The sequence below is a fragment of the Lissotriton vulgaris genome, chromosome 2_2, assembly GCF_964263255.1.
Source record: "Lissotriton vulgaris chromosome 2_2, aLisVul1.2, whole genome shotgun sequence".
Classification (NCBI taxonomy): Eukaryota; Metazoa; Chordata; class Amphibia; order Caudata; family Salamandridae; genus Lissotriton; species Lissotriton vulgaris.
Genome location: NC_141688.1, coordinates 292,701,008 through 292,989,365, shown reverse-complemented (window position 1 = coordinate 292,989,365; position 288,358 = coordinate 292,701,008).

Below are 288,358 nucleotides of genomic sequence, written 5' to 3'. Positions count from 1 at the left end.
TAGTAGTCCACAGCCACAGTTGAGTTTGTCAAGAAGTGTGCGACGCGGTGAGTCATAGGGGAAGCAAGCATTTCCACTTAGTGACAACACAAAAGCGGTTAACCAGTTTTCGATAGCGACTGTTAATGTTAATGTTAATGTTAGGCTGCATTTATAAAGCGCACTGACACCTGAGGTTTCCTGTTGTCAGGTCAATATAATGAGTAACAAGATTTCAACCTGGGTATTCAATCTAAAGCCTACAAGTGAAAGCCATATAGAACAACATGTTCAGCACCTATCTTCATAAGGTCCTTCACATAAAAAACAAACTATCAATACCCAATACTCTAAGTTCTTGGAAAACTCCCACCTTGTCCCAAATCTGTCCTGGCTACAGAGGTTACATGACAACTTCAAGAAGATACCGAACAGACCTATTGCCTCCATGACCACAACTCAGAGTGCAGACCAGCCGAAGGAGGAGAATCCACCTTGAGAAATAGCTGAGAGGCCGTCCTCAATCTAGTGACTACGTCCTCAATCTAGTGACTAAAGGGACAACATGCATCCCTTCATCCTTTACGAGATCCTCCTGTTCTTCCAAAGAAACTTGGTGTAGCTCAGTAGACCATGTGGCCTGGTCCACCTTGATAATTGCAATGCTATCGACACTAGGCTCTCAAATTAACCCACCCATTGGCTACAGAGCTGGAAATAGCAGGCTGTCAGGATGTGCACAGTGATCTGCATCATGATCAAAGGTTGCAGTGGAATGCTGCAGTTTTCCAACTTTTTCTGTCTCCCCTGTCTCCCCTGCATACAATTTACAATCTTCCACTTAATAAGCATATGTGTCATAACCTAACATACCTTCAAAATTTTGAAGCATAAATGTGGCTCTTTCAGGTTCCAGAGCCCTAACATGTGAACCACTCAAAAGCCAAAAACTCAGAGCTGTATCAAACTACATGCACTTCAAAAACTATTACAAACTGAGCTTCACAGACTTGTGTATGGGCGAACTTCACACCAGAAATGGGTCTCCATTGAAGGACATATCACACAACTTTTTGCCTCAGATCATACTCTTGCCACTTATGTTGGGAACATTTAGGTAGAAATTGAGTACCAGACTCATGCCACAATTTGCTATACTCCTCTGACAAGATCCAACATGAATACATTTAATACATTTCTAAAAATAGCTTTTAGTGAACATATTATTCCAGCAACAAAATTTGTTAATTACATTTTCTGACTTAGCTATGTGGCTAATCCATGTGCCATTTTTCTTGAAAACTGTAAATGTAGTCACCCATGCATCGAAAGTGTATTGATGCCTTTTATATTTTGAACCCCCTCCACCAAAATTGTGAATAGAGATGCCAAATCTTGAAGTTACACCTTTACACAGCATACCATTATACACATATTCTGAGGCCTAACAAGAAGGATTGTCTGTGTCTAAACCATACTTGGACCCTCATTTATAGGTTGATAGAATGAACACTCCACTATACTTCAGCAGCGCTTCTACCAATATCAAATGTGCAGTGAAGCACCGTGTTTACACCTGTAGAGCCCCCACTGACACTGTCAGTATAAAGCCGTTGCCAAGCTGCCGCCAGGTCACAATTGCGGAGGTCCCTCTCTATTGAAGGCAAATGACCATCAATGTTAATTGTCACCCCTATACGCAGGGAGAAATCTTCCTGCCCGCTGGATCAAATTCTTTTTTTAATTGAGAAGACCCTCGCTTTGGGAGTTTATTTTCTCAATGCAAAAAAGATTAAATTATGGCACCCACTTTGCAAGCCTTTAGTGTTGTGGAAGAATCAACCTCGGCTGCGGGACAAGACTGAGAGAGCTGTCTTGCAGGCAGGGATCTCTGAATAGGTTGGGCAGTCCTCCACCAGAGTTATGAACTCTGTTCATTGGACTATTCACTAAGTTCAGATGACACCCTACGTTTTTTAAGGTTTGTATTCACATTTGCAGGTGAAGGAATCCTACTACTGTTGCATGTTTTTCACCCTAAAAATCATCATCATTCAATTTGAAGTAAACAGATTGAAAAAGGAGTAGGAGTTAACATGGTAGATTACCACATGTGGATACTCACCCAATGAATATAGACTCATATGTACTAACACATTTTCCCCTAAACACAGAAGAGGAAAAACCTTTGATACATCAGGCCTGTAGTGCTTAAAAACACTAGATCATATTAGATTACTGAGGACTACATGTGTATTCAATGAGTGTTTGACACAAATTATTAATCTATAGGAACGATTTAACAGTTTGAGAAAGTGTATTGTATGGAAATGATTACTCACTAAATTGAAGAGGTAAAATTTGGATATTTAAAATAGAAGTGACTAAAATATAGTAAGAACACACTTTTAGCAACAGAGACAATTCTAGATCATGTATTTAAACTGGGGTGTTTGATATGCATGTTACGCATTCTCTGGTCTATTCACAAAGGTAATTTACACTTTTAAGTAACTCAAAAGTGTAGACTTGCACATCTACTGCCCCACAAAAAGGGAGTAATGTCAATCTAACAAGTGAAAGTTGCTTAAAAAAAATAACTAGTAAATAAGCTTAGCACAACACATTGCAAGCCCCTGGTACTGCATCATTCTTTCATAGTAAATGGTAGCAGAGATTTAAATGTAAACCCCGTATAAATAATGTTTTTTTGAATTACATTATTTAAAATAGATAAAAATATAAGTTAGCATAATTTAATGTACTTTTCTGAATTTTTAAAATTAATGTAAGAATAAACTCTATTAAATATAATAAAATTACTTATAATTAATTCTATAAATCAATGTTATTTTTTATTCATGTGTAAAAAAAAAATCTTTAGGTGGCAATTTTTTCTTTCATTCAAACTAAAGAAAAATAATTGTAATTGAATTCATATATTTCAATTGATTTAATCTAGGGGTGGGAATAACTCATGTAATTTGGTGTAGCATAATAACATAAAAATACAGCAAATTTATGTGAGATTTTGCAGAATTCTGTAAGAAGCGAAACTCAGCTTTTAGCTCTATTATCTTAGTGTGAAATTTACCCTGCGGTCCAAAGTGAAACATGCTTCTTAGAATATAGTTCTAAATGCAACATTACACATACAGCAGCAGCCAGCAGCCACTCATGCTCGCTAAGTTAGATGTGGTACTGCGGTGGGGTTTTTTGCTAAATGAATCATTCTTTTACGAATGAGCGCAATCACATATTTCTTTGTAATTATGTGTAGAAAGGGTAACAGAAATTATAAAAACTACTCTGTTTCCTATGGCGTAATTACAATTCTGGCCAGGCCGATTTTAATTAAAAAAAATCTTAATAGTGTTGTAACATTTTTTCCGTAGTTCAACATTTGAAGTAAATATACAAAAATAATTCACATTAATCTTTAACATAAAAAAGTTTTTCCAAATGTTTTCCAAATAGAAATAAATATTTTTACTTTTCTCTGTACCTTCCAATACAGAAATCTCTTCCGCCAGGGTAATGATATTTCAATTGTGACATATTGGGAACATTTTCGTAATTCATTCCTCCCTCTCCATAGGTGGCAATCAACATTTTTATAGGATGCACTTCTCCTTTCATGGCCCTTTCATAAAAATCAATTGGTGTCATACATCTCAATGTGCCGCTGTTGCAGACTGTCTGTTGTTATCCCCAGGAAGTAAGGCCAGAAGCATTGAAATGTGATGTTGAAAGGTCTCCCAGGTGGTAGGCAGCACTCAATTTAAGGGCCAGGCCCCTGATGGACATTCTTCATCCACACTCATACTGTGGTCTACACAATAAACTGTCATAAAGAGGTGGCTGTGTATAGTATCTCGATTGCGGGCCAGACATATCAGGCTGTCAACAGGAGGGAGGAATGGCCAGCATCCTCCTGCGGAAGACAAACACACATTCACAGAATAAGCAGCACGGAGCTTGTGCGCGGACGGACCCTATCACAGACCTGCTGTGTTACAGTTCATTCAGGTCTATATTCCATTAGATTACCTGTAGAGAGAAGAAGAAGAGACCAGCGGTGGCTGACCCATATATGGAGCTAAATTAGACAGCTAATAGAGTTGTTTTTTGCAACACTGTGAAAAGCTCCCCTTGTTTCTCCTCAGTGGAATTGTGAAACATTATACTGTCTTGAATTTTGTTCCCCATCTGCACAATGGTAACTAGACAAAATATCGAAAAAAAATATAGAATGGACAAAATATCGAATTCAAAATAAAGAATGGACATAATATCGAAAGGACATAATATAGTGGTTAATAATATCGAAATTAAGGTAAGTAATATCGACTGTTAAAATATCAAAGTACATAATATAGGCATTAAAATATATCACATTTTTATTAATATCAATTTTTTTTAAGTGTTTTGTATGTTAGTAAATGTGTATAAAGTGTATATTATTTTTGTAATGTATGTTTAATTTTTAAAAGTAATGAATATTATGTTATTTTTGTGTAACTTAATTCCATAGCGGGTTGTGGGTATATAGGGTGGGAAGTAATTTGATTATAGTAAATTAAATATTAATTTTTAGGAATCATTAATTAATTTTGCGTTTTAGTTCTGTAGCGGGTTGTGGGTTTATAGGGGAATAGGGAGGGAGTAATTTAATTGTAATTAAGTAAATGTTTATTTTTATTAATTGGTATTGATAATTAATTTATTGTTAGTTTATTATTAATTGGTAATTAATTTGTATTCATTGGTAATTCTTTTTTATTAATTGATAATTATTTTAAATGTATTCATGTATTATTCGGAGCGGGTTGTGGGTTTATAGGGGAATACGGTGGGGAGTAATTTCATTGTAATTAAGTAATTATTGAAAATATTGTTGTGTATTGATACTTAATTTATTGTTAATTAATTATTAATCAGTAATGTATGTATTACTTATTACATTTTTGTTATAGAAAATTAATTGGTTTTTAATTAATTATAAATAGGTAAATAATTTTCAATATCTAATATTTATTGGTATTTATAATGAAGTATTTATTAAATATGTTGTAATTTGTAATTAATGTTAATTAAGTTTTTTATTGGTATTGTTTAATAATGTATTTTTATTTAAATATTAGATCATTACTTTCCCTACTGTTGCACTCACTGGAGTGTGAATAGTCATTTTAACCCTATGCTATCCAACGTTTTCCCTACTGTTGCACTCTCTGGAGTGGGAATAATAATTTTTACCCTCCGACTATCCAACGCTTTCCCTACTGTTGCACTGTCTGGAGTGGGAATAGAAAGGTTTACCCCTACGCTATCAAACGCTTTCCCTACTGTTGCACTCTCTGGTGTGGGAACAGTACTTTTTACCCCTACGTTATCCAACGCTTTCCCTACTGTTGCCCTCACTGGAGTGGGAATAGTAATTTTTACCCATACGCTATCCAACGCTTTCCCTACTGTTGCACTCTCTGGAGTGAGAATAGTAATTTTTACCCCTACGCTATCCAACGCTTTCCCTACTGTTGCACTCACTGGAGTGGGAATAGTAATTTTTACCCCTACTCTATCCAACGCTTTCTCTACTGTGCACTCTCTGGAGTGTGAATAGTTATTTTTATCCCTACGCTATCCAACGCTTTCCCTGTTGCACTCACTGGAGTGGGAATAGTAATTTTAACCCCTACACTATCTAATGCTTTCCCTAATGTTGCACTCTCTGGAGTTGGACTAGTAATTTTTACCTCTACGCTATCCAATGCTTTCCCTACTGTTGCACTCACTGGAGTGGGATTAGTAAATTTGACCCCTAGGCTGTCCCTACTGTTGCGCTCTCTGGAGTGGGAATAGTAATTTTTACCCCTACGCTATCCAACGCTTTCCCTACTGTTGCACTGTCTGGAGTGGGAATAGAAAGGTTTACCCCTACGCTATCAAACGCTTTCCCTACTGTTGCACTCTCTGGTGTGGGAATAGTACTTTTTACCCCTACGTTATCCAACGCTTTCCCTACTGTTGCCCTCACTGGAGTGGGAATAGTAATTTTTACCCATACTCTATCCAACGCTTTCCCTACTGTTGCACTCTCTGGAGTGAGAATAGTAATTTTTACCCCTACGCTATCCAACGCTTTCCCTACTGTTGCACTCACTGGAGTGGGAATAGTAATTTTTACCCCTACTCTATCCAACGCTTTCTCTACTGTGCACTCTCTGGAGTGTGAATAGTAATTTTTATCCCTACGCTATCCAACGCTTTCCCTGTTGCACTCACTGGAGTGGGAATAGTAATTTTAACCCCTACACTATCTAATGCTTTCCCTAATGTTGCACTCTCTCGAGTTGGACTAGTAATTTTTACCTCTACGCTATCCAGTGCTTTCCCTACTGTTGCACTCACTGGAGTGGGATTAGTAAATTTGACCCCTAGGCTGTCCCTACTGTTGCGCTCTCTGGAGTGGGAATAGTAATTTTTACCCCTACGCTATCCAACACTTTCCCTACTGTTGCACTCACTGGAGTAGGAATAGTAAATTTTACCCTCCCGCTATCCTACGCTAGAAATATTGCATACTTTTTTAAATATTAAGTTAATATATATATATATATGTATTAAAAAATAAAAATGCATGGTTTTTTTCTTACTTACATTAATTATTCATTAATTTTAATGTTACTTAGGTATTTGTAAGTATGTTTTAGTTAATTCTATTTATTATTTTATTAATTTTACATGACTTTCAAAAAATGTGATATTTTAACAAACCAACAGCCTGATTCATGAAAACCGGAATCTGCGATTCTCAAATAGCGAAAAATTGCGTATCGCTATTGAGAAATCGCAGATCGGAATTCATGATGTTTAGTGATAATAAAAAGCGATTCGCACGCGGCCGCAAAATCCATTTGCGATTATCGATAATCGCAGAAAAATTGCTATTTCCGGCTACATCCGTGTCGGGATTGCGATATCGCAAATAGCGATATCGCTAATTGCGAGATCGCAAAATCGCGAGATCAGGAAAACGGGAAGTCGCATTTCGAGCACAGTGATGACATCACAACCAGGAAGCAGCCAGTTCCCACCCCCATTCACCACAGTGAGGCAGACCTCGAGTCAGCAACTGGGAGAGCTCCTGCTATTCTTTTTGGATTCCAACTCTGAAACCACAGTGCTGCAATGTCTGAGGAAGCAGTTCCTGGGCCCAGCAACACCGTAGGGCGGAAGAGAAAGTTAAAATTTTCCGAACAGGAGCTGGAGCATTTGATAGAAGGGGTGGTGGCCAACCACTCCAAACTGTTTGGCAAGGACTCTAGGAGGGTGCCGGAGCAGGAAAAACGGAGGATCTGGCAGGGAATAGCGTCCACTGTGAACTCTGTGGGTGTGGCTGATAGGTCACTGGACGAACTAAAAAAACGCTGGTATGACCTCTGAGGTCATGCCAAAGAGAAGGTGGCTGAGCGGCTTGGAGAGGCATTGGGCACTGGACGGGGAGGACCTACAGTCCCTCCAAACACAGCCTTGGAGGACCAAGTAGAAGACACGCTGGAGAGGGAGGCGTGCATTGGAGTGACTCGTCTGGACTCATCCCGCCCCACCCAAGACATCCAAGGTAAGTGGCATGCGACTGCGACCCTGTCCCCTATGAATGTCCATGACCATATAGCCTCCCATAATGTTCCATAGTCATGCCATTGTTGTACATCAGGTAATGCCCTGAAGCATTGTGGGACATGTAGTGTGGCCACAATGTAGTAGTACCACAATGCAGCCAGACAGGTTCCAAAGTACGAAAAGCCATAGCCAGTCAGGGAATGTCACCCAGCATGCATGTAGCAACTGCACGTGTGACAGATACATGCAACTAATGAACGTCCACTTACCCTCACAGGTGGCGCAGACAGCAGCGACAGCGAGAGGCTGCCAATAGATGAGGAGGCCCAGGATGAGGAGGAGGTGCCGCCACATACACAGGCACCAGCCCCAGCCGCAGCAACAACACCAGCAGCCAGGTCCACCAGCAGTGTGCCTCCTGCATCTGGCGCAGCAACCACTGCCGCAGCCAGGCCCACAACTAGTGTGCCCCCAGCCTCAGCCGCAACAACTACAGCCGCAGCCAGGCCCACAACTAGTGTGCCCCCAGCCTCAGCCGTAACTACTACAGCCGCAGCCAGGCCCACTACCAGTGGCCGCACCAGCAACGCCTGCTGTGACACCACCAGCAGCTGGTGCTTCTACATCAGGGCCAGCGACAGCGGCAACACAGCGGCCAGCCACTGTGTCAGGCCAGCAGAGCAGACGTGGCAGGTCTCGCCTGCAGACCAATGCAGCTATCAGCAGGAGGGGGAATGGACAGCAGCTGGCGCGAATGAGCGTGGAAAGACGTATGCTGCGTATACATCAGCTGCAGGCACGCCGGCAAGGTGCCATACAGCTACAGCTGTACAACATTGGGCGCAATGTGGCCGGAGTGGGGGACCGCATGGACCGCATGACGGCAGCCATGGCAGGTGTGGGGGAGGGAATGGCCCGCATGACTGCAGCCATGGAGGCCAACACTCCAGCTATAACATCTCAGCGCAACGCAGCACGCCGGCGCCACCGTCAGCTATTGACCCGGCTGACGGCCTACACTAGGTCCAATTATGTTGTAGGCAATGCCACATCACAGTTATCGCGGCGGTCCCTTGCACAGCAGCAGCAGCTCATCCAGTGCTGCGAGGATGTGGCCAGGGTCCTTGAGCACCTGACCACTGCTGTGACAGCACTACACCCTCCTGCTCTACCTGCCACTGTTGGGGGTGATGTCAAGTCAAGTCAAGTCAGAGAATTTATATAGCGCACTACATACCCAGAGGGTCTCAAGGCGCTTAGGGAGGGGAGGAGGATTACTTGTCAAATATCCAAGTTTTAAGTTGCTTTCTAAATGCTAGGTGGTTCTGGGTAAGACGAAGGTAGGTGGGGAGTGAGTTCCATGTTTTAGCTGCCAGGTATGAGAAGGATCTGCCTCCCATGGTGGTCTTGTTGATGCGGGGTACAGTGGCGAGGGCTTGGCTGGAAGAACGTAGTTGGCGGGAGGGGGTGTAGAAGGACAGTCGTGAGTTGAGGCATTCTGGTCCGATGTCGTAGAGAGATTTGTGTGCGTGGGTTAGCAGTCGGAAAGTGATCCTCTTATTGACGGGTAGCCAGTGGAGGTCTTTCAGGTGGCTAGAGATGTGTTCGTTACGCGGGATGTCTAATATGATCCTGGCTGAGGCGTTTTGGATTCGTTGGAGTTTCTTCTGGAGTTTAGCGGTAGTACCTGCATAGAGGGTGTTTCCGTAGTCCAGTCGGCTCGTGACCAGAGCATGGGTGACTGTTTTTCTGGTTTCGGTGGGGATCCAGCGAAATATTTTTGAGCATGCGAAGAATGTTGAAGCAGGATGAGGATACGGCGTTGACTTGTCTGTTCATTGAGAGTGAAGAGTCCAGGATAACGCCTAGGTTCCGTGCGTGGTCTGTCGGGATGGGTGCTTTTCCAAGGGCTTCCGGCCACCATGAGTCGTCCCATGCGGAGGGGGATGTACCTAAGATGAGGACTTCTATTTTATCTGAGTTCAGTTTCAGACGGCTTTGTTTCATCCATTCGGCAACTTCTTTCATTCCTTCGTGTAGGTTTGTTTTGGCGGTGCTGGGGTCATTGGTGAGAGAAAGGATCAGTTGAGTGTCATCCGCGTAGGAGATGATGTTGAGGTTGTGTTGGCGAGCGATGGCCCCAAGGGGGCTCATGTATACGTTGAAGAGGGTGGGACTGAGTGAGGATCCTTGTGGTACGCCACAGATGACTTCAGTGGCCTCGGACTTGAATGGTGGAAGGCGGACTCTCTGGGTTCTTCCGGTGAGGAACGAGGTGATCCATTCAAGTGCTTTTCCTTGAATTCCGATGTTTCTGAGGCATTGTAAAAGGGTGCTGTGGCAGACTGTGTCGAAGGCTGCAGAGAGGTCGAGGAGGATGAGGGCGACTGTGTCTCCATTGTCCAGTAGAGTTCGAATGTCGTCTGTTGCTGCGATGAGGGCGGTCTCGGTGCTGTGTTTCGCACGGAAGCCAGATTGTGAGGAGTCGAGGGATTTGTTGGCTTCGAGGAAAGCGGCGAGTTGGTTGTTGTCAGTGAGGGGACATCGAGCATGAGCAGCTACTCTGCCTCACAAGTAGGGGTACTCAGGCGCAGCACCAGGCCCACGGCAGGTACCCGTGCCTTGGAAGAGGATGAGCCGCAGAGGCGCTTGGGTGGTACACGCAGGAGGAGCACTTGACTTCATATGACTATTTCTGGCACAGGATGAGTATAAGCCTGCCCTGTCCTTTCACACAGCAGTATGCCGAAATACTTTTAGCAATGACAACATTTAAAGTGGTAGCATTATTGTGAATGAAACAATAATAATTTATTTTGCAGCACACATTGGCGTTGTGTCATTATTACATTTTGCATGCATTTGTGATTTGTGGGGTGAGGGTAGAGGGTGCACTAGATACTGTTCATTGTGATGTGGTTGCGGCGTCTGTGGCCTTCAGCTGGGTTCTCCCCATGTGCATGGCGCGCATGTGCAGGTGGCCGGTCGTCCCCTTCCAATTCACTGCCAGAGATGTCGACAGGTATCCGGCGCTTGGTAGCAATGTTGTGTAGGATAGCACACACAGCCACAATGCGACAGCACACTTCAGGACTGTAGTACATGGCCCCACCTGTCTTGTGAAGTATGGGGAATCTGCTCTTCAGTAGCCCAAATGTTCTCTCTATGCAATTCCTTGTGCGTATGTGTGATACGTTGTAACGCCGTTGCTGTGGTGTAGCAGGGTTGAGGTATGGGGTGAGGAGGTATTCACACAGGGCGTAGCCACTGTCACCTGAATGAGAGGAGCAGAGGGTGAGTGCCTGTGCAGCGCAGCTAGTCATTCGCAATGTGTCATTGTGGGCAAAGTGTACTTACCAAGTAGGTGTCCTTCCCCGAAGTCTCCCCTGACCAGTCGTGTGTGGAGGCCGCTGTGGCGGAATATGAATGAGTCATGTGTACTCCCCGGGTACACATGTGTACTCCCCGGGTACTGTGCCACTATGTCCGTGATGTATGTCTTTGCATTGCAGACCATCTGGATGTTGAGGGAGTGGTAGGACTTGCGATTGCGGTACATGTACTCCGTTCCAGCAGGTGGGCAAATGTGGACATGGGTACAGTCAATGCATCCTATCACGTGTGGGAAACGAGCAACATTGTAGAATTGTAGCTTGGTCTCATCCAATTCCTGTTGGCTGGTGGGAAATTTGATGGGCTGGTGTAACTGGGTCAGCATTGCGTCAAGGAAACTACGTAGGCAGCGGGACATGGTGGGCTGGGATTTCCCCCCAGCTACCGCAACTATCCCCTGGAAGCTCCCAGAGGCCAGGAGGTGCAGGCTACACAATACCTGGACATGTGTTGGGACGGCATTGGTCCGCCTTGTTGGGTGCTGCATCAGGGGGTCAAGGTCCTGTATAAGCTTGATGATCATAGCCCCTTTCAGCCGGTACTTTGCGTATATTTGCTCTCTTGGGTGCGCCCTGTGCTGCACCCAAGTAGGGGCATTTTCTTGCCTGTATTCCCAGCCAATTCGGCGGGATACATGTTCCAACCCGAGCCAATCCCATGATGTGGGTGATGTGCAATGTTCTTTTAAATAGAAGCTAGGGATATAATTTTCCCGTGTTAAAATACATTCATTTATGTACCAAATAGGTTACGTGTCCCCCACCCTCCAGTCCTGATGAAGACCCTACAGCAAGATTATAACAATATCTGCGCCTACGAGGGTCGAAACGTCGACATCTGATTGCCTTTCATTATCAACTCCACACCCTATTGGTTTCATTCATTGAACTTTTGGAGTATGATATATGTCTAAAATAATATATCCGAACCTGTTGGTCCTGTTTTTGGTACAGAATTTGTAACTGTGCGAAACAAGCTTCAATTGTTGATTTTACCGTCACCTAAGAATCTTCTTTCTTTTCCTCACCAACTCCCATTACTATCACATTTCCCTCCCCGCTTCTACCCTTTGGGGCACTGTAATTAACCAATGCTTGATTATTGTGTAATTTGTGTATGTTCAGTATAACGTCCCATTGTGAATTAAAACAATGTGGACTAAAGCTTTGTTGATTTGACTTATTTCTAATCATTTGGTTAATGTCTCCCTGTTATTGGGACCCCTTCGCTTTACACTCTGGTCTGGCCCAGCAGGGTGACCCGCTGGCGGAATATCCTCTCCTGGATTCTGCGTCTCCTCCTTGCTGCTCGCTGTAGCCTTCGCCGCCTGACCACCATGTACATTCCTGGCATTGTGAGACTCCTTCTGCTGTTGCTGCTTCCCCTTAAGTGTGTTTGGTCAGGCCTGCACCAGTTACTGATTGGCCAACGGTTTTTCCCCCAAAAATTTCCAATGGGTTTGATGGTTACCACCTGCTTTGGGTTCTCCTTAAATTGCGCCTCGCAAAATGCGATTTTTGGCTTTTTTGCTAATAGCGATTTTTCATGAATTCCGATTGCGAGTATTGTGCGAATTCGCTATTATTTTCGCAGATTCCGTGCATTCTCGCTATTTCCGAATCGCTATTGGTATCCTGCCGGCATTCTGCGAATGTTTTAGCGAATTCGCAAATCTGTGTATGCGAAATCGCATTTTTGATGGTGAATTCCGATTTTGGGAATTGCGCCCGCAATAGCATTTTCGCAGCTATTGCGGGCGCAATTTTGCTTCATGAATCAGGGTGCAAATTATTTACAACGATATTTTGGATTCGATATTTTTGTTCTTACCTGTTTGTCGATAGGAATTCGATATTTTGGCATTCTATATTGAGTCCACGATATTTTGGCAGGTCGATATTTTGGCATTCTATATTCTGTCAGTGATCCCTTCACAATAGGAGTTGCAAATAAATGTAAATATGTAATAAAACAGCTATTAAGGGTTTTTTTTTCTTAATTTATTTTTCTACGGCACTGGTTCTCCAAAGTATAATGCATGGAAATATTATCAATGGCAAAAACTGCACAAGTCTCGAAGCTGAGTGAATCTTTTTCTCAACAGCTATGTCTAGAGCGCTCTTACAAAGAATGCAAAATGCTTCATGTCGTGTAGAGTAGCTTGACCTTGGGCAGAGAGGGAGAAACCTTTATAGTAGGTATACCTAAAAGGAGAAGTTTTCTGACTAGAATAGATGGTTGGACCTAGTCTTTCAAGTTTCCTGGTGTATTACCATATAGCACAGCATGTGTGAGAGGTATCCCCAGGTGGGGTACCGCTCCACATGACTGAAAAGGGTCTGGTGTTCCCACACCTAGTTTTTCAGATGTGGGAGCACTAGCAGATAATGTATTGGCTGGTAATTCAAACCAGCAAAATCACATGTGAAGTGGCTGCATTAGAAGCCAAGCCTCTTTCCCTATACCAGCAATTTTATCGGGGCTCCATTTTATGGGGGAATAAGATATTTTACATATATGTCAGATGTTCTCTTGGCTAGGTTGCAATATCTTTGGGACTCCATAAGCAACTCTTAAGCAGTTCTCTACCTGGTCAAGGATCTATATCCATTTTGAACTGGATCTCAACTTTATCAGGCTTTCTAAATCAGGATTTTCTAATGCACTCTCAAGCATTCGGATTTCGCACTGGTGAGGGTTCTTTGGTCTACATTGAATTGGGTTGAAACAAGGGCAGAGCTGTATAGTCCACTTTCCGCTTGCTCTTGTGATGGTCAGGTTTCTTTAACCCACTATCAGGTGGGCCTCAACAGGTTTGGGCTTGATAAACCACTCTTATCTGGATCTCACTATTATCAGGATTGTGTCATTGGTAATCTACTCTTAACTGGATCTGAACATGATCAGAATTCTCTAATCTACTCTAAAATGCAGTTTATCTCTTACAAATTCTGTAATCCTCATTCAACTGGATTCTGACATAATCAGGATTCTGGAATCCACTCACAACTCAATCTCAACATAGTAAATCTTCTGGAGTCCACCCTCATCTTGATTTTAGGATGCCCACCTCCTGGGAACCAGTCTCTAATGGCTTCAATGTGGTCAGGAATCTGCAATCCACTACCGACGTTATCTGTATCTGTAAACTTCACTTAACTGGAGTTGGACATGTTCTCTTATCTTCCTACAACTGAATATGAACATGATCAGGGTCCGTGGTGCACTTTGTTCTAGTTTGCAGCATTATCAGGATTCTCTAATCCATTCTGTATGAGATCTCAACAAGGTCAGGAACTATAAATGTCAGCTGAGTCACAACATGGTCAGCATTATCTTACCTTCTCTTAGATTCACCCTCAACTGAATCTCACCATGATTTGGTGGTTTTAATCCATACTTAACTGGATCTTTTCATTGTAACAAATCTGTGATATACTCTTGACTGAATCTCAACATAGTAATGGCCTGTAAACCACACTCAGCGGGATCTGAACATGGTTAGGATTCTTCATTCCATTTGCAACTGAATGTCAACATGTTCTTAATGCTGTAATCCACTCTCAGCTTGCTCTGGATTCTAAAATCTATGCTCAACTGTACTTTCTGTAATCAGGAATCTGTGATTCTCCCAAGACTGAATCTCAACATGAACAGGATTCTGCAATCCACATTCAACTGAATCTCATCATTGTTAGCATCTGTAAGCTACAACCATCTAGATAACATTGTCAGGAGTCTTCAAAAATAGTCAGATTCAGTATCACACAATTTTTTTTTTTGAGGTTCCAGTAGTTTTAGAATGTCAATAACGTAATTAAACAGTAAACCAAAAAATAAAGCAAAACAGAAATAAATGCCCTAAGAATCTTATCAAGAGAATCATAGTTAGACCATCTAGCTCTGTGATATTCTCATTATATGAAACAGTTATATGACACTGTGTCTTAAGTAACATTTGACCATTGACATACCGGCTGTGCATGAAACATGGAACCAATATAGGAGAGAATACAACTTAAATTCCCTGTAACGAATGATGTTCTAACTGGGATGCAGAGCAAGGTCTCATCTGTGTCAATAGAGTAATACAACATTAAGCGGTATATAAAAAGAAAAGGCAGGAGAACTAAGATATAAGGAAAGAGAAGAGAACATCAGTAACTCAATCTGTAAATGATAGTATGCAGGGCAATGTTAAATAGTTGACCATCATAACTGTCTGAGAAGAGAGTTCTGAATAAAATAATCTAATGGGTTCCAGAGTTTCTGCGAGATCCTGGGATTCCCTGGGAGATAGTCCTAAAGTCTGTTATTTGCTTCTAACATAAGAGAACCAAGACCACCTGGTGTGGTGAGAGATAAGGTTATATGATTTGCAGCCTATAAGAATAATTTTGACTGTAATAGTCAGCAGAAGATCTAATAGACGGTTATCATTTTGAGTGAGGAGAAACACTTCCGGGGAGGAACAAGACCCTAAAAGAATAGTAGGGAATTCTTAGTTGAATTTGGTTGAGAGGCAATTTCTACTCAGTATTTTCTCAGTTTTAGGGAGTGTGCTCATTGATCGTGATGACTACCCACCACGTGTGTGTTTTCATAGGGGGTATGTACAAATAAATGTATGTAAGATGAGTCCGCATTACTGTGCTCGTCAAGATATGAAACGTACGGAATTCTCTGTTGGCAAATCTGCACAAGAACATTGAAAAATAAGCTCACAATAGTTTTAAAGCCAAGATTTGTAAAGTACGGCGAATTACCCATTAGAGTCTCAATGTGCTAAATTGTAGGCAGAGGGAGATTAAGTGATTTTCTCAAAATCATAGGAAGTTGAGCTGATGCCTAAACTCAAATCTGGTTCCTCCAGCTCTGATGTTGGCAGCTCAGGCCGTTACACCACAACCTATTCCCTCATATGTGCCTGTCCTGAAGAGTACTGTAGTGTTCAAAGTAATCAAAATTTAATAGTAGTGTGAGTAAATGCATTACTATTGTTGTCATCAGGAAGTAACCACATGATCGGAAGCTAGTGTAGCTGGCACAATTACCTCCCCATTGTAATAAGAACTAATCTAAAAGGAAACCTAAATTATATAGACTCCTAGAATTTGATGTGAATGTCATATACACCTAACCTTACATCTGCTCTAAAAATAGCTCCCATAAAAAATGAAATGATACACCTTTCAACACATAGACAATGGTGTAGCTCATTGTAAGAAAGATATTATTATCTATATTCAAAATTCCTCGCCCTTTCTAAAGGCAGAACAAAAAAAATGCTCACCACCACCTCTCCTGGCACCTCAACAGATCTACCATTTATCAGAGATATTGGCTGTTTACCTATGTAATACGAATACATAAATGATGTTACATTGTTTTGCTAGCACTTATCATGAATATCACAGTGACACTTAAGAGCCTACATGGACACTTAAGAGCCTGCTTATTAATGTGTATAAAACATATGGTGGAACATTGAGATGTTTGTACACAATAAGAAAATAGAAATTTGGCAGAAAATAAAATATATTGCAAAATGAGATTTCTCTCTCATTGAATAACAAAATAAATACTACATATCCAAATCATAATGGATACAAAATAAAACATTGTCTCAAACCAAACTCTAGCCACATGTTCCCATATAGGAATCTTGCCTCCAGACTAACTGGTAAACTAAAGACCTACTGCAAAAGGGGCATATGTTCCTCCATTAGCAGAACAGCATGCAGGCCCCAGTGGTTACCAATTGGGGTGGGGCTTTCTTCAAGGTCTTGGGAGTAGTAGGTGTTGTAGGGGAAGTAGTAGGAAGGTTTAATGGGGGGGGGGGGTGTAGAAGGCATGTGGGAATTAGAGGGTAAAGGAACAGTTGTGTTGGCTGTGTTTTGTGCAGGTATGTGTGTCTGGAGTATTATGGTGAGGTGTAGTTGTGCTTTTGGTTGTGTGCTGTGTCATTTCCTGCAGTGTATGTGCTCTTTATAATTGTGATGAATGTCTTGGTGTTGTGGATGCTGTTGCTTTGGGTGTGTACTGTAGTTGTATTTGTTTGGCGGATACTCCATGATTGTCTGTGTGTTTGCCCTTTTGTGGTGTATGTGTTGTTGTTTTAGGGTGATTGCCTTTTGTTGTTTTTCTGTGGTGTTGATCTATGTGATGTTATGATGAACGTGAATGTTTGGAGGATGTTGTGGGTGTAGTGGTGTCTGTGGATGTGGTGATGCATGTGGTGGGAATGGTTGCAGTGGTTGTTGAGGTGTTTGGTGTAGTGGTAGTTGCTGGTGTGGTGGTGGAGGCTGTAGTGGTGGTGATTGTTGTGTGTGTGGTGGTGGTGGTTGTGGGCAAGGTGGTGGTTACGGTGGTAGTGTTGGTGTCTATGTGTTTAGTGCTGTGAGTATTATTATGATGTATAGTATGACTGTGTGGGTGTCTGTGGTGTGTCTTTGTTTGGCAGAGAGTGTAGATGTACTGGATAAAGGAAAAACAGAGGTGGTTGCTGGTGGTGTAGAAGGGGTTATGGTAGGAGAAAGATCGAGAACAGTAGGGCAGAGGTTGTCAGTTGGGAGTCAGTGAGTTCTGAGAGGTGTCTGAAATGTGCCATGCCCCTTTGTATTGCACACACTGCACTGGAAACCATACTGGAAGGTCAGTAAGTGAGTCAACAGTTGACTGACTCCCTGGTTGGCAACCAACAGTGCAGTCTGCTAAACTGAAATACTGAGTAGCATGTCCAGAGCCTCCTCAGACGTCACTGCAAGATGGACTTGGGAAGGAGCAGAGGTGCCTGGGGTGAAGGAGACTCCAGCCCTCTTAGAGGCTGGGTGTTGGCTAACTTATGAGAAAACAGCAGGGAGGGTGTGAATCTTCCTGGCGGTGATAGGCGTTGCTGTAAATGCACATGTTTTTGGGTGCACCACCACTTGGGGCTGGTTTGGCATGGAGGCCTCCTAGTCTAAAGAGGTTGAGTTCTCCTCTCCAGCCCCATGACCCTCCATGTCACTAAGTCCATCAGCTTTGGTTGTACCTTCTTCAGACCTATGTAGTCATCTGCTTTCCTACCTTCCTGGCCAGCATCTCCCTCGCTTGTCTTTGAGGATGCTGCTATGTGAATAAAACTCATGATTAGTCACTATATAGTGGTTCTTCATTAGGTCAGAGCATCAGTCCATTTAAGCTAACATGTGTTACATCTAACTGCTGTGCATAGCAATCCTGTACCATAATCATGACTTGTGTTTTAGTAGACTGCATAACCACTGACCATTGACATTGTCCTACTGTAATGTCTGTCAAACCTGAAAAAATACCTAATCATGCTCCATCACATTAAGAGCATTGTTTCATCCGTCCATGTACATTCAGTGCACAATCCCTTACTACAAGATGAACCTATAACACAGATCCATGATACCTCAGATGTTTTGCTAAAGATTTGTTTCAGCCAACATGTTCCTGGTTCTGTAGTAAAAAACATAATACATATATCAGGTGCCAGAAAGATGCAACACCTTGAGCTGAAAGAATACTTACCATAAGCCTCACCTAGCCAATAAAAGCAGCAGCTTATAGAGATAATGCATGTATGTTGCTGCTCAATCACATTTCTACATGACTGTAAGGTTTAGCTGCATGCAACAGTCATGAAATGTGTAGTACAACCATAACCCCTGGTGGGTCATATCCCATTTGTTACGTGCAGGCCTTGTCCTATAACGACTGACAAACAGTCTTCATTATATACATAAAGCAGGGGATAATGCTTGAGTCAAAGGCCCATCCTGAATGGGTACGGGCTTAAATTGTAAATTTCGCTACATGTTTCTCATATATTAACGAAACACATTTTGGGCCAGCAAGTCAACAATAAACTCACACTAAACTGCTGGGACATGTCTGTAGTGATGCACAAAAAAATTGAAAAGAAAACTAGTAGTTTGTACACAATATTCATAAACAAATCTGCAAATATGAAGAAGGTAGGGATGACATACATTGTATTTGTGCCTCTATGCCAGATCACCTGTGAACACTCCAAAGGCTGTGTCATGACACCATTAATCATTTTACTAACAGTATGAGCAATCAAATGTGAATATAAAAACCTGAAATGTTGTTTCTGTCAAATGTGTTTCAATGGAAGATTTGTGGCTAACACAAAAAAATCATACCAAGGTAAAAGACTACCAGGGTATTGTACTACGTCTTATAATTCCCTATTGCATACTTACACATATGTCAAAGTACAGCTGTGCTTGGGAGTATTTATTATGATATCCTATCTGTCAATAAAGTGATTTACAATGATACACAAAATCTAGAGCTAAAAGTCATTGCACTTATCCGAACAGCAACTGTTGTCAAAATACATTTCCTGGACATTTTCAAAATACTGTGTGAATAAATAGCACAGAATGGAAAGAAACAACTTACATATATCTGTGGATCGAATTCCTATGTTGTTTGATATACACCCTATTCTCAATGTTGTATATGTTTGGTCCCAGTGACCAAAAAGACCTGACTGACGTGCATCTTTTGCAAATCAGTGAATTCTGAAAAATAGCTACTTATACATACTCACATAAGATGCAAATACTGCTGCATAAATATTTGTTTACCTTTGTGTTGCTCTTCCACAATATGTTCACCTATGAGTGTATTTCCCCCACTACAGGAAAAGTAAAGTCAGACAACAGGCCATATACTTAACAGCATACTTACCCCCTTGTTACTGCTCTCTGGCCTTCATGTTCTAACTAAGGAATGGATAGGACACAGGCAATATGTGGACCATCAGAGGGTCAGGATGCGCCACACCTGCAGCTTCTGCCGGAAGGACATGCTTAGCTAGACCTCTGCCACCTTTTTAGTCCAGGGCCAAAGGTCCTCCCAACACTTATGACAGTGCAGGTTACTGTGCCTAGAGACCTACAAAGTCTTTAGCAGCGATAGCCAAACAAAATTCCTTCTTCATGAGAGAGCTAACCTGATAAATTGAATATATAATAGACAAAATGGTTACATGTATCAGTAGTGTGACTTTTCAAATCTCAATACCTATATAGGCAATGCTGTAGAATCATTTAAAGGATCATCAAATATCTGCATACTGTGCAACGTGACACTTTCTTTAAGATATTTACCTATTTTAAAAGCATGGTAAAAAATCCTTTTGCACTAATGGCATGAACCATGTCAACATATTTTATGTCTATACAGAAATCCTATAGAGGTGCTAATGGAATAGAAAATATAGTTGACTCTGAGAGTAACTGCATATCTGAATGTCATGGACATTTCACCATCCTTTTTGATAGCAAATTACCATATAGGTGAACATGTGATCAATTTCAACCTTTAGAATTAAGTATGTCTCATTATTACAGCAATCCAATCATACGTGTAAGTACATGGCACATCACACTGAGGCTGTAAAATGTTCGCCAGAATCTCATGGTCCATACTTATACTCCCTAACAGAATGAAGTACTGAGGAACAATTGTAAGAAATAGACAAAAAACAGTACAAAAAACACACAAACCAACGTTTACCAGCATAAACCCTCACCAGCATAAACCCTTACAGCAGGCTCATAGAATAGCTACAAGTAGGCCACAAAGGTCCTGGAAAAAAAATTGCACTGCAACAGAAAGCAAATTACAGATAAGGAAGCAGGTGCCAGACTGAAATTTTAAAACAGTGACACATTAATAAATCAACCCCAAATTATTCATGTCTGTTGAAGCAGGCAGGGGTGCTTGCTTTTCCCCCCCATAATCTACAGTGATGATGAACCAGAGGGTGGCATAAGGCATTGATGTACCAGAGGGTGGCATGGGTGAAACAGAGGGTGGCAGGGGTGAAACAGAGGGTGCTGGGAACCTGTGATGATGAACCAGACGTAGAAACAACATAATCGTGACCGTTGCGAGCCGACATGTAAGTTCGCAATTGCGAACTGTTACAAAACCCTCGCGAACTGTCAGAAATCCTTGCGAACTGGCAGAAATCCTTGCGAACACAAAAAAAAATCCGCAAATTCGCGAGAATTCGCGGATTTTGCGGATTGCGAGTTCGCAAATTCGCAAAATTTGCGAACGCCAGATTAGCAAAATTCGCCCATGCTTAGTCCCCAGGGATATTAGAAATTACTGATAGGGGCTATTTTTTTACGGTAAAATTAAAAGTCGTGCAGCGCTCAGTGTGGCCCCCTGGTGTGCAAGCGCTGGATGCACGACTCATAATCTGTAGGGTGCGCGACTTCAGCGCCTTTGGTGCACAACTTCTATGTGTTTGAGAGCCGGAATTGCTTTTTCACATGGGTAGCTACTAACATGCAGCTCCCCATGTAAAAAATGCAATCTGATTTTGATTTAGAAAGAGAGAACAGATTTCCTTGCTATGGGAGGGCAGGATGAACACCCCGGGACAATGCAGGAGCCGGCCCACCCACAATACATAAACGCCGGTGAGTGGTGGTCCCTGGGGCTTTGGAGACCTTGCAGCCTCCCAACCATTCTTTTTGTAGCCCCGGGGGGTAATGAGCCCTCAAGTGCTCCAGGAGGGGCCCACACAGTCCCCCTCGCACAATACATAAAGCCCCGGGGTGGTGGTCCCTGCTGCTGCTTTGGGGACCTTGGACCCCCCCCCACAATTTTTTATTAATCCCGGGGGATGGCGATCCTCGGCGCTGGGGGCCACTCTGGGCCCCCCATAAAATTTAATAATTTTGCCCCTGGTATTTAGCCCCCGGGGGCTAATTATAAAAAAAGCTCTTTTTATTTTATTTATTTTACCGCAGAGTCCACGCACCCTACACGCAACTGCTGGGTCTTTTTAAAAAAAGTGCGGGCCTTGGGGGTCTTTCTATGTTTTGCACACATATTCCACTGACTTCCTCAGCCTCGATCTACCCAAGCACAAAATGGCTGCCAACAGTTCCTGCTTTAGAATGTTGACAAACACTTGAAAGCCAATTAGCATTCAGAGCTTGATCAGAAGGGCCCGCTTATGGTACGATGACAATGCGTGCAGAATATGCAGACCCACAGTACCCATAGATATATAAATGATTTTAACTGTAATTTTCTCAGGAACTACTGAACAAATTGACACCATGTAGGAAAAAGCCACTAGTCTGATCTGAGGGGTACCTCTTTGCCAAATTTGGTGTCATTCCGTTCAGCAGTTTAAGCTGTTTAAAAGTCCTATGGGAAATTGCATGGGGAAAACACGTTTTTGGACCCCCCTTTTTTCTCGGCCCCCACTGGACGAATCACGGTGAAACTTTCAGGATAGGAGCGGACCAGAGCTGGCCAAAAGTTCAGCACATTTCGCAAAGATTCATCAATCAACGCCAAAGATATTGGGAAAAGAATGTTGCGGATTTCCTATGCATAATAGGTTCTAACTATAACTACCTACTGGTGACCGCCAGTAGGTAATATCTCTCTCTCTCTATATATATATATTTATATATATCCAACGGTTTAAATCAAACGGAAGACTTACACTCTTGTCTTTATTAGGGATCTAATTATTCATGCCGGTTGGGCCCATTTTTGTTAGTAACTGCAGATATCTGTTGGGGTAACGATGCATTTGAGTCGAATATGTAAATAGTCTGCCTCCTGTTTTTAACTTCAACTCATGGTGAAGGGATTACAAATAATTTTAATCACCAGGTTATAGGGTTTTGAGTATCATAATCATGATTATGATATTCTCTTACAGTGCCCCAGCATTTGAACCCATATTGTAGCAGTGTGGATGCAGTGGTTAGATGTAGCAGCCAATGCCCACTTGGGCACAATTTTGAAAGAGTGATCCAAACTATGCATTCCCATTTAAATTAATGATGTTTTCCTTTTGCAGAATCTGCACATGATATAGCGAATTTGCACTAAATGTATGAAATGTATGTATGTATATATATATTTTTTTACATGATTTTAATATGTTTTGCAGAAATAATATATTTTTCTAATTGATTCAACAATTTTAATCAATTTATTCATAAGGAAATAATCATGAGGAAAAATTGGGAGCAAGAGCTGAACAAACAAAGAAGAGTGACACTCTCTTTTAAATGTTTAGTTTTCTATTCTTCAAATGCATGGTCAAACTTAAACCGTGTTTTGGATCACTATGCACTTTTTTGTATTTTTACAATAAGTACTTCATGAATTAGGCGCTACTGAACCAGGCTGAAGTATGTTTTTTATTTCCACAGGCTGTGGGGTCAGCTGACTGTGTACTAGCACTTTAAGAGGGATGGGTGTACGATCGACCATGTCTTGTAATCAAGGGGCGGAGGTCCCGAAACGCGTCATGACGGCGTGTTCTATGCACAACAGGATGGAATAAAACTTACAATTTTGCAAAACATCCGCGAGGGTCCGGTTTCGTTATTTCCTTGGAGATTGGTCTGGGGATTTGGCGGAGTTCGTGGCATATATATATATATATATATATATATATATATATATATACATATATATACATATATATAAATATATATATATATATACATATATATATATATATATATATATATATATATATATATATATATATATATATATATATATATATATATATATATATATATATATTATATATATATATATATATATATATATATATATATATATATATATATATATATATATATATATATATATATATATATATATATATATATATATATATATATATATATATATATATATATATATATATATATATATATATATATATATATATATATATATATATATATATATATATATATATATATATATATATATATATATATATATATATATATATATATATATATATATATATATATATATATATATATATATATATATATATATATATATATATATATATATATATATATATATATATATATATATATATATATATATATCAGCCCATCTCACACTAGTATAATATTTTTCACTCACTGTGAAATAGAAAGTGCCCTATTTCAAACCATTGACACATCAATAGTATTTTCTAAATATCCACTCAGTGAATGTACAGGAATGTAAATGTACAGGAATTTATATAGCGCAAAATCACTGAGCGGTTTCTAAGCGCTTGCTTAGGGAACCCGTCCTGGTATTCCCCTGTGAGATAACCCCGGCAGGGTATCCACAAGGTGAAAGCCAGGCATCCCGCCACGAGGGGCGTTGTGGAGATTAAGTAAGCTATTGCCCAGAGTCGCAGAGTGTGAACCCGTGAATCGAGTAGGCACCGGAGCGAGAATTGTTGAGTTCATGGGCATTTTAGGACTCAAGACCCCGCCGAGCGGGGAATTGAACCCTGGTCCCGGGCTGACCTATGCTTGCAGGTCTGCCTCCTCTAACCAGTGAGCCACACTTCTCCACTGATCATAGATCTATACGCACACCTAATCACTTACCTATAGATTCAGTGTTATATGCAGTGAATAATTAACAGAAAACTAACAAATATACTTATACGCCTATTTCAACATTACACACCAGCACACATTGTATTCACTTATAACGACATCTTATTGACTTATGCAAACAATGGATGATACTTACATTTACTCACCTACACACTTCTACAAACACCACTTCATCTATTCATCTATACACTTAGTGTGATATAAAATGACTATTAGAAATATTCAGTTCTCCATACAGTGACTCATACAATCACTAAGTCTTAGGCTCACTTAATTAGATATACCTGTAACATACACTGCTTTTTTATGCAAATTTAATGGAGATATACTATTGAGAGACATATTTAATCACCACCACACCCATAAACATATACATTCACAGAAACAAGTGTTATAACATGTAGTCTTAACCTCATTTACCTACTGAATGAACTATTCACTCATTTTTAGGCAATTACATACCCCCCACCAAACCACATAGACATTCATTTACCCATACAAATACTAAGTTAAGAAACCAATAACAATTAAAGTCTTTAATATACCAATTAAGTCAAAGCAATAAAGACTTTAACACAGTTAAATAAGTACATATTATATGTAGTGAGACTCTGCAAATTAGTCAAGGAAAGAATCAATGACACTGTTACTAAATCCATCATTCACACATTTATATTTATATATCCACTCATTCTTCAATGCAAAGTAGTGTATTTATAACACATATTTAAATATCAAAGGAAACCACATACACTGGATGATGTCATCAGTGATGTTATCAGTGATGTCATTTGAGATGTCATCAGTGATGTCATCAGTGATGTCACTGACCATGTCATGAATGATGTAATATGTGACATCATCAGCAGTGGATTGGGGACGCGCGAGTTATAGTGAGAACAACTAACTATAATGGGGGGATTTCAATGGTTTTGTATGAGTAAAATGTCCAGCTAAATATAACTGGTGTAAAACATATGGTTTTTTCAGTGAATTTCTAAGGTTTTTTAAATGCTAATTCCTAACTATAACGTGTGTGAAACCTATGGTTTTTTCAGTGAATTTCTAAGGTTTTTTAAATGCTAATTCCTAACTATAACGAGTGTGAAACCTATGGGGCCTTATTTATAAGCCCCTTGCGCCTCCGGGACGTCACTTTTTGTGACTTTTCGGTGGCGCAGAAGACTGAGTGATATTTATCTGGCAGGACTAAGCCACATTTTGTGGCGTAATCCTGCCAGATAAATATCAGTCCATTCAACGTAGTGTCCTGCGTAAAGGGGCGTGCAATGGGTGTTGCTGGGGGCGTTCCCAGCAGCATCCATGGACTTGAGTAATTTATAGCATTCTCAAAGTCAGTCTTTCAAAAATTCCAAAATATAGGACATGATAATCCAAATCCAAATGTTTCTCAAGAAAAGTCATAAACCGTGTCTGTGGGTCATATCTGCCCAAACGCCGATATTCCGAACGATTGAAAATGACTTTTCTTGAAAAACATTTGGATTTGGATTATCATGTCCTATACTTTGGAATTTTTGAAAGACTGATTTTAAGGATGCTATTAATTACTCAAGTCTGCCCGAATTGTGTGGGTAAAATTGATACCTAGTCACTTTCAATAAGAATGTACTTTCAACTCGTCTAACATTTGGAAGAAATATCTAGTTATATGACAACAGGATGCTGACATAACTTGAAGAAAATAGAAACGCACTGAAGAAGTTCTGTTGTACAGAACAAAACGCGTCGGCTGGCTGTGGTACATAAACTTAAGGAAAATAAAAGCATTTGAATATACACCAAGATTCAGCGCTTCAATAAGGACTCTAAGTGATATGATTTGATTGGACTTGTTGTGCAAGTGGTGCTGTGCCAAACTTTGGAATATTCTCCACTACTCTCTACTACCCACTCTCTACTACCCCAATACTCTCTAATACTCACTCTCTATTACTCATTCTCTACTACTCTACTACTCTCTACTACTCTCTCTCTACTACTCTCTCTCTACTACTCACTCTCTACTACTCACTCTCTACTACTCTCTACTACTCACTCTCTACTACTCTCTCTCTACTACTCACTCTTTACTACTCTCTGCTACTCACTCTCTACTACTCTCTCTCTACTACTCTCTACTACTCACTCTCTACTACTCACTCTACTACTCACTCTCTACTACTCACTCTCTACTACTCTCTAATACTCACTCTCTACTACTCACTCTTTACTACTCTCTACTACTCACTCTCTACTGCTCTCTACTACTCACTCTACTACTTACTCTCTACTACTCTCTACTACTCACTCTCTACTACTCTCTACTACTCACTCTACTATTCACTCTACTACTCTTTACTCTGCTACTCTCTTTACTGTTCTCTACTACTCTATACTACTCACTCTCTACTCTCTATTACTCACTCTCTACTCTCTACTTCTCTTTTTACTAGTCTGTACCTCTACCTCTCTACCTCTACACCTCTACCTCTACACCTCTACCTCTCTACCTCTCTCTACACACACACATATACACATATGCATGTATATGCATATGCATTTATATATATGTATGTGTATATATATACATACATATATACACATATATAATCTGCAAATCTATATAAATACAAATATAAATGCATGCATACATATACATATATGCATACATAAGCATGTTATTTACATGAAAGTTTGAAAAACACTAATAAAAGCAAAGCTAAAAAGCCACCTCGTAAAAGACAGAATGGCTTTAACTTAAACGAGGGCGAGATCTATTGCATTTTCAATGCTTGTTCCATCAAGAAGGCATTCAGATATGTCACACATTTGCCATAAATTCTGAATGTTAGCACTCTAGCTGCTCATTAGATCACTGTAGTAAAGCTACTGCTCACCGGGGAAGTCTGCTGCTGGTATTCAAAGTGCATATTTCAGTCTGCATGTCAGAATTTTTTAAATGAAATAGAAGAGGATTTGAGAAGTCAAAATGTGCCCTAATTTTTCTTTCTTCAGCACTAATCATATTGTCTATGGCAAAATGAACCCACTCATTGTGTTCCTTTGCAAATTAAATGTTTTAAGTGTTACCACTTTATTGAAAGTGACTAGGTATCAATTTTACCCACACAATTCGGGCAGACTTGAGTAATTAATAGCATCCTTAAAATCAGTCTTTCAAAAATTCCAAAGTATAGGACATGATAATCCAAATCCAAATGTTTTTCAAGAAAAGTCATTTTCAATCGTTCGGAATATCGGCGTTTGGGCAGATATGACCCACAGACACGGTTTATGACTTTTCTTGAGAAACATTTGGATTTGGATTATCATGTCCTATATTTTGGAATTTTTGAAAGACTGACTTTGAGAATGCTATAAATTACTCAAGTCCATGGATGCTGCTGGGAACGCCCCCAGCAACACCCATTGCACGCCCCTTTACGCAGGACACTACGTTGAATGGACTGATATTTATCTGGCAGGATTACGCCACAAAATGTGGCTTAGTCCTGCCAGATAAATATCACTCAGTCTTCTGCGCCACCGAAAAGTCACAAAAAGTGACGTCCCGGAGGCGCAAGGGGCTTATAAATAAGGCCCCATAGGTTTCACACTCGTTATAGTTAGGAATTAGCATTTAAAAAACCTTAGAAATTCACTGAAAAAACCATAGGTTTCACACACGTTATAGTTAGGAATTAGCATTTAAAAAACCTTAGAAATTCACTGAAAAAACCATATGTTTTACACCAGTTATATTTAGCTGGACATTTTACTCATACAAAACCATTGAAATCCCCCCATTATAGTTAGTTGTTCTCACTAGGTGTGCCATACTTTCGTCATAAGTCAGACTGTTAGCGCTCTAGTTGTTCTTTAGAACACTCTGGGACATTCTGTCATTGGGCTATACTTGGGCTACATCTGGTGGATATTTGTGCTACATTTGGGCTCTTTTGTCTCTGGTGGCCATCTTGGGAGACTTATTTGTTATGAAGTTTCATAATTTCTTCATTTACTACAGTCTCCTCAGTAGGAAATACTTTCAGTTTTCTACTTTGATTCCATCAAGAAGGCATTCAGATGTGACACACATTTGCCATAAATTCAGAATGTTAGTATGCTAGTTGTTTATTAGATCACTGTAGTAAAGCTACTGCTCACCAGGGAAGTCTGCTTCTGGTAATAAAAGTGCATGTTTCAGTCTGCATGTCAGAATATTTAATGAAATAGAAGAGTATTTGAGAAGTCACTCAAAATGTGCCCTAAATTTTCTTTCTGAAGCCAAATCATACTTTCTATGGCAAAATGAACCCCCTCATTTTGTTCCTTTTTAAATCAAATGTTTTCAGACTTGCCACTTCATTCCAATCAAGATGGCTTCTGGTGTGCCATACTTTTGTCATAAGTAAGACTGTTAGCGCTCTAGTTGTTTTTTAGAACACTCTTTAGAACACTCTGGGACATTCTGTCATTGGGCTATACTTAGGCTACATCTGGGTGATATTTGGGCTACATTTGGGCTCTTTTGTCTCTGGTGGCCATCTTGGGAGACTGCATGTCAGAATTGTTTAATGAAATAGAAGAGGATTTGAGAAGTCACTCAAAATGTGCCCTAATTTTTCTTTCTGCAGCACTAATCATACTTTCTATGGCAAAATATACCCCCTCATTTTGTTCCTTTTTAAATTAAATGTTTTAAGAGTTACCACTTTATTCCAATCAAGATGGCTTCTGGTGTGCCATACCTTTGTAATAAGTAGGATTGCTAGCACTCTAGTTGTTCTTTAGAACACCCTGGGAAGCTGCAGTAGAACACAAAGGAATCAACTAACAGTCTCTGTCCTTGTTGGATGTCCTTGTTTTACTGAGAATGTCAGACTTCATTCTCACATGACTGAGAAAGATAATGTGAATTTACAGAAAAGATGCTTTCAGTTTAGCTTATAGATCCCCTTCCAAACCACTGTGGGAAAAGCATGAGATAATAGTTTTCTTTCAAACATGTTTCATGATATCCCAGCAGAAGGCTTTTTTCACATGGTAAAATCACCTTAGAACACACCACAATTCCTAAAATGAGTATGGTACCATCAACCAATGATTTATAATGTAACCAAAGTCCTAAAATCTTCTATCAACTGCAATCCTTTTTAACACCTTGGCTGCTACGTGTTTTCCCCTCCTGTGCTGACTTTTTTTGATTATCATTGTACTATGACGAGCTCAGCTCATCATCAGCACAGCTCAACCGTGCCTCATGACGAGCTGAGCTCGTCATGAGCATGGAAGGGGTTAATGAGGTGCTATCATGTATATTGGTCCCAAGATGGCTGCCAACACTTCTTGGAAGAAGTGCTGACAGCCAATCAGATCTCACGATGAGATGTGTGGTTAGGCTCCGCCCAGAAATATACATTTTTTCACATTTGATTTTCTCAAAAAGTACTGGAGGTATTTACACCATTTAAACAAAAGGGCAATCTGCGAATCAGACTCTACTGTTTTGCCAAATTTCTTGTAATTTCGTTCAGCCATTCGGGCTGTAGCCGTGTCTAATCATCCTATGGAAAATAACATGGGGAAAACACGTTTTGGGACCCCCCTTTTTTCTCGGCCCCCACTTGACAAATATCCCCAAAACTTTCAGGGAAGGAGCGGGCCATTTTCTTTAAGAAATTCGCAAAGATTCATCAACCGGCGCCAAAGTATGTATGTATATATATATATATATATATATATATATATATATATATATATATATATATATATATATATATATATATATATATATATATATATATATATATATATATATATATATATATACATACATATATATATATATATATATTCACTGAAAAAACCATAGGTTATAGACCATATATAGTTAGGAATTAGCATTTTCAAAACCTTGACAATTCACTGAAAAAACCATAGGTTATAGACCATATATAGTTAGGGATTAGCATTTACAAAACCTTATTTTACTCACACAAAACCATTGAAATTCGCATATATAGTTAGTTGCACTAACTATATATCGCGCACCCGCAATCCACTGCTGATGATGTCACATATTACATCATTCATGACATGGTCAGTGACATCACTGATGACATCTCAAATGACATCACTGATGACATCACTGATGACAACATCCAGTGACTGTATGTTTCTGTAAAGTTAAAATATGTCTTACATATTGAAGAATGAGTGAATGTTTAAGTGTCTGGATGAAGGATTTAGTAGGTGCATGACTGACTGTATGAGTGAGTGATTAAATGAGTCTCACTGAGTGCATGGGTTAGTGACTAAACTGTCTTAATTTGTGCATCTTTATATCTGTTGTTCTGTAAACTGCTGCATGTGTTGATCAGTAGCTATATGAGTAACTATATGGATTATTGATTGGTTACCCAAGTATTTGTATCGGAGACTGAGTGTGTGTGTGGGTGGCTTGGAGGTGTATGACTCTGTGCATAGATGTGTGAGCAGTTGATTCACTAGATGTATGGGTTCAAAAGTGCATGTGGAAACAGCTGTATGGGCAGTTGACTGTGTGCATGAGTGTATTGGTGATTGAATGGATATCTCAGTGCTACATGTCAAAGTAAGTACATATGTAAAACACTGTACATGTGAGAGTTGACATATATAAATAACTGTGCATAAGAGCCAGTAAATGTGTGAGTGGCTGTATGGATCATTGTGAACTTGTATCAGGGATTGTATAAGAGAGTAAATATGTGTTAGTATATGTTTGAATAAGTAAGGTGTGTATAACTGTATAGTTGAGGAAATGGAGGTGTGATTGATTCTTTGCATGACTGACTAGGTGTGTGAGTAACTCCATGGATGAGTGACAGTCTGTAAGTGTCTGTTTACACTGATTGTATCTAAGGTTATATTAGAGTCTGAAGAGGTTCATTGTATTATCACATAAATTATATCATCAGTGATGTGATCAGTAATGTCAAATGAAATGTCATCAGTGATGTCATCAGTGATGTCATTTGAGATGTCATCAGTGATGTCATCAGCGATGTCATCAGTGATGTCATTTGAGATGTCATCAGTGATGTCACTGACCATGTCATGAATGATGTAATATGTGACATCATCAGCAGTGGATTGCGGGTGCGCGATATATATAGTTAGTGCAACTAACTATATATGCAAATTTCAATGGTTTTGTGTGAGTAAAATAAGGTTTTGTAAATGCTAATCCCTAACTATATATGGTCTATAACCTATGGTTTTTTCAGTGAATTTTCAAGGTTTTGAAAATGCTAATTCCTAACTATATATGGTCTATAACCTATGTTTTTTTAGTGAATTTCAATGGTTTTTCAATAGCAAAAATCAAAAGCTGTAAAATGTATTCTTCTTTTAAATGAAAAATATATTTTATATGTTTTTATTATAATTGTTTTATGCATCTGCCAAACCCTGACCTCTTAATAGTGCACTGTGGTGGAAATGATTTTGTGACTATGACTGGGGTTGGTCTGGAAATGCTTTTAAAGGACACCTTTCATCAATTGATGACACTTTTTTCCCCAAACTGCCTTGGTATATTCCAATATATGCCAAAGACAGAAATGGAACTGGTCCAACCAATTTTGTCCACAATTTGAGAAAGCACGGAAACATGTGAATAAATCTCTTTCTGCTTACATGAGAGACTTTTGAATGGGTTCAATATACAACAATAACTTGCGTTACAACATGCAAGACATTTACAGAGGAGATGGTGTGCACTTCTCAGATGAGGGGAATAGAATATTCATCCTGAATTTAAAACTGTGCATTGGAACCTACTTGTAGGTTCCTAAATCAGCCACAGAACCCAATAGCTCTTTTCAGAGCTACCCTACCTCTGAGCATTCTAAACAATTATCTTTTTCTAACTTTTTTCACTATTTTTCACCAAAGTACGCTCCCCGGTTCGCTTACCGGTGCGCGTACCGGGCGGCCCCCGTGAAATTGTAATTTTATTTTTTATTTTTGCATATATCAGCATCCTAAGCCCCCCTCAGAAAACCTAGAGGGTCACAAAGTGTCTACTGTGCACCCTTCTACCCATTCCGAACATTGTATCCCCTCCATCTTGTGTCTCAATTCTACCGATACACAAAATGGAGGACTCCCCTAATGCTTCCGGTACGCGTACCGGGGCGCGCACCGGTGAGCGCTTGCTAAAAAAAGGTGGGAAAGTAATCTACAGAAAAAACACTGGAGACACTTTCATCAAATATAGAATAGGCCCTACTACATAGCAGTCCCTACCATTTACCCAAATTTGATGGAAATCCATTGAGAAAATTATGCTGTAGGACTGACTAAATATCCTGAGGTAAATTACATGACAGAATCACATATGAAGTGTTAGAATTGACAACCAATTAAAATGTTACTTTCATTTTCTACTATTATTTCAAGACATTTGATTGGTTATGTACCTGAATATATATAAAGAAAGAGAGAGGAACACAGCCATTTTGACTACTACTTCCTGAAGTACATTTCAAGAGCATTTTGACTGTCAACTTTAACTTCTTTTTCAAAGGTAAGATATACTTTTAAAAATTTGAAAGGAGAACTATGTTATGCACTTTAAATTAAATAAGGAAAACGTTTTCAGATAGTTACATACTGTCCCTCTATAGTTAGTCATTGAGAAAGACTTAATTATTTAAATTATTGATTGAGTTAGGCTTCTGTGGTATAATTATGAATTTACTTAGGCTTAATCACAGGCACTTTTTAATAGTTTTACTTCCTGCCTGAAACCATGCACTGCCCAAAGATTACTTCACTGTTAAAAACTCACAAGCACCTGTCTGAACTTAAACCCAACAGTGCCCTATCTCCACTGATATATTTTTTTATGCAATTTACAGCAAGAAAATGGAAGCACAGCCAAAAGAAAATACAATTTCATTTGAAATTAAGAGTGAAAGCAATCCAAACCAAGAAAAAGAAGAACTAGACTTTTTGGATGAATCAGTAGACCAAGAATTATTAAAATGTGCTGAAGAATGTGAATGTGATTCTTGGAATGAAAAGGAGGAAATTCCTGATGATTTATTGTTACAAATTCTCTTAGATTTTGAAAAATCAAAACAATAAATTTTAATTTTAAAAGTTAAAATTGTTTGAGACATTATTCTTTTTAATATGAAAATTATGAAATAGTACCCAAAAAGATAAAATATAAACTGAGACTTAAAATATACTGTGCAACTTTTTTTGTGTTACATAGTAAGTTTGCTCATAGTTACTTCCTTTCTCCCACTATATTATCTCCAATGTGTATTTAACATCTCTTTATCATCTCCTGCCTCCATGTTCTTTCTGCTTTCCTCACAGACTATGCTATGAATTCCATATACCACAATAACTTCTGAAACAACATGCAAGATATCTACAAAGAAAACGGTGTATATTTATTTTTAGACTCTGCAGTGGTACCTACATGTTGGTACTTAAATAAAAAAAATAAAAAAAAAATACAACAAAAAGAACAATCAATAAACATACAGTATTTGAACATTCTTTCATTCTTTTTTCCGTATATTACGCTCCCCGGACCGCTTCCCGATACGCCTACCGGGCGCTCCCCCCGCAAAAAAAACGATAATAAAAATTTTTTTTTTTGCCCCGCGGGGCCCTTTTAAAGCCCCCTCATCAAACCTAGGGGGTCAGGGAGGATGTACTCTGCCCCCTTATACTCATTTCCCCCTTTGTTTTTGCCACCTCTTGTGTCTCGATCCTACCGAGACACAAGATGGCGGCTGCTCCGGACTGTTTAGAATGTTCACAGTCACCGGGGAGCCAATCCGCTTCTCCTCGCGAAGTTCCGTTACGCGTCAGGTACGCGAACCGGGGCGCTAACCGTGACGCTGTCACAGATATATCTGTTTTTTAAAACGTTAATTTCTCAAAATACACTGGAGCATATATATTGAGACATAGCAAAGGCACGTCGGGCAAATCATATCTACAATTTTGCCAAGTTTCGTATAAATCCATTCATCCGTTCGAGCTAAAAGTGATTCCAACCGCCCTATGGAAAAATGAATGGGAAAAACGCGTTTTGGGACCCCCCTTTTTTCTCGGCCCCCCCTTGACGAAACCCCCCCAAATTTTCAGGGGCTGCTCAGAAACAAAATGTGCCATTTTCCTGAACATTTCAGCCAATTCCGTCCACAAACGCCAAAGTTATTCGACATAGAATTTTCAGAAATCCCATAGGAAAAAAATCCTAACTATATATACCTACTGGCGACTGCCAGTAGGTAATATATATACATATATATATATGCACCAAGCAATTTCCACCACTTCCGACGTGCGGCGAGGAAGGAACTCGAACCACCACAGCAAGTCAGGCAAGATGTAAACTTTATTTGCGTTTCTTCTGCAGCCTGCAACGACGCGTTTCGGGCTTCGAGAGCCCTTGATCATATATATATATATATATATGTATATATATATATATATATATATATATATATATTCACAAGCCACTCTCCTCCTGGAGAGTAATTGAGCCGCACACGAGCCTTCTTTTCTGCCGATTTTTTATTGGTGATAAGAACAGCATGTGGCATTTTCCTGACACGTTTCGTTCTCCTAGAACTTTTTCAAAGGTGAGCCATTGCACCAGAACACGCCGTTTGGCTACTGCAGTTCAATGTTGTTTTTAAAGTCACTTCCTCTGATGGTGTTTTAATATCAGGATCACTTCCTGTGGTGAGCTGCATTCTGGAGCCTGTAGTGCCAAAGGCTGTGTCACGTTTAAATCCCTCCAGTGGGTGGTGTCATTTGCTGCTGTTCAAAGGTAAAATCACTTGTCATTTCATTTATTCAGGTTCTTGGGTGACGTTTGTTGGCTGAAGTTTCCCCGTGTCAGCTCACTTTGAAAGCTGACTCGGGTCCAATACCAGGGCAGGTCCTTGGCGGCACCGCATCCCCCTCTTCGTTTTCACGACTCAACATGGAAGGCTCAGGGCTGGAGGATGATGGCGCTCTTCTGGTGGTGCGTCGCTCTTCGGCGGAGCCAGCCGATTAATATTCACAAGCCACTCTCCTCCTGGAGAGTAATTGAGCCGCACACGAGACTTCTTTTCTGCCGATTTTTTATTGGTGATAAGAACAGCATGTGGCATTTTCCTGACGCGTTTCGTTCTCCTAAAACTTTTTCAAAGGTGAGCCATTGCACCAGAACACGCCGTTTGGCTACTGCAGTTCAATGTTGTTTTTAAAGTCACTTCCTCTGATGGTGTTTTAATATCAGGATCACTTCCTGTGGTGAGCTGCATTCTGGAGCCTGTAGTGCCAAAGGCTGTGTCACGTTTAAATCCCTCCAGTGGGTGGTGTCATTTGCTGCTGTTCAAAGGTAAAATCACTTGTCATTTCATTTATTCACGTTCTTGGGTGACGTTTGTTGGCTGAAGTTTCCCCGTGTCAGCTCACTTTGAAAGCTGACTCGGGTCCAATACCAGGGCAGGTCCTTGGCGGCACCGCATCCTCCTCTTCGTTTTCACGACTCAACATGGAAGGCTCAGGGCTGGAGGATGATGGCGCTCTTCTGGTGGCGCGTCGCTCTTTGGCGGAGCCAGCCGACAGCCGATTAATATTCACAAGCCACTCTCCTCCTGGAGAGTAATTGAGCCGCACACGAGTCTTCTTTTCTGCAGATTTTTTATTGGTGATAAGAACAGCATGTGACATTTTCCTGACGCGTTTCGTTCTCCTAGAACTTTTTCAAAGGTGAGCCATTGCACCAGAACACGCCGTTTGGCTACTGCAGTTCAATGTTGTTTTTAAAGTCACTTCTTCTGATGGTGTTTTAATATCAGGATATCTTCCTGTGGTGAGCTGCATTCTGGAGCCTGTAGTGCCAAAGGCTGTGTCACGTTTAAATCCCTCCAGTGGGTGGTGTCATTTGCTGCTGTTCAAAGGTAAAATCACTTGTCATTTCATTTATTCACGTTCTTGGGTGACGTTTGTTGGCTGAAGTTTCCCCGTGTCAGCTCACTTTGAAAGCTGACTCGGGTCCAATACCAGGGCAGGTCCTTGGCGGCACCGCATACCCCTCTTCGTTTTCACGACTCAACATGGAAGGCTCAGGGCTGGAGGATGATGGCGCTCTTCAGGTGGTGCGTCGCTCTTCGGCGGAGCCAGCCGATTAATATTCACAAGCCACTCTCCTCCTGGAGAGTAATTGAGCCGCACACGAGACTTCTTTTCTGCCGATTTTTTATTGGTGATAAGAACAGCATGTGGCATTTTCCTGACGCGTTTCGTTCTCCTAGAACTTTTTCAAAGGTGAGCCATTGCACCAGAACACGCCGTTTGGCTACTGCAGTTCAATGTTGTTTTTAAAGTAACTTCCTCTGATGGTGTTTTAATATCAGGATCACTTCCTGTGGTGAGCTGCATTCTGGAGCCTGTAGTGCCAAAGGCTGTGTCACGTTTAAATCCCTACAGTGGGTGGTGTCATTTGCTGCTGTTCAAAGGTAAAATCACTTGTCATTTCATTTATTCAGGTTCTTGGGTGACGTTTGTTGGCTGAAGTTTCCCCGTGTCAGCTCACTTTGAAAGCTGACTCGGGTCCAATACCAGGGCAGGTCCTTGGCGGCACCGCATCCCCCTCTTCGTTTTCACGACTCAACATGGAAGGCTCAGGGCTGGAGGATGATGGCGCTATTCTGGTGGTGCGTCGCTCTTCGGCGGAGCCAGCCGAATAATATTCACAAGCCACTCTCCTCCTGGAGAGTAATTGAGCCGCACACGAGACTTCTTTTCTGCCGATTTTTTATTGGTGATAAGAACGGCATGTGGCATTTTCCTGACGCGTTTCGTTCTCCTAGAAATTTTTCAAAGGTGAGCCATTGTACCAGAACACGCCGTTTGGCTACTGCAGTTCAATGTTGTTTTTAAAGTCACTTCCTCTGATGGTGTTTTAATATCAGGATCACTTCCTGTGGTGAGCTGCATTCTGGAGCCTGTAGTGCCAAAGGCTGTGTCACGTTTAAATCCCTCCAGTGGGTGGTGTCCTTTTGCTGCTGTTCAAAGGTAAAATCACTTGTCATTTCATTTATTCACGTTCTTGGGTGACGTTTGTTGGCTGAAGTTTCCCCGTGTCAGCTCACTTTGAAAGCTGACTCGGGTCCAATACCAGGGCAGGTCCTTGGCGGCACCGCATCCCCCTCTTCGTTTTCACGACTCAACATGGAAGGCTCAGGGCTGGAGGATGATGGCGCTCTTCTGGTGGTGCGTCGCTCTTCGGCGGAGCCAGCCGATTAATATTCACAAGCCACTCTCCTCCTGGAGAGTAATTGAGCCGCACACGAGACTTCTTTTCTGCCGATTTTTTATTGGTGATAAGAACAGCATGTGGCATTTTCCTGACGCGTTTCGTTCTCCTAGAACTTTTTCAAAGGTGAGCCATTGCACCAGAACACGCCGTTTGGCTACTGCAGTTCAATGTTGTTTTTAAAGTCACTTCCTCTGATGGTGTTTTAATATCAGGATCACTTCCTGTGGTGAGCTGCATTCTGGAGCCTGTAGTGCCAAAGGCTGTGTCACGTTTAAATCCCTCCAGTGGGTGGTGTCATTTGCTGCTGTTCAAAGGTAAAATCACTTGTCATTTCATTTATTCACGTTCTTGGGTGACGTTTGTTGGCTGAAGTTTCCCCGTGTCAGCTCACTTTGAAAGCTGACTCGGGTCCAATACCAGGGCAGGTCCTTGGCGGCACCGCATCCCCCTCTTCGTTTTCACGACTCAACATGGAAGGCTCAGGGCTGGAGGATGATGGCGCTCTTCTGGTGGTGCGTCGCTCTTCGGCGGAGCCAGCCGATTAATATTCACAAGCCACTCTCCTCCTGGAGAGTAATTGAGCCGCACACGAGACTTCTTTTCTGCCGATTTTCTATTGGTGATAAGAACAGCATGTGGCATTTTCCTGACGCGTTTCGTTCTCCTAGAACTTTTTCAAAGGTGAGCCATTGCACCACAACACGCCGTTTGGCTACTGCAGTTCAATGTTGTTTTTAAAGTCACTTCCTCTGATGGTGTTTTAATATCAGGATCACTTCCTGGGGTGAGCTGCATTCTGGAGCCTGTAGTGCCAAAGGCTGTGTCACGTTTAAATCCCTCCAGTGGGTGGTGTCCTTTTGCTGCTGTTCAAAGGTAAAATCACTTGTCATTTCATTTATTCACGTTCTTGGGTGACGTTTGTTGGTTGAAGTTTCCCCGTGTCAGCTCACTTTGAAAGCTGACTCGGGTCCAATACCAGGGCAGGTCCTTGGCATCACCGCATCCCCCTCTTCGTTTTCACGACTCAACATGGAAGGCTCAGGGCTGGAGGATGATGGTGCTCTTCTGGTGGTGCGTCGCTCTTCGGCGGAGCCAGCCGATTAATATTCACAAGCCACTCTCCTCCTGGAGAGTAATTGAGCCGCACACGAGACTTCTTTTCTGCCGATTTTTTATTGGTGATAAGAACAGCATGTGGCATTTTCCTGACGCGTTTCGTTCTCCTAGAACTTTTTCAAAGGTGAGCCATTGCACCAGAACACGCCGTTTGGCTACTGCAGTTCAATGTTGTTTTTAAAGTCACTTCCTCTGATGGTGTTTTAATATCAGGATCACTTCCTGTGGTGAGCTGCATTCTGGAGCCTGTAGTGCCAAAGGCTATGTCACGTTTAAATCCCTCCAGTGGGTGGTGTCATTTGCTGCTGTTCAAAGGTAAAATCACTTGTCATTTCATTTATTCACGTTCTTGGGTGACCTTTGTTGGCTGAAGTTTCCCCGTGTCAGCTCACTTTGAAAGCTGACTCGGGTCCAATACCAGGGCAGGTCCTTGGCGGCACCGCATCCCCCTCTTCGTTTTCACGACTCAACATGGAAGGCTCAGGGCTGGAGGATGATGGTGCTCTTCTGGTGGTGCGTCGCTCTTCGGCGGAGCCAGCCGATTAATATTCACAAGCCACTCTCCTCCTGGAGAGTAATTGAGCCGCACACGAGACTTCTTTTCTGCCGATTTTTTATATGTGATAAGAACAGCATGTGGCATTTTCCTGACGCGTTTCGTTCTCCTAGAACTTTTTCAAAGGTGAGCCATTGCACCAGAACACGCCGTTTGGCTACTGCAGTTCAATGTTGTTTTTAAAGTCACTTCCTCTGATGGTGTTTTAATATCAGGATCACTTCCTGTGGTGAGCTGCATTCTGGAGCCTGTAGTGCCAAAGGCTGTGTCACGTTTAAATCCCTCCAGTGGGTGGTGTCATTTGCTGCTGTTCAAAGGTAAAATCACTTGTCATTTCATTTATTCACGTTCTTGGGTGACGTTTGTTGGCTGAAGTTTCCCCGTGTCAGCTCACTTTGAAAGCTGACTCGGGTCCAATACCAGGGCAGGTCCTTGGCGGCACCGCATCCCCCTCTTCGTTTTCACAACTCAACATGGAAGGCTCAGGGCTGGAGGATGATGGCGCTCTTTTGGTGGTGCGTCGCTCTTCAGCGGAGCCAGCCGATTAATATTCACAAGCCACTCTCCTCCTGGAGAGTAATTGAGCCGCACACGAGACTTCTTTTCTGCCGATTTTTTATTGGTGATAAGAACAGCATGTGGCATTTTCCTGACGCGTTTCGTTCTCCTAGAACTTTTTCAAAGGTGAGCCATTGCACCAGAACACGCCGTTTGGCTACTGCAGTTCAATGTTGTTTTTAAAGTCACTTCCTCTGATGGTGTTTTAATATCAGGATCACTTCCTGTGGTGAGCTGCATTCTGGAGCCTGTAGTGCCAAAGGCTGTGTCACGTTTAAATCCCTCCAGTGGGTGGTGTCATTTGCTGCTGTTCAAAGGTAAAATGACTTGTCATTTCATTTATTCACGTTCTTGGGTGACGTTTGTTGGCTGAAGTTTCCCTGTGTCAGCTCACTTTTAAAGCTGACTCGGGTCCAATACCAGGGCAGGTCCTTGGCGGCACTGCATCCCCCTCTTCGTTTTCACGACTCAACATGGAAGGCTCAGGGCTGGAGGATGATGGCGCTCTTCTGGTGGTGCGTCGCTCTTCGGCGGAGCCAGACGATTAATATTCACAAGCCACTCTCCTCCTGGACCCGAGTCAGCTTTCAAAGTGAGCTGACACGGGGAAACTTCAGCCAACAAACGTCACCCAAGAACGTGAATAAATGAAATGACAAGTGATTTTACCTTTGAACAGCAGCAAATGACACCACCCACTGGAGGGATTTAAACGTGACACAGCCTTTGGCACTACAGGCTCCAGAATGCAGCTCACCACAGGAAGTGATCCTGATATTAAAACACCATCAGAGGAAGTGACTTTAAAAACAACATTGAACTGCAGTAGCCAAACGGCGTGTTCTGGTGCAATGGCTCACCTTTGAAAAAGTTCTAGGAGAACGAAACGTGTCAGGAAAATGCCACATGCTGTTCTTATCACCAATAAAAAATCGGCAGAAAATAAGTCTTGTGTGCGGCTCAATTACTCTCCAGGAGGAGAGTGGCTTGTGAATATTAATCAGCTGGCTCCGCCGAAGAGCGACGCACCACCAGAAGAGCGCCATCATCCTCCAGCCCTGAGCCTTCCATGTTGAGTCGTGAAAACGAAGAGGGGGATGCGGTGCCGCCAAGGACCTGCCCTGGTATTGGACCCGAGTCAGCTTTCAAAGTGAGCTGACACGGGGAAACTTCAGCCAACAAACGTCACCCAAGAACCTGAATAAATGAAATGACAAGTGATTTTACCTTTGAACAGCAGCAAATGACACCACCCACTGGAGGGATTTAAACGTGACACAGCCTTTGGCACTACAGGCTCCAGAATGCAGCTCACCACAGGAAGTGATCCTGATAATAAAACACCATCAGAGGAAGTGACTTTAAAAACAACATTGAACTGCAGTAGCCAAACGGCGTGTTCTGGTGCAATGGCTCACCTTTGAAAAAGTTCTAGGAGAACGAAACGTGTCAGGAAAATGCCACATGCTGTTCTTATCACCAATAAAAAATCGGCAGAAAAGAAGTCTTGTGTGCGGCTCAATTACTCTCCAGGAGGAGAGTGGCTTGTGAATATATATATATATATATATATATATATATATATATATATATATATATATATATATATATATATATATATATATATATCCTACTGGCGGTTGCCAGTAGGTAGTTATAGTTAGGACCTGGTTTCTATAGGAAATCCACAACATTCTATTTGGAATACCTCTGGCACCGGTTGACGAATCTACGCAAAACTCTCCAAGAAGATGGACCGGTCCACTCCGCTCCTATCCTTAAAGTTTCGGGGTAATTCCTCAAGCGGGGGCAGAGAAAAAAGGGGGGTCCCAAAACGTGTTTTCCCCATGTTATTTTCCATAGGGACCTTTAGACACGGCTACAGCCCGAACTTCTGAACTGCTGAACGGAATTTCACCAAATTTGGCAAAAAGGTAAAGTTTGGTTCTCAGATTACGCTTTTTGTTAGATGGTGTAAATCCATGCAGTAGTTCCTGAGAAAATCAAAAGTAAAATCATAGATATATTTATGGATGAAGTAGGGTACGCGTATCCTACGAGGATTATGCACGTACCCTTACGAGCACGAGCTGCATGCTAATAATAATAAAGGGGTTTCTAAAGCGCCTGGTGACGCCATCACGGCGTATCCCCGCGCTGTGGAGCGAGAGTCAAAAGGACAGAGGCATCCATCCCTAAAGGGCAAATAGATGTGTTTTTAAAAGTTTCCGGAACATAGTTTCAGTTTTGGCTAGTCTGATCACAGCTGGAAGGCTGTTCCACTGGGTGGCTGCCAGCACCCGAAAGGAGCGGCCTCCCATCCTGGCCCTTCTTACACGAGGAACTGTAAGGAGACCCATACCCACAGAGCGAAGTGCTCTTTGGGGTAGATAGGGGATAGCCAAGTCCTTCAAATACCCTGGCGCTTTTGCAGAAGTTATCCTATAACAAAAGAGGAGGGCTTTAAAGAGGATTCTTTTCTTTATAGGAAGCCAGTGAAGGGCAGCCAAAGTAGGTTTGGATGCTGTTCTTTTGGGGAGTCTGAGGACTAAACGGGCCGCCGTATTTTGCAGCACTTGCAGTCTTCTCAGGTTCTTCTCCATAGTTCCTAATAACAGCACATTCGCGTAGTCAATACGAGAAGTGACCAGAGCTTGGATCATAATGCGTCTGGCCTCAAGTGGCAGTAGGTCCAGAGTGCGGTTTAGGGTCTTCATAACCCCAAAGCATTTCCCCACCAATTTGTCAACATGACTCTCAAAAGAGAGTTTAGGATCAACCCAGACCCCCAAGTTCTTGGCCTCACTGCACGGGAGGGGCAGAGAGCCAAGGCAAGGCGGCCACCATTCCTGAGTCCAGCTCGCCCCATCTCCCCCTATCACTAGCACCTCCGTTTTAGCCCCATTGAGCTTCAGGCAGTGTTGATTCATCCAGCCAGCAAGCTCCTGCATGCAGGTTTTAAAATTGGCTGCTGCTAACTTGGGTGACTGTGACAGGGAGATGAGCAGCTGCGTGTCATCGGCATAAGATACTAGATCTATGCCGTATGACTGAACTACAGCTGCCAGTGGAGCCATATACAGGTTGAACAGGGTGGGACTCAGGGCAGAGCCCTGAGGCACCCCCTGTTCTAAGGCAACGCTGTTGGAGAGGAACATACCTCTCTGAACCTGGAAACTACGGTCAGAGAGAAAGTTCTTGAGCCATCCCCATGCTGCCTTGGTAACCCCAGCGCTGTCAACTGTCTGTCAACACTCCAGACCAGGAAGTGCTGGCAGCCATCTTGTGTTTAGGTAGAACCGAAGCACAAGAAAACAGAAAAACAAGTGTGCAAAAGGTGCAAAGGAGACAGGGTAGAAACACCCTGACCCCCTAGGCTCAGGGGGTCCCACAACCCCCAAGGCCAAATTAAAAAAAAAAAAAAAAATTAAATTGCGGGATGCGGGTTGGATACACGTATCCCGCGAAAGACAAAAATACCCTGAAATCTGCTTTTTTTGTAATTAGCCCCCGGGGGGCCAAGTCCCGGGGGCAATGTGCTTTTTTATAATTGGGGGTCCCAGAGGGCCCCCCCAGCCCTGGGGACCACAGTCCCTGGGGCTTTATTCTTACGTATGTGGGGGGGCTCACGGCCCCCCGCAGCCCCGGGGACCGCCACCCCCAGGGCTTCTTTTATCTTATAATAATCGGCGGCCTAGAGGGGCCCCCCAGCCCCGGGTACCGCCACCCCCTGTGGCTTTAACATTATGTATGGGGGGCTCACAGCCCCCAAAGCCCCAGGGACTGTCACCCCCAGGGGCTTCTAAAATAATTTTAAAAAACCTGTGTGGGGGGCTCAATCCCCCCCACACACTCCGGGAACCACCACCACCTCCCTGGGGCACTACATTTTTAAATTGAGGGGTCCATGATGGACCCCCCCAGCCCCGGGAACCACCACCCCCGGGGCTTTCAAATGTTGGGAGGTGAGCCGTGCGGCCCCCCACCTGGAGCCTTGTGGTGGCCCTGGGGACCACCACCCCCCATGGCCGGCTCCTGCAGTGTCCCAGGTGCCTACCCCTGGGATACTGTAGTTTGCTATGGTAGGGGCCAAGCATTCCCCCTCCCCAAAAAATATATATAAAAAAAGTAGGCAGAGCCCCGGGGGATGTGGTCCCCGGGGCTAAAAGAAGCCTCAGGAGGGGGACTACTCAGCCCCCGTTCACATTTAAAAAAAAAAAGAAAATAGGGGGCAAGCTTCGGGGGATGGGGTCCCCAGGGCCAAAAAAATAGAAAAAGAATGGGGGCTACACAGCCCCCTTTCGTAAAAAAACAAATGCTTCAAGCTCTTGGGTGACTGGAATTTTCACCTGGAAACTCAGGAGGACAAAGACACCAAGGAACTCTCGGAGTCAATGTCCGAGCTGGGCCTTACGCAACTTATGCAAGGTCCCAAACATATTGCAGGTCATATTTTAGATGGCATCTTCTCAAATAACCCAGCTCTCCATTGTATTCACATTCTCACATTAACATGGTCTGATCACCATGCTATTCTTTTTAAATATAAAACCACTTTACGTGACAAAAAGTTTAAAACCCCCATTAGGACCACCGGCAGACTTTGGCACCGTATTGATCCTGAGGTATTGATAGATCATTTAGCTCAAACCCAGCCCTATCTTGAGCCTAATACTGATACTGCAGCCATAAATTATACTTCGTGGATGGATGTTAACTGCCTCACCCTCGCTCCTAAGGTCACTATTAACAGTAATAGGAAATTGCCCTCAGCCCCCTGGTTCTCTGAAGCCCTTCGACTGGATTAACAGGCTTGCAGAAGACAAGAAAGAGCATGGAGACACACTATGAAGCTCCGGAAAAAGTTAAATATGAAGCTCTACTCTCAGACTTAAAAAAAAAAAGTAATCCTCTGAAAAGAGTCAGTATTATACCTCTCGGTTTGAAAAAGCTGGTCACTCCAGCAAGGAACTATTTCAAACAGTCAAACTCTTAACATCTAACAATAATGATGACTCAGTTATTCACAATCAAGATTTTTGTGACGGCCTTGCACACACTTTTAGAGCCAAAGTGGACCAAATTTTTAATCAATTTACTTCCTCTTACTCTAATGCGAAGATAGAGCAGGACCGTATATGTCCAAACTGTTTAATCCAGTGGTCTCCAAACCGGTCCTGGAGGGCCGGATCCATGCCAGATTTTTAGAATAACTACATGTATCTCAATGGGGATGTCCAAAAAATCTGGCATGGATCCGGCCCTCCAGGACCGGTTTCGAGACCCCTGGTTTAATCTAATGCTAGCACAAGGCTGCTTCCCTATGGTTTGGAAACGGACCTGTATCCTCCCTTTGCTGAAGAAACCTAATCCTAATGTCACCGATCCTAATACCTATCGTCCTATTGCCAGAATTCCTATACAAGCAAAGATAATAGAGAAAATTATTAATAAAGAAAACTCTACGTTCATCTCCAATACCGAAGTCCTAGATCACAGTCAATTTGACGTTAGGTCTAATCATAGTACGGAAATGGCATTGATAAAAACTGCAGAAGAAATCAGTTTGTCTCTTGACAGCGGTGGGTCAGCAGTCCTCATACTGCTTGACTTATCCGCTGCATTTGACACGGTAGATCATTATCTTCTGATGCAACGGTTAAAATTGATAGGAGTCGGAGGAGCTGCTCTTTCTCTTCTCACCTCCTTTTTGACCGATAAAACCGAATTAGTTCAGCTAGGCAATTTTGAATCAGCCCCTTTTTCCTTGCCTTGTGGAGTTCCACAGGGCTCTTCGCTGAGCCCCACCCTTTTTAACATTTATGTTGCAGAATTGGCCTCTTTAATCAGGAGTTTTAATCTTATTCCTACCTCCTATGCCGATGATACCCAACTGGTTATCTCGACAGTGGACTAGGATATCAACTCCTCCATCAAGCTTCACGACTGTATGACTAAACTTAACTCGTGGATGAGTGATCACTGCCTGAAATTAAATTCCCCTAAAACAGAGGTGATCATGTTTGGGAATCTTTTGCCTCCCTGGTCCCCAGATTGGTGGCCGAACAATCTTGGCCCCCCGCCATACCTGTGACAAAAACTAAGAATCTGGGAGTTATTATTGAGGATAAATTGACTCTCAAATCACAAGTATCTAAAGTAGTGTCCTCAGCTTACTTTATGATAAAGATGCTAAAAAAAATCTGTCCTTTTATTCTGCCAAAATCTAGAAAGACAGTGGTGACATCGCTTGTTTTACCCAAAATAGATTATTGTAATGGGCTGTACGTCAATATTCAAGTAACTTTACTCAAAAAACTTCAAACAGTACAAAACGCTGCTGCTAGACTCATACTGGATCTGCCAGAATATCAATCTGTCAGAACCGGTATTCAGGACCTTTATTGGTTACCAGTTGCCCAAAGGGTAAAATTCAAAGCCTTATGCATTGCTCACAAAGCCCTTTATAAGGAAGGGCCCACTTTTCTACAGGATCTTTTTAATTGGTATACCCCAAATAGATCTCTAAGATCCTCCAATTCTCACTTGATACCTATGACCAGAATAAGAAAGGGGAATTGGGGAGGACGTTGCTTTAGCTACAATACCTCTAAAGAATATAACTCTCTCCCTTGTTATTTGAGGGAAATACCGATCCACCTTGCGTTTAGGAAGCAATTGAAGACATGGCTCATTCTAGGTCCTGTAGTGGTCTGAAATTTAATAAGGAGTACCGACAGCGCCAAGACACCTACGGGTATTCATGCACTATACAAATTTCATATAACATAACATAACATAAAAAAAGTAAAACACCGGCATCAAGGCGGAGGCCATGCCGCCTTCATGCAGCACTCTGCAAACGCACCCCCTGGCGCGTTTGCAGAGGGGGAAAAATTCCCCTTGAATACAGGGTGTCCATGGGGGCCAACTAGCCCTTCAGGAACCTCCAGTATGCGCCAGGGAGTGGTGTTCTGAGGCCATGCCCCTTTTTACACCTCTCTGCAACACAGCTTTGTGACACTTACTAGAGGTAGCTGGTGGGCTAGTTGTGCCCCAGGCAGCCTCAGGATTCAAGGCGAGTTAATACTCCAACTTAAAATGCACCACGGGGCACTTTTGCACAGTGGTGAAGGTAGGGGGCGAGCCTGAGTTCACCTGTGTGCAAACACGCCCTGTGGCGCGGTTTAAGTTGGGGAATGAATTCCATGTCAATCCTGAGGGTCCCTGGGGGCTAACTAGCCCACCAGGTACCTTCAGTAAGCGCCAGGGAGCTGAGTTGCAGAGTGTTGTAAAAAGGGGCGTAGCCTCTGAACACCTCTCTGCAACGCAGCCCCCTGGCGCATACTGGAGATATCTGGTGGGCTAGTTGGCCCCCAGGGACCCACAGGATTGAGGAGGAATTAATTCTCGAACTTAAAACGTGCCACAGGGCGTGTTTGCAAACATGTCACCTTAGGCCATGCCCCCTTCCTTCATCAGTGTGTAAACACGCCTGTGATGTGTTTCAAGTTGGGGAATTAATTCTCTTTCAATACTGAGGGTACCTGAGGGCCAAATAGCCCAACAGGTATCTCCAGTATGCGCCTACGAGCTGCGTTGCCGAAAGGTGTTCAGAGGCCATGCCCCTTTATACACTTCTCTGCAACGCAACTCTGTGGTGCTTACTGGAGGTACCTAGTGGGCTAGTTTGACCCTAGGGATCCTTAGGATTGAAGGGGACTTAATCTCTCAACAATGACAGGGTGCGTTTAGACAGTGGTGAAGGGAGGGGACAGGGCCTGACGTGATGTGGCACGTTTTAAGCTGGGGAAAAAATTCTTCAAACCTGAGGCACCATGGGGCACAAGTAGTCGACCAGGTGCTTCCAGGAAGCGCCACTGTGCTGCGTTGCAGAGAGGTGGTGCATGCTGTGCCCCTTTTTACATCTCTCTGCTACGCAGCTCTGTGGCGCTTACTGGATGTACTACGAATTCCGATTTACTCACCTGTTATCAGGAGAGACTTCATTGCTGCATCTTTAAGCCCAGTACTGATCCTCAAAAGTAATTCTAACCATACTTACCAGTAACTTGAATATCCTTCCATAGGAATCCATTGTCTGGTTTTCACCAGAAAAGTTTCTAAGTGTCTATTTTCACAAACTAAAAATATTCCTTAAAAAGCGCCTCTATAACTTAAACACATTTTTTCAACTGTTTACAGGAGATGCACCAGTGCTGGATCCAGGATCCACCACGAGTAAGAAAAAGTAATGATAACACTCATTACCTGTTAAGTGAATTTCCTTCCAAAGGGTAACATTGAGTGGTTTTACTTGTTATCAGTAGAGACCTCAGTGCTGCATCTTTGAGCCCACTACTGATCCTCAAAAGTAATTCTAACCATACTTACCAGTAATTAGAATTTCCTTCTATAGCCTAACATTGAGTGGTTTTAATTGGAAATTCTTCTAAGTGTGGAGTTTTGGAACTTTAAAATATTCTTCTAAAATCAGCCGAACTACGAATTCCAATTTGCCCAGCATTGGAAGGTAGCCCAGCACTGAACCTGAAATGTAATTCTAACCATACTTACCAGTAACTTAAATTTCTTTCCATTGGATATCATTGCCTGCTACATAAAATATATATAAATTACAAAAAAATTAAAATAAAAATAAACAAATATTACAATTTCAATATTTTTCAATATATATTAAAAATATGTAATGTAATTAAAAAAATAAAATATCTACAAATAAATAGTTTCAAACAATGTAGTAAATCAGTATAAAAAAATATAACAATTAATACATTTAAAAATTATCATGAAATTCACTGAAAAAACCATCGGTTTCAGTCACGTTATAGTTAGGAATTATTATTTAAAAAAACTTGCAAATTCACTAAAAACACATAGGTTTCAGCCACGTTATAATTAGGGATTAGCATTTAAAAAATCTTAGAAATTCACTGAAAAAAACATAGGTTTCACACTTTATAGTTAGCTGGACATTTCACTCATATAAAACCATTGAAATTCCCCTGTTATAGTTAGGTCAGCTAACTATAATTTGTGCGCCCGCAATGCACTGCTGATGACGTCACATATTATATCACTCATGACATGGTCAGTGACATCATTCATGACATCACTGATGACATCTCAAAAGACATCACTGATGACATCATCCAGTGAATGTGTGTCTTTCTGAAAAATAAATATTTTTTATATATGTATATCTAAGGTTGATGGAAGAATAAATGGGTAAATGATTGTCTAAATGGATGTTTGTTTTGTAAAAATTATTGTATAACTGACTTATTAAGTGTATCTTAGTGAATACATGTATTAGTGAGTAATGTTTAAATATGTAAATATCTGTATCAGTGTCTCACTTTGTGTATAAGTGGCTGCATTGGTTGGTGAGTAGCTACATGAATGTCTATATGGGTATTAGTATAAATTGTCTCCAGAAACTATGGCTGGAATACGACCTGTAATTCTAGCCACAAGGCATTCTGAAAGAGATAAGAGAAAGTCCCTGTATTTCACCTATAATGGGACTACAGAAGCCTAGCGGCAAGTACAGAATAGGGCAGGGTTAATGAAACGTGATGCCATGTTGTCCTGTGGTACTGAATCCAGCTGTTAGACTATTTCAGATACCATGTGGAGCTGAATGGTTCACAGTCATTGATTTATGTCAAAAAATTTTCGCGATACAGTTGCATGAAGATAGCCAGTAAATTTTTATGTTAGCGAGAGACGACGTGTGTTAACATGGTGCAGGATCCCATAAGGGTATACAGAAAGCCCCTCTATCTTTAGCCAATGTTTGAAAAAGAATCTTGAAGGATTGGTAATGCCCCAAAATTCTGTCCTAGTCCAATACATTGATGACCTATTTGTCGCGTCAGAAACTGAGGACACTTGCAGGATTGATACAGTGGCTTTGCTTAATCATTTGGCAGAAAATGGACACAAGGTGTCCCCAAACAAGCACAAATATTGTCAGACGGAAGTGCAGCATCTAGGACATCAAATTAAAAAGGGAAAACAAAGGGTGTCAATGGATGGCATAGAGACGATTCTGCAAATGGGAACTCTGAAAACACAAAAAGAAGTCTGCATACTTTTGGGTATGGTCGGTTATTGTCGACAATGGATCCCACATTTTTCTATGCAAGCAAAGCCACTTTTGAGATTGACCCGAAAAGACATTAGTGATCTGGTACCATGGGATGATGACAGTTTGAGAGCCTTCCATGAGTTGAGAGAGAGCCTATGTCTTGCTCCAGCCCTGGGAATGCCTGATTATAATAAAGCGTTTTTGCTCTTTTGCTGTGAGAAAGAAGGATGTGCGTTAGCGGTCTTCGTACAAACACATGGAGGTGCCTGCAGACCAGTAGCTTACTTTTCAGCTACATTAGATCCCGTAGCTTCTGCGTTGCCCGGATGTCTTAACTCCATTGCTGCTACAGGCGTCAGCATTGAAAGATGTGGACGTATAGTAATGGGTCATCTGCTTGTAGTATATGTGCCACATTCAGTAGAATTGTTAATGACTCGGACCAAAACGCAGCATCTCACAAACAATAGGATTAAAAAATATTAACAATCATATTGGCTGCTGAAAATGTTACCTTAAAGCGTTGTACAATCTTGCTACATTGTTGCCTCTTCCACAAGAGGAAGAGGAAGATTGTGAAGAGCATGACTGGCTGGATGTTACTGAACTATCTACCAAACTACCAAACCCAGACCTGACATTGTGGATGAACCGCTAGTTGAATCTGATTTGATCATTTTTGTTAACGGTTCATGCTTAAGAGACAATGAATGGTATTTGAGAGCAGCTTTTGCTGTATGTACCATTTTGGGAGTGGTCGAAGCTGCCTGTTTAATGAGAGTCTATTCTGCTCAGGTGGCCGAAATTGTTGCTCTGATACGTGCCTGTACCTTCGCAGATGGAGTTTGAGTGACCATTTATACGGACAGCCAATACCGGTTTGGAGTGGTTCATGACTTTGGTCAATTATGGTTTCAGAGGGATTTCTAATGTCATCAGGATCCCCTATACGTTTTAGTGACTACACGCGTCATTTATTGGAAGCCTTACAGAAACCAAAAGCCATAGCAGTAGTCAAATGTACAGCCCATGGAAAAGGAGACGATTTAGTTACAAAGGGCTATAACTATGCAGATGAAGTAGCTCGTTTTTGTGCACTACATGTTTGTATTTTCAATGGAGGATATGTATGGTAAAGTGCAGAAGAGACATGAGCTTAACATGATGTTGGCTGTGGCTGATACATGGGATGAGGTGAGCGACTTCAGGATGAATTCTCAGAGGTAGAAGCAGGCTGTTAAAAGAGAGATGAGGGCATTTGGGTATCAACAGATGAAAGGGCAGTGTTACCTAACTGTTTATTGAGCCCGATGGCAAGGCAAATTCACAGAGCAGTTCATCTGGGAAGAGAGGCCACGGTGCGAGTGTTTAGGCAAACGTGGTTCAACCCCCAATTTCGTGTGCATGCTGAAGCAGTTTGTCCCAGGTGTGTCACATGTCAACAAGTGAATGTGGGAAAGAAAACTGTGGTTGCAATGAGCCACATTGGAAGGTTGGGAGGCCCTTTCAATAGAATACAATTGGGTTTCATTGAGATGCCAAGATGCAATAAGTTGAGATATGTTTTGGTGGTGGTTTGTATCTTTTCACGTTGGGTTGAGGCATATCCAACTAGATGTTATGACAGTTTCACAGTTGCAAAACTACTCTTAAGGGAACTGATACCGCGGTTTGGAATTTCAACCTCGGTGGAGAGAGATAGAGGAACACATTTCCATAACGAACTCATGAAATTGTTATGTGCAGCTTTTGAAAATTGACCAAAGATTACATTGCAGCTATTGGCCCGAGGCTTCTGGTCTTGTGGAACAAGTAAATGGCACAATAAAAATGAGGGTGTCAAAGGTGTGTTCGTCTACTTCATTGAAATGGCCTGATGCACTACCCCTAGTACTTATTAGTACACCTGATAGGAGAACAGGGCTCTCTCCCCACGAGATATTGATGGGAAGAGCTATATGACTGCCTATGGTGTCAGCTATAGCATTGATAAACATCATAGATGATTTAGTAATGGATTACTGTAAAGGACTGGCTGTTGTGGTTAATTCTGTGTCATACCAGGTCAAGGATGCAACTGCATCCACCTCAAGTGACCTGCTGCATGATCTAAGCCCTGGTGACTAGGTCGGGGTCCAAAAGCACGTGAGGAAGAGCTGTCTTGATGTCCGTTGGAAAGGGCCCTACCAGGTGCTGTTGGTCATAAGTACAGTGGTAAAGTGTGGAGGATTGCCAAATCCATGCTTCCAATACTCGCCGAGTCCCAGAACTTGTGGAGGAAACGACTTCTCTTGTTCTGAGAAGTGCAATCGAGAGTGCAAAAGAAAGAGAAGAAACAAGCTCAATCGTCAGAACTCTCAATTTATTTATTTATGCAATTTGTATAGCGCACAAATACCCGAAGGTGTCTCGGCGCTGAAGTAAGTAAATACAGAGCAGTTAGAATGATTAATTACTGGTTAAATAGCCACGTTTTTACAGACTTCCTGAAGTTTAGGAGAGAGGGACTAGCCCTGATATGAGGGGATAGGGTGTTTCACAATTTTGTTGTGGCAACTGAGAAACATCTGTCTCCCCATGATGATTTCTTTGTACTAGGGACTGTTAGGAGGAGGGCTGAGGAGGAACCCAGTTGTCGATTGGGAATGTAATGGCATAAACATCTTCTTAGGAACTCAGGTCCAGAGTTGTTAACTGCTCTGTATGCTATACAGAGTGCCTTGAATTGAATTCGGTTCCTAATAGGCAACCAATGAAGCTGGCGAATTACCAGGGAAATGGATTTGAATTTAGGCATGCCTGACAGAATTCTGGCTTCTGAGTTTTGAATTAACTGCAACCTATTCAAAACTTTTTCCTGAGCATTGAAGAAAAGGCCATTGCAATAATCGATCCTAGATAAGACCAGAGTGCACATAAGGGTTTTTCCTGCACTCAAAGGAAGGAAGGGAAGAAGTGTTCTAATCATTTTGAGAGTGAAAAAAGATGAAGACACCAAAGCATTTGCATGGTGTATAAATGAAAGCTTATCATCAAACATCCCTTCCAAATTCCTAACCTTGGTGACAGGAAGCGGGTCGGATCCCATCTCAGTTGGCCACCAAGTTGGGGACCAGCTAGGGACTAAACTGCCGAAAATCCTTACCTCAGTTTTATCGGAGTACAACTTCAGGCAGTTGCGAGACATCCAGAAACTGATGTCTCACATCCCTTCTTAAAAATTTGCTGCCCTACTACTCCGTCATTATGGACTGCAAGTACAAGTTGGGTGTCATCGGCATAAGAGGTCAACCCCATCCCATGAGTGTTAATGATCCTGGCCAAGTCCGACCCATAGATATTGAATAAGGTCAGACTTAGGGAGGATCCCTGAGGCACACCACATGGGAGGGAGAAGACCGGAGATTGGAATTCACCCAGCTTAACAGACTGTGTCCGGTTTGCAAGGAATGAGGTCAGTAAGGCCCTGGCCTTTTGGTTAATGCCAATGGCAGAGACACGGTTGATCAAGATGGTGTGACTGACCGTGTCAGAAGCTGCAGAGAGATCCAATAGAATAAGGATAGCTGCCCACCCCTATCCAGAATCATCCTGATGTCGGCTGAGGCCTTGATGAGGGCTGTCTCTGTCCTATGCTCCTTCCTAAACCCAAATTGTGTATCATTGAGCAAGTTGTTAGTGTTGACGAATTGGGTTAATTGATTTTTTCGATGATTTTTGATGGGAAAGGGAGACATGCTGTAGGTCTATAGTTTTTTGCTTCTAACGTATCAAGATTGGGTTTCATGAGTACGGGTTTAATAATAGCCTTTTTCCAGACTGATGGATAGACACCAGTGTTAAACATAGTTACAAATTTCCACAAGAGTAATGGCAATAGGATCCGGAATAAGTGTAAGGATAGAAGGTGGAGAAGGCTCTAAAGGGGAATCAGATTTAATTGAGAGAACAAGCTTGCGTACCTGCTCAGGAAAAACATGAGTAAATTCTGAGAATACGAAGGTGGCGAAGGCATTAGAGGTGTTTTTGAGGGATCACTGACTAAATATCGAGGGACAAAATATAGGCTACCCAAAATATAGATTCCAAAATATCGACAGACAAAATATCGAATTCCTATCTACAAACAGGTAAGTACCAAAATATCGAACCCAAAATATCGTTTATATATATAATCTTTGTAAAAATATTGAATTTCTTAAAAATAATGTAAAATTAAAAAAGTATTAAAAATAAATAGCTAAAATATACTTAAAATACTTAAATTACCTTAAAATTATTATATAACTAATTTAACTTATAAAAAAAAATATACAATCATATCTGTTAAAACATATATATATATATATATATATATTAACATAATATTAATAAAAAATACACAATATTATTACCGTAGGATAGCGTAGGGGTAAAAATTACTATTCCCACTCCAGAGGGTGCAACAGTAGGGAAAGCATTGGATAACATAGGGGTAAAAATTACTATTCCCACTCCAAAGAGTGCAACAGTAGGGAAAGCGTTGGATAGCGTAGGGGTAAAAATTACTATTCCCACTCCAGAGAGTGCAACAGTAGGGAAGGCGTTGGATAGCGTAGGGGTAAAAATTACTATTCCAACTCCAGAGGGGGCAACAGTAGAGAAAGCGCTGGATAGCGTAGGGGTTAAAATTACTATTCCCACTCCAGAGAGTGCAACAGTTGGGAAAGCGTTGGATAGCGTAGGGGTAAAAATTACTATTCTCACTCCAGAGAGTGCAACAGTAGGGAAAGCGTTGGATATTCCCACTCCAGTAAGTGGAACAGTAGGGAAAACATTGGATAGCGTAGGGGTAAAAATTACTATTCCCACACCAGAGGGGGCAACAGTAGGGAAAGTGATGGATAGCGTAGGGGTAAAAATTACTATTCCCACTCCAGTGAGTGCAACAGTAGAGAAAGCATTGGATAGTGTAGGGGTAACAATTACTATTCCCACTCCAGAGAATGCAACAGTAGGGTAAGCGTTGGATGGCGTAGGGGTAAAAATGACTATTCCCACTCTAGAGAGTGCAACAGTAGGGAAAGCGTTAGATAGCGTAGGGGTAAAAATTACTATTCCTACTCCGGAGAGTGCAACAGTAGGGAAAGCGTTGGATAGCGTAGGGGTAAAAATTTCTATTCCCACTCCAGAGAGTGCAACAGTAGGGAAAGCGTTGGATAGCGTAGGGGTAAAAATTACTATTCCCACTCCAGAGAGTGCAACAGTAGGGAAAGCGTTGGATAGCATAAGGGTAAATTTTACTATTCCCACTCTAGTGAAAATAAATTAATATAATTCAAATAATTATCAATTAATCAATTAATAAAAATTAATTATCAATTAATAATTAATTAATTATCAATTAAAAAATAATTAACAATGTATTCTAAATAAATACCAATTAATTAATTAACATATTTAATTAATTATAATTAAATTACTTCCCACCCTATTCCCCTATAAACCCACAACCCGCTACAGAAAATAAATTAATTTAATTCACATAATTATCAATTAATCAATTAATAAAAAATATTTATCAATTAAGAATTAATTAATTACCAATTACAAATTAATTAACAATTTATTCTAAATAAATACAAATTAATTAATTAACATATTTAATTAATTATAATTAAATTACTTCCCACCCTATTCCCCTATAAACCCACAACCCGCTACAGAATTAAATTACGCAAAAATAAATAACAAAATTAAATACTTAAAATAAATTACAAAAATATATACACTTTTCACAAATATACCAACATACAAAACACTTTAAGAAATTGATATTATTAAAAATTCGATATTTTTAAAAAACTATATTATGCACTTCGTTATTTTGACTGTCTATATTTTTAAAATCGATATTACATTACTTACCTTCAAAACAATATTTTTGATGTCTATATTCTGTCCATTCGATATTTTGTCCATTCTATATTTTGGAGTCGATATTTAGGTTAATCTATATTTTAGAATCGATATTTTGACCATTTACCGTTTTTGAGAGTTGGCGGATCTGAGTTAGCCAGTATGGCGAAGTCAGAGTAAATGTGAGTAACCTTATCTGTAAAGAAATTAGCAAGCGAATTGCATAAATCTTGAGAAGCTTGAAAAGAGGTGCCTATTGGGGGTGTGGAGAGTTTAGTTACAACTTGAAATATTTCCTTTGGGGAATTTTGGGCCAATTCTATTTGAGTACAGTAGTGTTTATTCTTGTGCAGGACAATCAGGTGTTTATATTTTATCATTGCCTCTTTGTATATTGTTTTGCCATTGTTATCATAATCTTTACGCCAGTGTCTCTCTAAATTCCTGCAACGTTGTCCCTCGAGTCTTAGTTCCTCTGAGTACCAAGGTGCGGAGCGAACGCTTCGATTAGTAGAGATCTTTTTGGATGGTACTAATGAGGAAAAGATGTCGTGTAGCATGACAGAGTAATTGTTGGAGGCTATTTCGGGGTCTTCTGAAGGACTATAATGGGAAGAGGAAAGAGATTCTTGCAAGAGTTGGGCATCACTTTTATTCCAGGCCCGGATCTATTTGGATGTGTGAAGACCCTTACCTCTAGAGTTGGTTTTCATGATCTGAATGGTACAGGTTACTGCTGAATGTTCTGCCCAGATCAAAGGGGTGACTGAAACTAGTGCGATGTTACTATTATTAGTAAAGAGACCATCCAATGTATGACCTGCCCTGTGAGTAGGTAAGGTGACTAACTGCTGTAAACCTAATAATAACAGATCACCAATCATAGCTGAAGATTGCTTGTCGATGGGACATTCCAAATGGAAATTAAAATCTCCCAGGATAGTATAATCTGGTATTGCTGCTATTGATTCTAATAAATTATGAAGTTCCGCAAGAAAATCTGATCGAGAACCTGGTGGTCGGTACAGTAAGGTTCCTTTGAAAATATGGGTGTTTGAAAGCATACCAGAGAAAGTTAATGCTTCACATACTGAAAATTTAGGGGTATCGGTTTTAATTGTAAATTTGTCATGGTAAATGATTGCTAGACCCCCACCTTTCTTTAAAGTTCTGTCCTGTCTAAATACACTGTAGCCTTCGGGGGTTGCAGCGCAAAATTCAGGACCAGAGATTGAACCACCCCATGTCTCAGTCAGAAAAAAAAATCCAAATTGTGTTTAATGAGGAATTCGTGTATTTCAAGCTTGTGCTTGGGTACAGAGCGGGCATTTATAAGTACAAAATAGATAGTATCTAGTTTAATTCGGAGCATATGTGTACAAAGAAATGAAGAGGCTTTAGTTGGTTCTATGTTGAGCCTACAATTAGGGCAAGTAGAGAGTTGTTTGTTGAATAGTGCGTCCTCTTTGAAAGCAGGGCATTGTTGATTATTATTGATATTGTTTAAATCAAGTAGCTGGGAGCTAGAATAGGATAGCAATATTCGATTTGGGGTTGTATTTAAATGGCCAGGAAAACTGGCCCTGGGCCTGGTCAAGGCGCGGACGGGCGCAGGCGGGCTTGTCTTTGGTGCACTGGCGGCACGCCCGCTGCGCGTGTCCGCTGCGCGTTCGCGGCATCTGCTTGTTTTGTAGTGCCCGGCCTCATTGGTAGCGGGATACTAGACCGCTGACCTGCTCAAGATGGCCACTATGAATGGTCCTAGCAGGAAGTGAGGCACTCCGAAATGAACGGCTATCGCCGGAGTCTCCCTCCACATCAAACAGTCTGCTAATGACTGGCAGGGACCAGGGAGACTGCAGGGTGCCGAGTGCTTTCAAAGGAATCCGGTAAGTAGTGAGCAAATAGTTTTAAGGAGAAGGACAAAAGAGGTAAAAACAATGTAAATTTGCCACAGATAAAGTATTAAAATGTATATTTTAAAATTACCACTGAAGAGTAAGGATAGCTCAGCCTGCGATATGTGCTCTGTATTGGTCTGGATGAAGCGGAACAATCAGCGAGCAAGAAAGAATACATGAGACAACTTCTGAAATGAATGCAGACTCAGAGATCGATGATATCAGAGAAGTGAACTTTGAACCAGAGCAGAGTGAACAGTCTGCTGTAGAAGGAGCAGACCAAGAGGAGGAATGAAGAGTAAATGTGGCAACACCAAAGTAGCCAACAAAGAAAGAAAGGCTGAATTTAAGGCTTACATCTGAAAAAGAGCTTGCTCCGATTCCTGAAACGTCTGAATCTGATCAAAGTGAAACTGAAGAAAGACCGGATGATCTGAGATGATCCAGAAGGGAGAGAGTTCCGTCTCGAAAGTACGCATCCCCTGAGTTGACGCACCTGGTTGCAGATGCAGAGACCGGTAGGCACTGGGAGACTGAGGACAGGTACAGTGAGTCACGGAGGGAATAACGTGACAATTGATCCTCATTTAATAGTCCCTGGAATCGTTGCCTTCGGAATACTGACTTTGACAGTTCCAGATCCACCAAGGCTGAATAGGTAGCGCTTTTTGATTCTCAATCAAGTTCATTTCCCTACTTTTGGTCGACAGCCAACTGCACAAAAAATGGGAGAAAATCGTGCTGAAATATTGCAACTTGTTCTTACTATGCGTGGATCAAACATCATAAATGATGGAGAATGAACTATAAAATACTTTTATTAGTCTTAGAAAGAAGATAACCTACCTTCAAGAGAAAGAAGATTTAAAGTTAGGGCTTTTCATTAGAGAGAAGAATTGAGGGTTGGGGCTGACTACAGCTCTTCAATAGGTTTAGTATTATTGAACTGAACATTCAGAAAAGAATCAAATGGAGAAAAGACAATAAAGACATTGTAAATAATCGGATTAGACACATAAAAGAACCAGAGACTTTGTTGAACATAAATATATTTTGACCAAACTGAGAATTAAGACGGAGTCTAAGAAATCAAGACTAAGACAAAAGTGCATAATTGGTACCCTTATTGTTGTGGTGCTTATTGTCATAGCTGTGGTGATTGTTACATCATTGGCGGGATCTCCTGATGCTGAAAAAAATGAAATAACAACTACCCCAACTACAGCAGACATTGAAGAGGGTGCATCTGCCAAAGAAAGGGATATGATTAGGGAGACTAGTCGGATGCTACATGTAGATTTGTCAAAAGGAGAGTTTACCCTGAATGCATATGCTAGTTTGTTCTATGAGTTGTGGACACAATGGAAGCAAAAGATTGTTATGTGTGCATGCAATTACCTGCATCAGTAGAAGAGGGGATTCGATATCATCACTTACCTTTGACCTATGACATCACATGTAAATTGACCATAGTCCTAAATGTATATTTTGTGTGTGGAAAAAGTGCTTACATGAAATTGCCCAAAAAATGCTATGGCAGTGGTATTTCCCAAAATCTTCCATGTAGAAGATCTATGGCCCCCAGAAGGAAGAAGCATCCACAGAGGAAAATGTGATGTAATTGCTGGAGAAGTTGTTGGTGATATATTTGGAGCCATGATACCAAGTGTAGGGGTAATTTTGAATGATGTGAAAATGAGAAAACTTGCAACGATAATAGATAAACTCGCTCTGAATAAGGCTCAAATTGTATTATTCGTAGATGGGGAGATGGTTTCGATTAAGGCTAGTGTTCTTCAAAATTGACCTGCCTTAGATGTCCCCCTAGAAAAAGCGGGTGGAGTCTGTAAATTATTGAAGGTCCAACAATGTTGCACGTATATTCCTGACAGTAATCGGGATATATGCAAATATATCAGCAATATATCGGAGATATATCAAGATTTACCTGACTTCGCTGCAGTTGGCATATGGGAACAAATTGTCATGGGCTTTGGGTAGATTGGAAGTTGGTTTGGAAGCCTGGGACAAGCGATAGTGGGATCCATCCTGAAACCCATCATTATAGCAGTCATTTGCATCATTGTACTATTGGGAGCTACTAAGGCTTACAAATGGCAGAAGGCATGTCTTGCTGAAAACTCCCTAAAGAAACAGAGTGGCAGTTAGAATGACTGCAGGACAGTCATTATTTGCATCATAAGGGGTCAGAGACCTTGATACAGGGACGGCATGCTACAACTTCTGTTTAGGCTGATCTCTTCTGCAAAGAAAGACAGGTACGAGAAAGTAAGATGTTGGTGTTATGACACTAGTCATAAGAGGGGGAACTGATAGAGTGCAAACAGCACTCTAAAGAATAGAGGTGCATTATATCATGGTTTGCACCCACCCGCATAAGCTTTCAGTATCTCAATGTATTATGTTTATTAAAGGCATTTATTTTACACGTTAAACAAGAAATGTAATGTGTGCTTTACATAGAATTGTCATATATTAGAAGACACCATTATTTTTGTATACACCAGTGCAGAAATACATTTTAATCATATTAATGTAATGGTGTATGTTAAAGTTGCCTGCAGTCTAGGCCCAGAGCTACAGGTTGTTGATAGTTTTGCTCCTTAGCTACTGAAGAAATAATTAAATGTATCTTTGAATGTGCCAGAACAGTATGCTCTCATCCCATTGTAGATATAAAGAATTTACCATCTTTATTTTTAGTTGAGGGAGATAACTGGAATGCCTTTGAACAGTTTGAGAAGTGAGAGGGGACAATATCTTCTGTGCTTGGCCTATCTACACCCTAAAGTCACAAAGAAGTGAGGAAGATTTAATTGAAGAAGTCATGTAAATTTAGGGGTGAAAGTGAAATAATTGTCGTGTTATACAATTAGGAGGTGGCTAAATGTATTCTTTTTGTATTGTGTGCAGGGACAGAAAAATCAGACTTCTAGATTTTCGGAGGAGAGCTCCATAGCTTTAAGCTATTCGACCCATTTGACGTGAGTACTTCTAAGGAAGTCTACACGTGCTGACACCTTTGAGAAAGGAGACAGGGGAATCAACTCGAACCATCATTTATGAGAGTAGTGAAGGGAAAGAGATTTTATGCTTTCCTTCCATATGAAAAAAGGATTTGGATTCCGCCTCCATCTTGGGTTGTGTACCAATCTTGGAGTGTATTATTCTGTGTCTCTTATGCCGAATCAATTATATGTGTAGATTTGGCACTGTATTCTCTGTATCTATATTCACTGATACTCCGATGTGTGTGCATCCAGCTATTTTTGGCCTTATTATAAAATCCATGAACCAGAATTCGGAGTCTGTGGTCCTTAAAGCATGTCTTTATTATAAGTATAATCTTGAAGTGTTTATTTTCCTTGACAACTATCAGTATGTAAATAAAAGACCATCAGTGCTAAATTTGGGAAGTAAGGCAAGGTCCAAATTTGGCGTAACCACCATCAAGGGGTAACCATGGTCAGTGAGGATTGAGATAAATGTTGATAGTGAGAAACGACATGAAGGTATGGTAGCTCTTGCAATGGTTTATGGGAGCTGTAGTAATTGGTCACTAATGGAATAGCTGTTGTTGGTTACTGCACCAATGGATGAATCCATATCTTTGTAAAATCTTACCTAAGTGGTAAATTGAGAGTACACCTAGAGACTGCCAGGGCTGGTCCAAAACATGTTTAGAGGGACAATGTAGTATATGTCAGATATAGTGCTGCTGGCACAGTAGTTAGCTTTCTATGTCCAGGTGCGTCAAATATAGTGCTTCTGTCACACTAGTCGCTTTCTATGCCCAGGGCATTGGAGCGTCCAGTACATTTCTCACGAGAATATATATCTACTATTTTTTTTGTTTAAATTGAGTCAAAGGTACTTTCACGCGCTTCGTAGACAAATACACAAGCACAATATGTGAGTAGCAGAGTTTTGGTTTACTTGGTCATAAGAGCCTATCCATATCAGGTTCTGTGCGCTGGATAAAGAAGGTAAAACAGTCTGTTAATGAAGATTTGATCACAACACTTATGTCATTATTTACCTACTTACTTTTACAGAGAATGTTATATTGTTCTTCCTGATAAAATGTGTAGAAGGCATGTACCAAGTAGTCAATCAGATTTGCAGTAGTTTGCATATCTCCATGTTAAATACCAGGCCATACAAGGGATACCTGCCAGATGAATTTCTGATAAATTACAGCTATGGTACTTTATCATGCCACTGTGTGTTCAATGTTAAAAACAACAATTGTTAGATCAATTCTCATAGCAACATTACAGTTTATTAAGGTAGAGTTACCCTCACAGTGTGCTAACAATATATCCATCCGATTTTTAACATTAGCTGTGTTTGATTCAGGATTTTCAGGTTACAACACACCATCGACATTGATTTCAAGGGGATTTACAATTTGTAAATTAGTTGCTACGTACTTTTATTTGCGTTTACTTACCTGTCCCCACTCCGCTTGGGATTTCTGCAAAGTTTTCAGTTTGCAGGATCCTATACACTTTTTCCTCCCAGGGTAAGACGTGCATAGAACTGTGGGGGAACCACCACCCACCAGTCTGCTGGGCTGCTAAGTTGGATTTAGAGGCTAGATATCTGACCATCTCCTGCTGGTCATTACTGCGCCTCCTAATTTCCTCCTGTGCCTTCCAGGTGTTAGACACACCATTAACATTTGAGACAATCCCATCCCACATATGCCTTTTCTGAGTTATTATTGTAAATTGGACATGTGACCTAAACAAGTGGGACTCTACCATAATTATTTTGTCCACCATGACTGCAAATTTTGTGGCTGTATATCTGGGTTTCTTCTATCAGCCATGTTTAAAAAGAAGTAAAAATATGGTAGTTTAGAAAGGGAAGAAAAGATATGATAAGGGAAAAATCTATAAAAAATAGCAAAAGGAGTATCAAATGTTCAGTCCCCAATACGACTATCTGCTGCTGGGTGCTTCTGAGCAAAGGCAAAGGATGATGGTATAGCATGGGGTGTGGATTATAGTGTGCTCAACAGGTCTGATTACTTAAAAGTACTATCAGGTTTGTAACTTTAGCATCTGTCATTCAGATGCAATGCTGTTCCATGGAAATCCGGTTCTGTGTTTCCTCTGCTGTTAGCCCTTCACAAGCCTGCTACGCTGATCGTAATATACATTTGGTGGGTGGAATCCTGCCACACCAATGCTGACGGAGTGTTATACAATGGCAGATGATTGTCCACAGCATGCATGGTAGTCATGCTAGGATGAAGGATCCCTCTCCAACATGACTGACAGCATTTTTTTATCAGTCTATACATAGATCAGACAGGACAAACTCTGGTGGGTGGAATTGACCCTCTGTCACAGAGGACAGACGGCTGGACTGACAAGATAGCCCATAGTCTAGATTATGCAATTTACTCTCAACTGGATTGCACCATTGTTAATATACTTTAATCTGCAGCTCAACATGGTCTAGATTCTGTAATCTACTCTTAACTGGATCTTTATATGGCGAGGACTCTCTGTTGGATCTCCACGTGATCAGATTCTGTACTCAACTCTCAGTTGGATCTCAACATTTTTTATTTCACTCTCAGTTGAATCTGAACATGTATAGGAGTCTACATTCCACTCCCAACAGAAGCTTGACATCATCATCAGAACCCTAAAATCCACTCTCAAGTATATGGCAAGGATTCCGTAATCATTCTGTTCTCATTCTTTTATCATGATCAGGATTCTGTAATCCACACCACTTTCAGCAGGATGGCATTGTCACATTCTGAAATCCACTCTCTTGATTCTAATATGGCAAGGATTCTGTAAATTGCTCACAATTGGATCTCATTTTTAACATGGTTATGATTCCGTAATCTATTGTCAACCGGATTCAACGAGAAAAGAATTTTGTTTGCCACTCACAAATTGAACTCACCAAAGTCCAGATCAGTAGTCTACCCTCAAATTGGATTTCAGCATGATTGCCATTCTTTAAATCTTCTTTCAACTAACTGTACACCAACACAGTCATATTCTGTAATATTTTCCCAGTTTGCTACCAACATGGTCTGGGCTCTCAGCTAGATCTCGTCTCTGAACAACATGGTCTCATCCTCATCATGATTTAGTGATCTATTCTAAAGTGGATCTCAACATGATCAGGATTTTGCAATCCATTCTCAAGTGTACCTGTGATCCACTTTCAACTGGATCTCTCCATGGTATGGATTCTGTAATCTGTTAGTTCTTAACAAGATCAGAATTATTTTACCTCTAATTCACCATCAACTGGATCTGAATAAGGTCAGGGCAGTGTAATCCACTCTTAGCTGGATCTCAACATGAAGACTAAATTGTAATTCACTCTTAGAAAATCAGAAATCTGTAATCCACCATCAGTAGGAAGTCACTGTTGTATTTACAGTAACTCATATTTGAAAGGATCCTCCTTCAACATAGGTAACTAATGTGTAAAGCCTTTCACGTCTCCTTGAAGCTAGATGCACGCTACATCAAGTACTCAAAATTTGGAAAATACATAAAAAAACATCTCTCCTGCCTGAAACTAATGATGACGAACAATTTGTATACTGTACATTTGTATGCAGGTACTTGCATCTGACAACAGTGTTAAAAAGTATTTTTGTTATTATTTATGCCGGCACATGTTAGTGTATTTATTCCTTGCGATGTATCCTGAGAGTTCAGCACAAACAATGGTGATAAAATATCAATCATCTACATATGCAAGCTTATTTTGCACTTCCTGAAATATTACTTTGCTTTACAATGCCAGTGTTAATAATCCTCATATCTTGCCAATAACTTGTGATGTCTTTCACCATTCATAGTTTTCATCTGTCTTCTATTAATATGTTTAAAGCCTCTTTTTTTGTAAGTCTGTTTCTTGAAGTGGTTACTGATTTATTAAGATGGAAACTACAATTTTATATTCATGACATTATTACATTACTGCATTATTATTCCACTGCAATGCGATTGTTATAGTTTCAAAATATGAACTGTGTTGCCACTTGTCATACAGTATGCATTTTTTGTTTTCAAAATATAATAATGTTAGTTATGATGCATTGTTAGCACATGGGAGCAGTGTTGAATTGCACTTTGTGCGGAATATTTCAGATTTAATTTCTGTATAAATCTTTTGTCCCCTGCTTTGAAATATCACGCGCAGGATGATAGAAGTTGGTAAGGGGGCACAACAGTGTTTGGTCATATTTGTACAGCCTCTTTACATTTGGTTTCATTCAGGGGGCTGTGTACACATTTGAGTGGTCCATGATGACTACTCATTGTAGTTAATGCTTGTGCACTTTAGTGAGTCCAGGTGTCTCACCCCATTTGGTCGCTCCTCGACCTATGGCAAGCACCACAGGTGGCCTCGTGTGGTCACCCCATGAGTGTCTATCTTGCTGCGTGGCCCAGGCTTGGACTATCGCCACCCACATGCTATTGATCAAGTGACCGCTTCATGCACTACTGCATCTGTGTGAGCCCCCACTGCCCCTTCTGCAGGTGGACAATATGAACTGCCAGGTATCCAACTATGCAAACTCAAATACCTGCAGGCTTGCACTGGGCATGGCTACATTTAGGTACATTAGCCACTTACATGTAAACCTTCCTTACTGCATAAAACCCAGATACAATTTCTGATACAGAGGGCCTGATCCACAAAGGGCCTCTGCACTCGTGGCTGCAGCTCAGCAGTCATGAGGGAGTCTCCGCACTCCAGGAGGAATCTCCGCAAGTTGAGTTCACGTTGTGAAGATTCCACCTCGAGTACAGAGACTTCTTCACAACTGCAGGGCCTCCGCCACAAGTGTGGAGTCCCTTTGTGAATCAGGCCCAGAGTAACCAGTATACACAAGGCCAATTCACAAAGGGTTGCTGCACTCGTGGCTGCAGCTCTGCGGTCGTGAGTTAGTCTCCGCACTCGTGGCTGCAGCTCAGCAAGTCGAGTTCACATTGTGGACGTTCTACCCTAGGTGCAGAGACTCCACCACAACTGGGGGGCCTCCGCCATGAGTGTGGAGTCCCTTTGTGAATCAGGCCCAAAGTCACCCGTATACACTAGGTCCTATTCTTGAAGGGTTGCCGCACTTGTGGCTGCAGCTCCGCATTCATGAGGGAGTCTCCGCACTCGGGGAGGAATCTCCGCAAGTTGAGTTCACGTTGTGAAGATTTCACCCCGAGTACGGAGACTTCACCACAACTGCTGGGCTTCCGCCACGAGTGTTGAGTACCTTTGTGAATCAGGCCCAGAGTAACCAGTATACACAAGGCCCTATTCACGCAGGGTCACTGCACTCGTGGCGGCAGCTCCACAGTCGTGAGTTAGTCTCGGCACTCGTGGCTGCAGCTCCGCAAGTCGAGTTCACATTGTGGAGATTCCACCCCAGGTGCAGACACTCCACCACAATTGCGGGTCCTCTGTGACAAGTGTGGAGGCCCTTTGTAAATCAGACCCAGAGTAACCAGTATACAAAGGACTCAATACACATCGGCCTCTGCACTCTTTGAGTATATGTATACAACATATACACGGATACAAGGTACCTTGTATCCGTGTATATGTTGTATTATAAATTGTGTTCCTATTTGTAAATAGTAGTGTGTAATATATGTATTTTTGTATATTCACTTCTCTGTAGCCCTGAAGAAGTCCTCTGGACGAAACGCATTGGCTATGTTTTTTGTAAGAAGAAAAATAATAAAATACATTTTTAAGCCCTACTGAACGGATTCCTTAAATTCTTACTTGATTATTACAGCACCATTTTAACTTGATTATTATTGTTTAATGTGGGGAGTGCTGAACCATTGTGCTTTTTGTCAATTTTTAGGCAGTGCCCTTGGAAGTCTAGGGGTATGTGGCTTCAGGTTCTTGGCACCCAGTTTCTCTAAATACTAAAATACCAAAATCTTAGATAGGTGCAATCATCCTTTAGCCTTATACCCTTGATACTCTTTTGTTGTTTGTTAAAATGGTGTTGTGTCTTTTGATTGGTCTGCATTGAACTAAAGGATTAAAAAAATATCTTCCCAGTTGACCTGTCTTTTTTTATCATTCACATTCACTCTCTGTTTTGTATAGTTTTGAAGGAGCCAAATTCCATGTTCTAAATCTGCTCTGGAACCCTAGGTTGATGGTTATTTTTATCAGCACAATAGCATAGGGGTGAGAGGAATCGTTAATCATTTCAGTTCTAATTTACAATGAATCCTAAGAATCACAAACTCCCAATTGGATTTAGTTAATTTGTTACAAAGCCTAAAATAACTGAACAAACAGGCACTCCAAGGTGAGGGTGTAGGAATACATTAGAACTAATACAAAGCCAAATATACGGATGAAGTTAAGGTGGTGCAGCATGCACCGGATGATTAGTTCGAGAATCAGGATACAGAAAATAATTTAGCAGACATCTAGATTCCCCTTCATCCGAAGTTCGTGTAAATAAAGCATTAGTCTGTCCCTACACCAGCACCAGCGTGACATCCCTACATCGCATTTACCATGGCAAGATTCATTAAGGTATCAGTGTGTGAAGTCTTCCTAAGAAATCTCTTCACATCAGATGGGTCACGTAGCAAAAAAGCTACAGAGCTTTCTATGATGATCTCTCTTTCGCTGCAAGCAGAAGTCCTTGGACATTTCCCCTAACTTCAATACATCTATACAACAGGTAGTATCCCAAGATACATTGCAGCATCACACCTTACAGTCAAGCTACCTCCTCGTAGGTGAATTTCAATTAAATAGAGATGCCCCCTGGCCTTGGCAAGGTACCTTGATTTCCAGGCTTGCTCTGATGAGAAAATAAAACAGTACTCGATTATCAGTATCCATGCTTAATGAATCCTCTTTTCCCTCAGCCAACCCCTAAAACAAAGACCTTATTCTAGCTAACAAGGATTAATTTCCCACCTGCAACAGAAACGTGGGAAGAGAACGAATCCATCATGCAAATGAAATTCAACTACTAAATCTAATGCAAGAGATTCCAGGGAAAATGCATTTCAGGCATACAGAAATCGGCCAACATAAGAGAATAGCACACAGGCCTCACCAAATTACATATAAAATAATACTTTTACTCAGCACTTTGTTAAAAAAGAGTGATACTCAATTTTAGGTAATATAAGTATATTTAATGAGGTACAACATCAACGTCCAGTCGGTTTCCCACTCTACACGAACTGCCCTGTCAGGAGCTCACATTCTATATGACCTCATAGAATTCCTTAAAGATAACAACCATCAGATTATAACACATCCCCTCCCCACCAAATCACACAAAACAGCACAACAGGAAATCTGAAATAAAATAACCAAACAGAAAAAAGAAATGGTCAGGTTAAATGTAGTAATGATAACATAGCGAGAAAAACTGTACGACTGCAATTCAAGACATAATATAATCTTTAAATGTCATCGCCAAATGACGTTGTTTACTGGAAGAATGACTTGAACTAGAATCAGTAGATGTCAAACCGCTCTAGAAGTTCTAGTACGTTGGTCATGACTGAATGACCTTGCATCAACAACATCATCTTGAGAACAACTACGATGGTTCGAAGGACTAGGATCGGTCTTCAAACATTTGACTAACCTAGACATACTCCAAATGCTACCATTGTTAACCTTCACTACATTTTTTTTAATGGAGACGATAGTGAATGGACCCATGAAGGTACTTTTGCCATTAAACGTGTGCCTGGGATTCTTTATTAAAACCCTGTCCCTAACATTCCACTTCTTCCCTTTCACACACATTTTAGAATCATATCTTGCTTTGTATTGATATTGATAATCCAAAATCTTGTCCCTTTTCATTTCACCCAATAAAGTTTCCCCTTCAACCACAGGCATCCAAAATAGATTCAACTTGGAAATCGCTTTTCTGCCCCTCAAAGCTTCAAAAGGAGATGTTGAAGTAACAGCATTAGGTGTGGTTCTATGTGCCCACAAGGTATCCCTCAAAATCTCTTTAAGAGACAACTTAGTATCCAACGCACGCTGAAGACAAGTTCTAACCAGTCGGTTCATTCTCTCCGCTAAACCATTAGCCTGAGGAGAATATAATGCTGTTTTTTGATGTATCACACCACAATCTTTGAGAAAATCACTCATTTCACCAGAGACAAATGGCACATCATTATCTGTTATCAAGAATTTAGGTAAACCTTCAAAAGCAAACACTCCCTTGAGAAACTCAATAACGGATTTGGCATTTACAGTCGTTCGTCACCACCCATTTAGATGTGTAATCCACCAAAAGAATGACAAAACGTTCACTTGGTGGTAGCAAATCAAATGGCCCCATAATGTCTAAACCTAATTTCATCCCGACAGTTTCAGGAACTTTAAGCGGTGACAAAGGTGCACGATTGGTTGCATACGACTTGTCATTGGATGCACACAAGGTACAATCTTTAACCACAGCAACCGTCTGTGCGTTATTCAACTCTGAGGTGGATTCCATACCTCGAGAGCCTGGGACATTCTCTACGGGCGTTTGTGCTTCTACTACAGAATGTTTCCCTGAACGCAAAGAGGGACGGAGCTGTTTACCAGAGTCATCATGTAGAGGTCAAATTTAACGTGACCCCGCGCATAAACGTAGGCGCCATCTTGTATTTACCTGATTCATCTGGGCAAAGACGGAGCGCTCAAACCTCACTTCAAAGACGCGATCTCCGGCAATCAGAACTGTCATCAGCTGTTAGTTGCAGATCAGGTTATTCTTCAGCGCTGAGTCCGTTTATGTGCAAAATATGGACATTTCACGGTCTTTCGAATTTTTTTTCCTCTTACTTTTGGGATTCTTTGTAAAGGAACAGTAAAGACTGTTTAACCAGGATTACCACCAGAGACATGTTATGTTAATATAACTTGGATTATCACAACAAACGTGCTATTTTAATGTAATTTATTTATTTTTGGGGCCGGATTTTTTTTTAAGGACTGCTCATCATTTTTACTTCTTCATTCCTGACAACAGTGACTATTTTTTTTCTGTTTTACTCTCACCATTTCAACAGTTTCTTTATTATGGCTACGTCTACTTCAATGTCTCAATCCCCTCCCTTTCTTTCTGAAAAATGAGATCCGATATTACCTTGGAAGCGATGGAGAAATCTTTTTGACTCATACATTTTAGCTATTGGGGGAGAAAGGTTTTCTGCACTCAGAAAACAAGCAATTCTTTTACATAATTTGGAGTAGAAGGACGTAACATATATGACAGTATGGATTTACTCACAATTGGAAGCGGTGAGGGTGAGCCTTGTGATGTATATGAAATGTCAATGATGATGCTTCAAACATATTTTGGTCCTCGTATAAATATTGTTTTAGAACGACACAGGTTTTTTACAAGGACACAGGGTTCTTCTGAACGTGTTAAAAGTTAAATAGGGTCTCTTAAAACTTTAGCACGTACTTGTGAGTTTGAGGAATTGTCTGATTCTTTAGTCAGGGACCAATTAGTGCGATGTACAAATAGTTCTCGATTACAAGAAAAACTTTTATCAAAAAATCCCACTCTTGATGAAGCTATCAAAATTGTTGAAGGCATGGAAAACACCTCATCTTGGGTAAAATAGATAAAAAAAGGTCATGAAGAAAAAAAAGAGTTAGAAAGTGAGATTCATGCTGTTAATGATGAACACAGTTTTGAACAACGTGTGAGTGTGAGTAAAGTTGTTGCTAATGACGAATTTAAAAAACTGACAAGGATGTTCTCACACGTAATTTTGTGAAGCCTCATGGAAATGGTGAGGACAAAGGGGGAAAGGAATCGCTTAAACCTAAGTGTATGAGGTGTGGGAGTGTCACACATTTTTCGAATTATCCACAGTGTTATGCAAAAGGCGCAGTATGCATGAAATGTGGTATTAAGGGACATTACGCTCGAGTATGTAAAGCAACATGGGGTTCAGAGAAGAAAAATGCTGATGCATTACGCACTGTAGTGTCTAGCATCAGTGAAGAAGATGGTAAGATTGATGCTGACAAAATCTCAATGCCAGAATGTGACATCATGGTGAATGATTTCAAATTTGTAGTCTTAGCTGACTCGGGGTCTCCCTACACCATGATAGGCAACAATCAATGGGATGAGGTTGTTGGGTTATATGACACTGTTTTGCTACCTCCTGATATAAATCCAGTCGGTTATGCAGGAGCAAAAATCACTGTTCTTGGTTATATAGAAGCTTGCATTAAATTTAAGGACAGAAAGGCGGTTGGAAAGGTTTATGTGGCAGTGAGAAGAGACAATCTGTTAGGTTGGAGGCATCTACGTGATCTGGGACTCATGCTTAATCCATCTGCTAAAGATCAAGTTATGTTGATTGACTGTAAAGGTAATGGCGATACTTTTGATAATCAGAATTGCATGTATTTTAAGAAATTTCCTGAAGTCTTCTCTGATGATTTAGGGGATGATTTAGGGTGTCTCAAAGGATTTGAACACAAAATCATCCTTAAAAATAAGGCCATACCTTGTGCACACAAAGTGAGGAAGGTTCCAAACATGATGATGTATCCTTTGAAGTTGGAGTTGGATAGAATATTGAAGTTGGATGTGATTGAGGAAATAGAAGCATCAGAATGGTTGGCCCCCATTGTTTTGGCCCCGAAGGATGGTGGGGCCAAAATTAGGATGTGTGTGGATTTGAGGGGATTGAATGAGTGGGCGTGGGTTTGTATCCCATCCTCGTCGCCATTGTTAAAAAGAGTGATACTCAATTTGAGGTAATATAAGTATCTTTAATGAAGTACAACATCAACGTCCAGTCGGTTTCCCACTCTAACACGAACTGCCCGTCAGGAGCTCACATTCTATATGACCTCATAGAATTCCTTAAAGATAAGACATCAGATTATAACACACTTCTTATGTAACATGTTACATAAGCGCATCAAATTTGTGAATAATTGTCAGCAACATACACATTTTCTTTATGTTAATGTTTTCAGCTACACACACATTTATCTCTGCACGTTTATATTAAAATATCTGTAGCACCTAAACTTTCATGTTATTACAGTTTATGTTCTACTGTCACTTGTTAATACGACAAATGGTTATATATAGGTGCAGACTACTCGTGATTATGATGCACCCCAACAAATGAAAAGCAAAATCTGAGCTACATCAGTATCTACCACTCACTGGGTTATTTTCCTACACAATCTTCTCTGAGACAATAATGGCCATAGCTATCCATTTGTCTTGCTAACGTTGTTCCTTAGTAAAGTGAACTGGTGGCCGCTGGATGGGAGCATGGCACAGGTGAAGTTGTTGCTACTGATTCTTGGATCACCAAACCTCTTGATTCTCTTCTTTCCTATCATTTACGAGGTTCTTACTTCTAAATCCAAGGTAAAACCTCAGGTGGTCTTACCGCATGACTCCTAAATGGAAGTGGTACTTACCAGCATGATCAATAATGATGTGATCTTTCTCCTTCCTACACATCATCACATATTCAAACCATACTCACCTTTTGACACTCATTTTGAAAAATCACATTAGGCACAGTGCTCTTTGTGAATGAGACACTCTCATTGTATCTCTGTCTAATCCATCATTTCAGTCCATCTTCATGACCTTTAAATCCCTGGAGATTGAGGAGTTGCAGAAATCGGCTGCAAAACACAGGCATACAGTCTACTTGTTTAACAATGTCCAGCAGGAAGCATCAAACAATTCCTGCAAGAAGTCATTCAGACCTCAATCTGTAGCATTATTAAAGGGTAACTGTGAATTACCCGGAAGTTTTTCACCAAGGGGATCAAAGTGATATGAAACAGACAAGAGAAATAGTGAATAACATCCCTGTACTCATCTAAAATGTTTTCTTTTATGTGTCTCCTTCATTCAAAATGCTCTGCCTCTGCTTCCAACATATATTCAGGAGCAGAGGAGTAATAGGGAACCCATATGAAACATGCAAAAAAAGCATTTAAAAACCTGGGGAAATATGTACTAGGTAGTGGCAGAGCGTGTCGTTAGCCTCCTTGGCTTAACAACACGCTCCGCCACTTCAGAAACGCAAGTCTGCACAATATTTACAAGAATGTGGCGCAGCCTTGCGTTTCCTCTTGGGATGGCGCTTAGTTTAACAACATAGCACCAGTGCAGGCACCCTTGCACCAGAGTTCAAGGTGTCTGCGAGCAGGGGAGGATTGGTTACGTGTAGAAAGGTTATAAACAATCCTGAAATGCCACACATGAAAGTTACAAAATTACATTTTTTGAAAAGGTTTGTTTATGTACAGCGGGACACCTTTCTGTACATAAACAAACTATGGCTTTTTGCTTTTTCCACAGCACACATGGAAAAAGCAAAAACTAGGAGATGCATTTCTCCTCATTTAGCCAACTTAAGACCAGGATTTTCTTGGTCTTAATGTTGGCACTTCCTCCTATGTACACCACCCTTGTACATAGGGTGTAACGTCAAATACAGTGGATGCTGCGGTGGAACGCTCACCACAACACCCACTGTATGCCCTGATGGAGCGCACACAGCACTCTAAAATGTATTGGTGCATTATACTCATGGTTTAAACACATTTATCTATATTTGTATTGTATGCAGTGTATTATGCATTTATTCAGCATTTTAAACATAGAATAATAATGTGTATCTTTAAGTAAGATTTATATGTATTGAAGACACTATCATTTCTATATTCACATCACGCAGAATGAAATGATATTAATAGCAATGTAACTGTGTGTTGTTTAAGTTGCCTGCACTGTATGCCCGAAGCTGCAGGTTGTTGACAGTTTTGCTACTCTTGGTAGCTAAAAGAAATAATTAAATGTATTGTTTTTGTGAGTAGGAACAGTATGCTCTCATCCCATAGCAGGTATAAAGAAATCTACATCGTTAGTTTAAGTTTAAGGAGATAACCGGAACGTATTTGAAGAGTCTGAGAAGCAGGATGGGAGGATATCTTCTGTGCCTGGCCTATCTACACCCCAAGGTCACTAGAATCAAAGAAGATTTAATTAAAGAAGTTATGGAAAATCAGCACAACCTTGCAGAAGGAAATAATTTGTCTTGTGATACATTTAGGAGGGGATCTGAGTTTGTCCTTTTTGTATTATGCTCAGGGAAAAAGAATCAGACTTCTACATTTTCGGAGGAGAAGGAGCATCTTAAGAGCGAGCTCCCTAGCGTTAAGCTATTTTGACCCATTTGACGTGAGCACTTCTTAGGAAGTCGACACGTGCTGACACCTGAGGGAAATGAGATAGGGGGAAACAGCCAGAAACATTATCAATGAGAGTAGTATAGGGAAAGATAATGTATGCTTTCCTTCCTAATGAAAAAGGACTTAAATTCCGCCTCCATCTTGGGTTGTGTACTAATTTTGGAGTTTATTATTTTGTGTCTTCTATTTCGAATCAATTATATACATAGATTTGGTTCTGAATTAACATTTCTGTACCTATATTCACTGATACTGTGATACGGGTATATCCAACTATTTTTTGCCTTACAATAAAATCCATAAACTAGAATTTAGGGTTTGTGGTCTGATAGACATGACTAAATTGTAATTATATTTTTAAAGTGTTTTTTTTCCTCAACCACTTTCCGCAGGCAAATAAAAGACTCTCACTGCTAAATTTGGAAGGGAAGGCAAGGGTAAAATTTGGTGTAATCACCACTCATGCTAACCATAGCTTGAAAGGGTGCCCTATGTACTAGGCAACGTTAAGCCACATTACTTCTCTTCACATATACCCTCCCCCGAAATAGCAAAAAAAAAACTAGTCTGTTGACTCCCACTCCCACTACTTTCTGGGAATACACTCTCCGTCTCCTGCCCTTTTCCAATATAAAATAATTGTCCTCCTGCCAGTCACCCACAACTCCCTCTGCAGATACTCCCCTACCCTTCATATAAATCGTACTCACAAAATGCCTAGCCTTGCACCACTTACGCCTATCACCCTCTTCAACACCCTCCACCCCATCAAAGTTGAATTATTTACCCTGGCCACCTGATACCCAGTCCCAATGCCATGTGCACAGACCCACTCCTTCCCACCCCAAATTGTGAAAGGATTGTGAACAAGGGTGAAAATTGGGCAGTAACAAGATTGAACTTGGAAGTAAGAGATCTGAAGACTATGTCAGACTAGATTTGTAATGTTTAGCACTCTCGGGTCAATGGTGGTGCTTCCCATACAGTTCTAAAGAAGTAAAGCATGGTGTTTCCGGCAGAGTATCAAGAATTTTCAGTGAATTAAGTTTCATTATTGTTTTCATGTTGCATGTAGGATTTTTGGAAATATTTTGTGTTGCTTTAAGTAGTAGAGATGAATTTATTTACTTCGTTTCGTTTGACTTTAGATAGTCTTCTGTTTTGTGTTTCTCTGTTTTCTTAATATTGTTTTCTGTTGTTGATAAGAGGAGGGAGATGTGTTGTTTATTTAATCTTAGAATCCTTCTCTTCTATAAGGTTATGCTTCTGTTACCGTAGGTATTAGAGGGCAGTTGGAGTCTCTTTCTGTCCTCGTTTGTTCTCCCCAACTGCCCCTTATTCTCTGTTAACTTATTTCAGTAAAGTGTCTTCTTTCTTTGTGACGTTTGCTCTTCTTACATGGTTTTTAAAAAAAACATATTTACATTGAATTGCATTTCCTAGTGTGAAGATGGTGAAATTAAATCAACACAATTTAAGGATGAACCAAAATTAATTCCTTGAGAGGAATAAAGAAGAGTGCATTGCACGGTGCTGCGAGGGGAGGGCTCCATTGCCTGCCTAATGTTGATCCATAAGCAGCTCCTTCACCCATGGATGCCTTCTATTCTCCATAGAGGTGATCTAAATGAAGATAGACCTGAGTGAAGTAGAACACGGCGGGTCTGTGATAGGTCCAGTCTGAGCCACTCCTCACTGCCTCTTCTGTGAATGAGCATCTGTTGTCCACAGTAGACAGTCAGTTCCCCACCGACAGCCCAATATGTCTGGCCTGAAATGTCGATGGCGAGATATCACTATACACAATCAGTCCATTGGAAGACCATAGGATGAAAAATGTCCATCTAGCACCCGCAAATTGTTAATTACTATCTACAACAAGGTAGCACTCTAAACATCACAAGGCAGATTTACAAGCCTCATGCGCCACCTGTACATCACTTTTTGTGATTGGTGGCGGAGGGGGCTCCACCATATTTACAAGGACAGAAAAAGCCACCCTGCGTGACTTTTCCTCTCCTTGTAAATGCGGCCCCTTCACACGCAGCAGTTTGTGTTGAAGGGGCGTTCTATGGGTGTTGCTGTGGGTGTTCACATGCATCACCCATGGAACGAGACACATCTCCAGATTTATGAGAAATCCTAAATCTGGAGATGCGTCTGAATGCTACACCACCCTAGAGGTGGCGCAGCGAGGAGACACGAGGAAAAATGTTTTCATTTCTCCTTGTTTTTTCCTCTTTCAGTGCGTGCTGCATTCTACAACATGCATTGAAAGAGGAAAATGCCTGTAGTGATTGTTTTTGTGCAGGGAGGTGCCCCTTCCTGTAAAATAACAATTTCCTCACGACACAGGCATTCTTTCACCATGGTAACAGGGGGCCTGTGCCAGAGCATGGCTGCAGTTTGTGCGCCAGCGCAGGGGGAAGCACAGAGGTGCGACATATAATTGTAAATATGTTTCATTCCTGTGCTTCGCAAGTGCCGCAGCGTGACTCAGCCAAAGGGCTTGCGGTGCCACTCGGCGGCACTTCCTTGTAGATCTACCCCCACATGACAATGCTTCTGGCCTTACTTCCTGTGAACAAAAACAGACAGTGCTGTAGCAGTGACACATGGAGATGTACGATACTGGTTGATTTACACAACATGGTCATAAGGGTAGAAATGCATCTAAGCAAAATGTTGACTCCCACCTATGGAGAGTGAAGGATGAATTAAGATGCAAGGCTGAGTGCAGAAGACCAAGTACATACTGGAAGAAATGGCTGAGTACAGGCAAACATCAGTCCATATGTCAGTTTGTTTTTGAATTGATTGAAGACCAATCAATCATATTTTGGACCAAGGTTCCTTGATCATTACAAAGGTAGGCATGGCCTGAGCATTTAAGAAACTGACTTTCGAAACTGAACAAGTGGCTTGCAATGGGCAATGCATTTGGACAACTGGAATTCTGAGGCAAGTTTAATAGTGAATCTGTAATTGTGTGAGACAGCCAGAATGTGCAAGAAATGTATGGAAAACCCCACATGATGTACATGACATAGAATTGTCTCTACAGCCACATCAATGCTAATTAAAACTGTTTTCTTACTATATTTTTTAGGTTGAGCACCCACCTATGGTAGTCTACCAGGCTAATCTCTAGTCTTGTATTACTACAGGATACCGTAAAAGTTATTGGCTTATCAGCTGGAAGTGCTGGTGTACACATTTTAATAAACAAGTTCTTGATGAGAAAAAACTATTTTTCTCCGCTAAAATTGAACTAGCTAAGAACAAAAATTAGGAAATCTTCAGAATAGTCAGTGAATTCTCCTCTCCTATAGCGGCGGCTACTTCATTCATCCCTACGAAGGCATGATGAACCACTTGACCTCTTATTTCCATGACAAGATTAAAATAATTCAGGAGACCTTCCCGAGAATGTCCCCCGGTGTTGAGCAATAGTGGTGAGGCAGTCTAATCTTTATCTCATATGAAAGAAGCTACCCTGAATGAGTTTCCATTGGTTCCCTTGGATAAATCATTAAAAATCATGAAAGGGCTTAAATACGGCTCTCCTTCCGACCCATGTCCAGCCAGCAGTATAGTATCAATAGCGGAGATTATCAATCCTGCAGTGAAACAGCTCCTTAACCTTTCGTTGCAGACGGGCCTGTCATCCGAAAGGTGGAAAAGGGCGAAAATTCTCCCCTTATTAAAAAAAATTACTTTAGACCTGGAACTGGCCTCTAACTACAAACCAATAGCTCTGCTTCCTTTTCTCTCTGAAGCCTTGTAAACAGTTGTGAACCAGGTCACTACTGCATTTGTCGAAACAAATTCAATACTCCACCAGAGTCAGTTGGGTTTTCGGGCAAACTTTAGAACTGAGACAGCACTACTGGGAGTGTCGGAAGCCATAAAGGAAGTGCTAGATGAAGGCGGCAAAGCCGCATCGATATTACTGGACTTATCAGTGGCATTTGATACCGTCCCCCATGACCGACTCCTGGCGAGACTTCAGGAATGCGGCTTTGGGGGTACGGTACTCAATTGGTTTGCCTCCTTTCTAAAGGGACTGCCAGCAAATAGTTTTGTCCCCACCTTTTGCGGCCCCATACCCCCTCTGGTGATGGGAGTTCCACAGGGCTCAATTTTGAGCTCCACCCTCTTTAATATAGATATGGCACCACTGGCGTCTTTGACCGAGGCTCATGGAGCTAAAATTGTGTCGTATGCGGATGACAGGCAGTTTCTCTTCACTTGCAATAAAGAATCAGATTTTTAAGGGAGACAAGATTAATTCCTGTCTGACTGAAGTGTTCTCTTGGCTACAGGCTAATCAGCTTAAATGTAATCCTGAAAAGTCAGAGATTATTCTCCTCGGTCACCCTCCCAGCAGTGCATGGCATAACTGGTGGCCAGCTGATATGTCTCCCCCTTCCACTTCTGTCAAAACAGTGAAAACCCTAGGGGTGAAGTTGGACGAGAACCTTTCTATGCAGGATCAGATTCAGGCAGAACATTTTTAGTTCTCCTCATTTTTTAATTTTTTTACTTGTGCTACATTCTGCAGCATGCATAGAAAGAGGAAATACCATCAATGATTGTTTTTGTGCAGGAAGGTGCACCTTCCTGCACAAAAGTAATATTCCCTGCACTGCAGGCCCCCTCTGAACATGACACAAGAGTTTCTGCGGTGGCGCACAGCTGCTGTTTGGCATGCTGAAGATGCTAAGGCAGTTCCTGCCTCTCTTACCTATCACTCATAGAAAAACAGTAGTCCAAGCCATGATAGTTTCTAGGTTGGACTAAGTGAATATACTGTGTCTAGGGTTGCCCGAGTATCTACTGCCAAGGTTGCAGGTATTTATTTATTTTATTTAACGACATGTAGAGCGCCTGGTGACCCGAAGGCATCCCCGCGCTATAATGATTTTGTTATCCAGATGAGAGGGAGGAAAGAGGGGGGGGACGTTATTTAGGGAATAGAAGTGCCCCAGAATGCCGCAGCCAGAGCAATACTCATGCTGGGCCCAAGAGCACGGACGTCCACCTGTTTGGAAACCCTGCATTGGCTCCCAATCTGCAAAAGGATCCATTTTAAGGCCATGGTTCAGGCTTTTAAGGCTCTCCATGGCATAGGTGCAGGGTACATCAGGAAGAGAGTCCAGTTCTATTGCCCTCGCCAAACTCTAAGGTCTTCAACACCTTAGTTGGCATGTGCCCCTAAATACCACCAAGCACGGATAGTGGGGCGCTCCTTCCAGATTCAGGTGGCACAACTGTCGAATAATCTTCTGGGAGAATAAAGACTGATGCAAGATCTACTAGCATTTAGGAAATCACTGAAAACCTGGGTATTCCAGCATTAATACCGAACCTGGTTGTCACACAGCATAGCTTATTTGTTCATTTTCACGCCTCAGCGCCGGGACACTCTATGGAGTAGTTGTGCGCTTATAAATACCCATTTAATATAACATAACATAACAATTCTATGAGCCATTGTTTAAGAAATGTTTCCTTTTGTGTTGTACATCTCCAGAGAGCAGTTGTTGAGGGAGCAGGTGAAAGAATTATCTTACCGTAAGAAATGGGTTAGTAGTAAAGATTTTGGGCCTCATTTACAAGTTCCTAGATTGCACTTTTGCGCTGATGGAGCGTCACCTTTTTGATAATCCAGTGGCGCAATGTGCATGACTCTTCTTCGCCTTATAAATATGTGCCCCTTTCACGCAGAACACTGCATGAAAAGGGCAATCCATGCGTGTTGCTGTGGGCGTTCCCATGCAACACCCATGGAATCTGAAGCATTCTAAGATTTATGATCAATCTTAAACATGGGAATGCATTAGATTACTACGCCTCCCCAGGGGAGGCGTAGGAGTGACACAACAAAGAGAAACATTTTTAGTTCTCCTCATTTTTTAATTTTTTTACTTGTGCTACATTCTGCAGCATGCATAGAAAGAGGAAATACCATCAATGATTGTTTTTGTGCAGGAAGGTGCACCTTCCTGCACAAAAGTAATATTCCCTGCACTGCAGGCCCCCTCTGAACATGACACAAGAGTTTCTGCGGTGGCGCACAGCTGCTGTTTGTGCACACGGGAGTAGGAAAGGAATGTGCTGTATCTTGAATTCCTGTCTTTTTTCTTTTGACGCACAGAGGCACACCAGGAAGGTCTGCTGCCACCTCCGTGCATCAACAGTTTGTAAATGAGGCCCTTAGAATATTGCGTTGTTGCTTCTGATTTGCCAATGTGACCCTAACTATATTCATACCTTCCTGAATTTGCAAAATCTATTATTAGCTTGTGTGATTTGTCTATAAAACCTCTGGCTTTCTGTTTCTCGTGGGTGATTTTTTACTGCAAACAATTGCTACTATTTTCCTCAGGGTGATCTTCACTTTTCCATTTTCCTCCAAAGACTCTATTCATTTGCACTCAGAATTGCCATCAGATTGCTATCAACACTCAATGCTCAAATTTGACTCTTAGAATTTTTGCACAGATTTTGCTAAACTGGGGATTATACATTATTGGAGTCTGGCTTTAACGAAAGGGAATGCAAAAGCGAAAAAATCTTAAGGGCAATTTTGAACCAGTTAAATTATCCACTGAGCAAACGCCACATTACTCATGCGATGCAATTTCCGTCTTTGAACCGAGTGCACCTTTGAAAAGGAAAGTGTTCCAAATTACCACATTATGGTGAGTGCTCTGCCCGAGGGGGAAGTGCATTCACATTGAAAATGGAATGGCTGAAACAGCTGCTCCGTTTTTCACTATGCAGGTGGCAACCCGCCTTCACTTTTAAAAGTGCAGTTACTTACAGCAACCCCCTGCAAGGGAATGTCTGGGGGTCGATTGAACCCCCTTTAACCTCCGCAGAGGGCTGCTCTCAGGAGGTGAACTGACAGTACACCTTTTAGGTGGCATACTGGCAGTGTGCCTCCTGAGGCTTCTTTGCCTCTGCTCCCACGTTGGTAGTATGGTGTGGGCGCAGAGGCAAAGGGATGCCCTTATGCCCCATACAAATGAGGGAACGCCCCCTTGAAGACAGTGCTGGCACTTTTTGTGCACCAGCGCTATTGGTATTACAGAAGAGACCGCATAAGCCTCTGCGACCTCTTCTGTATTACCAAAGTGCCCTGGGGTAGAACAAAGTAGGCGCAAATGCCCCCTATGTAGAGATCCTTGTCTGTTTGGCAGAAATCTCTGTCCTTATGCAGTGGCTGCCTTCTCATCACTAAAGGTTTGTTGAGTGGTCTCCTTGTTTAAAACTCTCTTGTGTTGAAAAAATTTACTCTCAAAGCTAGAGTTTTCTCAATATAACAAACAAATAGATCGGAGGGGTGGAGAGTTTTATACCTTAGTGTAGGGGCCATTTCACAATGATGGTCATTTGCCCCTGATGGGGCAGAACGATTGTCATTGTGACCTGGTAGCTGTTTGGTAGCAGGTTTATACCGGCAGAGCCAGCAGGGGTTCTACCAGTGTAAATACAGTGCTCATCCTACTCTGAATAGAGGGATACAACCAACAGTTTGACATGTGCAGGAACACCTCTGATTTGATGCCCATGGGTGAGGATTGGGTGTCAATAAATTATTAGACCTTTTCAATGTTCCAAGCTAGATCATATCTCTGTTGAACAAGTATTGGTTGGAAAGGTCCAATAAACTCAATGGCAACATTTCCCCATACCTAGACAGGAATATCTACTTCCTCTAACTGTGGAACACACGTTTCGAGACCTCTGTCATACAGCATGTAACTAGTTTATTCAGGCATGCAATCCACCACATACCTGTCCGACCTTGCCCACCAATACTGTTGCCTCACTCTTTTCATCATACCCAAAGGATTAAGTTGACAAAGAGACAGCAGCTGACACCTGGCTCTTAAAGAAGATACCAATAAATCTCCTCGGAAAAGAATACCCCTTCAGCAGACAACTCAGATTGAATCTTACTAAACATTTCTACTCCTATATTTCTTTTCTTTTTACTTGGCCAACCATTACTTTCTTCATCGTCACATCCTTATTCAATGCCTCCCTCTACCTCTGTTCATTCACAGATCTCATATTGGACCAACAACTATTTGCGACCAAAGACTTCATATCTTTATTTTTACCATCATCACCATGATTACTCTGAGCACTCTCAGAAAATAATGATAGTGGCAGAAGACACCGTGACATGTCTTGTTCATCCCACCTTGAATGTGAACAACATCAAAATGCTGTTCTATCAGCTTAAGACTTAGGACCTGATTGAGATTTTGGTGGGAGTCCTGTCGTTCCTCTTTGGTGGCGTTAGCAAGTACTCCATCGAACTGACGGATTTCCACAAACCATATTTAAATGAGGACTGACTGATCCTCTATTCACCATTTTCCATCTAGTAAGCGGCTCGCTGCTGTCAAAGTGGTAGTCTACTCTGATGGCTGACATTACTCCATTGCCAGCAGGCCAGCGGCATTGTGCTGAGCCTATTTAGATTTCAAAGGTGTGCTGGTTTTGTCCTAGCTGTGACTTGCCAACCGAGGGGTTCGGTCATGGGACGCTTTCAACATTGTACTATTCCTGTGGTTTTCGGATGGATGCTAGCATCACACACATGCTATGTTTTCGTTGATTGTTTGCACCTGTAAACCACATTAACATACACACACTATTCAAACCATGATCCTCTGCATTACACTGCAGAATAACATTGTTCCTGAGCACATTTTCAGTGAAGTCAGGTGTCTTGTTGGCCTTCTTTGTTTCTTGTATATGTTTTAATGAGAATCTTGAGGGTTATTAAATTCATTTAAGTTCACTTTTTCACAACCACCTTCCCCTGACACCCAAGCAGCTCTGAGTGAGAAGGCGGTTGACCTCCTATGCAGCATCTCTGTAGGCCAGACTGCGATAGTGCATATCATCCAGGGCCCTACCTGCCAAATGCAGCAAATAGTTTCATTTCTGGATGCCATTCCCAGTTCAATGTCTGACATGCAGACATTGCTTGCCAAAATAGCAGCTTCCTCACTCACCCAAGCATCCTAATCAGCCCAACCTTCTGCCCCAACTCAGGTCCCTTCCACAGCCCAAATCCAAATCCAAACTTCCACTCCAATACCAAGCACAGTCACTCCTTTGCAGACACCCACTCCAACAGACACAAGCAGCACAATCACAAACACACATAAACACAAACACACAAACAAACATACAAACAACATACAAATACTATTGAAACGACACCTACCGGCACCACAAGGACAACACCGACAGCCACCGCAACCACCATCTCACTCATAACCACCAGCACATTCACAAGCACCACAATATTTCACTTCTTCTACCCAAATCACATTCGTCTTCTCTCAGTCTTAAACCACTCTCTCACATAAAGCTCACTCTAACACTGAGTCCAATATGTGATTCTGTTCCATTTCATCCCTACCATTTACAAAAACATCATCCTAAAACAAAGCCACTCTGGGAAGACCCTGTACAACCTCTACTATCAGCCTTTGACAAATAGCAGCTGCAGATGGCAAGCCAACTGGTATTCCACAAAATTGAAAAACATCCTCCAGAGTAACAAGAGCAGTATAATGCCTTGATTCTTTGATCAAACCTACACCATGGCAGAGTGAATATCAAGTTTAGACCATAAGTTGCTCCACCTAAAGATGGATTTAACTCATCAGTTTTAGGAAGTTGATGGCCATCCACACAGATAGCTTTATTAAGTCTCCTGAAAGCTATACACATCCTCAACTAAATGTTTTTCTTATGTGACACTACAATACATGACAACAATAAGGAAAAATAAGTAGGATCAATCATTCCACTTTTATGTAAGTCCTTGAGGAGGGCACTCAGCTCCATCCTAATACTCAAGGGTACACAATACAATATGTTTCATACATAAACTTGCTTCCTTAACTTTAATGGTATGCTCAGATCTTTTAACCTTATAAAGCTCTCCTCTGAACTCATCCTTTTGAGTCTCTAAACTTGATGCTAAATCAGTATGTTGAGTGACCCTGAGATTGGCACTGTAAATGGTCATATCTCTAATACTGAGAACTTGTGGGTTCGATCCTGGTCTCTGAAAAATTCCTAGACCACCCTGACGTTGCCATCCTAGAATATCAGGGCCCTTGAGAGAAACATAGACATTGTCTCCAACAATCCAACATTTTAATATAACCTTCTTGATGTATTTTAAATCCATTGAATGGTCCAGAATGTATATCAGGAGGTAAAAGGTCATCACAAATTCCATGTTCAGAATAGATATCTCTTGAAATAATGGTGATTTGTGAACTAGAATCCTCCACACTGGTGCATCTTTCTTGTGATGTTAAACATGGGGAACAGCGTTTACAAAGCTGTCATTACATCGCTGTACCATTACAATGCAGTCGTTACAATGACTGCGTTGTTAGTTCGAGACGCATTTACATCGCAAGTCATTACAAAGACTTGCACTGGGGGGCGCTGAGGTATTGGAAATGAATGCCAACATCTTTCCTACTGTTGTGCAAACTGGAGTAGGAATAGTAAATATCACTATTCCTACGTCCAGAGCGACCCCTAGTGCAAGTTGTTCTAATGAATTCAGATATAAATGCATAGCGTACTAGCAACGCGGTCTTTGAAACGACCGCGTTGTAAAAGCACCCGATGTAATACATTGTTTTGCAATGTACCATATTCTTGGACACAGAACACCATATTCCACAAATCTTTTGAAAGACAGTCCTGATCATCCTCAAAAACAGAAGTAACCCTAGTATTTTCTAGTAGCTCTACAAACTCTTGCAAAGTGTCCTAGCACACCACATTTGATACACTCTTTACCCAAACCTGGACGTTGTTTTAAAGACGCAATATGAAATTTAGATCCATAGCTAAAGTAAAAATGTTTAGCTGTTCTGTTCTTTTTCGATGATTACTATATTTTACTTGTGTTAAAGTGCTTGGGTTGTTTTCTTTCACAATAGAAACAGTGTCAGTAGAAGCCGTGTTAAACTCTTGTTGAACAATTGTTCAAAAATGTATTGTCTTTCCATACCCAAGGAATGCTTTAAAATCTAGCTCTTCATTTCAGGTTTAAACTTTAGACAATTAAAAGCTCCAAGGTAGGCATTAAATGGTCTGAAACTTTATTTCCATTTAACAGGTGGATCTTCAGTTAGTTGCGAAAGGTCAGAGGTGGCGTTTTTGCTTGCATATTAAAGAAAAAACACTATAGTATTGTTAACTGCAGATGTGCTGCAAAAACGATCATTGATAACAAAAGAAAAATCTGAAAATGGTCACTCTGAGGTATATGTTGTAAGATGCGTTCATTAGCACCATAGAAATAATGCATCTAACCAATATGGCCACACTTTCAGTAGATAAGATAAAACATTAAATTGCTTTTTTGAAAGCAAGATTGGGGGGGCCATAGCGGATAGCGGACAGACTTACCTGCCACACACCATATGCCGCTGCTGGGGCCCACACGCTGCTTGTTTCCCCCGCCGCCATTGTCACCCACCTGCATGGCCGCCGGGGAGGTGAACTACAGCTCCCAGCAGTCCGAGCGGGACACTTCCTGGATCTGCGCTCCTGGAGGCGCTGAAAGAGAGGAGGCTCCCACTGAGGACCGGGGGGCCATAGCGGATAGCAGACAGACTTACCTGCCACACGCCATACACCGCTGCTGGGGCCCACACGCTGCTTGTTCCCCCCGCCGCCGTTGTCACCCACCTGCACGGCCGCCGGGGAGGTGAACAACAGCTCCCAGCAGGCTGAGAGGGACACTTCCTGGATCTGCGCGCCCGGAGGTGCTGAAAGAGAGGAGTCTCCCACTGAGGAGCGGGGGGCCATAGCGGATAGCGGACAGACTTACCTGCCACACGCCATACGCCGCTGCTGGAGCCCACACGTGCCGTTGTTACCCATCTGCACGGCCGCCGGGGAGGTGAACTACAGCTCCCAGCAGGCCGAGCGGGACACTTCCTGGATCTGCGCGCCCGGATGCGCTGAAAGAGAGGAGGCTCCCACTGAGGAGCGGGGGGCCATAGCGGATAGCGGACAAACTTACCTGCCACATGCCATACGCCGCTGCTGGGGCCCACACGCTGCTTGTTCCCCCCGCCGCCGTTGTCACGCACTTGCACGGCCGCCGAGGAGGTGAACTACAGCTCCCTGCAGGCCGAGCGAGACACTTCCTGGATCTGCGCGCCCGGAGGCGCTGAAAGAGAGGAGGCTCCCACTGAGGAGCGGGGGGCCATAGCGGATAGCGGACAGACTTACCTGCCACACGCCATACGCCGCTGCTGGGGCCCACACGCTGCTTGTTCCCCCCCGCCGCCATTGCCACCCACCTGCACGGCCACCGGGGAGGTGAACTACAGCTCCCAGCAGGCCGAGCGGGACACTTCCTGGATCTGCTCGCCCGGAGGCGCTGAAAGAGAGGAGGCTCTCTCCGCGTCGCGGGACGCGTGCGGGACCGCGCCGGGCTAAGCCCGGGCAAAGGGCGGACCCTCTGTGGCCCTCAGAGGCCAAAGGAGGCCGGGACGGGGCCATTCCCTTTGGTTTTGATCTAAGAGAGGAAAGAAAAGTATTAAAGGTACTGATACCCTTTGTCTATCCCTCGCTTTCTCATTGGTCCCTTCCATTGACATTATAGTGGACCTGTTGATCTGTTTCTTTGGGCAGATGATGCTGATATGACCTGTAAGGGGGACACCAGAAATATCTCCCCCAGAGAGACTTGTTCAGGGGAACAATGGATTATTATATAAAGAGGGTAACGCTGCCCATTGTCAGAGAATTAGAGAAAATAGAGCAATCCCCAGCCAAGGAAAGTTCTCCCACTATGTGCTCTCCCTCACAGACCGCCAATGTAGCTCCAAATATATCATTACTGGAGGAACTAAACAAAATGTGCAAATCCACGTATGCTCCTGTGGATTCAGACAATGTACAAATTAGTCCCCCTATCTGCGCTACAGCAACGAGCAGTCCCCGGGCTAACAGTCAACTTCAATCAACCCATAGCACACAGGATACTCCCCTTTTAACACGACCGAAAGAAACATCGCTATCTGCAGTTACCCCCCAGGTCACTATTGCTAAAAGGAAGAGAGATGGGGCCAAACAATTGGGGAGTCAGGCCAAACATCTAAAACTAAACCCAAATCCCCCATCGCCCAACACTCCCAGCAATGCCATACCGATTGCCCCTATCCACGCTTCTTTAATGGCCTCGATTGAAAATATGATTAAGTCTATAATATCCCCATTGGTTGATAAAATGGCAGTACTCACTCAGCCACAGCGCCCAGCTTCCATAGAAAGGTATGAAACCTCCACACAAAGCAATCCAACATGTGAAAACGTTTAATCCTCCTGCCACAACTGTACGTGTGCGTCCTCTCGGGAGTACCAGAACTTATAAAGGGGAAACATGAAAGTCATCTGGACCTAGGAAACAAGGTTTTGTTTTGGCTAACCAAAAATAGACCCCTACCACCCAACAGGCACCATACTAAATGTCAGAAAGGTGGGTTGGCTAGTACCTCTTCCTAAGGATATACCGGGCGATTTGGTACTCGTCAAATTCAGGTCTAAACACGTTGTTCCATTTCTCCAATACTGGCAGCCAGAAATAGGAGATGGTTCTATATCTATTTGGAGCATAAGTGACTTTTACCCTAGATCATTATATGTCCCATCGAAATCTCAAAAAGCTGAGAGCAACCTCTTGACGGGCAGGAGTGGTCTTGTGTCGAGTGGCCGTATCATCCCCACGCCTAATCAATTTGACTTATTATCTCGCTCTAAAATGATTAGCTGATTTATTTTATCGACTTGATTTTATTTTAACATAAGTAATCTTGATTAAATGTACTGGTTTATTTTTATGTACTGTTGTTGCTTTTATGATTTTTATACTGAAATCGAATAAAGCTAAGACTGACTGGCTGAGACTGAAAGCAAGATTGCCAACTCTAATATTGCTGCTCTTTTCTGCCGACAGCATAAAAAGGGATCTTTACTTCATTAAGTGCTGGCTTGCCCAATCTAATAGGCGGAGAAGGCTGAAGTAATAGTAAAACGTAGTAATAATAATCTTGCATAAATAATAACGCAATAAGATATGGCAACATGTTTCCATAATGGCGTGACAGTAAATTATTGAGACTTTCCCTTTTCCAACATGAAGGCCATACTCTCAGCAAACATGGACCGTGTTTGTGCATGCTGCAGCCAGAGACTGCACATTAACCAAGACCATTGGATAGGATTTCTGTGGCACTCTTCTGCCCCACAACTGACCCCACTGTTTGGTAGAGCCTAGGCAGCGGTGCATGCGTTGTCTGTAAGTCCTGATGTTATGTACAACATGGTTCTTTGTTGTGGCAATAAGAAATCCTGCTTTTTTATTGGTGCATTGCCCCTCCTTTGGGTGCTTGGTGCCCTCCCAGACGATTCAAGGTGATTTCACTCATTGTTTCGTTTAGTTGTCCATCCCAACGTGTTCACACTCCTGGCACACTGCAGTACGTTATGACCCTTCCTCCGTAATCCTCCTGGTCGGCTATCGCACACAACGCTAGTACCATTTCAGGCATTCACGCTGCATTTTGAACAGCTGTTCGGGGATCTTGGGTCTTCACGCACGTTCCTTTTAATTATCACAGTGACCACTTAATCCTTACGTTATGTTTAGGTTAATTTAAAATACGCAGTGCAAAAATACTTGAGTTTTGTAGTGATGAGGAAATGCAATGCAAAGATGCAAACTCCGTTCGCCAGGGACAAAGTCTGTGGCTCTATTTGCTATGCCACATTCTCTCTTCAATCCATTAGGCTTTTTTTCTTTTTGCTTTTTGCCTCTGCCATCTCTAAACAGAAAGCATCGAATGTCAGAGAAAGAGGACTATTTAAAGATCCAATCTGGAAAAAAGTTAGGGTATGAAATTTAACAAAGGTAAAACATATTCAGTGTGCATGATCCCCACTACAATTTAATTATGGCGGTTAGACTCCTCCCTCACATTTTAAACCGCAACACCGAGTGAATGTATTTTTTATATTTACTACAATAAACCGTTCATTTTTAACTTCTTGACTGCATCCTTATTGATACAAGCAGTGCTTAATTTGTAAAGTAAATCAAATCAAATCAAAACCATCTTTATTCGGCTTTCATATTTCATAGAAAACCATAAAAGCACAGATAAAAAAACATGTTTTAAAAGGACGGTTATAAAATAACATAATTCAATACATACATGATACCAACAATTAGTTAAAATTAAGATTACCACGATGACGTACACAGAATTTCACAAAACAAGCAACAGATTTAGCATGTAGTTCATTATCTGAAAATGTAAGTGCTAAAAAAGCTGGGCGGCAGGCTCGCAGTCTCATTGTTCTTAATATAGGAACTATCAAGCATTTGCGAGGAATTTCAAAATATATACAAAACAATAAGGTATGAATTGAAGATAGTGGGGCCATAGAATCACACGGGCAAGGTACCAGATTCCTTCTCCAATCATTTTGGTGGGGAAAAGAAATCAACCAATGAAAGCTATCAAATCTTAATCTCGTTAACAGAAACTTTTCATACTGGTTCAAATTAAACATCAGATAGGGCTGCATAGAGAGAGTGGTTTGTATTGCTAGTGAGTGTTGAACTGAGGGTTTCCCTATTTCTTGGAAGAGTCGTAACTCGCCTAGATGACACAGGCACAGTTTTCTCAGTTCCTTCCTTGGCACTTCTGAGATACTGGATGGATTTTAAAAAATATCTTTGAAGGCCTAAGTCCTCCAAGAACGACCTTACATATGTTAACCATCCTATTTTCTCCCTATTGTCCCGTGCTGTACATTCCTGGAAAAGGACGTGCGTCAGTTCGCATTGCTGTGTATTCCAAATGAGCCTCCATAGCATAACTGGTTGGGTTTTTAAGATGTCAGAGATATGATCCAGCCCTAGTTCTACGTGGCAACCATATGTAGTGGTGCTTTGTGGGACTGCAAGTAAATAGCCAGAAAGGAATTTTTCACTCTCTGGATGTCATCCGTATTAATATGCCCCCACAGCCCTGAACCATAACTCGCAACACTGGTACACTTGGCCTGGTAGATTTTTTGCAGTTCTTGTGGTGGTCTCTTGCCTAGCTACTGTGCAAATGCCACCAATGCAGAAGTGGCCCTAGGGGACTGTTATTTCCTAGCCTTTATGGCCGCTGCCCATTTGAGCTTGTAATCTATTAGAATCCCTAAATATGGGTATGCAGCTGCACACTCTAAACTACTGTTATTAACGAAAATCTCTCTGGTTTTCTTTGGTCTAGGACCGGCATGCATGACAAATGTCTTTTTTATGTTTTTTCTGAGGTGCCGGGAGTTCATAAAATTAAAGTACTTGTCCAATGACCGCTGGAGCAGGACCGGCATCCTTGCCAAGATTACTGCGTCGTCGGCGTAAAGTAACGCCGGGATCGGCCGACGACGTATTGTTGGCATGTCCTGGCTTCCCTTCACCTTCTCCATTTCCAGGCCGTTGGTAAACAAAGTAAATAGGAAGGGGGCCAGAACGCAACCTTGCCTGGCCCCCCCTCTCTATCCTAAAAGACTCAGTGAGTTTTCCCCCTTTTCCAAACCTCACTCTCGCCGTTGCTTCTGAATAAAGTTCCCTCAGAAAGTTCACCAGTGGGAGATCTACTCCCATGTCCATTAAAATTGCCCACAGTTTGGAGTGACCAACGCAGTCAAAGTCTGCAGTCAGGTCAAAGTAGACCATGTGGAGGGACCCTTTTTTTGCTAAGACGTACTTCCCTTTGAGAAGTGAAAGATTAAGTGCCTGATCCACTGTACCTAGACCCTCTCGGAACCCTTATTGTAGATCGGAAATTATACTGTTATCACTTGTCCAAACCTGCAGACGTTCTACAAGTATTCGTCCAGCGATTTTTCCGAGAGAGTCTAGTAACGATATAGGTCTATAGCAAGTGGGACTCTGACGGTCACCTTTTTTAAAAATCGGGACCAAAATTGATGTGGACCACGAATTAACCAGACCTACCTTTCTTGCGGCTTCCAAAACTATGAGTAAGATTGGAGACCATAGATCTGATTTATATTTAAAACAGTCTACTGGGACTCCATCAGGTCCTTGGGCTTTGCCTGACTTTGACATTTTTAAGGCGTAAGTTACCTCCTTATATTTAAATATTAGCTGGATGGGATAGCTTGTTTGCAGTACAGCCTCCCCTCGATCCGGTACATCATCCTCTGCTTGTTCGAAAATTTCCGTAAAGTGGTGTACCCAACTTTGGGAATCCACTGCTACATCCAATTTTGGAGAGTCGTTAGCTTCAGAAAAAATAGGAGATTTAACGGTTCTCCAAAAAGTGTTCATATCCTTTGTCTGGCAACTTTCATGCAAATTTTTCCATAAATTATTTTTAATCTGAGATTTACGTTTTTTTGGGCAGCATTGTAAGCTCTTTATTTCATTCTTGTCCCTATTTCCCTTACTTAATTCCATTTCTAGTTCCTTATAAGATTTTGTACATTCTGAATTGAACCATCCTTTCCTAGTACTTCCTTCCAGTTTCCTTATCTTAGTTAGTTCTTGTTTAATAATTTCGGTAATGGTCGTGTAACTACGAAGAATTTCTTCAGGAGTGGAATCGGGATCTAGGCAGCTATAGAGTAATGGCAAGGCTCTCTTTACTACCCTAGCCGTAACTTGCTCTTGATCAACCTTGCCCCATGTTAGGGAAAACCTATTGAGCCTATCAAGGTTCAGATATCGTTGATCCAAGTGGCTCCAATAATCCACATCAACCGAATGCGAGGCACTGCTTACAGTCATGCTGTTAGGGAAGTGATCACTTATGGGGGTAATTATTGTCTCAAAATTTAAGAGTGTTGGTGGACTGAAATGGGAGATGAGTATATAATCATTTAAGGTTGTAGCTCCTCTCCCATTGAAGGTTGGGGCGAAGGGAACTGGGGGATTAACTAACTTGTTGGCAAACCCCAGATCATAAATTCGTACATTCGATCTCCTATGCTCGTATGTGGGAAGTGTGTTAGATTGTCCCCAGACTCGTCCTGAATTCCACAGATGTTTGTGTTGCTTTTTTTGCATAGGGACAGATTAAAATCGCCACCGCATATCAATACTACCAGTTTGTCAGAGTACTTCAATCTTAATCCTTGGATTAAAAATGAGATCTTGTTCAAAATAGCCATTAAATCAGTTGAATTTACATTGTTATAAAAAAAATTCAAAAAGTAGACGGACATCTTATTTACGGACATCAAAATTACCTGGTAATTACTTTCTAGCACCACCACCTACATTTTTTCCACAGGCAGAACATTGGATATATACATTAATAACCCCCCTTTTGGCCTTCCAGCGACTGATTGTATAGCTGCTGAGAAGAAGTTTTTGTAGCCTAATAGATGAACGGGGGTACAGAGCCAAGTTTCTTGCAACCCTACAATGTTATACTTAATCACTATTGACCGCCAATTTTAATTTGCAATTTTGGGGGGCAGACCTGCTATGTTCCAATAAACAATATCCAATTTTGAATCTTTTGTCTTGGAGTGTGAGAGCCTTTTCTGTGTTTGAGATTCCCTGCATGGGGTTGAGGGTGCAGTTAATACTTTTGGGGAGCATGTTCCGGACTGGTCACCTGAGTCATAGGATACTATTTCGGTTCAGCCTGACGGGAAATGAAGGGCTTGTTTTCGGTTAAGTTTTGGGGTGGGGGAGGGACTAGTACACAGGCTATAGTTGGCTGTAAATATGGATTAATGGGCCCATTGATACGCATTGATGTTAATTGCGTAGTCCCCAAACCAGCCTGGATGTTATAGGCCTTTTTTTCCTGGATGGTTACCTCGGGGAATGCCTTTTTTATTCTTAATCCTTCGTTTCCCTGGATATTTTGGTTCGTTTGGTTGGTGGTGAAGGACGTACTTGGGCCTGGTTCAGTAAATATGGATGGATTCGATGAGCTAAATTTGGTCTGCAGAATGGTTTCTACATTGGTCATTCTTGTGGTCATCTGATCTAGCCTAACTCTAATATATGAATCAAGTCTTTCCACTAAAGCTGTCGATTTCAATATCTCAGAATAGGCCTGTGTAGTAATAGTACCCGGGCGATTACTTCTCTTTTGTGATTGTGTCTTGGGCTGTGCTATGTACTTCTTCTTTAATGGGGAAATTTTCTGTTGCTAGGGCGTATTAGGAGGAGGATGAATAACGACTGGACCTACTTCATTATAGATGTTTAGTTACTACTAACGTCTGTTTTTCTTGAATTGTTCTTAGACTTTTTTTGTGGTGATTGGGTGGTTGATTCACTACTAATTAGCTGGATGCTGTCTGAAGGCGATTTAATACAGCCGTTTTCAACTGTAAAAGCCTTCCTCCCTAGGTATGGGGAGGTTGATGATTTTTCACTAGGGGGTAAGTCCTGGGTTAAGCCAGATGATGACCCCGCAATTGATTCTTCTACTGTATGGATTTGCTTATCTAGGACGTCAACCGCTCCAGTTAGATAGCTCAGGGGAGTCTGCTGGGTGTCAGTATTACGCCTAGTTCCACCTGGACTAGCTAATTTCCTTTTACCCATTGTACAATACTAATCTCCCACAGGGTCAATACTTGGAATTTACTTGGGAAGAATAAAGGATATGAAAAAACAGCGACGGTAAATACAAATGAAAGAGGTACTAAATGCACAGCTAAGGTCAAGGTAATCAGCCAAGAGGATGGGCCCAGCCCGGCCTCTTCCGGCCAATGACAGGCAAGGACGGGGCCGCCCTTGGCCCGGGCTATGCCCGGGCGAGCCCGCGCATCGCGTCCCGTGGCGCGGGGACCCGCGCTGAATTTAAAGGTCCCACGGGGCAGGGCTGCTACTGAGCACCTCACGCGAGACCGCGCTGCCCTCTGGATGTCGTAGTTGGGCAGCACGCGATCCGCGGATGTCAGGAGGCGCTTCAGCAAGGCAGGCTCACCGGCAAAGAGAAGTCAGTCGCCCCACAGAAGCAAGTTGACAGGCGGCAGCACAGGTACTTATTTTAACAAAATGTCAGTTTCCAATGTCCCGGGGCGCGGGGCCCGCGCTGAATTTAAAGGTCCCAGGGGGCGGGGCTGCTACTGAGCACCTCACACGAGACCGCGCTGCCCTCTGGATGTCGTAGTTGGGCAGCGCGCAGTCGGCGGTGTCAGGAGGCGCGTCAGCAAGGCAGGCTCACCGGCAAAGAGAAGTCAGTCCCTCGCGGAAGCAAGTTATCAGGCGGCAGCACAGGCACGTATTTTGACAAAATGTCTTTTTTTTGCAATGTCCCGCGGCGCGGGGGCCCGCGCTGAATTTAAAGGTCCCAGGGGGCGGGGCTGCTACTGAGCACCTCACGCGAGACTGCGCTGCCCTCTGGATGTCGTAGTTGGGCAGCGCGCGGTCCGCGGATGTCAGGAGGCGCATCAGCAGGGCAGGCTCACTGGAAAAGAGAAGTCAGTCCCCCCACGGGAGCAAGTTGACAGGCGGCAGCACAGGTACTTATTTTAACAAAATGTCACTTTCCAATGTCCCACAGTGCGGGGGCCCTTGCTGAATTTAAAGGACCCAGGGGGCGTGGCTGCTACTGAGCACCTCACGCGAGACCGCGCTGCCCTCTGGATGTCGTAGTTGGGCAGCGCGTGGTCCGCGGATGTCAGGAGGTGCGTCAGCATGGCAGGCTCACCGGCAAAGAGAAGTCAGTCCCCCCGCAGAAGCAAGTTGACAGGCGGCAGCACAGGTAATTATTTTAACAGAATGTCAGTTTCCAATGTACCGCGGCGCGGGGGCCCACTCTGAATTTAAAGGTCCCAGGGGGCGGGGCTGCTACTGAGCACCTCACGCGAGACCGCGCTGCCCTCTGGATGTCGTAGTTGGGCAGCGCGCGGTCCGCGGATGTGAGGAGGCGCTTCAGCAATGCAGGCTCACTGGCAAAGAGAAGTCAGTCCCCCCGCAGAAGCAAGTTGACAGGCGGCAGCACAGGCACTTATTTTTACAGAATGTCAGTTTCCAATTTGTAAAGTACTAAGCGGCATATTATAAAGAACGGCGTTGAAAATTATCGCCGGTTTAGCTGCAGAGAACTGCAGCTAAGGCGGCAATAATGGGCTTGATATTAGGCCCTTCTGCACTGATGTTTGTTATCATATCTAGAGCACAAAGGGGATGTGTTTGGGAGGGAGTTCTTTTTTGTGATCTTTCAATTCTGCAAGAGCGTCAGTGAGCTAGATTTAAGGGCACAGTGTCTCAAAGCATATAAATAATCCGTCAACAATGTGTGCCCATTTAAAGGGTGTGTGTGTGTGTGAGTGTGAGTGTTGTAAACTCAGGGTTGTTATTTATTGATAAGGTACATACATCGTTTCAGGCTCATAATTTTGGTAATTGGAAATGATTAGTGGAGCTGATTGTGGACAGAAATATTTGGTCATGGTTGGAGATTTGAAGGATTATTGGTGGACACCTGTTGAGTATAAGCGTATGCACTAGGCCCCACACTGATTACACCTATATGTATCAGTTGAACCCATTTATATTTATTAAGTTCAATTGTTTTATTGTGTTAAAATCCAGTCATATTACACTGATTCTTTTGGTCAGAAAAGCTTTAAAATGTACTACTCCCACTCTTCAGAGAGATTATCTGGCATAAACTCTGTCTGTTTTCAAATATCACCAAAATGAAAGATTTATTTTAAACAGATTCTAGAAATAGAAACCATTACTTCCCGTCAGAAACACCGCTTATTATCATTTGGGGCTATGCCCCCCAAACTTATACTTCTGGATACAGGCCTGGCAAGGCGCCCACCTCAGTTCTATGTTATTATTAGGATGATTTGGGGTAAAATAAGCCATGCAAAAAAAAAAAATCGATTTGTAGGCACAAGGACAGTTGATGCAGAGACTAAAAACCGGTTCCCCAGGGTCAAAGTTGGCAACTCTAGTTGTTATACCACATTCTCTCTTTGAAACACTGGGGGCATATTACCAACAAGTAGCGATATTTATCGCTAAATAGGCTTAGCGATTTTTTTTTATCGCTGCCTATCGCTGGATATGTTAGCGGAGAAAACATGCTATTAGCAACATTTTTTTGTATTGTGCTAAAATATTCAGCGATAGCGGCGAAATGTGTGAATATCGCTGAGAATACAGCGATATTCATGCATTTGCGATGAAATGCTCTTAGCCATGTTATCCACCTCACATTGGATAACATGGCTAAGAACTGGTCTGGGCAGGTGCTAGTATTTGGAGATATTAGCGCTTAGCGCAAATTTTTCCAACGCTACGCCTGCCTTGCAAATAGGCGACAGCGACGTTAGCCACTGTTTTCAGTCGCTAACTGGTAGGGTACGCCCACTTTGCATGTCATTCGCGATAAACATCGCTGACATGCAAAGCGGCCCCAAACCGCTCGCTATCGCCTAATAGCTGTAGCTAACATCAGTTAGCAACAGCTTGCTAATAGGGCGATAGAATTATCGCCGCAATCGGCGATAATTGCCTATCGCCCCCCTTGCTAATATGCCCCTGCGTCTTTTTTTGCTTTATGTCCCGTTTCTCTCACCGAGGGCTCCATAGAAGTAGCGACCCGAGTTTCTGGCCGTCTACATGGAAATCAGACAGAGCGCACATGCTTTCGTCAAGCAAGGGGTCCTGTCATCTACTCCAAACACACTCCGGCTAACAACATAAGTACTCACCTCTTCTCCAGTGAAGTCACTCAGCTCCCGCTCCACTCCCCCTAAAGAGATCATATAACAGGAGCAGCCGCTCGCTGCCTCCCATTTGTGGAGCATCTCCCACCCAGGGGCGTAACACAGGCCCACGCAGCCCCCGCATTGCGTGGGGGCCCCTCACGCTCCGGGGGCCCCCTTAGCAGAGCCAGCAAGCACTACAGATTCAACAGGTATATTTGGTATTGTGTTGTGATTAACTGGTAAAGTGCGTCGTTTGTTGCACCAGCACCTCGCCCTGGCCTCGTCAGATTTGTGCACGGCGCGCAGGGCGGGGGCTGGTTTGGTGACCATTGCCATGCGCAAAGCGCAACTGAAAGTGCGTGTCTGGTGAAGCGAGGCACGCACGCAGATGCCAGAGGTGACCGAGAGGGCCGCATGGCCGCAGGACATCATTTAATTATTTATAGCCTCCTCAGGCTAGCCTTGCATTCCTGCCCTGTCTTCTGAAGCCCGCAGGGATGCATCGTGGGGCGGCCGGCAAGGAATAAAAGTAAAAGTTAATTCAGGCCCCTGTTCCGACCGTTCTGTGGAGTCAAGAGGCAGAGACCGTGACGATTGCTCCAGTGAGAGCCGAGGATGAGGCAGCAACCTGACTGCACCGGCGGTTTCTTTCAGCTCCTGCCTCCGGTAAAGGTTTATATTTTCAAGACTAGGCTTTTTCCTCGGGGACTGTTACCCTTTTCCGGTCTGTTAGCATGAGGAAGATTCCCTATGGACGCCTTCAGTTCAGAGCCATATCTAAATATGTATTTATTCCTGTGACTTTTACCTTGATTTTTTACGTGGCTCAAGCTCTAGAAGTTAGCTATGGATTGTCAATGAAACCTGCTACAATCAATTAGGAGCCAATATGTTATTAATGACTACAAATAGTATTCACCTTCTTTGCAAGTATTTGAATTTTACAAGCATCTGTTACGGTCTTTCTTTCCTCCATAAATTTACAAACAATAAAAATATCACAATACAGATCGGAATTTTGTCTAGTGGAAGTTTTGGCTAATTAGTAAGTAGGGCAGAGAGTTAATATGCCTGCTGCAAACTGTATGCAAAATTCAGATCAGGGAGCGCATATGATGAAAATAGGGCAGCGCTTTGTTCGAGATATCCTTTTTTTTATTTACAGTGAGTGTTTTAGTTGAAATCCCAGTGAGTTATCAACTGTCATAGAAGAGTGCATACAAACGGAGAGTGCTATGACCCCCCCCCAGTTTTTCATTATTAGAATGTTGCAAAAAGGGCTCATTTTGGTAAAAAAAAAACAGTTCTTATTAATAAAGAGAACCCCCTAACCACAGTGTAAAGTTTTAAATTCTGAGTTTTTGTGCCTCTCTAGACCAAGCACTCAAACCATTCTGTCTATCAGTATGGATGGCATGTGACTCTTACCCCTTGTAGTCCTCTATCTTATGTAACATTCCAAATACACTGATTTCACACTTTAATTGGTTGTCTCAGTGCAATGTGTGTGTGATGTAGAGGGCTCTGACACCCTACACGTGTATTAGCGGTTCTATAAAAATAATTAAATGCATTTCAGCAAGAGAGTGGTTATGGATACTTGAGGGGCACTGTTAAAGCGTGTTAGTAAGGCAGTCCGTGGCAGAGGTGGTAATTGGGGGGGCATCAACAAACAAGCAAACCAGCCGGCCCGGGGTATAATAATTTACATACAGCTGACAGCAAGTAGACTGCTCTGCTGCAATGGCCAAATTCATACAACTAAATTGAATTATTGTCACGATCATCATGATTAAAAATTGTGATTTATTGCAGCCACACGACAGTGCGCAAGCCGTAACCATAATCAAAGTTGAGAGCATAATATAGGCCTCCAGTCTAGAAATAATGGGCGGCCGCGTAGTCACCAAAGAAACATACCTTACAGCATACATGGAGAGGCCTATGCATTGTGAAAATTTCTGATGTTTTACCTGATTCAACGTAGTGATAGGCTTACATGAGGCAGATCTACATCTTACCTTACTGTTCTGAAAAAGGCCTTTCTCAATGATTTTTGCTTTTTCGCTCTCTGAAAAACCAGAACATGTAGGGCTGGGATATGTTAAATTCCTCGTACAACCTTGAAAGTTGGGAATGTTATGTGCACTTTCTTACACTTCCGAGACCACTTCTGCCTAATGCATGCCTTTGGTGCCTAGGTGGGCTGTGCGACTGCAATCACAATTGAAATGTCGCACATCAGCAATCTTAAAAACTACACAGCAATGCTGCAGGTACGTGCGCCCATTATTTCAAGCGCTTGTTGGCAAATGCAGCCGGCTTTCTGGCGGCCGTGCTTCTTTGTATCTTGGGGGTAATTTAAAACAGGTGGGTCCCTTCTGACAGTCATACAACCTGTTGGTTTTGCTGTGAGATTACTGCACAGCTTCTGCCTCAGCCTGAGGAGAATGCCGTATGGTGCCTGTCCGAGCGTGAGTCAGTGTCACACTAGCAGCTAAGATGGATCCGTGTGTTGTAACTATTCCTGTTGGGACTGCCTCACATCCTTTTGGGGTGCATCCCATATGGACAGAGAGGCCCTGGAGCTCTCCTGATTGATTGCTGGCAGGGAGGGGGCCCAGTGTTGGCAAAAACTGGCAATCCAAGGGGCGCCTCTGCAGCAGACAGCAATCTTGTATTTCATAAAAGCACATGGGAATGTGCAGATTAAATATCAGGAGGTGTTTTAAATATTCCTTTTACCCCCACATACAACGCAGGAGTTTCCTTACCGGTCATGATGTGTACCACAAGCCATTACATGAGCTTAAACCGTGTTCCCAGCGGCCCTGCGTTATGGAACACTCCTAATAGCTTTTGACAAAACACACTTTCAACCTGTAGGTTGGCAAAAAACTTTGATTTCTGTTTCCTGGCATGAGGTTTAGGTATGTGTTGTTTAACCCCTTCGACGCTGATGACGAGCTCAGCTCGTCATGAAGTACATCTCTCGTATGCTCATGACCGGGGGATTTTTAAATCTTCAGAGCACAGCGGGAAAATGCGCCGCACCAATAGTGTTAATGATGCTTGGCCCCGGAGGTTAGTTTGTATCAAGCACTGCGCCGTTACAACGTTGGAGGTTTCAAATCAAAATATGCCAGCATTTTGGGCTCCGGGGCAAAGTGGTAGGTGGTGGGCTGGGCTGCCGGGGGGCCCCCTCCATGTGTTTTGCAGGGGGACCCCCTCAAGTTTCGTTACGCCACTGCTCCCACCCTAGTTTATAGTGTGCTCCTTGTGTGTGTGTTTTCGTTGTCTACATTTGTAACTCGCTCGAAGCCTAGAATGCTGTGTTTTCTGCAGGAAGGACCGTCCCTCTGGGTATTTTGCTCATGGTGCTCATTTTTAGAATAGACCATGAGCATAGAGTCTTCACTGCTGCACCATGGAGATGCAGTGAGGTCTACAGAATAATGTGTAGCTTGGTTAGAACGTCCTGATTTGCATATTTGATATATAGGCAGTGCATTCTCAATTTACATGAAAATACAGTAATATTCCAATAAATGGAAATCAATGCAGAAAATTTACATTTAAATTTGTCTGTGTGATTGCGATCAGCTTTTACAATATGCAAGATAATAGAAAAGCACACCAGGTAGCAAACCTTTCCGATCCACTGGAGTAATGGATGTCTTCTGGCTATTTATTGTACAAGCAATCAGAGTAATTTATTTCTCTTTTTTTGAAATACTGCTATTACGTATGTATCTTTGTCTGCACTTCTGTTCCATTGGACGAGAGTGGATGGAACATACAGATTTATTCCATATTCTCATTTATTAAGGTAATTAAATTATTTATCATTTTTACGATTATCGCTCTGAGATTCCCTAGGTTTATTTCATGTTCTTATATAAAATATGGCAATGCAAATGGTGTTTCCAGCAGCCCTGAAGCACTCGCTTCTGCCTATCTTTTCACATGGCGGCCCCCACCTTTCTTTTTCTTTAATTACTTTTGTTCATGGACATTAGCATTAACCATGCCAAGATAAAGACTGGCATGCCGCAAATGCTACAAAATTAAAGAAATAGAAAAGATAGGTGGGCAATCGCCATGTTACATAGTTAAATACTTATAAGGCCCTATAAAGCGAGACCTATTGCATTGCAAATGCTTGTTTTCAAGATGAGAGAGTTACACCAGTGACTGATTTGCTATCCCTGACAGGAGAAAAACACATGGAGCAATGAAGATCCTGAATTCACAACAATCGTCACCAGTTAAATAAAGTAAGCACAAATGTCGTCAAGAAAGAATACTGCTTTATTGAAGCAAGCTGACAAAGAAAAACAGAATAGCCAAGAAGAAGAGCTGGTGACAGCAATGGACTCTCTGAGAAGCATACTAGGAACAGCATGACCTCATAGAACAGAAGGATTCTAAAATGGCCTAGCTGGAGCAAAGATACAACACTTACCTCTAGAGAAATTAAAATGCATTAGATCCCAGTGGCAGATGTGCTGCTTATGGACCAATTATTGGACAAAGTAATGTAGTTGTTTCCTCTGACCACTGCAAATAGCTTTTGCTGAGATTCTCCTCATTGAAATGATCTTTTTCAATCTTATATGCTATTGATTTTAACTCCCCAGCTTCACAATATTTTTATTTATTTATTTATTGAATTTGTAGGGCGCAACAGATGCCCAAAAACTGTAAGTATTTGTAACTCAATGTGAATAAGTAAAAAAACTGTATTTTAGGGTACTGTCTTTAATTGTTTCTTTTTCTAAGGTGCTGGATCATAGGAGGCTCAGTAGTGGGATTATGATCGATAGCAAAAATCACAAAAGTCGTAGATTGCTTTTCTGAACAGTGTTATCTATGAAGTTCTTGCACACGGAGCAAAATGCCCCATGCCCCCAACAGATGCTGGGAGAGTGTACCATAATGTTGGATCTTAAACATAATCAATCAGTTAATCAATCAGTACTGGTTGATCGCAGCTTATGGCTGTGAGTGTATCCAAGTGCAAGGTTGTTGAGCTTCAGACGAAAAGCCAGGTCTTGGGTCTTCTCCGGAAGCTCGTCAGTGAGGGTCATGTTTGGAGCTGAAGAGGAGGGGCGTTCCAGGACTTGAAGGCAAGGTGGGAGAAGGAGCAGCCTACGCAGTGGTTACGGCAGATGCACAGTTTAGGGCAAGGACAAGGGAGGCGTAAAAAGGATTTCTGGATGGATGATGGAAGTTCAGGCGGTGGTTCATGTATATGGTACTTGGACGTATAGGGCTTTGTAGGCTTGTGTCAGTAGGTTAAATTGGCATCTCTTCTGGGCAGGGAGCCAGTGGAGGTCCCTCAGGGGCTGGGTGATGAGGGCCCCTTTGGGCACATTTACAATCAGTTTGGAAGCTGAATTCTGAATCTTCTTGAGTGTTGGTGTGAGTTTGGTAATGGTTCTTAGGTACAGTGAGTTGCTGTAGTTCAGATGGCTGGTGATTAGGGTTTGCATGACTGTTTTTTCTCTTGCTTATGGCGATTCTGTTGAAGAGTCTTCGGAGAATGCAGAAAGTGTGGAAGCAGGCAGAGAGGACTGTGTTGATCTGTTATTTCATGGTGAGTTTACTGTGCAGAATGATGCCAAGATGGCGCCTGTGGTCTTTTGTTGCGGTGGTGGATCCAATTTCAGTGGACCGCCATGTGTCATTCCAGAGGGAGGTATGGTTGCCAAAGATCAGCACGTCGGCCTTGTCAGTTTTGAGCTTCAGACAGTTGCCGTACATCCAGGCTGCGATGTTCTTCATGCAGTTGTGGAAGTTGGTCTTGGTGGCTGCAGGGTCTTCTGAGAGTGGGAGGAGGAGCTGGATGTCGTCGGCGTAGGATATGTTGTTGATGTTATGGGGTCTGACAATGTTGGCTAGAGGTGTCATGTAAGTGTTAAAGAGGGTAGAGCTTAGGGATAGGCCTTCAGGGATGCTGCAGATGGTGCTTCAGAGTTCCAACGTCAATAGGGGATTTTTTATCTGCGTGTGTCCCGTGAGGAATGATGTAATCCATCTGAGTGTGTTTACCTTGAGTCCAATCTGGTGCAGGTTATTGATGAGTGTGTGGTAGGAAACAGCGTTGAAGGCTGCAGAGACGTTGAGAAGAATCAGGGCAGCCGATTCCTCTCCATCAAGTAGGGCTCAGATATCGTCTGTGGCAGTGATCAGGGCAGTCTTGATGCTGTGGTTGGCTCAGAACCTGAATTGGGAGGCATCTAGCAGGTTGTTTCTCTCCAGGTGATTGGTGAGCTGACCGTTGATTGCCTTTTCCAGGACTTTGGCAGGAAATGGGAGACAAAATATTGGCCGGTAGTACTGGAGGTCACTGAGGTCTATGGAGGGTTTCTCGAGGAGAGGTGTGACCTCAGCATGTTTACATGTATCCGGAAAGGTGGCTGGGGTGATGGATCATTGAGGATGGTAGTAAGTTGGTGGCTGGCCTTGTTGCTTCCTAGCTTGAAAAGGCATTGGGGGCAGCAGTCGTCGGGGGCTCCTGAGTGGATCGAGTTCATAATGGATGTTGTGTTCGGCGTGGTGAGCTGGTCCCATGCGGTGAGATTTAGGTTGGGAGAGGCTTCCGTAGGAGTGAAGAGTCCTGGGAGGTCAATGGGTTGGGGCTTGAAGTTCCTGTTCATATCTTGTTGTGGAAGTGATTTGCAAGAGCGTCTCAGAGTTGTTGTGAGGGAGGCATCGTGTTCTCAGTGGCTGCTCGGCAGGAGAACACTCTGATGATGGTGAGTGTTCTTTGGTGTGGTTGGCGCAATCAGAAGAGGTCTGCAAGGGCATCCTTTTCTGCGTTTTCAAGTCAATGGGGTATTTGTTGAGGGTGGCCCAGTCTGTATCGTCTCTGCTGTTGCTCCATCTCTCTACAGTTGTTACTAGTTGTGTTTCATTGTGATGAGTTCCAGTAAGTACCAGCTGCCTTACTTGGTGGATCTGCAGGTTTTGGCTGCTTTAATGGGGGAAACTCGGTCCGTCTGCAGTAGTTATTCAGGTGTTGAAGTTCTCGACTGCTTGTTCCAGGTTGGTTGCGGTGTCGGGCTAGGTGGTTTAGAGGGTGTCAGTCCATTGGTTCTGTTTCACTTTGCTCCAGTAATCCACTCTGAAGTGGATCTCAACATGATTATGATTCTGTACCTCATTCTCAAGTATGCCAGTAATTTGCCCTCAACTAGATGTGATAGTTTGGATTTTGGATTTCACTCTCAAATGGGTCTCATCATTGTCTGGATTCTGCAGTATGCTCTCAATAAAATCACAATTCTACTGTCTATAGTTTACCAACAACTGGATCCCAGCAAGGTCAGGGCTGTGTAATCCACTCTTAAAGAGATATCAGGTTAGACATTAGTTTATAATCCATTCTGAGAGTGTCAGATCCGCAATCCACTGTCAGCTGTAAATCACAGATCATGCTGTTGTTTTCACAGTATCTCATGTTCGAAAGGATCCTACTTTGACAAAACTAATATTCTGTGTAAAGCCCGTCCCTTCACCTTGGAGCTAAATCCATGCTACATGAAGAACTCAAATAAAAAAATAAAACACATTCTCCTGCCTGAAACTAACAATATGTGTGCACTTGTGTTTATGCGCTGGTACTTTTATCCGGCATCGGTGTCTTAATGTGTCTGTTAGTATTCATGCAGGCACATACTGGTGTATTTATAGCTTGCATGTATCCTGGGGCTTCAGCATAAATAAGTGAGTCAAAACATCAATCATATGCTTATGCAAGCTTATTTTGTACTGGCAACAAATATTATTTTAATTTACAATGCCAGTAATATGTTCATGTCGAGTTTATGCTCCGTAATATCTTTTTCCATTTATAGCTTTCATCTTTCTCTCTTTTATTACCGTTTATAAAGCTTTCTTTTCGAAGTCTGTTTATTGAAGCCGTTCTGATTTATTAACAAAGAAACTGCAATTATATATCCCTGACAGCATTATTACACTACATGAGTGCAATTGTTATAGCCTGAAAACGATGAAGTGGGGTGCCACTTGGCGTTCAGTGCGCACTTTTAGTTTTCAACTTATAATCATAATAATGTTATAGAAATTCCCAGTAGTTGCAACGATTTTGCAAGTGGGAACAGTGTCGAATTTTACTGCGTGCAGAATATTTTCAATTTCAAATCTTCGTAAACCTTTTGTCACTTAAAGTGAGTATCAAGTTTAGGAGTAGAGGATTTGGAAAAGGGTCAGACAGTGGGTCTCATTGTTTCTGAAATCTCAGTCCCAGAAGTTTAAAATGTGCTCCGTTTCTTTCGGTTGGTCTGCATTAAACAGCAGGATTCCCAAAGGGTCTTCCCTCTCGATCGGTCCTTTTCATGTCCACTTTGGATGCAAGGGTGCATTTTGCATTATGAAAATAGCGGTAAAGGCTGGGTTGTGCTCCTTGCCTAATTTGCATAATCTCATGTAATTTTGCGTACGTATGCTACAGAAAGTTATGTGAGTAACGCCCACCCCTCTAAACAGACATATACATTTGACATTGACAAATCAGTTATTTAGGGGAGCAATTTTGACTGTCACTTGTGAAGTATTGCTGTCTTTTCTTATCAATTGAGATTTATTTCAAGATCTTTGAGTGCAAAGTTTCCAGCATCTGCAACTACATCTACAACAGAGCCTGTCCCTCTGCATAAACTGTCATTTATTTCCATCTTCACAAACTGTAAATCTCTTGAGATTAAGAAGGTACCAACATCAGGCCACTAAAACACAGCCCTCCAATGTACATGTGTAACTATACCCAGATGCATGCATCAAACAATTTCTGCATGATGTATTATAGACCTCAATATATAGAATTATAATTGGGTAATTGATGGTTTTCACCAAGGGGTTCCGAGTGACAAAAACAGTAACTGTGAAAAACATCCCAGTAACTCACATTTTACTCATCTATAGTTTTATCTTCTATGTGTCTTCCTCAAAATGATCTTTCCCTGCTTCCAACATATATGGGGACTCACATCGAACATGGAATGAAGTATAGAAAAACTGGTCTCCTGCCACCCGCACCTCTTTTCTTGACAATTAAACCAGCCCTTCCCAATTAAAAAATGAATGCCTGGCCTGTTACCTCCCTCCTGCACCACCCTCTGAAAAACCTGCTTGCCTGCCTATCTCCAAATAATAATAAATAAATAAACTGCCCCGCTGCGACTCTCCCACACCACCCCTGACAAATACTCCCCTTCAGACAAACGGTACCCAAAAAGTGCCTGACCTTTTGCAGACCACGCCCACCATCCACTGGAAAATGCACCATCTGAACAAAATTGTAAAAATATACCTGTCCTCCTGTCACCCGCCACTACCCCCTGCTGTCCCCATCCCTCCCAGCACAAAGCCTTGCTCCCCGCTATTATAGAGCAGAGAGCTGGCCTGGTACCCTAATGACAGTGGCTCTGTGAACACCGATTGTCAGCACAGATTCATTCCTCTGTTAGCGTGAGTCTCCTGACACCAACACTGACATGGGAGAAGACAATTGATACAGACACAGCACCTCCCATGGGCTCCTACTCTCTCTGGTCTGTGGAGACCCAGAGAGGCGGAAAAAGGCGAGTGAAGCCACCAACCACCATTCCACCGCCTTTTTCAGGTCTCTGGAGACCTAGGCGATGTGACCGAATAAGGGGAAAGTGAGCACTTCCTGGGTGACATCCCAACAATGGTTCACCACTTTGGTTAATCACGGTTGTGAAGTTAGTAGTGAATAGCTACATTTCAATCCCTTTATTTACATTGAAGCCTTCCAATGGAAGACATGTGGAACAACATGATCCACACCTACCTTCATATGGTCCTGCCTCCATACAACAGGCTACAATTACCTAATTTCTTAAGTTTTGGAAAACTCCTCCCCTTTCCCAAACTTATCCTGTCATTGCAATATCATGGAAACAGAGGGTATTAAACAGCTCCACTAATATGCCGAACAGACGTATCTCCTCCACGACCACTACTTAGGAAGCAGACCAGCAAGGGGAGTAGAATCTACCTAGTCAGATAGCTGAGAAGTCCTCAATTTAGAGACCAAACAGTACAACATGTAGTTATCCAGTCCTCAAAAGATCCTCTAGCTCTTCCAAACAAACTTGGATGAGCTTATGAGACCAGCTGGCTGGTCTGCCTTGATAATTGCTATGTTATTGACACTGGGCTTTCAAAAAACTTTGGGCCATTTTTACAAGGAAGTAACACAGCGCAGTGCCGCAAGCCATTTGACTGCACACGCTGCATTACTTTTGAAGCAAAGGGATGCATCATATTTACAATAATGTGACATATCCCTGAGTTCTCCCCTGTGCTGGTGCACAATTGGATACCATGCGTCAACACAAGCACCTTTGCACCATGGAGCATAAAATAATCAATTCAGGCGAGGAAAAACCAAGGAGAAATACAAGTATTTCTCCTCGTTGAGCTCCCTTCCACCTCACCTGGGGAGGCTCAGGATTCTGAGGCATTACCAGGTTTATGAAATGCTATAACTCTGGTAATGGGGTAAAATCGGTCGGTGTTGCATGGGAACACCCACAGCAACATCCATGGAACTGCCCTTTCAAGTAAGGTGCTGCTTGAAAAGGGGCCGCATTTACAAGGACACCAAGAGCCATGCAGGGTAGCTTCATGTGCTCTGGTAAATATGGAGCACAACACTGGCCTGCCGGTGCGACCCACAGGCTGAACAAGAGGCTTCTAAATATACCACTTCATCCACAGGCTACAGAGCTAGCAGTACTGGGCAGTCAGGATGTGTGCAATGATCTGCTTCATTAACAAAGCTTGTAGGCAGTTTTCCCAGATTACCCTCCCCCACTAAACACAAACCAGAAAGTTTGCTTGGCAAACATACGCTCCATTAACTAATGTACCTTCAAATAGCTGCAGAATAAAGGCAGATCCTTGGCTTTTTAGAACCCTATCATGGAAAACCATTCAGAGCTGAATCAAGCTGCATGGACTTTAAAAACGATTAGAAACAGAGCTCTTCTAACGCGGCTGTGGCTGAACTGCACACAGGACATGGATCTCAATTCAAGGCACTACTTGGTCTCCTCCAAGATCCATCGGTATGCCCCTTCACGTGACCTTCGCTCTTCCCATCACAATCTACTCACTATCCCCGCCTTCAAACGGAAAAAGCATGGGGGCCTTAGGTTCTCATCTCTAGCACCTCGTCTATGGAACTCCCTTCCTAATGAGCTCAGATTAACACCTAGCTACACCCTATTTAGAACCCTTCTTAAAACCCATCTGTTCATGCAAGCCTATGCATAAGCCACATTACTCATCCTGTCATTGCCTTCCCGCTCCCAGCGCCATGAAACCGTTTGGTGGCGGTGCGCTATACAAATAATTTTAACATAACAAAAGATAACAGAGCACAAGACAGAGCTCTTCCCCTCCGAGCAGACTCTCCTGCTACCTGAAACTTTATATGTGAACTCAACATTCTGAAGAAGTCCTAGTGCCCATACACATTGTCCATACGCTTGCCACCTGAATTAGCAACAAACATGTCAATGGGAGCTGGGTCCATTGACTCGATGTGTTTCACTCTTTTGATTCATCTTGTATGTCACTGCAAGACATTGCAATCAGCCCGAACCACAATATTGCGGTGAGCATTTCAGGACAGAGGCATAAGATCGAGCAGGACAGCTATCATATGTGGACTAGACTCCAACGACCCCCAAATGAACTGGAAATTGATTACATTTCTACAAATTCAGGAGCACAAACTGAATGTTAAATCATAGTATAATATGAAAAGCATTTTACAATTATATAATTTTCTAGGATTTTATGTTTTTATAGAGATGTAATTTTTATGTGACGCAGACTTTTAATAATTAGAATTTGGTATATTGTTATGGTTTTAAATAACTGAACAATAAATAAACAATTTCAATTATTTCACTCTTCTGAGAAGCTCCCGGAAGAATGAAATATGAGTCAGAAGTAGTTCTCTTTAAAGCTGACTTAGAAGGCTTTCTATCAGGCTCTTCTTCAAAAATGATCTTCCTGGGACAAAGTTTGTGTATGTCATTTTCTGGCTCAGTTGGGTTAGATAGAGCTTATCCATTTGCATACGATTTTTATTGAAAATTGTAAACAAGTTACCAATGTAGCAGTAATATTAGTGACGCCTTTATATTGGATAATCACCTCCTCCATAATCGGCCACATAGATGTTGAATCTTTCAGTGGCACATTGAGACACCAAACTATTGTAAACTGATGCTGACATACAACAAGGAGGACTGAGTGCAGCTGAACTATATGTAGGGCCTAAGGCAGAGGTTGGAAGATGGAAGCACGGCTGGAAATCAGCAATGTCCCTGTCAAACTTGTGGTTCTAGTCCTGTAGTAAGAGTAGGGTAAGCACTGTGTTTACACCTGCAGAGGCCTTGCTGGCTCTGCCAGTATAAACTTACGGCCAAACAGCGGGCCGGTCACTATGATGTTGGTTCTGCCCTACTGAGGGCAAATGACCGTTAATGACCGTTAATGACCGTTAATATAAAATGGCCTCTACTCTGAGGTAAAAACCTCTCTGTCCAATGGATCTATTTTTTTTTTGCTTTGAGAAAGCTCTAGCTTTGAGAGTTTATTTACTTGATACAAAAATGTTTTAAACATGGCACCCACTCTGCAAACTTTGATACTGTGATGGAAGTTACTGCATCAGGACAGGGCAGGGATTTCTGACATACAGGCAGGGATCTATAAATATTGCTGGGCATTCCTCCATGGGGTCTGGTCTCTGCTCATTTGAACGTTTGCGAGGTTGAATTGAACCCTTAGTTTTTGCAGAAATTTATTCCATTTTGCAGGTGAAGGAATCCTAATCCAGCTGCATGTTTTTCATCCTCAAAATTCATCATAAACTAATTTGATGTAAACATAGTGGTATTTCTGTTTGGAAATGCTTTATTGAAATAAATACACGCATCAATCGATTATACCAACCATATAAGAACCATTATTTATAAGCATAATATTAGAAAACAAACATAGAAAAAAACAATTGCAAAAACGTAGTAAATTAGAAATAAAAGAGGGGAATGAGTGAAGTAGCATTTTTTAAAAGTTTTTGTATTTAGAGAAAAGGTGGAGTAAAAAACGGAAATCGAGAAAAAGAGAGTAAAAGAGAGAGACGAGAAAAAAAGAACCTTACAATTAATGAAATATCAATCTCAATTGACTAATTGAAGCCTATAAAGAAAAACATGGAGGAGAAGTTTAAATACTTCATGGTAGTTTAAAATGTATATTTGGATCGGAAGGAGTGATTGATTGCCTCCATAGCAAAGATGTAATAGTAACTAAAGCAAGTCTCTCTTTGTAAGAAGCTGTGCAGAATGTATATTTACTCTGTCTAATATAGGAGTATGACAGAACATATTCCACCATCTGATAAAGGTTGCATTTGCAGTACCCCTTAAGCTAGAGGTAACAATTTGTACAGCGATGCAAGTTGTAAGTCAACACCAGGGGTAGGTGGGTAACTCCGCTCCACCGGCACTGTTCTCAGAGTTTTGCCCACTGCGAGCTCCGCTCGGAGCACGGAGGGGCATATTATCAAGGACCGGTGTTAAAATTATCACCGTTTTATCGTCAGAAAACTGCAGATAAAACGGCGATAATGGGCTTGATAATACGCCCTTGTTGATTCCCATAAAGCCCAGTTAACATGGGCTTCTATGGGAATTAACAACGGCGTATTATCAAGCCCATTATCGCCGTTTTATCAGCAGTTTCCTGACGATAATTTTAACACCGGTCCTTGATAATATGCCCCGGAGTTCGGCAAAACCTCTGCAGACCACTGCAATGCAGAGTTTACCCCATCTCGTATTTACATGCCACTATTCGCTCAGTTTACTGGCTCTATGGTGAGTCCTGCCCCTTCTACTCCGGTGAGGCCCTCCACCTCCATTTATAATAATCTCACTGTGGAATCTGTTGCTCGTTAGTAAGGCCTGACCAGAATAGTATGTTTGGCAATCATGTATTTGATCGCATTTTTTCAAACAGTAACAAAACGTATGCGTAATGTTTAAATGAGTCTACACATTATTAGACATAGCCAGTTTAATGGAATAATTGTGAACATTTTTGAATGGGGGGCCTGATTATGTTTTAATTCCCACTGGGGAGTGCGGCGTAGAAAAGTTTGAAGACCAGTGCCCTAGATGGATTGTATACAGAAAGCAGTTGTTTTGTTTTTAAATGCAGCTGGCTTGAATTAAATATTTTATTCAGGACTAAAAACGCAAGAAAGACCTATTGGTTTTGCCAATGTTTATATGTTTTAGTCATTAGCTGGTCTCCACAGACACACAGCCCCTAACACAGGAACAACGTTGTCGCGTCCCTGGCAGGGGACACAGTCAGACACGAGGAAGGTAGTAGGGTCAACCTCTCCACAGGAAACACTCAACTAAGGGCAGAGGGCACAACGCTGTTCAACCACCCTTACAATGGTATTACATCAGACAACCTCAATAAAGACACAAGGAAAAACATGTGAAAAAAACATATTCCCACTACAAATCTACTCTCAACGTAGGCCCCTGGACCTCTCTACTACGAGTTGCAAGAGTTGTTGACTAGGCGGAAGAATTGTCTAGGTGTAAAAATGTCCACTGTACATCTACATGATTGAAAGCTCTGGGGCATATTATCAAGGGGGTTTATCTCCGCTTTTTTGGCTTTAAAAGCCAAGAAAGCGGAGAGAAAATTATCTCCCTATTACGTAGCTGTCGCTAACACTAGTTAGCGACAGCTAGTAGGAGATAGCGACCATCTTGGGCCCCACTTTGCATGTCAGTGATATTTATCACTAATGACATGCAAAGTGGGCGTGCCAAGATGTTAGAGACTGAAAACAGTCGCTAACATCGCTATCTCCTATTACCAACTTTTGGAGATATTCGCACTAAGCGCGAATATCTCCAAAAGCTAACACCTGCCCATAGCAGTTCTTAGCCATGTTATCCAATGGGAGGTGGATAACACGGCTAAGAGCATTAGCTCGGTAATGCATGAATATCGCTGACTTTTCAGCGATATTCATGCATTGCGGCGATTTTTATCGCATACGCGATAAACCTTGGTAATACCAAGCTTTATTTGCGGTAAAAATCGCCGCAGCTCAGCGGTAAATATTTGTCTCTGACCAAGCAATAGCGAAAATTATCGCTATTGCTTGGTAATATGCTCCCAAGTTTCCAAGCAACCTCAATCAAAAACTTAAACAAAAAATAAAAAAAATTAGAAGTCTGCCTTAGACACACATCACTCAAACGTTTTAAATAATCTAAGACGTCTGTCTCTTTGCTCATCAGCTACCAAGTATGGAACTATTCCCTGTGATGTAGCGTTCACAATTTAATAGTAACTAAACAGGAAAACAATTCTTTTCTTCTACACTTTAAAACACTTTTACACACGCAACTGTTTCTGGTGGTACTGCACAAGGCAAAAAGGTAAACATAATGAACCGCATTCACAGGGTTTTATGGGAAAATAACTGAAGTGAAGGGGAAATAACTAAACTTTATGTCTGCAGATGGAACATACCACTGAGAATAATCTCAGACTGCAGGAGATATTTTTAAAGCATAAGTCGCATATTTACAAGGGTTTTATCTCCGCTTTTTTGGCTTACAAAGCCCAAAAAAGCTGGGATAAAACCAGTGCCCTATTTACAAGAGGGTGCTTAATCGCATGTTAGCACCCTTTTTCCCAAATCCTCCCTTTGCATCTCCAATGAGATGCAAAGTGGGCGTTACTGGGCGTACCCCATATGGACTACCTTGCAAATATCGCTGATGTTTACATCGCGATATTTACAAGGCAGCCCATTGATTTTAGCCCACATTAGATTTTGGCGAAAACGGCTGATTTCGCCAATATCTAACGTCTGCTAAAATCCTGACTTAGCCATCCCTAACATAGGGGGTGGATTATGCTGATACGGACCTGTGGGTCATATCAGCAAGGTTATCGCCCTTTTGCAGGGAACATCGCTGGAAAACCAGCGTTGTTCCCTGCAAAAGGGAGAAAAACTCGCTATCTCAGGAATTTTTATCGCCCTGGAGTTACGCGTTGGTAATTACGCGCTACCAGGGCGATAAATACCAGAGATAGCCTGCGATAATATAATTATCGTTAAGCACGGCCAATGATGATAATCGCTGGCCGTTGATAATATGCCCCTAAATGTAGACGTTGTAGCAGGAAAAGGTGGAACTACAAGGGGTGATATACACTTTCTGAGATTTCACAATCATTTTGCAGGTTGTTTCCTAGCGTGAAAATATAAGAAAAGTAAAACTGCCCCTGTAAAAGGTAGGACTTGGTATCTTTCCATATTGTGAAAAGTAGAAACGTGAAAGGACGTCGAACGCCCCAGACAATATAGAATTTTGCCTCCAGGAATGCCCTACAAACCCTAAACACTTGACCATATAAACGTGTTGAACGTTTTCTTTTTTTAAATAATACAAATAATATTATATTCAGTTTTCTTTTTAAAGTTCAATAAAGGTTTTATTAATCATAAAATAAGGCATCAACACATAAATTATATTCAGTTTTAATTCTACCTCAGTACATCAGCCTGCTAGCTAAAAGGAACGTGAAAGAAGAAGAGGTATATAACCCCTTTTTTTATTTAATGCATGGAACAGGAATATTTTTTCCATAGTGTCACAAAATAAAGACATTAATAGCTTTGAAGCACTGTAACAAGAAAATATACCTTGGACGATTTAACAATTTGAAGATTTATTAAAAAATAAAGAAAATAAAAATAAAAAAGGAAGGAAAAAACATTAGTAAAGTAAGTATTGGCCCACTGGCGCTGAAGTGTACTTCGCTCTAAGCAGATGTGCACATATGATCAGGAAAATGTTGTCTCTCACGGTACAGGAGAGCCAATGGCTTAAATGGACCTACCCACTGCTCCATGCTGTATGCTGCTGTGGGCAGAATCCATTGGTCTGTTGAACGACAGCTCAACAGACCAATGGAAGAAGAAGAAGAGGTGAAAAGAGACGGAGAAAGATAATGTGTTATGTTTGTGAATTATTTGATTACATGAGTCTATTAACAGCTAAAATGTGTCGCTAGGGCAGACCTAAAAAGTCAGTTTTTCAGCCCTGTTTAAGAAATATGACACCATCACTTGCTGACACCCAAGACTGATGCCTTGCCTGGTGTTTGGAATTGTCAGAACCTAAGAAAGAAAGGGAACACACCTACATTTCATATATGAGTGCTTTCTCTTCGGAGACAAATTTAGTCAAATGTGCAAATGTACATTTTGGTCAGTCACAGTACAGCGGATTTAATCTGGACATTGATGAGGAGTACATGTTGAAGGATTAGTAATAGACATTGAAATCAATGATTTTCAAGATCAGACTACAAGCATGAATCCATGTTGACTTTAATTATTTCAGCAGCAGTCCCTGTTGACACTTATTACCTTTCATGACTTTGCTGGGGAAATCAAGAACAATAATTCACTCTGGCTGGTTATACATACCTACACATACGTACACATAATTACACATACTTAAGATGCCTAGCTATCCCATCCCTGTCTATGAATGTAAGGTGCGAGTTGATGCCCTCTAACGATCTGTATGTGTGTCACACACATGGACTACTTTAGTTTGAGAGTTTAAAGGTCCTGATGAAGGCTACCTGTGGGACTTATCGCTGAAACACTTGACCCCTGTACATAGTGTAGTGACATGCATGATCACACCAAAACATGTAAAATAGCATAGCGAGTTTATTTTCGAAGTAGTAGTGGCATCTGGGGTCACAATCTCTAAAAACAACCCCTATGTCACGAGATACTCTCTTACATTTGCAGAACAATTAAAAATAAATTATTAACAAATATTTTCTTTTGTCTGGTGTATAAGTGAAGACTTGAATATACTGTACATAAATATTTAGTAAATTCAAACTACTACTTGCTTAGAACTCATGTTAGATTTTATTTTACGTGAGGGTGGTTTATTGGCATCACAATTTATGCGGTAATAAACCTTTGAAAATGAATGTTGAATGTACAGTTGTTAACTAACGAGTGCATGTGACTTAACCCAGGGATTGCCTTTAAAGTTTATAGTGATTCATAAATAATTGAAAACGCAGTAATCATTAATTCAAACGATTATTGTTTGAAACCTGCTCCTGCCAAATTTTTGACTACATTTTAAGAAAATCTCTCGTAGGAACTCTTTTTCTTTAATTAACATATATGTTCATGCATACCCCAGAGGGTCTTAATGAATTTGTAAGGCTCGAAATCTTTGAAAATCACTGACTGAAATCTGGATGTGTAAATGATAGACATCTCTGTCAACCCTTTGCAAATCTGGCCAGTAGATTCACCAATTCGGTTGTATGGTAAGGAGCCGCTACTTTCAAGGTATCCTGCAAGGACTGAAACGTGTCGATTCAAATACTATCCGCACCGCTCACTTGATGATAAAAATCTGAGTTAACTGATAATAGAGGAAAAACAGAAAGCTGGTCATAGTTTTTTTATATTGTGTAGAGAAAGTGTAATCATCAATGTGATAAATTCATAGGTTTATACCTTAAGCATTTATGAAATTTTGATTTGCTTATGCAATTGCACTTCTTAAAAAATAATTTAATTTTTGACGGAAAAACCTCTTGTCTTGAACTTGTGTTTTTGCGCACACAGACTATACTGTAAGATAGCTCAGTAGATTGAGGGACTGCTGTGAACATCTTTATATGCCACGAGGGACGTATGTTCCAATTACAGCAGGTTTGAAAAAAATGTCATCAGAGGTAAGTTAAATATGTACTATTGATGTAAGTAATAATGACTAAGTAAGTGTCAAAATACAATTGAGTATCTGCTATGTATTTACTATAAAAATGTGTGATATTATTGACTCTTAGTTGAATTTATTGAAGTGCAGTAGTCTAAAAAAAATGTTACTGAACCAATCGTTCAAAAATCCTGTGGCACTCATAGCACAGTATCACATCTATTTCACGCACACACAGTTGCACCAGTACACTGCCATTTATTTGCATCAATGAAATGCCCAAACAAAAGACAAGTGCAATGACCAACTGGTGCAAAAATCGAAAGCCTGCCCTGGCCATTTGGTAGAAATGGTTTTGCACCAGTCAACTGTGCAATGTGTGTAAAAAAGCACCAGTACATGTGAAAACGTGCCAGGGACTTGAGCATTCCATTCGATCACCTGTCAGTGTTTCAGAAAAAAAAGTTTTCCTAAATTCCCATAAAGACTGGAGGAAATTCTACCTAACGACTAAGAATCTCACTGCCACGCCCATGCTGCATTTAGTATCTCTAAAAAACACGAGCATTCCTACGAAAATCAGCTATCACAATAGCGCCTGAAATAATAATGACTCTCTTATGGTATTCAGTTTACTCCTGAAAAGGGTGGAAGTCAGCAGTTTGGCTCACTGAAGACCAAGTTTTGGCATCACCGCTGTTTTTTGCAACTCGCCCTAACACAACTATGGGAAGTAAAAGCTAAAACCCTAATTAAGGGGCTGATTAGGATTGTGGTGAATCCGCATCCTCCGGGCCGGCGGTGATTGAAAAGACCCGCCGCCAGATTAGGATGGCAGGGGGGTCGGAAAGACCGCCTGTAGCTTTTCCGCCACGGTCGCGCGGTGGAAAAGCTCTAATATGGTGGCGGTGTCTGTCAGACACCGCCAGCCATATTAGGATGCATGCGGAAACATGCTTTTCCACAGCGGGTTTTCCGCCGTGGAAAAGCATGTGGTCTTTCGTGTTTGGGGGCCCGTTGCGGGCCCCCAGTGTGTCGGGGGTGGGGGGTGCACATGGGGGGTACCTATGGTAACCCCCAGCATTTACATGCACAAAGCGGCAGGCACTGCGCGGTGCCTACCGCTTTGTGCATGTAAATGCAAACATGCTCTGTTTCAAGTTCCCTGCCTTTCCCTTTCTGTTCAGGTTTTGTTCTGTTTACTTGCCCAGAAAATGGCTGACATCTGCCTACGCGGCCATATTTGTTCCGGGGTGTCACGAGGACAGTCATGCGTTTCAAAGACAGATCCCACTGTGGGGTGCTGAGGCGTAGAGAGATCTTAAGACCTCGGACCTGTATTCTCGGGGTGCACCTGAGGGGCTAGGCATCCACTGAAAGTGGTGGAGGTGGGTAACCGCCAAAGCATGGCCGCAGGTGGAAAAACGGTTCACGCCAACACTTCAGCACATAATTTCTCACTTTTATCTGCGTGGGCCTCATCTGCGGAGGTCACTCGCATGCATGCTTGGCATCTTAATTCTTGCGACGTTCACACCTCCTTCCCTGGCAGATTGCAGCCTGCAAACACACCAACTGCCAAACAGCAAGTTTTTTCCAATCTGATCTCAAAAATGCACTCTCATAGTTGACAACCAAGTTATTCGTGGGGATTTAGGCAGCGGCAACATTTCGAAATCAAGGGAAAGGCATGGTATGTCGTTGACTTCATTCACAAACAATTTAGGCATCAAAATTGAACGCAAGTGATTAAAAAGTTGAATCGGTGGGCAAAATTGGATTTTTACACCTAGAATTTCTATTTACAATTGCCAACAAGCCGATAGCATTGCAGATTTTCACATTAGAAAATGTCCTATTGGAAGGGGAGAGCCAAGTAGAACAACCGCAAAAAAACAAACGCGGCCCCGAAAGTGAAACAGTACTGGGCTAACAAGTGGGAGGGGTGGAGGAGTGCGAGAGAACACACAGCGATTCTCTTGCGGGAGCGAGCAAAGATATGTTGCCAAAGCTCGCTCCCGCAATGGAATCGCCAAACGTGCACGCATTGCCATTGAAAGCAATGCAATGCGTGAACGTTTTTGGCTGAAAAGCTGAAGCGATTTCTATAGGTCTTTTTCCTGGCTGCGCATGCGCGCTGCTGAAGCGAGACCTAAAAAATGGTAGGTGCAGCAGAGAGTAAACTAATATATTTGATATTTGAAACCGTGCTATTTCAATGCTTGAAACATACATTTCCAATGGACAAGGTTGTAGGCTTTTTTAGTGTGAGGTTTCTCCCAGCAAGGTGTGTCACTTTACATCTTTCCTGCTAATCATATCAATTTCATTTATATGAGAACAGGTTCCACTTATTAACAGCTGAATTTTAGCTCCAATCCAGAGGTGCTCACAGGCTCAGCTGCTACTGGCCAGATGCCCGGGCTCTTTTTTGTTTTTAGACCCATCGAGACACATACCCCCAGTAATCTGGATGCAAAATGGAGTTTGTGGGGCAAATACCCTCAGTAATCTAGATGCAAATCTAGGTTTTGTGGGGAAATACCCCCAGTAATCTGTATGCAAATTTGGGGTCTGTGAGGCAGACACCCTCAGTAATCTAGATGCAAATCTAGGTTTTGTGGGGAAATACCCCCAGTGATCTGGATGCAAATTTGGGGTCTGTGGGCAGATACCAACAGCAATCTTGAGGCAATCTTGGCATTGGTTGGCAAATACCACCAAGAATGTAAGTGCAAATATGTGTTTTGGGCCAAAACACCCAGTAAAGTGTACGTAAATAATGTAACTGATGCAAGGAGAGGTTATAGCTGACCTCTGTTTGAGGCAAAGACGATACCTGTAAACAGAAGAGGATCTTTAAGCCCCCAGGTGTCGCCATACACTTATCCCCCCCTCCCCAATAAAAATCCCTCTACCACATGAACGGGCTATTGACCCTATGATGAATAGTAATATCGTCCCTTTCGTGGGAAGTGGTGTTGTGGTTCCTCCATCTCCGGGGGGTGTAGAAGGCGTAGAAGGGGAAGACTTGGTAAATCACTCTATAAAGGTTCTCATATCGAATGTGGCTGGGATCTCTAAGCTACTGGTGGACCCAGAATGGTGTTCCTTTGTAGATCCTTTTGATGCAAATTTTTTCCAGGGAACATGGAGCCTGCAATGTCCGCAAAGAAGTGGTTTTTTCACCTATGCTATAAATGCCACAATAAAAGAGCTGGGCAGACCTTCGGGAGGGCTAGCAGTTTGGGTGAAAATTGGCCTTGGAGCTACAGTTAAACTTCTACATGTGGATTCCCAAGATAGTCTAGCATTAGAGCTCACTTTTAATTGTGGATCAAGAATTAGGATGTTTAATGTTCATGTGCTGCGGGCCCAGGAGGAAGCCAACACAGTGCTCATTCTAGACTCTGCTTTGTCTCACCATGCAGATAATATCCCTGTACCCGCGTACTAGTGGCGGGTGATTTTAATTATACATTTGAACCGCTTGCTCTAATTACCCCTGACCTGACCGATGAATGGGACAGAGAGTGGCAAATTCCACAGTTAGATTTTCCCGTACTAAGGTTGACTAAGAGAAGAGCCCAGATGATGGCCCTCAAAATGCAGTATGATTTGAGAGCCACGAACGAAAGGACATCTTCTGACCCAAATGGGGAACCTACCTTAAATAGACCAGGTCATGAAAGTAGGATAGACTACTTCCTTGGCTCTCTAAGTTATTGGTGCACAGTCATGGATATGGCGGTGGTTTAAAGGGTCGATAGCGACCACAAAGCCTTAGCCCTTAACAAGCAGGGTACTGTCAAGCCTGCTAAAAGAGGCTGCCAAGGCTTAGGCTCTCTAACAATCGCCAATAGCCAGAGGGCAATCATATGGGACTGGGTTGAGGCACATGCAGCAGCACTAGATGTAGTTAAGAGTAAGGTCCGCCTGTTACTGGAGGAATCATCTAGTACTACTACTCAGAATGTCGTAAAGATACTGGGCCCCAGTCACAAATTTTTATACAAAAAAAATAGGGGAATTGTTAGGCCACTCGGGTAATCTCAAAGGAAGGAAAGTAATAGTATATACCCGAGGGCAGTTCAGCAGGGTGCCTGGTATAATAAGGATTGCAGGCTCCTGAAGAAGGCTCTTATATGGGCAGTTGAGCAAAAATCACATATTGAGACAGTGGCCGGCAGAGCAAAGTATGAGCATGCAATTGAATTGGCGAAGAAGGAGTGGGAGGCCTACCTGTCGTCTGCCTACAGAACGCATTGTCAGTTAAAGATTCGAAGAGCTTTTGGAGCACAGCAGCTTATTGGCTAAAGGGGAATGTGAGAGCACTAGGATTCACAGTACAGCCAAAGGAGTGGGTAGCACATTTCAGCTCTCTCTGAGTCAAGGGATGCCCTAGCTGAGGAAGTACTCCAGGGACAAGGTGAAGGGCTCAACAATGAGGGTGAAGGCCTTTCCTTCTTTATAGAAGAAACGCAAGTGGCAATTCGTTTGTACATCTCTCCCCATTCTCCTGGACCCGATAGAATCCCCAATGATCTCTACAAGGAGGATATAGTACTTTGGGGATCCTATATAAATCGCTGACTAATTCAATCCTCAGAGGTACCCCCATTCCTCCCTCGTGAAAAAATGCTGAGGTTGTCCCGATTTATAAAAAGAAGGACAGAGCGAGGCCAGCCAGCTAAATGGCCCATTAGTCTTATCGACTCCCTGCAAAAGATCTTTTGTAAGCAACTCTTAGCACGGATACAAGACTGGATCACAGAGTCCAGTATTCTGAGTGATTTTCAAGCAGGTTTTCGAGCTAAAACAAGCACTTTGAATCAAACTTTACACCTGTTATGTATCTATTGGAAGGAAGTGCAAGTTAAGGGAGGAAAACTATATGTGGCTTTTGTAGACTTACAGTCTGCTTTTGACCAAGTCCCACATGCAAAGCGCTGGGTGGTCTTAAAGGAGCAGCGCATACCAATGAATCTTTTACATGCTCTAATCAGACTACATTCATCAAACACAGCACAGGTGAGATGGTGGGAGAAGAACCAAGTTACAGATCCCTTCCCAGTCCAGTGTGGAGTAAGGCAGGGTTTTGTTCCAGCCCCTCACACTATTTATTAATTTTAATAACAATGTTGTACATTTTTTAGATAGAGGTGAGTGCGATGCCCCAAAAATTGGCAGAAAAAGAGTGCCCGCTCTTCTTTTTGCTGATGATACACTCTTAATTTCAAAAACGCTGCAGGGATTACAGCAGTTTTTAAATGATTTTATGACGTTCTGCAATGAGCGAGGGCTTGCACTAAATGAATCCAAAGCCAAATATATGATTTGTAGAAAAGGAGTGGCGAAGCCTAGTGAAAGACCTGTGTTAGTTGGTGATAGCAAACTGGAGCGAGTTGACGCCTTTGATTACTTAGGCATTCGCCTGACAAAATCAGTTAACTGGGCGCCACATATTGAGAAAGTGAAGATGCAACTCTTTCATCAGACTGGCAATATTACCAAAATGCACAGGAAAACATTGTCAAGACAGCTTGTCCCCGCTGTGGAAAATTATAATATAAAGGTATTAGGTGGGGCTCTTTATGGAGCCGAATTGTGGAGCACTGGAATGACAAATTGTCTGTCCACACTCGAGAATCGATTCCTTAGATCCTTGGTAGATCTACCTGCTAGCACCCCGCTGGTGCCCTTATATCTGGATCTTGCGCAAAGGCAGCTAGCACATAAAGAAAGCTACAAACTACTCATGTTTTGGCACAGGTTGTGGACTGTGGATATATCGGGAGCCTCATTTTGAACTACTAAAACAACACAACAAGACAAAAGTGCTTGTGTCACAGTCGTCATGGAAATATTTGTACCAAATCCAACTTGGAATTTTAAAAATGCATGGTCCAACATAAATGTAGGATATAATCACTATATGTGTACTTATGACATTGCACACAGCTCACAATCTATATGCGTTTACGGTCATCTTTGGAGAATGTCATTCACAGCAAGTCAGCATCTACCTCATCAGGCTTTTGTGTGTGTTTCAAATTAATAAGCCGATTGTGAATGTGCAGATTGTGTCCTGGAAAGCAGTCTGAGTGTGCATGAGTCTCATGACTTCTGATTCACAAACAGTGTTGGTGTGTCTGGTGCACAGCTCATTGGGTAAGATTAGCTGGCAGCACTGCTGAGTATGCTGGGCAGGGGTGGGTCAATCTTTGGCTCACCTACACAAGTGACATAGTCATATCCAAGCTAGGAGATATGGGTACATCTTGTGAGGATGAAAGACATGTGCAGAATGAAGTCAGCTTGGTAAACATTTGGCAGTGAAACACTGTCAAAATAAAAAAGGAGACCTTCAACAACAAATATTACCATCAGGGCCAAGGAGAGTATCTAATGGGCACAAGGGGAACACAAAAAGACACACACCAGGGCTACCTTTGCAAAATCAGATCAGAGGTATATAAATGTAGAGGATGCAAACACTTATGGAACTGGCAGTACTGTTCCAGTGTCACATATGTTTGCTTAAAGTGCAATGTGTTTTCCTCAGCACAACCAGAGATATCATTACAATGATTCCATCACACTTCCTGTGAAATACCACAGACATTCAAAGTCAGAATTCCAGCATTACCCATGCGTGTGTACTGTAGTGGCAAGTGTGGCAATGCATTTTGGAGTAGTCAGACCCCATGTCCCACAACAACACAAATCCATGATTTGAACATTGATGGGGCTGTATTCCTCTTAGGAATGGAGTGTCGTCCAATGTTCTAGAATCATGATATTGCAAATGTAGCAGTATCCACATCCCTCACAGGTCAGTTTTCAAGGGCAAGAACGAACAATAACTGTGTATAAATGCATAAAATGACTGAAACAGCACATATACCAAGTTTTTTAGATACTCATGGGGGCGCACCAAAATGAAAGTCCAAAAAGAATAAGTAGAAAAATGTTCTTTATTTATCTTTGTCTAGCTAAAAAGCACATCAATAAAATATGTAGCGAGTTCAGCCAACGCGTTTCACTCCCTACCAAGGAGTTTCTTCAGGGCGCTGCAGATCTTTTCGGTGTGTTGTGTTTGTGAGATCCCTCTGTAATCACACTGGTATTTCTCCAGTCATTTCTTCATTCCGACATGATTCTTAAAATTCTTAGGAGTACCTCTCTTCCCTTGTCTTTTCACGTTATCACGGACTTTGTATGTCTTGTCCAAAGAGCAGTTCTGGTACTCCAATAAATACCCGTCCCTGGTTGTATTTGTTCTAGGTGGGTACAGTGCTGTAATGATAGTCGTTCGGTTTCAGCGTCTCGGCATGGCTGGTTCCAGGCTCAACTCAGACAAAGCAAATTAGGTGGAGCCTACTTCTCTGGTAATGCCAATAGGTCTTGCATATGACTTACAGTTGAAGACAGGATCCGCATGCTTTGGGAATCGATGCGTTCCTACAGGATTGGGGGAAAGGGAGGATGTATATGTTTCCTTCATTCTCTTTGAATCAGAAAGTTCTGATGAAAGTCAGGAGAGAGAAAGCGGGAGTTGGTGTTGATAACTCAATTTTGGCAATCAAAGGTATGGTTTCTGGATGTGATGAGCCTGTTGGTAGAGGATCCGGTGTTGTTAACAAGTTTTCAGCAACTGCTGATAGATGCTGAGGGTAATTGCCAAGAGTTGGTTATAGGAGGACAGTTGGTGCTAATGGGTTAGAGGATTTCAGTGAGTTTGGCAAATGTCAGGATTATCGAAAGAGGCTGCAGGGCTTATTAAGGAGCTGTGGGCTGCAGGAACTTCCAGAATGTACAGGTTGTTATGGGGAAGATGGTCTAGTTGGTGTGCAGAGAGGCCATTGGATCCCATATAAGCGAATTTAGTGGAGGTAGTGAATTTAATGTCAGAATTGTTTAAGAAAGGATTAGCTTATACTAAAGTAAATTTGAACAGATATGCTATTTCAGCTGTGCATGAGTTGGTGGACAGTAAGTCAATTGGTCAGCATCCGTTATTTAAGAGGATTATGAAAAGTGTGCGTATGGAGGTTCCACCTAAGGCTAAATATGCTTCATTGTGGTATGTGTCTTTGGTGCTGAAAGAGAGTGAAAGATTGGGGGGAAATTAGCTTGTGTGTTTAACGTTTTTGTCATGGAAGTTGGTAGTTTTGTTGTGTCTAGTATCATTTAGGAGGGTGTAGGATATAAGAGCATAGGAGGTGAATGCCAGGAGTTATCAACAAGAGGGTGTGTGTTTTGTGTTACGCAAACATACTAAGTCTATGTCTAGAACAATTTTCTCTCCAAGAATGGAAGGGCATGATTTATTGTGTGTAGTATGGTGTCTGAAGAAGTAGGAAGAGAAAACTGAAAGTTTAAGAAGTCTGTGAGATACACAATTGTTAATTGCTTACAGAGAGCCTTTTTAGAGCGGTTTCGGTACCTAGTTTTTCTAGGTGGCTAAAGGAGGTAATGAAAAAGGCAGGGATTGATGTAGCTGTATTTTATTTGGGGCACATTCAGTAAGAGTGCTTTGATAAGTAAGGCTTTTGTAACTTGTGGGTTTTTAAGTTCTATTATGAAGGCTGCTGATTAATCAAGTGGGTCAAAGGTAAAAAAGGTTTTACTTTAAACCTGTGGAACATTCTGTCAAAAAAGTTTTAGATGAGCTTTAAACATGCATAATAGTGGCATACGTGCCTTTCCATAAAATGCAGATTTTCCACAGTTTTGATGGGTAGAAAATCAAGGTTTTTTATTAAAGACACGGAGGCTGAAATTATCCCTCCCTATGTTGCCAACCCATTAATTAGTCTGATTTGTTACTTCTTTCCAGGACAAAGTTAAGCAACTATCGTTACAGAAGAACTTGGAAAGAAGAAGACTGACAGGATTTGCAGAAGACGTAGTATTTACGGAACTTTTGAAGTTTTATTTTTCCTCAGCAAGAAAAAAAGGAAGAGGGCTGCGTGGTCGAGGATAATATGCATGTTATTAGATTTCTAGATTCTTAACATTTTCTAAAGTTCTTGGTTGCTGCTGTGTATGAGTAGTAATAAAAGAGGTATGCATAATATTAGCCTCCGTATCTTTAATAAAATCTTGATTTTCTACCCACTATAACTGAGGAAAATCTGCATTATGTAACATTATTGCTGGGGTGTAAGGGGTGTGAAAGGAAGTATTTATTCAGAACACTCAACAAAATGTAAATATCAAAACAAATCAAGACACTTTACTTGGTGATGCACAAATAATAAATATTCACTAAAACCAGATTTCCACACATTTCATTTGCATGAAAAGTAGTTTTATCAGTGAAACTGTTTATCTGTGCAAACTTAGTGACCATTTCAATGGAAAATATGTTGTCTGTTAATGACAGTGGTGCTATGGTTAGATTAAAAAATTGCCGACCTAATGTTCATTTAAGCTAGGTGGGCCACGAACGTTTTTAGTTTTACTAATTGGGTCGTGGTTTTAAAAGGTTTGGGAAGCACTGATCTATAGTTTACCATCACTGGATGTCAGCCGGGTCAGGATTATGCAATACAAGCTTGGAAGGATCTCAACATGGAAACATTATAATTCACTCTTAGGGTGTCAGAAATCTGTAATCCACTGTCAGCTGTAAGTCACAGATCATGCTGTTGAATTCCCATTACCTCATGGTTGAAAGTATCCTACTTTAACAAATACAGTAGCCCATTAGGATCGCGGACGGACTTGCGTCCGTGACCCCAGAGTACGAGGGAACCTCCGCATGGCCTGCGGAGTTCCCTCCTGTGCAATTAGGATGTGACCGCCACCATGGCGGTCACATCCTCTGTTTTTAACATTGCGGCGGGTGCGGCTTCAAGCTGCACCCGCCGCAATGTTAAAAATGCATCCATTGCATTTGTATGCAGAAAGCGGCAGGCACCGTGCGGTGCCTGCCGATTACTGCATACAAATGCAGGGGGGTACCATAGGTACCCCCCATGTGCACCCCCCACCCCCCTTCACCCAGTGGCCCCGCAACGGGCCCCTGCAGTGAAGTTCCACATGCTTTTCCACGGCGGAGAACCCGCCGCGGAAAAGCATGTTTTGTAACCCATCCTAATATGGCTGGCGGTGTCTGAGAGACACCGCCACCATGTTAGAGCTGTTCTGCCGCGGTTGTAAGCCAACCTCGGCGGAAAAGCAGCGAACTGAAACCAGGACCCACCAGCCATCCTAATGTGGCGGTGGGTCTTTGGTGGGATTTTCCGCATCCTCCGGGCCAGCGGTGGCTTCCGCCGGCCCAGAGGATGCGGAAAATCCGCTATCCTAATAAGTCCCATAATGTGTGTAAAGCCCGTCCCGTAAACTTGGAACTAGATCCATGCTACATCAAGTACCCAAAATTGAGAAAATATTTAAAAACGATCTCTCTTGTCTGAAAGTAGTAACGGATGAGCAATCTGTATATGTGGATATGTGTCAACGCCAATCCTGAAACCGAAATTTCAGTCAACCAGGCACAGACTCCAAAATTCTTCTGTTCAGATTTGTATTTGAAGTGTTCACACATGTCCATGACCTTGCTCACATACATATATGTACATGTGGATGCGGGTACTAATGGTTCTCATTTCTTGCCTATAGCTCATAATGCCTCTTTCCATTCCCAGGTTTCATATTTCTTTTATTGCTATTTATAAAGCTTTTTTTGTAACTCTGTTCATTGAAGCGGCTACTCGTTTATTAACAAGGAAACCGCAATTTTACATGTTTAACATTATTACATAACAGCATTATTGCACCACTACAATGTGATTTTTATAGTTTCAAAAAATGACCTGCAGTGTGATATTTTTAGTTTTTAACATATAATTATGTTACAGAAAATCACAGCAGTTATGATGCTTATTCCTGACAAGTGGGAACAGTGTCAAATTGCACTTCGTGCGGAATAATTCAGATTTAATTCTGTATAAATCATGTTTCCCTTGCTATGAATAGTGCATCCAATAACTCTTGGTTGCATCCCCCTATGGGCACTCTCCATTCATCCTCCTACGAAGGTGTTAAATGATCACAACGAATTTTAGGTGCTTTTTTGCTTCATTAATTTTAATGAAAACTTTGTTTGAAGATATTTTTCATTTCAATTCTCATTTGTTTTCATTTTATAACTTATTACACATTTTCATAATACTTCATACTCCATTGCATTTCGAGCCAAAAATCGCTCTTCATCAGGGAGCCAGTCTACAATAGACACTGTTTATATACACATACATTTGTCAATAAACTAATTTATTTGTTCATTGAAACTATTAGCATGCATTAATTCATGCTGCTTACATTTGTGCTTTCTGTGAGTTTTACCAAACCTTGTAATTTTAAACCTCCTACTGCGACCCGGCGATATAAATTGTGTGCTTGTATTTTATTTATTCTAAAAAAAACGTGGCGCTAACTAAATTATGTCAACATGTAAAAAGCTTTTACTCACGAGTCTACTGATCTCGTCTGTTTCAGCCACGTGAAAGAGACTGCAAAGGTAATCGGAAAGGGCCAGTATTTAACAAACATGAGTTCAATACGCGTTAGTTATGAGTACACGTTCTATCCCCCACGCAACTGGCACTTGTAAACACTTAAAGCCTCATTAGGATGGCGGGCGGGGCTCTTGAGGGTGCCATTAGGATGTGCCCGCCACAGTGGCGGGCACATCCTGTATTCTCAGCATTGTGGCGGCCGGTGCTCTCTGCACCGCCCGCCACAATGCTAACTATACATCACCGCATTCTCATTTGCAAAGCGGCAGGTACCGCGCGGTGCCTGCCACTTTGGAAATAAAAATGAAGGGGGGTACCACAGGTACCCTTCCGTGTGCACCCCGGGCCCCCAGAGTGAAGACCGCCTGCCTTTCCGTGGCGGCATTGCATTGCATTGCATTGCACTCTTGCCATAGTAATATGGCTGGCGGTGTCTAATAGACACCGCCACCATATTAAACATTTTCCAACCCGGCCCGGGAAAAAGTGGCGGGCGGTGTTTTCTTCCGCCCTGGTCCCCCCGCCATATTAGTATGGCGGGGGGAATACAGGGAAATATGACGGGCGGATTGCAGTAGATACCGCCAGCCTGGCGGGGGCAATCCGCCCGCCATCCTAATGTACCCCTTACTTCGGTTTAGTTGTTCTTTGTTCAATATTAAGGGGGTCATTAAGTCCGCCCGCCATCCTATCGGACTATAGGATGCGGGAAAGTCTTCTGGAGCACCCCCAGAATAACGAGGTATATATTTTAATTTTTTTTTAAATTTATTTGTTTAAAGTTTTGTTGAGCGCGAACATGACCACTACTGTATAAGAGCGCTTTACATGCAGGTTGAGGAAGACACAGATAGATTGCTGCGGGAGCAAATTAAGGCTATATAAATCAGGAACAACAGTGACATATTGACGGGTGACACTGGGCCATGACAGAGGCCAGGTAGTAATTACAACAAGATACATTAGGAACAACAATGACATAATGCGGGCGACACTGGGCTGTAGCAAGGGCTAGGTGGTAACAAAGTCTGCTAAAACAGGCAGGGCTTCAAAAGGTGAAAAACTTCTAGTTCAGCGCATTGTTCATCATTGAAGGCGAATGTTGAGGGAATTAGTCTTGTTTCAATAGGTAGGGAGTTCCAGATTCTCGGGGCAATGCCGGAGAAAGTACGTATATAGGTTTTCAGTTTTTTTTATTTCTTTGGCTGAAGGAGCAGAGTGCTGGTGGCACTATCTGCTAGTTCAAGCTTATTTGTCAGGTACAGAGGGGCAGTGCTCCATGGGTCGTACAAGCAATTTTTAACTGGATCCTTGCCTCAAAGGGAAGCCAGTTGAGCGATTTCAAGTCTGGCGAGATGTGGTTGGATTTCTTGGAACAAGTGACAAGTCCAGTTGCAGAATTCAGAGATGCTCTGAGTGGGGCTAAACTGAGTTTTGGGAGACTGCAAAGAATAGCACTGCCGTATTCAAGTCTTCAGATGACTAGTGCTTGCACCACCGCTATGAGGTCATCTTGTGGGAGGTAGGGGTTAAGTTTTCTTAGGATGCTCAATTGTAAGTACGCTCCTTTGGTAGATGCTCTGATGTGATCTTGCATGTTTAGGTTCTTATCTAGTACAACTCCCAATGATTAAGTGGAGTCAATGATGTGTGATGTGCAGTTGAGAGTGGTGAAGTTTGTCAGGTATTTCATCACAGTGGGGGTTTGTCTAGTTGGTGAAATGAGGAGGAATTCAGTTTTAAGGGTGTTTTGTTTGAGGTGGTTGGAGGTTAGCCAGTTTAGGGTTTTGTGCAAGATTCCGTCAAGTGACTGGATATCTTCTGGTGAAGAAAGTTTCATGTACAGCTGGGTATCAACCGCATATATGTGATATTGCATGTTGGATGCTTTGAGGATTACAATCAGTGGTTCAATGAAAAGGTTGAAGAGCGTGGGGTATGGTAAGGACCCTTGGGGGACACTCAATGGGCACAGACTGGCGTTGGATAGAGTTTTATTGAATTTGACTCTTTGCATTCTGTTGTTGAGAAAAAGGCAAACAATTTTAGGACAGTGCCTGAGAGCTCCATCCTACATTCCAAGAGGTTAAATAGGTTATCATGTTTGACTGTGTCAAATGCAGAGGAGAGAGATCGAGTAGTATTAGTAGGCAAGCTTCATTCTGATCAAGCAAAGAGAGGGCATCGTCTACAATCTGAGTGATGGATATCTCAGTGCTGTGGCCAGAGCGGAAGCCCGATTGGAATTGGTCGAGAAGTTGGAATTGTTCAATGTTTTTGAGTAGTTGTTCATGTACACATTTCTCAAGGAGTTTTGCCAGGGTAGGAATGTGTGTGATTGGTCAATAGTTATTCAGGTCAGGGTCAGGCGTGGTTTTTTTGAGAATAGGGAAAACTAGGCACGCCTTCAGGTAGTCTGGGATGTCCCCCTGGAGAAGCGAAGCGGGACTAGTGTTCCTATCATTTCTTTAAAGAAGTTGGGGGGGAGGGGGTCATTGAAGTGATTTGAGGGTTTCAGGGTCGATAGTATGTTGAGGATGGCAGTGGCATTGAGGGACGTAAATTGGCTACGAGAGGCATTGTTTTTGGAGGAGAGACAGCACCGCATAAGAGAGGGGGGTGTAAATCGGAGTCAGGAGAGGGTGAGGGTTTGATTAGAGCTGACTTGAGGTCCGATTCAATCTTACTCACCTTTTCGAGGAAGAAGTTAGCAACGGCATCACAGTTCAGCGGCGGGCAGGAGATGTGAGGTGATTGGCTGGAAGTGTTATTAGATTGTGCTTTAATCAACTCAATGAGTCTTTTCAGGCGATTATTGGCTTTGTCAGGTTAGGATTTGAAGAAGGTTGCTTTTGCAGTTCTGATGGGTTTATTGTATCTGCTCCTTTTTAGTCTTAGAGTTTTTAGTAGACCAGTGGATGGAGCTGATCTCCATGCACGTTCTGCTAACCTAAGGCTGCTGCGTATGTCCACATTTAGGCTGCCATTTAGGCTGTCATTGAACCGTGGTTCAGAGTCTTTGATGAGTTTGTTTTCTTTTGAGTTGAAGGGGGGCAGTTGCATTAAGGGCTTACAACATGGCATTGTTATAGTGCTCAGTGAGGTTATGAACATTGGCCATGTTGCAGGAGGCAGTAGGGAGATATTTCAGTGAGATATTAGCTCATTTATGTTGGTATTATGGAGCGATCTTTTCCGTTGGTTTTATTTTAGTGGTTGTGATCTTTTGGAGTTCTTTTCTTTCAAGGATACGGAATGTGATATAGTGAGGCTCCGACTAGTCAGAGGGGAGAATAGAGTCGAGTTGAATGAAATACCACCATATATATATATATATATATATATATATATATATATATATATATATATATATATATATATATATATATATATATATATATATATATATATATATATATATATATATATATATATATATATATATATATATATATATATATATATATATATATATATATATATATATATCTATCTATATATATATATATATATATATATATATATATATATATATATATATAGATAGATATATATATATATATATATATTTCACCTCTCAAGTAGAAAAACTACCAGTGACGAGACTTTGTGCAGACCAAAGTGTTTATTTTATGTCGCCCTCGGACGCGTTTCACCTGACCAGCAGGCTTGCTCACCGATACTTCAATAAGTTACAGTCGCCATTTTTAAAGAGAAGAGTGCACCCAAAACAGTCACGTGATTAGTACTACAGACTGACTGACAGTGAAAACAGACTCGTAGTTTTTACACTATGTGCCATTGCACAATTTACATTGCTCACTACTTTCATTGAAATCGCCTCCATGTCCATTTAACAAAACTTTTGCTGTAATATCGCATAGTTAAATCATTTTTTACAATATAAACATTTTAACCATTGCATTTCCGGTCCGGTTAAGTTTGGACGCATTACAGAGAGAATACCCGCTTAGTGCGTGTTTTCTGAATTGCGTCGAAGCTATGTATTGCATAAAAGTTTTTGCATTGAGCATATGTTTAATACATGTTGGTGAGGCACTGTAGTGGTTATAATTCGTCTGTATTTTAGGTATATGTTATAGGTAGATATTGCCCAAGTGGGCAAACTACCCATTGTCGTCAGGAGTATAGGGACTGGGAGAAAAGGCAGAGAAAAAAGAGGGGGAAGTGGTGAAAAGTGAAAGTGAGGGGAAAATAAGAAGTGCAAAAATGGGGGGGGGGCAGGGGTGGAGGAGGGGGAGGGGAAGGGAAGTGCCCTTATCTTAAAACCACAATGTTTTTACATAATTCTCTATACAAACATGGAACATAAAATTGAGGTTACCGTTGCTCTCTAACTTTGAATTTACCAGCATACAAATGACAAAACTTTTCTTCAGAACAGCTAACAAATATTTAGAGGACTAGGCTCAACACATCTGTCATAGATGTGTACTCAAATCTTCTTCAAGGTTCAACGCTCCAGGGGCCTTAGAATTGAGTTCTAGAATATACCTCGATTCGAGGCGTCTCAATTTTTTCAACCTATCTCCGCCTCTTACACTTTTAGGGATTTGATCAATAACAAAGTAGCTGGGCCCTGCCTCATCTTTGTTGTGCTTATCTTCAAAATGGCGTGCTACTGGGTAAGCTGGATCTGTCTTTCGGATAGCTTGTATATATTGTAGTATGCGAATATGCACAGGATGGATAGTGCTGCCCACGTACCTCAGGCCGCACGGACACTGGAGCACGTAGACAGCATAATCCTTCTTACAGTCAAAGAAACCTCTAATTTGTTTCACTCTCTTAGACAAGCCCCCCTGATATGAGTTGGTGTTGATTCCCAACTTACACGCCTTGCATTTCGAACATTTAATAAAGCCGGGTTTCCTCTTGAGCCAATCTGATCCTGCTCCTTTCGTTTTAGGTTTAGGAGGCAGTATGTTTGACACTAGCATTTGTTTTAAAGACCTGGCTTTTCTAAAGGTAATAGCGGGTTTTTTGGGGACTAGGTCTTGTAGGAGAGGATCATTTGCAACGAGGTGCCAGTGACGGTTAAGGATTTTTCTTACATCTGCGTGCTTCTTACTGTATGATGTTATCATTCTGACCTGATTTGTTTCACTCTGTTTAGTAGCTTTTGGTTTGTTCTGGTTGAACAGAATTTCTTCCCTGCTGCGCTTTTTTGCTTTCTTGATGCACCCACTGATGTTTTCTTGTTAGTACCCTCGCTCTGAAAACCGAGTGTTAAGGGTTTCCAATTCTTTCTCTAGACATTCTGGGTCACTACAATTTCTGATGGCTCTAAGGCTTTCTCCATATGGAATGCTTCTGACCAAATTAGTAGGGTGGAAGCTTGTTGCATGAAGCAACGTGTTCCCTGCTGTGGGTTTTCTATATAGATTAGAATGTAGTTTCCCATCTTTGACAAAAATGGTGAGATCTAGAAAGTTCAGGGATGTGGCACTGATGTTACTTGTAAACTTTAGGTTAAGGTTGTTATTCTGAAGTTTGTCAATAAAGTTTTGTGCACTAAGTTCTGAACCTTTCCATATGAGGAACAGGTCGTCAATGTACCTGCTCCAATGGAGGATATTGTCATCCCACTCTTTGTGGAAATCCGCTTGGACCACCTGCTCCTCCCACCAGCCCATATGCAAATTAGCATAGCTGGGGGCGAAGCAGGTGCCCATCGCGGTCCCACGAACAAGGGCTTTCCGCAGTACAACACTACCTCTCCAGCAGACCTATAATGTACTATGAACACAATAAGGTCATCTTGTGCCTCATGGAATGGTGTCTCCATAATAACTTTTTCTCTTTTGGTAAGGAGATTTACAGACAACTCAGAGGAGTGGCGATGGGGGCCTGCTTCTCTCCCAGCTATGCGTGCTTGCACTTTGGCTGGTGGGAGGAGCAGGTCCTCAATGTGCGCCACAAGGCTTGGATGGAGGGCCATGTAAGTTGCTTTCTGAGGTACATTGACAACATTTTTATTGCTTGGAGAGGCAGTAAAGAGGAAGCCCTTTTATTTGTCCATGATATCAATAATAATTCACTCAATCTCAACTTTACAGCGCATATTGATAAGAATAGAATTCAATTTCTTGATGTTGAGGTGTATGTCACTAACTGTACACTTAACACCACATTACACAGAAAACCCACAGCGGGCAATGCTACATTGTACGCAACTAGTATGCATCCAAAACATACCATTTCAGGAATCCCGTATGGTGAAATCTTAAGGTTAAAAAGGATCTGTAGCTCCCCTGTAGACTATAATAATTGTCTAGGGGAACTCATGATAAGATTAAAAGCGAGGGGCTATTCTGAGACCATCTTAAATGCAGCTATGAATAAATCCCTATCCAGATCTAGGGAGAGTCTCTTTCTTAAACCCATTTCTGAGACTGAACTCCCTAACAGCATTGAACCCCAGTTGGATTGCCCGCGTCTAATTACTACCTATATTAGAGAGGACAGAAAAATTAGGTCCATCATGAATAAAAACTGGCCTATCGTACTGAGTGATCATATACTCAATACCAGATTGCCTGCTTCCCCTACTGTGACTTTTAGACGCGCTAAAACTATGGGTAATTCTATGGATAAGGCAGCCCCTGAACTCAAAATGAAAAAACCTTGGTTATGTCCTACCAGAGGATTCTATAAATGCTCTAGTTGCCGAGCATGTAAATTCGGTACTACCACTACACACTATTCCACCCCTTTTAGCACAGTCGCCAAACCGATCACTGGTAACTATACTTGTAAGACAGATCATGCTGTTTATGTCCTGACATGCACCTGTGGACTTAGATATGTTGGCAGTACGAAGCTCCAGGTGCACGTCCGGATACTACAGCATCTGCGGGCTATACTACACAGTGACCCGACTTACCCGGTCGCCCGGCATTTCAAACGGGTACACAACAATGATCTGAATTGCCTTAGTTACTTTGTTATTGGAGCAGCACCATGCTTGAAAAGAGGGGGTGACCGTGAATTACAGCTTAGAAAACTGGAGTCCAGATTTATTCTCGAGCTCGATAGCCGTTGACCTAATGGGCTCAACAATATCGAAGAAATGCACCATTTTCTGTAAATACTCGTTAGGGAGCAGATTATCTGAGCTATCTGTCTTTATCCAGTCTTATTATATGTGTGGTCCTTGTTCTCCTAGTTAGGTTCCCTATTAGGAGTTACACTATATCCCAGTACCTACATAGCTGATAACATATATTTCACGTTGTACCGATTTACAAAATAGTGGTGTTTGAGTGTTTTTGCATCTGATATTTTATATCTCACATTCATTTTTCTTAATGCACACCTCCTTCTGTCATATTTGAACTGTATTATTCTGAAATCAGATGAAATATTCTCTACTTTTTGTATAGGTTTGGTACTGTACAGTAGTTTTTGATATGTGAGTGTGTGCATATATATGAAATATGAAAACCAGATGAAATATTTTCTACTTTTTGTATAAGTTTTGTACTGTACAGTCGTTTTTGATATATGAGTGTGTATATATATGAGATATGGTACTATTTTTACATATTCTCATTTTTAACCTTTTTGATATAGAATTTTACCATTTGTAATTTTTAGAGAACCTTCTATTTAACAATACAGTCTATTATGAAATTCAATATATTAGGAGTGTAGATAAATATGAAGTATTAGGTATCTCTGTTCTGATGGTAATGCGGCTTATCCTCGCACTTTTGCACTTTTTGAAACTCTTTCACTTATGCACTTTTTTATACACTTTTTGCACTTTAACTTTCGCTGCTATATTATATAGCTTTGCATATGTAACATACAAGATTTGACAGGGTCCATTGAATCTATTTTTGATGGTATTTTGATTATTTACATTGAGTGACATTTTGGCTTGTTTACAACCAGCTCTATTTTGTGGTCGGGTTATTACTTGGATTTAACCAGTAATTCTATTTTCTTTATGTATCATGAGCAAATAGGAAATAGTACCAGCGATAGTATTTCTTCACTATTTGTTACAACACGTGACCTTGGTGAACACCACTAGGGGGTGGTGTTATCATCACTAAAAGTATAAAAAAGCAGTACTATTCTAAACATGTTGAAGCGTGAACAAGGGCTTTTCTGCTCGAAACGCGTCGCTGGTTCTGTTGGAAAAATAAAACACCTTTTTGCTGACTTCGTTGGTCCGTTCCTCATTTCTGCTGGCGTGGAGGCGGTGTCTGCGAGTGCAGAGCGAGCTGAGGAGGAGCTTTTGTTTCATATATATATATATATTCACTGAAAAAAACAAAGGTTATAGACCATATATAGTTAGGAATTAGCATTTACAAAACCTTGAAAATTCACTGAAAAAACCATAGGTTATAGACCATATATAGTTAGGAATTAGCATTTACAAAACCTTGAAAATTCACTGAAAAAACCATAGGTTATAGACCATATATAGTTAGGAATTAGCATTTACAAAACCTTGAAAATTCACTGAAAAAAACATAGGTTATAGACCATATATAGTTAGGAATTCGCATTTACAAAACCTTATTTTACTCACACAAAACGATTGAAATTCCATATATAGTTAGTTGCACTAACTATATATCGCGCACCCGCAATCCACTGCTGATGATGTCACATATTACATCATTCATGACATGGTCAGTGACATCACTGATGACATCACTGATGCCAACATCCAGTGACTGTATGTTTCTGTAAAGTTAAAATATGTCTTACATATTGAAGAATAAGTGGATGTATAAGTGTCTGGATGAAGGATTTAGTAGGTGCATGACTGACTGTATGAGTGAGTGATTAAATGTGTCTCACTGAGTGCATGGGTTAGTGACTAAACTGTCTTAATTTGTGCATCATTTTTTCAGTGAATTTCAACGGTTTTTTAATAGTAAATATGAAAAGCTTTTTTGTGGAAAATGACTAAAATTAGGTATACATAAGCGGCGTTCATTTATGTTCACCACAGCCACTGTTGAAAGTAAAGTGAAAGTTACGAAACAGTGGCCAAGCCATCTAGTCCCTTTTAGGCCCCATCATGCACGTAAGTAACAGCCATTTTGTGTGTCATGGCCTCTCTGCCCACTGCCAATAGCCTATGATTGTTCGGAATTTGTTCTCTTTGGGTGATTCTCTATAAACAAATAAGCACAGAGTCGCAATACTCTGTTTAGTTTTTGCAGATAGAGTAGGATAGGTAGTGCAGACTTTTGTCCCCTTTGTAACCCGTCATGCCTATCCCAATGTGAATGTGTTGTGCACCCCACGCAAAGAAAACATTTTTTTTTTATTTGCCCCGCGGGGCCCTTTTAAAGACATTCTTTAGTCTAATTACGATGGCCTCTATTGTATGTATTTTTTTTTTATTTATTTTTTTTCTTTCGCTCCCGGTTGGCGAACCGGGTAGCTTAGCTTTACCTCAATTTGGTGCCGCGACTCGGTCAGCGAACCGGTAAACGTTCTTTTTGCGCAACTGCCGCGTTAGAAAACAACATCGTGACGCGTCGCGTAAGCGCGACGTATCGCGTTGTGGCGTAATGCGTCTTATGACGCGCCGCGTTAGGGCACCCGGAATTGTTCCGGAGCGCAAACCGAGGCGCGAAGCGCAGCGCCCCGGAAGCGATCCGAGGTGCGGAGCGGAGCGCGTAACGTAAGCATAACAGGTCATGTGACTTGTTTACAAAACTTTTCATTGGTTCATTTTACTTTTAGTTTCCTAATGATGGAAGGCTTGGTCATATGACCTTAAAATAACACTTTTCATTGGTTTAGAACATTTTTTTTCCCAAATGATGAAAGTCCCACCTTTTTTCCTCACTCTGACTTTCATTTTTATGAGAGAAAGACCTACATTGACTACCTTACAAATGGCTTCAATGATTGCTGCAGCTGGTGGACCCCCACCACCACTACGACCTTCTAGGAAGAGAGGACCACCTTCTCAGGTCATCCTCCAACAAGAGGAGGAAGAAGAGGAAGAAGAGGAAGAGGAGCAAGGGACTGGGATGTTTTTACCTGAACAGCCAAGGAGGTCCCATGTCAAACCAAATTATATATGGCAATTTTTTTCTTTTCCCCAGGGACAAAAAAAGGTTAATGCCCGGTATTTTACCTGCCTGATTTGTAAAAATGAACTGTCCAGAGGAACAGAAAAAAAATACAGTTATGGTAATTATACTATGCATCGCCATATGGAAAGGTGGCACCCTATCAACTACAGTGCTGCTCAAGTACGTGATCTGGTGGATAACCCCCGACCTGTGGCCAGTACATCCACCAATGAAGAGGCAGTGACGGGACCAGAGGCGAGCGACATGGTCCCAAATATTCAAATGAAATTTGGGAGCATAAAACATGTCTGTATTCATTGTGGACAACTCATTTGCTACAGAGAGAGTAGCATAAATTTAATCAATTTAGCTATTGATGATCATCAATGTCCCAAACGCCCCCGAAAATAATTTATCTTTTTTTTGTTACTCCTGTTGAGCCCTTCATAACGAATCATTTTCATTTCCCCCCCCCAAAAAAAACAAATAAAATATAAAACCGTTCAAAAATAATAAAAACTACCTCCCCTTTATAAGAATTTGCTAGAATGTTTAGCACTCTGACAATCTCTATTTCTTTTGGTTCGCTTCTCGGTTCGCGCGCCAGGTACGCGAACCGGAAGCGAACTCACATTTTTTTTTTTTTTTTAAAAAAGAGAAAATAAATTGAGAGTAATGTTAAAAGAAAGACAGCTAGAGGGAGTAACACAGAGATACTGTTTAAAGAGGGACTGAGAAAAGGAGTGGAAGGAGTAGAGTAAGTAAGTAATAGAGAAATGAATGAAGTAAGTAGCAAAGGCAGAAAACTGAGGGTTAAACAAATGAAGCAGTGGAACTAATAGAAGTTAAATGTGATAGAAACGTAACGAAAAGAGTACAAAACATTTACCTTATAATTGTCGTTAACTTAGTTACTTGTTATTTTTATACTTTCAATCTGTGAAAGAAAGGACAAACATTTGAAAAATATTAAAACATGTATTTTAAAATTAGAAAAGACAAGGGAAAAGATTGACAATCATCCAATTTTACAAAGAAATAAAGTTAGAGGCCTCCACTTCTCCATGCCCCCTACACAGTCCTAAATATATACATTTTAAACTGATGGTATCTTGTTGAAGATGAAGTGAGGCCTATCTTGCAACATGGTGCATCTTTTGCACTGCTGCTGCGTCACAAAAGTGACGGAACAGCGGCTCAAAAAAGGCGCACGGCCACGATAAATCTACCCCTAACATTTTTAACGATTGTTTCTAGATGCTGATGAGGTGTGGCTTATCCACAGATTTGTTTCAGGTGAGTCCAACTCAGAGTTACAGATGAAATTTTAGTTATTGAAGAGTACAGAGGAGATAATACATGAGCAGGCCTACCAACGAATTGAGTCATGTCCACTGCACTCTTGAACAAACGTCAGACCTCCTCTATCTCCTTGAACAGGCCTAAATCTCATCTACACAATGTGATTCGTAATATTATGAAACACAGGTAATGTAATTGAAAAACGTGCAATTTTTTTTGCTCATTCCACAATCACACCACTTGTGTTTTTCCTTTGCTTAAGTATCTCATTGTGCAGATATAGTCTAGCATATCCAAGAGTACGGAGAAGGTGAGGACTGTATGCAACAGAGCAATGTACATTACTCACCTCCCTTGACACTTACAGAAGCCTCATTTTGTCCATGTCTCCTACACAGTTCTCAATGTATATCATAAATACAAAAAGTACAGAATTAATTATACATGTTAAATGGTTTATTTTTGCTGTTCTCAGAATATATCAAATTTCACTAAAAACAGTGATTTGAAGGTATTCATCATATAACAGCGGGGAAAAAAAAACACAATCAAAATGATTGTGTTTAAAAAACCCATATAGCATAACCAATCATTTCATTTCATTTTCCAATCTTTATTTCGGCCATTTGGCCATAAAAGATACGCAATACACATATACAAAATAAGAAATCAGTGCATTTACAATATAAAACATTGGAATAGTATACAAAATACATTAAAAACTATGAGTTTTTAAAATTAGGGGGAAACCAGGGTCTTTAAAATGCGATTACGAGTGTACCAGACATTAGTAAGGAATTTAGCCAGAGCAAACACAGTTGGGCCTGAGACATCAGATTTTAAAATCCTGTACATTGGTGCATATTCCCTGCAGCCCATATTTCTTATCAGTGGCAACAGCCAATATTTCCTTGCGACCCTATAGGCTGGGCAGAAAAAAGCCACATGTAAATCAGTTTCCTCCGTGGCATCACAGGCCGGACACTGCTTGGTGGAAGGGGGTGATGACCAGGAACTAGTAAAAGATCGAAGTGGCAGCGTACCGTATCTCCATTGAAGGAAGAGCTTTCTGGCCAGCACTGGGGAAATGGCATCCAGGACCCCCTCAAACCTATATAGGTCCTTACTTTGTACAAATACCGACGATAGTGACCCTTCGGCCTGACTGTCTAGGGCCCTAGCTCGTTTTTGTTCAAAGTATGCATTAGCCAGAGATCTTTTGGAGATATTTGTTGCGGCGCTGGCAGGATCATACCATAAGTCAGATAGCCCTAGTTCCATGCAAGTGTTTTGGATGTATTTTATCCACGGGATGCGGGGCGCTTTTGGATGGGTCAATAATTCCAGCAACTCCGCCCTATAGGCTGCAAGATTGTTACTGCTCCACAGCCTACGCCAAAAGGCTATGGGTCTCAGACCTATTTCTTCGGCTATTGGTCGTAGACCTAAATCAAGCCTTAGGGGAAGGAGCGGGGTGCTAGGCGGGAGTGCGGCTATCTGCCTGATAAAATTATTCTCTGTTAGTGACAGACTGCGGCATGATGAGTGTCCCCAAAGTTCAGCCCCGTACATTGTCGCTCCCCTGGCCTGGGCCTTTTATATCTGGATTAGTGACCCCAGCGGACGGTATGAAGAACCAGTCATCATCCGGGCAATACCCCCGGTAGTTTGTGTCAATTTGAGGTTTGCCCTACTCTGGTGGGATCCCCAGGACATGGTTTCGTTAAGAGTCACACCAAGATATTCAAAGGTGGAGACTCTCTCGAGCCGTGCTGCTCCTAATATCGGGTTCGGCCGCAGTTTTTGGCTCGGGTTCAAAACCATGAACTTTGTTTTGGTCGCATTAATTTCCAACCCCCTGTCAGTGCAGAAGGTCACAAATGAGTCGAGGATCCTCTGTATCCCCATAGGGGTTTTAGATAGCAGCAGGGTGTCATCTGCAAACATTATTGCAGGCACCCTGTTGCCATCCAATTTGGGAGCGTCGGTGTAGTCAGTGGCATTCAGGTGGGCGATTACCCTGTTGACGAAGAGGCAGAACAGGGTCGGAGCCAGCACACAACCCTGCCTTACCCCCCGGTCAACGGGGAATCTTTCAGTAAGCTCCCCGGACCTTCCACACCTCACTCGGGCATAATTGTTGTGGTGCAGCCTCTGCAGGATTAATAGGATGTCCGGGGGAACGCCCATCTCTGCCAGGACGCTCCAGAGTTTCCCCCTGGGGACCAAATCGAAGGCAGCCCGTAGGTCCACAAAGATGGTATAGAGACTGCCGCCCTCGAGTATTGCTGTCCTCCAGTAAATGATGTTTAGTCTAAAAACCTGGTCCACTGTGGAAACCCCCTTCCTGAATCCTGCCTGGTAGGGGCTGAGAACACCCACCTCCTCTGCTCAGTCCTGGAGCCGATTCAGCAGAACCCTGCCGAACCGTTTCTGCGCAACATCGATTAAACTAATGGGTCTGTAATTGACTGGGAGGAGAGGCGAACCCTTTTTAAAGATGGGCACCACCTCCGCCCCCAGCCAAGTACTAGGAATTTCCATGCCACTGAGCACTCCATTAAAAAGAGCGGCAAAATAGGGGGCCCAAACAATAGGTTCCTGTTTAAACAGGTCTCCGGGCAGGCCATCCAGTCCCGGCGTCTTTCCCGAGGAAAGTCCGGCTATAGCAGCCGTAACCTCGCCCAGTGTTTTTAAATCCCCTTCATAGTCTGGCCAGCCAGCCCCGGTGTCAGAGATAGATTCTCCTGGTTCAGAGCTGTATAGGGACTGGAAATGTGCCTGCCATACCTCTGGAGCGATGTTTGGCTCGATTGCCAATTGGAGATTTCCCGACTCCCCACTCACTATCCTCCAGAACAGCCGCTGGTCTTTCGTTGCTAGGGCCTTAGTGAGTTCTTCCCACTTATTTTCCTCCCATTCAGCTTTGGCATGGGCAACAAGTTTCTTATAAGCCCGTCTTCTTTCTCTTAAAATATCCCCCCCCTAAACCCTCCTTAATGGATCTGACAAGTTCCCCTTTTGCCCTTCTGCATGCTTGGTTGTACCATGAGAACTTGCATTGCTGCCCCCTACTTGGTTTCCGTGTATTGCTAAAGAGGTTAGGGGCTGCTGCTTTTATGAGGTCCTCATGAGCCTTACCTAGTTCAACCTGGGCATCTTTGTTATTCACATCGGCCTCCAAACTCCCCACAATTTCCAATATTGGAATTATTCCCTCGTAAAGCATGGGAAGTTTCTTCTCACTTGCAGCCAAATGCTCCCACCTGATTCTTCTCCTGCTGTTTTCCAGGAGAAGCGCAGGTTTTCTCCCCTCCAGAGCGATCGTTGGGGTCTGAAGGTCGGGGTGGACTAGATCGAGCTCTAGTGCATTATGATCACTGTCTACCCTTTCCACTACCCTAAAGTCTCGAATGGTTGACCACTTCTCTACTTGGGCCATGACATAATCCAAGCGAGACTCTCTTCCCACTCTATTATAGGTGGTTCTGCTGGGTATGTCAGATCTCATTCGCCCATTGCAGGCTCTAAGTCCGAACCTTAGGGTGAGGGCTGTGACTTGTAATGCGAGTGGGGTCCATGCCCTCGGGGGGGGGGAGCTTCAACCGCGGGCACCGCCCATCTAGCCTCTTCTTCCAATGGGAATCCCTCTAGAAGACCTGGTAATGGCTCAAAGTGAGAGTTAAAATCCCCTCCCAACAGATAGAAAGAATCCCTCGGTAGCTCGGTTAAGTAGTTCGTGAGTTCAGCTATGGTCGGCGATTCCTTGGCAATTCCCACAGGCCTGGAATAGATGTTGATTAAAACAAGTTTAGCTTGATTTGGCCAGGATAGTGAGACCGCAAGAATGTCGTCAGAGCTGACTGATAACCGTGTAGCCTTACAGCCTAGATGACAAGCAACCCATGTTGTGAGCCCGCCTGACGGGCGTCCTTTACCCTCCCACCTAGCTGGGATGAAAAATGACTAGAAACCTTGGTGCCCATGGTCTTCTCTTGCCCAGGTTTCCTGGAACATGCAAACGTCTCCAGTCTCAATGTAGTTCACCCAGTCGGGATCCGTCAATTTGTTGGCCAATCCAGCGACATTCCACCATATTAATCTCAAAAGTCCTGGGGTGCCGGATATCATGCCGGAGAGATGATCAGAGACGGTTTCAGGATCCGGGTCAGTCAGTTGTTCAAGAACATTGTCATCAATGGGGGCGGATGGATGAGGGAGTGTTGGAGCGCCAATCGCCAGAGTCACAGGGTTGTTAGTTGGCAGTCAGCCAACCCCATCCAAACCATTCAGGCAGTTGAAGCGATTGAAGTGAAAATAGGGTGTGTCAGGTAATTGGAAATTTGGGCGTCGGACATGATCTGTATGCCTGTGTCTGCGTTCCACCCTTGTCCACTCTTCATGCTGTTGATCGTAATGCATGCGAATTGGGGGAAAGAAAAAAAATACTGGCAGGGTTTGGATAGTGGAATCCAGCGAGCGATTTACCCCTTCGCAGATGTGCAGAACAGTGCCCGGGTCTTTGAAGGTTACCAAAATACAATCCCTTATTATTGATTTCCTCGTCTTCCCTAGCCAGGGGACCCTTCTGACCATGATAATCTCATTATTGAATCGTGGTGGCAGGGGTCGGTTCCAATTCAGCCATTTGATGACTTTTTTCTTCAGGGATTGGAAATCTTCATTTTCTCCTCTTTGTATTTGAGGGGCACCTGCTAGCACCACCGTGAGCCTGTTGGCTTCTGGCGGCAGGTCCGGTCTCCGAGGTCTTGGGGCGGGTCGGGCCGGAGGGGAAGAGGAGGTATTATCGGCTTGGGGGAGGCCAGAATTAGTCCCTGTCTGAGAGCTATGAGGGACAATGTGTAGTGGTTCAAGAGGCCTATTAGTTGAGTTATTTCGTGGGGCCGGAACTTGAATGGCCATAAGTGGCTGCAAGAGGGGGGCAGTGGGTATACCCTGAGAAGGGGCTTTGGTAGTACCCAGTTCGACTCCAGTTCTCAGAGGATTGGCTGTGAGAGGATTGGACTTTTGGATTGCTTACTAACTAAGGTGTTCAAGGTAGTAAGAGATGCCTCTAAGATGGTAAGCCTTATCTCAACTTTTTTCAGACTTTCACTGATGGGCTGTAAAAGTGAGCGAAGTAAGAATTAAATACTCCCCAGGGATGTAGGAGAAGGTACTGTATCAGACGTGTTAGCCACTGGATCACTAATAGTAGTGGCCGTGTTAGAACTGATATCGTTGGGGGGATATCAATAAGCGCCATATCATTGTCCCTGCCAAGGGAGGATACAGTTTTGAGTTTTTTACCAAAATCTAAATGGGATAGTTTAGATTTCCCCTGTCCCCCTCTTGTCTTTCTTCTACGTTTGCTGGGTGGAGGGCCATGCAGCTCCACCACAACACTGTGCTTTGGCTTGCTTTTCTTATTTTTATTCCCCGGGGGGGTTTGGGTAACCAAATCCACTGCCATATGGGATGATGTGGATGGGGCGATCTCTATAATCTTTTCAGGCAAGATACCAGGGGTGTTCGAGGTCTCCCTTAATAATAGAGGAAAGTCCTCTGGTTTTAGTAAATTTTGCCTATCAGTGGCGGTACCATCCTCTTGGGAAGTGGGATACGGGATTATGTCAGTAAGGGGCCTGCTCTTCATAGATTCAATAGAGCGGCGACGCTCCGCCCTACGCCTCTCCAAGGAGTTTTCTTTGCCCCCGTCTCCTTTGGCGGATTTAAAATAATTGTCCAGCGTGCCTGAGTTAGTTCCCCCCACCCTTGAAGGGGTTTCACAATGTGCTGGTGAGGGCATCTCCGTATTCGAGTCCTCAGTCGACAGGAATTACGTAGTATCAGGAGAAGAAAGAGGGGTGGCCCAGCCTCTTTCGGCCTCTGACGGCCGCAGATGGTCCCGCCCTTGTCCCGGGCTTCTCCCGGCGCCCTCCCACGCGCTCCCGCGCAGCGGGGGCAATGCTTCCTCTATGTAGCTGTTCTATTGGGTGATTAAGAGTGGGCGGGACCGGCAGGGAGAGCAGCCCAGCTGGTCAATGGGCGCGCAGGGGCTCCTGGTCCTCGAAGTCCCCGGCTCTCGCTCGCAGCCCTGCCGGTGAGTTGAATGCTTTTCCCTTCAGTTGCGCCGCAAACCGCGAAGCGGGACCCGCGTAGCGGGTCCGGCGAGGCGCGGGTTCAGACAAGAGCAGGCTTCCGTGCAAGGGAGGTTACAGCAGGCAAGCTTCCGCAGAAGGAGGGCGGTATCCTCAGAGCTCCGCAGGTATTCCACAGGGCGCCAGGTCACAGCCCTTTTTGATGTTGGCGAAGGGTGGGCGGGACCGGCAGGGAGAGCAGCCCAGCTGGTCAATGGGCGCGCGGGGGCTCCTGGTCCTCGGAGTCCCCCGCTCTCGCTCGCAGCCCTGCCGGTGAGTTGAATGCCTTTCCCTTCAGTTGCGCCTCAAACCGCGAAGCGGGACCCGCGTAGCGGGTCCGGCGAGGCACGGGTTCAGACAGAAGCAGGCTTCCGTGCAAGGGAGGTTACAGCAGGCAAGCTTCCGCAGATAATAATCACAAAGTGGGAACAAAACAACACATTGGTTAAAAAATAGGACGGGATACTATGGTCCGACTTATATAAATCATACTCCAATTCTGTAAGAATATCTTTGAATTGGAGACGTTGTATAGTCCATTGATTTAGTGTATCCCAATACACAAGGGCATTGACGCGTTTCGTTATGGCAAATTGAGTTATGAGCCAACACCTTCAACAGGATAAAAATTAAAGCATTCCCAAATTTAAGGATAATCTCGTTAATATGGTATCAGGCCTATTTAGGTCCTTCCAATATTTGATCTCGAGTTTAGGTGAAAAAATGGCGCACCTCCCACTGCTGCCGCCCGTTCGGACTTTCGTATAATTTCCGTCTTTTAGGGCTCTGTCAGGGGTAATCTAGTGGATACTTTTTCGGAGGTCTTTATTTGTTCGTAATTGCACGTAAAATAACGTTGCAAGAAATAGCTTTTCGATTCCGATAAAGCTTACATCCAAAATGCAATACCATCTGCAGTCTGCTCGCAAATGGCGTGCCTCCGTCAATGTGGGGTTCTGTAGCTCGAAAACCAATCAGAAATCTGTACTCCTTAAAAGTAACTTACTTTCCATGACGTCAAAGGATGTCCTATGAACAGCTTATACTCTGTTGTGCTGCTATTATTTTCAGCCCGCCACTTTCTGAAAGAAAAGCTCCCTCGTTTTGAGTAATATGTTACATACAATAAATGACTTCTCGCTCTCTACCGCACATTTCCTCAAGGCCAAATCGTGAAAGAGCCATTTATAACTCTTGGAATTCTTCTAAGCAAATCCCGTCATTTTCTTTTTCCGCAACTTTTAGAAAGAAAACGTTCAAGATCACTTTCACAATCCTGTACTAGTAATATCTCACCCTTCTTGCTCACTCATGTTCCACATTTCCACATTTAACTTTTGACTCTATACTGCACTTATCCACAAGGCTATATAGTGTAGGAGCCATTAGAACGTCTTGAAATTCCTCAGAACAAATCCCGAGATTCTTTCCCTAAAATTTTGGTTTTAAAAACACCAGGTAAGAATTTTTAAGGTCAAAAGGCAATTTTTTTTGGAAAATTAAAACAGAATCATTGCAGAATGACCAGCCGTTTCTAGACTTTAAATAAGCTGTGTAATGTCCTGATGTTGTTGAAGGACCGTCATGATATATAATTGCTGCAGTTACTGATATTGACAACTGCGAAGCCACAACATTTTTAATTAAAGTTGTCAATTTTGTTCCATCAGGCCTACATCGTTGGAACATTAAAATGACATACTGGCCATATGTTCGTATAAATAATGTGGACAGCATTGCTGACTTACATTGGCTACACTCCATGTTGTGATCGGCTGATTTTACTAGCTTACTAAAGGACACTGATTTACTGTCTGGCAAAGTTAAATATATAAATCTTTCTGAGTCTACACTACTAGTACTTGATAGCCTACAGTTCTCGCAGTTATGCTGCCATTGATAAGAAAGGCCAAACAGGTGATCTACATCTACACCTTCATCTTGTAATACATCAAGCGTATACATTAAAAACTCTTGACAATCTTGCTGAATATTTTGAGAGAATTGCGTTTGACCTGAACATATGTCTAACAGATTTCGAATTTCAGACACACTTTCGATTTTTGTTCTATCAGTGCTACATTTCTCTAACACAGAATTCAGCAAGCAGCAAAAACTTTGATCCGAATTGATCACAATCTGTTCTTTTAAAGTTTCTAGAGAAAAGACAACATTAACCACTACATTAGCATAGCAGTTGACACCTGAACTGTTTTCAAATTGAAAACCAACAACATCTTCAACAGAATCCTTTTTCTTTCTGCTTATAATTCCAGGTTCATCGACTTTTTGTCTTTTTGCTACAACCTCCCGACTATTGGTCACATTTCTTCCTTTTCGGCCTACCACACGTTTCGCAAACAAAGGATATTGAGGCAAATGTGGCGCATACTCTTTTCTTAACCTATTGTATTCCTTAACACAATCTAGATCCGCACAAATGTTTGTGACATCACACTCAACCAAGTACAATCCCGATAAAGTTCTAACTCGTGACAATGCCACATATGCCATACCCTCCTTGAACACAGAACTGCCAATATTCACCACTGCACTGTCTACACTTAAACCTTGCGATTTATGGATTGTCACCGCATATGCCAAGCAAACAGGAAATTGCTTACGGCGAACATATGTCTTTTACAAGCAAAAACCTAGCAGAGCAACGACCAATTAGCTGTACTTCCTCAATGCCATCAAATTTAATTTTTAAAAATTCAATTCCATCTCTATTTCTGTATTTCTCAAAATCAACAACATTACCCATTGATCCATTTACCATACCTCTTTCAACATGTAAATTCCTTCTTAAAATTATACGACAATTTAAGCACACATTCAGAGTCTTTTCAAAACCTGCAGTTTTAGATATAGTCTTCTCTAATGAATCCAATTTAGATTTAAAATTCTCAGACAAAATAATTGTTGCTCCCATATGCTCTACTCTGTCAATAGCTTCCAGTTTCACAATCTCTTGGTTTTCTAAATGCAACATTTTGTTGTTGAAGATGGCACATTCTGCAAGAGTTGGCATCAAACAAATTCCAGATTTCTTCTCAGTAATTTTCCCCAAAATATTCTCAAGTACAACGTCTTCTTCTGGATTCAAATTTGACAGTAATCGTGCATGTAAAGCTTCTTTCCCATGCTCGGTCACTTTTCCAATTCTAACATCTTGTAGAATATTCTTATAATCTTCATCCTTTGCTTGACGCATATTTTCACGCAGTTCAGCATAATTGAAGTTTTTTTTTCACAACAAGTTTATTGATAAAGATGAGCATATGAAGTAGAGTGGCATCCCACAATCAGGAAGATACCACCAGGCATTTCAGTTACGATTACAATATAGATCTGAGCGTTGAAGCAAGAAACCAACGGAATCTAGGATACATGGAAACAGTAATCTCACCTTCATCTGTTCAATTATCTATCCACCCAACTCCCGGATCCCTCCCTGGAACCCGCCCTAACCCCGTGCATGTGTGTGAGAACTGTGTTGACGGAAGCTCTTGGTGTGTCTAGCATGTGTGTGGGAATGGGTTTTGCTGGGTCATACAGGGCTACAGGTCCTCCTCTTGTTCTACCGGGGGGTCCAGTGTCAAACCTCTGTAGTCTGCCCACCTCTTCCATATTTTAAAATGTTTACGAGGGCATCCTCCTGCCTCAAAGATTGGCCTCTCCAGACCCATACAGAAGTCCATACCAGCCTTCCATGCAATCAGGGGGGGGGGGCCTCACGTCCTTCCACGCTCGGGCCATGTCTCGTTTGGCTACCACCAGCCCCAGGAGGAGCAGGTGTCGCTAATATATATTACCCCCAACCCCATCCATGATGTGCAATAGACCCAAGCGGTGAGTACGGGGAAGGGTCCAGCCCAGCACCTCCGACAGACAGCCCCATACACCCCTCCAGAAGCCAGCTAGTTTGGAGCAAGACCACACTGTGTGGAGCAACGTACCCACCTCTGCCCCACATCGCAGACACTCCGATAATTGAAGTTTAACCATATATTGACGTTGCCAATACTCCCTAGACACTTCCTGGTATCTTCATGTGTGAGCATTTTGAACACAGGTTGTCCTTTCACTGGTGTCAGCTGCAGAAGATCACCGAAAACAATGATGTGTTTGCCACCAAATAACACATCATACTCTGTTTCAAGAACTTCTTGCATTCTCAAATGCACAAAGGCAAGCATGACATTGGAAACCATGCTTACTTCGTCAATGATAAGAAGTTTCATTTTCCTCAAGACTCTTGAAACTTCACAACAAGCATCTCCAGATAACTTGTGGTATTGTAATTTGTTATCATGCTCCACTGGCAGCATCAGTAGACGATGCAAAGTAATACCTTTAATGTTATGTGCTGCCAGTCCAGTTGGAGCGGTGACAACACAAGAAAGCGATGACTCAGTCCTTTTCTGAAAATAACATGAAATTGCTTTAATGAGGAAACTTTTTCCAGTTCCCGCTTCTCCACTCACGTACAGTCGGACAGTCTTCAAGGACGTACATGAGCACTCTTTCTTCTCATGACTTAATCCATGATCAATTTGGTTGGTAACTTCATCATATATTTTCCTCTGCTCAAAGTTGAGTTGTCTTTCCAAGTCTTCTAAGTTAACCGCATCCTCCTGAGCATGTGCCAAGGCTCTTTCCACTTCAATCATAGCAGTGGCAGCTTCATTTTCGATAACTGGTCCTCCTAGTGGATCCTGACTCAATGAAACAGAACTCTGACTGTCCTGAGAACTGTCTCTAGCAATCTCGGCTGCAATCGTTGCTTCCTGCTCGATTTCCGCATTCAACATTTCTAGATATTTGGGAAAAACAGGACATTCTATGGTCTCTTTGGCTGCATTGAATGAGTCTTCGTAACAGAGGAAATCTCCAAGCAGTTCCTCTTCTGCACGCCAAGGCTTGAAAAGTGGCAAAAGAGCTAAATAGAAAAACTCTTTTCTTTCAGGAGATTCACCACTCAATTTTCGATGATTTACCAATTGGCATTTTCTTTGCTTGACCAGACATCCCTCACTTCCAATTACAGCATACAATCCTTTATCAATATCTTCTTTGATGTTCCTTTTGAATATGTAATTTTGCAGAACCTCATACAGACAAACATTCTCGAGGTGACTGCTTCTATTTGGATAATATGTATCCAACATGTTGGTCTTCAAAATATCTGTACTGTTTGGCTCCTTTTCCGCCAAAAACTCAATTTCCCGTACAGGTTTCAGAACTCGATTACGCGTTGCAGCAAGACCAAGACTCGCCCAAATGATACTCCTGGATTTGGCATTAAGACTTGCTGAAGACAACCAGTCAGAACATTCGTAAGCTCCGATTTCTCGATGCAACAACATCTTCAGACTGAAACTGTACAACTTCTTACTGAGGCTCTTTTCATGGGAAATGTCCTACCACATATCCTTCAATTCTGTCTTTTCTTTTTTGGTGATGTAAGATGTCACATACCGAGCCACAGCCATACAGTTATCAGCCACAAACTGTATATCCATGTTAGCATTCCACATGGACAAAATCACTGGGCTGTAGTCATTGATATACTTGGACTCTTCGTTCCTTTTCAAATTGTATGTATTTTTGGGTGATTTCCTCGTCACATTATGTCGCAGAGAAGACATCAAATTGTTCACTCTTCCTTTAGATATCACCAATCGTGGAAATCCAAAACGACATTTTGTATAGTACTTGTTCTTGTTTCTGAATTTACGACGACAGTACTTTCCACAACGATGGCTTTGAAACCGTAAAACTTGTTCTCTTAGACTTTTGTCTTCCTTTGTCTTTGGAACAGCACATGTAGAATACTGTTCTATGAAACTCATCACTAAGTCATCTGGATCTGTTCCAAATTTGGGAGCATCTTTGATCCACAGCAGCATATGTATATGAGGAGCACCTCTTGCTTGGTACTCCTTTCTCCAGAAGAAATCCAACACCTCTCTAAGAGGTGGATTTTTCTTGTTCATGATGAAAGACATCATAGCTTCAAATCTATGATTGAAGTACCTGCATACATTCACTGGATCCAAAGAGCACAGTTCTCCGGGTGTCTTGAATTCGATATTTTCAATGTTTCCATTTGCCTCTCGTAGAAATTCAAGTAAGTCTTCCCAGCCAAACTCGGCACGGCTGAGAGTGAGGAACCATGTGGGAGTTCCTAAGTTCCTCAGCATACATTTCAAATCACCATGACGACGGTACCAGTACTCATTAGTACCACGCTGACACGCCATGAGATTAATCAGGTGAGAATCCAAAATACTATCTTGCACATTGACTTTATCCATAAAGTCACTTGCCGAGATGTTTTGCATCTGTACACCACTTTTCAAGATGTGGTTCACTGCATATGACAGTCCAGACAGATCGCTTTCAAACAGTAGATGAAACAAATAGGGAATGCATTGACGAAACCTAGGATCTTCTACATACAATCGTAAAGTCCGGTATTCAGAAGCAGGAATTTGAACAGGTCGCTCATCATATCTTCCTCTTTGACCTGTTGGAAATAGCTGTGGGAAACACCGAGCTTCCAAACTTTCCTCCCAAACACTAACAGGACTCCCTTTGGCTTGTTTCATTTGAAACAACTCAATAGCATTCCCCATGACTTCCTTAGAATGCAAAGGATGAACACTTTAATGTTCATATATATCTTCATTTTTAGAGGGTTCTACTTTTTCAATTTGACCAGCACACAAATCGCTACCCTCTTCTTCACTTACTACCTCTTCTGCAACATATACATTCTTGTAGTACTTATTGTTTTTCTTCAAATACAATGTTGCCTTTTTGACTTTCCTAACATCCACTAAATCTTACCATATTTTCTTACTCTCTGTCGGAACCCCGTTAACTAAGATAACCAGAGGTTCCTCTTCCACTTTCTCTACTCCAATTGTATTAACATTTTTTTTTTAAATCTAGAGGCAAATAAACAACTCTTCCCTTTAATCCTCTCTGTAAATCTGATGGAGGCAATTTCCCTGTCTTTGGCTCCATTCTTACAATAGCCTGAAAGGGATGCACACTTTGAATCAAAATAGATTCATAAGTATTTAAATCCATCAATTCAGAAGGAATGTCAACCAATTCCAGATTATTATGAACCGCTCTAGCAGGCATCCGGTTTTGATTTAATTTGTTACAACAATAAGTACACACACGTTGATCCAAACCCAAATCAAAAAATGTTCTACCATCAAGAATGTTGCAAAATCCTTCCATTCACTATTATTTTCCCTTTCACTTTTCGCATATAAATCCACTAACTTAGGGGCTAATTATGATTGCGGAGTTCCCGCATCCTCCAGGCCAGCGGAAGCCACCGCCGGCCCGGAGGATGCGGGAAATCCGCTGCGGAGCCTCCACAGACCCACCGCCAAATTAGGATGGCTGGTGGGTCTGCTTTTATGTCCGCAGCTTTTCCGCCGCAGTCGCCTTCCGACCGCGGCGGAAAAGCATTAACATGTCTGGCGGTGTCTATCAGACACCGCCAAGCATATTAGGATGTCTGCAATACTATGCTTTTCCACGGCGGCTTTTCCGCCATGGAAAAGCATACGGTTCTGCACTGCGGGGGCCCGTTGCGGGCCCCCTAGGTGAAGGGGGGGTGGGGGGTGCACATGGGGGGTACCTATGGTACCCCCCTTCATTTGGGTGCACGAAGCGGCAGGCACCGCGAGGTGCCTGCCGCTTTGTGCATGCAAATGCACTGTTGTCATTTTTTACATTGAGGCGGGTGCCGCTTCAAGCAGCACCCGCCGCAATGTAAACAATACAGGATGTGACCGCCAGGGTGGCGGTCACATCCTAATTGTCATGGAGGGACCGCCGCTGCTCATGCGGACGGTCCCTCACACTCAGTGGTGGCGGACGGACGCAAGTCCGTCCGCCATCATAATCGGCCCCTTAGTCTGATTCTTATAATAAGTGCGTCGACAACACACACAAGTGAAATTAGGCCTCTCACTTGATTTCACCTGAAACGTGGCAATTTCCTTTTGAAAATTATCTGTACTGGAAACCTGTAAACTAGCTTCCACATTACCTTCTTCTTCTGGGTCAATTTCAACATTCTCCTCTTTACTTGTAAAGTAACTAAACTCAATTTCTTCACAAATATTCTTCACATCTACTTCAGAACCATGCAAAAGAGCAGTGCATAATTGTTTAAGCATAATTGCTGGACTCTTACCATAATACAACATTCTAACTAATTTCCTCACTTTACTATGATGCACTGCTAGCATCCTGAAATGATGAAAAACACTCTGGCATACTCTCCCGGAAAGACAAGCCAGTGAATGACCATGCAAACCTGTCACTTCTCTCACTCTGCAAGGATCTAATTCTTGCAACAATTTTATTTTCTGTTTTAAACTTTTCTTATTAAATGTCCGTACAAAATCACAAAGAAAATTGATGGAATCCTGTCGCACACTGCAAATAGAACTACACTTCCAGGTATACACTGGTCCCTTAGGACGTCTCCCTAAAACTTCATTACCTAACACCTCTTCTGCCTCTGTTGACACAAGTTTTTCTTTTTCAACAGGACAACCATCTTTCACCTCATAAGCTCGACCACTCGCGTCAACTGCATGCACCAATTAATTGTCCTGAAAGTAACTCTCCTCATTGAAAAATGCCTCACAACTTGAACTATGCATCCATTCTCCTGAGAAAACTTCACAAAAATTACTACGATTAACTACTCTCTTCCATCTACTATTTGATTTGAAATCATAAATTACCTTGTTTAGTTTCCTGATTCTATTGATTACCAAAATAAATAACTTTCGCTTAATTTCAAAAGCCTGATCAATAATTTTCTCTACATTTTTCTTTCTCTTATAAAAAGCCACTTTCTGTTGACCTTTCTTTAAATTTTTTAACAAATTGCCAATTATCCTGTTGCGGAACATTCGTCTACGAATGTCCCTAAACTGATTTTTCCTTCTACTGCCATGCACAGAGTTATCTCCTGCTCTACCAGTAACATTTTTGATTGTCCTTTCCTTTCCGTTTAAATTGGCTCTCTTTTTCTGGACTAAAACTTATTCTGTAGTTATACTTTTGTTTCTACAAATGTTTCTAAGGATTGATTTTGTTCTCTTACCCGGAGCTTTCTTCGTGACTTGACGAGATTTTATTGTAGAGGACTGCTGCAAGCATTAAGTAATCTGCTGTCTTTGTCGTTTTGTAGCCTTTCGGATTCTATCCTTAGACGGCATTGTCTAATTTCGAAATGATCTGCAGTTGAATCTGTGGTAAAATATAATAAAAAATGTTATTAACCACTATTACCAAACAGTAAATCAATAACAGTAAGGATTTGATTCAGCAATGCCATAAAGATGATTCAGTGAAATCTTCTTAATTTTACTGTGTTAGCTTTACAGGGCTTTCATGCAAATGACTGCCCACCCTGCAACAAAACGCCCACATAAAACCTGACGCACGTTAAATTGTATACTTACCTGCAATAATCCATATGCCAGTGTTTAGGTCCCTCCACCCTGCCCCTCCCCCTCCCTGCCTCCCTTCCCCACCGTAACTCCCTCCACGGCCCGCGGCTGCTATCTTGTAACATGGTACATCTTGTAAATCACTGCTGCATTATAAAAGTGACGCAACAGCAGCACAAAAGAGGCGCACAGCCATCATAAATCTGCCCCTAACACTTTAAATGATTGATTCAGGATGACGATAAGGTGTGGACTATCTAGAGGTTTGTTTGAGGTGAGGCCTACTCAGGGTTGCAGATGAAATTTAGGCTTGTTGAAGAGTACAGAGGTGATAATACATGTGCAGGCCTACCAATGAAGTGAATCATGTCCACTGCCCTCTTGAACAAAGGCCAGACCTCCTCTATCTCTCTGAACACGCCTAAACCTCATCTGCACAATGTGATTCGTAATGTTAGGAAACACAAGTGATATAATTGAAAAACGTGCAAATATTTTTGCACATTTAACAATCACATCACCTGTATTTCTTCAGCTTAGTTATCTCATTGTGCAGGTGTAGTCTAGATCCTATGTAGAAGCACACCCTATCAATACTTAAATTAGCCAAGCACACTTGGGGGCGTATTTACAAGGACCTTGCACCACGGGGAAATGTCTTAAATTAGAATGGGAAAAATAACATCAAAGGGACTCAAAGGCCTTGTAAATATGCCCCAAACAACCTATGAAACACTAGCAGTACATATCAAGAAACCTAATTGAAAAAACGTTTTTAAACCTTTTAGGTAAAACAATTATATACCTACATTCATGGGGAACTGACTTAAAATGCCCTAATACACATGAAAGCGTTTTTTAAGGCCCTTGCACCTTTTTTCCATCACTTTTAACATGGCTATGTAACTCAAACAATCAAAATCAAAATTTGCCAAGCACACATGGGGGCGTATTTACAAGGCCCTTGCACCAGGGGGAAGTGACTTGAAATGGCCAAGCACACATAGGGACGTATTTACAAGGACCTTGCACCAGGGGGAAGTGACTTGAAATGGCCAAGCACACATGAGAGCGTATTTACAAGGCCCTGGCCTTGCACCAGAGGGAAGTGACTTGAAATGGCCAAGCACACATAACAGCGTATTTACAAAGAACTTGCACCAGAGAGAAGTGACTTAAAATTGCAAAGCACACATGAGGACATATTTAGAAGACCCTTTCCCCAGGGGGAAGTGACTTAAAATGACCAAGCACACATAGGGGTGTATTTACAAGGCCCTTGCACCACTTATGCATCACTTTTAACATGTACACTGTAAAGCACCATGGGGCAAAAACAACACAGATGCATCATGCATCTGTTCCGCAAAAGCAACGCATTGCAGGAGTCACATCGCAAGTAAATAAATTCTCATAAATTTAAAAAGCATTCCTTTTCCTTAAAAACGAATTTCTGGTCATAATTTGAAAACACAGCACAGCTCCTATGTAGAACCACACCTTGTCAGCACTAATATTTCACATTATCACCAATTACAATTTGTAAAAGAAGCAAAATCTTCTTGGAAAACATAACGCAAACACTTGACACAAAACATTATTTTAAATGCACAGCTGGCTTCCTTATTTTCTCTAAAAAGCATACTAGTCTCTTTCTAAAGTAAAGGAACCATATCTCACCTTAGCAAAAGCTTTTTGAATTTCAAAACAGTCTCAGAAACACACCAATTTTACAAAAGCAGAGCAAAAGGTATGCACTCCAGAGGCTGGAACCAACAAAGGCACAGAAATGCGGATATTCATGACACATATCTCTCATGTCACCCAATCAAAACTCTTCCCTCACTTTTTTCAAATCAACACCCTTCCCCCCTCTGCCCTTTCTGCCCTTTTTCCATAGCAACTACCTCCTGACAGACCTCTCATGTTTACAAGTTCACACAACAATGTTTCAAATGAACTCTGAACTCTCACTACACCTGCTAATCCACTGCAGTCTTTCTTAAAATCATTTTTTATTAACCATTCAAATTACATCTTTCAAAGAACACATCCATGCACCCTAACTTTCTGTTTTCAGCAATGGAAATCCACCAATCACTGCTAATGAATCATTAGCACTCAAACTCCACAGTTTTTTTTCTTTACAAACTCCACTGTTTCAACTGCCATTTCATTCCCACACTTCATCTGAATGCAGCAGAACCTCCTCTCGCCATGTTTTTTGTCTGGATTCTTGGACATAGCTACATCCACTGGGCTCACAGGTATGCTGATAACAGAAATTTACACAACCTCAATTTACAAAATGTGGAAATCAAATGGATTGGGCAAAGAGGATTGAGATGTCACCAATTGATACCATTGGTGAAAACCTTTTTGCATTTGCCAAACCCTGACCTCATATTAGTGCACTGTGGAGGAAATGATTTGGGCACTTTGACTGGGGTAGGTCTGGAAATGCTCTTAAAGGACACCTTTGAGCAATTGATGGCACTTTTTCCTCAAACTGCCTTGGTATATTCCAATATATGCCAAAGACAAAAATGGAGGTGGTCCAATCAATTTTGTCCACAAATTGAGAAATCGAGGAAGCATGTAAATAAGTCTGTTTCAGCTTACATGAGAGACCATGGAATGGGCTGCATCTACAACAATAACTTGCGTTACTACATGCAAGATATCTACAGAGGAGATGGCGTGCACTTCTCAGATGAGGGGAACCGAGTTTTCATACAAACTTTAAGACTGTGTATTGGTACCTACTTATAAGTACCTAGAACTTACACAGAACCCAAAAGCTCTTTTCAGAGCTACCTTAACTATAATTACTCTTTAAAAATTTTGAATGTACCTTTTTTCACTAATTTTCACTTATGTTCGCTTTCCGGTTCGCTACCCGGTTCGCGTACCGGCAGCTAACCGCGTGAAAAATTAAAAAAAATAATTATTTTTTCTCGCACAAATGGGACTCCTCAGCCACCCGTAGAACACCTAGGGGGTCAGGATACGTTATACCCATTCTGAACATTATTTACCCTCCATCTTGTATCTCAATTCTACCGAAACACAAAATGGAGGACTCCTGTAACGCTGCAGGTTCGCGTACCGGGGCACGCACTGAGAATCGCTCGCTTAAAAAAGGTGGAAAAGTAAGTTACAGAAAAACCACTGGAGACACTTTCACCAAATATACATTAGCTCATACTACATACCAATCCCTACCATTTTCACAAATTTGGTTGGAATTCCATTAAGCCATTTAGCATGTAGACCTCTCTAAATTCCCTGAGGTAAATTACTTCACAAAACACATCTGAAGTGTTGGAATTGACAACCAATTAAAATGTTACTTTCATTTTCTACTTTAGCTGACATTTGATTGATTATGTACCTGAATATATATAAAGAAAGAGAGAAAAACACAGCCATTTTGACTACTACTTCCTGAAGTACATTGCAAGAACAATTTCACTTACAACTTAAACTTGTTTTTAAAAGGTAAGATGTTATTTTATAAATTTGACTGGAGAATTATGTTATACAATTTAAATTAATTTGGAAAACACTTTCAGATAGTTATATACTATCCCTCTGTAAGAGTTAGACATTGAGAAAGGCTTGTTTATTATAATTATGGATTGATTTACGTTTCTGTGTTATAATTATGAATTTACTTAGGCTTTTTCTCAGGCACTTTTTAATAGTACTACTTCACGCCTGAAACCATACAGTGCCCATAGATAACTTCTCTGTTATAAACTCACAAGTACCTGTCTGAACTTAAACCCAACATTGCCCTATCTCTACTGATATATTTATTTTTTATGCAAATTTCAGCACAAAAATGGAAGGAGAACAGAACGTTTCCTTTGAAATTGCCCTAGAGATGAACAATGAGGAAATCATTGAACGCATTGACTTGGAATTCATGGACGAATCACGAGACCAAGAACTTCTACAATGTGTAGAATCTGTGGATTTGTTACTTCATTATGAGGACGATAAAATGTGGGAAGTTATGTTCACTCAACAAGAGGACATTTCGGACAGTCAAATGTTAGACAGTCTATTAAATTTTGAAAAAGAATCAGAAAAATAAATTTATATTTAATAATCAAAAATTGTTCGAGTCTTTAATCATTTTTATATGTAATTCATAAACTAGTACCAAATTGATTATAAAGTAACGTCAGACTTATAGTATACTGTGCAACTTTTTCATGTTACTGCATTGGTACCTACATTTTGCATTTAAATTAAAAAAAAAAAAAAAACGAACAATCAATAAACATACAATATTTAAAAAGTCTATCATTCTTGTTTCCTCATAGTACGCTCCCCGGACCGCTTTCCGGTGCGCGTACCGGGCGCACCCCACGCAAAAAAAACGATTTCTTTTTTTTTTTCTTTGCCCCGCGGGGCCCTTTTAAAGCCTCCACATCAAACCTAGGGGGTCAGGGAGGATCTACTATGCCCCCTTATGGTCATTTCCCCCTTTGTTTTGGCCTCCTCTTGTCTCTCGATCCTACCGAGAGACAAGATGGCGGCTGCTCCGGACTGTTTAGAATGTTGACAGACACCGGAGAGCCAATCAGCTTCGCTTCGCGAAGTACCGTTACGCCTCAGGTACGCGAACCGGAGCGCTACCCGGAGCGCTGTCACAGATATATATATTTTTATGAACGTTAATTTATCAAAATCCACTGGAGCACATATATTGAGACCTAGCAAAGGCACATCGGGCTAACAGTCCCTACAATTTTGCCAAGTTTCGTGCAAATCCATTCAGCCGTTCGAGCTAAAAGTGAGGCCAACCGCCCTATGGAAATTAACATGGCAAAAACGCGTTTTGGGACCCCCCTTTTTTCTCAGTCCCCCCTTGACGAAACCCCCCCAAATTTTCAGGGGCTGTTCAGAAACAAAATGTTCCATTTTCCTGAACATTTCAGCCAATTTCGTCCACAAACGCCAAAGTTATTAGACATAGAATTTTCAAAAATCCCATAGAGAAAAAATCCTAACTATATATACCTACTGGCGACCGCCAGTAGGTAATATATATATATTTATATATATATATATATATATATATATTGATATCATTCTTGCAGAATATATCAATAATTCCACAGTTTCATTGTGGTGTGAGCAAATGTATCATTTGTTTAACAAATTAGAGCATACACCAAATTGATGTCATAGTGACTTAGCACCTAAGCACTATGCAAATGTAAAATATGTATTCAACACCATCTCTGCTAATATCATCCAGAGATGTTCAAACAAAATATGAAAAAGACTTTCTTACAGTGAATAGGTCTAGTGTAGATGTGGTTATAAGTAACACATTTACAAATGCACCATGAAGGTTCATCGTAAGCAAAACAATACAGAAATGAAAGTAAACTAATTTGACCTCGGCCTGAATGTATGCTGCAGAGCTTATGGAGAGAGGATGTTCACTGGGGTGGTGGAGGATGGCAGGGGCAAGCACGAGTGAATAAAAGATGGCAACACTATTGTCCAAGATGGCGTTTTTCACAGAAACCTTACATTATTAACTATACTTGTGGACATTGCATGACATATGTTTAAAAGGTGTAAGAAACTGGGTCTCTATATAGTGTACTTAAAAGCAGTACACTGTGTAGAGAGTCCACCGAATCCCCAATTGGTTTACAAAGCCTAAGTAGATAATATTAACGCTCTCTTTTGTGGTAGTGTGGAAGAGCAGTTAGGCTTATCAGAGGGTAGTGCTAAGCATTTGTGATATTCACAGAGGCAATGAATGAGACACACACTTAAAGATTAAATCTGACAAAAATCTAGAAAAATAGTTTTTTATATATATTGCATACTTAAGGACTTTGTTTCAATGTAAGTACAGTTTTCAATACAAATATACACAGGTAAGTAAACATTACAAATCTGTGCTCTTTTACACACAATGCAATCCTATGGAAGGAAATGTCAAAGATGCATAAAGGTAGGTACAATCGATTTCAGAAGTTAACCTTCTCGGACCGCAGTAGTAGTAGGCTAAGATTCAAAGTACTACCGGCAGTTCATCAGGAACAGCCTGGGTCAAACCGGGAGCATAGTGCTGGTGAGGCTAGTATCTGGCACGCTACGGAGAAGGGTGCCCACCTAAACAGAGGCTGCACAGGGAAACTTGCGGGCAAGTCATAGGGCTCCCAAACCGGGACTCAGGTTGCAAGTAGTCTTGGAGCACGGCGGTCGGCACAGTTGTTTCATTGGGCCCCAGGATGGGCGGGTCAGGTGCGGAGTAGTTAGGTTAACTGGGCTAGGTGGACAAAGATGCACTTCGTGTTCACCGACAAACAGCTGACAGGGGCAAAATCAAAGCAGATGGCCTCCTCTCGAAGTGTATCGCAGTGATGCTGGCACCCCTCGGTGTCTGCTCGGTCCTTGTGCAGTGAGGATCCAGATACTCACAGTCAGTGTTTGGTGCAGGGAATCCGGTACCCTGGGATTGGTATGGAATTAGTCTGGTAGGTCCTGGTGTTTTTACCCTTGGTGGAAAGACAGATCTGACCTTTCAGAGCACAAGTAGTAGCTTCTCCTGGTCATCTGAAGCATTGGTCGGGCAGAGGAGCTGCAAGCCCTTGGACCAGACTCTGCCTATCGGGGCCTGTGGACTGAAGGGGAATAGCTCCTCTACTCCAAGGAAGACTTTTTGTGTTTGTTAAGGTACTGGCAGGCTACTGAAGGCTTTGGTAGTACTCAAAGTCGCAGGACAAGTCACTCTGTTGCGACAGTTGAGAGAGGGCGGAGGACGGTCGGGTTTCGCTCCGAAGTTCTGCTGCAGTTCTCACCAGGCAATGACTATTCTTTATCCTTCTTCTGTTGATCCATCAATTTGCATTCTTGGGTTCAGGGGTGCCACCTGAATACTCATTTTAGTGGAGTTATGGGGAGTGACAGGTAGCATCACATGGGCTACCTACCATTAGGGTATCTACACCCTCTAAATGATCACTTCCAGTGGGAAGTGGGCCTAACCCTAACCTGAGAATGCTAATTCCATCCTAAACAACATGGAGGAATCTGAAAAGTGGGTTCCACATCAGCTGGCCTGCACTAGGAGTGCTGCTGGCTGAATGTAAACAAAACAAGTGATGGACAGAATGTGGATCAATGTCACACATTCACCCCAGTCCAAAGATCTGGGCCCAAATCCATCGTTTTTTTACACTCCACACCACCCTGGGTTAGACAATGGCGATATGCAAATCAGCTCTGACCCTGTACCCCATGGGAACAGTCCAGTCCGAACTACAAAAGCCATGTCCTTCCCAGAACGGAATCAAGCATCCGAGGACCGGACCGGTTTCGAGGTAACACCTCTCATCAGCCCGGCTAGCTTGACTCCAGTGGTGTGGCGTGCCTGGGACCCACGTCTGAGCACCCCCAGCGCACTTATGGCTGCAATTGCAAACAAAACAAGTGATGGACAGAATGTGGATCAATGTCACACATTCACCCCAGTCCAAAGATCTGGGCCCAAATCCATCGTTTTTTTGCACTCCACACCACCCTGGGTTAGACAATGGCGATATGCAAATCAGCTCTGACCCTGTGCCCCATGGGAACAGTCCAGTCCGAACTACAAAAGCCATGTCCTTCCCGGAACGGAATCAAGCATCCGAGGACCGGACCGGTTTCGAGGTAACACCTCTCATCAGCCCGGCTAGCTTGACTCCAGTGGTGTGGAGTGCCTGGGACCCACGTCTGAGCATCCCCAGCGCTCTTATGGCGGCAATTGCAAACAAAACTGGTTGAATGTAGGCACTCCTTTTAATTGAACTCATTTTCCCACTTGTATTGCTACCAAAAAGTGGAGTAAGGACTGGGGTTGCCTAACAAAGGCAGCAGGCCTTTGAAGCTTCCCACCCTGGAATGTCCATCCTCTTTGGAGGACATGTGAACACCTCCGCCCAGAGTGGGCTTTGTTCCTGTCCTCTGAAAGCAAAGGGTCTCACCTCAGGAGGTCAGAAACCTGTCTGTGGTGGCTGGCTAGTCGAGACCAGTCAGTCGACACACTAGTAGTCAGTAGGTTTTTAGGTGGCACCTCTAAGGTGCCCTCTGTGTGCATTGTTTAATAAACCCAGCACTGGCGTCAGTGTGGGTTTGTTAAAATTAGGTGTTTGGTACCAAACACCTTGTGGTACAGTGAAGCCATCATGTAAGTGGGGACTTGTAATATCGAGTGCCCAGCTCATGTACTCGTTATGGCTTCCCTGTGGATTGGTAATATCTAAGGGTGAACTTAGATATCACCAGGACATATCCACTATCTCATATATGCCCTCACATGGGTATAGGGCCACCTCCCTTAGGGCTGTTACGCCGGCCGTAGTGGTGACCTACCTATGCCACTTGTAGTGCTGGCAGGCACGACACACAGGAATGGACAGTATAAGAAAGGTTGCACACAGTAGCCATGGGTCCAGTATGGCTGCTCGGAGATGAAGCTCCGAGGTAGCTCAACGTCACGGCAACCGAGCGCGGCACTTCACCACACCAAAACCAGCTGAAAAAATCTCTACCTACATCGGAGCTGTGGGTGTGTTTGCTGCTTTGAGCGCCTTTCCCCCTAACTGCTTCGTTGCCGAGTATTCAGCTTAAACTTGCCAGACAATTGTAACTGGGAGTTCTCCCAGATGGCCGTGTGGACAGGAGCCATTATGGCTCCGTTGTCATACTAAGTCTACTTATCGACACCACCAACCTACGGACATTAAATGAGTGGAAGCACACCTAGATTGAGGTAGAGACTGCTCGGGTCTTTTCTGCAGCACTTGGGATGAAGTTATGGGGCTCTGGCGGACAAGCGTTAGAGGGTCAGACGAGAGGCTGCTGTTTCTGCCAGAGATCCGCCCATGGCTGCCGGTGGTGAGTGTGAGAAGTTGGCCTGATATGTGGGGTTTCCAATTCTGGAACCGCCTTGTATCAGTCCAAACAATCCCTTATGGTGTCGGGTTGTAAGTCAACCTTGTTAGACAAGCTATCCTAGCGGTAGCATGGACTAAGCAGCCTTAAAGGCTTAACTTAAGAGGTCGTGTTAAGCAAGCTGTTTTACCACATACAATCCTGTAATATCAAATGAAAGGACACCACACAAGTATATATTATAAAAATATATGTGTTTATTTCTAAATTAATCCCTAGTACTCTTTATGAGCAAAGGGGCACAATCGTTAAATCAAAAGCACAGTATAACATACAAAGTTGCACAATTATGGATGAGGGCGGGTGGCCACTCAAACCATATATTAGAAAAGTGGTATAAGAGATACCAATCGAACAGTGGTTAAGCCTAGGGCCTAGGGAATCGCTGGGAGCAGTCTGGACTAGCAATGCTGTAGTCGGGAAAAGCCCGCGGGATTCGGGTGCAGCACGTAAAGTGCGGCTTGCACCAATGCAATGTCAATGGTGCGTAAAAGTTACACAAAGTGAGTTCAAAGATACTTCCGCTGAACCTAGAGGAACAAAACTTAAGACACAGACCCTAGAGGTGTGTACCAGTGTGGGAACACCGGCGTTGCAATGTTACCTCACCCACAGGAAGTGGGTGCACAGGGTCGAAGTGGCGTCGGGTTTTGACACGCAGGTTCTTGGTGCTTGGAGCTGAAGATGCTGCAGGCGATGGGAAGCAGAAGTGTCCGGTGTGATCCAAGGGGGGATCGAAGTCGAGAAGTATCTGAAAGCAGAGGGCACAGAGTCTGGGTCACTCAGCAGTGACCAGGGTGGAACCAGGACAGAACCAGGCAATGTAGGGCGCAATCAGATGGTTGTCGAGGAGCTTCTCTCCGCTGTCACGTGGACTCTGGGGCATCTGCGACGTCCAGGAGCAAGTCACGATCTGTCCCACGCAGGCTCTCGCCGTCAGCACCGTTCGCGTCAAGATTGGAGTAAACAGCACTTGGAAAAAGCAATCCACGCTGAACCGGGAGATTGCTTCTCACTCAGACCAGGAGGGTCAGAGCGGGGGATCCTTTTCACAGGAGCTGGCGCAAATCTGGAGCAACCAGAAAAGCAAGTCGGTTTAAGGTTTTCGTCGGCACAGGGGCCACAAGCCAGCTGGCAAGTGACCGGGCCAACGCGTCGAGCCAACACAAGCAGAAGGGCCCCACGCAGCACTCGTCGAGTGTGGAGGGAGTAGCTTTGGTGCAAGAGCAGCTCAGGGCTGGGGCTTCTCAAACCCCGGTGTACAGCTTCAAGGGACACTCCTGGGCTGCACAGTCAGCGTCTCGTGGCCTTTTCAAGATGGCATGCCCCATGCTTCCGGTCGCCTCCATGGGTCTCAGCTCTGCAGGGACTGTGGATCGGGCTGGAGGAAGGCAGGCAAGCTTGATCTTGTTGATCTCTGTCGCTCGAGTTCCGGCGGGAACTGCAACAAAGCAAGGGTTGAGGTGCTGGATGGTGCCTGTTTGCACAGGGTGGTCACTCCTTGGCCACAAGGGAGATTCGTCAGTCTTCTACGTTGAGTAGGATGTCGAAGGGTCCAGAGTTTCGTTTCTTATGTTTCTTCAGGATAATCTGAGTTTCATTGGCACTGCTCCCACTCTTATTCGAATTTGGTGGGCTGGATTACCTGCTAGGTCCCCTCCTATGAGTGGGACCCAGGAAGGGGGTGGATACACCCCTTTCCTTTGATCCAGGCCGCGCTGGGACTGGGGCTGGTGTGCCCCAGAACCGGTTTGGCCGGATTATGCAAGGGGAGTCTTGTGCTCCCCAGGCAGTGTCTGGTTTCTTTGAAATCTCCCTGCTACAATCCACTATCTCCTGTCTGGGGTGGTATGACACCTCCCTGTGACAGGAAATCCTTTGTCCAGGCCTCCCTGGCTGAGTTTCGGTCAGCTGCAGGAGGTCAGACTCGTGTCTGTGGCATAAGCATCCATTTTGTGGATCTGAGGCTCCTTTTAAAATCAACCGCGTTTTAGCAAAAGTAACATGTCGTCCCCTCTAGAGGGGTGGAATGCTACCCCCATCGCCAGAACTGGCGAGGGGGTAGTATTTCAATTCGTATGACACCTTACACGACATGTTTTGATAAAGCCAAACCAAAGTTGCTATATAACCGCGAGGATTATAAGGCAATTAATAGTATATGGTATGGCATCATCCCGGATCAGCTTAGGGATTTGTTCCCGACAGCTGCAGACAGGCTCAGCTCATGCCAGAGCTCCATCTCACATTAAACCACGCACTCTGCCTCCAGGATTGATAAGGCCTTCCTTAGGAGTGACTCACAGGTTTATATGTGTCCAGATAGGTTTAGATATAGGCATACTATATCTAAGCAAGGGGTGATTACACCACCTTGCCCCAGCTGAGTGATCAGCCAGTTGTGCCAATTTTGGATAGCCAGCCAGGGGTGGCAAAAGATATGCTGCAGCCCCTGGTAGGCCTTGGGTGGCACCTATGCCCTGGGCACCTATAGTGCACTATACAGGGTCTGATAAGGTGACCCAAGCCAATTTAGTTATGCACTTAGGGTACATGGAATCCATTTTACAGAGAGAGCAGATAGCCTGGGGCCCTGATTAGCAGGGAACCAGGCCAACCAAGTCGAAAACCAGCTAAACACAGGCAAAAAAATCTGGGGTAACCATAGTCAGGTAGCCACCTTCCTACAGTGAGGGATCGGAGTTGTAGAGCGCACTTCGCGGGTCTGGCGGCACGGCTCAGCTCCTGGATACAGACCGTGCCTCGAAGATTGTGGGACCCCCTGCTTGTGGCGACCTAGTGAGTGATTGTGGCGCTGGGCAGCAGACGCAACAGGTGCTTTTTCCTTGGGGTTAACAGTCAAGGCAGATGGAGGCTCAGCAGGGGATAGGCGGTCATCTAATTGAGGTGGAGAGCACCACACCGGATATCCCTTGCTGGATGGGGGCCCCCTCGCGGCCCGGACAGCACAGCATTGTAACCACCTGAGAGGCAGTAAATTCAGAGACTTCCTGACTTCAACATGGCGCCCGCGGCATACTCCATGCCTCGTATGGGCACTGGAGCCTCTCATACAGCTACAGATCTGCACCAGGGGAGGAGTGGCACCGGATATCCACATCACTAGGGCACCTTACATCTCAAAGCTTCAGCAAGTTGATAGGGCCAATTGAATTGTATATATATGAGGCGACCCCCCCTGCACTTTGAGAGTCACAGGCAAATGGTTACTGAATGTCTCTAACTCTAAGGTCAGAATCCCTTGCCTGACCCCAAGATGGCTGCCACAGTTTCTCCCTTCTACCGGATTCTGACCAGACCTTGTTCACATCTTTAATTTCTTTGAATTCTTTCCTATTGTGAATCTAGACAAGATTTTTTTTACTCACAAGAAGAGAGTGGTTTGTCCTCTCTTGCCAAAACACTTGGGTCCTCTGATCAGTTCCAACAACACGGCAAGTGTATACAATATAAGTACATATTTATAATGCACCTCCTGATAATCTCAGAACATTTCTAGCTATCAGCCATTAAGGCAGGCTCATAGAAGCTCTCTTCTCCGGCAGGAACACAAGTGGCAGACCTCACCTGCAGGCATTATACACTTTATCGTGTGCTATAGCAATCTTTTAATTGATTGATTCATTAATTCATGTGGAAAATCTGTATTTTACATATTGAGTAAAATTATTGGTGATATGCGATATGGTGTCGCTAGTGGCAATTGCTTTTTTTAATAATTAATTTGCCAGGTGCAGTATTCTTTTGATATTGGGGGATACGGTGGTCCCAGGGCACCAAGAGAGAGTGCCCCGGTCATCCACTACAGATGTGTTTTTTATGTTGTCTCAGCAGAAGGTAGACCCCTGATGGTAGGGTGGTCCCTGGACACTAGGAGAGAGTTCCCCGGTTGGCCCCTGGCCTATACAGATGTGTTTTTCTTTGTTGTCTCAGCAGAAGGCGGACCCCGCAGAGTAGGGTGGTCTCCAGGAAACAGGAGGGAGCACACTGGGTGGCCCCAAGGAATGTGTTTTTGTATGTTGTCCCAGCAGGAGAAGGCAGACACGCAGGTTATTCGGTTGCCCTCCTGCAGACTGGATCTCTCCTTCGCCTGCTGTTTGTGTGGTTGGAACAAGTCACAGCAGTCGAGGGTTGTTATCATGTGTCATTTGGGCTCCCGATCTGAGATCAAAGTGTCATCCTGAAATCACAATGTCATGAGCAAATCCTAGTCCCATATTACAATTGGACAACACCACCACCACCCCACTATATGCAATGCAAGCAAGACTTCCAAACGTAGAAAACACATTTTTATACCTACTAGAGAAGTATATTTAATACAATAAAAGTAATGATATAATTTATGCATATAATTTTGCATCATACATAAACTACACTAATAAGCATCTTATTTAAACAACCACACACTTAAAATATAACGACAGCTTGAAGTGTAACAAGACAGCTGATAAGCCCATTGCAGCCATCAAAATGCAGTGCATGCATGTGTGAACCATTCACTACCAGGCTTGGAAGGCACATGAAGAGCGCCAGGTCGCACAGAACAGACACCGCGTGCTGCACCTTGCCTCTCCAGCATCCACCTTGCCAGGGTAACCTTACTTGCCTTAAGACTGTTTTAAGGCAGAGAAACACTTTAATGAATCAGATGCTTAGTTGGTTTTTATTCTCTTTGGCCCAGTGTGCAAACTAAGGGGCTGATTCTACAAACCCCTTACGCCGCCAGAGTGTCACTTTATATGACTTTCCATCTCTGCAGACTGCTGACCCATATCATCCAGGCCCTGCAAAGCCACTCTGTGTGGCTATTCATGGCCTCGGAGATATGGGTTAAGGCAATGCAGCACAAGTTTATAATTTGCCTTACACTGTGTCAGGGACGCAATACCCAGATTCACAAGGATCTGTAAACATAGGAATGAGTTAAAACGGTGAACAGCCATGACAACGCGGGGATTACCCCGCAATGCCATTACAACGCAGAGATTACAACGAAAGTTGTTACAACGACTTTCGCTTGAGGGCGCTGTTGGATAGGGAATAGTAACATTTTCTAACTAAACCTCCCCTACTGCCAAAGTGGGCTGGAGTTGGAATAGAAAATTAAACTATTCCACTATCCAGCGCCCTCCAGCGAAAGTCGTTGTAACGACTTTCGTTGTAATCCCTGCGTTGTAATGGGATGCGGGGTAAAAGCCCACGTTGTAATGTCATTCAACCAGTTAAAACTGCACACTTTCTCAGGGCAAGGCGTCTTGCCGTGCTGCCCTACGCCAACTCGCCATAAAGGAGGCACTAAGTGGATTACGGAAGAACCTGTTGTTAGGATTTCAAGATGATTGACGGGATATCTGTTAGCTGGCAGTTCCTTAAACTACCAATAAAAGATGGCAGCATTTATTGTCGTAGAACAGAAAATATCCCTCCCGGTGGCATTCTGGCTGTTTAACACTACATTGTGCTATACCATTTATTTCCTACTGTACAATTTTCTCGTTTTTAATAAGAAAATTCTATTACTCTTCCTTGTACTCCAAAATAAGGTACTATTTGTGCTGCACTTCAATAAAGAAGTAATTGGCGTCATCATTTCATTTTCCACCCAAGCATACTTTTATTATAAGTGGAGCTTGTTAACAGACTGAAGTGGGCACAAGTGATATTTAAACATAAAAACCTTACAATAGCCTACGTTTTCCTGTTTCAGACAAACAACTAGAAACTAAGGCTGAAAATGAAACTTTATTCTTCCTGCTCAAAAAGGTTTATAAATGCGTTCTTAAAAATGTACTCCCTCTGTTGCTTAGGCGAAATAAGAAGCTAATATTTTTTATGTACATTAGTAAATTAAATGTCTCTCTTTTATTTAGCATTAATGTTTGTTTAAATTGCTTCTGTACATGAAGATACAACCGCATGACAGCAAAATATAGTGCTAACTTTATGCGAATACATGTGGGCTTTTTTGGCTGAATGCTATTATATGCAAAAAAATACAGGGAGGTAGAGGTAGAGGCTAGGTTTATCCTCCTAATTTGGATGTAATAAACAAAAACTGAATACTTCGAGGAGCACCTGCACAACGGATTAGTGATAGATACAGCGAGAATCCGCTGTAATCGCTTACTAGAAACCCCTCACCCACCCCTAGGTGACATTTTTTTCTGAATGCTATTATACCCCACATATATGCACAAAGAAATTATACTGCAACTTTACAGGTCCAGTATGTTATGTTATGTTATCATCATTTATTTTGCACACAGAGGCTCCAGCTAAGGAGCGTCCTGGCGCAAGGAAAAGGTGAACATAACACAACGCAAAAGGAAACAGAAAAGTGTAGGAGTCAGTATAAAAGCAATTAAAACAGGTGAGTTTTCACAGCCCTACGGAATGCTAATAGATCCTCTAACAGGCGGATTTCCAAAGGGAGAGAGTTCCAGAGAGCCGCAGCTCTCACACGAAAAGAACGACCGCCCATCCGGCTAAGCCTGAAACGTTGGATAACCGCAAGGGATTGCCCAAGAGATCTGAGAGAGCGAGTCGGGACATAGAGATTATTGAGGATCTCGGGTGCCGATCCTTTTAAAATTTTAAAAGCCAGGCTAAGAGCCTTAAAATGGATTCGGCTTTTAATTGGTAGCCAATGTAGGGACCGCAGAGTATTGGAAACGGGACAAGACCTCGGCAGACCCACCACTGCTCTCGCAGCCGCGTTCTGTACGCGCTGCAGGCGAACGATCTCAGATTGATTAACTCCCAGCAGGAGCGAGCTGGCATAGTCCAGCCGGGAGATGATCGTCGTTTGGATGACCAACTGTCTCGTCAGGGCATCAAAAAATTTGAGCACCCGTCTCAGCCCACGCAGGACACCAAAACAGCATGCCGCCACTCTCTTAGCGTGGGTAGTAAAACAAAGGGTGTGGTCAAGCCACACTCCCAAGTTTCTAAGTTCCATCACCGGTGTAGGGGCCGGCCCTAGCTCCAGAGGCCACCAAATGTCCCCCCAGTGATCTGTTCCCCTTCCCACGATCATCACCTCAGTCTTTTTCGCGTTCAGCTGGAGACAGTTGTTATTCATCCAGCTGGCCACTTCTCAGCCCATCTCGGAACCTGGGGGCATCCTGTTCGGCATCCCCGCTGATCGTGACCACTAGCTGTGTGTCGTCGGCATACAAGACCATGGTTAGGCCCCACTGCCTGGCGACATCAGCCAGCGGCCGCACATACAGATTGAAAAGCGTGGGACTCAGCGAGGAGCCCTGAGGGACCCCCAGGTCCAGCTGATGGAATTTGGACTGAAAAGGAGGGGTGGCAACGCAGAAGGAGCGATCGCTGAGGAAGGAACGGAACCACTGCAGAGCAGAGCCACAGATGCCAATGTCCTCCAGGCGGTGCAGAAGGATGCGATGGGACACCGTGTCAAAGGCAGCGCTAAGGTCTAATAAAATAAGCGCTGCCGTTTGACCTGCATCCAACACACTCCGCAGATGTTCTACCATTGCCAGAAGGGCGGTCTCCGTGCTGTGACCAGCACGGAACCCTTCTGCGTAGGATCGAGGACATTGGCCTGGGCCAAATGCTCGGATAAAGCCAGGTTGACATGAGCCTCCATGACTTTGGCCGGGAAGCAATGAAATCGGGCGGTAGTTTTCCGGTTTTAAAGGATCCAATGATGTTTTTTTCAGGATCGGGGAAACCACCGCCTGCTTCCACTTGGCAGGAACAGTGCCTGAAGTCAAGGAAAGGTTAATCAGTGAACACACTACAGTGCGCCCCTGAAAAGACGGATCTCTAAAGAGGGCCGGTCTGAGCGGATCCGCCGGAGAACCAGACTTGACTCGTTGTGCCAACTTAACAAACCCATCCCAGGAGAGAGTAGGGAGAGAATGTTATGCCGGGCAGCTGCGAGGGCCATTCAGGGGAGTGAGTGGCAGCGTCGTACTGGGAAACGACTGATAAATGGTCTTAACTTTCTCCAGGAAGAAAGCGGCCAAGATCTCACAATGGGAGGTAGAGCCATCTACAGGCGGAACCGCTCTCTTAGCCATCAGATTTTTTAGGGCTTTGAAGATGGTCATCGAAGGGTTGTGGCTGTTACGGAATTCCGTCGCATAAAACGCCGCGCGGGCTCTACAAATAGCTCGATGGTAGAGCTTGACAGAGGCCAAATACGCCGTTTTTTTGACGGCATCATACGCCTTCCGCCACTCCCTTTCTGCCCGTCTACATGAACCCTTCAGAGCACGGAGGGCACTGTCATACCAAGGACTCGACTGCCTAGAGCTGGATTTACTTAAGATGATGGGCACCAATCTGTCGAGCGCCTTGGTAATCCAGCTGCAAAATTGGTCGTAGCCCGAGGTGGCGTCGGACAGAGGGCCTAGTGGCTCTTCAGCCATGATATAATGTAGGCCCTCTAGCCTGAGCTTATTCCAGTTCTGCCGAGGAATCCACTTAGGAGATGGAATAGTGGGGGTTTCGGAGAGAGGTAGCCAGATGGACACCAAAAAATGATCAGTCCAACCCACCGGATAAATAGCCAAAATTTGGACATCCAGTAAGTTAGTGAAAAACGGGTCCAAAATGTGACCAGCCACATGTGTGGATTGGGTGACAAGTTGGGTCAACTGAAGGGCCTCCAGATTCGCCAGAAAACCACTGATGGCCAAAGTCTGTTGGTTGTCAAAATGGAGGTTGAGGTCACCTAAGATGCAAAAATTGGCGCAGTCACTAGCTAGCGTACTAACCGCCTCAGGGAAAGCTCCCCTGAAAGCTACATTACTGCCTGGGGGCGGTATACGACCATCCCAGACAGCGTGAACTGGGGACTGATAGTAATCTTAAACAGGGCGCTTTCGCACCCTGCAATGTGCAGACCCGTCCAAGAGCACGCAAAGGTAGATTTTATAGCTAGGGCAATACCTCCACCTCTGGACAGACAATTCCACGTAAAAAGTGAGTATCCTGGGGGGCAAGCCAAATTAATTATGGCTGCATCTGTGTCCTGGAGCCAGGTCTCACTGATGATAAACAGATCTGGCTCCTCGTCGGTGATAAGGTCCATAATAGACAGATGATGTTTAACCAGAGATCTGGTATTGAGATTTAGTATCCGCAGGCCATGAACACAACCCTTGCTCAACCGAGGCACACTTATGCCTTCCGGTGGAGCAGCAAAATTGTCATAGTCCCGAATACCCGCTGGCTGGTCGAGCGACCATCCCTTGCAGGCACATTGATAGGGGCCACACAAGGGATGGTTAAGTGCAGAAACGCATCATGGGAGGGACTGCCCAATCGCCCGGAGCAAAGCACTGGTGTAAACGATCATCCTACCTCCCAAAAGGTACTAAGCGGGAGGGGCCCGCTGCGCCCAGCGCGTCCTTAGCGCGGACGGGCGCAGACGGGCAGGACTCTGGCAAGACTCCGGCAAGCGACGGCGTCCGATTGCGCGTTCCCGCTGCGCGGGAGAAGGCGACTTTAAATGGGCGGAGAAATGGAGGGAGGAGCGCAAGGACGCTCCAAGATGGCGCCCGCCTAAAGCCCAGCGTCCCAATCCAAAATGGCGCCGATCGACGATCCCCGGACCACCCACCTAACCCGGGCCCACCAAAACGGTGGTGTATCTTCCACAAATTATATGCAGGTATGAGGGGGGGGGGAGAACCCAACCAATTCCACAGTTCACAGTTAAAAGCGAAAATAAAACAAACAGTAACTCCAAAGCAAAGGTATTAAAACCAGAGCGCTAACAAACCGCAGGGCGGTAATGCGGTACCTTTTCCAGGCTGCCCGCTGCCTAAACTCGCCTTAAATAGGCGGAGAAATGGAGTGAGGAGCGCTAGGACGCTCCAAGATGGCGCCCGCCTAAAGCCCAGCGTCCCAATCCAAAATGGCGCCGATCGACGATCCCCGGACCACCCACAGAACCCGGGCCCACCAAAACGGTGGTGTATCTTCCACAAATTATATGCAGGTATGAGGGGGGGAGAGAACCCAACCAATTCCACAGTTCAAAGTTAAAAGCGAAAATAAAACAAACAATAACTCCAAAGCAAAGGTATTAAAAACAGAGCGCTAACAAACCGCAGCGCGGTAATGCGGCACCAGTAAACAAATTACTCACTTGATTGTTGATACTATTGCACTTTGTCCAGGATCTTGTAAATGTGCTATTTACATACTGAATAGACAGATAAATAGCATATATAGGGTCAGCAATAGCATACATAGGGTTAACATGAGCTCAGGAGTGCTTCTGGGACGCATGGCTCTGGGCAAAGGTAAACATTGTAGGGACAAGGACCAGGGTCTTTGCTAATACACGAACAGACGACGTTCATAAAAATTGAGAACAGAATATTTTCGGCTCAACACTGAGATTTATATTGCAGGTTCTGCTCTCTTCAAAGCCCGAAGGAGTATCCACTCATAGAGAAACGCAGGGATAGCATCGAAGACCCCTTCATCGTCCCCAAGCTCAATGTGCTGTGGAAAGCATCAGGATAGCGGTTATGAAGGAAAACCAAATTACATCTGGGAACAAGGTGAATTCTGTTTTATGAGGAACAACATTGCTCCACATCTCCCCGCCATGCTCTCCAACAAGAGGTGAGGACTTTATAGATGTTTCTACTGAAACCATTCTCTGCTTTAGAAGCTCATCATGGCTTATTCCACCAAGAATGATCACTTCACCCCGAAAACTCTCGACACTTGAAGCTTGAAGCTTGTTTGTGACACTCCTCGCAGAGGATCAGTTACAGTTTAGACCAACAAAGCACTTTCAGGGAGCAAGCTAGACTAACATCATCAAACAGCACTTTCATCTCTTTGAAAAATCCTGGGGCCAAATGATGAATGCATCACTGTCACTTGGCTTCTTTTCAATCTCTGTAAACTCTGCCAAGTAGCTCTACTCCCTAAGAAATCTCCTTGATACAAACCTGCTAATTATCTGCAGACCAGTAACCAACCTACCTTAGCCATCGAAAAGTACTGTCTTCAGTCAATAGAATAAGTAGATCAAGCGGGGCCATCTATAAGCTGCCTGAGGCTTCTGAGCAGGTTCATGCGTCACTTAAAGTCCTAGAAGACGTGTATCAAAGAGCAGACGATAGACCGGATGCTTTACTATAGAAGAAGTGATGTCAACATCTGGCAACCATGGCTACTTCTGGTCAAGAATGCCATATCCTACTTTAACACTTTGGGCCATATTTACAAACATATCTTCTTTTTTTTTTATTTCAAATCGTTTTTATTGAGAATTTTTGAAAAAAGAAAGAAAAGACAATACAATAAAGCTTCAATTACATAGATCGATTCAAACATGCTGTTAAGTGACACCTACACATAACTAAAGGAAAAATAAAGACAAGTAGATCAGATACATTGCATCCTAGCTATCAGAAAGCATGGTATTCACAGTGCGTTCAGATACAGAACTATACAATCAATGGATCATACATGAGTAAAATACATGAGCAAGTCTACATCACCGGGGGTCATAGTGAAAAGACGATGCATCTAGAGATTTCCATAATTTTTTGCTGGAAGGCTTCCATGTAGCCAATTGCAGCGCTGGGTTATCTGCTCTTCTCAACAAGCATTTGCAATGCAATAGGTCTCGCATTAGGAAAGTTTGAGCTATTGGTCTTGTAAATGACAACATTTTTATTAATGTGTTGGTTTTGAAAATAGCGAAATTAATAGCTTTGCCATTTACAATGCCAATACTTTTATCTTTTGCAAATGTGACAACTTTAGCATTTGTAATGCAACATGTTTTGTATTTATGTGACTTAGATGTATTGATATTACAGATAACAAAGGCTTTGAATTTTTTTTTTAAATAATTAATACTTAAATAAAAGTTATTGTAATTTATAATGGCAATAGCTTAAATTTTGTAAATAACTTTTGTGAAGATTATGTTCAGTGTATTTTATTGTGATGAAAATCCAAGAACAGAAGTGAAATATTAACATCTTTTTATGACATTTGTAATAAAGCTTGAAACATTTAGAGAAAATATTTGAACCAGTTATTGTTGAATGGTTGCACAGATTGATACTGTGGTGGCACTGAGTGATGTTGTGGTGGCGACGAGTGATGCTGTGGCGTTCAGTGATGCTGTGGTAGCGCATAGTGATGTTGTGGTGCCCCTGAGTGATGCTGTGGTACTCCTGAGTGATGCTGCGGTGGTGCGATAGATAGAGTGAGGTCGATAGATAGCTAGAGGGAGGGCGAAAGATAGCTAGAGGGGAGGGCGATAGATGTAATGTAATGTAAAAATCACTTATATAGCGCAAAAACTGTCATCCTACGGGTATCCTGGCGCTTTTAGAAATGGTGATGGTCCGCACATTACCAGCCCGTAATAGGCAGTGAAAGAACTAGTTTTCCATCTTAGGAAACAACCAGGTTTTCAGATTCTTTCTGAAACAGGTCCATGAACTGGCCTGTCTGATGGTCTGGGGCAGCTAGAGGGAGGGCGAAAGATAGATAGAGTGAGGGCGAAAGATAGATAGAGTGAGGGTGAAAGATAGATGGAGTGAGGGTGAAAGATAGATGGAGTGAGGGTGAAAGATAGATGGAGTGAGGGTGAAAGATAGATGGAGTGACGGCGAAAGATAGATAGATAGAGTGAGGGCGAAAGTTAGATAGAGTAAGGGCGATAGATAGATAGTGTGAGGGCGATAGATAGATAGCGTGAGGGAGATAGATAGCATGAGGGCGATAGATAGATAGCGTGAGGGCGATAGATAGATAGCCTGAGGGCTGATGGAGCGGTAATTTCTTCTGGTAATTTCTCAATGCAAACCCCTCATGCTACCTCTAATTTACCGCTCAAAAGGTGTTGGGTCCTTCACACCATGTATTACCTTCAGGAGACTTTAATAATCATGAACAGTCAAAAATGCAATTATTATTTGAAGCCAATAAAGAGTGTTGTATTTAAAGGGTTTTATTTTCTAGTCAAAAGTTAAGTTTTCTCTGACCATTTATTCATTAGTGAAATATCAATCAGGTTACAGAATTTGGAAAACAGAAAAAATAGCATTAATCCAGAACATTTTACAGTCTGCATATAAGCATTACATATAGGATATAAAATGTGGCGCAAAATGTCATTCAAAATTCTTAAGGAGTTTCTAAGAAAAAATAGTCTTGCAAGGCTAATCAAAAATCAGATAGTTTACAAAAATCTCCCATTAAGAGAAATAAATGCATAAGTCAAATAAATCTTTTCAGACCTAATTAATTAGTCAAAGCATAACTGAAAGTTTAGCATCTAAATCTAAAAAGCCTTTCTATCTGTTTGGTGCCCTGTGCATCTCTGTGTCTAAAGAGGAAAGCAGCCCCTCCTTCACAGGCCTCAAAGGAATGTGGCCTGCAGTGCCAAGATATGACGTGGAAGCAAGAAACCTCCCCCTGACTCTCCTCGGACGCACCTCCCCTTCGGCAATCTCCCGGGACGGTTCTCGTACCTAACCCATAGGATGTCTGGCCTAATCTGTTCCTTCTCTCAAGAGCTCACACACGCCCCTAATGAGCCTAGAAGCCAGCTGAGCTGAGAAAGCCAGCCCCTGCTCCGGAGAGGTTAGTATGTATACACTAAATTTTGGCAGACTACACAAAATGTTTCAACTTTCAGGAAAAGCTGTACTGATTGGTCAGTCATGATGGCATGAGTTCTCATCACCCTGACTCATTCTAAAAACCTGACTATATCAGTTTTAACAAAAGAAGCATACATAATAAATACATTTTATAAGTTTGCAACAATTGCTAGGGCAAATGTTTCTATAGTTTTCCTTCCTTCCTGCCAAAGAGCAGTCAGATGGATACTTTTAACTAACTGGTACATTGGCACAGTCACAAGAATGTACAGATCAAGCTGTCCTTGACTTCTTCGTGGTTTGAGTCAAGCTGCCACAGTCTGCGCATGCTCTCTTCTCTTTCAAAGCAAGCCATAGCCTGGTTTCACAGGCAGCCATTTAATGGTAGGCCCCAAAATAAAACAAACAAAAAGATAATATTAATGTCATGTATAAATATTTACCTAGCCAAGCTACTAGTGTAAAGCAGCTTTTCTATTATTTATGACAACATGGCAATGTGCAACAAAGAAAAAGAGATGTTATTAACTGAAAATATTTATCAAAATATGCAACAAGTCAAAGTCTATTAAGACAGAAATAGTGGATGTAGATTATAAGGGATGAGCTGGGAAGAGAGAAACATATTCTATTAATCTTCAAAGCTAAAAAGGCCACTTTTCTCTACATTGCAAAAACACATGTTAATTTAGCAAAAGCATTTCAGACTAAATAGGCCTCACTTTCATGTTTTTCATGTCCCATGTTTTTAACTTGCACCAAAAGGTGCGTGGCAATTTAAATGCAGTCTGTCTGAAGCACAAAAATGAAACAATGCCTGACTGCAGATGAAATCTGCACCATCAGGGCGATAGATAGATAGCATGAGGGCGATAGATAGATAGCGTGAGGGCGATAGATAGATAGCGTGAGGGCGATAGATAGATAGCTTGAGGGCGATAGATAGATAGCGTGAGGGCGATAGATAGATGTGTGTGGTTGTGTGTGTGTGGTTGTGTGTGTGGTTGTGTTTGTGTGTGGTTGTGTGTGTGGCTGAGCATGTGACTGAGCGTGTGGCTGAGTGTGTGTGGGGTGATGTTTGTTTGTGGGTTGATGTTTGTGGGTGGGGTGATGTTTGTGTGTGGGGTGATGTTTGTGTGGGGGTGATGTTTGTGTGTGTGGTTGTGTGTGTGTGTGTGTGTGGTTACAGAAGGATGTATGTGGAAGAGAGCTGCAGATCAGCACAGCAGAAGAGAACAGGGAGTTAAAGAAGGAGGCGGGTGGTAGAGAACAGCAGATCAGTACAGGAGAAGAGAACAGGGAGTTAAAGAAGGAAGTGGGGTGGAAGAGAGCAGCAGATCAGCACAGGAGAAGAGAACAGGGAGTTAAAGAAGGAGGCGGGTGGAAGAGAGCAGCAGATCAGCACAGGAGAAAAGAACAGAGTTAAAGAAGTAAGCGGGGTGGAAGAGAGCAGCAGATCAGCACAGGTGAAGAGAACATGGATATAAAGAAGGACGTGGGGCGATAGAGTGAGGGCGATAGATAAGATAGAGGTAGGGCGGTAGAGTGGGTGAGGGCGGTACAGTGAGTGAGGGCGGTAGAGTGAGTGAGGGCAGTAGAGTGAGTGAGGGCGGTAGAGTGAGGGCGGTAGAGTGAGGGCGGTAGAGTGAGGGCGGTAGAGTGGTGATGGTGTGTGAGAGGGTGTGTGGGGGTGTGCGAGGGTGAGGGTGAGGGTGTGAGTGAGGGGTGTGTGGGGGTGCGGGTGTGTGAGTGAGGGCATGTAAGGGTGAGGGGGTGTGAGGGAGAGGGATGATGAAGGCAAAGGTGTGTGCGGGAGAGGGAGGGTGGGTGTATGAGGGTGAGAGGGTGTGTGAGGGTGAGTGAGAGGGTGTGTGAGGGGGTGGGTGAGGGGGTGTGAGGGTCAGGGGGGTCAGGGGTGGTGAGAGGGTGGGTGATAGGATGAGGGGTGTGTGAGGATGAGGGGGTTGTGGGGGTGAGGGGGTGTGAGGGTGAGAGGGGGTGTGAGGGTGAGAGGGGGTGTGTGAGGGTGAGGGGGTGGTTGAGAAGGTGTGTGAGGGAGGGTGGGTGAGGGTGAGAGGGTGGGTGGGCGCGGGTGAGAGGGTGAGTGAGGGTGAGGGTGTGCGTGAGGGTGAGGGGGTGTGAGGGGGTGTGAGGGTGAGATGGGGTGTGAGGATGAGGTGGTGTGAGGGTGAGGTGGTGTGAGGGTGAGGGGGCATGAGGGTGAGGGGGTGTAGGGTGTGAGGGTGAGTGAGGGTTGTGAGCGTGAGGGGGTGAGTGAGGGTGAGGGAGGTGAGGGTGTGTGAGGGAGTGTTGGGGGTGTGTGAGGGTGAGGGGTGTGAGAGTGAGGAGGTGTGAGGGAGGGTGAGGGGGTGTGAGGGTGAGGGGGTATGAGGGTGAGGGGGTGAGAGGGTGTGTGAGGGTGAGAGGAGGGTGAGAGAGGGTGAGAGGGGGTGTGAGGGTGAAAGGGGGTGTGAGGGTGAGAGGGGGTGAGGGTGGGGTTGTGTGTGAGGGTGAGAGTGTGAGTGAGGGTGGGTGAGGGGGTGTGAGGGTGAGGGGGTGTGAGATTGAGGGGGTGTGTGGGTGAGGGTATGCGAGGGTGAGGGGGTGTGAGGGTGAGGGGGTGTGAGGGTGAGGGAGGGTGAGGGGGTGTGTGAGGGTGAGAGATGTGTGAGGGTGTGTGAGGGTGAGAGGGTGTGTGAGGGTGGGTGAAAGGGTGGGTGAGGGTGTGTGTGAGGGTGAGGGGCTGTGAGGGTGAGAGGGGGTAAACCGAATGAAAGAGGAACACAAATAAAAGGAATCGCTTGAAGATAGAAGTCAATGGAAGATCAAAGAGAGAAAACAGGCACCTACGGAACCGAACAGGAATACAAATAAAATGAAACACCTGAAGCAGGTGGGCCACGGAATATCAAAAAGAGAGAGCAGGCACATATAAAATGAAACAGGAATAAAAATAAAAGTAAACACCTGAAGCACGTGGCCATGAAAGATCAAAGAGAGCGAGCATGCACATACCGAATAAATCAGGAATACAAATAAAAGGAAACACTTGAAGCCAGGAGGCCATAGAAGAACAAAGAGAAAAAACAGGCACATAGGGAATGAAACAGGAATACAAATAAGAGGAAACAGCTGAACCAGGTGGGCCACAGAAGATGAAAGAGAAGGAGCAGGCACATATAAAAAGAAACACGAATACATATAAAAGGAAACACCTAAAGCAGGTGAGCCACGGACAATCAAAGAGAAAGCAGGCACATATCGAATAAAACAGGAATACAGATAAAAAGAAACACCTTATGCAGATGTCCCACGGAAAATGAGAGAGAGAGAGAGCAGGCCCATACTGAATGAAATGGGAATACAAATAAAAGGAAACACCTGAAGCAGGTGGGTCACGGAAGAACAAAGAGAGTGCAGGCACATAGTAATGAAACGGGATTGCAAAAAAATCCTTTTACCAGTAACCCTTGCAGGCAAATATATGGTGACCTGCATGTGCTGAAAGATAGGACACATTTTGGCGAACTCAGTCGCCTTGCTCACTCAACGTCAGTGCTTTGGAACCCAACCATATTTTAAAACATCACTAAACCAGTCATGTGCTAAGGCGTCACCTGACAGGTAGAGAACATGGTGAAAAGACTTTCTAAATACCAAAATCATTCTACCTTAGGCACTGGCGTCTTGCAGATTATATCACAGTAAATCATATTATGATTTTTTTTTAAATATATATATATATATGCACATTTATACAATTTACACTTGCTTAGCGTATAATATACCTTTGGTATGGCATCGCAACATCTTTTCCTCGTGATGTGTGTGGGGATCAGAGAATACTGGGGGGCTATGGGGATTAAACTCCTGGTAGTGCTGATGGTATGTGGTAGGACCATAGAGGTCTGGCAGCAGGCGGAGGCTCTGAGGACAAGGAATAGCTGATAGAAAGGCTGCAAGACTTCACGGATTCACTTTTTAGCTTGTCATCATGGCGTGTCTATTCTAATTACTGGGGGCATTGATGGAGAATGGAGGGCCTTATAGTAGATAAGCTACCGGAGTAATAGCAGGAAAAGGAGTCCAGTTGTGTGAAGTGCTCATTAGCAATCGGCTGGAATTATCTCCATAACAATGTTTGCTTTGACTGCAAGACTTCCAGTTAATTGCAATTATCGCGGATTGGCTATGAAGGGAAGACAGCATGTGCTCGGTTTCTCTGGTCATGTGATGGCTTCTTTGCAGAAGTACTTCAGGCATGATTACTTGCGTGTGTGCGTGCACGTGTGCTAATGGAGACCCCCCCCCATATACTCTCTCCGCTGGGCCTCCCGTCTCCGCATGAGACACTATGCACTGTCTTCTTCTTTGTGAATCTCCAGCTCCATTACTCTGTGTTTCTGCAACGTCACAAGGCCGGGCTACAATCCAGATACTTAGGTTCGCACGCTGTTTTGCAGCTACCTATATCATGACGTGACAGGTTTATGATCTCATAATAAAACACACTCACGTTTGCAAATATGTTTAAAAGGAAATAAATCACGTCTAAGCTCTGTAGACTAATATATCCACTGTAGGGAATATGTGTTTGACCCAGGGGTTCGATTCCAGCCAATACCATTCAGCCTTTCATACTTCTGAGGTCGATAAAATGACTACCATTATGCCTGGGGTACATTTAGGAAGTGATATTCCATCCCAAGATGTCATTCGGAGTGAATGTGGGCTTTATTTTACACACACACACGTCACTCACTGTACGTTAAGGTTTCGAAATCGGGTTTACCTATCTGTTTCTGATGTCTGCATTTGTTGAATGGATTTTTGTTGGACGGTGTATATCTTTTTTTAGCGATCCGTAAAGGTGTGAATAACAGATACAAATTGCTCTACAGTAGGACCCTGCAAGCAAGTGTAATAAAGAGTGCAAAGGGCGAAGTGCACGAGCCATATTCATAAGGGTCAGAGTGTCGTGCCTCGCTGACTGGACCGCAGGGCGAGGTGGATTGAGCGTGCAGTAGTGAAATGGATCCAAAAAAAGCAAACAGCATAGAAAACGATCGCTATGGTAAAACAAGTATATGTAAAACGGGCCGCCGTGCTGCCCGCGGCGACCCGGAAGCTCTTGCCCGGCCGGCCAATCCGCTTGCGCCGACCGGAAGTCCCGCCTCCTGAGGTCCGGGAGAAGAAAGCCTGACGGCGCATGGAGCGCCCTGCCGGTCCTGGGTAGCCCGGGTCCCCAGGAGGGGGCCCGGGGAGAAAGAGCAGTGTGGAGCCTGTTGCGGGGCTCCTCTGACCTGAGGGAGCCCCGATCCAGTAGAGGAGACGCGCCGTGAGGAGCAGAGAGCGAGAGGAGCCCCGCCGGAAGAGAGCAGCCGGTGAGTGGGGCCCAGGGCTGATGTGAAGTTAGAGTCCCCCGTAGGGGACTCCGTGCCTGCCTGTGTGTATGCCTGGGGGGTAGGGGGGGAGTGTGTGCGCGTGTGTGCGCGAGGGAATGTGTGTGCGCATGCGTGACTGTGTGAATGAGAGAGAATGTGAGGCAGGGGATAGCACGGCGACGTGCGCGCCCTAGAGGAGGAATCTGAGACAGCGAAGCTCGTGCTTGAACGCTGTCTCACATTCCCCCAGACACGCCAGCAAAAGATGTCTTCGCAGATAAAGCAGGCTTCGCCTGCTTTTTAGGTCTGCTCGACCTAAAAAGGAGTGCCACTCCTTCCAGATTTTAAAATTGACCTCCGTAGAGCTTTTCCATTTGCAAAGGATGACCTTGCATGCCAGTGTTAACATTAGATCTAAAAGTTGACGGTCATGGATGTCTGGCAACTGAGTGTCTAGTGTACTTAGTATAACGTAGATAAAGTCCTTTACGGGGTCAATTTTAAAGATTTGGTGAATATAAGCAAAGATTTTCTCCCAGAATGTCTGCAAGATAGGGCAGTAAAAAAGCATATGGGCAAGATCCCCGGCCGCCGTCTGGCAATTCCAGCAATTGGGTGTGTCTTTCAGGTGGCATTTATACAGCCTATGTGGAGTCCAGAACGTTCTGTTCAGCAGCATGTATTTTGTCTGGCAAAGAATTGGGGATACCTTATTGGACAAGGCGGTTTTATGTATTACATCCCAGTCTATCGCTATTCCCGTTGAGTTAGATTCCGATTCCCATTTGCCTTCCGCCAGTCTGTGGGATTTCTTGGGCAGAGGTAGGAGTAGCCTATACACTTCAGACACAAAGTGGCCAGCATGAGTCAGATGTGGCAGACGTGTCACAAGCCAAGATGAGTCAGTGATTAGGTTACGTTTAGAGATGATGGATTTCAATTTCAGGAAGTGGTAAAAATCTATGGGGGGCAGGTTATAAGTCATCTGTAGTTTCGAGAAGGGAATGGGCTGTGCACCATCGTAGAGGTCCTTAACCATGTTAATGCCCTTTTCAGCACACAGGTCCCAAGAAAGGGTTTTGCCATCTAACTTGAACATAGGGTTTCTCCACAGTGACACAAAGGTGGTTTTTTTGATAGTGGAACTAGTTTTATGGGATTGGTCAAGCCTTAACAAGGCTCGTCTAGTATTCAACAGGATGTATTTGGAATGAGGTAAGTGTGTTAAGTCCATAGTAAGGAGGGTTGGAAGGGGTGCGTGTGAGATGATAGATTTTTCAATAGTTAACCACACTGGAACATAGGATGGAGAGTCTACCAGCCAGAGAGCTCCCTGTTTGCAGAGGAAAGCCGTCTGGTAGTTCCTGAATGAGGGAAGGCCCAGGCCGCCTTTCTCTTTTGCTAGTTGCAACTTTTTTAATGATATCCTGGCTTTTTTCCCTCGCCACCGAAACCTCCAAACAGCTTATCCACTTTTTTGATTAAATCGTCCGTAAAAGTCATGGGGAGCATGCTAGCTAAATAGTTCACCAGTGGAGTAGACATCATTTTAAGAGTTTCAGCCCTACCCCACCAGGAGAGAAACTTGGGTGGCCAGCCGTCTAACAGTGTGGAGATCTTTTTTAAGGTTAGTTCCTCATTCACTTTTAAGGTTGATATTAAATCTTTCCCAAAATCAAGGCCCAGGTATTTAAAATATTGTGGCTGCCAGGTGAGGCCAGAGGTTCCGAGGATGTCCTTATTTCCGACATTATTCAGGAGTTTGACCTCCATTTTATCCTTGTTTAGTTTATAGCCTGAGACCCTGGAGTATTCATCGATCGTATTCATTAGCGCAGGAATAGCTTCATCCGCTCTTTCCGACATAATGAGTACATTGTCCGCATATGCGGTTAGTTTTACAGTGCAGCCATTGAATGGGATACCAGCAATGGCATCATTATGCCTTATATGATATAGGAACGGTTCAATTGCTAGCAAGAACAAGGATGGGGAGAGAGGACAACCCTGTCTCGTTCCCTGTTTCAGACAGAAAGATGAAGAGAAGGAGCTACCTGCTCTAACCTTCACAGTAGGACAGGCATAGAGGGACATTACAAGTTTTGTGAATGCTACGCCTAAGTTGAATTTGTGCAACACTGCTTCGAGAAAATCCCAATCGACTTTGTCAAAAGCCTTTTCGGCATTTAACGTTATTGCCGCTGTGGGGTTATCTAGAAGTTTTTCTTTCTCCAGCACATGTGCCAGTACTCTGGTGTTATCACTGGATAGTCTATGTTTTAAAAATCCTGCCTGAGATGGATGGATTAGGTTGGGGAGAACTCGCTGAAGACGGGCCAAAAGAATCATAGCTAGTATCTTACAGTCGAGATTAATTAAGGAAATGGGTCTATAATTTTTTGGCAGGGATGGGTCCTTACCATCTTTGGGGAGTACCGCTATAATTGCCTCTGCTAGGGTTCCCTTCACCTCACCTGTGTCGCTAATTTCTTGGAACAGGTGGAGAAGAGGGTCTACTAGAGATGAGGTAAAACTTTTGTAGAATTTAGCAGTGAAGCAATCAGGACCAGGCGCTTTACCACATTTTTGGCCTTTGATCGCTTTCTCTATTTCATTCGCCGTGATCGGGTCGTTGAGACTCCGTTGTTCTTCCGATGATAGCTTTGGTAAATCACATTAATTCAGGTAGTCCTGAATCCTCCCCTCTTCTACCGATGTATTTTTAGCGTACAGGGTTCCATAGAAGTCCTTAAAAACTGCTGTTATTTCATTTGGTTCTGAATGGCCTACCCCTGCAGTGTCCTTAATGACATTGATTGAGTTTTTCTGAACCTTGAATATTAGGTAAGCGGCCAAGCTTTTGCCCACCTTACTGGATTCGCAGAGTTTAAATCTTCGTCTTCTGTCTAGCCATACACCTGCCCTTTCACTCACCAGTTTATTGTATTCATATTTCTTATTAGTCATTGTATTGAATGTCTTGTTATCTCTATCTATCTGGTGTTTATTTTCTAATTCCAATATCTCACGTTCTAGTGTTTCCAGTTTAGTTTTATGTTCTTTATTCATCGCTGAGCGAATTTTGATGCATATCCCTCTGAGCGTACTTTTTAAGGCTTCCCAACGTACAAGATCTGAGGTATCCCCTCTCCCATTCAGCTCTAGATACGAACGAAAGGCGGATTGGATAGCAATCCGGTGTTGGTCTTTATTTAAGATCTCATCATTTATTCTCCACGATGTTTGTCTTGGGGAGGGTTTAATGTTGGTGAGGAGAGGGAGATACATGAATGATCCGACATGACTCTCGGTTCAATAGATGTATCCTCTATCCTTAGAACCCCATTCTGTGTAATAAAAATGTAATCAATACGCAAATAGGAGTCGTGTGGGGAGGAGTAGAACGTGAGTCCATATCCGTGGGATTTTGTATTCCCCATGTGTCAACCAGATGAAAACAATGGCACAAATTAAGGAATGCTTTGTGCGATTTGTTTGGCTTGAAAGTGCACCGTGAGTCTCTATCTAGGGTTGGATCTAATGGAAGATTGAAATCCCCGGCCAGTAAGTGCACGGCCGAGTCTGGAATAGACTCAACTTGCTTCGCTAGGCCATCCCAAAAACTTAGGTCACTAGTATTAGGGGCATAGATGTTGGTGGCGTAGATTTCTGTGTTATCTCTGCTCAACCTGGCCGTAACCCATCTACCTTTTTCATCAGCAGATGAGGATAATAATTCCACTTTGGACTTTTTGGCTATTAGTATCAATACTCCATTCTTCTTACCCACCGCCACTGAACCTACCACTTCAGAATAGAATTTATTCCGTAACGTGTAGAATTGTTTTGTATCTAGTTTGGTTTCCTGTAATAATACACTATCTCCTTTTTGCCTGCGCAAATAATCCAATATCTTTTGTCTTTTTATGGGTTGATTTAATCCTTTTACATTCAGGGACAGGATTTTTACTTTGTCTACGGTGGCCACCCCAAGCAACGTGTCAAGTGTAGAATGTATCATTTCAAACAGTTATGAACATTATAAGATCAGTATGATTCTTAGAGAAGTATGTTCCCCTCAGCTTGCTGAGTGTGTCACCTGACCGACTAGGACAACGAGCAATCGTGAAAGCTTGTAAGGATGGCATGCAAACGTCACATCTTGTCCATACAAAGAATAAGCAAGAAAATGAAAATGAAAATGAGAACCAAAGCATACAACATACACCCCCCCACTATCCTCCCACTCCCCCTCCCCACCCTCCCCAACCGCAAGTAGTAAGCATGGTGACTTGAGGAAAATCGCAGTGTTCCCTCCAGTCAATGTTAATATAGTAGAAACATTGGAACAATTTCTTGAAGCATTAAACCTTATACTAAGTCTGCTAGATCCATGAACGATGCAACTCAACTTCATAACCGCAGCTCCGTCAGTTCTAAACAAAAACTTGTATACTTAACAGCAAATGGGACAGCTTTGTGTCTGTAGATCTAGAGGAAGCAGTTGTGGACTGATTTACATGGCAAGACCTACTGAGATGCGTTGTTACCATTAGGGTTTTAACCTGTCGGCTAGCTTCTACCGCCCCATCCTCATTATTCAAGGTAGTTGAAGGCAACTTACGAAGGCAGACAGTGTTTAGCACCATAATAACAGGTCAGAGCAATAAAGCAAAATAGTAGATCAGAGCATTGAGGCAAAACACTAGTTAGGCGCGTACTTAGGCAAACATTCCAAGCAATAATGGCACAGAGGAGACAAGAGTGCAGCGGATTGCAGGGATTGTGACCAAGAGTGGTGCACTAGAGCAATGTTCGCATTGGTAGATGGAGTTCGGAAATGTATCACAAGGTGGGCATCCAATTGGCAGTTCAACCCTTGTCTTAACCAGAGAACAGCACCCCTGGCTGCGCAACCACCAGAGCTACAAGCCCATTGTCATGGTGAATCAGAGCAACCAGTAGGGTTATATATAGTTAGATTAATCAAAGGATATTCATATGTAGCCAGAAGCCAAGGCCGCCATATTGTCAGGATTGTTTGTGTCCATGTCGCGTTCTTCCAAATCATCTAACATACGTTTGAGTTTCATGGGGTCTGAAAAGATGTGAAGAGACCCACGAACGATCACTCTGTACTTTGCTGGGACCACAAAACCAAATTGATTACCCCTTGATTTCAGTTGTGGACGTAGGGCCAGGAACGCTTTCCTCACATCTACTGTATCTTTGCTATAGTCCTGTGAGATGTAAATCTTTGCGTCCCTCCATAATTTTGTGGTTGTGTTTCTGGACAAAGGCGAGGATTTGTTCCACGTGCTGATATCGTAGTGGCTTACAGACGATGGATCTCGGTCCTTTTTGCCTTTTGGTGATCCTCCCCGGAATTCTGTGTGCCCTGTCGATTTCTAGGGGATGGACGAAGGTCAAATTTGTGGCTTGAGCAAACCATGATTCCAGGAATTAGACACAGAAGCCCTGCGAGTCCTCGGATCCCTCCGGTACACCGAAAATGCGTAGGTTTCCCCTCCTATTCCTGTCCTCCAATTTGGCCAGCTTCCTTGTTGTTTGGTCCGAAGATATGTTCAAGTGTTTTAGAGCCGCACACGTTTTAAATTCAATGTCTTCAAGTCGGCTAATCCTTGACTCCGTCTCTGCAAGACGTGCGTTAGTATCCCTTATATCCTGCCGAATTGCCACTACTTCTTCTTTGGTTGTTTTGGCTAGGTCCTTAACCTCATCTAGCCTGCTTAGGATCATGTCTATTGCGTCGGTGGTGACTTTCTTGGTTTTGATAGGTGATCCTGGGTTTGAATGGTCAGACTTGACCCTTTTCAGGGTATTTTGCTCCTTGGTGTCCATTATGCCTGCTCCGGAGACTAGTCGTTGCCTCGTGGGAGACGTGGCTACAAGCACGTAGAACTGGTATGTATTGATTCCGTTAGATTATATGGGAATCACAGGGCAGGTAGCCAGGCGGTGGGATTAGAGGGTCTGATCCAAATGAAGACTTATCCGGAATGTAAATTGGCCGATGGTTGTGAATTGGCACGTGCAGCAGCAATGCACTTCCTCTTATTGTGATAGTTTCAAGGACATTGAGAGTCTTTCACAGCATTTGTAAGCGCACTGCCATAGATCCTACAGCTGAACACACAACATATAAAAGTTCCTCATCATTGATGTCAATTGTAGGTTGAACAGGTTAATTAGAGCTGCAACGCTATCTCTTTGGGACAAAGTCAATGAGAATCGATTCTTTTGAGCGCTGTAAGGTACTTAGCGACTGATATTACCTTGAAAAACCACATTCTCCAGTTTTTATTCACTCTGCTTCTTTGTCACACACAGAAAGCAGCTTTATGTTGAGGGCGCTGCACATATTCAGGTTGGATGCAAGACCGCTATTGGTATAGATCTAAACACAGTGGGCCCAGTCCGTGATTGTGAAGCAGCGAGGAAGCACTCGTGGATCTGACATTGTGCGCACTCCAAGACGCTGCGAAAGATCGCTCATGACCGCCAGGACACGTGGCTTCATAGAGGCAAACACTGCACTTAGGGGACTCGTGTGTGCCACTCGCTGACCAGACCCTCATCAAATGGGTAAAGCCCTGTGCTCAAGCAGTACGATGGTTGTTAATTTGCTGTTATGCAAGTGTCCCATTATTGTTCAATTAGGATTAGATGCAGAGTCAGATCGCGTCAGGCAGTTGCGAAAAATGGCGGCCGCCATCTTGGTAAAGGGTCTAAGCGCCAGAAGCGTTATCCGTGGCGAGTCGCTGTAAAGCTGAATTGTACTCACGCGTTCGTAGTACCGATTAGGGGTCCGCTGTTGCTCGAGGCCCTCAAGCCCTCACCGCATGGATAAGTTAATCGGCCTCGTTCAATGGTCGCGGAGGCACCGCACACTCGCTTTCCCGCCGGCATCACGGCTGGAGCGATCTGGGTCTCTTCAAAGTTTACAGGCTCTCGGGCATCTCCACTCGTAAAAAACAGCTCACTGCACTCCCTTCATCTTCCGATTCACGGAACTGCTACCGCATCCAAGATTCAGCCGGATATAAAGGTTCCAATCTCTTATTTGGAGCCACGTTACGGGAGGAGAGACGCTCTAAACCGTCATCTTCCTCGGCATCCCAACCACGCCCCAGTATGTCCTTACAAACATATCTTCTGAATGATTTAGGAAATCTTTAAAGTTCTAGATTTATACACAAACTGGTGACTAGAGACAAATGTGGCACACATCACAACTACTCCAGGCCTCTTCTAATTGGTGCCGCAAAGCTTGTATATTGGCAGCTCTCGACCTCTCAGGCGCTTTCAACATCTTCGAGCAGGACTTGGCGATAAATGTACTGGGACACAGAATTGGCTTGGGAAATCAGATGCTGAACTTTTTCGCATCATGGACCTCTGCTCGGAAGTAAATGGGAAAGCTGGGCTTGCACTCATCTGAAGAATCTCAGATGGTACGCTTTGCCCCACAAGGGATCATGAAAAGAATATTGAGAACATAAATATTGTATGGATGGACTATTGTATCAAAAATATTGAGGGCCAAAATATCAAGAAGGTCAGTGCAAATAGGTCAGCATAGATGTACTCTTCTTAACTCTACATCTACGTACCTTGATGATATATAATATATATATATAGTAGAAGTATACTTACCATCACAATAATTTTTTCTTGATAGTTTTGACAAAATATTTTTTCCCACGAGATCTGTGTTTTCGATATTCTGTATAGATACCGCCACAAGGCTCTCTTCTGCCGCCACACTTTTTAAGCTCTATATGGACCTCTCACCGTATCCCTCGCAGATTAAAAAGTAAAGATACATCAATTATGCAGATGATACTCAAAGACAACATCTGTCGAAGATATCCAAATGTTGCAATCTTAACGCATACAAATATAGCATTGGATGAAAATTTACTGATATAAAACCCTCGTAAAACCCTAAAAATACCATATTCCTCCTATATTCTCCAAAGCACCATGGGTAGCTCGACCTATTAATACTGCCTGAAGTAACTCTGGGGCATATTATCAAGCCTGTGCGCTAAAATTATCGCCGCTTTATCGGCCGAAAACGGCCGATAAAGCGGCGATAATGGGCTTGATAATATGCTCTATGGAATTCCAATCGAAGCCCATGTTAGATGTCTTCACATCTAACATGTGCTTCGATTGGAATTCCATAGAGCATATTATCAAGCCCATTATCGCCGCTTTATCGTCCGTTTTCGGCCGATAAAGCGGCGATAATTTTAGCGCACAGGCTTGACAATATGCCCCTCTATTTCTCTTAAAACCTATGGCCTGAAGTAAACAATTCATCCTGAACAACACTGTTCCCTTCAGCAGTATTTGGCAGGCATTATTGTTTTGTGCCTCCTGACTTTAAGTCACGACACCCCTATATCAGCCCTCAAGTGACGATATATCATCATGATGGTAAGGCAGGGCGGCTCTGCCATACACTTCCTCCATGAAGCAGCTCTTGCCATGTTTGAGAGATAGATTCTACAGGAAAGACATCAACCGACAAGCAAGAGTGCTTTGAATGAGAGGGGGTGGATGTGGCTGTGGTGGTGGATGCACGGCCTCCGCTACACCGCAGTATACTCTACCCGTTTCATAGCGCCCAGTGGACAGCCGACCGAACTTTGTGACCTCACTATATCTGAGCATCATTGAGATGCAGTCTTAGCACACAAAATGGCTTCCATGCACAGTAAAGCAGGCCATCAGTGGGCTCAAGGGAAGGAAATATGCAGTGGAGCTGGGCCCGACCCGAGACTACAGAGCCAAGTGGAAGGGGTTGTGCTGTGGCAGCATTTGAGGAGAGGTGGCTTGAATCCGCCCAGACTCAGTACGCACGCGGCACGGTGGGCTGGCGCGCATCACAGCTCTTTAGGTTGCCTGAGAGCATGCAGCGTACGCCAGCATTAGAAGATCAAGCCAAGACTGATGGAGGGGAACTTTCTTTGTCTTTTGACAAGTCTGGTGGCGGCTTAGAGCCCTGCTCTGAGGTGGACTAAGGTGAATTCTGCCGTTATTGTGAGACATTACAGTGACTGGCCAGGTGTCTGGATGTTTGTGTCTAACCAAAAGAGTCTGATTCTGCTGACGTGAAGCGAGCCTTCCAAGTCTTCAGGCACCCAAACGCTTGTTTCCACCAGCCAATTTCTTCACAATAGGTGGGCGAAATTCCATACTTTTTCCACATGTAATATTAATACAATTTACAGATTGTACAGAATTAAGCTTGGGAGGTAGACGGGAAACATACATAACAACGTGGGCATTACCCCGCACTGCTACTACAACGCTGCAATTACAACGCAAGTCGTTACCACGACTTGCGCTGGAGGATAGGGAATAGTTTAATTTTCTATCCAACACCTTCCCTACTATCAACGTGGGCTGGAGTTGGAATAGAAAATTAAACTATTCCACTATCCAGCGCCCCCCAATGCAAGTCGTTGTAACGACTTGCGTTGTAAAAACTGCGTTGTAATGGCATGCGGAGTAAAGCCCGTGTTGTAATGCCGTACAACCGCGGTAGACAGCATGGAAATCTTATAGGAGGTATGCTGTTGCATAAAAAAAGGCATGCAGGAGACCAGCTGAATGCATTGTCCATCCAGTTTCTAAAGCCATGAACAAGTGGACAACACCAATGTCACAGCTCAGTCATGATGTCACTGCCCATCAGCATCCAATGAAGAAACTTTGACTGTGCACTGTCTCCTGATCTTGAGAAACTGAATGAGACACCATTGATGGAAAGGTCAGATTTTCAGCAAGAGCTGCAATGCCCTAATGATGCAAATGACAACACTGAAAAGGAGCACCAAGGCTGGGTTTTCACTGCAAGAGAGGGTGCTGGTCAGAAGCCTGTGTCTGTGGGTTCCCATGAGGAGTCTTTGGGCATAAGCTACAAATGCATCAACCTGGGATTCGTAATTTGTTACCCGTAAAATATGAATCGCAAATTGATATGTACGTGGAGTAGGGGATCACAGAGAGCGCTGTAGTACACTTCGGGTTGACTAGCCCAGGTTGTGAAACGCAATGATTCCCAGACTGGATGGTCACACCAGCAGTCGCTGATCACATGAGTCACCACAACCAGGAAGAGATCTAGAAGGTGAGCTGCAGCATTCAAGAGAGAGGCCACAATGTCTGCAGATGAGGAGGACACTCATCAACTGGTCCAGCGGCCACAGGAGGAGGCTGGGAGAAGAAGGAAACACAAGCTCAGGTAAGTGCAAATTGAGATCTGATTTTCAGGGTATGTGGCTGGACATTATAATTTTCAGAAAATGCACCATAATCTGCACAAAACATGGAGTAGAGTACGAAGATGACAAAAAGATCAGTGGAATAAATCCAGAAACGAAGGTATGACCTTCGTTCTAAGCCAAAGGGCACACTTGCAAACGTGGGGCAGGAAGTAGCAGCAGCAGCTGGAGGAACCAGCACCAAGCCATCACCTTCTACCATGAAAGAACTGTTAGCTTCTAACACTCACACTCGTTCACCGGAGCAGCCACAGTCGACATATCAGCTCATGTAGTCACAACATCAAGCCAACACCTTCTCACATGGAAGAACTGTCAACATCTTCCAGTCATACGTGGTCATCGGGGCACCCACAGTCGACATGTCAGCTCACGTAGTCTCAACACAAAGTAAACGCCCTCAAAATGTTTTAAGTGCAAAGAAGTAAGGCGTTCATTTGGCATTCACACAATGAGCTAAAGTGGTGAAAGACTCATAAGTCATTGTTTGCAAATATCCCTCCTAGAACCATACCAGGTATAGGCATAAGCGAAGAGATATCGCCTTTCATACCAATATTGAGCAGGAACAATATAATCTATGTCAGGATTCAGAAACACGTGGCACCATGCATCATGCATCATGGGAATTGAAGTCTGTGTATCATATCCCAGCTCATCTAAGCAGAAGTACTCCCGTCACCTGCACCCTTGAGGAAACAGCATGGATAAACATGATAAGAAATGATCTTGAGGGGTGCAACAGGTGTCAGTGGCCTGAGTGGAAGGTAATGGGAACCCAACTGTTGTACATTTGCAAGAGCATGTTCCACATTCAACTGACAAGACGCATGCTACACAATCCCATGGGTCCTGCAAACCCCAGAACCCAGCTGATGGTTGAAGACCCTTTAGATCATGCAGACTGGGCTCACTGTGACCGCAGGTGCAACAGCTATAGCATACATCGTACAGCCAGTACAGGCACCCACCACCCAAGGCGCCACCACACATGGGCTCTCCAGTTAACCTCCAATCAGCTGCTTTGACCATGATTGCCCTCAGCTCTACTGACATACCTGGGCGCATATTTACAATGAATTGGCATGGGCAGCATCGCAGGTCTTTTTGCCGCGCTGCCATCTGCCAATTCAAAAGGGCAATGTAGTGTCTTCTTGTAATGGTTATAATGTTCCCTGTTACATGCTTCCTCGCTGCTCTGAAATGTCTGAGTATTCTGTGTGGATTGTTGGTGTGATAGACATGAGTGAACGCTTGGTTGCCTGGTGTGAGTGTTGTCAGTTGAAGATGGGCTGAGCAGAAGGCAGGCTGCTCCTGGTGGGGCTGCTACCACTGATGTGATGAACTAGATAAATAACTTACAAAGACACTACTCAGCTACGTCTACTTCATCACCGCTACACATGGAACTTCATCACTACTGGCAGGAAAGCACCAATGTACAAAATACAATGCGTTCCTGTCCTTTCAGCCTGTGCACAAGTTTCTGCCTGACCTCAACACAGGCACCCTTGCACATTGGTGCAAGGGTGTCTGTGTTATTGGCATGGTTGTTTTGTGCAGGAAGGAACACCCTACTGCACAAAAGCAATCAATGGAGGCATTTGCCTTGTTCTGTGTGTGCTGCAGAATGCAGCACACATGGAATGAGGAAAAAACAATGAGAAATAAAAACAATGTTCCTTGTTATGCCTACTCTGAGGATGAGAAAGGTTTTGGAGCTGCCCCATGCTTACGTGATTTTGAACATCTGGGACAGCCACGGGCGTTGCTTGAGAAGACCCACCACAACGCCCATGGAATGCCTGCTTGACACAGAGTAAGACAATGCCTTACTCCACATCTATGAGGCAGGGTGGCTTTGCGCGCCTCATAGATATGATAGAGAGGCCTGCACCGCAGAAGCATCATTAACAGTGACCCTTGGAGGCGCAGGCCTCTGGTAAGTAAGTCGCCTATTTTAGGGGAAGAAACCCAAATGCAGCACAATTCCAAGCCTTAGAATCTTTAATGCTGCAAACACAGCACAGACAACCTAGGGCCAAGTCTGTACCCAGAGAGATGGGAATTATGCAAAGCCATGCCTTAGGGCAATGCCACTATGAGATCTGGTATGAGTGAGATAGCACAGGCTGCCAATGAAGTATGCAGACTTTTTACAGAGCACTCATCTGCACAAAGGTGTCTCCTACTCCACAGTGACAACCACCTGGAGGAACCTCAGCAGTGTAGACAAATCTACAAATATGTGCCAGCGAGTGATGCACGCAAGGTGTCAATCAGTGGCTTTCACCACTCCTAATGAGGCAGATGAGTAGTGGCCACCGGCGAAGTGAGAAGTCAGAGTGCACGCGCCACAAAGATTCTTAACCCCTCCCCTGCACCACGAATCCACCGCGGGCGGGGCTAGGGGGTGGGCATGGCGGTCCATTGCTTATGGCGGCTCGACGCCATCATGGGTCACGGGCTGCGTGTGCTCATGGCGACGTGGAGCCATCATGACTGGCCCACTCACTAATTTGCCCACCCAGGCGGGGAATTAGTCCCACGTGGGCAGAGCGGCAGTGGCATGACGGCTCCACGCCGTCAGGAGCACACGCCGCCCGTGACTCATGATGGCGTGGAGCCGTCATGAGCACGGAAAGGGTTAACATGCACATAAAGGTGCGAAAGAGGGAAGATCCTTGAACCCACTTCCAGAAATTCTTTTAGGCTGCAGGGATCGCAGACCTGGCATAACCAAGATCCTTCCCTAAAGTCCAACTGAGCCACCAACTGTTTAGAAAACACTTGAAAACTGATGTGTACACACAAACACGCACACCTCTCAAACAGCTGAGTAGCTTCAGCGGTGCCCCTTTAACACCAGAAGGGAGCAGACCCTGACATGCCAAGGCTCATGCCAGCAGACTCTTCCAACAACTGTCACGTGACCGCAGGCACAGCAGAACAGGACCATCTCCACCTTTTGATCGAACCCTCCATTGTTGCACTCACTGACAGCGAGGCCAGATCAGCTAGACCCTACTCCAGAGTCAACCCCTTCAGGTCTGTCGAGTGCAACCAGAGGATACTGGACCACAAACAAGGCAGTTGGGCACTTTTACCACAGCTGTCCCATGACCAGACCTAACATGGCATCAAGATGTGAGCAAGGGGGTGTTGCATTCTTGTTTTTCCAATGCTTGTTCTTTTCTATGTTTTACCCCATTGTGCTGGAGCCTGGAATGTGTGATGCGTGCCTGCATCTTACATCCTTAGTTCCAAGTTCTGCCCCAACTGTATATCTCCTTCTACTTCCTTCCTAACGGATGTGCTGTGCTTCCTTTCATCATACCTGAAATAAAATACCACCTTTTTTATAAAAGAAGCTTCTTACTTTTTTACACTGGCGACGAGGGACCCTCATCTACTTTCTGCCACATCTCTCCGAAGCACAGGAGCAGAAATCAGAAGAATCCGCGTTATCAGCCTCAAAAGTCCTTTTGGAGTGAAACGGAGTACTTCCTATTTATTTTCCTCCAAGTCCGCTGAAAATACGCTAAGTATTCAGCGTTTTAACTATTTTTATGCATTTCTTCGTTTTTCCTTCGTGAAAACGGCAGCTGTTTAAGTCAACAGATACCGACGCTTAGACCAATCAGCGTCTTCCAGCGTTTGTTGCTCCTGATTGGCTGCTGGGAACCAACCTCTATGACTCATCACGCGTCATCGCGTATGACTGCGCAGTGAATCCCAAGCCCTTGCGCTTCACGCAAGCCTGCTATCTTCGTTGCTATAGCAACCTGATCACCGAGTGAGTGCCACACGAAGGATCATTTCCTCTTCACCGGGCAAGCGCATTTCCATAACTTCGCGCTAACTGAAAGAACAAAGGTACTGTTTTACACGCTCTCCCTTATTGCGTGTATTATTTCCTACATTCATTATTTTGCGCATATTCTTTATTTTGGAGCGCTATTTCAGTGACTCGTATATGGCTCCAGACTGCTCCTATATTACAATTTAACTGTTTTTGTGGAGTTACCTATGGAAAGCTTCCGTATAAGTTCATTTTCCTTTCATTAGACTGCCATCTACTGGAGATTTTTGGTATTTTTTTTGTTTAGTGACATTCCTTAGCAGTTATTTGGACATTTATTTTCATTCTACTGCCAACATGCAATTTGATCCACCATCAAAATTTTTACAGTCTAAGGGTGATCCACCCATCCCATGGACAAGATGGAAAGAGGAATTTTTCACATATCTCAAAGCCATGGATGGAGAGCGCATGTCTGCGGAAAGAAAGAAAAACATTTTTCTTCACTGTCTTGGCTCTGAAGGGCAGTTAGTCTTTAGAACTTTACCACCTGTAAGGTCTGGGGGTGATAGTAATGTTTATGATGAAGCAGTTTCTAGAATTGAAGGCAGGTTCAAGCCTGTCACTAGTGTCGCACTTAATAGGTTTAAATTTTATACCAGAATCCAAGATGAAAAAGAGTGCTTTGATGATTTTCTTACAGCCTTACGTGCGTTATCTTTACATTGTAATTTTGGTCTTATGACAGACGAAATGATCAGAGATCAGATCATTGTACATGTAAAAAATAAGAAGGTTCAAGAGCAGTTGTGGATTTTGGGTGATCCTAGTTTGGAAATAGCGATCAGTACTGCTAAAGCTCTTGAACAGTCCGATAAATGGATAAAAACATTAGATAAAGCATCTACTGCTTCCACCTCTTCAACTAGTTCCACTTCTTCTAGCGAAGTTAGTGTTGTAAAACCCCAGGAACAAAGAAATGTTGTGTCTTCCAACAAGAATGATGGGAAGACTAGACAATTCTATTGTTTTAGATGTGGAAACCCTGACCACATTGCTTCCTTTCCAGAATGTCCAGCTATTTCTAGACAATGCAATAAATGTGGACGCTCTGGTCATTTTTCAAAAATGTGTAAAACTTCCACAAGACCCTTCCAAGACACAAAGAGGTCTTCCTTTTCCTCATCTAAACGTCCTTCTGGTAATATATCATATATCAATGACGATGCATGCAATGATCCAGATATTAAAGAATTTGGTATTGTCATTACTGTACAGGAGTCTATTGACCTATCCCAAGCCGATACGCTTTCCTCTCCTAAAAGTCCTGTTACCATTTTGGGTAAAGTGTTAGAGCTTATGATGGACTCCTGTTCTCCTTGGACCATTATCACACATGAGTATTGTGTTAAGTCTTTTGGTGATTTAATTGACGTTAATTCCTTATCTAAGCCTGACATACGTGGTTACAATTTTGATGGCTCCAAGATCAACATTATTGGCTTTAAGGAAGTTATGCTTACTATCAAAAATAGTTCTGCCAATATAAAACTTTACACCGCATGGAAGGGTGTGAATGTTTTGGGGTGGAGGGACCAAGCGAGACTTGGCGTTTCTTTAAATCCTAGACTTAAAGATCCTGTGTTAGTTTTCGCTATATCTGACGGAGACTCCACTGAATCATCTGAATTCACAGAGATTTCTCGTGCCTTTCCTAAAGTGTTTTCTGACAAGTTAGGCAAATTGAATGGGTTTAGCCATAAGATTAAAGTCAAACCCAACTCTGTCCCTGTAAAACAGAAGTTAAGGGGAGTGCCTATTAGTATTAGGGACTAACTTAGAGATATGCTTGACACCATGGTAAAAGATGGTATTATTGAGGAAGTGGAATCGTCCGAATGGGTTTCCCCTATTGTTTTAGCCATTAAACCCGATAAAAGTATTAGGCTATGTATTGATTTAAGGGCACTTAATAAGAGTTTAGTCACAGACTGTCATCCACTCCCTAATATTAACGAAATGCTTTGCATGTTGGATGGGGCTAGTGTGTTTTCAACATTAGACCTGAGATCTGCGTATCACCAGATCGAACTCACTGAAGACTCCAAACAATTTACTGCTTTCATTACCCCTCATGGGCTATTTCAATTCAAGAGAATGCCATTTGGTCTAGCTTCGGCTGCTTCAGTGTTTCAGAGAGCCATGTACCATATTTTTAAAGACCTGTCATTCGTCAAATGTTTCCAGGACGATATTCTGGTTTTTTCAAAAAACAACAGTGAACATCATACTCACCTTAAAGAAGTCTGTTCTAAGTTAGAGCAATTTGGCTTGACCATTAAAGCCAGCAAGTGTAAATTTTTCTGTAAATCAGTAGAATATTTGGGACATACCCTCTCTGGAGATGGGGTGGTACCAAAGAAGAACCTTGTTGACGCAATTATGAATGCACCAGCCCCTGACAGTAAAGAGAAGTTACTCTCTTTTGCAGGGTTGTGCGAATATTACAGTAAGTTCATTCAAAATTTCGCCAACAAGATGGAACCTTTAAGGGAGTTGACTAGAAGCTCAGCCAAATTTGTCTGGACTGACAGGCAAGATATTGCTTTCAAGCAGATTAAGAGTGAGATTGTCAATGCTCCCACACTCAAATCTTTCTGTATTAGTAAGAAATGTGTCATCACTGTTGATGCCAGTTTGTATGGTATTGGTGCTGTGTTGAGTCAAACTGTGGGTAAGGATGAGTGGTGTGTAGCCTTCGCTTCCAGAACCTTATCCTCCACTGAAAGAAGATACTCCGTTATTGAAAAGGAGCTACTTGCATGCATTTGGGCTGTAGAACACTTTAGAAACTATGTCTGGGGGAACAGGTTTGTTTTGAGAACGGACCACAAACCGTTTGTAGGTATTCTCTCCCCTGGTGGTGGTTGGAACTCGACTGCCAGGATTGCTCGTTTGTCCTCACGCCTCCAGGAATATGATTTCGAGATCATGTATGTTCCTGGAAAAAGCAATGTAACAGCAGATTTTTTATCCAGATTACCTTGCAGTATTGATAAAGTTTCCACCATTGACCAGGATGTTGATGTTATTGCTTCCATTGAGGATTGCATTTCAAAGGAGTTTTTAACATTGTCTGAGGAGGAATGGTTTAGTGAAATGGCTAAGGATTCTATTTGCCAACAAATCTTTGGATTTGTGAAGGATGGTTGGCCCAATAATAGATCCATTCCTTCTGACTTAGCTTCCTTTTTCCAAGTCGCTTCAGAAATTGAAGAATTTGGTGGGTTTCTGTTTAAATCTGGCAAGTTAATTCCCCCTGCTTCTTTACAAGAGAAGATTTTGTTGTTAGCTCACTAAGGCCACTTTGGCATGTCATCCATGAAGCGTCTGGTTAGGGAAAACTTTTGGTGGCCTGGCATTGACAAAATGATTGATAGAATGGTAAGGGAATGTTCTCAGTGCATTAGCAGTGACAAAATGCTCCATTTGTCTTCTGCTCCTCTTAAACCCGTGGCCTGGCCCAAATTTCCATGGCAAAAAGTGGCTTTTGACATCTCTGGCCCTTTTAAACAGTTGCCTTCCAATGCCCGTTTTGCGCTTGTGTTGGTTGATTACCATTCGAAATGGCCTGAAGTTAAATTTGTTAATAGTGTTTCCTCGCAGGTTATTTTGTTGTTCTTGAAAGAGACTTTTGCCAGAGAAGGTTTTCCAGAAACTTTTGTTACAGATAACGGTAAACAGCTAGTTTCCTCCGAAGTTAAACAGTTTCTTGACTGCTGTGGTATTAAACATCATACTGTGTCCTTGTACGAGCCTAGGGAAAATGGTCAGGTGGAACGTTTTAATCGTGTCCTCAAAGATTGTATCTCTGGGATTGGTTCTTCTGACGATTCTTGGTTGGAGGTGGTCAGGAAAAGACTTTGGGTCTACCGTATCACACCACATTCGGTCACTGGTGTGAGCCCTTTTAAACTCTTAAAGGGTAGAGAACCCTCTTCTGCCATTTGCCCCTGGTGGGTTAAAAAACTTAATAGGAATGATCCTAAAGTTGACGTCGAAAGTGTTGCCAAGCGTGTTGAAGACAAACAGCAAAGTATGAAACTTGCATTTGATTCCAGAATGAATGTTAAACTTCATGATTTTGTTGTTGGTGAGTGGGTAAGAGTAAAGAAACCTGGTTTCTTAGTTAAAGGTTTCTCCAAATTCTTTCCTCCTATTAAAGTGGTCAAGGTGTTTAAAAACTGTGTTGCCACACAAGATGGGAGGATTTGGAATGTTCGTAGGGTTGCTAAATGTCCTGTTTCTTCTAAACCTCTTTCTTCACCATCACCTACGCAAATCAGTATGCCTCTTCCTGCACATGACAATGCTTCTCCTCACGTGCAAGTTAATGTACCTCACCAGAGTTTTACTCATACAGATTTGTCTGTTGCTTCTAGGGTTAAATCTGATGTTAGACCCAAGAAAACTCCTAGTAGGTACTTGTGTTGATTTTCTTTTATTGGGGTAAGATGTGTTGCATTCTTGTTTTTCCAATGCTTGTTCTTTTCTATGTTTTACCCCATTGTGCTGGAGCCTGGAATGTGTGATGCGTGCCTGCATCTTACATCCTTAGTTCCAAGTTCTGCCCCAACTGTATATCTCCTTCTACTTCCTTCCTAACGGATGTGCTGTGCTTCCTGTCATCATACCTGAAATAAAATACCACCTTTTTTATAAAAGAAGCTTCTTACTTTTTTACAGGGGGTAGTGTGGGCTGCAAAGACTAAGCACTCAACTATCTAAAATATTGACTGTTCCATCCAGTGATCGTCTTTATGTAAAAGATAAGGACAGTCTTGACTACTGGGAAATAGTAGGAAAAAAGGATGTAACATGAGCTTCGTCAGGACAAGCCACTAACGTAATTAGCAACGTAAAATTGCAGGTGCAGGCTTCAAGTGAAAGTGCGAGCGGACTGCTCCATGCAGGAACCGTAGGGCAGTCTCTAGGGAACTTGAACTCAGTTCACTTCTCAGTGAGGGCTCACTCTCAGATCTAGGCGTATGGGTCAGCTTAGGTCGATTGAAGTTCAGGTTTACCACCTCTACAGGCAGTAGGATCCCTACAGGGAAATCTCCTGGGGTGACATGTGCACAAGCAGCCCCTGATTTTCTTCCAATGGCGTTGGCCAATCTCCAGATGCTGCGCGTGGTCAGAAGGTCCAACAGCGAGCCCTGGAGGTGCTATTAGACATTCTGCCAGCTCCCTCCACCCCCAGCTAAACAACAAGCCTACCCTCGAGTCCTTGTAGAGGTTGCTTGTTCCAGGCAGTTGGAGGTCAAAGGTTGTGCTAACTGCAGTCACCAAGCCTCAGGCGCAGCACAGGCTGTGGTCAGATTTGTCTTCTTCGGAGCAGCACGCCAGTCCACGAAGGGCCATGGTGCAGGGTCGTCCCAGATCTCACTAGTCAGGGGTGACCACAGGCAGTGGTTGCATTATCCTGCACTTCCTTCTCGTTGGGGCAGAGCACCAAATGTGAGTACAGAGTTACAGGGGGGTGAACTCCAGCACTTGGGTCCTGTCCTGTGATGTCCCTATTGCCTGGGTGACTATGGACAAGGGTCATGCTCTCTTGGTTTTCTTTGGTGCTGTAAGCCAGTCACAATTACATGGATGCAGCAAGACCCACTCCTGCACATGGGACAGCTTGACAGGCTGCAATGTTCTCCTAATGGACACCAGAGATGGACTTCTCCTCCAGGCACTCCTTCTTCTGTGGGTGCCCTCCAGTCCCCTCTCTCAGCAGGTCAGGAGGGCTCCTCAGCTCCCCTCCAGTGCTAGACATGTCCTTCAGGTGATGTCCCAGTCACACCAGCCCTGGACTGCAAAGGTTCCATGACAGTCTGCAGGGAGCCCCTTCTAAAGTCAGAAATCATTTATTGAACACATTTAGAGTATTTCAGTGCTTTTCTTATAGTCAGCTGCCAGACAGGGTTTGCTGTTTCTATTGTACCTGTTCTGGAAGCGGTCTGAGGTGGCTCGCTCTGATAGCATATTCCACCTCGTGAGTGCAGACACAGTCTTTGTTGCCAGTTGATGGTTTCATAGCAGAGAGCACAGTCAGGAGGGAACCCATCTGCCTTTTGGGAGTAGCATGTCTGGGAGAGACAAAAGGCAGACCCTGACAAAATGATTCCCTCTGCTCTACAAAGGAGACAGATGACTCCATCCCCCACTTTCTCCAATTCATCTAATGCCAGTGTTCAGGAATGAATCATCAGGCAGACCCCTGCTGAAAGGTCACTGTTCAGTTTCTAAAGGCAGCCCTGTCTATCCCAGTGGCGGCTGGTAATTTGAGCAGGAGGAGGAGCTAGTGGGTAGCCCACACATGCACACACTTACATACTCACACTGAAACATCCACTTGCACTAGGGAAATGGCTGCTTCGCAGAAATCCAGTCTGCGCATGCGTCGGTCATACCCATGTGATGTGACGCACTCGCATTTTGGAGGGATTGTGTTGCTCATGCGCACTGATGCAAAGATGGCCGCTTGTCTCTCATCACGCTCTCTGCTTGCTACCGCTGCTTTTGCCTATCTGTCTTTTCGCACTAAACTTTAATACTATTGCTGTTATAAATTAAGGGGTGTGTTTAAATCTATCACGGTATACAGTGTGATCATTTTTATGTATGATTCTAATTTGTTCTCGCTTACTTTTCATGTATCACGTCTTTGGGGGCCGGTAACACATGAGCTGCGCCATGATGAGGCTACCCTGAGAACTGTCATGTGACCTGAGAGAAACCTCTTTGCGCCGAAGCTAAACCAAGCCAGCTGGCTCCAGAAGCCCAATGCGCCTGGGAAAGCATCTCCAAGAGACCAAATCTTACCTTGGACAAAGCAACACTGTTGCTGCCTGCTATGTACTCTATTGTCTTGCTGTATTCCTATGCATGGGAACGTGAACCCAAGGGGCGGGTAGGCAGAAATTATTATGTATGATGGGAACACTGAATTCTAGGAGGTGACAATGATCACATCACCTCTCCTGACCAATCGTAATGTGGGGAATTGTCACTTGCAACATTAGTGGGTGGTCTAAGGGTCCCCAAACAGTATATTTGCCCTAGTTTAGCTTAGGAAATTGTCCGACTTGTCCGAGTAGCTGACCTGTCACTGACCCTACGAACTCTATAGGTGCTCAATCTAAGAGTGCTGCGGAGCACTCTGTCCATGCTTTCCACAATCTCCTAAGGGGTGGAAATAGTCTCAAGTGCTGGCGAAGCACTTTTGCTGGGGAAATTCGAAAACCCATTCGGGGTTACTGGCGGATTACTTGCAGAGAGGGGTAACGCTGGCGTTGCTTCTGAAGCTGTGGGAGTTGGTCGTACCTTGGTGAGCCCAGTCCTGACCCAAAACCTGAGGGGTATCCTGTCCTGACTGCCCATGAGCTGTACCTGCTCGCATTCTGGCATTCCTTTCTTGAGGGTCCTTGTCCCCGTCCTTCCAACTGACCCGTGGCCAGGGTTAGTCCTCATTTCTAAATTAGGTAATTATTACTCTGTGGGTTTACGTCCTCCTTTCTCTCTCTTTCTCTTCTTTTCGTAATAAAGCACTCTCGCCTGTTATATTGCTCTATCACCTTGAAATGCAAATTATATGCAATTGTTTATTAGAATTGTTCCACTTCTCTCCCTACCTGTAGGAGATTATCTGACTGTTATATTTTTAGTGTGTTCCCGTTTTTTCCCCTTTCCTTTAGCATGGTTGCAGTGAACTTAGTAAGAATAGCATGAGTAGCCTAGCTTAAATATACATTCTAGATCCTATTCTTGTCTCTCGCCCTAGTTTAAACTTGTGCTGAATAGCGTGTTCCCTAAACGCTCATATCCTGTAGTGTTCCCAAATATTCTAATGGTACTTGCCCTAATCTATGGTTATATTGTGGCTTTGGTCTTACTGATAGATGTGTTACTGTGTATTTGGCTCGTTATTTTTACATATCCATTCTGAAATTTTCTTGATAAAACTTTGAAAACCCATCAGGTGTCTGTGGTCATTTTGCAGTATATTTAAGTGGACAAATGTAATTTGGTTTATAGAGTAAATTCTTTCCTAGGAAACCTGTCACCTGTCCACTGCTAGCTCCTGATCCGTTGGGAGTAATGTGCCTGTGGTAAGTCAGGTACATGAATAGTAAGTGGTGTAAGAGTCACCCCCCCCAATTACTCATAGCGGCGTGCAAGAAATCACCCGGCTCATGCAAATTCAGTCCTCGTTTTACTCACGTCAGGGCCCAGTGCGTGGGGAAAATTGGTAAACTTGTGACCCGGGTGACCTGCGCGCTCTATCAACGGCAACCGAACACGGCACTTCACCGCACCAAAACCAGCTGAAAAAATCTCTACCTACATCAAAGCTGTGGGTGCGTTTGCTGCTTTGAGCGCCTTTCCCCCTAACTGCTTCGTTGCCGAGTATTCAGCTTAAACTTGCCAGACAATCATAACTGGGAGTTCTCCAAGATGGCCATGTGGACAGGAGCCATTACGGCTCCGTTGTCATACTAAGTCTACTTATCGACACCACCAACCTACGGACATTAAATGAGTGGAAGCGCACCTAGATTGAGGTAGAGACTGCTCGGGTCTTTTCTGCAGCACTCGGGATGAAGTTATGGGGCTCTGGCGGACAAGTGTTAGAGGGTCAGACGAGAGGCTGCTGTTTCTGCCAGAGATCCGCCCGTGGCTGCCGGTGGTGAGGGATCGGAGGTGTAGAGCAGACTTCGCGGGTCTGGCGGCACGGCTCAGCTCCTGGATACAGGCCGTGCCTCGAAGCCTACTGGGACCCCCTGCTTGTGGCGACCTAGTGAGTGATTGTTGCGCTGGGCAGCAGACGCAACGGGTGCTTTTTCCTTGGGGTTAACAGTCGAGGCAGATGGAGGCTCAGCGGGGGATAGGTAGTCATCTAATTGAGGTGGAGAGCTCCACACCGGATACCCCTTGCTGGATGGGGGTCCCCTTGCGGCCCGGACAGCACAGCATTGTAACCACCGAGAGGTGGTAAATTCAGAGACTTCTTGACTTCAACATGGCGCCCGCGGCAGACTCCATGCCTCGTATGGGCACTGGAGCCCTCATACAGCTACAGATCTGCACCAGGGGAGGAGTGGCACCGGATATCCACATCACTAGGGCACCTTACATCTCAAAGCTTCAGCAAGTTGATAGGGCCAATTGAATTGTATATATATGAGGCGACCCCACCTGCACATTGAGAGTCACAGGCAAATGGTTACTGAATGTCTCTAACTCCAAGCCTGACCCCAAGATGGCTGCCACAGTTTCTCCCTACTACCTGACTCCGACTAGACCTTGTTCACATCTTTAATTGTCTTTGAATTCTTTCCTATTGTGAATCTAGACAATATTTTTTTTTACTCACAAGAAGACAGTGGTTTGTCCTCTCTTGCCAAAACACTTGGGTCCTCTGATCAGTTTCAACAACACGGCAAGTGTACACAATATAAGTACATATTTATAATGCACCTCCTGATAATCTCAGAACATTTCTAGCTATCAGCCATTAAGGCAGGCTCATAGAAGCTCTCTTCTCCGGCAGGAACACAAGTGGCAGACCTCACATGCAGGCATTATACACTTTATTGTGTGCTAAAGCAATCTTTTAATTGATTGATTCATTAATTCATGTGGAAAATCTGTATTTTACATCTTGCGTAAAATTATTGGTGATATGCGATATGGTGTCGCTAGTGGCCATTGCTTTTTCAAATAATTAATTTGCCAGGTGCAGTTTTCTTTTGATATTGGGGGCACCAAGAGAGAGTGCCCCGGTCATCCACTACAGATGTGCTTTTTTATGTTGTCTCAGCAGAAGGTAGACCCCGCAGGGTAGGGTGGTCCCAGGGCGCCAAGAGAAAGTACCGTAGTCGCCCACTACAGCTGTGCTTTTGTATGTTGTCTCTGCAGAAAGTAGACCCCTGAATGTAGGGTGGTCCCTGGACACTAGGAGAGAGTGACCCGGTTGGCCCCTGGCCCATACAGATGTGTTTTTCTTTGTTGTCTCAGCAGAAGGCAGACCCCGCAGAGTAGGGTGATCTCCGGGAAACAGGAGGGAGCACACTGGGTGGCCCCAAGGAATGTGTTTTGTATGTTGTCCCAGCAGGAGAAGGCAGATAGGCAGGTCATTCAGTTGCCCTCCTGCAGACTGGATCCCTCCTTCGCCTGATGTTCGTGTGGTTGGAACAAGTCACAGCAGTCGAGGGTTGTTATCATGTGTCATTTGGGCTCCCGATCTGAGATCAAAGTGTCATCCTGAAATCACAATGTCATGAGCAAATCCTAGTCCCATATTACAATTGGACAACACCACCACCACCCCACTATATGCAATGCAAGCAAGACTTCCAAACGTAGAAAACACATTTTTATACCTACTAGAGAAGTATATTTAATACAATAAAAGTAATGATATAATTTATGCATATAATTTTGCATCATACATAAACTACACTAATAAGCATCTTATTTAAACAACCACACACTTAAAATATAACGACAGCTTGAAGTGTAACAAGACAGCTGATAAGCCCATTGCAGCCATCAAAATGCAGTGCATGCATGTGTGAACCATTCACTACCAGGCTTGGAAGGCACATGAAGAGCGCCAGGTCGCACAGAACAGACACCGCGTGCTGCACCTTGCCTCTCCAGCATCCACCTTGCCAGGGTAACCTTACTTGCCTTAAGACTGTTTTAAGGCAGAGAAACACTTTAATGAATCAGATGCTTAGTTGGTTTTTATTCTCTTTGGCCCAGTGTGCAAACTAAGGGGCTGATTCTACAAACCCCTTACGCCGCCAGAGTGTCACTTTATATGACTTTCCATCTCTGCAGACTGCTAACCCATATCATCCAGGCCCTGCAAAGCCACTCTGTGTGGCTATTCATGGCCTCGGAGATATGGGTTAAGGCAATGCAGCACAAGTTTATAATTTGCCTTACACTGTGTCAGGGACGCAATACCCAGATTCACAAGGATCTGTAAACATAGGAATGAGTTAAAACGGTGAACAGCCATGACAACGCGGGGATTACCCCGCAATGCCATTACAACGCAGAGATTACAACGAAAGTTGTTACAACGACTTTCGCTTGAGGGCGCTGTTGGATAGGGAATAGTAACATTTTCTAACTAAACCTCCCCTACTGCCAAAGTGGGCTGGAGTTGGAATAGAAAATTAAACTATTCCACTATCCAGCGCCCTCCAGCGAAAGTCGTTGTAACGACTTTCGTTGTAATCCCTGCGTTGTAATGGGATGCGGGGTAAAAGCCCACGTTGTAATGTCATTCAACCAGTTAAAACTGCACACTTTCTCAGGGCAAGGCGTCTTGCCGTGCTGCCCTACGCCAACTCGCCATAAAGGAGGCACTAAGTGGATTACGGAAGAACCTGTTGTTAGGATTTCAAGATGATTGACGGGATATCTGTTAGCTGGCAGTTCCTTAAACTACCAATAAAAGATGGCAGCATTTATTGTCGTAGAACAGAAAATATCCCTCCCGGTGGCATTCTGGCTGTTTAACACTACATTGTGCTATACCATTTATTTCCTACTGTACAATTTTCTCGTTTTTAATAAGAAAATTCTATTACTCTTCCTTGTACTCCAAAATAAGGTACTATTTGTGCTGCACTTCAATAAAGAAGTAATTGGCGTCATCATTTCATTTTCCACCCAAGCATACTTTTATTATAAGTGGAGCTTGTTAACAGACTGAAGTGGGCACAAGTGATATTTAAACATAAAAACCTTACAATAGCCTACGTTTTCCTGTTTCAGACAAACAACTAGAAACTAAGGCTGAAAATGAAACTTTATTCTTCCTGCTCAAAAAGGTTTATAAATGCGTTCTTAAAAATGTACTCCCTCTGTTGCTTAGGCGAAATAAGAAGCTAATATTTTTTATGTACATTAGTAAATTAAATGTCTCTCTTTTATTTAGCATTAATGTTTGTTTAAATTGCTTCTGTACATGAAGATACAACCGCATGACAGCAAAATATAGTGCTAACTTTATGCGAATACATGTGGGCTTTTTTGGCTGAATGCTATTATATGCAAAAAAATACAGGGAGGTAGAGGTAGAGGCTAGGTTTATCCTCCTAATTTGGATGTAATAAACAAAAACTGAATACTTCGAGGAGCACCTGCACAACGGATTAGTGATAGATACAGCGAGAATCCGCTGTAATCGCTTACTAGAAACCCCTCACCCACCCCTAGGTGACATTTTTTTCTGAATGCTATTATACCCCACATATATGCACAAAGAAATTATACTGCAACTTTACAGGTCCAGTATGTTATGTTATGTTATCATCATTTATTTTGCACACAGAGGCTCCAGCTAAGGAGCGTCCTGGCGCAAGGAAAAGGTGAACATAACACAACGCAAAAGGAAACAGAAAAGTGTAGGAGTCAGTATAAAAGCAATTAAAACAGGTGAGTTTTCACAGCCCTACGGAATGCTAATAGATCCTCTAACAGGCGGATTTCCAAAGGGAGAGAGTTCCAGAGAGCCGCAGCTCTCACACGAAAAGAACGACCGCCCATCCGGCTAAGCCTGAAACGTTGGATAACCGCAAGGGATTGCCCAAGAGATCTGAGAGAGCGAGTCGGGACATAGAGATTATTGAGGATCTCGGGTGCCGATCCTTTTAAAATTTTAAAAGCCAGGCTAAGAGCCTTAAAATGGATTCGGCTTTTAATTGGTAGCCAATGTAGGGACCGCAGAGTATTGGAAACGGGACAAGACCTCGGCAGACCCACCACTGCTCTCGCAGCCGCGTTCTGTACGCGCTGCAGGCGAACGATCTCAGATTGATTAACTCCCAGCAGGAGCGAGCTGGCATAGTCCAGCCGGGAGATGATCGTCGTTTGGATGACCAACTGTCTCGTCAGGGCATCAAAAAATTTGAGCACCCGTCTCAGCCCACGCAGGACACCAAAACAGCATGCCGCCACTCTCTTAGCGTGGGTAGTAAAACAAAGGGTGTGGTCAAGCCACACTCCCAAGTTTCTAAGTTCCATCACCGGTGTAGGGGCCGGCCCTAGCTCCAGAGGCCACCAAATGTCCCCCCAGTGATCTGTTCCCCTTCCCACGATCATCACCTCAGTCTTTTTCGCGTTCAGCTGGAGACAGTTGTTATTCATCCAGCTGGCCACCTCTCAGCCCATCTCGGAACCTGGGGGCATCCTGTTCGGCATCCCCGCTGATCGTGACCACTAGCTGTGTGTCGTCGGCATACAAGACCATGGTTAGGCCCCACTGCCTGGCGACATCAGCCAGCGGCCGCACATACAGATTGAAAAGCGTGGGACTCAGCGAGGAGCCCTGAGGGACCCCCAGGTCCAGCTGATGGAATTTGGACTGAAAAGGAGGGGTGGCAACGCAGAAGGAGCGATCGCTGAGGAAGGAACGGAACCACTGCAGAGCAGAGCCACAGATGCCAATGTCCTCCAGGCGGTGCAGAAGGATGCGATGGGACACCGTGTCAAAGGCAGCGCTAAGGTCTAATAAAATAAGCGCTGCCGTTTGACCTGCATCCAACACACTCCGCAGATGTTCTACCATTGCCAGAAGGGCGGTCTCCGTGCTGTGACCAGCACGGAACCCTTCTGCGTAGGATCGAGGACATTGGCCTGGGCCAAATGCTCGGATAAAGCCAGGTTGACATGAGCCTCCATGACTTTGGCCGGGAAGCAATGAAATCGGGCGGTAGTTTTCCGGTTTTAAAGGATCCAATGATGTTTTTTTCAGGATCGGGGAAACCACCGCCTGCTTCCACTTGGCAGGAACAGTGCCTGAAGTCAAGGAAAGGTTAATCAGTGAACACACTACAGTGCGCCCCTGAAAAGACGGATCTCTAAAGAGGGCCGGTCTGAGCGGATCCGCCGGAGAACCAGACTTGACTCGTTGTGCCAACTTAACAAACCCATCCCAGGAGAGAGTAGGGAGAGAATGTTATGCCGGGCAGCTGCGAGGGCCATTCAGGGGAGTGAGTGGCAGCGTCGTACTGGGAAACGACTGATAAATGGTCTTAACTTTCTCCAGGAAGAAAGCGGCCAAGATCTCACAATGGGAGGTAGAGCCATCTACAGGCGGAACCGCTCTCTTAGCCATCAGATTTTTTAGGGCTTTGAAGATGGTCATCGAAGGGTTGTGGCTGTTACGGAATTCCGTCGCATAAAACGCCGCGCGGGCTCTACAAATAGCTCGATGGTAGAGCTTGACAGAGGCCAAATACGCCGTTTTTTTGACGGCATCATACGCCTTCCGCCACTCCCTTTCTGCCCGTCTACATGAACCCTTCAGAGCACGGAGGGCACTGTCATACCAAGGACTCGACTGCCTAGAGCTGGATTTACTTAAGATGATGGGCACCAATCTGTCGAGCGCCTTGGTAATCCAGCTGCAAAATTGGTCGTAGCCCGAGGTGGCGTCGGACAGAGGGCCTAGTGGCTCTTCAGCCATGATATAATGTAGGCCCTCTAGCCTGAGCTTATTCCAGTTCTGCCGAGGAATCCACTTAGGAGATGGAATAGTGGGGGTTTCGGAGAGAGGTAGCCAGATGGACACCAAAAAATGATCAGTCCAACCCACCGGATAAATAGCCAAAATTTGGACATCCAGTAAGTTAGTGAAAAACGGGTCCAAAATGTGACCAGCCACATGTGTGGATTGGGTGACAAGTTGGGTCAACTGAAGGGCCTCCAGATTCGCCAGAAAACCACTGATGGCCAAAGTCTGTTGGTTGTCAAAATGGAGGTTGAGGTCACCTAAGATGCAAAAATTGGCGCAGTCACTAGCTAGCGTACTAACCGCCTCAGGGAAAGCTCCCCTGAAAGCTACATTACTGCCTGGGGGCGGTATACGACCATCCCAGACAGCGTGAACTGGGGACTGATAGTAATCTTAAACAGGGCGCTTTCGCACCCTGCAATGTGCAGACCCGTCCAAGAGCACGCAAAGGTAGATTTTATAGCTAGGGCAATACCTCCACCTCTGGACAGACAATTCCACGTAAAAAGTGAGTATCCTGGGGGGCAAGCCAAATTAATTATGGCTGCATCTGTGTCCTGGAGCCAGGTCTCACTGATGATAAACAGATCTGGCTCCTCGTCGGTGATAAGGTCCATAATAGACAGATGATGTTTAACCAGAGATCTGGTATTGAGATTTAGTATCCGCAGGCCATGAACACAACCCTTGCTCAACCGAGGCACACTTATGCCTTCCGGTGGAGCAGCAAAATTGTCATAGTCCCGAATACCCGCTGGCTGGTCGAGCGACCATCCCTTGCAGGCACATTGATAGGGGCCACACAAGGGATGGTTAAGTGCAGAAACGCATCATGGGAGGGACTGCCCAATCGCCCGGAGCAAAGCACTGGTGTAAACGATCATCCTACCTCCCAAAAGGTACTAAGCGGGAGGGGCCCGCTGCGCCCAGCGCGTCCTTAGCGCGGACGGGCGCAGACGGGCAGGACTCTGGCAAGACTCCGGCAAGCGACGGCGTCCGATTGCGCGTTCCCGCTGCGCGGGAGAAGGCGACTTTAAATGGGCGGAGAAATGGAGGGAGGAGCGCAAGGACGCTCCAAGATGGCGCCCGCCTAAAGCCCAGCGTCCCAATCCAAAATGGCGCCGATCGACGATCCCCGGACCACCCACCTAACCCGGGCCCACCAAAACGGTGGTGTATCTTCCACAAATTATATGCAGGTATGAGGGGGGGGGGAGAACCCAACCAATTCCACAGTTCACAGTTAAAAGCGAAAATAAAACAAACAGTAACTCCAAAGCAAAGGTATTAAAACCAGAGCGCTAACAAACCGCAGGGCGGTAATGCGGTACCTTTTCCAGGCTGCCCGCTGCCTAAACTCGCCTTAAATAGGCGGAGAAATGGAGTGAGGAGCGCTAGGACGCTCCAAGATGGCGCCCGCCTAAAGCCCAGCGTCCCAATCCAAAATGGCGCCGATCGACGATCCCCGGACCACCCACAGAACCCGGGCCCACCAAAACGGTGGTGTATCTTCCACAAATTATATGCAGGTATGAGGGGGGGAGAGAACCCAACCAATTCCACAGTTCAAAGTTAAAAGCGAAAATAAAACAAACAATAACTCCAAAGCAAAGGTATTAAAAACAGAGCGCTAACAAACCGCAGCGCGGTAATGCGGCACCAGTAAACAAATTACTCACTTGATTGTTGATACTATTGCACTTTGTCCAGGATCTTGTAAATGTGCTATTTACATACTGAATAGACAGATAAATAGCATATATAGGGTTAGCAATAGCATACATAGGGTTAACATGAGCTCAGGAGTGCTTCTGGGACGCATGGCTCTGGGCAAAGGTAAACATTGTAGGGACAAGGACCAGGGTCTTTGCTAATACACGAACAGACGACGTTCATAAAAATTGAGAACAGAATATTTTCGGCTCAACACTGAGATTTATATTGCAGGTTCTGCTCTCTTCAAAGCCCGAAGGAGTATCCACTCATAGAGAAACGCAGGGATAGCATCGAAGACCCCTTCATCGTCCCCAAGCTCAATGTGCTGTGGAAAGCATCAGGATAGCGGTTATGAAGGAAAACCAAATTACATCTGGGAACAAGGTGAATTCTGTTTTATGAGGAACAACATTGCTCCACATCTCCCCGCCATGCTCTCCAACAAGAGGTGAGGACTTTATAGATGTTTCTACTGAAACCATTCTCTGCTTTAGAAGCTCATCATGGCTTATTCCACCAAGAATGATCACTTCACCCCGAAAACTCTCGACACTTGAAGCTTGAAGCTTGTTTGTGACACTCCTCGCAGAGGATCAGTTACAGTTTAGACCAACAAAGCACTTTCAGGGAGCAAGCTAGACTAACATCATCAAACAGCACTTTCATCTCTTTGAAAAATCCTGGGGCCAAATGATGAATGCATCACTGTCACTTGGCTTCTTTTCAATCTCTGTAAACTCTGCCAAGTAGCTCTACTCCCTAAGAAATCTCCTTGATACAAACCTGCTAATTATCTGCAGACCAGTAACCAACCTACCTTAGCCATCGAAAAGTACTGTCTTCAGTCAATAGAATAAGTAGATCAAGCGGGGCCATCTATAAGCTGCCTGAGGCTTCTGAGCAGGTTCATGCGTCACTTAAAGTCCTAGAAGACGTGTATCAAAGAGCAGACGATAGACCGGATGCTTTACTATAGAAGAAGTGATGTCAACATCTGGCAACCATGGCTACTTCTGGTCAAGAATGCCATATCCTACTTTAACACTTTGGGCCATATTTACAAACATATCTTCTTTTTTTTTTATTTCAAATCGTTTTTATTGAGAATTTTTGAAAAAAGAAAGAAAAGACAATACAATAAAGCTTCAATTACATAGATCGATTCAAACATGCTGTTAAGTGACACCTACACATAACTAAAGGAAAAATAAAGACAAGTAGATCAGATACATTGCATCCTAGCTATCAGAAAGCATGGTATTCACAGTGCGTTCAGATACAGAACTATACAATCAATGGATCATACATGAGTAAAATACATGAGCAAGTCTACATCACCGGGGGTCATAGTGAAAAGACGATGCATCTAGAGATTTCCATAATTTTTTGCTGGAAGGCTTCCATGTAGCCAATTGCAGCGCTGGGTTATCTGCTCTTCTCAACAAGCATTTGCAATGCAATAGGTCTCGCATTAGGAAAGTTTGAGCTATTGGTCTTGTAAATGACAACATTTTTATTAATGTGTTGGTTTTGAAAATAGCGAAATTAATAGCTTTGCCATTTACAATGCCAATACTTTTATCTTTTGCAAATGTGACAACTTTAGCATTTGTAATGCAACATGTTTTGTATTTATGTGACTTAGATGTATTGATATTACAGATAACAAAGGCTTTTAATTTTTTTTTAAAATAATTAATACTTAAATAAAAGTTATTGTAATTTATAATGGCAATAGCTTAAATTTTGTAAATAACTTTTGTGAAGATTATGTTCAGTGTATTTTATTGTGATGAAAATCCAAGAACAGAAGTGAAATATTAACATCTTTTTATGACATTTGTAATAAAGCTTGAAACATTTAGAGAAAATATTTGAACCAGTTATTGTTGAATGGTTGCACAGATTGATACTGTGGTGGCACTGAGTGATGTTGTGGTGGCGACGAGTGATGCTGTGGCGTTCAGTGATGCTGTGGTAGCGCATAGTGATGTTGTGGTGCCCCTGAGTGATGCTGTGGTACTCCTGAGTGATGCTGCGGTGGTGCGATAGATAGAGTGAGGTCGATAGATAGCTAGAGGGAGGGCGAAAGATAGCTAGAGGGAGGGCGATAGATGTAATGTAATGTAAAAATCACTTATATAGCGCAAAAACTGTCATCCTACGGGTATCCTGGCGCTTTTAGAAATGGTGATGGTCCGCACATTACCAGCCCGTAATAGGCAGTGAAAGAACTAGTTTTCCATCTTAGGAAACAACCAGGTTTTCAGATTCTTTCTGAAACAGGTCCATGAACTGGCCTGTCTGATGGTCTGGGGCAGCTAGAGGGAGGGCGAAAGATAGATAGAGTGAGGGCGAAAGATAGATAGAGTGAGGGTGAAAGATAGATGGAGTGAGGGTGAAAGATAGATGGAGTGAGGGTGAAAGATAGATGGAGTGAGGGTGAAAGATAGATGGAGTGACGGCGAAAGATAGATAGATAGAGTGAGGGCGAAAGTTAGATAGAGTAAGGGCGATAGATAGATAGTGTGAGGGCGATAGATAGATAGCGTGAGGGAGATAGATAGCATGAGGGCGATAGATAGATAGCGTGAGGGCGATAGATAGATAGCCTGAGGGCTGATGGAGCGGTAATTTCTTCTGGTAATTTCTCAATGCAAACCCCTCATGCTACCTCTAATTTACCGCTCAAAAGGTGTTGGGTCCTTCACACCATGTATTACCTTCAGGAGACTTTAATAATCATGAACAGTCAAAAATGCAATTATTATTTGAAGCCAATAAAGAGTGTTGTATTTAAAGGGTTTTATTTTCTAGTCAAAAGTTAAGTTTTCTCTGACCATTTATTCATTAGTGAAATATCAATCAGGTTACAGAATTTGGAAAACACAAAAAAAGTAGCATTAATCCAGAACATTTTACAGTCTGCATATAAGCATTACATATAGGATATAAAATGTGGCGCAAAATGTCATTCAAAATTCTTAAGGAGTTTCTAAGAAAAAATAGTCTTGCAAGGCTAATCAAAAATCAGATAGTTTACAAAAATCTCCCATTAAGAGAAATAAATGCATAAGTCAAATAAATCTTTTCAGACCTAATTAATTAGTCAAAGCATAACTGAAAGTTTAGCATCTAAATCTAAAAAGCCTTTCTATCTGTTTGGTGCCCTGTGCATCTCTGTGTCTAAAGAGGAAAGCAGCCCCTCCTTCACAGGCCTCAAAGGAATGTGGCCTGCAGTGCCAAGATATGACGTGGAAGCAAGAAACCTCCCCCTGACTCTCCTCGGACGCACCTCCCCTTCGGCAATCTCCCGGGACGGTTCTCGTACCTAACCCATAGGATGTCTGGCCTAATCTGTTCCTTCTCTCAAGAGCTCACACACGCCCCTAATGAGCCTAGAAGCCAGCTGAGCTGAGAAAGCCAGCCCCTGCTCCGGAGAGGTTAGTATGTATACACTAAATTTTGGCAGACTACACAAAATGTTTCAACTTTCAGGAAAAGCTGTACTGATTGGTCAGTCATGATGGCATGAGTTCTCATCACCCTGACTCATTCTAAAAACCTGACTATATCAGTTTTAACAAAAGAAGCATACATAATAAATACATTTTATAAGTTTGCAACAATTGCTAGGGCAAATGTTTCTATAGTTTTCCTTCCTTCCTGCCAAAGAGCAGTCAGATGGATACTTTTAACTAACTGGTACATTGGCACAGTCACAAGAATGTACAGATCAAGCTGTCCTTGACTTCTTCGTGGTTTGAGTCAAGCTGCCACAGTCTGCGCATGCTCTCTTCTCTTTCAAAGCAAGCCATAGCCTGGTTTCACAGGCAGCCATTTAATGGTAGGCCCCAAAATAAAACAAACAAAAAGATAATATTAATGTCATGTATAAATATTTACCTAGCCAAGCTACTAGTGTAAAGCAGCTTTTCTATTATTTATGACAACATGGCAATGTGCAACAAAGAAAAAGAGATGTTATTAACTGAAAATATTTATCAAAATATGCAACAAGTCAAAGTCTATTAAGACAGAAATAGTGGATGTAGATTATAAGGGATGAGCTGGGAAGAGAGAAACATATTCTATTAATCTTCAAAGCTAAAAAGGCCACTTTTCTCTACATTGCAAAAACACATGTTAATTTAGCAAAAGCATTTCAGACTAAATAGGCCTCACTTTCATGTTTTTCATGTCCCATGTTTTTAACTTGCACCAAAAGGTGCGTGGCAATTTAAATGCAGTCTGTCTGAAGCACAAAAATGAAACAATGCCTGACTGCAGATGAAATCTGCACCATCAGGGCGATAGATAGATAGCATGAGGGCGATAGATAGATAGCGTGAGGGCGATAGATAGATAGCGTGAGGGCGATAGATAGATAGCTTGAGGGCGATAGATAGATAGCGTGAGGGCGATAGATAGATGTGTGTGGTTGTGTGTGTGTGGTTGTGTTTGTGTGTGGTTGTGTGTGTGGCTGAGCATGTGACTGAGCGTGTGGCTGAGTGTGTGTGGGGTGATGTTTGTTTGTGGGTTGATGTTTGTGTGTGGGGTGATGTTTGTGTGTGGGGTGATGTTTGTGTGGGGGTGATGTTTGTGTGTGTGGTTGTGTGTGTGTGTGTGTGTGGTTACAGAAGGATGTATGTGGAAGAGAGCTGCAGATCAGCACAGCAGAAGAGAACAGGGAGTTAAAGAAGGAGGCGGGTGGTAGAGAACAGCAGATCAGTACAGGAGAAGAGAACAGGGAGTTAAAGAAGGAAGTGGGGTGGAAGAGAGCAGCAGATCAGCACAGGAGAAGAGAACAGGGAGTTAAAGAAGGAGGCGGGTGGAAGAGAGCAGCAGATCAGCACAGGAGAAAAGAACAGAGTTAAAGAAGTAAGCGGGGTGGAAGAGAGCAGCAGATCAGCACAGGTGAAGAGAACATGGATATAAAGAAGGACGTGGGGCGATAGAGTGAGGGCGATAGATAAGATAGAGGTAGGGCGGTAGAGTGGGTGAGGGCGGTACAGTGAGTGAGGGCGGTAGAGTGAGTGAGGGCAGTAGAGTGAGTGAGGGCGGTAGAGTGAGGGCGGTAGAGTGAGGGCGGTAGAGTGAGGGCGGTAGAGTGGTGATGGTGTGTGAGAGGGTGTGTGGGGGTGTGCGAGGGTGAGGGTGAGGGTGTGAGTGAGGGGTGTGTGGGGGTGCGGGTGTGTGAGTGAGGGCATGTAAGGGTGAGGGGGTGTGAGGGAGAGGGATGATGAAGGCAAAGGTGTGTGCGGGAGAGGGAGGGTGGGTGTATGAGGGTGAGAGGGTGTGTGAGGGTGAGTGAGAGGGTGTGTGAGGGGGTGGGTGAGGGGGTGTGAGGGTCAGGGGGGTCAGGGGTGGTGAGAGGGTGGGTGAGAGGATGAGGGGTGTGTGAGGATGAGGGGGTTGTGGGGGTGAGGGGGTGTGAGGGTGAGAGGGGGTGTGAGGGTGAGAGGGGGTGTGTGAGGGTGAGGGGGTGGTTGAGAAGGTGTGTGAGGGAGGGTGGGTGAGGGTGAGAGGGTGGGTGGGCGCGGGTGAGAGGGTGAGTGAGGGTGAGGGTGTGCGTGAGGGTGAGGGGGTGTGAGGGGGTGTGAGGGTGAGATGGGGTGTGAGGATGAGGTGGTGTGAGGGTGAGGTGGTGTGAGGGTGAGGGGGCATGAGGGTGAGGGGGTGTAGGGTGTGAGGGTGAGTGAGGGTTGTGAGCGTGAGGGGGTGAGTGAGGGTGAGGGAGGTGAGGGTGTGTGAGGGAGTGTTGGGGGTGTGTGAGGGTGAGGGGTGTGAGAGTGAGGAGGTGTGAGGGAGGGTGAGGGGGTGTGAGGGTGAGGGGGTATGAGGGTGAGGGGGTGAGAGGGTGTGTGAGGGTGAGAGGAGGGTGAGAGAGGGTGAGAGGGGGTGTGAGGGTGAAAGGGGGTGTGAGGGTGAGAGGGGGTGAGGGTGGGGTTGTGTGTGAGGGTGAGAGTGTGAGTGAGGGTGGGTGAGGGGGTGTGAGGGTGAGGGGGTGTGAGATTGAGGGGGTGTGTGGGTGAGGGTATGCGAGGGTGAGGGGGTGTGAGGGTGAGGGGGTGTGAGGGTGAGGGAGGGTGAGGGGGTGTGTGAGGGTGAGAGATGTGTGAGGGTGTGTGAGGGTGAGAGGGTGTGTGAGGGTGGGTGAAAGGGTGGGTGAGGGTGTGTGTGAGGGTGAGGGGCTGTGAGGGTGAGAGGGGGTAAACCGAATGAAAGAGGAACACAAATAAAAGGAATCGCTTGAAGATAGAAGTCAATGGAAGATCAAAGAGAGAAAACAGGCACCTACGGAACCGAACAGGAATACAAATAAAATGAAACACCTGAAGCAGGTGGGCCACGGAATATCAAAAAGAGAGAGCAGGCACATATAAAATGAAACAGGAATAAAAATAAAAGTAAACACCTGAAGCACGTGGCCATGAAAGATCAAAGAGAGCGAGCATGCACATACCGAATAAATCAGGAATACAAATAAAAGGAAACACTTGAAGCCAGGAGGCCATAGAAGAACAAAGAGAAAAAACAGGCACATAGGGAATGAAACAGGAATACAAATAAGAGGAAACAGCTGAACCAGGTGGGCCACAGAAGATGAAAGAGAAGGAGCAGGCACATATAAAAAGAAACACGAATACATATAAAAGGAAACACCTAAAGCAGGTGAGCCACGGACAATCAAAGAGAAAGCAGGCACATATCGAATAAAACAGGAATACAGATAAAAAGAAACACCTTATGCAGATGTCCCACGGAAAATGAGAGAGAGAGAGAGCAGGCCCATACTGAATGAAATGGGAATACAAATAAAAGGAAACACCTGAAGCAGGTGGGTCACGGAAGAACAAAGAGAGTGCAGGCACATAGTAATGAAACGGGATTGCAAAAAAATCCTTTTACCAGTAACCCTTGCAGGCAAATATATGGTGACCTGCATGTGCTGAAAGATAGGACACATTTTGGCGAACTCTGTCGCCTTGCTCACTCAACGTCAGTGCTTTGGAACCCAACCATATTTTAAAACATCACTAAACCAGTCATGTGCTAAGGCGTCACCTGACAGGTAGAGAACATGGTGAAAAGACTTTCTAAATACCAAAATCATTCTACCTTAGGCACTGGCGTCTTGCAGATTATATCACAGTAAATCATATTATGATTTTTTTTAAAATATATATATATATATGCACATTTATACAATTTACACTTGCTTAGCGTATAATATACCTTTGGTATGGCATCGCAACATCTTTTCCTCGTGATGTGTGTGGGGATCAGAGAATACTGGGGGGCTATGGGGATTAAACTCCTGGTAGTGCTGATGGTATGTGGTAGGACCATAGAGGTCTGGCAGCAGGCGGAGGCTCTGAGGACAAGGAATAGCTGATAGAAAGGCTGCAAGACTTCACGGATTCACTTTTTAGCTTGTCATCATGGCGTGTCTATTCTAATTACTGGGGGCATTGATGGAGAATGGAGGGCCTTATAGTAGATAAGCTACCGGAGTAATAGCAGGAAAAGGAGTCCAGTTGTGTGAAGTGCTCATTAGCAATCGGCTGGAATTATCTCCATAACAATGTTTGCTTTGACTGCAAGACTTCCAGTTAATTGCAATTATCGCGGATTGGCTATGAAGGGAAGACAGCATGTGCTCGGTTTCTCTGGTCATGTGATGGCTTCTTTGCAGAAGTACTTCAGGCATGATTACTTGCGTGTGTGCGTGCACGTGTGCTAATGGAGACCCCCCCCCATATACTCTCTCCGCTGGGCCTCCCGTCTCCGCATGAGACACTATGCACTGTCTTCTTCTTTGTGAATCTCCAGCTCCATTACTCTGTGTTTCTGCAACGTCACAAGGCCGGGCTACAATCCAGATACTTAGGTTCGCACGCTGTTTTGCAGCTACCTATATCATGACGTGACAGGTTTATGATCTCATAATAAAACACACTCACGTTTGCAAATATGTTTAAAAGGAAATAAATCACGTCTAAGCTCTGTAGACTAATATATCCACTGTAGGGAATATGTGTTTGACCCAGGGGTTCGATTCCAGCCAATACCATTCAGCCTTTCATACTTCTGAGGTCGATAAAATGACTACCATTATGCCTGGGGTACATTTAGGAAGTGATATTCCATCCCAAGATGTCATTCGGAGTGAATGTGGGCTTTATTTTACACACACACACGTCACTCACTGTACGTTAAGGTTTCGAAATCGGGTTTACCTATCTGTTTCTGATGTCTGCATTTGTTGAATGGATTTTTGTTGGACGGTGTATATCTTTTTTTAGCGATCCGTAAAGGTGTGAATAACAGATACAAATTGCTCTACAGTAGGACCCTGCAAGCAAGTGTAATAAAGAGTGCAAAGGGCGAAGTGCACGAGCCATATTCATAAGGGTCAGAGTGTCGTGCCTCGCTGACTGGACCGCAGGGCGAGGTGGATTGAGCGTGCAGTAGTGAAATGGATCCAAAAAAAGCAAACAGCATAGAAAACGATCGCTATGGTAAAACAAGTATATGTAAAACGGGCCGCCGTGCTGCCCGCGGCGACCCGGAAGCTCTTGCCCGGCCGGCCAATCCGCTTGCGCCGACCGGAAGTCCCGCCTCCTGAGGTCCGGGAGAAGAAAGCCTGACGGCGCATGGAGCGCCCTGCCGGTCCTGGGTAGCCCGGGTCCCCAGGAGGGGGCCCGGGGAGAAAGAGCAGTGTGGAGCCTGTTGCGGGGCTCCTCTGACCTGAGGGAGCCCCGATCCAGTAGAGGAGACGCGCCGTGAGGAGCAGAGAGCGAGAGGAGCCCCGCCGGAAGAGAGCAGCCGGTGAGTGGGGCCCAGGGCTGATGTGAAGTTAGAGTCCCCCGTAGGGGACTCCGTGCCTGCCTGTGTGTATGCCTGGGGGGTAGGGGGGGAGTGTGTGCGCGTGTGTGCGCGAGGGAATGTGTGTGCGCATGCGTGACTGTGTGAATGAGAGAGAATGTGAGGCAGGGGATAGCACGGCGACGTGCGCGCCCTAGAGGAGGAATCTGAGACAGCGAAGCTCGTGCTTGAACGCTGTCTCACATTCCCCCAGACACGCCAGCAAAAGATGTCTTCGCAGATAAAGCAGGCTTCGCCTGCTTTTTAGGTCTGCTCGACCTAAAAAGGAGTGCCACTCCTTCCAGATTTTAAAATTGACCTCCGTAGAGCTTTTCCATTTGCAAAGGATGACCTTGCATGCCAGTGTTAACATTAGATCTAAAAGTTGACGGTCATGGATGTCTGGCAACTGAGTGTCTAGTGTACTTAGTATAACGTAGATAAAGTCCTTTACGGGGTCAATTTTAAAGATTTGGTGAATATAAGCAAAGATTTTCTCCCAGAATGTCTGCAAGATAGGGCAGTAAAAAAGCATATGGGCAAGATCCCCGGCCGCCGTCTGGCAATTCCAGCAATTGGGTGTGTCTTTCAGGTGGCATTTATACAGCCTATGTGGAGTCCAGAACGTTCTGTTCAGCAGCATGTATTTTGTCTGGCAAAGAATTGGGGATACCTTATTGGACAAGGCGGTTTTATGTATTACATCCCAGTCTATCGCTATTCCCGTTGAGTTAGATTCCGATTCCCATTTGCCTTCCGCCAGTCTGTGGGATTTCTTGGGCAGAGGTAGGAGTAGCCTATACACTTCAGACACAAAGTGGCCAGCATGAGTCAGATGTGGCAGACGTGTCACAAGCCAAGATGAGTCAGTGATTAGGTTACGTTTAGAGATGATGGATTTCAATTTCAGGAAGTGGTAAAAATCTATGGGGGGCAGGTTATAAGTCATCTGTAGTTTCGAGAAGGGAATGGGCTGTGCACCATCGTAGAGGTCCTTAACCATGTTAATGCCCTTTTCAGCACACAGGTCCCAAGAAAGGGTTTTGCCATCTAACTTGAACATAGGGTTTCTCCACAGTGACACAAAGGTGGTTTTTTTGATAGTGGAACTAGTTTTATGGGATTGGTCAAGCCTTAACAAGGCTCGTCTAGTATTCAACAGGATGTATTTGGAATGAGGTAAGTGTGTTAAGTCCATAGTAAGGAGGGTTGGAAGGGGTGCGTGTGAGATGATAGATTTTTCAATAGTTAACCACACTGGAACATAGGATGGAGAGTCTACCAGCCAGAGAGCTCCCTGTTTGCAGAGGAAAGCCGTCTGGTAGTTCCTGAATGAGGGAAGGCCCAGGCCGCCTTTCTCTTTTGCTAGTTGCAACTTTTTTAATGATATCCTGGCTTTTTTCCCTCGCCACCGAAACCTCCAAACAGCTTATCCACTTTTTTGATTAAATCGTCCGTAAAAGTCATGGGGAGCATGCTAGCTAAATAGTTCACCAGTGGAGTAGACATCATTTTAAGAGTTTCAGCCCTACCCCACCAGGAGAGAAACTTGGGTGGCCAGCCGTCTAACAGTGTGGAGATCTTTTTTAAGGTTAGTTCCTCATTCACTTTTAAGGTTGATATTAAATCTTTCCCAAAATCAAGGCCCAGGTATTTAAAATATTGTGGCTGCCAGGTGAGGCCAGAGGTTCCGAGGATGTCCTTATTTCCGACATTATTCAGGAGTTTGACCTCCATTTTATCCTTGTTTAGTTTATAGCCTGAGACCCTGGAGTATTCATCGATCGTATTCATTAGCGCAGGAATAGCTTCATCCGCTCTTTCCGACATAATGAGTACATTGTCCGCATATGCGGTTAGTTTTACAGTGCAGCCATTGAATGGGATACCAGCAATGGCATCATTATGCCAAGTTTTGTGAATGCTACGCCTAAGTTGAATTTGTGCAACACTGCTTCGAGAAAATCCCAATCGACTTTGTCAAAAGCCTTTTCGGCATTTAACGTTATTGCCGCTGTGGGGTTATCTAGAAGTTTTTCTTTCTCCAGCACATGTGCCAGTACTCTGGTGTTATCACTGGATAGTCTATGTTTTAAAAATCCTGCCTGAGATGGATGGATTAGGTTGGGGAGAACTCGCTGAAGACGGGCCAAAAGAATCATAGCTAGTATCTTACAGTCGAGATTAATTAAGGAAATGGGTCTATAATTTTTTGGCAGGGATGGGTCCTTACCATCTTTGGGGAGTACCGCTATAATTGCCTCTGCTAGGGTTCCCTTCACCTCACCTGTGTCGCTAATTTCTTGGAACAGGTGGAGAAGAGGGTCTACTAGAGATGAGGTAAAACTTTTGTAGAATTTAGCAGTGAAGCAATCAGGACCAGGCGCTTTACCACATTTTTGGCCTTTGATCGCTTTCTCTATTTCATTCGCCGTGATCGGGTCGTTGAGACTCCGTTGTTCTTCCGATGATAGCTTTGGTAAATCACATTAATTCAGGTAGTCCTGAATCCTCCCCTCTTCTACCGATGTATTTTTAGCGTACAGGGTTCCATAGAAGTCCTTAAAAACTGCTGTTATTTCATTTGGTTCTGAATGGCCTACCCCTGCAGTGTCCTTAATGACATTGATTGAGTTTTTCTGAACCTTGAATATTAGGTAAGCGGCCAAGCTTTTGCCCACCTTACTGGATTCGCAGAGTTTAAATCTTCGTCTTCTGTCTAGCCATACACCTGCCCTTTCACTCACCAGTTTATTGTATTCATATTTCTTATTAGTCATTGTATTGAATGTCTTGTTATCTCTATCTATCTGGTGTTTATTTTCTAATTCCAATATCTCACGTTCTAGTGTTTCCAGTTTAGTTTTATGTTCTTTATTCATCGCTGAGCGAATTTTGATGCATATCCCTCTGAGCGTACTTTTTAAGGCTTCCCAACGTACAAGATCTGAGGTATCCCCTCTCCCATTCAGCTCTAGATACGAACGAAAGGCGGATTGGATAGCAATCCGGTGTTGGTCTTTATTTAAGATCTCATCATTTATTCTCCACGATGTTTGTCTTGGGGAGGGTTTAATGTTGGTGAGGAGAGGGAGATACATGAATGATCCGACATGACTCTCGGTTCAATAGATGTATCCTCTATCCTTAGAACCCCATTCTGTGTAATAAAAATGTAATCAATACGCAAATAGGAGTCGTGTGGGGAGGAGTAGAACGTGAGTCCATATCCGTGGGATTTTGTATTCCCCATGTGTCAACCAGATGAAAACAATGGCACAAATTAAGGAATGCTTTGTGCGATTTGTTTGGCTTGAAAGTGCACCGTGAGTCTCTATCTAGGGTTGGATCTAATGGAAGATTGAAATCCCCGGCCAGTAAGTGCACGGCCGAGTCTGGAATAGACTCAACTTGCTTCGCTAGGCCATCCCAAAAACTTAGGTCACTAGTATTAGGGGCATAGATGTTGGTGACGTAGATTTCTGTGTTATCTCTGCTCAACCTGGCCGTAACCCATCTACCTTTTTCATCAGCAGATGAGGATAATAATTCCACTTTGGACTTTTTGGCTATTAGTATCAATACTCCATTCTTCTTACCCACCGCCACTGAACCTACCACTTCAGAATAGAATTTATTCCGTAACGTGTAGAATTGTTTTGTATCTAGTTTGGTTTCCTGTAATAATACACTATCTCCTTTTTGCCTGCGCAAATAATCCAATATCTTTTGTCTTTTTATGGGTTGATTTAATCCTTTTACATTCAGGGACAGGATTTTTACTTTGTCTACGGTGGCCACCCCAAGCAACGTGTCAAGTGTAGAATGTATCATTTCAAACAGTTATGAACATTATAAGATCAGTATGATTCTTAGAGAAGTATGTTCCCCTCAGCTTGCTGAGTGTGTCACCTGACCGACTAGGACAACGAGCAATCGTGAAAGCTTGTAAGGATGGCATGCAAACGTCACATCTTGTCCATACAAAGAATAAGCAAGAAAATGAAAATGAAAATGAGAACCAAAGCATACAACATACACCCCCCCACTATCCTCCCACTCCCCCTCCCCACCCTCCCCAACCGCAAGTAGTAAGCATGGTGACTTGAGGAAAATCGCAGTGTTCCCTCCAGTCAATGTTAATATAGTAGAAACATTGGAACAATTTCTTGAAGCATTAAACCTTATACTAAGTCTGCTAGATCCATGAACGATGCAACTCAACTTCATAACCGCAGCTCCGTCAGTTCTAAACAAAAACTTGTATACTTAACAGCAAATGGGACAGCTTTGTGTCTGTAGATCTAGAGGAAGCAGTTGTGGACTGATTTACATGGCAAGACCTACTGAGATGCGTTGTTACCATTAGGGTTTTAACCTGTCGGCTAGCTTCTACCGCCCCATCCTCATTATTCAAGGTAGTTGAAGGCAACTTACGAAGGCAGACAGTGTTTAGCACCATAATAACAGGTCAGAGCAATAAAGCAAAATAGTAGATCAGAGCATTGAGGCAAAACACTAGTTAGGCGCGTACTTAGGCAAACATTCCAAGCAATAATGGCACAGAGGAGACAAGAGTGCAGCGGATTGCAGGGATTGTGACCAAGAGTGGTGCACTAGAGCAATGTTCGCATTGGTAGATGGAGTTCGGAAATGTATCACAAGGTGGGCATCCAATTGGCAGTTCAACCCTTGTCTTAACCAGAGAACAGCACCCCTGGCTGCGCAACCACCAGAGCTACAAGCCCATTGTCATGGTGAATCAGAGCAACCAGTAGGGTTATATATAGTTAGATTAATCAAAGGATATTCATGTGTAGCCAGAAGCCAAGGCCGCCATATTGTCAGGATTGTTTGTGTCCATGTCGCGTTCTTCCAAATCATCTAACATACGTTTGAGTTTCATGGGGTCTGAAAAGATGTGAAGAGACCCACGAACGATCACTCTGTACTTTGCTGGGACCACAAAACCAAATTGATTACCCCTTGATTTCAGTTGTGGACGTAGGGCCAGGAACGCTTTCCTCACATCTACTGTATCTTTGCTATAGTCCTGTGAGATGTAAATCTTTGCGTCCCTCCATAATTTTGTGGTTGTGTTTCTGGACAAAGGCGAGGATTTGTTCCACGTGCTGATATCGTAGTGGCTTACAGACGATGGATCTCGGTCCTTTTTGCCTTTTGGTGATCCTCCCCGGAATTCTGTGTGCCCTGTCGATTTCTAGGGGATGGACGAAGGTCAAATTTGTGGCTTGAGCAAACCATGATTCCAGGAATTAGACACAGAAGCCCTGCGAGTCCTCGGATCCCTCCGGTACACCGAAAATGCGTAGGTTTCCCCTCCTATTCCTGTCCTCCAATTTGGCCAGCTTCCTTGTTGTTTGGTCCGAAGATATGTTCAAGTGTTTTAGAGCCGCACACGTTTTAAATTCAATGTCTTCAAGTCGGCTAATCCTTGACTCCGTCTCTGCAAGACGTGCGTTAGTATCCCTTATATCCTGCCGAATTGCCACTACTTCTTCTTTGGTTGTTTTGGCTAGGTCCTTAACCTCATCTAGCCTGCTTAGGATCATGTCTATTGCGTCGGTGGTGACTTTCTTGGTTTTGATAGGTGATCCTGGGTTTGAATGGTCAGACTTGACCCTTTTCAGGGTATTTTGCTCCTTGGTGTCCATTATGCCTGCTCCGGAGACTAGTCGTTGCCTCGTGGGAGACGTGGCTACAAGCACGTAGAACTGGTATGTATTGATTCCGTTAGATTATATGGGAATCACAGGGCAGGTAGCCAGGCGGTGGGATTAGAGGGTCTGATCCAAATGAAGACTTATCCGGAATGTAAATTGGCCGATGGTTGTGAATTGGCACGTGCAGCAGCAATGCACTTCCTCTTATTGTGATAGTTTCAAGGACATTGAGAGTCTTTCACAGCATTTGTAAGCGCACTGCCATAGATCCTACAGCTGAACACACAACATATAAAAGTTCCTCATCATTGATGTCAATTGTAGGTTGAACAGGTTAATTAGAGCTGCAACGCTATCTCTTTGGGACAAAGTCAATGAGAATCGATTCTTTTGAGCGCTGTAAGGTACTTAGCGACTGATATTACCTTGAAAAACCACATTCTCCAGTTTTTATTCACTCTGCTTCTTTGTCACACACAGAAAGCAGCTTTATGTTGAGGGCGCTGCACATATTCAGGTTGGATGCAAGACCGCTATTGGTATAGATCTAAACACAGTGGGCCCAGTCCGTGATTGTGAAGCAGCGAGGAAGCACTCGTGGATCTGACATTGTGCGCACTCCAAGACGCTGCGAAAGATCGCTCATGACCGCCAGGACACGTGGCTTCATAGAGGCAAACACTGCACTTAGGGGACTCGTGTGTGCCACTCGCTGACCAGACCCTCATCAAATGGGTAAAGCCCTGTGCTCAAGCAGTACGATGGTTGTTAATTTGCTGTTATGCAAGTGTCCCATTATTGTTCAATTAGGATTAGATGCAGAGTCAGATCGCGTCAGGCAGTTGCGAAAAATGGCGGCCGCCATCTTGGTAAAGGGTCTAAGCGCCAGAAGCGTTATCCGTGGCGAGTCGCTGTAAAGCTGAATTGTACTCACGCGTTCGTAGTACCGATTAGGGGTCCGCTGTTGCTCGAGGCCCTCAAGCCCTCACCGCATGGATAAGTTAATCGGCCTCGTTCAATGGTCGCGGAGGCACCGCACACTCGCTTTCCCGCCGGCATCACGGCTGGAGCGATCTGGGTCTCTTCAAAGTTTACAGGCTCTCGGGCATCTCCACTCGTAAAAAACAGCTCACTGCACTCCCTTCATCTTCCGATTCACGGAACTGCTACCGCATCCAAGATTCAGCCGGATATAAAGGTTCCAATCTCTTATTTGGAGCCACGTTACGGGAGGAGAGACGCTCTAAACCGTCATCTTCCTCGGCATCCCAACCACGCCCCAGTATGTCCTTACAAACATATCTTCTGAATGATTTAGGAAATCTTTAAAGTTCTAGATTTATACACAAACTGGTGACTAGAGACAAATGTGGCACACATCACAACTACTCCAGGCCTCTTCTAATTGGTGCCGCAAAGCTTGTATATTGGCAGCTCTCGACCTCTCAGGCGCTTTCAACATCTTCGAGCAGGACTTGGCGATAAATGTACTGGGACACAGAATTGGCTTGGGAAATCAGATGCTGAACTTTTTCGCATCATGGACCTCTGCTCGGAAGTAAATGGGAAAGCTGGGCTTGCACTCATCTGAAGAATCTCAGATGGTACGCTTTGCCCCACAAGGGATCATGAAAAGAATATTGAGAACATAAATATTGTATGGATGGACTATTGTATCAAAAATATTGAGGGCCAAAATATCAAGAAGGTCAGTGCAAATAGGTCAGCATAGATGTACTCTTCTTAACTCTACATCTACGTACCTTGATGATATATAATATATATATATAGTAGAAGTATACTTACCATCACAATAATTTTTTCTTGATAGTTTTGACAAAATATTTTTTCCCACGAGATCTGTGTTTTCGATATTCTGTATAGATACCGCCACAAGGCTCTCTTCTGCCGCCACACTTTTTAAGCTCTATATGGACCTCTCACCGTATCCCTCGCAGATTAAAAAGTAAAGATACATCAATTATGCAGATGATACTCAAAGACAACATCTGTCGAAGATATCCAAATGTTGCAATCTTAACGCATACAAATATAGCATTGGATGAAAATTTACTGATATAAAACCCTCGTAAAACCCTAAAAATACCATATTCCTCCTATATTCTCCAAAGCACCATGGGTAGCTCGACCTATTAATACTGCCTGAAGTAACTCTGGGGCATATTATCAAGCCTGTGCGCTAAAATTATCGCCGCTTTATCGGCCGAAAACGGCCGATAAAGCGGCGATAATGGGCTTGATAATATGCTCTATGGAATTCCAATCGAAGCCCATGTTAGATGTCTTCACATCTAACATGTGCTTCGATTGGAATTCCATAGAGCATATTATCAAGCCCATTATCGCCGCTTTATCGTCCGTTTTCGGCCGATAAAGCGGCGATAATTTTAGCGCACAGGCTTGACAATATGCCCCTCTATTTCTCTTAAAACCTATGGCCTGAAGTAAACAATTCATCCTGAACAACACTGTTCCCTTCAGCAGTATTTGGCAGGCATTATTGTTTTGTGCCTCCTGACTTTAAGTCACGACACCCCTATATCAGCCCTCAAGTGACGATATATCATCATGATGGTAAGGCAGGGCGGCTCTGCCATACACTTCCTCCATGAAGCAGCTCTTGCCATGTTTGAGAGATAGATTCTACAGGAAAGACATCAACCGACAAGCAAGAGTGCTTTGAATGAGAGGGGGTGGATGTGGCTGTGGTGGTGGATGCACGGCCTCCGCTACACCGCAGTATACTCTACCCGTTTCATAGCGCCCAGTGGACAGCCGACCGAACTTTGTGACCTCACTATATCTGAGCATCATTGAGATGCAGTCTTAGCACACAAAATGGCTTCCATGCACAGTAAAGCAGGCCATCAGTGGGCTCAAGGGAAGGAAATATGCAGTGGAGCTGGGCCCGACCCGAGACTACAGAGCCAAGTGGAAGGGGTTGTGCTGTGGCAGCATTTGAGGAGAGGTGGCTTGAATCCGCCCAGACTCAGTACGCACGCGGCACGGTGGGCTGGCGCGCATCACAGCTCTTTAGGTTGCCTGAGAGCATGCAGCGTACGCCAGCATTAGAAGATCAAGCCAAGACTGATGGAGGGGAACTTTCTTTGTCTTTTGACAAGTCTGGTGGCGGCTTAGAGCCCTGCTCTGAGGTGGACTAAGGTGAATTCTGCCGTTATTGTGAGACATTACAGTGACTGGCCAGGTGTCTGGATGTTTGTGTCTAACCAAAAGAGTCTGATTCTGCTGACGTGAAGCGAGCCTTCCAAGTCTTCAGGCACCCAAACGCTTGTTTCCACCAGCCAATTTCTTCACAATAGGTGGGCGAAATTCCATACTTTTTCCACATGTAATATTAATACAATTTACAGATTGTACAGAATTAAGCTTGGGAGGTAGACGGGAAACATACATAACAACGTGGGCATTACCCCGCACTGCTACTACAACGCTGCAATTACAACGCAAGTCGTTACCACGACTTGCGCTGGAGGATAGGGAATAGTTTAATTTTCTATCCAACACCTTCCCTACTATCAACGTGGGCTGGAGTTGGAATAGAAAATTAAACTATTCCACTATCCAGCGCCCCCCAATGCAAGTCGTTGTAACGACTTGCGTTGTAAAAACTGCGTTGTAATGGCATGCGGGAATAGTTTAATTTTCTATCCAACACCTTCCCTACTATCAACGTGGGCTGGAGTTGGAATAGAAAATTAAACTATTCCACTATCCAGCGCCCCCCAATGCAAGTCGTTGTAACGACTTGCGTTGTAAAAACTGCGTTGTAATGGCATGCGGAGTAAAGCCCGTGTTGTAATGCCGTACAACCGCGGTAGACAGCATGGAAATCTTATAGGAGGTATGCTGTTGCATAAAAAAAGGCATGCAGGAGACCAGCTGAATGCATTGTCCATCCAGTTTCTAAAGCCATGAACAAGTGGACAACACCAATGTCACAGCTCAGTCATGATGTCACTGCCCATCAGCATCCAATGAAGAAACTTTGACTGTGCACTGTCTCCTGATCTTGAGAAACTGAATGAGACACCATTGATGGAAAGGTCAGATTTTCAGCAAGAGCTGCAATGCCCTAATGATGCAAATGACAACACTGAAAAGGAGCACCAAGGCTGGGTTTTCACTGCAAGAGAGGGTGCTGGTCAGAAGCCTGTGTCTGTGGGTTCCCATGAGGAGTCTTTGGGCATAAGCTACAAATGCATCAACCTGGGATTCGTAATTTGTTACCCGTAAAATATGAATCGCAAATTGATATGTACGTGGAGTAGGGGATCACAGAGAGCGCTGTAGTACACTTCGGGTTGACTAGCCCAGGTTGTGAAACGCAATGATTCCCAGACTGGATGGTCACACCAGCAGTCGCTGATCACATGAGTCACCACAACCAGGAAGAGATCTAGAAGGTGAGCTGCAGCATTCAAGAGAGAGGCCACAATGTCTGCAGATGAGGAGGACACTCATCAACTGGTCCAGCGGCCACAGGAGGAGGCTGGGAGAAGAAGGAAACACAAGCTCAGGTAAGTGCAAATTGAGATCTGATTTTCAGGGTATGTGGCTGGACATTATAATTTTCAGAAAATGCACCATAATCTGCACAAAACATGGAGTAGAGTACGAAGATGACAAAAAGATCAGTGGAATAAATCCAGAAACGAAGGTATGACCTTCGTTCTAAGCCAAAGGGCACACTTGCAAACGTGGGGCAGGAAGTAGCAGCAGCAGCTGGAGGAACCAGCACCAAGCCATCACCTTCTACCATGAAAGAACTGTTAGCTTCTAACACTCACACTCGTTCACCGGAGCAGCCACAGTCGACATATCAGCTCATGTAGTCACAACATCAAGCCAACACCTTCTCACATGGAAGAACTGTCAACATCTTCCAGTCATACGTGGTCATCGGGGCACCCACAGTCGACATGTCAGCTCACGTAGTCTCAACACAAAGTAAACGCCCTCAAAATGTTTTAAGTGCAAAGAAGTAAGGCGTTCATTTGGCATTCACACAATGAGCTAAAGTGGTGAAAGACTCATAAGTCATTGTTTGCAAATATCCCTCCTAGAACCATACCAGGTATAGGCATAAGCGAAGAGATATCGCCTTTCATACCAATATTGAGCAGGAACAATATAATCTATGTCAGGATTCAGAAACACGTGGCACCATGCATCATGCATCATGGGAATTGAAGTCTGTGTATCATATCCCAGCTCATCTAAGCAGAAGTACTCCCGTCACCTGCACCCTTGAGGAAACAGCATGGATAAACATGATAAGAAATGATCTTGAGGGGTGCAACAGGTGTCAGTGGCCTGAGTGGAAGGTAATGGGAACCCAACTGTTGTACATTTGCAAGAGCATGTTCCACATTCAACTGACAAGACGCATGCTACACAATCCCATGGGTCCTGCAAACCCCAGAACCCAGCTGATGGTTGAAGACCCTTTAGATCATGCAGACTGGGCTCACTGTGACCGCAGGTGCAACAGCTATAGCATACATCGTACAGCCAGTACAGGCACCCACCACCCAAGGCGCCACCACACATGGGCTCTCCAGTTAACCTCCAATCAGCTGCTTTGACCATGATTGCCCTCAGCTCTACTGACATACCTGGGCGCATATTTACAATGAATTGGCATGGGCAGCATCGCAGGTCTTTTTGCCGCGCTGCCATCTGCCAATTCAAAAGGGCAATGTAGTGTCTTCTTGTAATGGTTATAATGTTCCCTGTTACATGCTTCCTCGCTGCTCTGAAATGTCTGAGTATTCTGTGTGGATTGTTGGTGTGATAGACATGAGTGAACGCTTGGTTGCCTGGTGTGAGTGTTGTCAGTTGAAGATGGGCTGAGCAGAAGGCAGGCTGCTCCTGGTGGGGCTGCTACCACTGATGTGATGAACTAGATAAATAACTTACAAAGACACTACTCAGCTACGTCTACTTCATCACCGCTACACATGGAACTTCATCACTACTGGCAGGAAAGCACCAATGTACAAAATACAATGCGTTCCTGTCCTTTCAGCCTGTGCACAAGTTTCTGCCTGACCTCAACACAGGCACCCTTGCACATTGGTGCAAGGGTGTCTGTGTTATTGGCATGGTTGTTTTGTGCAGGAAGGAACACCCTACTGCACAAAAGCAATCAATGGAGGCATTTGCCTTGTTCTGTGTGTGCTGCAGAATGCAGCACACATGGAATGAGGAAAAAACAATGAGAAATAAAAACAATGTTCCTTGTTATGCCTACTCTGAGGATGAGAAAGGTTTTGGAGCTGCCCCATGCTTACGTGATTTTGAACATCTGGGACAGCCACGGGCGTTGCTTGAGAAGACCCACCACAACGCCCATGGAATGCCTGCTTGACACAGAGTAAGACAATGCCTTACTCCACATCTATGAGGCAGGGTGGCTTTGCGCGCCTCATAGATATGATAGAGAGGCCTGCACCGCAGAAGCATCATTAACAGTGACCCTTGGAGGCGCAGGCCTCTGGTAAGTCGCCTATTTTAGGGGAAGAAACCCAAATGCAGCACAATTCCAAGCCTTAGAATCTTTAATGCTGCAAACACAGCACAGACAACCTAGGGCCAAGTCTGTACCCAGAGAGATGGGAATTATGCAAAGCCATGCCTTAGGGCAATGCCACTATGAGATCTGGTATGAGTGAGATAGCACAGGCTGCCAATGAAGTATGCAGACTTTTTACAGAGCACTCATCTGCACAAAGGTGTCTCCTACTCCACAGTGACAACCACCTGGAGGAACCTCAGCAGTGTAGACAAATCTACAAATATGTGCCAGCGAGTGATGCACGCAAGGTGTCAATCAGTGGCTTTCACCACTCCTAATGAGGCAGATGAGTAGTGGCCACCGGCGAAGTGAGAAGTCAGAGTGCACGCGCCACAAAGATTCTTAACCCCTCCCCTGCACCACGAATCCACCGCGGGCGGGGCTAGGGGGTGGGCATGGCGGTCCATTGCTTATGGCGGCTCGACGCCATCATGGGTCACGGGCTGCGTGTGCTCATGGCGACGTGGAGCCATCATGACTGGCCCACTCACTAATTTGCCCACCCAGGCGGGGAATTAGTCCCACGTGGGCAGAGCGGCAGTGGCATGACGGCTCCACGCCGTCAGGAGCACACGCCGCCCGTGACTCATGATGGCGTGGAGCCGTCATGAGCACGGAAAGGGTTAACATGCACATAAAGGTGCGAAAGAGGGAAGATCCTTGAACCCACTTCCAGAAATTCTTTTAGGCTGCAGGGATCGCAGACCTGGCATAACCAAGATCCTTCCCTAAAGTCCAACTGAGCCACCAACTGTTTAGAAAACACTTGAAAACTGATGTGTACACACAAACACGCACACCTCTCAAACAGCTGAGTAGCTTCAGCGGTGCCCCTTTAACACCAGAAGGGAGCAGACCCTGACATGCCAAGGCTCATGCCAGCAGACTCTTCCAACAACTGTCACGTGACCGCAGGCACAGCAGAACAGGACCATCTCCACCTTTTGATCGAACCCTCCATTGTTGCACTCACTGACAGCGAGGCCAGATCAGCTAGACCCTACTCCAGAGTCAACCCCTTCAGGTCTGTCGAGTGCAACCAGAGGATACTGGACCACAAACAAGGCAGTTGGGCACTTTTACCACAGCTGTCCCATGACCAGACCTAACATGGCATCAAGATGTGAGCAAGGGGGTGTTGCATTCTTGTTTTTCCAATGCTTGTTCTTTTCTATGTTTTACCCCATTGTGCTGGAGCCTGGAATGTGTGATGCGTGCCTGCATCTTACATCCTTAGTTCCAAGTTCTGCCCCAACTGTATATCTCCTTCTACTTCCTTCCTAACGGATGTGCTGTGCTTCCTTTCATCATACCTGAAATAAAATACCACCTTTTTTATAAAAGAAGCTTCTTACTTTTTTACACTGGCGACGAGGGACCCTCATCTACTTTCTGCCACATCTCTCCGAAGCACAGGAGCAGAAATCAGAAGAATCCGCGTTATCAGCCTCAAAAGTCCTTTTGGAGTGAAACGGAGTACTTCCTATTTATTTTCCTCCAAGTCCGCTGAAAATACGCTAAGTATTCAGCGTTTTAACTATTTTTATGCATTTCTTCGTTTTTCCTTCGTGAAAACGGCAGCTGTTTAAGTCAACAGATACCGACGCTTAGACCAATCAGCGTCTTCCAGCGTTTGTTGCTCCTGATTGGCTGCTGGGAACCAACCTCTATGACTCATCACGCGTCATCGCGTATGACTGCGCAGTGAATCCCAAGCCCTTGCGCTTCACGCAAGCCTGCTATCTTCGTTGCTATAGCAACCTGATCACCGAGTGAGTGCCACACGAAGGATCATTTCCTCTTCACCGGGCAAGCGCATTTCCATAACTTCGCGCTAACTGAAAGAACAAAGGTACTGTTTTACACGCTCTCCCTTATTGCGTGTATTATTTCCTACATTCATTATTTTGCGCATATTCTTTATTTTGGAGCGCTATTTCAGTGACTCGTATATGGCTCCAGACTGCTCCTATATTACAATTTAACTGTTTTTGTGGAGTTACCTATGGAAAGCTTCCGTATAAGTTCATTTTCCTTTCATTAGACTGCCATCTACTGGAGATTTTTGGTATTTTTTTTGTTTAGTGACATTTCTTAGCAGTTATTTGGACATTTATTTTCATTCTACTGCCAACATGCAATTTGATCCACCATCAAAATTTTTACAGTCTAAGGGTGATCCACCCATCCCATGGACAAGATGGAAAGAGGAATTTTTCACATATCTCAAAGCCATGGATGGAGAGCGCATGTCTGCGGAAAGAAAGAAAAACATTTTTCTTCACTGTCTTGGCTCTGAAGGGCAGTTAGTCTTTAGAACTTTACCACCTGTAAGGTCTGGGGGTGATAGTAATGTTTATGATGAAGCAGTTTCTAGAATTGAAGGCAGGTTCAAGCCTGTCACTAGTGTCGCACTTAATAGGTTTAAATTTTATACCAGAATCCAAGATGAAAAAGAGTGCTTTGATGATTTTCTTACAGCCTTACGTGCGTTATCTTTACATTGTAATTTTGGTCTTATGACAGACGAAATGATCAGAGATCAGATCATTGTACATGTAAAAAATAAGAAGGTTCAAGAGCAGTTGTGGATTTTGGGTGATCCTAGTTTGGAAATAGCGATCAGTACTGCTAAAGCTCTTGAACAGTCCGATAAATGGATAAAAACATTAGATAAAGCATCTACTGCTTCCACCTCTTCAACTAGTTCCACTTCTTCTAGCGAAGTTAGTGTTGTAAAACCCCAGGAACAAAGAAATGTTGTGTCTTCCAACAAGAATGATGGGAAGACTAGACAATTCTATTGTTTTAGATGTGGAAACCCTGACCACATTGCTTCCTTTCCAGAATGTCCAGCTATTTCTAGACAATGCAATAAATGTGGACGCTCTGGTCATTTTTCAAAAATGTGTAAAACTTCCACAAGACCCTTCCAAGACACAAAGAGGTCTTCCTTTTCCTCATCTAAACGTCCTTCTGGTAATATATCATATATCAATGACGATGCATGCAATGATCCAGATATTAAAGAATTTGGTATTGTCATTACTGTACAGGAGTCTATTGACCTATCCCAAGCCGATACGCTTTCCTCTCCTAAAAGTCCTGTTACCATTTTGGGTAAAGTGTTAGAGCTTATGATGGACTCCTGTTCTCCTTGGACCATTATCACACATGAGTATTGTGTTAAGTCTTTTGGTGATTTAATTGACGTTAATTCCTTATCTAAGCCTGACATACGTGGTTACAATTTTGATGGCTCCAAGATCAACATTATTGGCTTTAAGGAAGTTATGCTTACTATCAAAAATAGTTCTGCCAATATAAAACTTTACACCGCATGGAAGGGTGTGAATGTTTTGGGGTGGAGGGACCAAGCGAGACTTGGCGTTTCTTTAAATCCTAGACTTAAAGATCCTGTGTTAGTTTTCGCTATATCTGACGGAGACTCCACTGAATCATCTGAATTCACAGAGATTTCTCGTGCCTTTCCTAAAGTGTTTTCTGACAAGTTAGGCAAATTGAATGGGTTTAGCCATAAGATTAAAGTCAAACCCAACTCTGTCCCTGTAAAACAGAAGTTAAGGGGAGTGCCTATTAGTATTAGGGACTAACTTAGAGATATGCTTGACACCATGGTAAAAGATGGTATTATTGAGGAAGTGGAATCGTCCGAATGGGTTTCCCCTATTGTTTTAGCCATTAAACCCGATAAAAGTATTAGGCTATGTATTGATTTAAGGGCACTTAATAAGAGTTTAGTCACAGACTGTCATCCACTCCCTAATATTAACGAAATGCTTTGCATGTTGGATGGGGCTAGTGTGTTTTCAACATTAGACCTGAGATCTGCGTATCACCAGATCGAACTCACTGAAGACTCCAAACAATTTACTGCTTTCATTACCCCTCATGGGCTATTTCAATTCAAGAGAATGCCATTTGGTCTAGCTTCGGCTGCTTCAGTGTTTCAGAGAGCCATGTACCATATTTTTAAAGACCTGTCATTCGTCAAATGTTTCCAGGACGATATTCTGGTTTTTTCAAAAAACAACAGTGAACATCATACTCACCTTAAAGAAGTCTGTTCTAAGTTAGAGCAATTTGGCTTGACCATTAAAGCCAGCAAGTGTAAATTTTTCTGTAAATCAGTAGAATATTTGGGACATACCCTCTCTGGAGATGGGGTGGTACCAAAGAAGAACCTTGTTGACGCAATTATGAATGCACCAGCCCCTGACAGTAAAGAGAAGTTACTCTCTTTTGCAGGGTTGTGCGAATATTACAGTAAGTTCATTCAAAATTTCGCCAACAAGATGGAACCTTTAAGGGAGTTGACTAGAAGCTCAGCCAAATTTGTCTGGACTGACAGGCAAGATATTGCTTTCAAGCAGATTAAGAGTGAGATTGTCAATGCTCCCACACTCAAATCTTTCTGTATTAGTAAGAAATGTGTCATCACTGTTGATGCCAGTTTGTATGGTATTGGTGCTGTGTTGAGTCAAACTGTGGGTAAGGATGAGTGGTGTGTAGCCTTCGCTTCCAGAACCTTATCCTCCACTGAAAGAAGATACTCCGTTATTGAAAAGGAGCTACTTGCATGCATTTGGGCTGTAGAACACTTTAGAAACTATGTCTGGGGGAACAGGTTTGTTTTGAGAACGGACCACAAACCGTTTGTAGGTATTCTCTCCCCTGGTGGTGGTTGGAACTCGACTGCCAGGATTGCTCGTTTGTCCTCACGCCTCCAGGAATATGATTTCGAGATCATGTATGTTCCTGGAAAAAGCAATGTAACAGCAGATTTTTTATCCAGATTACCTTGCAGTATTGATAAAGTTTCCACCATTGACCAGGATGTTGATGTTATTGCTTCCATTGAGGATTGCATTTCAAAGGAGTTTTTAACATTGTCTGAGGAGGAATGGTTTAGTGAAATGGCTAAGGATTCTATTTGCCAACAAATCTTTGGATTTGTGAAGGATGGTTGGCCCAATAATAGATCCATTCCTTCTGACTTAGCTTCCTTTTTCCAAGTCGCTTCAGAAATTGAAGAATTTGGTGGGTTTCTGTTTAAATCTGGCAAGTTAATTCCCCCTGCTTCTTTACAAGAGAAGATTTTGTTGTTAGCTCACTAAGGCCACTTTGGCATGTCATCCATGAAGCGTCTGGTTAGGGAAAACTTTTGGTGGCCTGGCATTGACAAAATGATTGATAGAATGGTAAGGGAATGTTCTCAGTGCATTAGCAGTGACAAAATGCTCCATTTGTCTTCTGCTCCTCTTAAACCCGTGGCCTGGCCCAAATTTCCATGGCAAAAAGTGGCTTTTGACATCTCTGGCCCTTTTAAACAGTTGCCTTCCAATGCCCGTTTTGCGCTTGTGTTGGTTGATTACCATTCGAAATGGCCTGAAGTTAAATTTGTTAATAGTGTTTCCTCGCAGGTTATTTTGTTGTTCTTGAAAGAGACTTTTGCCAGAGAAGGTTTTCCAGAAACTTTTGTTACAGATAACGGTAAACAGCTAGTTTCCTCCGAAGTTAAACAGTTTCTTGACTGCTGTGGTATTAAACATCATACTGTGTCCTTGTACGAGCCTAGGGAAAATGGTCAGGTGGAACGTTTTAATCGTGTCCTCAAAGATTGTATCTCTGGGATTGGTTCTTCTGACGATTCTTGGTTGGAGGTGGTCAGGAAAAGACTTTGGGTCTACCGTATCACACCACATTCGGTCACTGGTGTGAGCCCTTTTAAACTCTTAAAGGGTAGAGAACCCTCTTCTGCCATTTGCCCCTGGTGGGTTAAAAAACTTAATAGGAATGATCCTAAAGTTGACGTCGAAAGTGTTGCCAAGCGTGTTGAAGACAAACAGCAAAGTATGAAACTTGCATTTGATTCCAGAATGAATGTTAAACTTCATGATTTTGTTGTTGGTGAGTGGGTAAGAGTAAAGAAACCTGGTTTCTTAGTTAAAGGTTTCTCCAAATTCTTTCCTCCTATTAAAGTGGTCAAGGTGTTTAAAAACTGTGTTGCCACACAAGATGGGAGGATTTGGAATGTTCGTAGGGTTGCTAAATGTCCTGTTTCTTCTAAACCTCTTTCTTCACCATCACCTACGCAAATCAGTATGCCTCTTCCTGCACATGACAATGCTTCTCCTCACGTGCAAGTTAATGTACCTCACCAGAGTTTTACTCATACAGATTTGTCTGTTGCTTCTAGGGTTAAATCTGATGTTAGACCCAAGAAAACTCCTAGTAGGTACTTGTGTTGATTTTCTTTTATTGGGGTAAGATGTGTTGCATTCTTGTTTTTCCAATGCTTGTTCTTTTCTATGTTTTACCCCATTGTGCTGGAGCCTGGAATGTGTGATGCGTGCCTGCATCTTACATCCTTAGTTCCAAGTTCTGCCCCAACTGTATATCTCCTTCTACTTCCTTCCTAACGGATGTGCTGTGCTTCCTGTCATCATACCTGAAATAAAATACCACCTTTTTTATAAAAGAAGCTTCTTACTTTTTTACAGGGGGTAGTGTGGGCTGCAAAGACTAAGCACTCAACTATCTAAAATATTGACTGTTCCATCCAGTGATCGTCTTTATGTAAAAGATAAGGACAGTCTTGACTACTGGGAAATAGTAGGAAAAAAGGATGTAACATGAGCTTCGTCAGGACAAGCCACTAACGTAATTAGCAACGTAAAATTGCAGGTGCAGGCTTCAAGTGAAAGTGCGAGCGGACTGCTCCATGCAGGAACCGTAGGGCAGTCTCTAGGGAACTTGAACTCAGTTCACTTCTCAGTGAGGGCTCACTCTCAGATCTAGGCGTATGGGTCAGCTTAGGTCGATTGAAGTTCAGGTTTACCACCTCTACAGGCAGTAGGATCCCTACAGGGAAATCTCCTGGGGTGACATGTGCACAAGCAGCCCCTGATTTTCTTCCAATGGCGTTGGCCAATCTCCAGATGCTGCGCGTGGTCAGAAGGTCCAACAGCGAGCCCTGGAGGTGCTATTAGACATTCTGCCAGCTCCCTCCACCCCCAGCTAAACAACAAGCCTACCCTCGAGTCCTTGTAGAGGTTGCTTGTTCCAGGCAGTTGGAGGTCAAAGGTTGTGCTAACTGCAGTCACCAAGCCTCAGGCGCAGCACAGGCTGTGGTCAGATTTGTCTTCTTCGGAGCAGCACGCCAGTCCACGAAGGGCCATGGTGCAGGGTCGTCCCAGATCTCACTAGTCAGGGGTGACCACAGGCAGTGGTTGCATTATCCTGCACTTCCTTCTCGTTGGGGCAGAGCACCAAATGTGAGTACAGAGTTACAGGGGGGTGAACTCCAGCACTTGGGTCCTGTCCTGTGATGTCCCTATTGCCTGGGTGACTATGGACAAGGGTCATGCTCTCTTGGTTTTCTTTGGTGCTGTAAGCCAGTCACAATTACATGGATGCAGCAAGACCCACTCCTGCACATGGGACAGCTTGACAGGCTGCAATGTTCTCCTATTGGACACCAGAGATGGACTTCTCCTCCAGGCACTCCTTCTTCTGTGGGTGCCCTCCAGTCCCCTCTCTCAGCAGGTCAGGAGGGCTCCTCAGCTCCCCTCCAGTGCTAGACATGTCCTTCAGGTGATGTCCCAGTCACACCAGCCCTGGACTGCAAAGGTTCCATGACAGTCTGCAGGGAGCCCCTTCTAAAGTCAGAAATCATTTATTGAACACATTTAGAGTATTTCAGTGCTTTTCTTATAGTCAGCTGCCAGACAGGGTTTGCTGTTTCTATTGTACCTGTTCTGGAAGCGGTCTGAGGTGGCTCGCTCTGATAGCATATTCCACCTCGTGAGTGCAGACACAGTCTTTGTTGCCAGTTGATGGTTTCATAGCAGAGAGCACAGTCAGGAGGGAACCCATCTGCCTTTTGGGAGTAGCATGTCTGGGAGAGACAAAAGGCAGACCCTGACAAAATGATTCCCTCTGCTCTACAAAGGAGACAGATGACTCCATCCCCCACTTTCTCCAATTCATCTAATGCCAGTGTTCAGGAATGAATCATCAGGCAGACCCCTGCTGAAAGGTCACTGTTCAGTTTCTAAAGGCAGCCCTGTCTATCCCAGTGGCGGCTGGTAATTTGAGCAGGAGGAGGAGCTAGTGGGTAGCCCACACATGCACACACTTACATACTCACACTGAAACATCCACTTGCACTAGGGAAATGGCTGCTTCGCAGAAATCCAGTCTGCGCATGCGTCGGTCATACCCATGTGATGTGACGCACTCGCATTTTGGAGGGATTGTGTTGCTCATGCGCACTGATGCAAAGATGGCCGCTTGTCTCTCATCACGCTCTCTGCTTGCTACCGCTGCTTTTGCCTATCTGTCTTTTCGCACTAAACTTTAATACTATTGCTGTTATAAATTAAGGGGTGTGTTTAAATCTATCACGGTATACAGTGTGATCATTTTTATGTATGATTCTAATTTGTTCTCGCTTACTTTTCATGTATCACGTCTTTGGGGGCCGGTAACACATGAGCTGCGCCATGATGAGGCTACCCTGAGAACTGTCATGTGACCTGAGAGAAACCTCTTTGCGCCGAAGCTAAACCAAGCCAGCTGGCTCCAGAAGCCCAATGCGCCTGGGAAAGCATCTCCAAGAGACCAAATCTTACCTTGGACAAAGCAACACTGTTGCTGCCTGCTATGTACTCTATTGTCTTGCTGTATTCCTATGCATGGGAACGTGAACCCAAGGGGCGGGTAGGCAGAAATTATTATGTATGATGGGAACACTGAATTCTAGGAGGTGACAATGATCACATCACCTCTCCTGACCAATCGTAATGTGGGGAATTGTCACTTGCAACATTAGTGAGTGGTCTAAGGGTCCCCAAACAGTATATTTGCCCTAGTTTAGCTTAGGAAATTGTCCGACTTGTCCGAGTAGCTGACCTGTCACTGACCCTACGAACTCTATAGGTGCTCAATCTAAGAGTGCTGCGGAGCACTCTGTCCATGCTTTCCACAATCTCCTAAGGGGTGGAAATAGTCTCAAGTGCTGGCGAAGCACTTTTGCTGGGGAAATTCGAAAACCCATTCGGGGTTACTGGCGGATTACTTGCAGAGAGGGGTAACGCTGGCGTTGCTTCTGAAGCTGTGGGAGTTGGTCGTACCTTGGTGAGCCCAGTCCTGACCCAAAACCTGAGGGGTATCCTGTCCTGACTGCCCATGAGCTGTACCTGCTCGCATTCTGGCATTCCTTTCTTGAGGGTCCTTGTCCCCGTCCTTCCAACTGACCCGTGGCCAGGGTTAGTCCTCATTTCTAAATTAGGTAATTATTACTCTGTGGGTTTACGTCCTCCTTTCTCTCTCTTTCTCTTCTTTTCGTAATAAAGCACTCTCGCCTGTTATATTGCTCTATCACCTTGAAATGCAAATTATATGCAATTGTTTATTAGAATTGTTCCACTTCTCTCCCTACCTGTAGGAGATTATCTGACTGTTATATTTTTAGTGTGTTCCCGTTTTTTCCCCTTTCCTTTAGCATGGTTGCAGTGAACTTAGTAAGAATAGCATGAGTAGCCTAGCTTAAATATACATTCTAGATCCTATTCTTGTCTCTCGCCCTAGTTTAAACTTGTGCTGAATAGCGTGTTCCCTAAACGCTCATATCCTGTAGTGTTCCCAAATATTCTAATGGTACTTGCCCTAATCTATGGTTATATTGTGGCTTTGGTCTTACTGATAGATGTGTTACTGTGTATTTGGCTCGTTATTTTTACATATCCATTCTGAAATTTTCTTGATAAAACTTTGAAAACCCATCAGGTGTCTGTGGTCATTTTGCAGTATATTTAAGTGGACAAATGTAATTTGGTTTATAGAGTAAATTCTTTCCTAGGAAACCTGTCACCTGTCCACTGCTAGCTCCTGATCCGTTGGGAGTAATGTGCCTGTGGTAAGTCAGGTACATGAATAGTAAGTGGTGTAAGAGTCACCCCCCCCAATTACTCATAGCGGCGTGCAAGAAATCACCCGGCTCATGCAAATTCAGTCCTCGTTTTACTCACGTCAGGGCCCAGTGCGTGGGGAAAATTGGTAAACTTGTGACCCGGGTGACCTGCGCGCTCTATCAACGGCAACCGAACACGGCACTTCACCGCACCAAAACCAGCTGAAAAAATCTCTACCTACATCAAAGCTGTGGGTGCGTTTGCTGCTTTGAGCGCCTTTCCCCCTAACTGCTTCGTTGCCGAGTATTCAGCTTAAACTTGCCAGACAATCATAACTGGGAGTTCTCCAAGATGGCCATGTGGACAGGAGCCATTACGGCTCCGTTGTCATACTAAGTCTACTTATCGACACCACCAACCTACGGACATTAAATGAGTGGAAGCGCACCTAGATTGAGGTAGAGACTGCTCGGGTCTTTTCTGCAGCACTCGGGATGAAGTTATGGGGCTCTGGCGGACAAGTGTTAGAGGGTCAGACGAGAGGCTGCTGTTTCTGCCAGAGATCCGCCCGTGGCTGCCGGTGGTGAGGGATCGGAGGTGTAGAGCAGACTTCGCGGGTCTGGCGGCACGGCTCAGCTCCTGGATACAGGCCGTGCCTCGAAGCCTACTGGGACCCCCTGCTTGTGGCGACCTAGTGAGTGATTGTTGCGCTGGGCAGCAGACGCAACGGGTGCTTTTTCCTTGGGGTTAACAGTCGAGGCAGATGGAGGCTCAGCGGGGGATAGGTAGTCATCTAATTGAGGTGGAGAGCTCCACACCGGATACCCCTTGCTGGATGGGGGTCCCCTTGCGGCCCGGACAGCACAGCATTGTAACCACCGAGAGGTGGTAAATTCAGAGACTTCTTGACTTCAACATGGCGCCCGCGGCAGACTCCATGCCTCGTATGGGCACTGGAGCCCTCATACAGCTACAGATCTGCACCAGGGGAGGAGTGGCACCGGATATCCACATCACTAGGGCACCTTACATCTCAAAGCTTCAGCAAGTTGATAGGGCCAATTGAATTGTATATATATGAGGCGACCCCACCTGCACATTGAGAGTCACAGGCAAATGGTTACTGAATGTCTCTAACTCCAAGCCTGACCCCAAGATGGCTGCCACAGTTTCTCCCTACTACCTGACTCCGACTAGACCTTGTTCACATCTTTAATTGTCTTTGAATTCTTTCCTATTGTGAATCTAGACAATATTTTTTTTTACTCACAAGAAGACAGTGGTTTGTCCTCTCTTGCCAAAACACTTGGGTCCTCTGATCAGTTTCAACAACACGGCAAGTGTACACAATATAAGTACATATTTATAATGCACCTCCTGATAATCTCAGAACATTTCTAGCTATCAGCCATTAAGGCAGGCTCATAGAAGCTCTCTTCTCCGGCAGGAACACAAGTGGCAGACCTCACATGCAGGCATTATACACTTTATTGTGTGCTAAAGCAATCTTTTAATTGATTGATTCATTAATTCATGTGGAAAATCTGTATTTTACATCTTGCGTAAAATTATTGGTGATATGCGATATGGTGTCGCTAGTGGCCATTGCTTTTTCAAATAATTAATTTGCCAGGTGCAGTTTTCTTTTGATATTGGGGGCACCAAGAGAGAGTGCCCCGGTCATCCACTACAGATGTGCTTTTTTATGTTGTCTCAGCAGAAGGTAGACCCCGCAGGGTAGGGTGGTCCCAGGGCGCCAAGAGAAAGTACCGTAGTCGCCCACTACAGCTGTGCTTTTGTATGTTGTCTCTGCAGAAAGTAGACCCCTGAATGTAGGGTGGTCCCTGGACACTAGGAGAGAGTGACCCGGTTGGCCCCTGGCCCATACAGATGTGTTTTTCTTTGTTGTCTCAGCAGAAGGCAGACCCCGCAGAGTAGGGTGATCTCCGGGAAACAGGAGGGAGCACACTGGGTGGCCCCAAGGAATGTGTTTTGTATGTTGTCCCAGCAGGAGAAGGCAGATAGGCAGGTCATTCAGTTGCCCTCCTGCAGACTGGATCCCTCCTTCGCCTGATGTTCGTGTGGTTGGAACAAGTCACAGCAGTCGAGGGTTGTTATCATGTGTCATTTGGGCTCCCGATCCGAGATCAAAGTGTCATCCTGAAATCACAATGTCATGAGCACATCCTATGCCCATATTATAATTGGACAACACCACCACCACCCCACCATATGCAATGCAAGCAATACTTCCAAACATAGAAAACACCTTTTTATACCTACTAGAGAAGTATACTTAATACAATAAAAGTATTGATATAATTTATGCATATCATTTTGCATCATACATAAACTACACTAATAAACATCTTATTTAAACAACCACACACTTAAAATATCACGACAGCTTGAAGTGTAACAAGACAGCTGATAAGCCCATTGCAGCCATCAAAATGCAGTGCATGCATGTGTGAACCATTCACTACCAGGCTTGGAAGGCACATGAAGAGCGCCAGGTCGCACAGAACAGACACCGCGTGCTGCACCTTGCCTCTCCAGCATCCACCTTGCCAGGGTAACCTTACTTGCCTTAAGACTGTTTTAAGGCAGAGAAACACTTTAATGAATCAGATGCTTAGTTGTTTTTTATTCTCCTTAGCCCAGAGTGCAAACTAAGGGGCTGATTTACAAGCCCCTTACGCCGCCAGAGTGTCACTTTTTATGCTGATCCGACTCTGCAGACTGCTGACCCATATATCAAGTTGCTAATTTGCCTTACACTGTGTCAGGGACGCAATACCCAGATTCACAAGAATCTGTAAACATAGGAATGAGTTAAAACGGTGAACAGCCATGACAACGCGGGGATTACCCCGCACTGCCATTACAACGCAGGGATTACAACGAAAGTCGTTACAACGACTTTCGCTGGGGGGCGCTGTTGGATAGGGAATAGTTACATTTTCTAACTTAACCTCCCCTACAGTCAAGGTGGGCTGGACTTGAAATAGAAAATTAAACTATTCCACTACCCAGCGCCCTCCAGCGAAAGTCGTTGTAACGACTTTCGTTGCAATCCCTGCATTGTAAAGGGATACGGGGTAAAAGCCCACGTTGTAATGCCATACAACCAGTTAAAACTGCACGCTTCCTCAGGGCAAGGTGTCTTGCCGTGCTGCGCTACGCCAACACGCCATAAAGGAGGCACTAAGTGGATTACGGAAGAACCTGTTGTTAGGATTTCAAGATGATTGACGGGATATCTGTTAGCTGGCAGTTCCTTAAACTACCAATAAAAGATGGCAGCATTTATTGTCGTAGAACAGAAAATATCCCTCCCGGTGGCATTCTGGCTGTTTAACACTACATTGTGCTATACCATTTATTTCCTACTGTACAATTTTCTCGTTTTTAATAAGAAAATTCTATTAATCTTCCTTGTACTCTAAAATAAGGTACTATTTTTGCTGCACTTCAATAAAGAAGTAATTGGCGTCATCATTTCATTTTCCACCCAAACATCCTTTTATTATAAGTGGAGCTTGTTAACAGACTGAAGTGGGCACACGTGACATTTAAACATAAAACCTTACAATAGCCTACGTTTTCCTGTTTCAGACAAACACCTAGAAAGGCTGAAAATGAAACTTTATTCTTCCTGCTCAAAAAGGTTTATAAATGCGTTCTTAAAAATGTACTCCCTCTGTTGCTAAGGCGAAATAACAAGCTAATATTTTTTGATGTAAATCAGTAAATTAAATATCTCTCTTTTATTTAGCATTAATGTTTGTTTAAATTGCTTCTGTACATGAAGATACAACCGCATGACAGCAAAATATAGAGCTAACTTTATGCGAATAAATGTGGGCTTTTTTTTTGCTGAATGCTATTATATGTAAAAAAAATACAGGGAGGTAGAGGTAGAGGCTAGGTTTATCCTCCTAATTTGGATGTAATAAACAAAAACTGAATATTTCAAGGAACACCTGCACAACGGATTAGTGATAGTTACAGCGAGAATCCGCTGTAATCACTTACTAGAAACCCCTCACCCACCCCTAGGTGGCATTGTTTGCTGAATGCCATTATACCCCACATATATGCACAAAGGAATTATACTACAACTTTACAGGTCAGTAAACGAATTTCTCACTTGATTCTTGATACTACTGCACTTTGTCGAGGATCCTGTAAATGTGTTATTTACATACTGAATAGACAGATAAATAGCATATATAGGGTTGGCAATCGCATACATAGGGTTAACATGAGCTCAGGTGTGCTTCTGGGACGCATGGCTCTGGGCAAGGGTAAACATTGTAGTGACAAGGACCAGGGTCTTTGCTAATACACGAACAGACGACGTTTATAAAAATTGAGAACTGCATATTTTTGGCTCAACACTGAGATTTATAGTGCAGGTTCTGTTCTCCTCAAAGCCTGAAGCAGTATCCACCCATAGAGAAACGCATGGATAGCATCGAAGACCCCTTCATCGTCCCCAAGCTCAATGTGCTGTGGAAAGCATCAGGATAGCGGTTATGAAGAAAAAAACCAAATTACATCTGGGAACAAGGTGAATTCTGTTTTATGAGGAACAACATTGCAACATCTCCCCGCCATGCTCTCCAACAAGAGGTGAGGACTTTATAGATGTTTCTACTAAAATCATTCTCTGCTTTAGAAGCACATCATGGCTTATTCCACCAAGAAGGATCACTTCACCCCGAAAACTCTCGACACTTGTAGCTTGTTTGCGACACTCCGCGCTCGGGGTAGGTCACAGTTTAGACCAACAAAGCACTTTCAGGGAGCAAGCTTGACTAACAGCATCAAACAGCACTGTCATCTCTTTGAAAAATCCTGGTGCCAAATGATGAATGCATCAATGTCACTTGGCTTCTTTTCAATCTCTGTAAACTCTGCTAAGTAGCTCTACTCCCTAAGAAATCTCCTTGATACAAACCTGCTAATTATCTGCAGACCAGTCACCAACCTACCTTAGCCATCGAAAAGTACTGTCTTCAGTCAATTGAATAAGTAGATCAGGCCGGGCCATCTATAAGCTGCCTGAGGCTTCTGAGCAGGTTCCTGCGACACTAAAGGTCCTAGAAGACGTGTATCAAAGAGCAGACGACAGATCGGATGCTTTACTATAGAAGAAGTGACGTCAACATCTGGCAACCATGGCTACTTCCGGTCAAGAATGGCATATCCTACTTTAACACTTTGGGCCATATTCACAAACATATCTTCTGAATGATTTAGGAAATCTTTAAAGTTCTGGATTTATACACAAACTGGTGACTAGAGCCAAATGTGGCACACATCACAACTACTCTAGGCCTCTTCCAAATGGTGCCGCAAAGCTTGTATATTGGCAGCTCTCGACCTCTCGGGCGCTTTCAACATCATCGCGCAGGACTTGGCGATAAATGTACTTGGACACAGAATTGGCTTGGGAAATCAGATGCTGAACTTTTTCGCATCATGGAACGCTGCTCGGAAGTAAATGGGAAAGCTGGGCTTGCACTCACCTGGAGAATCTCAGATGGTACGCTTTGCCCCACAAGGGATCATGAAAAGAATATTGAGAACATAAATATTGTGTGGATGGACTATTGTATCAAAAATATTGAGGGCCAAAATATGAAGAAGGTAAGTGCAAATAGGTCAGCATAGATGTACTCTTCTTAACTCCACATCTACGTACCTTGATGATATATAATATATATATATATATAGTAGAAGTATACTTACCGTCACAATAATTTTTTCCTTGATAGTTTTGACAAAATATTTTGTCCCACGAGATCTGTGTTTTCGATATTCTGTCTAGATACCCCCACAAGGCTCTCTTCTTGCGCCACACTTTTTAAGCTCTCTATGGACCTCTCAACGTATCCCTCGCAGATTCAAAAGTAAAGATACATTAATTATGCAGATGATACTCAAAGACAACATCTGTCGAAGATATCCAAATGCTGCAATCTTAACTCATAAAAAATACTGCATTGGATGAAAATTTACTGATGTAAAACCCTCGTAAAACCCTAAAAATACCATATTCCTCTTATATTCGCCAAAGCACCATGGGTAACTCGACCTATTGTTACTGCCTGAAGTAACTCTTTTTCTCTTAAAACCTATGGCCTGAAGTAAATACTTCATCCTGAACAACAATGTTCCCTTCAGCTCATCCTAACAAAATCACAAAATAAACAACTTCCTCCACTCCCTCCAGGAAATAAAGCACGACTTCACAGTACACAATAACAGATTAAATCAGCCCTGCGCGCAGCAGACCTTCAAGCAAACTCTGCACTGCTACCAGCAGTATTTGGCAGGCAGCATGGTTTTGTGCCTCCTGACTTTAAGTCACTACACCCCTATATCAGCCCTCAAGTGACGATATATCATCATGATGGTAAGGCATGGCGGCTCTGCCATATACTTCCTCCATGAGGCAGCTCTTGCCATGTATGAGAGAGAGATTCTACAGGAAACAGGAGGAAACTGGAGAAGTGTGGCTCAGGGGTTAGAGGCGGCAGACCCGTAAGCTGAGATCGGCCCTGGACCAGGGTTCAATTCCCCGCCTCAGCGGGTCTTGGGCTAAAAAATTCCACGGACTCGATAATTCTCGCTCCGGTGCCTTCTCGACTCACGGGTTCACACTCTGCGACTCTGGGCAATAGCTTGCTTAATCTCCACAACGGCCCCTCGCGGCGGGATGCCTGGCTTTCACCTTGTGGATACCCTGCCGGGGTTATCTCACAGGGGAATACCAGGACGGGTTCCCTAAGCAAGCGCCGAGAAACCCACTGCGGGTAGCTGTGCGCTATATAAGCTCAAATACATACATACACAAACACATCAACCAACAAGCAAGAGTGCTTTGAATGAGAGGGGGTGGATGTGGATGTGGTGGTGGATGCACGGCCTCCGCTACACCGCAGTATACTCTGCACATTTCATAGTGCCCAGTGGACAGCCGACCAAACTTTGTGACCTCACTATATCTGAGCATCATTGAGATGCAGTCTTAGCACACAAAATGGCTTCCATGCACAGTAAAGCAGGCCATCAGTGGGCTCAAGGGAAGGGAATATGCAGTGGAGCTGGGCCCGACCCGAGACTACAGAGCCAAGTGGAAGGGGTTGTGCTGTGGCAGCCTTTGAGGAGAGGTGGCTTGAATCCACCCAGACTCAGTGCGCGCGTGGCACGGTGGGCTGGCGTGTATCACAGCTGTTTAGGTTGCCTGAGAGCATGCAGCGTACGCCAGCATTAGAAGATCAAGCCACGACTGATGGAGGTGAACTTTCTTTTCCTTTGACAAGTCTGGTGGCGTCTTAGAGCCCTGCTCTGAGGTGGACTAAGGTGAATTCTGCCGTTAATGTGAGACATTACAGTGACTGGCCAGGTGTCTGGATGTTTTTGTCTAAACAGAAGAGTCTAATTCTGCTGACGTGAAGTGAGCCTTCCAAGCCTTCAGGCACCCAAACGCTTGTTTTCACCAGCCACTTTCGCCACAATAGGTGGGCGAAATTCCATACTTTTTCCACATGTAATATTAATACAATTGACAGATTTTACAGTATTAAGCTTGGGAGGTAGACGGGAAACATACATAACAACGCAGGCATTACCCCGCACTGCTATTACAACGCTGCAATTACAACGCAAGTCGTTACAATGACTTGCGCTGGAGGAGAGGGAATAGTTTAATTTTCTATCCAACACCTTCCCTACTATCAACGTGGGCTGGAGTTGGAATTGAAAATTAAACTATTCCACTATCCAGCGCCCCCCAATGCAAGTCGTTGTAACGACTTGCGTTGTAAAAACTGCGTTGTAATGGCACGCGGTGTAAAAGCCTGTGTTGTAATGCCGTACAACCGCAGTAGACAGCATGGAAATATTATAGGAGGTATGCTGTTGCATATGAAAGGCATGCAGAAGACCAGCTGAATGCATTGTCCATCCAGTTCTAAAGCCATGAACAAGAAGACAACACCAATGTCACAGCTCAGTCATGATGTCACTGCCCATCAGCATCCAATGAAGAAACTTTGACTGTGCACTGTCTCCTGATCTTGAGAAACTGAATAAGACACCATTGGTGGAAAGGTCAGATTTTCAGCAAGAGCTGCAATGCCCTAATGATGCAAATGACAACACTGAAAATGAACAGCAAGGCTGGATTTTCACTGCAAGAGAGGGTGCTGGTCAGATGCCTGTGTCTGTGGATTCCCTTGAGGAGTCTTTGGGCATAAGCTACAAATGCGTCAACCTGGGATTCGTAATTTGTTACTCGTAAAATATGAATCGCAAATTGATATGTACGTGGAGTAGGGGATCACAGAGAGCGCTGTGCTACACTACGGGTTGACTATCCCCGATCCCAGCTTGTGAAACGCAATGATTCCCAGACTGGATGGTCACACCAGCAGTCGCTGATCACATGAGTCACCACAACCAGGAAGAGATCTAGAAGGTGAGCTGCAGCGTTCAAGAGAGAGGCCACAACATCTGCAGATGAGGAGGACACTCATCAACTGGTTCCAGCGGCCACAGGAGGAGGCTGGGAGAAGAAGGAAACACAAGCTCAGGTAAGTGAAAATTGAGATCTGATTTTCAGGGTATGTGGAAGGACATTGTTAGAACTGGCTATTTCTGGTAGGCTAAGGCTGACGCCAAAGCCAGGCAGAAACCACCATTCTAGTCAGGGCAAAGAAGTCACACGCCAAGATAACCCCTGCTCACCCCCTTGGTAGCTTGGCACAAGCAGTAAGGCTAAACTCGGAGGCAATGTGTAAAGCATTTGCGCCAGCGCACAACAGCAACAACATACTAGGCACACCACAAAAGAGACTCCACACAAGGTTATTATAAAAATAACTTTTGTATTGTAAAAACACATCAGATAAAATCACACATATACATGGTGCCAACTGGCACGGGCAATATTCACTGGGATTATGTACACCAGACAGGGCCACATGGGCGCCTGTCAGAATCAGATATAGTACTTCTAGATAAAATGTAGAATATAAAATCACTTCTAGAATAAAGAATAAATGTAACATAAAATAATAATCAAAGATAACAACCAGTAACCACTGGTAACAGGAACCAGGACCTTACTAGGACCACCTGTACTAAAAGGAGAAGAACCACCTAAGTATCACACAGCATTTAGGGGTCTAAGAAAGAATACATTACTCATGATGCAATAAACCTACATTCAGAGGAGTAGAAAAGACAACCACCTAAGTATCACTCAGCGTTTAGGGGTCTAGGAAAAGGACACATTACCCATGATGCAATAACCTACATTCAGAGGAGTAATAAAGAGAAACACCTGATGCCTAAAGCATCCAGAGGTGTTAAGAATAAAGCACATGATGCAATAAAATACATTCAGGGGAGCAGCGCAAGAAGACACATGATGACTAGCCATTCAGAGGTGCAGCGCATGGAAAGGAAGACACATAATGCATAAACATTCAGAGGTGCCATAACATAAGTCAATAGCGCAAAAACTCACATTAGCAATAACTATTAAAAAGCATAGAAATCACATTGCGCCAACACTACATAAGCCACCACCTGTGGCAGTCCCTAGGCCAACTGGCCTTGTTGGGGCTCCGATGCCCTGTGTCCAATGTCAGGGCGCGCTGCCAAGCAGCACCAGTCACAAAGTACAAAAGCCTAAACGTGGCAGGTGCCCACAAAGTGCTGGGCACCTGGAATCGTGAAGGAAACGGCAACAGGGTCTCCACTGACCCTGGGGCGCAAACTGCACCCACTGTGGGAGCCCCACAGGCTCTTCACAAACCCCTCGCAGGCAGGAGGGGGCGGGCACCGGCAATATGCCCCGACGCCCCCTCTTAACTAAAATAGCCAAACGCTGGAGCCAAACAGGCTCTTATACAAAATATGGCCCCTCCGAGCCACACAGGCTCTGTAACCAATGATGCCCCCCACGTTGAGCCTCTCAGGGCTCTGAATACAAAATGGGGCGGGGAGCCTCTCAGGGCTCCATGCACGTTGGGGCGACCCACTGCCAACCGGGGCCGCCCTTGAAGCCTTCATGGCCTCCTACTGGCAAGGGGCGCATGCTCGCGCTACGGGGGGGCGGACACCGACAATGTGTCCCGGCGCCCCTCCCCTTTTGTCTGCCCCACTCACCGGCGGCTCCTCAGTGCAGTCAGGCATCTCTCTTCGGTTGCGGTAGGGGCAGGCACCGATCATGTGCCTCGCGCCCCCGCCGCTCTTCACACTCGGGGCTCCCTCCACACACCGGAGCCCCAGCTGCCATCCTTCGGCACGCCTTCCTCGGCGCAGCAGCTCCGGTCTCCCTCTCCTCACGGGAGACCGGACAAGCACACCATGGCTTCCCCCCGGCCGGGGAGGCGAGAACGACTTCCTCCTCCCTTTCCCGGGCCCGGCGGTGATCACGGCAATTCCTTGGCTCTTGGGGAGCTTCCACCAAAGCAGCCAATCCCGTCGCAGCACTTCTGCCGTGACGTCACCGCATCTTTGGGGGAATCGGCCAATCTGGTCGCGGCGCTTCTGCCGAGCCCTCCGTCCACAGCCAACCACTGCACGGCCCCTTCGTGGATGCAAGCCGACCCTCGAGGTCAGTTTCAGGGCCCGGGCCCACGGCGGTGACTATGCGGCAAGCTGACTTAACCCGCGCTGCGCTGGGGGAGCTTCAGAACCCCTCGGCCCCCCACGAGCGCGTGTCGATGCACACGCCGATCTCGGGGCAAAGCAGGCAGCAATCAGCGCGGCGCCCTCAATCAGAGCAGAGAGCAGCCAGCGGCTCATCCGGGACACAACAGCCAGGCTTAGTCGAGCAGTCCACGATGTCCACTGCACACAGCAGTTTCACGCTCTCCTTGGCCCACGGCAGTTTCACGCTCTCCTTGGCCCACAGCAGTTTCAGGGGGACACACAGTCCAGCGACGAGGTCCTTCCAGGCCGTCCTGGAATCATAAAGAGGGAGCAGCATAGCCCCCAGCAAGAAAGGTCCTCCAAGACATGCAGTAGGCAGGGGGACAGTCAGGAAGGGTCCCCCAGCAGTCCATCAGGAATCCAGGGGCTGGGCAGGGCTCAGGGATTCCCCTGAGCCCCAGCAGCAGCATGCCCCTGGCAGATTCAAGTTAGAAACAAGAACATTTTGGAAGGGGACACAGCCCCTTCTTATACAGTGAAAAGTCTTTGAAGCCTTTGAAGTCTCATGTGAGAACCAGCTGGACTGGTTTAGAGGGAAGTCCCCTTCAGTATCAGGGACAGAGGTGTCAGTCGCCCAGCGGGAGGTGGAGCCAGCTTTGTAGTTAGGCAGGCACAGCCCTTCACTATCAGGTGCCATCTCCTCCCACTTCCTTGGCAGCAGATGCTGCCTTTCATCCATGGGCTGACTTCAGACAACCTCCTGGGCTCTCTAGCCCCTGTCATCCTCAAACCAGACAGTCAATCCACAAGCAGTCCCAGGCACTCTGGGCCAGGCTCACCAGCCAATCACACGCCAGCACCAACTTACACAAATATGCCAACTTCCAAAAGTAGTACTTCTAGACTAGACACAGTCATGCCGCATACATCATTTTGCAGCATTCATTCTCACGAGTTCATACATACCAAACTCGCCCCTGCACTCCCCACACATCAGGAACTACCATGGGCATACATATTCCCCATTCATTCCTATGGGAGGGCAGGTCACTCACCACACATACAGAGAGCTCAAGCACTTTACACTGTACCACAGTGAAAAAGTGCGCAGAGGCCTAAAATCACCAACACCAGGTTCCATAAACAGGCTAGGAAAAAGCAAAAACTCTAGGGGTGAACCTGCCCAATGGGCCGGGTCCAACAGACATTATAATTTTCAGAAAATGCACCATAATCTGCACAAAACATGGAGTAGATTACGAAGATGACAAAAAGATCAGTGGAATAAATCCAGAAACGAAGGTATGACCTTCGTTGTAAGCCGAAGGGCACACTTGCAAACGTGGGGCAGGAAGTAGCAGCAGCAGCAGTAGCTGGAGGGACCAGCACAAAGCCATCACCTTCTACCATGAAAGAACTGTTAGCTTCTAACCGCGTTCACCGGAGCACCCACAGTCAACGTATCAGCTCATGTAGTCATAACACCAAGCCACTACTTCTCCCATTGAAGAACTGTGAACATCTCCCCATCACACGTGGTCATCGCAATGTAGTATCTTCTTGTAATAGTTATAATGTTCCCTGTTATATGCTTCCTCGCTGCTCTGCCAGTGTGAGTGTTCTGTGTGGAATGTTGGTGTGATTGACATGAGTGGAATGCCTGGGTGCCTGGTGTGAGTGTTGTCAGTTGAAGATGGGCTGAGCAGAAGGCAGGCTGCTCCTGGTAGGGCTGCTACCACTGATGTGATGAACTAGATAAATCACTTACAAAGACACTACTTGGCTACGTCTACTTCATCACCGCTACGCATGGAACTTCATCACTACTGGTAGGACAGCACAAATGTACATAATACAATGTGTTCCTGTCCTTTCAGCTGTGCACGATTTTCTGCCTGGCCCCAACACAGGCACCCTTGCACATTGGTGCAAGGGTGTCTGTTTTATTGGCATGATTGTTTTTGTGCAGGCAGGAACACCTTACTGCACAAAAGCAATCAATGGAGGAATTTGTCTTGTTCTGTGTGTGCTGCAGAATGCAGCACACATGGAATGAGGAAAAAACAATGAGAAATAAAAACAATGTTCCTTGTTATGCCTACTCTGAGGATGAGAAAGGTTTTGAAGCTGCCCCATGCTTACGTGATTTTGAACATCTGGGGCAGCGTCAAATTCCACAGGTGTTGCTTGAGAACACCCACCACAATACCCATGGAATGCCTGCTTGACACAGAGTAAGACAATATCTTATGGCGGCTCCACGCCATCATGGGTCACGGGCTGCGTGTGCTCATGGCGACGTGGAGCCATCATGACTTGCCCACTCACTAATTTGCCCGCCCAGGAGGAGAATTAGTACCACGTGGGCGGAGCGGCAGCGGCATGACGGCTCCACGCCGTCATGAGCACACGCTGCCCGTGACTCATGATGGCGTGGAGCCGTCATGAGCACGGAAAGGGTTAACATGCACATAAAGGAGCGAAAGAGGGAAGATCCTTGAACCCACTTCCAGAAATTCTTTTAGGCTGCAGGGGTCGCAGACCTGGCATAACCAAGATCCTTCCCTCAAGTCCAACTGAGCCACCAGCTGTTTAGAAAACACTTGAAAAGTGATGTGTATACACAAACACGCACACCTCTTCAACAGCTGAGTAGCTTCAGCGGTGCCCCTTTAACTCCGGAAGGGAGCAGACCCTGACTTGCCAAGGCTCACGCCAGCAGACTCTTCCAACAACTGTCACGTGACCGCAGGCACAGCAGAACAGGACCATCTCCACCCTTTCATCGAACCCTCCATTGTTGCACTCACTGACAGCGAGGCCAGATCAGCAAGACCCTACTCCAGAGTGAACCCCTTCAGGCCTGTTGAGTGCAACCAGAGGATACTGGACCACAAACAAGGCAGTTGGGCACTTTTACCACAGCTGTCCCATGACCAGACCTAAAATGGCATCAAGATCTGAGCATGGGGGTAGTGTGGGGTGCAAAGACTAAGCACTCAACTATCTAAAATATTGACTGTCCAATCCAGTGATCGTCTTTATGTAAAAGATAAGGACAGTATTGACTACTGGGAAATAGTAGTAAAAAAGGGATGTAACATGAGCTACGACAGGAAAAGTCACTAACGTAATTAGCAAGGAAAAATTGCAGGTGCAGGCTTCAAGTGAAAGTGCAAGCGGACTGCTCCATGCAGGAACCGTAGGGCAGTCTCCAGGGAACTTGAACTCAGTTCACTTCTCAGTTAGGGCTCATTCTCAGTGCTAAGCCTGTGGGTCAGCTTAGGTCGAATGAAGTTCAGGTTTACCACCTCTACAGGCAGTAGGATCCCTACAGGGGAATCTCCTGGGGTGACATGTGCACAAGCAGCCCCTGATTTTCTTCCAATGGCGTTGGCCAAGCACCAGATGCTGCGCGTGGTCTGAGGGTCCAACAGCGAGCCCCGGAGGTGCTATTCGGCATTCTGCAAGCTCCCTCCACCCCCAGCTAAACAACAATCCTACCCTCGAGTCCGTGTAGAGGTTGCTTGTTCCAGGCAGTTGGAGGTCAAAGGTTGTGCTAACTGCAGTCACCAGGCCTCAGGCGCAGCACAGGCTGTGGTCAGGTTTGTCTTCTTTGGAGCAGCACGCCAGTCCACGATGGGCCATGGTGCCGGGTCGTCCCAGATCTCACTAGTCAGGGGTGACCACAGGCAGTGGTTGCATTATCCTACACTTCCTTCTCGTTGGGGCAGTGCACCAAATGTGAGTACAGAATAATAGGGGGGGGGTGGACTCCAGCACTAGGGTCCTGTCCTGTGATGTCCTGTGATTGCCTGGGTGACCATGGACAATGGTCATGCTCTCTTGGTTTTCTTTGGTGCGGTAAGCCAGTCACAATTGCATGGATGCAGCAAGACCCACTCCTGCACATGGGACAGCTTGACAGGCTGCAATGTTCTCCTAATGGACACCAAAGATGGACTTCTCCTCCAGGTACTTCTTCTTCTGTGGGTGCCCTCCAGTCCCCTCTCCCAGCAGGTCAGGAGGGCTCCTCAGCTCCCCTCCAGGGCTAGACATGTCCTTCAGGTGATGTCCCAGTCACACCCGCCCTGGACTGCAAAGGTCCATGACATTCTGCAGAGAGCCCCTGAAGTCAGAAATCATTTCTGGAACACATTTAGAGGATTGCAGTGCTTTTCTTATAGTCAGCTGCCAGACAGGGAATGCTGTTTCTATTGTACCTGTTCTGGAAGCGGTCTGAGGTGGCTCGCTCCGATAGCATATTCCACCTCTTGAGTGCAGACACAGTCTTTGTTGCCAGTTGATGGTTTCACAGCAGAGAGCACAGTGAGGAGCAAAGCCATCTGCCTTTTGGGAGTAGCATGTCTGGGAGAGACAAAAGGCAGACCCTGACAAAATGATTTCCTCTGCTCTACAAAGGAGACAGCTGACTCCACCCCCCACTGTCTCCAATTCATCTAATGCCAGTGTTCAGGAATGAATCATCAGGCAGACACCTGCTGAAAGGTCACTGTTCAGTTTCTAAAGGCAGCCCTGTTTATATCCCAGTGGCGGCTGGTAATTTGAGCAGGAGGAGGAGCTAGTGGGTAGCCCACACATGCACACACTTACATACTCACACTGAACCATCCACATGCACATCATACATTTACAAACAGGCATGCATACACCCACCATTCACAAACACACCCATTCACAGCACTCATGCACATACATGCATTTAGACACACAGGCATGTAAGCAAGCACACACTAACCCTTAAAAAAAGTATCAGGCTGCAGCAGTGAAACCTCAGAGGTTCCGTGGAGGGTTGATACTGCTGCCTCCTCTCTTTGGCTGACCTTACCGACATAAGGACATTATTGGACTTGGCCCTTTTCACGGAAATTTTTTGCTTTTTGCTTCCCCGAATTCTGGATGTCCCCCCTTTGTAATAAAGTTGTATAGGCCCAGTGAGGTTAAAACGCCCTGGGTATTATTAAAATCAATGCTAGATACAGGTGCTCTACCTTCAACATGGCTGCCATAGACCCCTGTTACTGCAGCGTGGTCTTGTTAAGGCGCATTCTAGCTGCCAGGAGCTGGCTGAGATCCCATACATTGTTGCCATTCCAGCCTGCCTTGCCTGCCCACAGTTAGAGTAGGGAAGCTTCTGGCACCTTCTAGAATAGGGGTGGAGCCTAGTTTTGCCGCCTCAGAGGGTGGTCACCTGACCTGGGCATATATAAGGAAAGGGAGGGAAACTTTCCAGTCAGTTGGGGCATCACTGACCTTGGGAACCCACGCAGGAGATTTAGGCGGTAGGGCCTAGTCAGGGACCTATGCCACTGGGAGTGACAGGACTTAGGTGCTGCCTCTTAAGTTGAGTGAGGTACCCTGAGCTAGTCCACTGATCTGGCCCGGCGGGAGGGGAACCCAGGGACCATCTACAGTGACCTGCAGAGGAATCCTGCCTGCAGCCCTCAACTCAACCTCCCTTCAAGTAACAAGAAACAAGAAACTGCTATTTACAAGGGCGCCAGAACCTTCAAGCGCCAAGAAGAAAACCTAACTACCACAGGACTGCGGGGGATCACCAGGTACCGGACTCTGCTACATGGCCCTGTCCTGCCTAGTTCCCCCTTGACTAAACTGCCTGAATTGCTGTTAGGCGCTCCCTTCTAAGCGCTAGAACTGTTAATTGTCCTGCCACTGGCGTGTGGCCTGTCCTGCCTTGCCTGGACTGCTAAACTGCCTTCCCAGCGCTATTCTGCTGTGCCCCAGACCTGCTGCGAAGCGCTGTATCCTGTATAGCCTGACAAGGCTCCTGAAACGCTATTGCTGTGCTCCCTCTAAGAAGCGCTGACATCGTGTGTCACCTAAGCGCTGTGAAGCTTCCCCGCACTGGGACTAGAAGCTCTGCTGCCTCCACTCACCCCCGCAGCTCCAGTGGTCCGTGCAGCAGAGGCTGCCCTTTAGATAGCTGTAATTTGCCCCCGGCAGCCCTCGGTGCCAGGAGAGGGCCGCTGCTGTCTTGTTGTGGGCGGCGCCTGGCCTGATTGCTTGGAAGTCCTTGCGGCGGCCCCCGGAGCCTTGGGGAGGCCGCCACGATCACCAGCTGGCCGGTGCCGTCTTCAGTGCCCCCTCGGCGGAGGCCGGAGAAGGCCCCGAGTTCACCCCTCCCCGGGAGAAAGTGGAAGTTGGGCCCTGCTGGCCCTGAGAGCCCTTGGGACTTGGGACTGGGCCCCGTTGGCCCCTAGCTTGCCAAAGAAGGCCCCTGAGCTGGGTTAGGGCCCCAAAAGACACCATGGGGGCCTCCATTAAGAAAATGCACCCCTGGTTAAGGGTCCGTTACTGTTTGTAAAGGTTGCCTGATTTCTAACCTGTTTTACTCCTAATACAGGGAAGGAGTTACTCAAGTTGCTAGTGTAGGCCCTGATGCCTAGGTTATTTGTTGCTGCATGAAGTCCTTTTGCCTAATGCAAAGTCGAGGAAATGTTTTTAGGCACTAGCCAAGTCTTATAGAAATGCAGATTTTCACCAAATGCTTGGTTCTCTTTGCCTAAGGGGATGTGTAGCCCTGATCCAGGAAATGCTTATACCTACTGGAGGGTTTCCCCTCTGCTAATTAACGGTGCTACATTTAACGAAAGGGTTTTCACGTTCTTGCCCAATGCCATGATTATGGTGGCCTGTTGACATGTTTATTCTGCAGCAAAGGTTTATTCTTGCCTATTCAGTTGTTGCCTGGTTTTCCAGGAAGTGTTTACTCCGACATAGGGAAATGTTGACTCTTGATTGATTAAATGTTCACACTGCTTTCTTAATGAGATGCTGCTTGAGTCCTCAGGCACAACATCTATTCCTACCTAATGAAATGTTTTACTCCTGCTTAGAGTGGTGTTAATGGCATGCTGACTCTGGATGAATAAGGGTAATGCACTGCTTGTTCCTGAGTAAGGAAATGTGAACTAACTGCCTACAGGTTTGTAATGACCGGGTTGCTTTACCTAATGTGATGTTGCCTGACCTCTAATGTCCTGGGTATTCCTGAGTGCATATACAAAGGTTTATTCTTACGTAAGGAGGTGTCCAGTTCTATTCAAAGTGTTTACTGAAAGGGTTTCCTCCGATCAACGAAATGCTTACTCTGGTTTACTGACATGCTGGTTTCAGGAAATGTTTATTGCGATATGCCGTGTTGATCAAGGGATCACACCCTTTACTCCGGCAGTGAAATGATTATTGAAATGTTCTTCCCAGTCAAGGAAATGTTTACCCTGGCATAAGAAAGTGTTTATCTCTTCGCAAAGGGATTACTGAGAGGTACTGCTAACAAATGAAACGTTTTACTCCTATCTAATGAGATGTGCTTCCCCTGCCTGAGGACAGGGTTAGGCCTGAGTTCATAAGAAAGGCTTATTGCCGGGAGATTAACTGATTTCCTATTCAATGACCCGTTTAATCCTGCTAAGGAGTTTATGTAATGTTCACCCTTGCTTGGTGAGAAGTTAATTGCTTCGTCTACTGAACAGGTTAATTACCTGAAGACCTGTGGCCTCTTGCTACAGGATATGCCCATCCTTGCCGGATGAGTTGGTTGTCCATGCTAATTCTTTCATGAAATGTTCATTGTTAACTAATGAAATGCTAATTATCTCCCCTCCAATGAAATGTTTTGATGAGTAACTGATACTGTGATTTTCCACTCCTGAACCTTGAGCTTAGATAAAAGTTATTTGATTTTTAATCAAACTCACTAGAGTGGCGTCAGTCATAGCGTGCCTTTTATTGTCTCTGTGGATGCGTGTGCTGTGTAGTCACATAACATCTAAGCTTTTGGGTGCCTACCTGCTCATGCCAAGCTACCCCCGGGGAACTGGTGACTCCAGTTCCTACAGACATATTAGCAAGAACCTCGATAAAAAATATAGTCGTTTTAGAGGCAGGAAACTGCTGCTAAAACGGCGATAATGGGCTTGCTAAATTCCAATAGAAGCCCAGGTTAGATGTGCAGGACATCTAACCTGTGCTTCTATTGGAATTCTATAACGCATATTATCAAGACCATTATCACCTCGTTAAAATTATCGTCGTTTTAACAGCTGGAAACTGCCGCTAAAACTGTGATAATTTTAACGAGGTTTTTGCTAATATGCCCCTTTGAGACCTTGTTCGTCACAGAGTGGGATGGGGTCAGTGAGAGTTTCTGCCCTCAACCCACTCGGTGATGAAGTGTCACTGATTGATGCTCTGCCTGGGCACCTCTGGGCTTAAAACTGAAGTGCCCAGGTCCAAGGCTATTAGTGAGGCTCCTGCAGGGGAGGACCTTGAGGCCCTTTGCAGGGCCAAGGAGGTCCCATCCACAGGGCTGTGAAATCCTCAGCCCAGCAGAGTTCAGCTCCGGCAGCCAGGCAATGGTGTATTTAGAGCTCATGTAGAGTCTGGTGCCGGATCTGAACTCTGTCTATCAGGCTCGCCTTTGCTGTACCCTACACACAATCATTACAACTGAATAAAGGTGGGAGAAATAGGCCCCCGGCCCTGAAGGACGGTCCCTTCTGCTCTATCATCTCACGTTTAAATTTCTATTGCGTTTCAAAAGCCTCAGAAACGGCGTCGTACACATTGTCAGTCTGGAACCCTCAGACCCAGCCTCCATCTTCTGTCATGTCTTACCAGGACAATTCATAATGCTTCCCACTGGCATCATAGTTCTCGTTCATCTGCCACAGAGCTTCACTTTACCCGCCATCCTTATACTCTCAGCGCTGACATAGAACACAGAGGGAGGTCAGTGAGAAGACCCTTTATGGCTTTTCAGAGGAACTTTACAAAGCGAGGCCAGTAGACTGCAAAATTGTAATTTGGAGCTGAGAAATAGAGCCCTTCTGTAACTATTGATTGATAAATGATACGCTGCTACCACTGCCAGAAACATAAGAGGTGGTACATGTTATGAAGTTCCATACAGTAGCAAAAATACCCTTGGTATTCACCTCCATACCATAGAACAGCAGGGGCCCCAACAAGGAGAGTGTCTGTCAGGCTGAACAAAGATCAGTCTGACAGACACTCTCCTTGTTCAGGTTAGGCAGCCGGGACCGAGACATGTGTTTAATGCACAGGAACCAGGCTACCTAAGCAAAACTTTACGAGGTTGAGGATTTCACAGCCCTGTGGGTGTGATCTCCTCAGCCTATCAAAAGTGCCTCGAGGCCTCTGTGACAAGGGGGAGTATCACAGATTACCTAGGAGCTTGGGTTCTAAGCCCTGAAGTGCCCAGGACTGAGTGCAAGCAGTAATACCTTGTCACTTAGTAGGGTGGGGTGAGCAATCCTAATGACCCCATCACATTTTGTGTCAAGTGAGGGACAGCTGCCTCTCCTCTGGCAGCTGCATAGCTAAGGCACCATTTATGTGAATGGCTGATGCATATACTGTTAGAAGACAAATGATGTGGACAGCCACACTGTGGGCACCAAAGCAAAGGCTGCAGGAACGACTCAGTTAAGGACATCTTCATCAAGTAAAGAGACGGCTCTGTGCAGTGCATTCTGGAAGCTGTAGTTCTGAGTCAGGATAACTTCAACTGAACCAACTGGACTGAAGCAGCAGAAATTAGAAGGTTTTTAAAAGGAAAGCTCAGTCCTGAAAACTGTGAAAATGCCAAAGATGATGGTGGCATTGATGATATTGGTGGTGGTGTTGGTGGGGTTAGTGGTGGTGGTGGTATTAGTGGTATTGTGGAGGTGTTATGGGTGGTGGTGGTATTAGTGGTGGTATTGGTATTGATGGTGGTATTGGTATTGGTATTGGCGGTGCTGGTATTGGTTGAGGTGGGGTATTGATGGTGGTGGTATTGGTGGTCGTGGTGGTATTGTTTGTGGTGGTATTGGTGATGGTGGTATTGGTAGTGTTGGTATTGGTGGTGGTGATGTTGTTGTTAATAAAACTGCTTTTCAAAACAACCTGTCAGGTGGTTTTAGTAAAGATGACATGCAACACAGATGTGCTGTTGTCAGCTTCATCCCATTATCACAGGTATTATGTGCTATCTGCAATTCACATGACTTAATTCGCTAAATCCATTTTACTTGGGGCGTTGAAACAGGCATGAGATAATGCCGGGTAAAGTGATTGAAAGCAGGCGCCCGTGTTACGGGTGTGGCCATGCTGCTTAAAATAACACAAGCGGTTTCAGTTGAAGCAGCACATGTCCTGCCTGCAGTAAGAGAACTCAATAAAGTAAAAAGTGCTTACAGACTAAATAACAGGTCCCTTGTAAGAACTGAAGTAAAAGGGCCAGTCGCCATGGGAGGGTACTAATGAAGACAAGGCCGTACTAAGGAGGGACTAACAAAGCCTATTAACGAATCTGAAGGCAGCATTTACGAAAGACAATGAGACAAGCAAATGAAAAATAGGGGATGAGAGTGGGCGTGGCTTCTCTCCCATACTCTACTACAGCAGTCTTGCAGAGTGAGCAGTGCATGCTCACTGCCACTAGGCTTGGCTTAAACACTAACAGCATGAGAGCTGCAAAGAGTTGTTACCTGAGGCGCTATACTCTGCCAGACACAGCCCTCAGTTCAACCCTCACGGAAGCCACAAGCAGTGCATTCCTGACACGGAAGGGTTCACTACAGCTCGGCTTGTAAAGCGCTGTGTGATTATAGCACGCCTGTGGCCATAGAGCGCTAACAGCGGCACAGGACTCTGAAACATAACTTCAACAGTGTTTAATATAGAAATATGATTGTGCGGTAACATAGGCAGCATTTGCACTCCATGGTGTGGGGTGAAATACATACATATAGAGGCAAAACAGCGACTTCCACCACAGACCCCAGCCGTGTTGCACAGATGCAATTGAAGGGCCAACTCACCCTTTTATCCTTCCGAAGTTAACAAATATGTACTAGTGGATGGAATGACTGCAGTAATATTGTATTAGCAACAAGAAACAGCTCTGTGTGTGGTGTGCGTTGCATAAGTGGTGACTGGAACCTTGGGCCCTATGTCCAAGGCTCTCCTCTACTGTCGGTAGGTGGTGTAGGTAGTAGAAGCAAGGCTAGGTGAGATGAGACAGGAGTAGGGAAGTTCGTTTCAGTCATGACGAATTTATATTATCTTGTGTAGGTTGGCTAGGGGGTCAAATGGCCAACATTTCTTAATAGGAGAAGTCACACGCAAACCAGTCTTGACCATGCTACCCATGTGAATGGTCCAGCCTGAAATGCCAGGCCAGGTCCTCCCTGGTTCTGTAACTGGGGGTGCATGTTTGATTTGTTCAGCATTCCGTTCATCATTTGTTCTTTAGATTCTTTTGCCCTAAGTGAGCAGCGTATGCCCAGACGGGGGTCTCATACTCACTGTACCACAGGATGCAAGCTAGCCTGACTGATGAGGTCTAATTCCCTGAAACAGGTCCCAGGATGCTTGTTTACAGTCCAGGGAGGACCTGGGAAGGCAGTTCAGGCTGGAGTGTTCCCATGAGGAGCAGGGTCAGACTGATTTGCATATGGCTGGATACGGACTGCGGTGGCACGGTGAGCAAAAAAACAATGGAGTAAACCCAGATCTAAGACTGGGGCTGAATGTTTGATTCGTTCAGCAGTCCATCCATCATCTGTTCTTACATTTAGAAAGTTGGCATTTTTCTGCCTACAGTTTCATTGAGTTTCCAGCTGCCTGGTCTGGTGATGACTTTCCCGCTGAGAAATACTTATTGGTGCCAGACAGTGCACAAAAAGGCCTGGATGTAGAGAGAATTGGGTCTTCCTGACAGGATGACTGGGGAGCAATTTTGCACTGCTCTGGTTACAGCTCAAAGGTATTTACTCTAGCACACCTAAAGAGACCTGACACCAGCCTTTTGTGTCTCGAGCTGGCCTGGATCAAAACCCAGTTAAGGGGGAATATTAGGCAAAGGCAGATTTTTCCACCCACAATCTGGACTGGACATAAAAGTGCCATCTTAGAACATGCAGGAGAGCAAGACCCAGATCCAGACTGTGATAGTGGCATCATTGTGAAAAGCTGGAAGGATAGACCCTCTGATGTCCTAATGAAATGAAAACCCAGGACTAGTGGGCCTCTTCAAGGGCCAGTGTTGTGCCTCCGCTCACACCTCCTTAGGAGCACCTAAGGTTAAGACATGGACTCCAGTGCCCCCAGATGCCCTGGAAGATGAAAAGGAGCACAGCTGGTCTGTGGAGGGCACAGAAGAGGAGAAGGCGATTGCAAGAAGCAAGTGAAACTAGCTCCCACAGAGTGAGCCCTTTTTGAGGCTAGGAGACCGCATAAAGTAGCCCCACTAGCCAGACTTCTCCTCTGCCAGGAGACCACATCCCTGGGCCAGCATATACTTTAAATGGGGCCTGAGACCCCAGCCCCGAAGAACATCACCAGGTCTCGCGACTCCATTTCGCAGACCCAAAGCTAAGAAGGCTGGTCTCTGCCATGGTAGAACAAGGCAAGTGCTTCTGTGTGGTGGTAGCAGAGGAAAATATGTTTCCAGCTTCCACCCAGCATAGAGGTGTGAGCTAGGAACCGCCTTAGACGTGGATACATTGAGGCACTCCCTGAAGCCCCCAGCATTGAGGTTGTCCCTGGTGGAACCGGGCACCCCGTTTAAAAAACTAAAAAACTAACAAACAAACACATAGGGCAAGGCTGTATGAGGCTCAGCACCGCATGGAAGCAATAATATTCACTGCTCTGTGGAGGGAGATCCCATAATGCTTTGCAGGGCTTGTTTTGCATATGTTTCCTCTGTTTGTGGTGGCCCCAGCATGACAGGGTCTCCACCAATGCAATTCTGAAAGTGTTTCTGGGCTGCAAGAGTGCCGAATACCCCGACTCATTTTGAAATGTAACCCTATGTCTCCCATGTCAAAGGAAGCACAACCTAGGGAGAGTTTTGACATCATTTTATAGCATTCCTACAGTTGGAGCTTTTGTTTTATAGCCTGGGACTGCAATGAATTTTAGTAGTTGGTTCTATGATTGCATTTTATGTGACCTAAATGTGCTAAAGAAAGACACAGGTGCATGCTATGTTGATTTTAAATGCTCCTTGCCAGTGTGATTTTTGATAATCAACTCAATGCTTTTTTGACAATATTGTTCACATTTAATTCCTAACTTCGCTGTGTCGATACGTGGTTCAGCTTTACCCGCTGCAGTTGCTCCAAAGCACCAAATTCAGAATAGGAGGTCAGAGTATGTTGCACACCATTTGGGCTGCTTTCTGTCCAGTTTCTCTGACTCCTGCAGGGCCTCTCAAACAACACACTACACCCGAGTGGTTGCCTGTCCCCAGAATGACCATTGTGAGGACAAAACCATCCAACACTTGGAGACATGAGCAACTAACAACTCACCTATGCTGATCCCCCCTCTACAAGATATGACCACCCACAATTTCTGCTCTCAAAAGGGTACGTTTTACCCCCTCTTCCACTCGATAGAACCACTTCACTAAGAATTTTTATGATCCCAACAGCAAATTGTCTGCTCTCTTTGCCTGACTTAAAGATGAAGACCAGATGATCAACTACTAATTCTGGATCACATTCTATACCTTCAGCCCAGGTCTTCTAATTAATCTGACTACAAAACTACCTGATAGTTCTACTACTCTGTTATCTGGCACCCTACAAGGCATATACTCCTTAAGTCTTATTTCCTTACCTAATAAGAAGGAATTATTTTCTCAGTCATGGTCACTACTCCTGCTACTACTAACAACTACCTCTCTATACCAGTTCTGGATTTAGCTACCAGGATGGCTGACAATAAGTTACACATCTCTAAAGACTCCACAGGGGGTCAACAAGACTTCAAACCTAGAAAAAAAAGATTAACACATAAAACCCCTACACCAAACTCACCAATTAAACCCAAACAGAATTTTGACCCTGCACTGGTTCTCATCATGCAGAAGCTTGAAAATCTTCACATACTGGCACCGTCCACAAAAGCCAGCATAGACATGATGTAAAATAATCTTATGTGCATCAAACAAGACATCCAGCTACTCAGAGGAAGTATTTCAAAAGCTGAGTCACAGATAAGCATCCTTGAGGTCTACAAAAAAAAATCATCCAAAGCACTAACAGCTACCACACTAATGATTCGCAACTAGATACCTGGAAGATCGCCACAGAAGGGGAAACCCCCATCTCTTTGGGATTCCTGAAGGCTCTGAAGACCAAGCAATATCCTGTTCTGTCTTTGTGGGAAAATAGATACCTCCATAGCTTTAGGTAATAACTTCGATAAAGATTTTGAAAAAAAACAGGGGCCATAATAAACGCCAAAACACCTCCTATCCTAGAGCTCTAATCTTTAGACTTCTCTGCTATTCAAACACAGAACAGATCATTTCACGCATGAAAAAAGTGCAGAAAAGTAAATGGCCAGGTGTCTCTAAAGTCATTACTTAAGAATATTCTTGATACTAATTCCTGATCGTGCTTTCATATTGTCTACTAACTTCTCTCTACTAAAAAACCTGCATGCTATTTATAACTGGGCAAGATAAGAATTACGCATAAACAATTGGATTCTATCAATGTGAAGTGACAAAAAATATAATATTAATTTCTGTGAATTGTGGGAAGATTCACTCTCTCTTAAGGTGGTAAAGATGAGAGCACAATGTGCTTGTTAAAATACCCCTCACACACTAAAAAAATCCAATAGTGTCATGCTTCATCATTGGGGTCTTCCCGTCCCTCTACGGGGCGGGGCGTGCTACGACCTGGCGAACTACGCGGGAGCACTGATAATGTGACAAGGCTATGTGATGGTGCAAGGTGAGTTGTGTCAGTGAAGTGTAGGGACCTAATAATGTGTGGGAAAAACAAAAAGTTAAAAATCCTCTGGCTAGTGGAAAAAAACAATTTATTCACTTCCCTAGCTGGGGACGTTAAGAAGGGGGTTTTGGGGTAGAGCAAATAGCCACTACCTGGTCTACATGTTTCGTAAGCAGTCCCCTACTGCTTACTCATCAGGACCTTCTAGTGGCCCCTACTAAAAAATAGCTCAGTTGCTAAATATAGTAAGCCTGTCGTCCTAAAAACTAACAGTAAAAATAAACTGATAGTTTTATGCTTCAGGGCATGAGCTGGCACAGGGAAGCTAAGATTCTCAAAAAGAACCTAAATAGGTCTTGCTGAGGCGGAATGAATGTGCCTCATGAGCTGGCAGTCGATAGGTGTTTCGATGCGGTAATAGTAGCCGCGCAAGGTTAATACCTTACTTCTATCCGTCCTGCCGCTCTGGTTCTTTTTGAGAATCTTATCTTCCCTGGGCCAGCTCATGCCCTGAAGCCAAGACCTGGAACTCACTCCCCACCCACCTCCGCCTTACTCAGAACCACATCTCCTTGAGAAAAGAACTGAAAACCTGGCTATTCGACAAATAATGAACCCCTCCCTCTAGCGCCTTGAGACCCTCTGGGTGAGTAGTGCGCTATATAAATGCCCGAACTTGAACTTGAACTTGAACTTGAACTGAGTAGGCCTTGGACTGCTTTGCTTCACCACCCTGACAGAGTCAGGCACTACAATGGGGTGCTTGGTTTCCAGTGAGGAGACAATTGTGGACCTTTTACTTGCAATAGCCCCCTTATGTACACAATGTCTCTAAATTCCCATCATAAAGAAGTCATAATCACTGAAGCATCCTTTTTGAGAAGGGCCACAGGTCTGGTGCTCCACCTACCCAGATCCCCCTCCACAACCACTAGGACAGCATAGGAATCTTTTCAGACTCATCTGAAGTCTCCCCTTTCCACAGACACCTCCAACAAGTCACAATGCTTTGGTATTAGATTCCCTCCTTTCTCCTGCTGCACAGAATCCATCATGTGGGTCCAATACACCTCTCCTTTCTGCATTCTAGCACTTCCTTTGCTAGGTGAAGTGCTCTGGTGGCCTTGGATCTTTTACGTGCTATATAATTGCAAAATAAGTAAAAGCTGTGGTTGCAGCTCCTTTACTCACCACAGGACTCTGCCATGCCTACTTTAGGACTCACCTCTAGCACTGTGCGGCATAGGTCCCAACTCCAACTGGTAGTGCGGAGTGCTACGAGCTTCATGCTTGTCAGAAGTGTTACAAAGTAGTAGATCCGTAACCTATTGATAGTGATCCTTAGTACCAGCTCCATGGCTCCTATGTAGTGCTCGGTAGTCACAGCTCCATGGCTCATCAGTAGTGTGCTGTAGCAGCAGCTCTATGTCTCATCAGTAGTGTGCTGTAGCAGCAGCTTCATGGCTCATCAGTAGTATGCTGTAGCAGCAGTTCCATGGCTCATCAGTAGTGCTCTGAAGTAACAGAACAAAGCCTGGAAGACCTCTGGTTGCAGCACGGGTAAGGGCCAGTTCTAATACGTGGGGACTAGTCAATAATCTGCTTTTTGAAGACTTTGATGTCCTGAAGGTCGAATCTTTGAGTCCAGTAGAACTGTGGGTGTCTCGTTTTACAAACAATTCCCAATCAGGAGGTGACCTGTCCGATGCTCCCGGTGTTTCAGATTGAGGGGATGCGTTTGTTGAGAATACACAGAGTTTTATATCCTGCTAGTGATGCAGTGCTACTCCGGAAATAATTTCTAAACCCTCATCACCTTTCCCTGAAGTATTAAATCATACATTTACTCATCAGTGGGGCCCATAACACTGCGAGTCATTCGTACACACTTCCTCTCTACTTCATGGATTGGTGTGAATCAAAGGAGAGCTGCTGGATCATAGTGGAGTGTCTAAAATGTTAACAAACTATTTATAATAAATAAATCTGCAGTTTAAATAGTTTTTACCATGGTTTTATCAACACGACAATTTATTCAGACACACCCCCATTCATTGTCGATGAATCTTCTAGTAAAAAATTAGGCTAAGGATGAACAAGACCAGCTTAATTCTTCATTTATCTAATTTTATTTAAAGAGAAATCTTCTAGCATGACCTGTATTTATTCACTTGTTTATTTAATTTAATGCAAAATAGATTTAAGGAAAAGAAAGAATTTGAACTAATACATTTATTTTTCTTTTAATTCATAGTTCAGAAAATAAGCACATTATTATTGCGATTATAGGACATGAATATTAGTAAAAGACATAATAGTTCACAAAGTTCACCTCCCTATTCCCTCTTGTTATTAACCTCATCTAAAGACTCCGTGTTCATTCAAGAAAAATTAAAGTTCAGAAAATTCAAAGTATTTACGCCTCAGGAAAATTCAGCATTCCGACAGCATGTCAGGATACACAGATGGAAATCGAAGAAGAGAGGTTTTTTTCGTAAGTCCGGACCTACTCTTTTATACTCTTTTTCACTAGCTAATCTATCTAAATTCTAAAACATTTGGGGTCTTTAACAGTTTTGATTGGTTAGTTCCATGGGTGGATGAGCATAACCTCATCATTTCATTGTTTTATTTCTGCATGATCTTTCCAATGAAAATGTTCTTATTTCACAACATATCCGCTTTATTCTTGTCCTTTAAATGACAATACTGGTCTGCGTTCTCACGCTTTCTCATCGCGGACCTCAATTTTGTTGGCACTCAACTGGACTTTCAGGGTACACTGTCCTTGAACCATTCCGCTCGGGCACAAGCAGCTCATATTCGACTTGCATCTTTTTCTATCACACACATGCGTACTGCATCTCTAACTCGGAGTGATGGAAACGTCCATATGGTTCTAGGCCTCACAGGTCAGAATGGTAACTATTATAGAAACAAACACAATTAAATGTTAATTGTTGAAATATAACCGTTCTGTTTACCTCCCCCTTACTAAGGTATCCCTGTTAGTTGTTACCTAGCGAATAAAGCTACATATATGCGTGTTATACTCACTTGTCTTCATGTCTTTGACACAAATACATAAACAGAAAGCATATTCATGCCGCTTTTGGTTAGTTTAAAGCTCCTGCCTTAGTTTTGAACGAGACACATCACTTTGTTAGTCAATTATATTTTGCATTACTTAGCAATTAGTTTTCCCACTTGTAATTGTGTGTGCATTCTATTCTATGTTGGTTAATTTTCAAAACCACACGATGAATTCATGTTACTGTTATGAGTAAGTACCTTCACGAGGGGTATACAAAATTTTGTTTATCCACCTCGCTCCATCAACTCCCTTCTTTGGTGATTTATCACCAAATATCTCCCAAAATTTAGCACATTTTATCTCAACATGTTTCAAGTTCTTTTGATTAGTATGAAATATACTCTAGTATCTTCCATTTCTCCGGTATTTTGATAAAGTTTCTCTTGAAACTCTTTCATTTCTATGTCTCCTTTTTCACGTTCTCTTTCTTGCTTTTCTTGAATCACTTTCTTTATTGACTTTTTAACGTTTCTCCTTTTTCTAATCATGTAACATAAACTTGTCATGTCAAAATCACTACTAATATTATTGTTACTGGAATTAATACTTTACCTAAAATAGAACTACCCATTTCACGTAATCAATTTTTAACAGCTGAAAAACTTCTACCAAGTTGTTCAAGGACACCATCAACCTCCAATGGTTTAATTTTTTTGTGCAATTCTGTAATATTTTTAATATATCTCTCAATGTTTTGACTTTTATCTGGAATGTAAGTACAACAGTGTTGTACTTTCAAAATATCATAAACTCTTCCTTCTTTTGGCAAAATTACATCAAGAGCAAGGCGATTCTGCATCACCATAGCTCCTCAAACAACCATTTCAGTGTTTACCCTTAAAAATCCACCGGCAGTGTCTGTTGACAAGCGATCTACTATCGTTGACAATTTCCAAATTCTATTTGCATTAAAAGATAACCCCACTGCTGGTATCAGTGTTCCAAAAACATCACCTATTATTTATAATACACTCCCTCTTTTTCTACGACTTAAAGGTTTACCTATCTCATGAATCCCGTAAGTACCTCTATCTAAATGGAAAATTTTAGGGAAGACCAGTCCTACATACAGATTCCATACCAGTGATCGGGCAGCTTATAATAAGCTTTGTTCCCACAAATAAAATAAATTCCAGGAAAAACTGGGTTTTTACCACCTTTAAATCCCCAACCCCCTATTATACGAAAAGTGTCTTCACATTGACTTGCTCCCACAAAATAATTGTCATATACAGTATTGTCTCTACGAATAAAAAAAATTCCTAACCATGAGGTATCTATGTTTATGGCCATATTTACATTTCCTCCCTCTAAATTTCATCCTCAAATTACCAATATTTAGATTTTGCATGCTTTACTCTTTTATTTCTCTTATGAATGTTTCTTCTCACCTCAATCATATCTAAAAATGTGTTTTCCTAATTTCTTAATTTACAAGTCAAATTATGTCTAAAAGCGTAATCATGAGTCAATTCTTGAGTTACTAAGAAAAATTCTCCCATAACCTTTTCAGGCTTTACTTTGTTCATTGCATTTACAACCTTCCATTTAGCAAAAACAACATCAGAATTTGAATAATAAAATTCTAATTTCCCTGTATTGTAAAATAACTTACTATTACACTACATGTAATCCCATAAGCAAGAGGAAGATGGTGGTAGGTCACCCCCTCTGACACTGAGGCTGGCAATTTCACACAGACGTAGCAATCACTTGCATTCATGGTTCTAACATACTCAGATAATAAACTTCAAAAGGTATTCTTGGAAAAGTCGCTGATCGACCTATCCTGATAAATTTCTGGCTTATACACATGTGGTTTCTCAGTTTGTAATTCATTATTTCTTCCATTCATAGTCCCATTTGGTTTCAACTTCTCAAAATTGTATCTAATAGGAATGGTAATAGCTAAAATCAACCATACTAACATTAATAATCCAGTACATATTAACCACATTCTACACCACTTTCTAAAAATAGAACATTTCGTAGTTACATCATTGGTAGCCATTTTATTTTTTACACAGCGATTTTCACAGTTCTTTTTACTCTGTTTTCTGTCTTTAATAGACTTTCACTTTGTACTTACAATGTTTCTTTTATACCAATATTTTAGGTGTTGCCTTCACTTTGCACCTTCAGATCAAATATATCTTTTTCTTTCTTTAAGGCCCAGTTCTTTACTCACTTTCTTTTTCCTGACTTGTGGAATTCAGGTTCTCTTGGCTGCTGTTTACTTCCTCAATAGGAGGCAAAAACATGTAAGTCCATTCAGGTGATTTATATTTCTGATTTGGTCTTCTCACTCTTTTTGGCCTTTGAACAACCTCTATTTTCTTTCCCAACAACTCGTTCTGGATTGTTATTTCATTAACTTGATCTTCTGGTTTTCTTGCTTTCTTAACCATTTTGACCTTCAGTCCATCACTTTCTCTAGGCTAACTATCTCCTTGACAAGCTCCCTTTGTCTTTGGCTCTGTAGTATTATGTTCCACTCTCCAAGCTCTTTTTCTTGAACTTTTCCTCAATTGTGTTTCATCTCCACTGTCATCAGTGTCACTTTCAGTATTTTCGACAGTATCATTTATAATAAACTTTATAATGTCTGTTTCTTTTTCCGAATCTGGTTTCTCTTTACTCAGCACTTTCACTCTGTTCGGAACTTCTCCATAACTGGTACTTGGAATCTCATCCTTGTCGTGAGTTATTTCCTCCTTTCCAGTGTCAGGATTTTGACTGTTCTTCAGTATTCTCTTGATTACCAGTTTTATTTCCACTTTGGTCAATGTCTTTACTGGTATCACTTCTTACCAAATATCGACTTTCAGGTCGATCTTAAAAATTTGGTATTTCGACAATTTCACCTTCTCCTTCAGATGCAGAGCTAGCATCCGATACCTCCAGATGTCGACGTTCTTGTTGAGCTCAGTATCTGGATTTCTTTCTGATTCTCCTTCAGAATCAGAATCAGTTGTACTTTTACCTTCCTTGTGTGGATTTTCAGGCTCAGGTACACGGATGGTGTGACTGGCATGCACCCATCTCTTTACTCCAGCACATTTAACTGCAGTCGTGCTGACCAAAACAACCTGTCTCGGTCTTTGCCAACGAGGCACCAAGCCGTTTCTTCTTCGGTGTACCTTTATCCGTACCCAATCTCCAGGAATTAGATCATGAGCTGGAAGTTTCTCTTTCGTGTTTGATTCAGTTCCCACCTGATGGAACACAGAAGTTACCATGTCAGACAGATTATTGCAGTAATCCAGTATGATGTCATCATTTAAAGTTAACAGTTTATCAACTGGTACAAATGCTTGTCTCATCACTCTGCCCATCAAAATCTCATGTGGACTTAGTCCAGTCTTTCTGTCAGGTTTACTCCTTAAGGTCATCAGAACAAGTGGCAATGCGTCCGGCCATTTTAGTCCTGTTGCCAAACACATTTTTGCAATTCTGTTTTTTATTGTTCCATTCACTTGTTCAACTACCCCTGAAGCTTCTGGTCTGTAAGCACAATGCAGTTTCTGACGAATATCCAGTGTTTCACAAATTATTTGTAACAATTATTATTATTTATACATCTTGTAAAGCGCTTGGGTACACTAACAAGTGTGTCCCCGCGCTGGTAGCTTCGATGCCGCTTCACTTATATCCAGGCATGAGTGGTGGTTATCTTTAGATCATGCACTACTCTTTGGGAAACAGAATTGTTTTGAGCTCTCTCCGGAAGATGGACTCTGATGTCTCCAGTCGCAGCCTCTTTGGCAGCTTGTTCCACTGAGTGCAGGACTCTAAAGGATCGTCTACCCATTTGCACTCTTTTAAACTTTGGGACCTGAACCTGCCCAGTACCACAAGATCTTAACTTGCGAGTGGGCACATACCGATTAAGGAGGCTATGAAGGTACTTGGGGCCCTTTCCATGGAGTATGCGGTGCCCTACACAAAGGGCCTTGAAAGTCACCCGCTCCCTAACCAGGAGCCAATGTAGGGTCCTCAGTGCTTTTTTTGCTGATGCTCTTCTGGGTAGCTGTAGGATCAGACGGGCAGCCGCATTTTGTATGCGTTATAGTCTCTGGAATTATTTTGCGCTGGCATCTAGATATAGGACATTTCCATAGTCCAATCTGGACGTTATCAGGGCATGGACCAGGGTTTGTCTTACCGGCACAGGCAAAAGGTCCAGTTTATTCCTTAGGACCCGCAACATGCCAAAACAAGTGCCCGCCACCTGTTTGGTCTGGTGATCAAATTATATTTTACAATCTAGCCAGATTCCTAAGTTCTTCACTGGATTGCTGGGTGTGGGTAAAGCGCCCTTCTCATCCGACCTCCGTCTTGTTTCCATTTAGTTGGAGGCAGTTTTCAGCCATCCACTTGGCGAGCTCCTGCATACATAATGAAAAATTGGCTGCACATTGCTCCTTTGGTTGCGTCAGGGTCACAATCAGTTGTGTGTCGTCTGCATACAACACTATCTCAACCCCAAATCTGTCTGTTATCCCTCCTACTGGTGCCACATACAGATTAAATAGGGTGGGGCTGAGACTGGAGCCCTGTGGCACTCCCTGTTTTAGTTTTATTTCTTTGGACCTGAAAAGGTCCCTGTACGACCTGGAAGCTGCGGCCTGTTAAAAATGACTCCAGCCACTCCCATGCTTTGCCTACCACTCCTCCCTTTTTCAAGCACTGTAGCAGTGTGTGATGGGCAACAGTGTCGAATGCAGCACTGAGGTCAAGAAGAATCAGCGCCGCTGTCTGACCCTCTTCCGCATATCTTTGTAAAGTTTCGGTAGAGGATAGCAGGGCAGACTTCGTCGAGTGTAGAGCGCGGAATCCCGACTGTGAGGGGTGGAGCAATCCACTAGTCTCAATAAATGCAGAAAGTTGTTTATTAACTGCTTTCTCCGTGATCTTGGCGAAGTATGGCAGAAGCGAGATGGGCCGTAGATTTTCTAATTTCTCCATACTAATGTTGGGCTACTTTCTCAAAGGAAGGACTACTGCTTTCTTCCATGTTTTGGGTACCTGTCCAGATTCTAAAGAGAGTGCAAGTAGGTGCCTAATGTAGGGCTCCAGAATGTTTATGCTGCCATGGAGTCTTTTTGGGGGTGCCGGATCACTAGGTGAGCCTGATTTAATACTTCCTGCGATGTGGCATATGATTTCCCGCGAGGGTACCAGAAATGCCGCGAGGCAGTTCCTATCCTGAATAGTTGGGGGGATTTCCGCCCTCCCATCACCTCCCCGAGCTGCCTCCGGAAAGGCAGAGTAGATTTTTTCTACCTTACTGGCAAATAACTCTCCTACCTGATTACAGCATTTAACTGATCCGTTCATAGGGGCTGCTAGTCGGGCGAGATCTGACAATTTCCTATATACTAGAAACATTTCCTTCATGGAGTTTTCCACATCTTTGATTCTAGTACAATAGTAGGTTTTTCGAGTTTTCTGGATAAGGGCATGATATTCCCTCAAACCCTTCTTGTATCCAACTCTCTCTATCTCAGAAAAACATCTCCTCCATTTCCTCTCTAGGAGTTTATATTCTGCTTTTTTTCCCGCAGTTCATTATTGAACCATGGGGCAGACTTGGATTTCCTCGCCTGTGAATTCTGAGTCCATGGCGCTGTGTGGTCTAGCGCCTTTTGGATTCGCAAATCTAAAGCCTCGTGGGCAGATTCAATTCCCACACCCAATTCATTCTGGAAATGGCCCCCACGATCTGTTTCAATTGTTACTGGAAAGCCGTATCGTGGTATAATTTCACGCAAGAACAATTTTGCAACAGTTAGTCCATCATTCCTCCGGGTGGGGAAAGCTTCTACCCACCGAGAGAACAGACAAATGATTACCAGCACATATCTGAGTCTATTACAAGGTGGCAACTCAATGAAGTCGAATTGCATTCATGTGAATGGACCTTCCTCCCGTTCCCAAACTCACAGCTGTTTTTCTATTGGAATTAAATTGTTGACACACTAGGCATCTCTGACACAGGGTCTCAGCGATCATCCTAAACTTAAGATTCTATCTGTACAATCGGATCATTGCATCCCTCCCAACATGAGCTTGACCATGGTACATTTGGGCCATATTTGAAATCATGTTATCAGGCATTACTGGCCTTTCATCTTTGTAAACCCAGATTTCATCTTCCTCCCTTTGTCCACATCCTGCTTTTAGCCAAATGTTTTTCTCCTCTTCACTAGCTTCTTCCTGCATCTGTCTCACTCCCTGCCAAGTTTCAACTACTGTGGTTAGCATTAAAGGACTTGAAACATGTTCTTCTTTCCTGTCCCGATTTATGGATGCAAGATTTCTGGCACAATATTTTGCAATGGAATAACATACCTATTGCCTCTGGGTATATAGTAATCTCCCTTCTTGTGTGCTGAGCACTTAACCACTGCAATTTTGTCAGGCAATTGAATAGCATCAATCAACATTTTCACAAATTCAGCATTTCTGATGGGGGATCCTGCAGAAGTTAAACAACCTCTTTGAGACCACAGTTGCCCGTAATCATGGACAACCCCAAATCCATACTGACTGTCAGTCACTATGGTAACTCTTATCTCTTTTCCTAGTTCACATGCTTGAATCAAAGCAATCAATTCTGCTATCTGAGCAGAACGAACTCCTTTCAGACAAGATGCTTCCAATACATCTGCCACTGTACATACGGCATATGCAGCACTCAAAGAACCCTCCTCTGTTCTAAGGCATAAACCATCAACAAACATCACATAGTCAGATTCCGGCAATGGCTCATCTCTGATGTCAGGTCTTGGTTTGGTACAATACTCAAGAACATCCAAACATTTGTGATCAACCTCATTTCTTACTTCAGCTTCCATAGCATCAGGCAACAATGTGGATGGATTTATGTTCACACAACGTGAGATTATCACATTGTCTGCGGCAAGAATTGTTTTCTCATATTTTGTCATTCTTTTATTTGCTAGGTACTTTGTTTTTGTCCTAGTGAGGAGAATCTCCACAAAATGAGGTACATATACCATCACAGGAAATCCCATCACTTTTCCTTCCCTTTGTTCTAAACTCACGCTTGTAGCTTCTACAGCTTCGAAGCAACCTGGCAAGGCTTTTGCAACTGGATCCAAAACAGCTGAAAATATGCAATTGGTTTCCTCAGTTTTCCATGTCTCTGTATTAATACTGACATTGCACATCCTTCTCGCTCACTGCAATACAGCTCAAATTCTTCCTCACAGTCAGACATTCCTAAAGCTGGACCTTCATATAAGCTTGTTTTTAGCTGTTCAAATGCTGCCATTTCAGTCTTGTTCAATACAATAGGGCCTCTGATACCTGCTTTGGTTAGTCTCTGCAAGGGTTTTGCTATTAGTGAAAATCCACTAATCCACTTTCTACAGTAACCCACCATTCCTAGAAACATTCTGACTTGTCTTTGTGTTTTTGTTGGTTGCATTCCATGTATCATTTTGATTCTCTCTGCTGTGACTTGTTTAGCAATCTTATGACCTAAGTATTGCACTTCTTTCTGACAAAATTGTAATTTTGATGGAGACAATTTATGTCTCTCTTCTCCCAAATGGTTCAACAATGCAATAGTATCTGATACACATTCATTCCTTGTCTTTGATGCCACTAACAGGTCATCAATGTATTGAACCAATATAGATTCTCCAGGCATGCTCAAACTTTCTAATGATTTCTTTAGCAATTGATTAAAAATAGATGGACTCTCAGTATACCCGAGGAATTCGGCTCCATGCCAAAATGCGATCTCCGAACCGGAATGCAAATATTGGCTGGCTTTCTGGGTGCAATGGAACGGTAAAGAACGCGTTGCACAAGTCAATCAAAGTATACCATTCTGCATCATGTGGAATCTGATATAGAATTACTGCTGGATTTGGTACAATCGGACAACATGGGGCAACGATCTTATTAACCTTTCTAAGATCTTGTATAATCCTAAATATTCCGTTGGGCTTTTTCAATCCCATTATCGATGAATTACAAGAACTGCTTTCTATCTCTCTTAAAATGCCTTGTTCAATCATTTTTTTTTATTACTGGTGTTATTCCTTCAATTATTTCTGCTGTCATTTAATATTGGGGAATGTTCGGGCAACTTACTCCTTCTTTTACAGAAACTTTCACAGGATCCACATCTTTCAGTAACCCAATATCTTCTCCCATGAAATCCCACACTTGCTCCTTTACTGCTTCTTTCAATTCAGCAGGCATCTTGTCTCGATCAAACACAGGAAACAATTCATTCTTTTCAGACTCTATCATTGCCATGGTCATTTTATACAAACTATCATCATCTGGGGTTTGGAGCCCTATGACATCTGGTGAGCAATATATGGCACAGTTCATCTTACTTAGAATGTCTCTGCCTAACAGGTTAACTGGACTACTATCACACACCACCAATTGGTGCATGTCTTTGAAATTTCTGATTTCTACTTCAACTGCTTTCGTTATGGAGGTTTGAATTTGTCTATTAGCTACACCTACAACTTGGATTTACTCTCCAGAGAGAGGAAGATTTTGAACTTCCACTGATCTAACAGTAGAACGGGTAGCATCAGTGTCCACTAGGAAAGCTACTTTTACATCATTCACTTTTCCATTCACAAACGGACCAGACTGATCTACCTCAAGAGTGGCTCCAAGCACATACTCTTCTTCCTCTCTCAGGCACCGTCAGAAGCTATCATCCGACTCACTCCCGCCATCCTCTTGTAACCAATACTGAGGACTCACATTCGCTCTGGGCGATCAGTTTACCGGTACACCTCTGCTGAATCCTGTCTCTCCAGTGTATCTCTGCAGATTTAAACTGTGTGGTAGTGGTGGTTGTGGAACCTGACCTTGCTGAGTAACTACCTGCTGCTGTTGCGGTGGTTGTTGAATTACCTCATTCTGCACCTGCTGATTCAATGATGTATTTTCAGGATGAACTCTTGGTGGACACTTACACTCTTTCCTCCAAGGCCCTATCATGCCGCAATTATGACAAGGATACTTTTTCTTAAGTTCTTCTATGTTTCCTACTAATTTAGGTTTATTGAAATTTCCCTTCATTTTTCCTTGACTCACATCTGTACTCTTATTTTCCAATTATGCCACCTGATGTTCTGCTACTTTCACATGTGCCCACATTGCTTTCTCTTTGAGCTTTCCCTGTTTAGCTTCCATTTCATCACTGTAGTTTTTTGCATGTCTCAGTGTCTCATTCACGGAGCATGATTGCAATCCCATCAAATTATGCGTAATCATGTCTCCTATTTCTAGTCTTAACCCAAATACAAATCGATACACAAAATGACTCATATCCTTTTCATTTAATTCCTCATATCCACTATATTGTTTAAACACTAACAATAGTCTTTCATATAATGCATGTACAGATTCTTTCGATTCTTGCAAAGTCCTGTCAATTTTCACCTCAATCTGTCTCTTTTGGTGGAATTTTATTTTTCAAAAACACTATTACTCGTTCATATTTTCTCATCACTTCAGGTGAAGGAGCACCTGTCACTTTGTCTCGAGGATATTCAGTTTTTGGCCGGGTCACTGTTATTTTGCACTCAGACCATAGGTCTGCTGGTACTACTATTTCAAATAATCCATCTAAATCTTCACATAGTACCTTTAAAACCTTTACAAATCAGTCCACCTGTCAATACCACTCTACTGGTTTTTCTCTCAATCTGGGGAAATCATTAGTAAATGATAATATGCCCTGTCTAGTCCAAGGAACATGTACATATCCTCTTACCGATATTTCTCTCATAGGAAATTCATTCACTACTGCCTCTTTTTCTCTCACAGGGAATGCTACTGTAGATTTATCACTGGCTTCTTCTATTTTCTTTGCCCATTTTGCTTTCCATTCATTTATATCTCCCCATCTTCTTAGTAAAACAATTAGCACTTTTATTTGGTTAATCTTCCTGCAGTATTCATATTTTCAATGTCCTTTTCTGTAAAATCTACTCTATAGGGTTTCTATAATGTTTTATTCTTTGCAAAATCTACATCTAATTCACTTGCTTATCCTTCCAATTGATCATGTATAGATTTTGTTTTCCAAGTAATACTTTTACACATAAACATTAATTCATCGTCTTGATATGATTTCAGTCTATCCGTTACAATTGTTCCAATAATTAATTCTTCCATGTCAATTTTTTGTCTAGCCACATCTAATACTTTAGGTTCAAGCTCTTTTACTTTCAGAGTTTTAAGCCAATCACTTAATTCTTGTTCTGAAGGTCCTACTGGGGTTTGTATAAAATCTATTTTCTCTACATTTCTTTCGGGTGTCGCAGAATCAGATTCTGCTCCGGTTGGAAACTTATGTGGTAAACTCTGATTAAAAGTCAAATGAAGCGGTATTATGTTACTTGTTCGCCTAATTTCAGACAAATCTGGATAAATCTTTTCTCTTACTTTTTGTAAAGTCTGGTTTAAAGGAATCGTCAAAGTTGGTTCTTTTATTTTCTGATTTTCAAACACTTGAATTACAGGACCTATTGTTACTGGGACCGTTACAGCTTCTATATTTTTAGTAAGTTCCTGTATCTTTTCAGTTAACTCATTTGTAGAACGGATATATATTCAGAAGTATTTGGTTGTTCTTCAATTTGTCTCTCTACTCTTGCTGTACTTCTTCTGATCTCATCATTTTGCTTAGGAGTACCGGTAGTCTGGTTTCTATGTCTGGGTTGTTTGAATCATATATCATCTTTCCGGAAGGTCTCTAAAATGTGAAAATCGTTTAGGGTTTCAGCAAATCTGTCCTCTATCTGTGGAGCATTTGGAGTGGTCTATATAGAACCTGGTTGATATGGTGGTGGTCTCCTATTTATTATCTCCTCCAACACCCTATTCTCTGATTCACTCTCTCCATACTTTTTCCTTTTCTCTGACTCCACATTTTTCCTTTTCTCTGTGCATGTTTGCCCTTACATTTCATCTACCAATCTAACCGGATACATTCCAAAACACATGTCAGCATTTCTCCATCTTCGCATCCTAATTTCATGTGTTTCTCCACATAATCCACGTATCTACCTCTTGATCCTCGATGATTTTCCAACCTTTCTCGCTCTAACCCATGCATCTCATCTTCCCACTCAACTAGTGCTTCAAATTGTGTCGGTCTAGGTCTTGATTCAAGCTTCATCATCTTTCTCTCAAATTTCGTAAAACTGCCAAACTAAAAGATCCTACTTCTGGAAATGCTAATGCACTTTCATTCCTGGTATATCTAGCCCAATTCTCTAGCCAAATGCATGTATGATAGCTATATTTCGTCATCATGTAAGAAGCAGGCATTTTTGGCAGAGGAAGTAATCTTCCCTCTCTCGTTACTATTGCCTTGTCTTTCTTGAATATATTTTTCAATTTCATGAAGGTTTCTCTTTTTGTTCTCTGTAATAAAACTCAATTTTTCTGATAATTTCCTGTCTTTCAAAAGATTGAGCACTATGCATTTATCCTTTCACACGTAAAGTCCCTAAACTTATGATGTTCACCACTGTGATGTACGACGATACCACTACTTTGAAACAGACTATGCGATGTGCAACTTCACTTCCCACACTTCCTCTGCCTGCAGACAGAGTAACTAGCTTCCAACACTTTCCGGAAGCCTTTTCAGGACTACATATAACAAAATACAAACTCAACAGATGTTAGTCATAATTCTGTACATCAAATCCTGTATACATCGCTCAATACATTATCTAAGCAAATTTCTATAGAAAGCATCCTCTGCTACCAAGTTAATTTCTGATGCAGCGCTACTCAGGAAATAATTTCTAAACCCTCATCACCTTTCCCTGAAGTATTAAATCATACATTTACTCATCAGTGGGGCCCATAACACTGCGAGTCACTCGTACACACTTCCTCTCTACTTCATGGATTGGTGTGGATCATAGCGGAGTGCCTACAATTTTAACTAACTATTTATAATATGTATATCTGCAGTTTTTACCATGGTTTTATCAACACGACAATTTATTAAGACACACCACCATTCATTGTCGATGAATCTGCTAGTGAAAAATTAGGCTAAGGATGAACAAGACCAGCTTAATTCTTCATTTATCTAATTTTTATTTAAAGAGAAATCTTCTAACATGACCTGTATGTATTCATTTGTTTATTCAATTTAATGCAAAATAGATTTAAGGAAAAGAAAGAATTTTAACTCATAAATTTATTTTAATTTTAATTCAAAGTTCAGAAAATAAACACATTATTATTGAGATTATAGGACATGAATATTAGTAAAAGACATAATAGTTCACAAAGTTCACCTCCCTATTCTCTCAAACAGCTCATATTCGACTTGGATACGTCCATCTTGTTCTAGGATCACAGGCCAGAACGGGAACTTTTATAGAAACAAACACAATTAAATGTTAATTGTTGAAATATAACCCTTCTGTTTACCTCCCCCCTCCTATCCCTGTTAGTTGTTACCTAGCGAATAAATCGACATATATGCGCATTATACTCACTTGTCTTCTTGTCTTTGCCACAAATACATAAACAGAAAGCATATTCATGCCGCCTTTGGTTAGTTAGCAATTAGTTTTCCCTTGTGTAATTGTATGTGCATTCTATTCTACGTTGGTTAATTTTAAAACCACACGATTAATTCACGTTACTGTTATGAGAAAGTGACTTCACAAGGGGTATACAAAATTTTGGGGCATATTATCAAGGACAGGCGATACATTATCGCCGCTTTTATCCGCAGGAAACTGCCGATAAAGCAGCAATAATGGCCTTGATAATATGCTCTATGAATTCCAATCGAAGCCCATGTTAGATGTGTTCACAAATTTTGCCTGCCTAGGTTAGGGTCAGAGCGTTGTTTGGATGCTACCCAGTTCCAGAAGATTCTCTTTAACACTACTTTAGGGGGGGCAGATTTAGTTGCCCAGGCGTCCTTAAGGCCCAAGTCACATAAAAGTGTTTTTACTTGCTTGAGCCAAATAATTTTGTGCCGACCAACCATAGACATGACTTCTGACAAACCCTCTGCATACTTAGTTGATTCTGGGGCGCGCCATAAGCGAGCTCATAGTAAGAGTGGTCGAAGTTTAGCGAGGTCGGATATTGCATGGCAACCCAGATCCATGAGTAGGGGTAGCATGGGCGTGCTCTGGGGGAGCGCCATTAGGTCCCTAAGGAACTTGTTTTCCGACCTCGTCAACAAGTCCACATTACCCAATCCCCATAGCTCCGCACCATACAGGGCAGAGGTCACTCCCTTAGCTTTGTATATAACTATCACAGGGGCTATAGGTTTCGATGTTGTAGAAAGTCGGAGCAAACCCACTTGACCCGCTTAATTACAGGCCTATATCACTGCTGCCGTACTGTGCTAAGCTATTGGAGGCTCACGTTTGCGCTAACATGTCTAGATTCATAGAAGATACAGAATACCTCGAACCTAATCAAGCTGGCTTCCGCTCGTGTCATTCTACTGAAGCAGTCATCCTGGCGGTACAAAATACCCTGAGGCAGGATGCGGACAACGGGATTCACCAGGCCCTGGTTTTATTGGACCTTTCGGCAGCGTTCGACACAGTTGATTATACCATCTTGGTCAACCGTGTCGAACAAGCTGGTCTTAGGGGACCTGCGTTGAGTTGGATCCGTTCATTTATTACTGGCCGCACTCAAACTGTAAGACTGGGCCCTTTTACAGCCCCCACTATTTCCACCACATGTGGAGTACCTCAGGGCTCATCTTTGTCACCTTTACTCTTTAATTTGTACCTACGCCCGCTACTGTACTCCCTAAAAAATGCGAAAGTTACAATCTTTAACTATGCAGACAATCTGCAACTCATCTTCCCTCTGAACACCAAGGACTCGGTGGAGGAATTCCAAAACACTATGTTACATATCCAGGGTTGGATGAGTTGCAACCATCTGAAACTCAACCCAGGCAAGACTGAATTGGTCTTGCCTGGGCAGAGCGTATTAAGTTGGAGCCCATGCTTTTGGCCATCTGGCATGGGGACTCCACCTTCTAGTTGGTCCTCAGTTAAAAGTCTGGGAGTACTAATTAGTGAGGATCTCTCTCTGAAAAGACAGGTAGGCGCGGTAGTGTCCTCTAGCTTCTTTCAATTAAAGAAAATAAGAAACATTGCTTGCTTTTTCTCACAGGCTGCCCTCATCCAGGTCATAATTGCCTTGGTTTTGTCTCGAATAGATTTCTCCAATAGTCTCTATCTGGGGCTCCAAATTGGAGAGTTAAAACGTCTTCAGCTAGTCCAAAATCAGGCTGCCAGACTAATTCTGAGCCTTCCAAAAAGGCAGTCTATTAAACCTGGGTTGAAACATTTACATTGGCTGCCTGTTGCGCAGCGAGTTGCATTCAAAACAGGATGTATCCTATTTAAATCTTTACAAGACTCTGGCCCAAAGTTCATAAAAGATCTGTTCCTCAGATACAATCCTTCCCGAAATCTTCGTTCCGCTCAAAAATCTCTACTGAGTGTTCCTTCTTATAAAAGGAAGCATCTAGGAGGCTGCTGCTTTGACCATCTTGCAGCCACCTTCTGGAATTCCCTTCCTCTACAATTGAAATTGAGCGGTAATCTTCTTAGCTTCAGACACTCCCTCAAAACCTGGTTATTCTCACAGGCTTATTGCTGAGTTGCATTCTATTACTTTTAACTGTTGTGTTGTGTTCTCTCCTATAGCGCCAGGAAGCCCTTTGGCGTACGAGCGCTTAATAAATACATATTAACATTAACATTAACGCTGTTCTCGAAGAATAACCCCCCCTACTCTTTTGTGGCACAGTAGCATCTTCTGTAGGTGGGATGTCCAGTACATATTATCGGATATACGAAGGCCCAGATAATCGAAAACAGTGACCCTCTCCAGTTGGACGTGGTTCAAGACAGGAGCTCTAATATTTTTTGGGGGGGATTTATAACCATATATTTAGTTTTATCTGTGTTTATCACTAAGCCTCGCAGAGTGCAAAATGCTTGGAAGCTGTCTAGGAGGGTCTGCAGGCCAACAGGGGACTTAGAGATGAGCAGAGTGTCGTCGGGGAACAGGAAAGTTGGAATTTTTTCACCCACCAAGGATGGTGCATCAGATGGAATTTGCAATAAATGCTGCACCACCCCGTTCACATATAAAGAGAACAGGGTGGGAGCCAAAACACATCCCTGGCGGACGCCCCTATTCATCGGGATTCTGTCAGTCTTTTGTCCCTGCTGGCCCCACCTTACTTGCGCGAAGTTGCCTTCGTGCATCCTCACTAATCGCAGGAGGAGGTAGCGGGGAATCCCCAATCCCAAGAGAACTCCCCAGAGGTGCTCCCTAGGGACCAGGTCGACGGCAGTCTTTAGATCTATAAAAGCGAGGTAAAGACTGCCCCCGCCAAGAACAACCACTTTCCAGTAAATTAGCAGGGCCGTTTCTGCCATTAGGCAAGACTAGGCGGTCGCCTAGGGCGGAAAAAGGGGGAGGGCTGCAAAAGACATGCATGCCTGAACTTTTGTTAAATAAATATACCCCTTTTATTTGTGCTGTACTCTTTAGAATACAGCTTACCGGAGACACTGTGATTAGACTGAAATGTGGCGGCTACCATCGACAAATCGCATTTAGCGCATCTCGTTTTACTAAGAGCTCTAGTCAATCTTACATCTTTTCTGTATACATCTCTAAAGGCAGAACCAAGAGCCATACA